This window comes from Asterias amurensis, chromosome 7 (genome assembly GCF_032118995.1).
Source record: "Asterias amurensis chromosome 7, ASM3211899v1".
NCBI classification, from domain to species: Eukaryota; Metazoa; Echinodermata; class Asteroidea; order Forcipulatida; family Asteriidae; genus Asterias; species Asterias amurensis.
This window is the reverse complement of record NC_092654.1, coordinates 3,798,649-4,030,934: the sequence shown is the minus strand read 5'-3', so window position 1 is coordinate 4,030,934 and position 232,286 is coordinate 3,798,649. Positions and strand designations below refer to the sequence as shown.

At 38.6% G+C, this 232,286-nt stretch overlaps 10 protein-coding genes across 13 annotated transcripts; 7 read left to right on the top strand and 3 right to left on the bottom strand.

Moving 5' to 3' along the window:
• Positions 1 to 276: 276 nt before the first annotated feature.
• On the bottom strand, positions 277 to 45,642 carry LOC139939385 (TGF-beta receptor type-1-like). Its single transcript, XM_071935212.1, has 10 exons — positions 45,442 to 45,642; positions 31,977 to 32,095; positions 23,916 to 24,102; positions 23,627 to 23,788; positions 22,327 to 22,578; positions 19,556 to 19,786; positions 13,174 to 13,341; positions 11,669 to 11,950; positions 10,016 to 10,146; positions 277 to 6,463 (listed from the first exon to the last, which is right to left on the bottom strand). Exons 1-10 carry the CDS (start codon positions 45,503 to 45,505, stop codon positions 6,338 to 6,340), a joined length of 1,722 nt encoding a protein of 573 aa, XP_071791313.1. The 5' UTR covers positions 45,506 to 45,642; the 3' UTR covers positions 277 to 6,337.
• Positions 45,643 to 47,071: 1,429 nt separating this feature from the next.
• Positions 47,072 to 55,328, top strand: LOC139939899 (ankyrin repeat and SOCS box protein 8-like). Of its 2 annotated transcripts, XM_071936061.1 has the most exons (5): positions 47,072 to 47,152; positions 48,506 to 48,651; positions 49,736 to 49,867; positions 51,158 to 51,811; positions 52,725 to 55,328. In XM_071936061.1, the coding sequence occupies exons 2-4, from the start codon at positions 48,553 to 48,555 to the stop codon at positions 51,791 to 51,793; spliced, it is 867 nt and encodes a 288-aa protein (XP_071792162.1). In that variant the 5' UTR covers positions 47,072 to 47,152; positions 48,506 to 48,552; the 3' UTR covers positions 51,794 to 51,811; positions 52,725 to 55,328. The 2 variants fall into 2 exon arrangements, with proteins under 2 accessions (XP_071792162.1, XP_071792161.1); XM_071936060.1 differs by having other exon boundaries at positions 51,158 to 55,328.
• A 1,961-nt stretch (positions 55,329 to 57,289) lies between these two features.
• Positions 57,290 to 61,561, top strand: LOC139940100 (C-type mannose receptor 2-like). The gene is made up of 5 exons (XM_071936341.1): positions 57,290 to 57,480; positions 57,783 to 58,083; positions 59,122 to 59,341; positions 60,012 to 60,120; positions 60,628 to 61,561. Exons 1-5 carry the CDS (start codon positions 57,328 to 57,330, stop codon positions 60,811 to 60,813), a joined length of 969 nt encoding a protein of 322 aa, XP_071792442.1. The 5' UTR covers positions 57,290 to 57,327; the 3' UTR covers positions 60,814 to 61,561.
• A 101-nt stretch (positions 61,562 to 61,662) lies between these two features.
• Positions 61,663 to 78,024, bottom strand: LOC139940016 (uncharacterized). Its single transcript, XM_071936208.1, has 16 exons — positions 77,882 to 78,024; positions 76,633 to 76,855; positions 75,676 to 75,884; positions 74,272 to 74,361; positions 73,914 to 74,048; positions 73,099 to 73,267; positions 72,191 to 72,281; positions 71,514 to 71,596; positions 70,842 to 71,013; positions 69,982 to 70,102; positions 69,634 to 69,751; positions 69,253 to 69,438; positions 67,677 to 67,799; positions 66,798 to 66,982; positions 64,631 to 64,741; positions 61,663 to 63,782 (listed from the first exon to the last, which is right to left on the bottom strand). The coding sequence occupies exons 2-16, from the start codon at positions 76,834 to 76,836 to the stop codon at positions 63,656 to 63,658; spliced, it is 2,124 nt and encodes a 707-aa protein (XP_071792309.1). The 5' UTR covers positions 76,837 to 76,855; positions 77,882 to 78,024; the 3' UTR covers positions 61,663 to 63,655.
• Positions 78,025 to 79,593: 1,569 nt separating this feature from the next.
• LOC139940077 (alpha-N-acetyl-neuraminyl-2,3-beta-galactosyl-1,3-N-acetyl-galactosaminide alpha-2,6-sialyltransferase-like) lies at positions 79,594 to 88,623 on the top strand. The gene is made up of 7 exons (XM_071936313.1): positions 79,594 to 79,770; positions 80,949 to 81,044; positions 81,455 to 81,727; positions 82,325 to 82,535; positions 84,237 to 84,453; positions 85,725 to 85,841; positions 86,963 to 88,623. Exons 2-7 carry the CDS (start codon positions 81,018 to 81,020, stop codon positions 87,420 to 87,422), a joined length of 1,305 nt encoding a protein of 434 aa, XP_071792414.1. The 5' UTR covers positions 79,594 to 79,770; positions 80,949 to 81,017; the 3' UTR covers positions 87,423 to 88,623.
• Positions 88,624 to 90,146: 1,523 nt separating this feature from the next.
• On the top strand, positions 90,147 to 95,994 carry LOC139940015 (alpha-N-acetyl-neuraminyl-2,3-beta-galactosyl-1,3-N-acetyl-galactosaminide alpha-2,6-sialyltransferase-like). Its single transcript, XM_071936207.1, has 6 exons — positions 90,147 to 90,186; positions 91,156 to 91,404; positions 92,016 to 92,207; positions 94,083 to 94,312; positions 95,141 to 95,266; positions 95,790 to 95,994. Exons 1-6 carry the CDS (start codon positions 90,160 to 90,162, stop codon positions 95,992 to 95,994), a joined length of 1,029 nt encoding a protein of 342 aa, XP_071792308.1. The 5' UTR covers positions 90,147 to 90,159.
• Positions 95,995 to 98,289: 2,295 nt separating this feature from the next.
• On the bottom strand, positions 98,290 to 136,501 carry LOC139939422 (DNA topoisomerase 2-alpha-like). Of its 2 annotated transcripts, none has more exons than XM_071935298.1 (33): positions 136,082 to 136,501; positions 133,626 to 133,859; positions 132,331 to 132,418; positions 131,819 to 131,882; positions 130,708 to 130,853; positions 129,728 to 129,825; positions 128,857 to 129,069; positions 128,160 to 128,333; positions 127,011 to 127,112; positions 125,999 to 126,136; positions 125,566 to 125,622; positions 124,511 to 124,750; positions 123,929 to 124,165; positions 122,573 to 122,678; positions 121,139 to 121,248; positions 119,844 to 119,936; positions 118,857 to 118,971; positions 118,080 to 118,201; positions 117,291 to 117,439; positions 116,253 to 116,484; positions 114,816 to 115,015; positions 113,034 to 113,172; positions 111,825 to 112,020; positions 109,640 to 109,896; positions 109,018 to 109,101; positions 108,013 to 108,222; positions 107,234 to 107,372; positions 105,443 to 105,634; positions 104,092 to 104,331; positions 103,309 to 103,410; positions 102,976 to 103,074; positions 102,113 to 102,234; positions 98,290 to 101,855 (listed from the first exon to the last, which is right to left on the bottom strand). In XM_071935298.1, exons 1-33 carry the CDS (start codon positions 136,133 to 136,135, stop codon positions 101,694 to 101,696), a joined length of 4,914 nt encoding a protein of 1,637 aa, XP_071791399.1. In that variant the 5' UTR covers positions 136,136 to 136,501; the 3' UTR covers positions 98,290 to 101,693. The 2 variants fall into 2 exon arrangements, with proteins under 2 accessions (XP_071791399.1, XP_071791400.1); XM_071935299.1 differs by lacking the exon at positions 136,082 to 136,501 and adding an exon at positions 135,801 to 135,946.
• A 463-nt stretch (positions 136,502 to 136,964) lies between these two features.
• On the top strand, positions 136,965 to 143,845 carry LOC139940052 (ubiquitin-conjugating enzyme E2 G2-like). Its single transcript, XM_071936265.1, has 5 exons — positions 136,965 to 137,109; positions 138,677 to 138,758; positions 140,204 to 140,322; positions 141,763 to 141,903; positions 143,394 to 143,845. Exons 1-5 carry the CDS (start codon positions 137,067 to 137,069, stop codon positions 143,519 to 143,521), a joined length of 513 nt encoding a protein of 170 aa, XP_071792366.1. The 5' UTR covers positions 136,965 to 137,066; the 3' UTR covers positions 143,522 to 143,845.
• A 4,456-nt stretch (positions 143,846 to 148,301) lies between these two features.
• LOC139939714 (IgGFc-binding protein-like) lies at positions 148,302 to 161,797 on the top strand. The gene is made up of 5 exons (XM_071935801.1): positions 148,302 to 148,820; positions 152,404 to 153,693; positions 158,334 to 158,588; positions 159,218 to 159,314; positions 160,042 to 161,797. The coding sequence occupies exons 1-5, from the start codon at positions 148,703 to 148,705 to the stop codon at positions 160,058 to 160,060; spliced, it is 1,779 nt and encodes a 592-aa protein (XP_071791902.1). The 5' UTR covers positions 148,302 to 148,702; the 3' UTR covers positions 160,061 to 161,797.
• An 870-nt stretch (positions 161,798 to 162,667) lies between these two features.
• On the top strand, positions 162,668 to 228,104 carry LOC139939478 (low-density lipoprotein receptor-related protein 2-like). Of its 2 annotated transcripts, none has more exons than XM_071935433.1 (40): positions 162,668 to 162,787; positions 178,734 to 178,862; positions 180,465 to 180,605; positions 182,566 to 182,688; positions 183,600 to 183,737; positions 185,001 to 185,138; positions 186,059 to 186,181; positions 187,138 to 187,257; positions 187,890 to 188,000; positions 189,777 to 189,902; positions 191,494 to 191,619; positions 192,560 to 192,824; positions 193,302 to 193,430; positions 193,971 to 194,141; positions 195,348 to 195,580; positions 196,084 to 196,247; positions 196,988 to 197,057; positions 197,702 to 197,830; positions 198,985 to 199,104; positions 199,523 to 199,648; positions 200,879 to 200,998; positions 201,576 to 201,698; positions 202,877 to 202,993; positions 203,852 to 203,971; positions 204,896 to 205,015; positions 207,448 to 207,570; positions 208,295 to 208,411; positions 209,169 to 209,288; positions 210,185 to 210,313; positions 210,695 to 210,823; positions 212,502 to 212,643; positions 213,425 to 213,601; positions 215,125 to 215,360; positions 216,231 to 216,416; positions 218,156 to 218,290; positions 219,096 to 219,177; positions 220,491 to 220,558; positions 221,332 to 221,422; positions 222,191 to 222,278; positions 223,291 to 228,104. In XM_071935433.1, exons 1-40 carry the CDS (start codon positions 162,766 to 162,768, stop codon positions 223,567 to 223,569), a joined length of 5,406 nt encoding a protein of 1,801 aa, XP_071791534.1. In that variant the 5' UTR covers positions 162,668 to 162,765; the 3' UTR covers positions 223,570 to 228,104. The 2 variants fall into 2 exon arrangements, with proteins under 2 accessions (XP_071791534.1, XP_071791533.1); XM_071935432.1 differs by lacking the exon at positions 162,668 to 162,787 and adding an exon at positions 167,793 to 168,096.
• Positions 228,105 to 232,286: the final 4,182 nt, after the last annotated feature.

Here is a 232,286-nt window from a genome sequence, read left to right as displayed (position 1 = left end):
GATCAGTCGAGTTGGTCTTTGAAAAGCATTTGTAACAGTTATAAAATGCATATGGGTAGAAAGATGTTGTAAAAGTAGAATACAATGATCCACACAATTATGCCTCAAAATGCACGGTTTTCCTTTTTACCTCGTCGACTAACACGGTCGGCCATTTATGGGAGTCAAATTTTTGACTCAAATAAATGGCCGACCGTGTTAGTTTGCAGAGTAAAAGGAAAACCTTGCAATTTCTAGGCAAATTTGTGTGGATCATTGTATTCTACTTTTAAAACATCTTTCTACCCATATGCATTTCATAACGAACGGTTACAAGAGCTTTTTATAGACCAACTCAACCGATCCAAGGCAACATGTTCCTTTAACAAAACGGGCATCACCCAATCAAAACTAGGCGCTGCCTCGATTAGAAACCAAGTAAACCTTAAGCAGGTTCCAATCTGGGTGAGAAATGTCACCCATTTGGAAAACTTTGAGTGTAAATAAGAATAAAATAGCACTACCCTGTTGTAGTTTAACAGAGTTCATGCAGGGTCAAGTTCGATCAAACAAGGTATAAAAGTTGACCATTTGGGCGATTTTTGGGCTTAGTACCCAGGATGTATTGCATGCGTAGGTAACCATAGAGTATTGACTAGTGGTTGACAGTTCGCTACTCGATCTTGCCCTCGGCGCTGTAGTTTAAAATAGTCTGGTGCTTTTCTGCGTAAGATTAGTAGAACACCAAACTCAGTCAATACATCCGCTAATTAATTAATATACAACTAGGTAAAATATTGATTACATGTGATGGTACATGTATGAACAGTGGCAAATTTCCTAATGCTGCAGAATACATGTACAAAAAGTTTGCTTAACAATTCTGAACAGGCAACCCCCCCCCCCCCCCATTTTTATAAAACTTGAACATTTAGGTCCACTAATCAGGTGAATTTCTAAGCTGGTCGTAGTAATTTGTTTCGTCCCTGTGATGCTTTTGAAATACAAAAATAAATTGTAGAACCACACAATCGAGGTAAATATATCACACAAATTGAGGTACTTGAATTTATAGTTAATCTAAATTTAAAATGAATTGATTACTTTTGGCCATTTACAGCCGCTCCAGACTTCCCATTAAGCGCAGGATGAACAGTCGAGTCCAAACAGGGCACGATTTCATTGCTTAAGCAGAAAATAAAGCTGAAAAATTTGCTGCTAAGCCAAAGTAAGCAGGATACCAGACACAATGTGACATAATATTGTGGCTGGTAACCTTAGCCTAGTAAGCATAGTTGTGCTAGTTACTTCTGTCTTGTGCTTAACCAGCTCTATGAATATGGAACCAGGAGATCCGTGTAGACGTTTTACACAAATGTAGCAACTGGCTGGTAACCATAGCCTAGTAAGCATAGTTGTGCTTAGCTACTTCCGTCTTGTGCTTAACCAGCTCTATGAATATCATGAATATGGAACCAGGAGATCTGTGTAGATGTTTTACACAAATGTAGCAAATTTCAGCTTTGGTAAAATTTGTCACATATAGTGTTTGCTTTGAGTTTGAGTCGGTTACAGAAGCCAACAGTTTGAAGGCTGAATATGCTTACAAGATAGCTTTGTGTGGTGATTTTTTAGGTAGAACTGTACTCGTGGGGTGTTTTGACATTGCAGGGTGCACTCGGCAATGTTTTTAACAGTAAAGATTACTGAACACTGATCATAGACAACACCGGGGGGGACAGCTCACAATGTCATACACTCAACATGTCTGCTCCTATGTAAACTGGCCTAAAACGAGGTTGATAAAACATTCTGAAAAATGAAATGAACGCAAAATGAGAAAGAAGCTTAAAACCTAACTACCATAGTCAGAAGTTTCTTGAACAGATTTAGGCTTCAAGTAATTTAACTTTTCTTTCATCTTTAGAATCAATTGTTAAAGTTAAGTTCTACTTATCAAAGCCGTAATGCAAACTATGGATATTACACAACTATGGATATAACATACTGTCACATACATGGTAAACTGCATGAACATACACAGTGAACATTGCTAATTAAGGAGGCAGTTACTTTGAGGTCAAAAGGTCAAACACAAACGAGTTTGTGAAATCCTAAAACTTTTTTTAAAAGTGTGCTTGTCTGGTTGACTTATACCTCTCTCAAGGTCTTGTGATTGTCACACCAGACAGAAAACGGCCAAACTTGTCTTGTCGATGTAACCACACTAAGTTTAACTTTTAAAAATAGCGCCATGGATGCGTAACTAAAACAACGCCAACAAATAAAACAACGTTTTTTACTGGGAAAGTGTATCAAATTTTCTCAAACAATTTTTTCTTTGTACGTACATGAATTTAAACTAACACAGGATCACCAGATCAACATTGCAGCAGTGACATAAAAACACAACTAAAATGAAAAAACGACACAAAATTACTCCAAAAATACTTACAAAAATAATTAAGAATTAACCTGTATCATCAAATTAAAAAAAATATTAAAACTACCCCCCTCCCTATATCTTCCCCAGTAATGTACACCACCCCTAACCCTGAACATAAATTAACCAAATTCATTCATGTACAACTATTTTTCAGACTTGTTTTGGAAACTGCATGTCTTTAGATAAATCTGGGCAGCCTAGGTTTGACACGCAGCTCCCCCAAAATGATATTCTATGTTAAAGGAAGATTACAGAATTGTTTTTTGCTAACTAAACAATGGCTGGCAGTGTAAGCGCTTTATGTAATCCATCATAAACATAAACTGACAAACCTGTAGAAGTTTGAGATCGATCGGCCATCTGGGTCTCAAGAGAATAATGAAAAACCGATTGCAAATTGCATCGATGCCAAAACAAAAATGAATATTAGATTATTTATTTCTCATCAAATATGACATTTCAGACAGAAATATTTCAGAAGATGTTTTCTCTTATCATCATCATTAGACCGTGTAAATTTTACGTAAATTTGTCATCTTCACGATTTTTGTTTCTTACCGATTCTGTAACGTTCCTTTAAAGGGTTTTGATACCTTTTTTAGATCAAGTTTCTGGCCATGACACAAATCCCTACGAACTAGGAGTGAAGATGAACCTAGTTTTATATGATTTACATGTAAAAGCTTCAGCTTCATTGGTCTTCAGGTCTTGGGGGAAAAGTAAAAAAATTACAGAGAAATGTTTTCAGGAACGCGCGTAAATCTGTTGAAAAATAATTTTCCATTTGAGACGAAAAATATTTTGAAAAATTGTTTTACTTATTTCTCAAAAACTTCAGCACACTAGCAAGTAGTATTTCAAGGGAAGCTTTCTACCATCATTATCATTAAATTGTGTAAGTTTATTGTAAATCTGTGGAGGTTTGTGTTTTGTGTTTTGTGTTATACAAAAAGTACCCGAACCCTGTAACCCCCGACAAAGGTTAGGGAGTGATTTGGGGTGGATCACGTCCAATGTGTTTCCAATTTGGGCGTGAAGGCCTAATACCACAATTGGGCGTAGTGATACCCCAATTGGGTGTAATGATACCCAATTGGGCATAATGATACCCAAACTGGGTAGAGAACCTTCAAATCAGAATAACAAAAATAAGCTTTCATTTGGGATCGTTTTAGGACAAATCTTTTTGGAACGACGCTGTGAAGTGCCAACAATTATCAATATTTGACTCTGATGTTTCCTTTTTGGGGGACTTTTGGGACGCTACGTATGTACATGTAGCTGGCAGCAGACTGACCAGATAAATCCATTGTTATTGGTTATGTGCAGATGATCAGAAAAGAAACAATGACAATTTACATGGTAAGTCTGCTGCCACCTAGCGTTCCAAAGTCTCCCATGAGTATCCTGGCAGTGCATGACAAAATAATGGACGACACATGATACGTGCTATTAAAAGAACCTGTGTGTGTGGTGTATGAAATAAATTATTGGCAAACTGCCTAGAGTATGCACCCTTTTAGAAATAATGTTAACTTATCTACAATTTACTCATTAACATGATTAACACATAACAATCATACAGTGATTCATTCACTATGTCAACAGAGTTATCAACAATTTATCAAGAAATAATCTCGGTTGTGGGTAGACAAGGTTGGACTTTTCACCTTTGTGTACTAAGGTGACATCCTGGATGTACGAGTAACCCCCCAAAATCCTATTGCAGAGCCAAAAACGAACATTGGTTTTCAATATTTGTTTTGGCGACGCTTTTTTTTGGTGTATTTTCTTTGTATTAGCAGGCCTGATATTTCACAGAGGCAACAAAGGCAATTGCCTTGGTGCCCTTAAAATGCTCCAGTATAAATTTACAACTTCCTCATAGGGTGGCCTTTGACAAGGGAACAAACTCCTTGGTGCACTTGCCCTTTCAAAAATGAAGCTTACTTGCCTGTGGTGGTATTAGTCACCAGTAAGAGCGCAGTATCGACTGGCTCTGAGGCAGGCTCAGAGACTGTCACTGGGCAATCTGGATCAAGACAGTTTATTTTGAGCCAGATGTTTGTGTGATACAGATATCTCTTGCTATTCCCCAGTAACTAGTGTTGCGACTACTTTAACAAAATGAACGTTGCCAATCATGACTATGTACCTTCTGTGCAGCAACCGACACCCTCAACAATAGAACTTGGTGTACCCTGAATTAAAGTTCTTATAAGGACCAACTTGGGGAACCCTTAAAGACACTGGACACTATTGGTAATTGTCAAGACCAGTTTTCTCACTTGGTGTATCTCAACATATGCTCAAAATAACAAACCTGTGAAAATTTGAGCTCGATTGGCCGTTTGAGTTGTGAGTTAACTATGAAAGATAAAAACACCCTTGACGCACAAAGTTGTGTGCTTTCAGATGCTTGATTTCGAGACCTCAAAATTCTAAACTTGAAGTCTCGAAATCAAATTCGTGGAAAATACTTCTTTCTCGAAAACTACGTCACTTCAGAGAGAGCCGTTTCTCACAATGTTGTATGCTATCAACAGCTCCCCATTACTCGTAACCAAGTGAGGTTTCATGCAGATAAATATTTTGAGCAATTACCAATAGTGTCCACTGCCTTTAACTGGCCTCCAAACCTTCATGCCACTACACGTTTTGTAGGATTTCAAACTTAGCATGGTGAGAGCTGGTGAGGTTTGCTGTAGCACCTTGTTTTGAGTAGTTTTTTGACCGGTAATTTCCAGAACCAACACTACGGATAAGAGATTTACACATGGTATTTTTGGCTAGATTTTCAAAAAAGAACAAATTTTGAGTCGTTTGTAAAATGTAGTCCCTTGTCTTACTTACTACAAGCATTGAATTAATGTAAGTAACAAAGATACGAGGCAGTAAGATGGCATTTCATGACACACTGTCAAAATGCTCCTACTTTCTAGTATGACAAACCTCATTAAGGTAACTAAAAAAAACGTGCATACCATTCTTCCTCCACTTATTAGTTAAGGCCTAACAAAAGTACATATTTGTTTCCTGTAATATGACTGAGTAATCAGCCTGCTGACCATAAAAAATGTTATGAACGATACTTTTATTGTGTGATCATAAAAAAAAAATGTAAGAATTCATTTTGATATCCCATCCCATAAGTTAAGTAAAATGACCACACAACAGCAGATAGGTGAATTTCTTTATGCGTGGTTAATCAATTTTACTTTTAGCACATGTAAACGTTTTCCCTAAAAGATCTGTGTTCCCTACCTACCAACTCTCTTTCTTTCCAGCATGTTTACAGAATTGTTAATTTTTTTTAATTTTTTTTTAGGCCTGAATAATCTATTTGAACAAGACTGAAAAAGAAGATCAAAATGTTACAGTTCACTCTGTTAAAAAAAAACACCTCTGCTCAAGCTTCTTCTTTTTTTTAAGTCGAGGGGGGGGGGGAAAAAAATTAAAAAATAAAAAAGAAGAAAAAATCTGACAATATCAAACCGAGCATTCCCAAAGAAGCCAACTTCAAATGCACAAATCCTCTCAAACAGCAAGCGCTTCCGACAAGTGCTGTGTTCACATCATTTATGAACGGGGGTAGGGGAGTATTTACAGGAAACACAGCCAACTATATAATACACTCCAATAGCACAAGCTATAAAATAAAGCTCCTTGAGTTAGGTTGGTTTTGTCTAGGTCCATTTTCCTTGGAAGTTGAGCCTCTGTTTTTGTTTGGTTTACATTTTCAAACAGACACTCTCCATCATTAATTACATCCAGCCAAAGTCACGGGCAACGAGAAACAGATCAGTGATTTTCTTGACGCGAGTGACCTTTTGACCGTTGTCTCCGACTTGCGTCACATCTCAACACTCCATGAGGATGACGTTCATGGCTTTGATCTCCTTGGTAGGGTCTTTAGAGTTTAACGTCTTCAGCTACTCGTAGGTTGTCCAGGGTCTTCTTGATGCGGAGTGCTGTCAGACGGGCTGCAGCGCTGTGATACCAGCACTCCTTCATCACCTTAGCCAAGACACGCAGGGGCTGTAAGAATCAGGGAGTGAAGAGAAAAGGAGTCAATCGTCACTGCTTTCAATTATGGATTTATACACAATTTGCAAATCTGCCTTAATTTATAAAATATTCATTATTAGGCCTATGGTCTTAAATACAAATAACAAAACTTGCAAACTGCTTATTTTACAAATTATTGAAATGTTCATTATTAGGCCTATGGGTTAAAATACAAATCATAAAACAAAATCACAAATTATTGATATATTCATAAATGTTAACATTTTCAGCAAGTTTCAGGACCTAACATATTTCCTATTTACATGGATAAATATTGCAGCAGTGCTATAAAAACACAACTAAAATGAACAAACTATTAATTTTTGAAGAAATTGTCAGCAAGTTTCACGACCTAACATTTAATTATTTCTTATTTAGGCCGTCTCAGATAAACATTGCAGCACTGCCATAAAAACACATCTAAAATGATCAAAATATTCATTATTGTTCAATATGTCAGCATGTTTCAGGACCTAACACATAATAATTTCTTATAGCTACTCGGATAAACACTGCAGCAGTGCCAGAAAAACACAACAATAACGAACAAAAGAAACTACTCAAAACCACTTTAGTATAAAGAATAATTCAAGCTTATACAATCAAATAAAAAAGGGATGACAAACTCCAGGCTACCCTGACACATGAATAGAGAATATTATAATCATAAATGACGTACTAAGGCAGGAGAAACTGAACTGAATCACATAACTTGTCTAGACAGCAGTAAGCCGTCTTGAATTCAAGATAATATGTAACATGCTCAAACATGAATAGGATTTGAAACTTTGCATGGTGGAAAATCAATGTGGAAAGGTTTGCGGTAACACCATGTAATCTCTAAATGAGTTGGGGTGGTTCTGAAAAGAACCGTTGGTTCAACTTTACTTTTCGATCAGTATACTCTGATCGTCTTCTGGAGAAACAAACATAACCTATATATAAATTTCACTGAAAAGGACATGTTGTGTACTGTGAAGTATGATTTGATTTTGATCTGATTTGAATTTGTTAGGATAAAAACATAGTCAAAAATACATACACAACAACGGGAGAAAACACAATGAAACAAGACAATCCAAAATAGTACACAAGAGAAGAAGAAAAACAGCACAAAATTATTTAAAGGAACACGTTGCCTTGGATCGGTCGAGTTGGTCTTTGAAAAGCGTTTTGTGACCGTTTGTTATAGAATGCATATGGTTAGAAAGATGATGTAAAAGTAGAATACAATGATCTACACAAATATGCCTCGAAATTGCGTGGTTTTCTTTTTACCTCGTCCAATAACACGGTCGGCCATTTATGGGGGTCAAAATTTTGACTCCCATAAATGGCCGACGGTGATATTCGCGACGTAAAAAAGAAAACCGTGCAATTTTGAGTGATACTTGTGTGGATCATTATATTCTACTTTTAAAACATCTTTCTAACCATATACATTTCATAACAAATGGTTTCAAACGCTTTTTATAGACCAACTCGTCCGATCCAAGGCAACGTGTTCCTTTAAGGATAATCAAATAAAGCCAATATCTTAGGCTTATTTCCATTGGGGTCCTTACAAAAAAAAACGTCAGAAACAGAATTACACATTCTCTCTAAAAAATCACAGATGATAATATAGTTACTCAACAATTTGGGAATCTGGAGTATTCCAGAAATTCCAAATTCCAGAAAATAATGCAAATGGAGTAATAAAGGTGTAGGAACACGTATGTTAAACACACAGGGAAATTACAGGGGATGTAATTGTGCATAAAACTAAAATCCCAAGAATAGGCGTTGATATCCTGCCTTGGAAGCACAAACAGTTTTGGCTCAGCAAAAATAAGTTACCGGCCAGAACACCGTACAGTTGCCATTGCTGCGACTGGTACCCTTGTCATTTCTAGCTTAGCCAAGAAATTTGCTGAGCAGAATTTTCTGTTATAAACAGCTTCATGAAATTGGGTCCAGATATATACACCCAGCTAGCTAACAAAACTCCCACACCGAGAGTCAAATATCAATAGAGCTCCGGAACAAAACAAAACAAGATAATGTTACAGGAAAAGCACGAAAGCCCTTCCTGCATGCACAACATGGCATCCCAGCTTTTCATTATTTAGTTGTAGATCCCACATAGGTGTGGGATCTGCACGTACAACTAATAAACAACACAGTTCACACAGCACCTTTTGCGCAATCCCATCTTGTTATAGATCCCACACCCTCGGAAATAACACAGTTCACACGGCCCCTTTTACACAATCCCATTGCATGGTTCTGGCAACATGCCAAAAATGATAACTTATTTAGATTCGTTAGTATCAATAACAATGAAATCACAACATTGTCAATAGAAGGTGTGAGAAGACAAATAGCAAACCATGAAAAAACGAGGTCGAACCCTTGAACATGAAATATTTCCTAATCTTTGTTCACCGGCCTTTGAATTCTGATCTCTCTGACCCTCATTAACGAGCTCTTTTAAAGGTAGGCTCATAGATTGGCGTTTGTCAACGAAATGCGGATTTATAGGCAATTTTATCAAGAAAGATACAATAAAAGCAACATGTGAAAGTTTCAGCCGAATACAGTGTCATCTTGCAGAGGAAACAAAAAAAGAAAAATCTGTCATAGGAATTATCACCAGGGGGTTACTTCTGTTGAGGAAAAAGATAGAGTTAAAGTCCAACATATTTAGGGGGGACACCAAGTGCTAAATATCGGGCATGGTATATAACACTGAATGGAAGTAGACCTACGCTTCCGGCCATATCTCAAAGGGACCACACCTCCCCCCCCCCCCCCCAAATTCAATGTTGATTCATAATTCCCTTTTGCGCTCCAGCTAGCTGGGGTTAACAACATTGAGCGGGGGGTTGGGTATGTTTATTATACGGTTAACAGATACGGTGAGTGCGACGGATACGGCGTCATTATGGCGTCATACGTGACTCGCTATCCGTTATACGTGCAGACACTGATGTCCTGCTTGCTACACAAAAGTAGGTTACGAATAGTATACAAATATTGACTGCTTCGAGTGCTTTGAGTGGTTAAAACTACCGACTCCTGAGGTGATCCCGGGAGTGTTCTTTATGGAACAGTCTGGGTATCACCGAGGGAGTCCGAGTTTTAACCATAGCACGAGTTAAACCAGTCAATATTTGTTTTATAACACCCCGACAGAATATTTATCATCCTCGTACACATAACCTTCGTACGCGCGTTTCAGATACACAGATGCACAAATGATTGGGTTCGAGGTGGGTAAAAAGACGTCTGGGCACTACACGCCGTGTGATAGTCGTCGAACTATCACACAGCAAACGATGCACTATCACACGGCCGTCGTTTCTAGTAAAAACCAGACATATCATGTGACGCGCTCTACACCAATAAAAAGGCAGAATAATTGTAAGGGGTGTTATAACATAACATATGCATATCAATTTGCGTGCGAGACTTCCCTATTGTCATGTGGCCCACGCATTTTGACAGGGATTGTAGATGCATGGTTAAATGAAAGCATACCTCGACATTGTTCCATCTGTTTGGTATGGTGGGTCTCTGCCGGTCACCAACGACCACCTTCCTCATGTCCTCAATGGACGGGTCCGATGGAACCATATCATAGTATGGTAACCTGTATTCTTCATAGATTCCTGCAGTGAGAATCAATCAATAGTCAGATGAATATTCTGATAAAAGTGAAGAGTTTATTAATGTACTATTTGCAACTCCCTTTGCGCTCATGGAGACCTGTAAAACACATAATTGAATGGGCTAATATGATGGTAAACAGTGTCATGAAATTGGGCACCGGTCGGCTCAAACAATACTCAGAAAAAAGAGGGCTGGCATCAATGATCCCAATAGACATGAAATAGGTAAATTGCACCTCAAGCATGCGCACTACTAATAATTTGGTTGGCAAAATAAAGGAACATTATGCCTTTTAGTATGGGGATAATGGTGGCGTGACACAGACACATTTTTGTGTCTGCTTAGTGCACATCTCTAATGGCTTTTGCCAATCAATAGTGTCTGTATGCATGCGTGAATGTAATAAGCATATTTCATGGGAAGGGTCTATTACCTTACTCTGATTCTCAATTGGAAATTGGAATTGTAAGAAATGATTACATGGAAACCACTAGTTCTGTTTAACAATTAAGGAAAATAAGCGTAGACACACAACCGTACTACAGACACATAGCAATTTAAGTTTGCTAACATAACGCAGGTCTCCCTTTTAGCTTCCAATGGTAGAGATAGCTTTGTTATGTTGAAAGATAAAACAAGGAAGATAGTGGAAGAACTTAACGATTTTCTAATTATGATGATGTAGCCAGTGCAGGGGGAGAAAAAAAACGACAACATTCCGACATTACGATAACCCCATGGATTCATTTCAAGGAGCTTTCACGAACAGTGTCCTCAATGCTAGAGAAGTAGATCAAAGCGCAAAGGTTCCTTATATCTGGAGAAAATAACAACTGATTTTCTTTTTAAAAAAAATCTGAATTCAGATAATAGTCAGATTCAAGCCCGAGCGGTTAAGAGCACCGGATTCAAGCTCTGGTGTTTGATCAGCAGAGTGTGGGTTCGAGTCCCGGTCGTGACACTTGCTACGTAAAATTGGGGAGGTAGTGATTTCTGCTCTACCGGCCAGGCTTCGGACTGATGATACCCAGGCCTACATCCGTATGGACTGTAAAAGGGGTAACCCGTTTCAGCTCTAGGAGTAGGTGGCAATGGCCCCTGGAATGAAAATAATGTAGCCCACACCTTGAAGTGGCCTTCAGGCCTTGTGTGTCTGGCGACTTGCATAAAAAAAATTTGTTTAAACTGCTCTCAGCTCCCTTGGGAGTATGCAGCCTGTGCTGCTAAATACATAGCGCACTTAGCTACATGTAAATTAATCACAAGAGCCAGATCCCTCACAGGTAACCATTTAAACCGCTGAGTAAAGACAAGCAATAATATAGTAAAGCATCTTGCTCAAGGACACAAGTGTCATGACCGGGATTCGGACCCACACTCCGATGACTTAAACCTCCAGAACTTGAATTTGATGCTCTAAACCACTCGACCATGACACCCTGTCCAACTTTGGAGTTAAAAAATTTGTGTGATATAAATATAACATTTTTAAAAAGACGAGGAGTCAGTGAACACCCATACCTCCGATTGAACACCTCCTGGCGATTTCCCAAAATACTAATCCCAGAGAATACACATCAGCTCGCTTGAACGCTTCGAAATGATTGACGTTGATGGTGTCGTCCAGGACCTCTGGAGGTAGGTATCGTTTAGTACCGATGCGGTTATTGGGCGCTATGTCCACAGTGTCTTTCTCAGAGTCGTGGCGCACGGCGAGGCCGAGGTCGGCGATGGCGCACTGGCCGTTTCGCTTGACCAAGATGTTCTTGGTCTTAAGATCTCGGTGGGCAATGGCAGGCTTTCCTGATGTTAAAACAATTAAAAATCATGGTTAATTAATTTTAAAATGTCATCGCAGCATGCCGCTGAATTGCGGCATATTTCACAATTGTTACAAATATTACAATCATTATTAAAATCTTTACAATAGAAAATACATAATAAAAATATGATATACACCCAATAACAAAAGCCTGGCAGAAATGTACAGACAGTTTGATTTATACACAATTAAAAACAAGAAAATGTGAGAAATACAAATTAAGGAGAAATGATGGAATTGATGAGTTTAGACGCAAGAAATATGCAAATTGGGGCATGAGAAAGAAGACAGTGTTCAAATATTACTTGAAACAAAATTTGAATGAAACAGAGGACCAATGAATTCAAACAACCACATGAATTTGTAACTTTGGACTCACAGCATTACGACAATAGAATAGTTATCTTAACATTCAAAACAATCAAAACAATATTAAGCCACAACAATACAATACAAAATATACCTGAAAATTACACATAATCCCAAATTTCAAAATTCACATTGTTAAATAGTAACAGTAATAATAGTGTCAACTAATAAAGTTCAAAAGATTTCTGTAGTGTGCTCCTTAAAACCTAGAGCATGTGTGGGCAATGTTGTCTTTAATCGTGATTATATTTATGAGATGTTAAATTTGCATCAGGGATACAGAATATTAACTATGGTTTTGTTGTAAAAACTCTTGAAGTCTTGCATTTATTCACAAAAGATTTGGGACCGCTCATCCCACATTCATTGCTTTTAATACGTTGCCTTCATCGTTTGAAACCGTTTGTTTCAAAAAGTCCACAGATTTACATTAAACTCACAGGGTTTGAAGATAATGATAGTGGAAAGCTTCCCCTCAAATATTACTAACTAAGGTTCTGTAGTTTTTGAGAAATGGGTAAAACTTGTCACAAAATGAAAATTAATTAGCATGTAAAATCCCACTAACCAGTTATGATATTATACCAATACCATAAATAACTGGTTAATACGACTGTACATGCTAAAACTGAGACGAAAATCATTTGTTCTACTTATTTCTCAAAAACTACAGCACCTCAGTAAGGAAATTTGCAAGGGAAGCTTTCTACTATCATAATCTTCAACCTGTGTGAGTTTAATGTAAATCTGTGGACATTGTGTTTTGTGTTAGGGAAAGTACATAGACCCTTTAATAGGGTCCAAATGCGCACAAGAATGACTTTAGTACACGAACCTTGCATTCCAACAATCTCTACATGTAGGTGTGCCAATCCATTGGCTGTGGAGTATGCAAGTCGGATCATGCCAGCCGTATCCACTGTGGTCATGTTCAGGTAGTCAAACAGGGAGCCATTCTCCATGTGGTCCGTCACCAACAGAAGCTGGGTTACCATACCACTATCTGCAAACACACAAACAAAAAAAGCCATTAGTCAGTTGGGAAGTCAGATTGGCATAGTGGTGTCTTGGCTTGCCTTCCACCTCTTGGGACCCCAGTTCGAATCCTATCGGGGGCACTATGTGGATTGGGTTTTTCAGTCCCTACTTGACTTTGTGGGTTTTCCCTAGAACAATTCTCTGGGGTTTTCCTCCTAATTCTAAAACGGAAACTTATTCATTGTCTTCTCACCTTGTCTAGATGATGAAAAGGCTTTGACAAGTTTTATTACAGATGTACATGTATGTAGATGTACCACAAAATTCAAATCTCTTCTCAAAACTTATCTTATGTCACAGATTTTCAAGGACTAAATTTTTTTTTTTTTTTTAATGCGCCTTGAACACCCAGCAGGGTGGATATGTGCGCATTATAAGTCTTATTATAATTATTTATTAGAGGTAGAACGGAACCTAAATTTTTGGAAGTTACACATCCCGACTTGAATACATGCCATGTTTCAGCTTGATCAAGCATTTTTAAATGTAAATATTATACATATATAACATGGTTTGAGGGTGCTTTGTCGATATTAGCTCCCCGAGGTATTGAAAGTTGACAAACTAGTTCCTGAGGTGAAGCCCAGGGAACTAGTTCGTCAACTTCCAATACCGAGGGGAGCTCATCAAAAAGTCACCCAAAATAAACCATGTTATATTTGTTTTACTATACTTCATACTGGAACATGAGTTTTGAGCAAGAGAAAATGATGACTGTGAAACAAAATACACATGAAGTTTGTTCATGTGTTGGATGTCGCTAAGAGAGCGCTGTTTGTGCGTGTATACAAAACAGTGCCACGATCAATAGCGCCCGGGGATGACGTCGCGCAATGGTAGTGCGCATGACAAGTAGAATAGCTCCCGGGGAACTATTACTTGTCATAAGCATTTACCACTTGCGTGAATACTCCTGTGCGCGCTTGGTAGTTAACACCTGGTACGTGGTGATGAATTGACCGATGAGAACTCGACTCTTGGTCATGAATATGTATGAGGTATAGTAAAAATCTTTAAAAACTGCAACAATAATGAACACTTAGAAAAGCGTGGATATCCACAACAGTGCTCAGAGCGCTAATACAAACAATAACATACGTGTACAATAATCAAAATGCAAATGTAAGCCTAAGCTAAGAAGAAATCCAGAATACAATAAATAAAAATAATTAAAATACAAATTAAAATATAAATACACAGGTAAAACAAAATTCAGTTACTCAGACACTTGATTAAAAAGATGATCAAGATATTTTTTTAAATTGGGTTAAAGAAACCGATGATTATACTTGTGCTGGCAATTTGTTCCTTAGGCGTGGCGCAGCATGTGAGAAAGACCGGTCTCCCCAGGAATAATTGGAAGGATTGTAGATTGGGTTTTTTTGTCAACGAAATGCTGATCTATTGCAGCCTTTTTTTTAAAAGAAAGACACAGTACAAAGCACATGTGCATGTTGCAGCTCAATACAGAGTCAAATCCATCCATGATTGGCATGGTGACATTGAGAATCAACCGAGTGGTACCGTGTAAGACCACTTTCGCAAGGAACGCCGGACAATTAAAGGAACACGTTGCCTTGGATCGGTCGAGTTGGTCTTTGAAAAGCGTTTGGAACTGTTTGTTGTAAAATGCATACGGTTAGAAAGATATTTTAAAAGTGGAATACAATGATCCACACAAACATGCCTCGAAATTGCACGGTTTTTCTTTTACTGTGCAAACTAACACGGTCGGCCATTTATGGGAGTCAAAAAATTGACTCCCATAAATGGCCGACCGTGTTAGTCGACAAGGTAAAAGGAAAACCGTGCAATTTTGAGGCATGTTTGTGTGGATCATTGTATTCTACTTTTAAAACATCTTTCCAACCATCTGCATTTTATAACAAACGGTTACAAACGCTTTTTGTAGACCAACTCGTCCGATCCAAGGCAACGTGTTCCTTTAATAACGGATCATTTAACACGAGGGAGTGCACATGGATTGTTATGAACAAAATTGGTACCTACTACAAAAATTTCACAATGTTTGTGTTAAGCGTGTACAAAACTGATGCCTTTCACACAAAGCACATTTTGTAATATTTCACACACGTTTAGAAAATATTTCGCCAGGAATGTTATTTTGTTGTTTTTGTGTGAAAAAGGGCTTTCTACTTAAGCCATACAAGCATTTTACACCGTTTCAATAAAATAGTTGTTCATAGTGGAACTCCCACATCAGTTATTATCTTCAAGAGGGGGTGGGGGGTAGGAGTGGGGATTGTATAAACAACGATTGTGGGACTAAGTGTATCAAAGTGCCACAACAACATTTGCCCATCTGTTGTGAACATTAGACCCAGTTTCATAATGCAGGAAAAACAAAATTAAATTCCTTATCGCGATAAGTAGCCATACAAGTCCCCATCTGACATTCATTGTTGATGAGTGGTTTGCTGTTAAATATTATGACCTTTGTGGCTCTTCACATACAGCGACAATGAACAAATAATATTTATGATAATATCTAATAATAACTGTGAGAGTAAATCTGCTACAGAAGGCAGCATTTTTGAGAAAAAGCAAGGATCCTAGGAAAAGGTTGAGATCTAAGGCTACGTGAGGTTAGCCCGACTCGAAGAGTTACATGTACCAGCGCAAAGGAAATTTTAGTCTTTCTTTTGCATACTGTGATTAAATAATAGATATTGAAGACTTATAAAGCGCATAATGTCTATCAAAGGAGCTCAAGGCACAGTAATAATATAATAGAAAGAAGAAGAAAAATGAGAACCAAAAAAAAAAAGGATACAAATGAAAAGTATAGATATTGGCTCGGTGAGAAGGCCTTTTTAGCGGATATCATATTCTGAGAAACCGAAAGGCTTTCTTTTTCAGCTTTCCCAGGGTTGGTTAAAGGCAGTGGAAACTATTGGTAATTGTCAAAGACCAGTCGTCTCACTTGGTGTATCTCAACATATGCATAAAATAACGAACCTGTGAAAATTTGAGCTCAATTGGTCGTCGAAGCTGCGAGATATGAATGAAATAAAAAACACCCTTGTCTCACGAAGTTGTGTGCTTTCAGATGCTTAATTTCGAGACCACAAATTCTAAATCTGAGGTCTCAAAATCAAATTTGTGGAAAATTACTTCTTTCTCGAAAACTACGTTACTTCAGAGGGAGCCGTTTCTCACAATATTTTATACTATCAACAGCTCCCTATTACTGGTCACCAAGTATCGTTTTATGCGAATAATTATTTTGAGTAATTACCAATAGTGTCCACTGCCTTTAACATGAAATAAATCTACCTGCAAGCCAGCAGATAAACTACACCCACACACACACTGACTGCAGTAGTATTATTGACTATTCAACGGTATGAACAAGTCACTTACAATGCCTTGACACACACAGGGGGGTTAGAGTCAGTACTGACAACAAAAGTCTGAAACTGGGAATCAACAACTTAAAGGCACTGGACACCATTGGTAAATGTCAAAGACTTGTCTTCTCATTTGGTGTATCTCAACATATGCACAAAATACCAAACCTGTGAAAATTTGAACTCAATTGGTCGTCGGAGTTGAGAGATTTTACTGGAAGAAAAAACACCCTTGTCACACAAAGTTGTGTGCTTTAAGATGCGTGAGGTATCAAAATCAATCAAATATTTTAGGGAGAAATAACTTCTTTCTACAAAAAAACATTCCCTAAGAGGGAGCCGTTTCTCACAATGCTTTATACTATCAGCATCTCTCCATTGATCGCTAACAAGTAAGTTTTTATTACTTTTTGAGTAATTACCAATAGTGTCCAGTGCCTTTAAGAGGCAAGTTGAAATCATCTCATTTCTACATTTTTTTCAATAACCCCTGGGGATTGTATTTTACAAAGCTTTTAGAACAGTGTCCTCGGCAACCGAGGAGATCAGAGAGCAGGATTTCTTCAGCAACGGCTGATTTATTTTGCCAGACGGACATAAAATGTCTGATTTCAAACAAGAGTGATATTTCACTTCTATATGTAAAAGATGCAAACGTACGAAAATGTTGTAGGCAAGTTTCAATGCGGAAATGAAATTGAAATGTGAAGAGATTTTTTCAAAAGTATACCTTTGGTTTTTGGAACCGTTCGATTGTTTTAATCCTATAATGGAGACATATTCTTGTACAATAAAATTAATCTGTGACAAATTTATTTCAAAAGCTGTTAGTAATCTTGAGATATTGTCAAAAGTCTCAAGTGGTAATGTCCAAAAAAATAATCTGAAAATGGAAAAGGTAAAAATCTTGAAACCCAGAAAAAAAATTGAAATGTTTTTCTTTGAAACAGAACATTCCTTTGAAGAGAACTGGGCCCAATTTCATAGAGCTGCTCAGCACAAAAATTTGCTAAGCATGAAATTTCTTCCCAGTTAAAAACAGGATTACCAGCCAAATTTCCATTTGTTGCATAGTGCTTGTTACTGGTATTGAGCTTTTGTTTGCTTATCCTGAAAATCACATGGAAATTTGGTTGGTAAACCTGTTTTTATCAAGGAAGAAATTTCATGCTAAGCAAATTTTTGTGCTTAGCAGCTCTATGAAATTGGGCTCTGCTTCTCAAAATGTTATGCATCTACAGCTGCAGTACTTCTTACCAAGTAAGTTTTCACAGTCAATAATTTTTTGAGTAATTGCCAGAGGCACTGTGCAATATTGGTAATTACTCAAAATAATTGTTTGCATAAAAACCGACTTGGTAACAAGCAATGGAGAGTTGTAAACAGTATAAAACATTGTGGGAAACGGCTCCCTCTGAAGTAACATAATTTCTGAGAAAGAAGTAATTTTCCATTAAAATATCTGAATTGATTTGAGACCTCAGCATCTGAAAGCCAACAACTTGTGAGACAAGGGTGTATTCTCTCACAACTTCAACGACCAATTCAGTCAAATTCTTCACAGGTTTGTTATTTTATGCATAATGTTGAGATACAGGAAGTGAGAGGACTGGTCTTTGACAATTACAAAAGGTGTCCATGGCCTTTAAAGGCAGTGGACACTATTGGTAATTACTCAAAATAATTATTATCATAAAACCTTTCTTGGTGACGGGTAATGGGGAGAGGTTGATGGTATAAAACATTGTGAGAAACAGCTCCCTCTGAAGTGCCATAGTTTTCGAGAAAGAAGTAATTGTCTACGAATTTGATTTCGAGACCTCAGATTTAGAACTTGAGGTCTCGAAATCAACCATCTAAACGCACACAACTTCGTGTGACAATTGTGTTTTTTCTTTCATTACTATCTCACAAGTTCGATGACTGATTGAGCTCAAATTTTCACAGGTTTGTTATTTTATGCATATGTTGGAGATACACCAACTGTGAAGGCTAGTCTTTGACAATTACCAATAGTGTCCACTGCCTTTAAATAAATTACATGTAAATTAAATTCTCAGAATAAGATCCTTAAAAAGCTTGGCCAGACGCATTAAGTGTGGAGGAGGAAATCTCTGAATTCCCCTGGCTCTTACAAACATTTACATCACTATAAATAAAACAAACTGCTAGGGAAGGACACAAAATGGAATACTTAATTCCCCATCTTTTTCCATAATTCATTAGCATTTGAAATCAAAAAGCCATTTATGTAACAATAAAGCATATTGTGCCCTTGAGCAAGGCACTTAACAATAAGAGTTTCATAAAAAATGGGAAGGTAGTGCATTCTATTCTACAAGCCAGGCTCCTAGTGAATGAGCCCATGTCTACATCTACTGTGAAGGGGGTTACCCTATTTCAGCCCCAGGAGTACATGTAGGTGGCAACAGGCCCCTGGCGACAGTTGATTTGGCCAACAGCCCAAATCAGTTAGGTAGCCCTCACCCTAAAATGGCCGCCTGTTGTGATGTTAGGCGATATCTCATTAGAAAACAAATTTACAATAAAAAAAAAGGCGCACGCACCATCACATCAAACATTCAAAGGTGCCATTTTTTAAAGAAATTAAGTTAAAGTGTTATCAATCTGTTTGGAAAGCAAGCATGAACTAGTGCGTTTCTAGTTTCTGTTGGAAGAGAGTAATGTTTTGCACTTGTCTCAGCTCTTCAGGAAGTGAGCTCCTAAGCTGGAAAATTCGGTAGGACAAAAGCAAACAGAAATCTGGTAAAAAGCAGGCCTGACACCGATCCTTTTTTTTGTCCCTACCTTTGTTGTCAGCAGCAATGAAGCCTAGAATGTTCTCATGGCGCAGCATAACCGTTTGATAAATCTCCGCCTCCCGGAACCAAGATCGTTCCTCCCTGGAGGAAAAGATTTTGACGGCGACGTATTCTCCTCTCCATCGTCCCTTGTAGACTTCACCGTAGCGGCCTTTACCGATGCACTCAATCAGCGTGATCTGTCTGGCGATGGTGCGCTGCACAAGCAATGGTAAACCTGCAAGGAGAGGGGTAACAATCAAATGTCTGAAAAGTTATAAACTCATTTACAGCTCCACAGACTACACAAGACTATGGAGGCAATGGGCTCTGTTGCCCTGGTCTTTGCCTTGACGACCATTAGAGTTTCCCATAGATAAGAAGATGCTATGTCAGATTTTTGGCCCCATACATTAAAAAAAAAAAATTTTTTGAGTGGATGGTATTTCAAAGAGTATCACCCGCTCTATCGAAAACAAGTTTAACTTTTACTTTTAATGGTCAGGAACCATGAACAAATTTAAAACTTCTTATAAAACACATAAGAATTGGTCACGTTATATTTTGTCGGGATCCTGACAAAAACTAATATTGAGCACTTTATTCCACTGCTATCAATAATTGGCGGACTTTTTCGAGCAATGGCTCAAATGAAAGCTTGTAACTTTCTCGACCCCCATCAAAATACTTATTGAATTTAAATCAAAATTTTGGGGTAAAATCGGCCAAAAATCTGACATAGCATCTTTAAGTTTTTACAATGGAAGTACCCTTAACTACATTCTGAAAAAGTCATACACTCATTTCCAGCTCCACAGACTCAAGGCCTGAAATTACACATAGGCCATGGAAGGCAATGTCTTCTGTTGCCCCTGGTCATGGCCTTGGTGCCCCTTCAAAAGTTTCCCATAGACTTTACAATGGAGTGCCCTTCACAATATGAAAATGGCCTTGCCCTCTGAAAAAAAATATTAAATTCCAGGCCTGAGACTCTACACAGATCAAAATACACATCCCAAACATATCTGTCAATCATTCAAAAATAAAAGAGCCACACACAAGGCAATTTACAGGCAACCAGTTCCAGACGATCACCTAAAAAAAGGCATTTACATTTCAACGTTCACATATTCACCTTTGGGACCATAAAACATTTTTTGAAAAATTCTGGCTTTGCTACCCAAGTTGTCCTGCAGCATGCACTGCAGATGGTTGCCTCCAAGTTGCCTGTAAAAAATTGCCTCATGTGACAAAGATGGATCTAAAAAACTATAATACACGTTTTAATCGTCTAGAAGAGTCGATATATTAATCCTTACTTGAGCCTTATTCATACTGTATTTCAAGACGGCAGTAACAAACCCTAAAGGTGCTCTAAGTAAATTGTATCCAAGTTATTGTCTGGAACATGCTAACATGACAAAGACTCAGGAAACAGAGAATAAAGACTTCCCACATAATTTTTTTTTTCTTTCCAAGGCTTTGTGGCTTATCAGAAATCTCATGAGACGTTCACCAGACGACAGTGTGATGTTATGCAATTAGTGACTTGAACAGAAGTCAGTTTTTTTTTTTACTTTTTATTAAATGCGTCATAACACTACAGTATGGTTCATTCGGGTTATGTCTGTCTTACTGATCTTCCGGTAAAGGGAACTCTGCTAACTCCCACAAGGGGATAAAAACACCAAGCTGGCAACAGCCAATCTCTCTCATACAAATTTCTATGTTAAAGGAACACATTGCCTTGGATCGGTCGAGTTGGTCTTTGAAAAGAGTTTGTAACCATTTGTTATAAAATGCATCTGATTAGAAAGATATTTTAAAAGTAGAATATAATGATCCACACAAGTATCACTCGAAATTTACCTTGTCGACAAACACGGTCAGCCATTTATGGGAGTCAAATTTTTGACTCCCATAAATGGCTGACCGTATAAATTCGCAAAGTAAAAGCAAAACCATGCAATTTCAAATCAAATGTGTGTGGATCATTGTATTCCAAACAATTGGTTACAAACGCTTTTCAAAGACCAACTCGACCGATCCAAGGCAACGCATTCCTTTAAGTTGCACAAATCAAGAAATTGTGATCCACTAGACGACAGTACTTATATCGGTCATTTAGCTTGGTAAGATTCGAAGCCACAACCTCGTAATTGCAAGTCCTGCAGTCTAACTTCAGGACTATGGTTCTCTCTGCTTTAATAGACTTTGTAAAGCCAGCGCAAATATTCAAACCTCCAGGATCGAGTTGACCCAATCATGTCGAGTTGGTCATGTGTGCGATTCTGTTTCTTCTACTTTAGTTCAACATAGTTTATGGCTTTGAAAAAAATCACGTATTGTTGCCAACGCAAGTGATCTACATGTTATTTCTATACGCTTTCATCTTTCATGCGCCGATTGGTCACTAGCAACAGGTTCAAATCTGATACATGGAAAGGTTTGCAGTAACACCATGTAATGACAATCTCTAAATGAGTTGGGGTGGTTCTGAAAAGAACCGTTGGTTTCAACTCAACGTTTCGAATCAGTACACTCTGATCGTCTTCTAAAGAAAGGGTTCAAATCCCATACAAAAATAGTTGTAAAACAAAGGAGATTGCATGACCACCTAGTCTTGAGAATGTGAGAGAAGACACTTGAGAGGCTACACAGTGACCTATTAAGGTTGTTTTGGGTTTTTTTTTAGGGGGGGGGGAAGCTATTGCGAAAAACAAATCAATTTATCACTAAAATAAAACGGTGCATGACAGATTGGGTACAATTTGCTACCTGAACCGGAGCTGGAGGTTGCAGTGTTGTGGATGTCACTCAACGTCCATCCTACAGGAATGCCCGGGCTGTGATGGCCGCAGATGAGCGGCAGGTCGTTATGTGACCGGCCGTGGGTCGTTGACCTCTGCCACAGGTACCAGCGGACGGTCATCAGGAACAACGCCGCCAGGCAGAAGATGGTGATGGGGATGGCAATGGCCAGAGCCAAGTTGACCATTGATATTTTCTCGCTAGGTGGAGAGTTGAAACCTGAGGAGAAAAAAATCATCAGATTAATTCAGTTATGACATGGAAGAATTGTTACATTTACCATTAAAACAAAATAAAAAAAGGAGTTATACACGATTGGTAGAGCTAACAAAATAGTCAAAGTCCTGTGTTTTTGTTTTGTGTGATCAACAGTTACTTCTTTCACAAAAACTACGTTACCTCAGAGGGAGCGTTTTCTCACAATATTTTATACTCTCATCAGCTCTCCATTGCTCGTTATCAAGTAAGGTTTTTATGCTAAACATTATTTTGAGTTATTATCAATAGTGTCCAGTGCCTTTAAACAAATGTGTCACATTAGTAATTTGTAAAAGACCAGTATCCACATGTAACCATAGGTTCGCCTCAAGAAGTAGCGGGAACCGAAAATAATTAAAAACTCATTTTTTTCATTTTTACAGACACACTTGATGTGACTCTTGATAAGAATCTAAATCACAGAAGTTGCAGAAAAGTGTCTCCGAGTTCAACTTCACACACCCAGATTAGCATCAATAGACTTTGCAGGGCAGGATGGGCACAAATTCTGTATTTCTTGCAAACAACTGGAAGCCGATTTTCTTCAATTTATTGTTGAATTGATTTTAGCTTTATATGATGTTTTAATTAGTATTACATTTCCAACAACATGTAATTTTCATGCTCATAAACTATGTTTAACTTAAATAAAGGACGAAAAACAAAACAAAAGGTTGGGACCATAATGGTTCCAGAAGTTCGAAAACGCGCAAGGTTTGCACAGTCTTATAGATAGACGATGTGACCTGTGACAACACATGTTTACAAAAGGGCCACAGATTCTTAGCAACAGATTCTTAGCAACTTTTGATATGATGAAAGGGGGCACATCTCAAAACATGTCCAGCTTTTACTTTCGTAACTCTTTGGAAATTATGACCAAAAATGTCAACTTTCCCATATGACCTGTGCAGTATTGTGCCTGCCAGAATACTTCAAGAATGTACAAGGTCACACTTATTGTAAACAAGGTTCACATGGTCTATACCAATTATTGCATTCAACCTACCCTTGCAGGATCTTGTGCAAAAGTCTTCGTCATAGAATATGTTATCAGTACCACCACATCCGCTGTAGATGTACGGCTGGCATTGATCTACCGTCATGTTATAAAACCAGACGTTCACTTGACTGTTACAATCACCATACAGCGGCTTCATCGTACATCGTTCTGAAATGGAGCAGAGAGGAATGTTATTGTGACAATTATGAGAAGTGGGGACTCCGGATTTATATTTCATACAGAAGCTAAGCAAAGGGAGGGGGGGGGGGGGGGCAAATATGCCAAAGTTGCTTACCAATCTTAGGCTCTTCTGTTGGGAGAGGCAAGAGTTTCATATCTTTAATCAACTCCCTATTACAGTAATCTGTGTCCGAGCAACACATGGACATGTAGTAGGTGTTCGGCTGCGGGTTCAGGCATCCGAAGCGCCGCTCTGGCGGACCCTTGGGGTTGTCTTCACAAAGAAGTAACGTCATCTCTTTCTGTTTGGATTAAAAATACAATCAAGAGCCGCATTAACAATTACAAATGGCCCACAGTCATGACATATTACCGGGGCTCAATTTCATATAGCCTGTAAGCACAAAAACTTACTAAGCACAGAATAGTATTGCTTAGCAGAAACAGGTTACCAGCCAAAATTAAATTAATTTGCATTGTTGTGGCTAAATGGTCCACTCATTTAAATGGGTAATTCTATGGGGAACATGTTTGTACCGCAGCAAAATTGAAGGGCACCACAGCAAAAGCTCAGGGCACCATGACAATTGCTCTGGGTGTGGTGGGTTAATTTGAGGCCTTAACAAGCAATGGCAGCCATAGTAAACATTTTCAAAATTACTTTTTCAAATCTGTGATGGCCTTTGTACATGTACAGCTAAATATCTTTCCGTGTACTCTGACCGTGTGGTAGTGGACCTTTATCATGCTGCCTCCATCTTGGTCATGTTCCTCATATTGAATAACAATAAATGAATGGTAATAATCATTTTGCAGTTAGGAACCGGACTAGTTTGTTTTCCCAGCCTCGGTTTGGTAACATCGATATAAACAGGAGAAATGCAAGATTGCTGCACCGTGATAGAGGGCGCACTGATGATACTGCTTGCACAAACGCGACGGCACCGCAAGGAGACACATGCGCCATTCTGTACACGCGTTTAATATGAAGTACAGGTTGGAGTTTGTGTTTATTGAACGCTAGTACGCTACGCCGCAATGCTGTTTTGTCAACTTAGAAAATGGCCGCACAAACACACGCTGTGCGATGCTGTTTAGTCAACTTAGAAAATGGCTGCATGCGCGCATGCTGGGCCACGTATACGGCCAGTGCGACCTCTAGTCCTTATATATACATGTAACTCTATGAAGAAGGGTCTATTCCCCTTCTTGTATCTTCAAAGGCACAATGCCCCCAAAATATTTCCCTTATCTGCCCCACTATTGACACTGCCTATACACAGGGACAATAAATTGAAGAAACTGGACACTATTGGTCATCGCCAAAGACCAGTCTTCTCACTTCGTGTATCTCAACATGCTTAAAATAACAAACCTGTGAAACTTTAAAGGAACACGTTGCCTTGGATCGGTCGAGTTGGTCTTTGAAAAGCATTTGTAACTGTTTTTTATAGAATGCATATGGGGAGAAAGATGTTGTAAAAGTAGAATACAATGATCCACACAAACATGCCTCGAAATTGCGTGGTTTTCCTTTTACCTCGTCGACTAACACGTCGGCCATTTATGGGGGTCAAATTTTTGACCCCCATAAATGGCCGACCATGTTAGTTCGCACAGTAGAAGGAAAACCACGCAATTTCGAGGCAAACTTGTGTGGATTATTGTATTCTACTTTTAAAACATCTTTCCAACCATGTGCATTTTATAAAAAACGGTTACAAACGCTTTTGTTTTGACCAACTCGTCCGATCCAAGGCAACGTGTTCCTTTAAGCTCCATGAATCTTTGAAGTTGCGAGATATTAATGAAAGAAAAAAAACGCCCTTGTCGCACAAAGTTGTGTGCTTTCAGATGCTTGATTTCGAGACCTCAAAATTCAAAAGCTGAGGTCTCGAAATCAAATTCATGGAAAATTACCTCTTTCTTGAAAACTACATCACTTCAGAGGGAGCTGTTTCTCAAGATGTTTTATACTATCAACCTCTCCCCATTACTCGTAATCAAGAAAGGTTTTGTGATGACAATTATTTTGAATAATTACCAATAATGTCCACTGCCTTTAAGAGAAAACCTAGAACTAAGTAGCAGCCACAGAAAGCACTGATGGTTTGTAGCCTACTTCTTGATCATGCTAATAATATGTCCCTCGAGACTGTCTGGTTCTCAAAGAAAGTGACATTAGAATGAAATTCTAGACATGGCCGATCACATTGTACTCTTACAGGATGTATAAATAATGTGTGAACCCACCAGAAATTCACCCACAAGAAATTCACCCAAAGGGCGGGCACTTAAAAGCTCACTTACAATTTAGTATGCATCAACCATCAAATGAGTGATTAAGATTTCAATAATAGCTATTTCTTATATAGCGCATTTCACAATAACCGTCTCAATGCGCTTTACATTTAGTGCACTGGTCATTTGGCCAACAACATTCCTTTTAATCTTTCTCAGCTCCCTCGGGCCTGGGCAACCAGAACGCTCCAAAGGCTTTTTCATACATACATTAACCTCTACCCACGCAGGTACCCGTTTATACCCCTACTAAAGTAGGACATAAGAATTACGACCAGGACCGGAACACACACTAACACCGTATCATTTAAGTAAGAAATGGCCGATCAAATTACTAAATTGTGTGACTTTGACAGGTTCACACCACTGCGATACAACAATACATTAAAGACGAGTTGGTCTATAAAAAGCGTTTGTAACCGTTTGTTATAAAATGCATATGATTGGAAATATGTTTTAAAAGTAGAATACAATGATCCACACAAATTTGCCTCGAAATTGCGTGGTTTTCTTTTTACTTTGCAAACTAACATGGTCGGCCATTTATGGGAGTAAAAAATGTTGACTCCCATAAATGGCCGACCATACTAGTCGACGAGGTAAAAGGAAAACTGTGCAATTTCAAGGCATGTTTGTGTGGATCATTGTATTCTACTTTTACAACATCTTTCTAACCATATGCATTTTATAACAAATGGTTACAAACCTTTTTTATAGACCAACTCAACCGATCCAAGGCAACGTGTTCCTTTAAGAGTTCACTGCACCTACCCAGGCCTGGAATTTCATTCTTGGGAGAGCAGGTAATTTTCATTTTGCAAAGGGCACCTCAATTAGAAAATATCTAAGGGTATGGAAATGTTTTAGAGGTGCACCAAGGCCAAGACCAGGGCAAGGATGGGCAGCCCCTGTGGCCTCAGTGTAATGCCAGGCCTGCTTCTACTTCTATTCTTGTCTCAACCACACCAAATAGTCACTCAGCTGTAAAGGTCAATCACTTTAGGTCAATCCCGATGTGACCTTTAATCCCTTGATCTTTCCATTCAGGACACACACTAATTAGGATTTAAGACACTCCTTTCCTGTGACCTGGTTATATTTTTGTTTAGTCTCATTTTGTAGTAGAGCGATGCAATTGTCAGCAATTTATTCCAACATCAAAACTAATAATAGACAAACAATGAATGAAAACCTATGAAAGAACTACATTGTAATTGGTTGCAATTAGTTAATTACAAGATATTAACATAAACCTTCATGGCGATTTTTTTCTAACCATTATCCTAATATTCAAAGGATCTTTTCCACATTGTACTCACAGTACATTGTAGCATGCCAAGTAACAAAGACTCACTACCATTCCATTTAATGCGTGCTAAGTTCGCCCAACTGAATAAAATGTAGGACAAATTGCTGTATATAATTTGATTTCAGTATCTGAAAATAAATGAATAAAAAAGAGGACAACAGAAAGAAAAAATCACAGATTTACAAATAACTTACAGGGTTTACAGAAGGTAATGGTGAAAGACTTCTCTTGAAATATTATTCCATGAAATGATTTACTTTTTGAGAAAACATTAAAGGAACACGTTGCCTTGGATCGGTCGAGTTGGTCTTTGAAAAGCGTTGTAACCGTTTTTTATTAAAATGCGTATGGGTAGAAAGATGTTGTAAAAGTAGAATACCATGATCCACATGAACATGCCTCGAAATTGCACAGTTTTCCTTTAACCTCGTCGACTAACACGTTGGCCATTTATGGGGGTCAAAATTTTGACTCCCATAAATGGCCGACCATGTTAGTTCGCACAGTAGAAGAAAAAACCACGCAATTTCGAGGCAAACTTGTGTGGATCATTGTATTCTACTTTTAAAACATCTTTCCAACCATATGCATTATATACAAAACGGTTACAAACGCTTTTGTTTTGACCAACTCGTCCGATCCAAGGCAACGTGTTCCTTTAACACACTTATCAATTCTCGATATCGAGAATTACATGTTTACTTTAAACACATGTCATGACATGGCGAAACGTGCGGAAACAAGGGTGGGTTTTCCCGCTATTTTCTCCTGAGCCTAAATTTTCACAGGTTTGTTATTTTATATATAAGTTGTGATACACGAAGTGTGGGACTTGGACAATACTGTTTACCGTAAGTGTCTAATGGCTTTAAGCAAAAGAGTCATTGAAGGTCTAATAACAGACTGGTACATATTCCATATAATTGTACGTATTTTTACAGGTTTTTTTTCTTCTCTTTTTTCTTTTTAACTTTTGTCCACATTCAATGAAAATGCTGATGTAAAATCCAAATTTCAGGCCCTGAATTTATAACTCGGGATAACTTATAAATAGGCTTGCCCTGACTTCCCACAATCATCAGCAGCGAATCATAAATAAGATGGCAGCCCGCATTCAAAACAAAATTTAATGGTATTTTTGTTTGACTTGGGTTTTTTTCGGCTGGTTTTTGCAATCAAAAATCAAAAGGGGTACGACCTGCTCATACTTTTCAATTCACCTTCAGCATCGACATAATTGAGTGTAACTGTTGTGAAAACGATCAAAAGCTATCTCCATTCTTGATGACCTTTTTGCCAGGGGCCTTTTAAAAATGAATCATCTAGCATGGTAATGTAAACACAATTGGGTCAACATACCATTAACCTGCAAGACCAACATTATCATACGACAGTCATGTAAATAATCTATTCACACATCAAGATGCATTTTAAAGTGTTGTGAGACGTTCTTCTATTTTAAATTGTCTGTGCCAAACTTAAGGGTCTAGGTACTTTTTGTTAGGACACAAAACACAATGTCATTAGATTTACATTAAACTCCACAGTTTGAAGATAATGATGGTAGCAAGCTGAGGTGTTGTAGTTTTTGAGAAATGAGTAAAACAAGTCACGAAACTTATTTCCATCTCATGAGAGGAAAATTAGTTCAGCACGTAAATGTATTTTCATAACATTGTTTTACTCATTTCTCAAAAAACTACCACTACAGCAAGTAATATTTTTAGGTAACAAGCTTTCCACTATCATTATCTTCAATCGGTGTAAAATTAATATAAATCTGTGGACATTGTGTTTTGTGTTATAAAAAGTACCCAAATCCTTTAAAGAATGCAAATTTGCAGGCCTTGTACTTCACTCTTGATGGGGCATGGCAATTTCCCTCCTGTAAAGGGCATACATCTACAAGAGGAAAGTGTACTTTGTATAGGTACTTTGCAAAGGGCACCACAGCAAAAGCACAGTGCACCACGGCAACTTGAGATATGGCGGACAAAATGTTACAACATAAGGTTTGGGTAAATTTGTTCGTATTGACAATAGAAATAGAATATATGTGTTATTCAGTGAAGTGCGCATTTTTTTAGACAACGCGGCGTTTACACAAAAAACCTATTGACCACCAGCGTTCATGGTGAGCGTGGCATCAGTCGCCGCGTGTGTTGCGCGTATCACGTCCACCATACCTCAAAAAAGGCTTATTGCTGTGGGTGTCAACTGCCATAGATTAATTCAAGGCCTGAATACATCGTGTGACTTTTCCCTCTGATAATGAAGTCTAGAATGTTATCAAGAGACTTAATAACATGAATTTTTTTATACAAGGTTTTTCTCTATCGGAAGATTGTCTGCAATTTCCCCGAGATTGTGTGCATGAGGTCATGTTATCATGTTCAATGTTAATGTTCAATGATGATTTTTTTGTCTTTAAAAACGATAATGGGTCAATGCACTGTGGTAGAGCATAGAGAAAGGACCAGGAGTAAAGAAACATATGGCAATGTATTATACATTAATAAATACCTTGGACGGTTTCAAGTCTCTGATTGGTCAAAACCCCGTCACGTGTGGGAGTGTTAACGGTGGTATAAAGACCGGCTTTGGAAAATAGCAAATAAGTGGCCACTAAATCACCTTGGTTGGTGGCTGGCGCTGTTAACGGACCTTGCCTCCGGCTCGGTCCGTTAACAGCGCCAGCCACCAACCCGGTCATTACCACGCAGGGAAGACCGGGTACTCGCACTGTTATTAGTCCCAAAAAAAATCAGTTGGCCAGAAGCCAACATTGATACCGACCACTGTAAATTGCACAACCAATTAATGTGTTTTTCTCAATAAAGCTCTTTTATATTTAAGATACAGCACTATGAACATCCTTGGGGGGGGGGGGGGCTGAACATTATGATTGTCAGTTCTCATTCGGGTCCTGAAGTTGTCAGACCTTTGTCCAAGATCAAACCAGTTGAACCAACATAATATTCTGTCCGTGTTTAATATTTCTTAATAATAAGTTGCGTCTTTTACTACAAAGTGAACTCACAACAGTATAAGTTATCAGGGACGCAGACGCGCTATATTTTTTCGTATTCCACAAGCGCGCGTGTGATAACGAATTTATCTTCCAGTCTCACGTGCAACGCGCAAAGTTTAAAATTTCAGAACGTCATTTCGCGACGCACAGCTTGCACGCAAACAACGTTTAGAATGTAATTTTTTCACTGTCCGTATACGGAGCGTGACGCATTGACACTCACAATACGCACTGTGTAATAAAAACAGAGGAAGTAGTATGTTTTTATCCCCCTAGTAGTTCGGGCATCTGATTGGTGGATTAGCGTGTACTGGAAGATAATACTGTATGTTGGTGTACAATTCATACGTTGCTTGCGTCAGTCATCATCAGAATATTTGTTCACTACATAGAAGCATACATTGATCATTAAATAAAGTAAACCCTATACTCTTCTTTTTGTTTATCAGTTGAACAGAAGTTTAGATTCGTGGCTGGAAACAACATTTTAAAACCCCACCTAATTCCACAGAGTAAACACATCATATTTACTTAAACTTAGGACCAGTACTTTGTAAATAGGGAACAAGGAAATGAAAAATAAATACATGTTCAGATTTACATAAAAACAGCACACTTCAAAGGTAACCAAGTTTACTACGGTAGTTTTTGCTTCTTAACAAAAAAAATGGTTTCACTGCCAAACTCATTTTGAAATGCAGCATTGAATGTGAAAAGCAGGGCTCAAATTTTACACTGGAGCACCGACTCGAGGCCAGTGACTTCAGTATTGGGCCAGTAAACAAAAGAATGATGTTCAAATGTTGAGTTGGGTCTCAACAAATATTTGTTCAGTCGTGCCGAGTATCACCCATAAAACGGGAGATAAATCTTCTCTTACATGTAGTGTTTGTTTAAATGAACCCCCCCCTCCCAATGTTCAAGCCCTGATTAGGGGAAAAGGTTGAAGGCATGCTACATGTATGACACTGCTCTAGAGTTGCAAACGTGGGTTCGAATCCCACCTGAGTAATATGCTTTTTTGTTTCACAGAACTTGCAAAAGTACTGTGTATATGGGTAAAACAAAAATGAATATTCTTTATCATGATGCAAATTTAACATTATTACGAACTTATTTTTACAAGAATGTTTTATAAAAGACACTGAGTTAAAGGTCAGGCCCAGGGAGAACATAGCCTTGCTCAAGGCAGTCGCATTATTCGCTCCGAAAAGACGCCGCTGTAAACCCACCCGTGGTGCGTGCGATCACACCGCATGACCCACCCGTATACACACTGTCACATCGTACGAATACTGTGCACACAAGTCATCCACACTCATACCACTAACCGCATGCGGAGGCCGTCTGACAGCCTCCGCATGCGGATAGTGTACGGGGGCATCGTGTCGTGCGATGTTATGCACAGTGAATACGGGTGGGTTTTTATACAGCGGCGGTCTTTTTTCGGAGTGAATAATTCGACTGCCTTGAGCAAGGCTAGGGAGAACAAGGAAGATTTTTATTTTTCAAGCCAGTTTGAAATAACTTTTTACCTGGTTTTCATCTCGAATCTTCATGGCAATACATATCCCCTCGGGGTTTTCCAACACACACGTGCCGTTCTTCTCGCGATGGCCGTTGTCATTGTATGCACATTTTCTGCCAACATTCCCTGCAAAGAACCAGACAACAATATTCATAATCAACAAACGAGAATTAAAATATCAATTTATGTTAACGCAGCATTCTCCCTAATAAACGTTGGTTCGTTGGCCAAATGCCAGATTACAACAACTGAGGACCAGTCAAAATTCACTTCAAGTGGGGCAGCTCAACATCGCTACCATGGGCAGCGCGCCGTATCACGCCAGCTCTGCGTATGTCTCCAACTCCTGGGAGGGAAACTCCAATCCGTGTCTTTGATTGGCTATCATATACGCACAAAATTTGAAACGCCGTGCGTCTCCAAAAAGCTCTATACGCCGAAACGCGTGCGTATAAAGATGTACGTGTCACTTTGTTTGTCACGCAACACTGAACGCCAAGCCACGTTTTTGACTTTTATTACACACAGTGCACCCAACATAATGGATCAACCAAAGGGCTTATTGTAATATCCCTTATATTTGGATATTTTGGAGTTACACTTCCAGGGGTTATGATCGAGCAAGGCATGCTGGGGAAAAATGACGCGGCGAGATCGATCACCCTTGGGAATGAGGTTGGGGCCAGTATGATCGAGCAAGGCATGCTGGGGAAAAATGGTGCGGCGAGATCGATCACCCTTGGGAATGAGGTTGGGGCCAGCTAGCTAGTTCAGTGTGGAAAAGCATCCTATATTTAATGATCCTATTCCCTCAAAATATGCTTACCAGAATAAGGTTACCAGGCAAATTAGCATGTCACATTTGTTTTTTATTTTTATTTATTGCTTTCCATAGTTTTTTTCGCCTCACATTTCAAAAACTCAGGCTGTAACATTGTAAATAGAAATATCTATATGTTATGACGGTCCTCCTAGACATGGCGACCATCTTGAAAAAAAAAACTAGCAACAAATTTGAAAATAACAAATAACAAAGACCTCCCTCAATAACTTTTTTAAAAGTCCAGACGAGCAACATGTTATTTTTTTACTTGGCCTAATTAAGAAGCAGACATGTATCTTTCATACTCCTTTAATCCAAGCCCTTCTTTCCGGTGTCAGTAAATAATAGGTCTGGGACAACCATAATTCATCATGATCCTGCAGCAAATCCAATCTCATTTAGTCATTATGAACCGTCTAGATTTAGGGGCTGATGATTGTCTGACATCTTTCATCAGACGTTGAAAGTGGAATGGCCTGAATAGGCTATTACACCATGTGAAGTGAAGAAGGGAGGGTGCTTTTCAGTGAAGAAGTAAGCTGCATGTACACAGGGTTTGCCATTAACATAGGCCATGTCCGAATTGGCGGCTATAGCTTTGACTTTCGCGTCATCATGCGTTGAAGTATAGGACGTCCTTAGCAACATAGTTAGCAACAGCCATAGCCGTCAATTCGGATAGGGCTATAGTCAGTGACTAGCCAACAGGACCAGGGGTGGATTTCAAAAAGAGTTAAGACTAGTCTAATCTCGAGTTAGGACGAGTTACTCATCCTAACTTAGGTGCTAAATTGTAGCATGGTTGTAAGATTTTACAAAATGCACCTCGTGTGAAAGGACAATAATTTTTGGAGTGTCCCGAGGGTCCCTTGTCAATGTCAAGTCTTGTCCAACATTGCTACATTTTGTCGGAGGTCCGGACCAACGACAAAATCTTACATTAGCAGAAGTTTTGACCAAGGATGTGGACTACATCATCGTGTGAAAGGAACCCTTGTTTATTGAATGACGTCCTAGGTGAAAATGCCCATACAGCGCATGTTATTCTGGGTGCTATCTTGTCCAACTATGGTGATCAGGATTACCAATTCGTCATATCACTCTCATGTCGCACAAGGGTTGTTAGTTTTTTAACTTTTCAGTGTGAAAGCTCACAAAATCAGTCATGGTGATAACAAATAGACAATCCATGCTCGTAAATTTTGTAGCAAGGGACCCTGGCTACATTTTGGCCCTGTGAATAGGGCTAAAGGGGCCTATATTTGCTTCTTAGGTGTACAAAAAGTAAATGCAACCAATGAGTACAGTACACAGTGTAATTCTCTCATAGGAATTGACATGCTTTCTTTACACGCTACATTGTAAGTAAATATTTCACAAAATGGTTACTGCACTTATGTGCAGAAATGTAGTGTGAAGACCTAGACAATTTAAGTACACTTCTATGCACTCAACGTATTAGTACAACTGTGCACAGTCAAGATGTGTTCATGTTTCCCAGACATTACGGAATCCAAAAGAGTTAAATTTGTACTTTTCAATTTGTTCAGCAGATTATCTGCTAGCTTGTAAAAAGTTGTTTACATGCAGTGTAGAACCCTTGCTTGTCTAGGGGAAAAAACAGATTTGTCTGGGGGGAATCTCTTGAACCATAGGACATTGTTACACCTCGGTAACAAACTGTGAAGTTTGATTGGTCGAGAACCAATCACGTGACGCGCAACAAAAACGCATGTTACATGGCTTGACGGGCCGGGTAACATGAAAAGTGATGTACACCGGTTTACATCACCTTGATCGTTCCCAGTGTTGGTCGATTTCCAGCGCTGTACGAAACAACCGCGGGTTCGAGGGAATTGTTTCTTGTTCGTCTGCTTATTAAACAATGAATAGTCCGTCTTAATAATGTTTGAAGATGACAACAGAACTTCGAGAAGAGGAATAACAATTATACAAAGGTATAACAAAACCATTGTTGAACGCTGTCACAGCGTGCCATTAATTGTATAATGGAACATGTTCCTGGAAATGGTACCTGCGCATTTTGCGCAGGTGCGTTGTGCAAGGCATCAGTACAGCATACAAAAATGTTATCAACCATGTAGGTGAAAGTACATTAGTACTGCATATTAACAGGCCTAGGATTTCATCTATGAGAGGACAATGCAATTTCGTTTCACATACATGTAGCACTTCCATTCCATGGGGAACTTTTTAAAGCCATTGGACCCTTTCGGTAAACAGTATTGTCCAAGGCCCACACTTCGTGTATCACAACTTCTATATCAAATAACAAACCTGTGAAAATTTGGGCTTAATCGGTCATCGGAGTTGGGAGAAAATAACGGGAAAACCCACTCTTGTATCCGCGCGTTTCGCCTTGTCATGACATGTGTTTAAAATAAATCCGTAATTCTCGTTAACGAGAATTGATATTGTTTTACTGTTTTCTCAAAAAGTAAAGCATTTCATGGAATAATATTTCAAGAGAAGTCTTTCACCACTACCTTCTGTAAACCCTGTAAGTTATTTGTAAATCTGTGAACGTTTTTTTTTTTTTTTCTTTACCGAAAGGGTCCAATGGCTTTAAGGGGCACCAAGGCCACCACGGGTTCCGTGGTCTATTGTAATTCCAGGACTGACGCATTGTCTGATATTGCATTTATGTCAGCGGCATAACAGTTTAATGTACAGTGTGAAGAGTCAGCGCAGGGTGTCGATCATTCAAGTCTCATGCATTAAATTATCTGAGAAACCCTTGGTTCCTGCATTGGAGCGAGTTAGAGCGGGGCAGCAATACTCAAGGGGAATTCTGCGAGGCTGATGCAGAGAAATTACCTTAATCTCAGACTTGAAATCAAGTTTACGTGGTATAAGGAGACCGATCAGAGATCGAAAAAGTACCCGGACGCAAATCTGAAACTCAATTTTTTTTCTTCGAACGATCGTGCACAAAGTGGCTTTGTTCGTGAAGGAATGATTTGCACAAAACTGTTTCCACAATGTTCGTGCTGAAATGATTTGGACAAAAATGTTTGCGCAATCCGTCGATCTTGCTCTTATAGTTTGTGCAATTGCCAATCAAGCAATTACGGTTTGCATTTTGTGCAATCGGCTTATCAATTCGGCATGAATAGTTTGCACATTTTGCCCATAGTGCTGGAGTAGTGTGCGCAATATGTCGATAGATATATGGAATAATTTGCGCAATTTCAAGATCGTGCATGAATTAAAGTCACCTGGAAGAGGTATTTTTTCAAAATAAAGCTTTTGTCACTAATATATGTGTTTTGATGAGTGGAGTGTGAATAAACAGTTAACTAAGGTTTTAAACAATCAGTTCTTATGTTATTTACAAATTCAAGAGTAGACCCGACCCGAGAGGGCGCTGTTTGTGACGTCAATCGAGGCAGACTTTGCCTGTAATGCGTAGAGTAAACACAATTTCAAAGTACATGTACACACCAAGTCGTGAGTTTATACGTTTCAAAAAAAAAAATTTTTTGTTTTTTTCCAGCAATGCCGACCAGGTGTATTGCTGCTGAATGCAGAAAAACACTTTTTGTAATGTACCAACTCACGACTTGGACGTACATGTACTTTGCACGTGTGTTTACTATACGCAGTGCAGGCAAAGTCTGCCTCAATTGACGTCACAAAAGGGGTAGGCGGAGTCAGCCCCCCCAAACAACTTTATATATTTTTTTAACATATAAATCGTGACAAACAATTACTAAAAAAATTGTTTTTATTGTTCGTAAGCATATACTCTAATGTTTGAAAGAAAAAAAATTATATTGCCAGGTGACTTTAATGCCCAATTTGACAACAGTGCAGGAATGGTTTGCGCAATTTTATGATAGTGCAGGATTGGTTTAGCGCCCAGACAAAAATTTAACCATGGGTGGAGAACCCTGGGAACATGAGCATGACTTGCACATTCATTTTAAGATCTTGATTGTCAACTCGATTCATACATTTTATGATTTTTTTGGTACAATTAAAGGGTCTATGTAACTTTTGTAGGACAAAAACACAATGTCCACAGATTTACACTAAACTTACACAGTTTGAAGATAATGATAGTAGAAAGCTTCCCTGAAAATATTACGTGCTGAGGTGCTGTAGTTTTTTGGGAAATGAGTAAAACAATGTCATGAAAATAATTTTCGTCTCATGAGACGAAAATTATTCTAATCATTTACAAACGTATTTTCATGACATTGTTTTACTCATTTCTCAAAAACTACAGCACCTCAGTAAGTAAAATTTGAAGGGAAGCTTTCTACTATCATTATCTTCAAACCCTGTCAGTTTAATGTAAATCTATGAACATTTTGAAAAGGTACCCAAATCCTTTAACTCACAGTTATCGGTTATTATACTAGAGAAAATAGAATCAGCTGTTGCAAACAACTTACCAACCAAATGGACCGAGAGTGTAAATGCAAAAAATAGTTAATGGCCTGATGTTTCGACCCTAGCAGAGTCTTTCTCGAATTATACTAATTACAACAATCTAAGATGTCTACATATGTACACATTGAGTACCAAATAGTTACTTTGGGGTTGAACAACGGAAAATTCACTAGAGTGGGATTTGAACCAACGACCATAGGATTAACGCGCAAGTACTCAACCAACAGAGCTATCAAGCCCTATGTTGACGGTCTCCCCATTTTGTCAATGTCTTTGTTTGGGCATGCTAGTAGAAAGCCTCATATTATTACATTACAACCTTGAACATTGATAACAATGGAGAGACCAACAGATTTTATAATCTACATTGTGAGCCTAGACAGTAAATTGCTGACTTTTTAAAGGTAAAATTTGACTTGCATTCGTGAGCAGGCCTGGAATTTCACGGAGGCCACGGAGGCCATGGCCTCCATTGCCCTTGTCTTGGCCTTGGTGCCCTTTCAAAAATTCCCACAGACTTTAAGGTTTTCCAATGGAAGTGCCCTTTTCAAAATGAAAATGGCCTTGCCCTCTCAAAGATGAAATTCCAGGCCTGCGTGAGCATAAGCTGTTAGTACCATCAAAATTAGTTTTCCCTTCATGATCTTTGAGTTTGACACAATGAGCATTTAAAATTTTGAATTGTAAATTTAAAAACAAAATAAAAAAATCTTTTGTAATTGTTAACAGATGGATCAAAAGAAATAACTGAAAATCAAAATTCCTTTTTTTTATTTGAAAAAAAAAAAACCAAAATATCTATAAATAGTATATCAACAAATAATTTGAAGAAAGAAAGAACACCCAGCTGGGTACGATAGTCACTTTCATTCCTGACGAACCTACATGGAAGTAAAACGTTTTTAAAATGTTGGCCATTAGAAAACTGCAATATCTATATATTTGAGATCATCCTTTATTGGCTGTTTAACAAGTTTTAATTTTGTTCTTACCCATCTACCCATCCCAAATTTTTATTTTTGAATATTGAACGTTTTTTTAGTTAATAATCTAGGCTGTACACTGAAGAACAAAGTAGTGTCACTAATGAACTAGGTATTTTAGATCATCTTAATGGAACACGTTGCCTTGGATCGGACGAGTTTGTCTATGAAAAGCGTTTGAAACCATTTGTCATGAAATGCATATGGTTAGAAAGATCTTTTGAATGTAGAATATAATGATCCACACAAGTATCAGTCGAAATTGAACGCTTTTCATCTTACGTCGCGAACTAACACGGTCGGCCATTTATGGGAGTCAAATTTTTGACCCCCATAAATGGCCGACCATGTTTGTCGACGAAGTAAAACGAAAACCACGCAATTTCGAGGCATATCTGTGTAGATCATTGTATTCTATTTTAACATCTTTCTAACCATACCGATTTTATAACAAACGGTTCATAGCGCTTTACAAAGACCAACTCGACCGACCCCAGGCAACGTGTTCCTTTAATGAACTAGGTATTTTAGATTTTCCTGGCGGCCAGGAACAGCCAAGAAAATTACTGATGTTGGAGACCTTTGATCTAAAATACCTAGTTCATTAGTGGCACTCTTTTGTTCTTCAGTGTATAGCCTAGATTATTAACTAAAAAAACGTTCAATATTCAAAAATAAAAATTTGGGATGGGTAGATGGGTAAGAAAAAAAATTAAAATTTTTTAAACAGCCAATAAAGGATGATCTCAAATATATAGATATTACAATTTTCTAATAGCTGGAGTCAATAGGAAACATAAAAAAAATATAACGAGTCTCTTATCCTCACGTTAAAACATGGTTAAAATAATTTTTTCTACTGTACGGCTCTTTGGTGTGGAAAATAGCGCCCTCAGTTTGCCAAAGCTGGAGAACTGTGTTCACACCCAATTAGGGGAATATCGTCTCTGGCGTCAAGAGGTCATTATAATAGATAAGCCGTTTTTAACTCTTGGCTGAAAAAGCCACGTGGCCGGGTACATTTTTTACTCGAGTTATTCGTTACTAAATGTAAATTTTGAGAGTAAAATGGTTATTACTGGTATCTACGATGTCTATTTGGCCATAAAAGGGTACTAGTTGAAATATTGAGATCATCCTTTATTGGCTCTTTAACTATGGACTCTTCTGAACTGCAGCTTAGTTTGTGGCTGGTGAATCTAGTTACATGTCTGTGCATGATGTAAAATAGAGTCTTCAACAGTTCCAGACAAGTATATTTATAAGTAAGTCTAGTCACATGGGAGAGGAACATGTCTAGCCTAGCTTGCTAGTAGTGTTTGCTTTGTGCAGACTATTATGTAGTAAGGTTAAGGAGGTCAACTCATGATCACCTCAGAATGTACGTACAGTGATCTGTGCATCCTAAATGCTGTGTGGCAGGCACATCTCTGCACATGGCGAGCAGGGTGGAATGCGCAATTTTACTGTCAAATAAAATTCCACTGCTAAAGCAGCATACATAATAGCAGTGTCCTGTACATTTGCATGGTACATGTAATAAATGTTCTGAATTTGACAGGTTCGATCAACATTGTACATCAATGAATGCATTTCCCTACAATATGTCAAAGGGATGGCAGTGGCACAATATACAGTACATGTACCCATGTCTATGTCACTAAGCTCACAGCAAGGAAAACTTGATTACACATTTGTTATGCACAGAATTAGACAATACCACACACACATTTTAAAGGTACGTTCATACATTAAAGGCAGTGGACACTATTGGCATTTACTCAAAATAATTATCAGCATAAAACCCCACTTGGTAATGAGTAATGGGGAGAGGTTGATAATATAAAACATTGTGAGAAACGGCTCCCTCTGAAGTGACATAGTTTTCGAGAAAGAAGTAATTTTCCACGAATATGACATTAAGACCTCAAGTTTAGAATTTGAGGTCTCGAAATCAAGCATCTGAAAGCACACAACTTCAAGAGACAAGTGTGTTTTTTCTTTCATAGTTATCTCGCAAGTTCAACGACCAATCGATCTCAAATTTTCACAGGTTTGTTATTTTATGCATGTTGAGATACAGCAAGTGAGAAGACAGGTCTCAATTACCAATAGTGTCCAGAGTCTTTAAATAACTGTAGTAATGACCTTAAAGTCACCTGGGAGTGGTATTTTTTCAAAATAAAGCTTTTGTCACTTAATATATGTGTTTTGATGAGTGGAATGTGAATAAACAGTTAACTAAGGTTTTAAAAAATCAGTTCTTATGTTATTTACAAATTTAAGAGTAGACCCCGACCCGAGAGGGCGCTGTTCGTGACGTCAATCGAGGCAGACTTTGCCCGTAATGCGTAGAGTTAACACAATTGCAAAGTACATGTACGGACCAAGTCGTGAGTTTGTACGTTTCAGAATGAATGCAGAAAAACACTTTTTGAATTGTACCAACTCATGACTTGGACGTACATGTACTTTGCACGTGTGTTTACTATACGCATTGCAGGCAAAGTCTGCCTCGATTGACGTCACAAAAGGGGTAGGCGGAGTCAGCCCCCCAAACAACTTTATATATTTTTTAAACATATAAATCGTGACAAAAAATTACTAAAAAAATTGTTTTATTGTTCGTAAGCATATACTCTTATGTTTGAAAGAAAAAAAAATTCTATTTCCAGGTGACTTTAATAAAATGAACCTCAAAGTCTCCTGGTTGTTATAAAAAAAAAATGGTAATAATAGTAAGCAATACGTTGTCGTTCTCATGATGGATTACACATTGTTGATGAGTTATGACAGTTTTTTGCTTTAACTTTCAGAAGTGACTTTTATTGTACATATATCTCCCTTGCAAATTTTACCAATAAATCAGCATTACGCTGAAGATCTATAACAATTACATTAAAGAAAAGAATGAATGTGTTTATACATGTAAACTCCTCGTCTATATGTTTTTTTTCCCTTCAAGATTCGGTAACACTGCCCTTTTAAAGGTTTTTGATACCTTTTGTACATAAAGTTTTTGAGAAAGAAGTTATTTCTCACTAAAAAAAAATGGAATTGATTTCGAAACCTCAGGTAACTAGAAATCAAGCATCTGAAATCACACAACTTGTGTGACAAGGGTGTTTTTTCTTTGTTTATTATCTCGCAACTTTGACGACCAATAGATTTCAAGAAGACAATTACCAATGGTGTCCAGTACCTTTAAAGCCATTATACACTTTCGGAACAGGAAGAAGAAAAAAAAGTTCACAGATTTACAAATAACTTACAGGGTTTACAGAAGGCCATGGTGAAAGACTTCCCTTGAAATATTAGGCTATTCCATGAAATGCTTTACTTTTTGAGAAAACGCTAAAACAATATCAATTCTCGATATCGAGAATTACGGATTTATTTTAAACACATGTCATCACGGTGAACAAGCAGAAACAAGGGTGGATTTCCTGGGGTTTTTTTCTCTCGACTCCGATGACTGATTGAGCCTAAATTTTCACAGAATTGTTATTTTATATATAAGTTGTGATACACGAAGTGTGGGACTTGGACAATACTGTTTACCGAAAGTGTCCAATGGCTTTAAGTTGAAACTTGTTTTTAACAACCAAAGAGTTCAAGAGGTGCTACAAATATGCACTTTGTTTGTTTACAGACTTCTATAGGGGCCTAATACAACACTTGAGAAGCAATTCCCAACTATAAAGAATGTGTTTTTTAGACAAAGGGGTTCAAACAATGTCAATCTGGGAATTTAAAATTATTTCATGATTGAAACATTTCTCAGATTGTGCGTTCCAATAGTGGATTATTTTCCCGCGCTTTTATAGCTGCTCAAGATTTTTGGCAAGATCTACAAAAATGCTACCACCTTTTGAAATGAAATTTTCACAAGTTTTATTGATAACATTTACACCGCCCCAACAATCAAAGATGACTCCTTAAAGGCAGTGAACACTATTGGTAATTACTCAAAATAATTGTTAGCATAAAACCTTTCTTGGTGATGAGTAATGGAGAGAGGTTGATGGTATAAAACATTGTGAGAAACGGCTCCCTCTGAAGTGCCACAGTTTTCAAGAAAGAAGTAATTTTCCATGAATTTGATTTAGAGACCTCAAATTTAGAACTTGAGGTCTCGAAATCAACCATCTAAACGTGTGACAAGGGTGTCTTTTTTCTTTCATTATCAGTGCTGTTCATTATTATCTCGCAAGTTCAATGATCGATTGAGCTCAAATTTTCACAGGTTTGTTATTTTATGCTTATGTTGAGATACACCTACTGTGGACGCTAGTCTTTGACAATTACCAATAGTGCCCACTGCCTTAATAATTGCAACTAAGAGGACCACCAGCAAAGCCGCGATGACAGATAGTTCATGATTTCCAACAAGATAATAATAGAGATATTATGGAAATTTATTTACTATAATGGATGATGTAATGCTAAACAAACAGGTTGACTTTGAAATGTGTAAATAACACATAAATAGATTCTGTGTAGTGATTGTCTGAACATAAATGTGGCTCAAAAACAAATAACCAAAACAAAAATCTTAGACATTAACTTCCAACTTTAATTGCAAAACAGCTGCAAGACAAAGAGCACACAGCAAATTTCAATGAGCTTTTCATTCAGACACCATGTTAATCACTCAAAGGTGGCCATACATGTAGATTGTTTTTTGTCAACATAATTCCGATGTACAAGCAAAGTTACAATGAAAAATTCACTTGTGAAAGTTTCCGCTGAATACAGTGTTGTGCCTTGGATCTGTCGAGTAGGTCTTTGAAAAGCAATTGTAACCTTTCTATGTTATAAAATGCATATGGTAAGAGAGATATTTTAAAAGAAGAATATAATGATCCACACAAGTATCACTCGACATTGCGTGGTTTTCCTTTTACCTCATCGACTAACACGGTCAGCCATCTATGGGAGTCAAATTTTTTACTATTCTCAAGTGACCCAGATGGCTGATCAATCTCAAACTTCTACAGGTTTGTCAGTTTATGTAATGGTGGATTACACATAAGTGCTTACACTGCCAGCAACTGTTTTGTTAGCAAAAACCAATTCTGTAATGTTCCTTTAAGCAAAATCCTTTAAAAACACCATGGTGAATGTGACTTGTCAGTTTATTACAGCAGTGAGTCTTGATGTCATTGACACCACAAGTGTAATTCTGAGTAAAAAGTGCACATAACCTATGATGTAAAGAATGCATAGAAAGTGAAACGTAATACTTCGGATTATGGATGCATAATTCGATATCAAGTGTTTAATTATCGTACGAGGGCTTGAATTTGGGGTTAGAATCCACAAGACCATAGGACTTGCAGATAAAAATGTTTACTTACATGAAACTTGATTTGTCAAGACATGACAAATCTAATAAAATAGGAATTTTAATAGTTTCATGCTGTAATTTTACAACTGAGCATGATGCAAAAAAAACGAATCCTAGCATCAATGAAGGTCATTCCTTTGGTGAGATAACTACAGATTTCCGAGAAATGTTCAAACAGGAAAGATAAATCTTCATGTATGTATGAGATCAAAAAAAGACTTATTGCACTCTCCCAATGCAACAAAGTGACACAACAGGGTGAAAATATCAAAATGAAAACATATGTTTCTATTCAAAAAATTGTTTCACCTCCCGGAGAGAGATCTAGGCGCAAGGCAAAGCCCCGAAGAAGCAGAGGGAGTCCACCAGCATATTTGACATATTTATGTGGGGCTATTACTTAGTATTATGACTCGGAGTGACCATGCTTTGACTGTGGTGTATTTTTATTTTAAATTTAATAAAATAAAATCAACACTGTTAGTTACCTTGCACTCAAACTCAAAGTATCAAATATGATTTGAATTTAATATTTTTTTTTAATATTTCGCATTTGCTCTGGTGGTGAGCACATTCCTGGGCCCAATTTCATAAAACTGTTTTCCGGTAAGCAAATTTGTGCTCTTACTGTAGCATTTCACTGTGATATTTTTAAGTAAGAAAGCTTTTGCATTGGCCATTGTTGTCACTCATCATGTGCTTACCGCAGGTTAGACAGCATTTACCCTTGCTTATGGTTAACAGTTTTATGAAAAAGAAATTATGCAAAAGGACGCTCGCGCTCCGTAAGCACAAAATGAGCGTTACATTTTCTATGAAATTGGGCTCCCGTGTTCATTCAAAGGTGTTCAGACAACTCGTCTTGTCGTCGGACCACTCATCAATCCAAGCCAAGAGATCCTCCACTGTCTTGGCCTTATAAGTGACCCCATGGAAGACCTAATCAGACATGAGCGTGGCGATGCAGCGGCCAACCTCATTGAGACAGCTCGATCGTTCGAACAACTTGACGGTTGAGACAGCTTGACGGTTCGGACAACTCGACGATGTTTTTTTCAACTGTCAGACAACTCGAGTTAGGACCAAGACAAGTCAACAGATGGACGTGATGGGGGCCTCAGCACTGGGCACGCACAGGGCCGGGAAGGGGGGGGGAGGTTAGGGTTAGGGTTAGGATTTACATGAAATATGTGTAAACATGTCACTGTCACTGTCAGTAATGGAGGTCAGTCACGGGGGTCGATTGTTCAACTGTGACATGTCTTGGTGATGTTGGTCGGAAAAGTTTCTGTATGGCGCCACCACTTTTTCATTCGATATGAAATAATACAGTATCTAATTTACTTCAATGAGATATCCCTTTTTCTAAAAATGAGTGAAAAAGTGGTGGCGCCATACGGAAAGTTATCCTGTTGGTCATCCGTGGAGTTGTCTCAAAGTCAAGTGGTCCGACTCTGAACCGTTGAGTTGTCCGAACAGTTGAGCTGTCTCAACGGTCGAGTTGTCCGTGGACGAGTTGTCTGACATCCCATTCGCAGACACATGTATGCAATGCAATGCCATCCATGACCATGGCATGCATTTGTTGATATGGTTAAAAACAAAAACACTGTTTGTTTTTTTTAGCTAGAAAGGAAATTCATTCATTATCATTATTTTGTATTAATTTAAACACTCATAATCATATAAACATTATTATCAATCATGAAGATTTAGAACAGATACAATAAAGTGTGATCGTAATCATGCATTCTACTACGTTATTCAACCACTCAGTCTCGGTGACCGAGGGTGGGTGTTTTAAAAATAATGCTGTTTCAATTTGTTTTTACAATTTTAATGTTCATGGGTCATTTTCACCCCATTTATTCTGCTCGTAATTTGCGTCGAATCTTACCTAGAACAAGGCACGGGAAAACCAGCAAAACAGCACACTGTCTGAACACGCCGACCCACGACATGGTCAGAGGAAATTGACAACAATTGCTAAGTTTTTAGAGGGCATCTACGTCGTCAGTCTGCAGGAAGCCATCTTTGCGTACATGAAGTTTACACACAAAAACACACGGCCGAATGATGGTCGTCAAAATGCATTGTATGCATTATCATTTATTTACGTACAAGCAATAAGGGGTCCTTGTTTACGCACGGGAAATTACTGCCAATATTTCCTTCCGCCAGTGAGTCGCGCACTGCAATAATATTTTCACCTCAACATTTCCAAGTATTTATTTCTTAACTTGTTTTTGTATAGCTATCTCAAAAGTGTTTTGCACCTTTTACTTTCATTTAGGGGGTAAAACTGAGGAAAGGTTAATATAAAATGAAACATGATTTATGACTGAATATCCATCCGCATGCCCGTGCTGCATTTTTTGTTAATGCGAATTGTAAGAGGGCGCTCTATCATCAAATTATTAAGCAGCTCTTCCATTGATTGAGTTAAGATGGTGATGAGAGCGTGCCTTCTCAAGAGTCACAGATTCATTATGCTTAGTTAGAGGGAGGATGGCTTCTCATTGATGATAATTTTCATTTCTTATACAAAACTTTGGGTAACTAAACCAAGGGGTCAAAATATTCTAGATCGCAAACCCTAATTATGCCTATTATTATTGTTAAAATAATGAGAAGACTACAGATAAGAAGTTGAGTTTTATGTGAGGTCCTTTTTTAGGGAGGGGGGCTAGGGGAGGGAGGATTATTAAAACTCTCAAAAACAAGCAGACCTGGTTTCCAATCGATGCTTCATATGCTCTACCTGTGTGTTGTGTGAGATTCGAACCATGGTCAACCGAGGTAAAAACAAATGCAGGACAAGATAATAATAAGTAAAGAAACGACCCCGACTACTGTCGTCTGTATAGTTCTTTTCCTCTCTAGGTTTTAGTATAGCAGTGTCGAGAGAGGACCAACACACAAAGTTTTACACAGGGCCATGTAGGGGGAGGGAGAAAGATGGGTGCTTCTTCTTTATTTTTCTTTCTTTCTCGCAAGTGCTGCTTCATTAGTAACGCGCCACAGTTAATTTTCAATTGAACATTGAATTAACCCGACTGTTTCCAAGACTTAGGCCTACAGTGTTTGACCGTGTAACCATCCATGGAGTAATAAAATAGTTTATTGCTCCATGGTTTCGCCAAAACAAAAAAGTCTCACGCCATATTGAGGAGCCTTGGGTTATAACCTTTGAAGAATCTGCACACTAAGCTTCAGTCGGGACCAAGTTTCTTTAATAATACACAGGGGCTTTCTTTAAAATAATACACCTATAGGGGCTCATTTTAGACAATTAGTTTCCCCACCACCATACTTTTTTTTATCAGGGAATTTTCCCCTACCGTTATTTACTAGAAGACAAAAGATAAAATTTCATCTTGACTGGTTTTGTGTATGGTATTAATCGCATGCTAGCAGTTTCAGTATTGGCAGTATTATTAAAGAGAAAGGGAGGGGAGGGGACTCCGCCCCTTTTAAAGACCTGGATCGTTGTTTTGATATAGCGCCCTCTGTTGATAAACTCTAAGAAATAAACATTGCAGCCCAGGTGAAATTAATGGCGATTTGTTGACATGAAAATTCGACATTCACGGAAGCATCGAGCAGAGGTAAATATTATGACAAAAATCATTGTACAATTTAAGTTGCCCTGATTACAAACATATTTAATGCAGGATAGTTGCGTGGTCGTAACCCACTGATATTGCCATGATTATGGAGCCGTTATAATGTTATGATGAGAGAAGAAGAAGAGTACACAGACAGGGGAGGGGTTTTCACAGGGCCCAATTCAATTTCATAGAGCTGCTAAGCACAAAAATTTGCTTAGCATGAAATTGCTTCCATGATAAAACAGGATCAGGATGACCAACCAAATTTCCATTTGTTGTATGTTGCTTCTTACTGGTATTCAGCTGGTGTATGGTTGTCCTGAAAATCACGTGGAAATTTGGTTGGCATTCCTGTTTTTATCAAGGGAGAAATTTCATGCTTAGCAAATGTTTGTGCTTAGCAGCGCTATGAAATTGGGCCCAGATCGTCCGAATCCCCACTGACACTGTGTTACTGCGTACTGTTACTGTTGGAGGTAGTGCACATTTCTACCTCCGTGGTAATGCCTTTAAATGGTTAGCTCATAACACTGCTGAGTAACACATCTGATTTCCTGACAATTATGACATGCAGTGACACTCTGTCACTTGACAGTGACAAGTACACAGAATAGTCGTTCCCTTTTGGATTTTGATAGTGACATGACTGGGACAACACTCAACTACCCTTGGCATTTCCATCCTGACTGGAGGACTATGCCAAGCACCGAAGTAGAAGTATTAGTAGTAGTAAAACATGGACAGACTAACTACCTAGCAAAACGCATTCAAATCATGATCAGCAGATCATTGAGGAAAGTAGGCCTAAAAAGCTATTATCTGGCTGGGCAATCCATGCATGTCTTGATATAGTTGCGATAGCGTAACCCTCTTTCGCCGTTAGGAGGAGGGTTACGTTATCGCAACCTAGTCTTGATAATGATAATCATGGGTGGAGATAGAAATACTTGTATGGGTCGATTTCACAAAGAGAGGACAAGTCCTAGCTAGGAGATATTTAGTTGCGATAACGTAACCCTCCTCCCAACGGCGGAGCGTTACGTTATCACAACTAAGAGATATTATACTTCGCGATAAGAATAGTTTGAACTCTTTGTGAAATCCACCCCGTCCGTCGATTTCACTAAACTCTCCCTAACTTAAGGATTAAGTTCCGTATCCGAATATGTAAAGATGCATGAACCTATCCTTAGTTAGAACGAGTTTATACTCGTCCTAACTCGATATAGGATTAATAGGTGAAATCGGCTTCAGGTAAGCACATCGTTTTTGATTTATATTTTTTAAGCTTTCGTTGATGTGATTTAGCTCAATTTGTCATCACTGCTTTTTTTTTTTTTTTTTGCTCAGATTGGCTTGAGTGTGGAGAGATTGGTAGAGTTTGTCACGGTCATGTCATGACGAGCACGTGGTACCTGCTTGAAATGGCTCAGAACAGATACGCTTTGTCTGAACGTCTTATACGGGCCATTAGTGGCTGGACCATACACACCCAGGTAAGTTAGACTCGGTGCTCCAATTTTTGGGGAAAAATGTAAACTTTCTGTATCCTGCTACCACTTTTCCACTCATTTGTACAGAATAGAAACTCCTCAAAAAAGTGGTGGCAGGGATCTAAAGCCTACTGTTTTTGGACCCCCTAAACAAAAGGTGACAGTCATTATGGCAAAAACAAAAGAACTTTTGTCCGATTCATAGCTGGAGAAGGCCTTGCCCTACAACTAAAAATTACAAAAAGTGGTCGTGTTTCTAGATACTGCTGAAAATCTGGAGCATTATGTCCACGCATGAAGAATAATACCCAATAGGAATACACAATCTGAGAAACGTTACTGCAGTAGTGCTTCTCAGATTCCAATTTCATAGAGCTGTTACGAAGAAAATCGTGCTTAGCAAATGTCTGACTTTGCTAAGCAAAAACTGTTTCTGCTCAGCATGATTTTTCTATGCTCAGCAAAGTTTGTGCGTTTTTATATCGAAAGTTGCTGTAGGCTTCTAACCAACATTCATAAATACCTCAGACAGTTTCGCTATTCCTATTGGTTGAGAGCACGTCACGTGGGGGTGTTTAAACCTTTGATAATGACCAGTGTTTATAACCGGTTGTGAGCGGATACTCCTCGCTAGTCTTGGGGCAAGACAATTCTTGTTACGGGCGATGCGGGCGCTGTCTGTAAAAGGAAAATGAGAACGTGTTGGACCAAGACTGTACGCGCATGCGCATGAACGGAGCCGGAAACTGTCGGAAGTAGTCAACACTTGGACAGAGTTTCTTACTTTATTACGCCTTTTCACCCAAAAGGCATTTATGAATGGGAATAAAAGAGTAGTGACTCATTCTTTAACGGCCGTTTAAAACCTTGCAGGGTCGTTGCCGTGTGATAAAGGCCCTCGCCAGTGGCCGGCGTGGCTCGGGCCTTTATCACACGGCAACGACCCTGCCCGTTCTAAACGGCCGTGAACGAACTCGTCGACTACACTTTTATTCCCTTAGTTTTTCTTGCCATTCATTTTAAGAGTGATTACTAAACATATTCCTTCCCTTGATTGTTTCTTTGTTGTTGTTTTTGTTTACAACAGGAAAGCATCGAGGGGTTGATTGCCGAGGGTGTTGACATCAACCAAGCCCACGGAACTCTGCTACCCCTTCACTGTGCCTGCATGGCTGGGGATAGTGAATGCATTAAATTACTCATACAGAATGGTGCCGAGGTGCGTAGACAAGATCATAAAGTCTGAGACCTTGGACAAATCTGTACTTTAAAGGCAAAGTATACTTGGTTTTGGAATCGTTTGTTTTAATCCGATATAAAGATATTCAATAAAACTCATGTCAAAAGGTGGTAGCGTTTTTGAGATATTTAAGAAAATCTGGAGCGGTTTTGTCAATGCAGGAAGAATTATCTGTGACTAGAGTACACAGACTGAGAACATTTTCAAGCAGAAATGTTTCTCAGATGGAAAGTTTTTAAATCCCACTCTCTCCCAGGGTTTTGTGACCAGAGGTATCGATTTGGCAGGCCCCCTATGGGGGAGTGAGGCTGGATACTGGCACACTGTAAATGCTCAGTCCCTGTAAGATTTTTTCCTTAAATAATTCTCAGGGGTTTTCCTCCCACATAATAATAATAATATTGAGTGTTTATATAGTGCTTTTTCACTCCCTACGGGTGTCTCAAAGCGCTTCAAGATATTACCCCTGGTCACTGGGCCTTAATTCACTCCTTAAACCATCTCAGCTCCCTGGGGAGTATACAGCCTCGTGCAACAAATGCGCTACTCGGCTAATTCAACCACAAGAACCATCTCTGCCCTCACAGGTACCCATTTACCCCTGGGTGGAGAGAAGCAATAATAGTTAAGTGTCTTGCTCAGGGACACAAGTGTCACGACCGGGATTCGAACTCACACTCTGCTGAACAGCATCAGCAGAGCTTGAATTCGGAGCTCTTAACCGCTCGGCCACGACATACAGAATTGTCCTTCATGGTCTTCTCTCCATTGGGTTCTTGGCTAGTAAAGGGCAACTCAAGGTGCTTCCAACATTAGTACCTCTGGGCCATAGTCATTCCTTAACATTCTCAGCTCCCTGGGGAGTACATGTATACAGCATGTGCTGCCAAATATGAAGCACACTACATAAATCACAAGAACTAACTCTGCCCTCACAGGTACCCATTTACCCCTGGGTGGAGAGTGTCAAGGACACAAGTGTCACGCCCAGGACTCAACCAACACTCTGCTGATCAGAAACAGCAGAGCTCGAGTTGGGTGCTCTTACCCGCTCAGCCCGGACACGCCACAGTCAATGAAATGAAAAAAAAAAAAAGCAATATTGTTATTAATTTTGGTTTTTACCCATACATCTGTGTGTGTTAGCACTGTATACTCAGTACTTTCCCGAGTCCTGTGAAAAAATATCACAGGCATGTTACTCGGGTGTGATTCGAACCCAGGACCCTTGCAATTCTAGATCTACAATATTGTTATTATTTTTTACAGGTAAATGCGGTGGATGGGTACAGCCGTACAGCATTACACTATGCGGCAGAAAAGGATTCAGAGTGCACGTCTCTTCTACTTGAGTATGGTGCAGATGTAAATGCGCCAGATGGTAATGATGACACCCCGTTGCATTGGGCGAGCTTCCGTAATAACGCCGACTGCGCAAAGGTTCTATTGAAGCATCACGCATCAGTGGACGCGTTAGACTCCAACCACGACACGCCTCTGAGTTGGGCATCGATGAAGGGCAACCTGGAATGCATGATGCTGTTGTTGGAGTACGGCGCGGAGCCCAACACTATAAACTGCAGCGGGGCGTCCCCGCTGCTCCGCGTCAGCAACCTCTTCGCTATGGGTCTGAGCCGTGACCGAGACCTACAATGCCTGAATCTACTCTCCCGCGCCATCGGTCAGTTTGACCTCAGAGATCTCAACGGGGATTTCCCAAGATCTGTCAACGGTGACGCGGAGTTGAAAATGATCATGACTGATCTATGCTGCTCACCGCGTTATCTACGTCAACAGTGCCGTTATAACATCCGTCGATCTTTGATGGATGGGAAGAGGAAACGGTTGGTAGACAGGCTACCCCTTCCTCCTCCACTTCAACGCTACCTTCTTCTCAATGAGTAATCAGGGAGTTTTTATTCAGTGAGTGTCAGAGCCTGAACCCTGGTTTATACTTTACGCGAAAGAGAATACAAAGCAAACTACAGTACGCGAATTCTCATTAGGGCTTGAAATTTAAGGGGAAATTCCACAATACCTTTTACTGGACTAGAATCTTTTTCACAAAAAGACCAGACTAAAAATGAGAATAGTATGAAGAGACCAAAATCAAAATCAAAATGGTGACACAGTTTTGACTCGGGCGTACAAACACTTTTCATTAGAAGAAAAGATTGAGAGTCAACATTTGAAAATCATTTAAACAAAAATACAAATGTCGAGTTGAAAAACACAAGACAGGCGGACCAGTCAGTTTGTAAGTTACTGGCTCGACACTAAAGTCACTGGCCACTGCTCCAGTATAAATTTCAAGCCCTCGGCCCAATTTCATGGCTCTTCTTACTGCCGAATTCTGCGCCTCCGAACACGATTCCCTGCTTACTTGCCGAATTTCTGTGCTAGCCTTGTAAGCGCAGAGTGTCTAGTAGCAGGGAGTACGCACGCACAGAAGCCAAACTTTGCCGCTAAACCATGAAATACGCTTGCTGTAAGCACAGAATTCCCTGCCTCCGCCTGTCCGTAAGCGCTGGTTCTGTGCTAACCCCATAAAATTGGGCCCTGCTCATGTATGGGTTGGTTTCAAATTATGACAATGGGAAATTCGCTTCACTTTCTCAAATAGTTTGAAATAAGAACCAGGCCTAATGACGATATTTCTATCTTTGTATAAAATACACCATGGTATCAATTACCTGCTATACGTTTGGATACATTTGTCTCTCAAAACAGTAGTTTATGAATTTAGAAACCATTGTGGTTTAAATAGTTTTATGGAACAATTTATGCTGAATTTTTTTTTTTTTTTTTATTTCATTTTCTTAATGAATTTTGACAGATGTTGCTGTTTCACAATGAGAAAACAAACCAATACAAAACTTTCACATGCCACATAAATTGCAAGCGACAGCCAAGGAAAAGGGCTGATGGACAAGTGAAAACGTAAGGATCTTTATGATAATTTCTTTTTTAGTTTTTAAATTAACGACTTTCATTGGCGGATTTTTTCGTGCAATAGCTTAAATGAAAGTCATTATAACTTTTTAGAATCTATTTAAGTTTTAATCAAAATCTTACGCGTCAAAACGGACAAATGTCATGTTGTATCGGTAAATTACTTATAGGTGAGTTATTTTTCTGGTTTTTGTTTTGGCCAATGTCGGATATTTGCTTCATCCATGCTGAGCAGCGTTAAGGTGCTGTTTAAACTTTGACACACTTAAACAAATAAAACAGACGCCACCGTGGTCCAGTGGTTAGAGTGTAGGACTTGCAATCACAAGGTTGTGGGTTCGAATCCTACCAAGCTTACTGCTGATTTCACAATCAATAAATAGCAGGCCTTGAAGTTTGCTCTCTTGATAGGGCACAGCAACTTTCCTTTTTTATGGGGCACTCTATGAGAAAAAATGTAAATTTGTACTGGAACTTTGCAAAGGGCACCACAGCAAACAATGGGCAGCACTTATAGAGTTATAAGAACTAGAGGGCGCACGAGTGATGCTTCGTTCACAAACACCACAGGACCGCAGAATGACAAGCGCGTCATTTTGCACACGCGTTGAATATGAAATACACGTTTGAGTTTTTTTTATTGAACGCGCACGCGATGCTGTTTGTTCAACTTACAAAATGGCCGCACAAACACACGCTGTGAGATGCCAGTTTTGTCAACTTAGAAAATGGCCGCCTGCGTATATGCCAGGGTACTATATCGGCCAGTGCACTCTCTAGTTCTTATATATAACTCTATGGCACCACTGCGCTTTCTGTTGGTGCTGTGGGTTAGTTCCATGCCTGAACTAGAATAAGTGTTGTCTTGTTACCAAATCACAATTTGTTGATTTGTGCAATTCATATTCATAGACATTAAACCAATGTTTGTATTCGGAGCTAGATTTGCTGTTGCCCGGCGGTTTGGCGTTAAAGTATTTGAAATCCCTTGACAGGAAGATGATCTAAACAAACAGCAACATGATGAAGGTGTTGTCTACACTTTTGGCCTACTCAAACTAAGGAACAGACATTGCAGAACATGTTCGAATCCTACCAAGCTAACAGCTGATTTCACAGTGTTGTCTAGTGTTGTCTAGTTACGGAATCAAAATTTCTTAATTTTGTGCAATTCGTAGTCGTGAACATTAATGAGAGAGATTGGCTGTTGCCAGCTTCGCGTTTATTTCCCCTATGGGAGCTTTGACAAGTTTCCTTTGATATGAAGATCATCTAAACAAACAAACAAACAAACAAACATTGACCATTCGGTGCCCGATTCATAGAAATACGTGATTTTGTATTCAATATTCAGAGCCTTAGTCAATAGTAAAATATTAATGCATGGAATTATTCATGAAAAATGTGACACGACTTCACATTTTGACTGTCCTGGGATGGATTTCACAAAGAGTTAGGACTAGTCTTATCTCGAGTTAGGACGAGTTACTAGTCCTAACTAAGGACTAGCTGTACAATTTGATATCTCTAAGGACTAGTCCCAACTCTTTGTGAAATCGATCCCTGTAAATAAATGAATATCAGACAACACAAAGGGATGGGTTATGGAAGAATTAATAATAATAACTAGTTTTATAGTTTTAATAAATTAGTTCTTATATGACGCATTGATAGACGCATTGTATCAATGGGCTTGACATTAGTGCCCTGGTCTTTTGGGCCAATAACATTCCTGTAATTTTTCTCAACTCCCTGGGGAAGTATAAAGCCCCGGGCTGCCATATAGCGCCCCAGTGGCTTTTTCGTACACAATATCAATCTTTACACTCGCAGGTATCCATTTATACCCCTGGGTGAAGAGGAAGCACTTTGCTCGAGGGCACAAGTGTCATGACCAGGATTCAAACCCACACTCTGGTAATATAAACCGCCAGCACTTGAATTTGATGCTCTAAATTGCTCGGTCATGACGCCCTAACAATGGAAACCAACAAAGGGATGTTGATATGAGCTAAAGCAAGAGGCATTAAAACTCACCATGCCCCAACTAACTTGGTGTATCTCAACACATGCACAAAATAAAAAAACCTGTGAAAATTTGAGCTCAATATTGGTCGTCGAAGTTGCAAGATAATAATGGAAGAAAAGACACCCATGTCACACGAGGTTGTGTGCTTTCAAAACAAGTATTGACTACATTATGCCTTTCTTTGTCTGTTTTTCTTTAAGTTCTGTATAATACAAACAAAATGTATTTAACTATTTATGGTATATTTACAGGTTACTCTTAGACATGCTAGAAGAATAATAATGGAACAGTGATTGTTAGCTAAGTATTGCCTGTGCAGCGTTTACTATTTCGCTTAAAGTTGGTGTCACAAATTGCCCTTATAAAGCCTGAAGTGGAGACTATGTAGTGCTGCTGTTTTTATTATCAATAGTAAATATTTGAACTACTCTATAAAATATTAATATATGCAGATGTAAACCTGTTTGTATTTTCCATTATTTTGTCAGTCGATTATTTCCTTGGGAAAGGACTGGGCTTGCTTTAATTCGACCTCCATTTTTTTGAGCACGGTTTTATGTTTCAACACTAATAGCTTCCCCAATATTTTCAAGTGAAGTGAAATTAGAAACAAAATCTGTTTCTATACTTTTTCTTTAAAGGAGCACGTTGCCTTGGATTGGACGAGTTGGTCTCTCAAAAGCGTTCGTAACCGTTTGTCATGAAATGCACATGGTTAGAAAGATGTTTTGAAAGTAGAATACAATGATCCACACATATTTGCCTCGAAATTGCGCGGTTTTCCTTTTACGTTGCGAACTAACACGGTCGGCTATTTATGGGAGTCAAAAATTTGACTCCCATAAATGGCCGACCGTGTTTGTCGACGAGGTAAAAGGAAAACCGTACAATTCCGAAGCATGATTGTGTGGATCATTGTATTCTACTTTTACAACATCTTTCTAACCATGTGCATTTCATGAAAAACGGTCAGAAACGCTTTTCAAAGACCAACTCGACCAATCCAAGGCAACGTGTTCCTTTAAGGTGTGCAACTGTCTTTTTCAAATACCAACTAATAAACCACAAGGGAAACTGACCGGGTATTTTGTAATTTGATGTTTGGGTGAACAAATAGTTCTGGGTCTTACTTTGTCTTTAAAATAAATGTTTTTTTCCCCACCAAAGTTCCAAGCTGTAACTAAAGTTGACTATTGTTATAACAATATTGCTGGGACTGGCCAAATTACCAATTTATAACAGGCACACTGTTATAAGAGGACAGTAAAACAAAGAAACACAAAGCAGAAACGAGATTCGGGACTTAAGAATGTACTCTTTATAAGCAGTGTCATGGCCGAGCAGTTAAGAGCACCGGATTCAAGCTCTGGTGTTAGATCAGCAGAGTGTGGGTTCTAATCCCGGTCGTGACACTTGCTACATAAAATTAGGGAGGTAGTGATTTCTGCTCTACCGGCCATGCTTCGGACTGATGATACCCAAGCCTACATCCGTATGGACTGTAAAAGGGTAACCCGTTTCAGCTCTAGGAGTAGGTGGCATTGGCCTCAGGAAAACGATTGTAGCCCACACCTTGAAGTGGCCTACAGGCCTTGTGTGTCTGGCGACTTGCATAAAAAATATAAAAAATAAAAATAAAAAAAGCAAAAAAGGACAGCAAAACAAAGAAACAAAAAGCAAAAATGAGATTCAGGACTTCAGAATGTACTTTATATAAGCAGAACCTATTTATAACAGTGCTCTTCATAACATGGGTTGTTGTACAATGTTTGGTCATCCGATCAATAAACTTTTATGACAATTTATGGCGCTTTGTCAACTGACCGTAATTTTAATTAAACCATGGAGCTAATTTTTCCTCCATGATTAAACTGATTGACACATGAAACAACCAACTCATCGATTGGGATTGATCATTGAACATATTGAAATTGCTAGTTAAACAATGATTGACAGAACAAAACTATCACAAATATTTGGTTACTTGATCGCTCCTATTTGTTTTGAAAGGTCAGTGACGGGACTCAATAGTACCGCAACATGAATAGATGGTACATAAAGGCCCTGGACACTATCGGTAATTACTCAAACTAATGTTCAGCATAGAAACTTATTTGGTAACGAGCAATGGAGAGATGTTGATAGTGTAAAACATTAGAGTTCCATGTTGGGATTCGAACCTTGGTCCAAACATTAAATGGCTGACAATGACACCAAATTGTGTTTCTGACAGCAAATTTAATTAAAATGTAGGCAATCAATGCTGTCAAAATTCAGTGACAAAAAGTCAATAAATATATTGATAATTGTAATCGTTCCATTTCCTGAGATCTTCATGTTGGTTTAAGAGAAGCGTTACACCTGTTTTGGTAACACACATCACTTGCTACTTGCTATAAAAATGGCCTCACTTTATTTCCCAATTCATTCGATTTGTAAAAGTGTACTGAAGGAAAACATGTACCCTGTTACGCTTGGTGTTGTGTTGTTGCTTGTGGCGGGAGCTCATGCTCAGAGTGAATGTCCGAGCGGGTATGAGCTTTTCGATGGAAGATGCTACATGGTGTCTGAGGAGGGTACGTGCTGGGAGGAAGCCAAAGCGCGATGTGAGGTAATGTTCATGATGTTAACAAAGAATTTTTTGTTAATTAAAGCTTAGTAAACTGATGTTAAACCAGCGTCTTTATCACCTTTTGCATGAGGCTCCCATATCAAAGTTATCATTAGGTATAGAATATGCAAACTTTGCAAATGTTTGGTGGGATTCGAATAGGGGTCCGATGAGGTGAAAGGCGAGGAAAGATACCACTAACCCAAACGCGTCCAGTGCCCCTGGTGGGATTCGAACAGGGGGTCATATAGAGGTGGAATGGTTCCAACCCAAATCCAGCCAATTTTTCATTCTTTCTACAGAGCTCTGGCGGCATTCTAGCCATCCCTGGGAGTCAAGAAGAACTGTCAAGCATCTTAGCAGTGGTGTCTCAACATCTCGCTCCTGAAGCGTTCTCCGTCTGGCTTGGTTTCACAGACAAGATCAACGAGGGCGTCTTCTTGGATGTCAATGGCAATGCTATGGTATTTGATTCCTTTTCGCCAGGGGAACCCAACGATAGCAATGGGGAAGATTGTGTCGGGATGTACCCAAGTGGCAACATGAATGATCTCCCCTGCGAGTATATCACTACCGGTTTCATTTGCACTGCTGGTGCACCAGGTAACACAAACCTTACTTAATACGTTCACCAATAAAGTCATATCTTAAAGCCACTGGACAAGTTTGGTATTACTCAAAATATATATTAGCATAACAAAATTACTTAATAAATAATAACAAATAATTAAAAAGACTTGAAATGTGCAAATTTTCACCCTGCTGAGTGTCAAGGTGCAGTAAAACCAAAACAAAAGGAAAGTAAAAAAAACCAGACATAACATAATGAGTTCTTGAAAACCTATGACATAAGAGAAGTTTTGAGAGAGATTTGAACTTTGTGTTGCAAAGACAAGATCTAATATTAGGTGGTAGACAATTCCAGATGCATAGCACTGAAGAAAAAGACCTGTCGCCCCAAGGAGTGTCGAGACTTGGGTTTAAATGGGTGGCACGGTTGGCTTGTGCGTAAAGCGCTCGCCTCTCACCAAGGTGACCCCGGTTTGATTCCCGGTCGGGGCCATATGTGAGTTGAGTTGTGCGTTGGTTCTCTGCTGTGCCACGAGGGTTTTCCAGACTATCCGGTTTTCCTCCCTCAGGAAAAATCAAACACTTTCGATCTTGGCTGTGCTCCGTGGTCATAATGGGTTGATGTGGCTGGCAGCTGAATGCGCCCTTGCATGCCTGCTTCTCGAACACGTTGTAGCCGCGTCCTTCGTAATTCAGCTCTTAGCTGCGAGTAAGGATGATTAGCCCCCCAAATTATTATTATCATTATTAAATGAGGAGAAGCATGGAGAGTAAACTTAAGAGTGTGGTAAAAAACAACAGAGAGCTGTTGACAAAACACATTGTGAGAAACAACTCTCTCTGAAGTAACGTAGTTATTGAGAAAGAGGTACCGGTAATTCCTCACAAAAATATTTGAAGCTGATAAAGACTTCAGGTCTGAAGCCTTTTTCAGGCATCTGAAAAGCTAAAAAATTTGTGCAACAAATGTTTTTTATTCTTTCAAATTTTCTTGCAACCTTCAAAATACTTTTCGAAATAACTTTCAAAATACAATTTCATGAATGTCTAACTGTCTAATCATCTATATAGAGCTTGAAGAAACTCGCTGCCCAGCATCATGGACAGAGTTTGGTGGGGATTGCTACAGATTCTTTGACGCCTCCAAGACCTTTGATGAAAGCGAGGCAAACTGTCAGAGCTACGTCAACAACCATGACCAACCAGCTCATCTCGCCTCGATCGCATGTGATGAGGAAAATGAGTTTGTGACTGAATTGATCGCAAGTTCATCCGGCATAGATGCTCAGAGGTATTTTTAAAACATTTTTGAAAAATTTAAAACCCACACACCTCAACAAGGGCCATTTTAAGAATCAGGTTCATTATTTTATGTAAAGCGCTCTGTTCTCCGTAGAGCGCTATATAAATGTTTCATATTATTATTATTATTATTATTATTCTCTTGACACTTTGATGAACAATCGAGTCTAAATTTTCACAGATTTGTGATTTTATGCATGTGTTGGGATACACCAAGTGAAAATATCTCCAGGGGTCGATTTCACAAAGAGTTAGGACTAGTCGTTTCTTGGGACTAGTCGTTTCTTAGGACTAGTCCTAGGAAATCTTATAAACTTAAGGCTATGGTAGTGCTAAGTTAGGAAGAGTAACTCGTCAAACTCGTGATAAGGCTAGTCTTAACTCTGTGGAAATCCCCTGGTCTTTGACAATTACCATAGGTGTCCAGCCAACGATTTCACCAAACTCTTCATAACTTAGGATTAATCTTAGGACGAGCGACGAGCTAAGTTGTGTATACATAGACGTAAGAACGCATTGAACCCATCCTACATGTCCTAAGTAAGGATGAGTTACACATCCTAACTCGAGATATGATTAATCCTAGCATTTCGTGAAATTGGCTGCAGTGCCCTTAAAAATGAACAGATTATTTTATTAATATTTTGCATTATTTGTAGGACATGGATAGGCGGTTCAGACAGAGACCAAGAGGGTACGTTTGAGTGGACGGATAACAAAGTGCAAGAATACAGCAACTGGAATGTCAACCAACCAGATGATAACAACGTAAGACAAATTAATAGACATAGTGATGTATAACACAAGAATATTCAATCAATTCAATGAGAAACAGTTGGTTCCTCAAGAGCAGTTCTTGAACAGTTTGGGCAAAATTTCATACAGTCTGTAAGCAAACATAAAAGGTTATCATAAAAACAAGCAACACAGTCGAGCTATTGATAGTATAAAACATTGTGAGAAACAACTCCCTCTGAAGTAACTTAGGTTTGATAAAGAGGTAATTTCTCACTAAACTATTTGAGATTAAAAAAGAAAGACTTCTGAAAGCACACAATTTGTACAACCAGGGTATTTCTTCTTTCTTTATTTTCTTGCAACTTCAAAGACTTATGTTGGCCCAAATTTTTATAGATTTGTTATTGTATGCCTATGTTAGGACACACCAAGTGAAAAAACTGGTTTTGGACACTTTACACAACGTGTCTTTCAAAATAATCAGCCGTTGGGATGTGTATACTTTTGCTCTGGTGACATTCGTATCATTTTTAACAGAACGAAGATTGCATTGAAATCAACTTCAAGAACCATGGTGCTTGGAATGACCTTCCGTGCAGCAAGACTTTCCCCTCAATCTGCAAAATGCCAGTCTACGACCCGATGACAGCCTGCCAAGAACTGGCCGAGCAAATCAACAAACTTATTGGAGAGTGCAGCAAAGCAGTTCCCTCTAGAAAATAATAAATACGATTCAATGTCCATAAAACGGTAGCCAACATTAACCGCAAGTTTTCTCAGAAACAGTTTAATGCGAAGGGTTGCATTTTTTCCAGATTATGTTTGCTTTCTAATGAAGTCATATAAATGTAGGCCTATTTTCAATAAATACATTCAAAAGGGTTTCTCAGAAACAATTTACTGAAAATAACGAAGGATTGCATTTTTTCCAGATTCTGTTTGCTTTCTACTGAAGTCATAAATGTAGGCCTATTTTCAATAAATAAATTAAAAGGGGGGTATGATGTTGGGTAGATTTACCTCCGATGGACTCTATTGTTTACAAAATACATGTAGGCAAATTTTCAATAAATAAATTCAAAGGGGGGTATGATGTTTGGTGGATTTACATCCAATGAACCAATTGTTTAAAAAATACATGTACAAACTATTGGATGGAATAACCCATTACTGTGGTAGTAAACACTTGTTTTGATCAAAATAAAAGTATGTTCAGCTACCTATATGACCTATAAAAAGTCTTTTATTGTTTGCATGTTTGGCACATTGTTTGTAATAGTCTCTCCACCAATTTACATTAAGATCTGAAACCAAAATTTATTTGGTTCGACCTGGAGTCACTCCTAATCTATTTGGTTCGGCGCGACTATGGAGCGCCTGTCTGCAAGGCTTGAAATTAATAATAGTTTTATAATTTGGGAGGCTAGTCATTCTTCTTCCCATTAAAGGATTTGAGTACTTATTCAAAATGTCCATAGATTTACATTAAACTTACAGGGTTTGAAGATAATGATAGTGGAAAGCTTCTCTTCAAATATTACTTACTGAGGTGCTGTAGTTTTTGAGAAATGAGTAAAAAAATGTCATGAAAATATGTTTGTAAATGCTTGAAATAATTTTCGTCTCATGAGACGAAATCTATTTTCATGACATTGTTTTACTCATTACCCAAAAACTACAGCACCTCAGCACGTAATATTTTCAGGGAAGCTTTCTACTATCATTATCTTCAAACTGTGTAAGTTTAGTGTAAATCTGTGGACATTGTGTTTTTTGTCCTACAAAAGTTACATAGACCCTTTAAGAGCTGAATTGCAAAGGACGCAGCCACAACCTGTTCGAGAAGCAGGCATGCAAGGGCGCTTTAGCATACACCCCAAGGGCATCTCAAAACGCTTCTAACATTAGTACCCCTGGTCACTGGGCCATTTAACTCATTCCTTAAACCATCTCGGCTCCCTTGGGAGTATACAGCCTGTGCTGCCAAATATGTAGCGCCTGAATCAATCGCAAGAACCATCTCTGCCCTCACAGGTGTTCAATTACGCACAGCGATAAATTTATTTTACAGCTTTACGTTCTATATTACACTGCTATCCACCAATCAGAATTGAGGATTCGCATAAGCTGAATACAAACTAAAATACAAAATACAGATCTATATATTTTAATACAATTTAAAAAACTCAGAATCTTTTTACATTTTTTTTACTCATAAAGAGAACTTTTTCCCTCACGTACTTTTGTCAGTGATTAGTTTTAAAAATATAGCCAAAAGGCACTTATGGTAAACAATTTTTTAATGTGAAAAAAAGTGAACAACTGGACGGATAGAATGGTTACGATAAGTGGGCTGAGACCACATTCCAATGCTGATGGTCTTTATACACTGATTCTACCAAACTCAGTCAGAGTGGAATATTTTGACACATAAAGAGAACTTGCACTTTCAAAGTTGCTTGGACATATTTTCCCTGGAAGAATTTTTGTGGTTTATTTCTACGAAAAAACTGAAAGCATCCATCGAGTAGAGTTTCTGCCGTGCCGTTTCATCGCGATTTTTATTTTGGGCAATTTTTGTGTTAGATTTTTTTTTATAAGTGTTGGACACATTCTACGCCTTTGCAACCTCTAGAAAAGGCGCTCTATAAATGCAAACTTTGTCCAAGGCTCTTTACTCAAGCACCGGCCTGCTCTGTATCGAATAGGTACTGGTAGCGTTGGACACATTCTACGCCTTTGCAACCTCTAGAAAAGGCGCTCTATAAATGCAAACCTTGTCCAAGGCTCTTTACTCAAGCACCGGCCTGCTCTGTATCGAATAGGTACTGGTAGCGTTGGACACATTCTACGCCTTTGCAACCTCTAGAATAGGCGCTCTATAAATGCAAACCTTGTCCAAGGCTCTTTACTCAAACACCGGCCTGCTCTGTATCGAATAGGTACTGGTAGCGTTGAACACATTCTACGCCTTTGCAACCTCTAGAATAGGCGCTCTATAAATGCAAACCTTGTCCAAGGCTCTTTACTCAAGCACCGGCCCGCTCTGTATCGACTAGGTACTGGTAGCGTTGGACGACGAACTGCATATATATACATACACTGGCATGGTACTGGATATTTGATATACGGTACTTGAAACTGTAGGGTCTAAGTATGGCTTTTCAACCCTGACAACGGTCCAATTGGCTCTTAACGCAACAGTGGCCAACTCTTAATTCACAACCTAGCGTTGGACGACGAACAGCAAAGATACATTCTTGCACGGTACTGGGTATTTGATGATGAAACCATGGGGTTCAAGCATGGTTTTTCATGGTATTTCAGCCTCGTACAATGGTCAAAGGCTCTTTATACAAGCAACGGCCTGCTCTGAATTCACCACGTAGCATTGGCAACGAACTGCATACACAAAATAGATACATATACTGGCATGGTACTGGGTATTTGGTATACAGTTCTTGATACTGTGGGTTCGAGGTTTTTAAACCTCGTACAATGAAGCCAAAAACGAAGCCGCCTGGACATGGCTATATATAAATGCCAGCTTACTTATTTACTTTTCTCAACTAGACGTGTTGAAGTTCCAGATCTTGAGTTTATAGTCAGAGCAGGCTCCAATAATCCTGGTCTCATCAAAGTAGATACTGTTGATCTGAGTACCACTTTGCAGAGTATGGTTGCTGCTATCGCTGTAACAAAGAAGAAAATAAGGTCCCAGTTCTAAGGTTCATGTAGAGATTCTTATACTCACCTAGGTTTTATTACTAAGGTTTTATAAAGGTTCTTACCCATCTCAGTTCCAGTGCTAATGTTCTTATAAAGGTTCTTACCCACTGAAGTTCCAGTATAAAGGTTTTAAAGTTTTTACCCACCCCCGTTTCAGTTCTAAGTTTCTAATAAGAGTCTAACTCACCTAAGTTATAGTGTTACGTTATTAAAGTTCCTACCCGTGTGGGTCTTGAAACTGAAGCTTTTATGAAGATTCTAATACTCATATCACCTAGGTTACTGTACTAAAGGTTCTTATAAAGGTTCTTATCCGCCTCAGTTGTAGTACTACAAATTCCAAATAGGTTCTTATACCTAACTAAGTTGCAGTATTAAGGCTCTAAAGGTTCTTACCCACCTAGGTTCCAGTAGTTAGGTTCCAGAATTTAGGTTCTATAAGCGTTCATGCCAATCAAGGTTGCAGTGCCGAGGTTCTTTTTAAGGTTCTTAACCATATGTGATTAGTACTAAGGTGCTTATAAAGGTTCTTACCTATCTAGGTTCCAGTAGTTAGGTTCCAGAATTTAGGTTCTATAAGCGTTCATGCCAATCTAGGTTGCAGTGTCGAGGTTCTTTTTAAGGTTCTTAACCATATGTGATTAGTACTAAGGTGCTTATAAAGGTTCTTACCTATCTAGGTTCCAGTAGTTAGGTTCCAGAATTTAGGTTCTATAAGCGTTCATGCCAATCTAGGTTGCAGTGCCGAGGTTCTTTTTAAGGTTCTTAACCATAATGTGATTAGTACTAAGGTGCTTATAAAGGTTCTTACCTATTTAGGTTCCAGTATTTGACCATTCCATCTTGACCAGCAGTAACCAAAAACCCTTTTGGTACATCAGGGTCACTTGTATCGTCCACACGCAACCCAACACTCTCAACCCTTGTGAAAAAAAAGAAACCCCCAAAATAATTTCACATACATCATCAAACTATTTAGTCTAAACATCTTAGGAAGATAATATTACGACAGGTAATTCACAAAAGGCAGATAATTATACGATATAATTAATAATGAATGATTGATATTGTGCTCATTCCATAATGTGTACACAAGCCCATAACAAAATAATTAGACAATAATTAAAAAGCTAACAGCTTGTAAAAGCAAGGAAATACCACAATCCCCAAAATGTGAAAACACAAGACCCTTACATGACTTCCCAAACAATAGAAATGCATTGATATAAAGACAGTAGATACAACAGTCAAAATGCATTGACATAAAGACAGTAGATACAACAGTCAAAATGCATTGACATAAAGACAGTAGATACAACAGTAAAAATGCATTGATATAAAGACAGTAGATACAACAGTAAAAATGCATTGACATAAAGACAGTAGATACAACAGTAAAAATGCATTGATATAAAGACAGTAGATACAACAGTAAAAATGCATTGATATAAAGACAGTAGAAACAGTAATGCATTGACATAAAGACAGTAGACACAACAGTAAAAATGCATTGACATAAAGACAGTAGATGCAACAGTTAAAATGCATTGATATAAAGACAGTAGATACAACAGTAAAAATGCATTGACATAAAGACAGTAGATACAACAGTAAAAATGCATTGACATAAAGACAGTAGATACAACAGTAAAAATGCATTGACATAAAGACAGTAGATACAACAGTAAAATAGCATTGACATCAAGACAGTAGATACAACAGTCAAAATGCATTGATATAAAGACAGTAGATACAACAGTAAAAATGCATTGACATAAAGACAGTAGATACAACAGTCAAAATGCATTGACATCAAGACAGTAGATACAACAGTAAAAATGCATTGACATAAAGACAGTAGATACAACAGTCAAAATGCATTGACATCAAGACAGTAGATACAACAGTCAAAATGCATTGATATAAAGACAGTAGATACAACAGTCAAAATGCATTGACATAAAGACAGTAGAGACAACAGTAAAAATGCATTGACATAAAGACAGTAGAGACAACAGTAAAAATGCATTGCCATAAAGACAGTAGACACAACAGTAAAAATGCATTGACATCAAGACAGTAGATACAACAGTCAAAATGCATTGATATAAAGACAGTAGATACAACAGTCAAAATGCATTGACATAAAGACAGTAGATACAACAGTCAAAATGCATTGACATCAAGACAGTAGAGACAACAGTAAAAATACATTGACATAAAGACAGTAGAGACAACAGTAAAAATGCATTGACATAAAGACAGTAGATACAACAGTAAAAATGCATTGATATAAAGACAGTAGAAACAGCAGTTAAAATGCATTGACATAAAGACAGTAGATACAACAGTTGAAATGCATTGACATAAAGACAGTAGATACAACAGTCAAAATGCATTGACATAAAGACAGTAGATACAACAGTCAAAATGCATTGACATAAAGACAGTAGAGACAACAGTAAAAGTGCATTGATATAAAGACAGTAGATACAACAGTAAAAATGCATTGATATAAAGACAGTAGATACAACAGTCAAAATGCATTGACATAAAGACAGTATAGACAACAGTAAAAATGCATTGACATAAAGACAGTAGAGACAACAGTAAAAATGCATTGACATAAAGACAGTAGAGACAACAGTAAAAATGCATTGACATAAAGACAGTAGAGACAACAGTCAAAATGCATTGACATAAAGACAGTAGAGACAACAGTAAAAATGCATTGACATAAAGACAGTAGAGACAACAGTCAAAATGCATTGACATAAAGACAGTATAGACAACAGTAAAAATGCATTGATATAAAGACAGTAGAGACAACAGTAAAAATGCATTGACATAAAGACAGTAGAGACAACAGTAAAAATGCATTGACATAAATACAGTAGATACAACAGTAAAAATGCATTGACATAAAGACAGTAGATACAACAGTAAAAATGCATTGATTATAAAGACTATAATCTCACCGTTTATCATGTTCTTCGAACGTCTTGATACAACTGGCCGTTTCTAGCCTCCAGAGGGAGACAACCTCCCCAACAGCGCAGGCGAAGTAACCACGGTGATATCTCAAACCCATGATGGATGTTGACTGACTAGCCCAGATGACTTTGGTGTAGCGACCGGTCTCTACACTCCAAACACGAATTGTCTGAAAGAGAACAAAAATCATTTCAGTAATTTGTCAAACCAATAAAATGATTTATTGAAATGAAGAATGCCCAGGCAGATTGCAGTCAAATCGATCTGCTGTTTCGGTCTACAAAACTCTTAAAAACTAGGCATGAAACCTTCATTGTTTACCGTACAGACTTTTCTGTTTTGCCATATCTTCACAAAATAATGATGTATTTTGTGGCCAAAACATGAATAATTAAGTGTTTGTCTGTCTCTTAGTCTATTCACAACACAAGTTTTCCATTTGTCTGTCTGTCGTTCATACTATTCATTAGTCAAGTTGTCTGTTTGTCTATCTTAAGTTGAGTTGAGTTGTCTTTTCAGTAGAGCAACATTGTGGGCTTTCTCTATTTTTTTTCTGTTATCCCTTTTCTTTAATCTTTTTTTGGTACAAATGTTGTGGGTTTAACCCAGCAATATAAACAAAATTCCACAAGCACAGTTCCTCCCCAGAAATTATCCCACAATGTCGATCTTGTAAGGGCGTCCCTCTGCCCATCTCTTAGTGTTTCCATTCATGTATACAATAATATGACCATTGTTACCAATGATACAACATAATTTTTGTTGCAGAAATGGCCCCCATGAGTATTTAACGTTCCAACAAAAGATAGAGCTCCAGTTCCCCGTTTTGCGACTTTAGTCTGTAATCTTTGGTCTGTACTTACCCTATCAGCTGAGCCTGATAAAATCATTGTGCATTCTTTGTCCATATCGACGCAGAATACTGCTTGAGTGTGTCCCACTAATGTGTGCTCCAATAGACATGTCCGAAGATCCCAAAGCTTCAGCTGATGGTACAGAAATAGTCAACCAAGAAACAAATTAGTCAAAACAAAACAACGTAGCTCAACGCAGAACTCAGTGAATTAGGTACAAATGCTTCATCAGTTTGTTAATTCAAATTAAATTCAGGTTTTAAATTATAGTAAAAACATTAAACATTATCTTTCAGTACGCTCTAACCCACCAATCAGATGCTTGAACTGGAGGTGGTATAAAAACCTATATACTACTTCCTCTTTTTGTATTACACAGTGCGTATTGTGGATGTCAATGCGTCACGCTCCGTATATGGACACGGCAAAAATGACATTCTAAACTTTGTGCGCTTCGTTGCGAAATAGCTTTCTGAAATTTTATCTTTGCGTGTTGACGTGAAACTGGAAGATAAATTTATTATAACACGCGCACTCGTGGTTAGTTTTCCGTATTCCACTCGTGCTTGTGTGATAACTTATAAAAACTAAAAAACAAAATCGCAGATTTAACAAATTTCATTTACAGGTAGAAAACACAGTATTATAATTCAACGAGTAGTCAGACTGCAAAATGGCACAGAAAGAACTACAAGATAGGATGAGAAAAGTAATATATACATAATAGGCCAATAGTTCAAAAAAGTGTATTAAAATTATGATAAGAAATTGGGAGAAAAAAATTCACAAAATAAAATCATACACAATCCAAGGTAAATCAGTATTTAAAAACAAAGAAAGGAAATGGGACCAATAAGGACAACTACAAATTAACAACAAGAGAATTGGCATTATTGAACAAATTCAGCTTCTATTTACGAAATGTGTCCTGAAACCCTCATCCTCCCAAGTCCTTCTATCTATTCTTGCAGATATGAAGGATTCAGGACGTCTCAGGGCTGCAGGCTCAAATAACACACAAATCCTTAATATCAATTCAATATCAATCAATCAATCACCTCAATTCTTTATAGTCCTTTCTTTAGAAATATAAAAATATAAATTCCACATGTCTCAAATTGGTTAAAGCTCCTAAACAGGACACTGAAATGTGTAAACATAAACAAATATAGAAAAAGAAGTTAAGACGACATTAATATTTTAGACAGTGCAGTACAATATATTAAAAGCATTGGCAAGTATAAAACATCAGATCACAGCCTCGCACTCCCTCCCCTTGCAAAAGAAACAACGTGACTGGCAACTCAAAAACCTGTAAAACAACCTTCTTCTTCAGTATAAGTGTCCTTGTCAGGCATTATTATAATGGGTCCTTATTTTTAATGGGTTTTATTTTAGTACAAGGGCTGCCCTACATGTTTACATGGTGTAGGGTCAAGGATACATTACACTTTTAAATCACAACTTTCAGATTTTTCCCGCGGGTAACACAAAAACGGAAATCAGACTGAAGTAGGAAAAATGTCATGCCTTCCTTGTGCAACATGTTCTTGCGAAGCATTCTTGATGGAAACTTTTGTCTTACCGTTCTGTCTTGTGACGCTGTGACCAGCCAGTAATCTTGCCTCGCCATTGCCCAGATTGGTCCATCGTGACCGAACATAGTCCGTGTGCAGACACCACTGCGTAGGTTCCAGACTTTCACTGTCCCATCAAAGGAAGAACTGACTAAGAGGTAGCGTGTGAAGAAGCTAAGGCACCAGACTCCCTTCTATGATACCAAAATAGAATTGAATGAACACACATTTTAAGGTTTGTGGTTGTTATACCGAGTTATCACATGTGCTTGCCAAGGAGTACATAAACATATGGCATGAGTGGCGTAATGCATAAAGCACTTGCCTCTCACAAATCTGACCCTGGTTCGATACCAGGCTATGGTTATAGACTGGTCTCCATCACATACCTTGTGTCCTTTTAACGTCTGTAGCAGGCTACCGGTGTGGATATCCCATATCTTAATGGAAGCATCTTTACTCCCACTGGCAAGTCTTGTACTGCCGTCAAACGTAACACATAGAACCCTGAAATTGCAGAGAGAAATAAAAACAAATTGCTTTAGAACTCTTATATTCGCTTGGAAAAAAACAAACTTTACTCATAAGACCTTCCTATTCCAAGATAAAATTATCAAGAACCAGGCCTCGTTGGGATTAAACCACTAGTTGAAAACCTCTTCACCACACATTGATTCCCTTAGTAATTGTCAATTAATTTACTTTATGTGTTCTTCCTTTCTCACAAGTCAACTTACTTTGCTGTATGACCTCTGACATCAATTTGTTTACAATTACCGGACTCCCAGTTCTGTCTGAGGAAAACGTTATCTCGGTAAACCGTCTTCCACCTAAAGTTACTGGTTGGTAAGGGAATTTCTGCAAAAGAAGAAATGCATTCATGAAGTTTGTTAATAATAAAGGCGGTACGAAAATTATAAAGAATATCAGTTTAGGAAGATACATTCACTCTCTACAGGAAACTCAGTGTTTTATCACAACCATATTTAACCTTATTTAAACACCCCCGTGCCCTTGCAATTTCAAAAACGAAGCATCATTCTTTTTTTTTATCTAAATAAAGACAGGGTACAATTTTGGCAATAGTCAAAAGACCAGTATCCTCACATGGCGTATCTCAACAAATGGATGAAAATAACAAACCTGTGAACATTTGGGCTCATTCAAAGAGTGAAGAAAGTAATTAGAGAAAAAAACATTATTATCGCATAAGATTGAATGCTTTCAGATGAGAAAGGCTTCATTTTCAGATAAAAAATTTGGGGGGTGAAAATTTCCACTTTCTCTAAAAGTTCTTTACTTTCAAGGGGTTATTTTTAATAATGTTTCATAATAGCAACAGCTTTCCAGTGCTTTTTACCAAGTAAGTTTTTATAGTCACAAACGTGTTAAGTAAATACCAAAAGTACACCATGCCTATTAATTGCATTGTTCTTATTCGGGTAATGTGAAGTTTTGTAGGCCTACTTGTAATCTATTTTTGTTCTTTGGCTGTTTTTGTATTTCTTGAGCGAATTTGTAAAAAGTGCTATATAAATAAGGTTATTATTATTATTATTATTTTTAAAATATGAGACTACATCATTTATTGACATACCAATATCGACATGGTCACATTTGACTTTCCATATGTTATCATGACTCGCCAAATAACACCATGTCCGACTGACCAATGCTGCCACCAAGAGGCTCTGAGGGGAGAGGTACTGAAGAATACGAAGTGCGAGCGGTTCGGGAAGGAGGCTAATGAAGTCATGTGACTGCTTCAACTGAAAACAAACATCGGAGTATTTAACAAATTTCTGCAAGAGATTTCTGAAATTAAATTAATAGGTTCTTTGATGGTGGTCATTTGTGGGAGCTTCGTTTTGGATGGCCTCTTTGTTGCAGTTAACAAAGCAATATCCCACAGATTTAACATCAAAGTATTGTCATTTTGACAGACACCGTCATCAACAACAGAAGTGCATCTAGTTTTTTTGAAATCTTGAGGTTTAGGCGTAATTTTTTTATCAAGGTTACATAAAATAGTGTCAAAATATCAAAATTACAATTTATTAAATGATAAATAAACGCGCTATTAACAAGTTTAAATAGCATTCTCGTTCACTCAAGAAGCAGTTTAAAGAAAACTTAAAAGAGCCCAATTTCATGGCTCTGCTGACTGCAGAATTCTGCGCTTACAACTCATAGAAGTGTCCGCATTACAGGGCACCATTAGCGCAGAATTCCCAATAAGCCCAGCAATAACATTGGCCCCGGAACTTACGGCCAGTGAACTGCAGAGAAAATAAAGCTGTCTGGAATCCAACCTCTTCAATAGTTTGTGCAAGAATTCATTCCTTTGGACATCTGAAAATATAACGCACAAACATTTAGCAAAGAGCACCTCGCTAGAGCTCCAAGTACATTTATATTCCGTTGTTACAAAGTAATCCGACTGAGTAATATGATACCATATTGGAGTGAACAAAGAAAAATTGGCAACAGTGTGATTCGAACCTGTGACCTCCGGTTTTACCTGCGAGTGCTCTCCCAACTGAGCAAACTACACAACCTTTATTGACGGTCTAACTTTTTTGTCAATATCTTTGTTCCGATGGTGCCACATAAACCTGGAAGTCCTAGGTTCAAATCCTACTCTAGTCAAATGTTTTCTCTGTTCACCCCAGTATACAACAATGTTGACAAAAATAAACAAGTAATCAAAAATAATGCACCAAACAAAGACGCCTTTCAATCTAATGACATCACTACATTCCATTGCTGTCACATAGAGGTCAAAGAAAGGCTTCATTGGCTACGCGGTTTTCATTGTTTCAGCCTTATTTTACAATTAAGATGGTGGGGGTAGGGGGACCCCATGTCAACGCATACAATCCAGCATGGCACAAATATTTTTCAGAACCTTTCTTTGCGGAGAAAATTAAACAAAAAGAGTCTCACCATTCCAGCACTCTTCATACCAATGGTATAGCTGCCACGCTTCATCTGGTACAACAGGAATGGGTGGAAGATTTCTAGGCGAGGTACCGGACTATAATAAAAAATAATTTAAAAAAACGGTTAAACCCTCAAAAAGATTGCATTGTCAAACAAAGAATTGGATGTTAATAGTGAGAGAGGTCACAACATTTGCCCAAAGTTTTTATTGCAGTAGAATAACTTATAGGGAAACTTGCTCCAAAATTGGCGCAACCAAGATTTTTGACCATTATCTATACCTCGGTCTCCACTAGGCTCCCCACTGTCCTGTTAATGCACTCGTAACAAACTGACCACAGCTCAGAGAGCACTCCTACTAGGTATCAGTTTCAATTCCTGCCACGCCAATCATCACGCTCGGACCAAGCTGATCCCCTTCCAGTTTCTCGCTTTCACAAACTATTGAGCTAAGCCTCTAAGGCCGTGTGCGAATTGGCAGCTACAGCAACGGCTACGACTGTTCCCAAGGGTGTTGCTAAGGATGCCTTACACTTCAACACAAGATGACGCGGAAATCTAGCCATAGCTGTATAGCCAATTCGGACATGGCCTACGTATTAGCTAAATCATCAGCAGTTCTTAAGCAACATTTTAGCTAAATCAGAACAGCCATTCTTAAGATAAGCCTACAAGTTAGCTTAACCTCAGCAGCAGTTCTTAAGCATCATACAGTCTAGCATTGCTCCTGATCTTTTCAGAACCATTATAACTTGTATAGAGTTTTATATACATGGTGTCTCTGCAAACCTTTCTCAAATTGTATTTCCACTATGCACAGCTCCTTAAGATATACGAATCTGGTGATAATAAACCCAATAATGAATCATTATATAGCTTTTTGCAAAGCTGCATTGCAAAATTTGACGTACCATAGTTGGTCTTGATCTGCTGATCTGTACTTGAGTCAATGACTTTGTAAGTTGAGGAAGGTTTTGTAATGTGACTGGACTGTAGTCTTTTGGGACATCACTCGACGCATTGGGTCTTGGTCTGTCCTGCATGTGTCGACGAACTGCTGGAGAATCATCAGTGAACCTCCTGCAAAGAGATGTTTCAATTACATAAAAAGGGTGAGCACAACATCGGTATAAGATTGAAAAAATATGTGTTCAGATTTACATCCAAAAAGAGGATGAAAAATTTCATTTGAAATAATTTTGCCTGAAATGCTTTAGTTTTTCGCGATAAAAACCAACTAGTTATGATCTTGTGAGACCAAAATTCGCAGTTAAAACATTAAAAGGTGGTTTTCACTATTTTCTCCTAACTCCAATAACCGCTTGAGCCAAAATTGTCATCACTTTTTGTTATATCATCTGTCTGTTGGACCACACAAATTGTGGACACTGGTATTTGAAATTTACAAAAAAACATCAAAGTGATTTAACCCTTATTTTGATAAAGCCGCTGTGGTCTCTAAAGACTTTAGAGGCTTGAAACAACTTGTATCAAAATTTCCATAACAGCCGCAAGTCTTGACCAACATCCACTCACCCAAAAGAGGGTCAAAGTAAAGGTCATGTCCTGAATTTACATTTTACGATTTTTTCCATACATTCAGTTTCTATGTTTTTAAAACAAAAACAAATTTTTTTTTTTTGATAGAAAACATTTATTTCGTGGACAACTTATATTTGTCCCCAAACATTTCGACAGATTCAAATAATGAAAACAACAAAATCACCTGATACTTGCAGGGGCAGATTTGCTGAGAGGATTATTTCGATTGCTACGGTGACTCTTTGAATGGATGCTGGGTAGCTTGATGTTGGTGGTACTTCTTGTCATCAAGATACGACGCGGAAGAGAGGTTTTCCCGCTGTAACAGAACAAAACAAACCGAATATTACCAATGAAATAAGATAACTAGGAAACACTGAGATTACCCGACAGCTAGTGGCAGTTAGATACCTTGTTATTATCAGTACCCTCTGCTAAAACAAAAAAATTGAACTGCCTCTAGCTAACAGGCAATCTCAGCAGAAGCGAAATCTTAAACATTATGAAAAATTTTAACAGCACTTAGCCAATTTAAAACTTACCTCTGAATGTCATTTCTAAGTGAAGGTTCCTCGAAGTCTGCAGTTTCTGCATTACACATCGTTACATCCCTTCTCCTCTGCAAATGGGCGCTAAATGATCAGAAACAAAAAGTAGTGTCTGTTAACTTAGTGTCGGTTAAGCTTGGGCGATATCACGATATTATCGAATATCGCAATATTAATTTGGAAACGATTTCGATATCAGATGGATTTGGTTTTAATCGAAATATCGATATATCGCAATATATCGTGATATATCGCGATAATCGCGATATCGATTAAATATCGTGATGTATTTGCTAGCTGAGACATCTTGCACTCCATAGGTTTGGAGTAAAACCAGAAGAATAGGTCATTATTCTACAACTTTCACTTGGAGTTTGAAGACTGATGATGTCAAATTTAATTAATCTCGATTATATCGAATATCGCGATATATTGTCGGCGATATATCGTGAATAAAATAAATCGATATCGCCCAAGCTTAGTGTCGGTCACAAGTCAAGGTTTGAACATCATTTCTTTCTGTTCAAGATATTCGTCGTGAGTCATGGCTGACCCTTTGTGACCCTGATTATGAGTGACTTCCACTTCTGCCTATCCAGTGCAGATCAATATGCAGCGTTTATTGATAAGCCTGTGAGTTCTTTGATTCCGACTGTCCAAGAAGATATTACACAGTGACTATTATTCATAAGTCCAAGACCGCAGACGTCATGTGTTTACTGGCTGAGGCTAAAATCAGGCTCGGGCTGGCAGTCCAGTGTCAAACTCGAGCTAGATTCATAGAGCTGCTTAAAGCCATTGGACCCTTTCGGTTCAGAAAAAAAAATAAAAGTTCACAGATTTACACATAACTTACAGGGCTTACAGAAGGCAATGGTGAAAGACTTCTCTTGAAATATTATTCCATGAAATGCTTTACTTTTTGAGAAAACAGCAAAACAATACAAATTCTCGGTTACGAGAATTACGGATTTTTTTTAAACACATGTCATGACACGGCAAAACGCGCGGAAACAAGGGTGGGTTTTTCCGTTATTTTCTCCCGACTCCGATGACCGATTGAGCCTAAACTTTCACAGGTTTGTTATTTGATGTAGAAGTTGTGGTACACAAAGTGTGGGCCTTGGACAACACTGTTTACCGAAAGGGTCCAATGGCTTTAAGCAGAAAAGGTGGTTAAAGGCAACACAAATTTGCTGATCAGAATAAGGTTACCAGCCAAACTACCATGTCACAAGTATAATTAGTGACTGGTATCCCTCTCATTTCTGCTTAGCAGAAAATTGCATTAAAAGCAATATTGTCTGACTAAGCAGCTATATTAATTTGGACCCAGACACGCTACAGTACTTCAACTATAAATCAGATCAGGGTCAACAAGGATCCTTAGACTCTTACCTTCCGACATGAAAATAATTTCTGACGGCTCTTCTCGCTCTTGTTTCTCTGCTCACATGAGAGCTTATGGGTGTGAACCGATGCTGTGGATACAGCTGTTGTGAAGTGTACATAAAATCCCTATGGAGTGTGGGCTGAAGACTCGTCCACAGAAACCCAAACTGGCTGTAATTACTTCTCGTCAGAATACCCTCCAAAATGGAACATTTCTGGGATCGAAAAACAAATCAATTGTTACTTCTACATGCATGATATTTGGTCCTTGAACATGTACAACAGAGCTGCCAACATTTGCATCTTGCAATCAGGAAGATTTTGTACAACAAACAAAAGATTCCAACATTGAACATAACAGGTAAAATTTCAAAAAGATTCCATAATCAGGGAGACTGTCAAACGTGTTCAACTAATTGAGAGTCTCCTCAAAGCAGGCTTGTTTGGTGGAGGCCACCAATATTTATGTAACTAAAAAGTTCAAAGAAGTACTGACTAAGGAATCCACAAGAATAATGTAACATATGATTACGACTTACGAGGAGGGCCACAGGACAAACACAAACAGTAACAGATAGCTGGAAAGGCACTATCTGTCTGTCTAAATGATCTTCCTGTCAAGGGAACTCGGCAAACTCCCACAAGGGATTATAAACGCCAATCTGGCCAGAGCCGATCTCTCCCATACGAACATTGGTTTAACGTATATGATTTTGAGTTGCACAAATCAAGACATTGTGATTTGGTAACTTGATGGCAATCACTTAAATTCTAGTCACTGTGAAATCAGCGGTTAGCTTAGCAGGATTCTAAACCACTACCTTGTGATTGCAGTTCCTGCAGTCTAACCAATGGGCCGCGGTGACCACCACGCATACCCCCCCCCCCACCACCGATGCTGGCCGTCAGGAGGGTAACGATTATTGCAGCTACATGGCGGCTTTCAAATAAATAAATACACACCTGTTCGTGACTCCACCTATCGATCCACACAGCCACATGGTCCAACTGACGATGATATTCCATGTTTAACTCATCTTTGATTGGTCTCCCTCTGAATGCGTGCCATTGGCCGAGAAGACTGGCCCCGATTGCTGGTCCGTTAGATGAACCCAATTGATCTCCTTCACCGTGATGATGGTGCAGAACCTGGACGGGGTGTTCCATTGTTGCTTTTAGATTTCCTCTGTGCATCAACGAAAAAAAAGGGTTATTTAAGGTGAAGTAAAACAAAATCATAACGTCCTCCCCCATTTCCTTTTAGGAGGCCGCATGAACAAAAACCTTCCCTGTATCTCTCTTATTCTAAACACCAACACTGACTGGACCACGGACCAGAGGCAAGTCTAGCCATTTTTTAGATCAAGGAAAAAGAAACACAGATTAAAGTTGTGTGACCGGTTTACGCTAAAAAAAAAAACATAATTTTTTAGAATTTTTTAGGACTGATTTTTTGACAGATGATTTTTCAAAACAATTTGTCCAACATGCCACAAGCAATAAACAAATTAAGCAACATGCAACAAGCAACATTTTTGGTACATTTCTGTAATAATTTTAGTGTTAAAAAACTACAATATCATCATGATCATTGGCAGATTTTGTTCTGCAATTACCTCTATGGGCCTACTCCAAGAACTACGAGGTTCGTTCCGCTATCGTCTCCACGAGCGAATAGCGGAACGAACCTCATACTATAGTTTTAGGAGTAGGTCCTACCTAGTACCAGTAGTAGTAGTACTAGTAGGCTAGTAGTAGAGCACCACTAGCAAACACCAGTCTCAAGTTGTAACAACAACATGGCTCAAATTTTTATTTAGTAAATAAAATTAAAACTTTAAAACTCAAAAGGCTTACACATTACAATATATATGTTTACTTGGAAAAGTTTCCGTATGGCGCCACCACTTTTTCATTCGAAATAAAATAATATAGTATCTAATTTACCTGATTGGTATATCCCTTTTTGTAAAAATGAGTGAAAAAGTGGTGGCGCCATACGGAAAGTTATCCGAAACCACCAAGTACCAACTAAGCATGCACAGCAGAGTAGAAAAATTTACAAACTTACACAGTCATTATGACATTAATTACACATATCAAACATGTATCAAGTGAGGGCTAGCTTCTAATACTACGCTACGGATCTGTGTTGAAAACAACAAGAAAGTATTCTGATTTACACCAGAAAATATAAACTCAACTGACTAACCTTTATACGTAGTCTGTTTCTATATTTCGGCAAGATTATAAAGTTTTGATTAATTTATATTAGTAGATTCCTAAAGATGTACATTCACGAAACTCGTCCATTTTGTCGATATATTATAATCCACCTGCTCCGCTGTCTGAAATAGCACTCTCAATAACAATGCACACACGGGATGTACATGTACACGAGGCTTCCGAAGAATTTCCAAATTTATCTAGAGGTAAAATCTGATCAATTTCTGTAAAAAATTGTTGTTTCTTACCAGTTGTGGTAAAAATAGCCAAAATATATTTATCAGTATAGTATTTATTTATATAAAATACAATTAAAGTAAATTTTATGTCATTAAAAGGATTAAAAACAACTCAAGTGGTGCAATTTTATAATGACGACCCCTTTTTATAAAAATGGAAAGGTCCAGAGTGTTGACAACGCTTGATAATGGATGGGTGGTTACGGTAAACGATGGTCACAAGTGTACAGTGTACCAGTATCACACACTTTCGTATCGTCTATGTTTCAAGCCGTCTGTCAAGGCCTTCGTGGCCGCTGGACAGCTTCGTAAGCGGAGCGATTCGATGGGACCGCAGCTCGAATATGTCTTAGCCACAAAAGGCCTTGACAAAAGGCTAGCCTCTGATGTGAAGCGCCCCACCCCCGCACCGGGGGGGGGGGGGGGGGGGGGGGGGGGTGGGGGGGGGGCGGTCGATTGCGGAAGCTTAGGGAGCAACAGGCAGCGGCGCAGTGGATGGGGCGCGGCGGGGGTGTGGCACGGGGTTTGCATAGGGCGGGGTCGGGATGGTTCGGATCTTAGACGAACAAGGAAGCGCGTGTGTCATTTTAGCCTGTGAGGTCATGGCTACAAACTTGCACTAAAAATATTAATAATGAAATAAAAATCAATTTTTGTTCAGAGGTATCGTGGCTAAAAACAAAATCGATGGTCAAAATGTAGTTGATCGGGGCGCAGCTGTTTTTACCCGCAGCCGGCACCCTCGCTCAATTTACCCGTTGACTGTGATTCTGAAGTACACAAATTATTAAAAATTTGTTCATTGTTTTTCGTATATAATCGTTTTTGTAGCATGCAGTAATTGAGTGGATTTCGTCAAAAATTAAACCATCTTTTTAGTGCCTCTGAAATAAGTCTCTCAAATTGGGATAATATAGGGGAATAATATCCTCGTCAGCTGTACGTTAATTTGTTTTTTTGTTGTGGTAGTTGATGTTGACATCATGATTCTCCCGAGTTATTCTGTCTATTTGCGGGGTTGCTTTGTTGTTTAGATGGTATTTTTTGCTAATTATTGTTTGCTCACACTGCAAAAATAACCTCTTGATTGTCCTCTTTTGTTTCTCACCCTTGCCTAACTCTGACTAAATGAATTTAAAAACATATTTTTGACAGAATTGTTTACAATGTTGGCTGAATTTTTCCTCCATGGGCTGATCGAAGTTTAACTCTTGTTCTTCAAAGTTTAAACTATCTTAGTGCCGTTGAAAATTGAAATTTTTGTTAATCTTTAGCCTAACTAGTTTTATAATATGACCAAGAAAAACAGTCGTCGTATATTGTGACGTCTGTGGTGGTGTGCGCGCGACGTCGTATGCGCGTTGTTGCCAAGAAAGTGGACAAAGTATGGACCAGACTAGAATTGTTAGACAAGAATATTTGCATGATGGTCTGGCTCCTTGCTCAATGTTATGTATGGAAAGAAACTTAAAACTTTCTCTTTCTTTTTCCCATTGTAAAATGCACGCATATAAAGAGTGGTGGAAAATGTTTACTAAATTAATACTATTCTAAAATTTAAAACAAGTTGCTCGTGATATTTGCATCGGTCTTGGTTGTTACAAGCTGTACACCGTCGGTTCATCGAAGTTTTAGTGTAAGTTTTTTTTGTGTTTTTGTGCAGTGCAGTGATTTACGTTTCAAAGTTATCTTAAAAATAAAATCAGAGGTTGCAAAAAAGGTAAACAAACAAAAGCATTTGATTTGATTGTCAGAATTGACGATAGGCCGATAGTTTGTTGTTCAGTCACGTCAGTTGGCGTTGTATAATTTATTTAAGTCTGTGTTCTTAACCATATTTAAACGCATATCACTGTGACGGTGAGGTCCCCATGTATATGATGTAAAAACGCTGTAAGTGTAACATCAACAAGTTTACAAAGCATGGAGGTAGAAATCAAACAGTAAATAGACGACATGAGATGTTTTTTCTCCTGGGTTTTGATGTTTGAACATCCACAAAACTTCAGGGTTGTCATTCTTTTATCTCTCAATGCTGCTCAAACTTTAATACTATCAAGATGCTTTAATTGTACTCCTAGAACTATTTCGGTTATCAATCATTAGTAACATTCCTCAGTCACTTAATAATGAGCTGTAAAATTTATTCTCACACATGTGTTGAATTAAAGATAAAGAAATGATAAGTCTTCATTTGTCATGTGTGTTGCTCAGTGCCAAACATATTATTTTTTATAGGATTTGGGGCATTGCATGGTGAGGTATCAATGTATATTTGGTTTGCGGTAACACCAAGTGTGTATCTACTTGCCAGGTAGAGTTGTGCTTAGAGAACTGTCTTGCTTTATTCTACTGCCGCGGAGTAGATAAACGGAGGTTTATTATTTTGTATTAGTCTGTTAGTGGGCTTGAAACCTTCTTTATGCAACAAAGTAAGTTTTGCTCAGACAGAGTCAGAGAGAAAGTATACTAACAATAACATTTAATTGAAATGAAAGAACAGGAAAAGTTATCCCCATATTAAAAGTGTAAAAATATGCTGTGCCCCTCTGGCTCTGCTTTTTGAGGTAGTCCAGCATATGGAACTGTTTATAAGGTTTATCGCGAATAGCAAAATAACAAGAGAGGGTGCTGTTGAACCCACACACAGGTATAGACGTTGCGTGCGCGAGTTGTAGAAACTGCATAGAAACTGCCCCATATTCCTTCCCACAATGCATTGCGGTTCTGAATCGCTTATGGGGCTAATGAATACTTTTCCTTGTTTGTTGATTCATAAAATATTATTTATATATCCTGTCTTTTTCCTCATAGTTCTCGACCATGGAGTCAACAAATCAATGTAAACTCAAATGATTGATAGAGAATTAATCAGAGTAGAAGATGCTGGCCTATCTCAGAAGGAGATTTGTAAGTTCGCTTAAAATTCATAATTTTATACCCAATTTCAATCTCGTGCAGGTATGTATTTTTAAACTTATTGATAAATTTTTACTAATGCAAAATATTTTTTCAGTAACAAGTCACAAGTATTTCACATACTATTTTTGTGGTACCTATTTATACCCCTGGGTGAAGAGAAGCGTTAGTGTCAGTATTGTCAGATATAGGGATTATTCTTCCTGCATGGACATTATTCTCGCCAGATTTCCAGCAATATCTCAAAAACACAAAAACCTTTTGAAATAAATTTTTCACATGCTAATTTTTATTGTATTCTACATTTTGATTAAAACATTCAAACGGTTAAAAATTAACAAAGGTATAATTTGCCTTTAATTGTCTTTTTTTCTGACTGCAATCTGTATTTCTTATTGTAGACAATACATGGGTTACTGGTGGTCTCTTTGGTTTACTCACTCCTTCTATCAGCGGCCTACTTGACTTTTGTCTTCAAGCGACAATCCAATCAGCTCGTGGTTCGACGCTCGACAGTTCCGCCACTCGTCAAGTTCAACGGAAACAGAGATATAAAGAAGGCCAAGAAACTCTTTGATGCTGTGAGAAGCCTCGCCAAACGTAGGGAACAAAAAGGCCAACGATACTCCCAGTCAAAGGTTCACTGGGGGTATCAAAGTCTCCTGGAAGGAAAAGTAGGTTTTTTTTGTCGCTCGGTTTCACACCAAAAAGAAGATTTATCTGAAGATTCAGAAGTATTGACATTTAAACTTTTGGTTTTGATGCCAAGGACCCTCAGAAAAGCGAAATTAATCACTAGGTGAGCCAAGAACTTAATGGGGAGAACACAAGAAAGAAAGTTTCAGTTTTAGATGTGGGAGGAAAATGCCAGAGATTTGGTTCAGGGACTGAGATGATGAAGACCCAATCCATGTAGTGCTCCTGCTGGGATTCGAACCAGGGTCCTAGAGGTGGAAGGCAAGGATAGATTCAACTTCGCCAACTTTACCACCCGAATTGAATTTTGTTTATTTCACAGTCGGTTTTTTAGTCAATTGAAAAACATGAGACCACTCTACATTTCTCATCCTGAGATTACTGACCAAAGGCTGGAATCTCGGGCCCAAGGTTAATTTTAAATCCAGTGTGTAATTTGCAATTAAGATAATCGTAGCTTTTTGCGAAGTGAAGCAAATCTTGGCTGATTCTATGATGGGGTTTCTTCCATAGCTCTAAAATATGTTTCTTGACGACTTCAAAAAGTGAAGCCAATATTGATACTGTATTTTCAGCTGCTACAGATGCAATGTTCTAGGTGTGCTGTAGTATCCAGCTCTGGGCATCTGATCGACAGCAATGCCGGACAAGAAATTGACGAGACACCTTGTGTCTTCCGCATGAACAATGCCCCGGTCAAAGGCTACGAGAAAGATGTTGGGTCTCGAACAACAGTGCGATCTCTCGCTCATCTTAATCTGGAGAAATCATTCGGTGATAATGAAGGTGGGTGCCCAAACTGCAAATCTATTTCTGTTCAGGAATGTCTACTTTATATCAAATTGATTTGAGATCAGCCCAGTGCCCAATTTCATAGAGCTGCTTAAAGGCAGTGGACACTATTGGTAATTACTCAAAATAATTATTAGCATAAAACCTTTCTTGGTAACAAGTAATGGGGAGAGGTTGATGGTATAAAACATTGTAAGAAACAGCTCGATCTAAAGTGCCATAGTTTTCGAGAAAGAAGTTATTTTCCACGAATTTGATTTCGAGACCTCAGGTTTAGAACTTGAGGTCTCGAAATCAACCATCTAAACGCACACATTTTCGTGTGACAAGGGTGTTTTCTTATTTCATTATTATCTCACAACTTTGATGACCAATTGAGCTCAAACTTTCACAGGTTAGTTATTTTATGCATGTTGATATACACCAACTGTAATGGCTAGTCTTTGACAATTACCAAATAGTGTCCACTGCCTTTAAGCAGAAAATAGTGCTTAGAAAAACTTTCTGCTCAGCAAAAACAGGCAGGGTACCAGTCATAGATTGTACATATGACACAGTATGTTAGCTGGTAATCATATTCTAGTAAGCAAAATGTTTTTGTTCTGAGCTACTTTCTATTCTTTAAAGCAGCTCTATGAAATTGGGCCCCTGTCTGCTTAAGTGTAGGCGCATTTCACAGGTTGACAAGAAAATGAGGTAGTCAGGTTGTGCATTCACCATGGATTTGCATTGGTATGCTATTCATTTTTATACAGTAAGCATTTGGAGTTTGGCATGCCTTTTGTTGTGCTTGAGGTTATTAGCGCTATGAAATATTACAGTGAGCACAAAATCGACCTTTAAAGCCATTGGACACTTTCGGTAAACAGTGTTGTCCAAAGGCCCACACTTCGTGTACCATAACTTATATATAAAATAACAAACCTGTGAAAATTTAGGCTCAATCGGTCATCGGAATCAGGAGAAAATAACGGAAAAACCCACCCTTGTTTCCGCACGTTTCGCCGTGTCATGACATGTGTTTACAATAAATCCCCAATTCTCGACATCGAGAATTGATAATTGTTTTAATGTTTTCTCAAAAAGTAAAGCATTTCATGGAATAATATTTCAAGAGAAGTCTTTCACCATTGCCTTCTGTAAACCCTGTAACTTATTTGTAAATTTGTGATTTTTTTTTTATTTTTATTTCTGTTCCGAAAGTGTATAATGGCTTTAACCAGATCTATGATCTTAAGCTTCGAGCAATAAAGGCCTTGGCTTCCACAGCTTTCATGTAATGCCAGGTCTGAGTTGGGTTTTTACCGTAGTTTTAAGTTACAAACATCATCATACTTCTGCCTCTGAGAACCATACTTTTTTACAGTCGGAACATCGAGTCTAAGTTTTCATTTCCACTCTTGTTCAAGTTCTGGTGGTTAAGTCACCGGAGTGTGGGTTCGAATCCCTGTCGTGGCACTTGTGTCCTTTTTAGCAAGATGCTTTACTTTAGTTGCTTCTCTTCACCCAGGGGTATAAATAGGTACCTGCAAGGGTAGATGTTGATTGTGTATGAAAAAGCCACTTGAGCGCCACGGCAGCTCAGTGCTGTATACTCCACAGGGAGCTGAGAAAGATGACCAGGGCACTAATGTAAAGTGCATTGATGCGGTTATTGTGAAATGGGCTTTATAAGATTTTGTTATTATTCTACAGTTGCCTGCGACGAGATGCTGACCAACAATGTAACCCGCGCCGATATCGTCCTGATCAACTGGATGTCCGAGAGTAAAATCAAGAAGCTGATCTCCAAAGAGTATCGCTTGGCGCTCCTCCTCACCCACCTCTTTCCTGACGTCCAGTTCTACACCTTCTCGTTTGAAAAGATGAAATCATCCGAGACCTTGTTTAAAAACCAGACCGGGCTATCCAAGTAAGTGATTCTTGACAAATGTTGCTTAGCAGAATAAGGTTACCGGCTGAAACACAATGTCACATGTGCCGTTTGTGACTGGCATCCTTCTAATTTCCGCTAAGCAATTCTACACCTTCTCGTTTGAAAAGATGAAATCATCCGAGACCTTGTTTAAAAACCAGACTGGGCTATCCAAGTAAGTGATTCTAGAAAATATTTGCTACTTGGCAATCTTGGTGGTCCACTTGGTAAGACACTGCTCTAGCATTGCAAAGGTCGTTGGTTCGAATCCCGCCCGAGTAATATGCCTGTGATTTTGTTCACAGAACTCAGGAAAATACAGAGTATACAGCGCTAACGCACATCGGTGTATAAGGGTAAAACCAAAATTAATATAGAATAAGATTACCGGCAGAAACACCATGCTACATGCACTGTTTATGACTGGTTTCTGCTTATATCTGCTAAGCAGAAAAGCGTTTAGCAATATTTTTCCGTTTAAGCGGCCCTTTGAAATTGGGCCCTGATGCAGAAGTTGCCGCTTCAAAAGCTCATACATTTTGTTTTTGCATTATTTAGCTCAAAGTCCTACCACTACCTTCCTTGTCTTACAACAAAAGAAAAAAGCATATGGCCTCACGTTTTGTCCCTAGCAGAATCTCTGGTTTTGTCAGCAGCAGAGTGTGGTTCCAGTCCGGGTCATGACACTTGTGTTCTTAGCAAGGCACTTAACCAAAATTGCTTTGTAAAAAGTTGGGAAGGTAGTGAATTCTGTTCAACCAGCCAGGCTCCTATAGTGGATGATACCCATGCCTACATCCTTACAGACTGTGAAGGGGGTAACCCTGTTTCAGCACCACGAGTAGGTGGCAACGTGCCTCGGATGGCATTTGGTTTGGGTTGATAGCCCACATCAGTTAGCCTTCTTAAAGTGTAGCCTTCTTAAAGTGTAGCATTCTTAAAGTGGCCAACCGGCCTTGTGAGTTGGGCAATAATTATCTCAAAACAAAATTTATAGAAATAACAAAATTTATACCACAGGTCCTTTTCAGGGCTATATGCTTGGTTTTTGAAAGGGCAAGGGCACCAAGGCATTTTCTTCTTGGTAAAGGGCACCCTATGAGGAAATTGCAAATTTGTACTGGAGCATTTCAAGGGCACCAAGGCAATGACCAGGGGAAATGGAGGCAATCGCCTTCGTTGCCTCCCGTTAAGTATCAGCTTTTGGTTAGTGAGCAGCTATCGGAGGATGAATTCTGTTTTCTTGTTTTCCAATTTGTCCTTTCCAGAAAAGAAGCCCAAACCTGGTTATCTACAGGATGGTATACTTTAGTAGCTGCTCTGGATATATGTAAGGAGGTGATTGTTTATGGAATGGCTGATGAGAACTACTGCTCCAGAACCAGGTAGAAAACTAATTACGATCACACCTGGGCCCAATTTCATAGAGCTGCTTAAGCACAACAATTTTGCTTAAGCAAGAAAATCCTTGCTTAGTAAAATCAGATTACCGGCCAAGACTCCACTCAATTGTTATGCTCAGTAAACAAAACCTAAATACCAGTCACAAGCAATATATATGGCATGACATTTTTGCCAGTATAACATGTGTAAAATAAGCGAGCTATTTTCGTGCTTAAGCTTTTTTTTTTTTTGCTTAAGCAGCTCTATAAAATTGGCCCCTGACTCTTGGGCATAAAAAGTAGCTAAGCACAAAGCAGTAACTGCTTACCAGGTTACCAGCAAAAAAACCCTATTATTCCACATGTATTCTCTGTGGCTGGTTTCCTACTATTTTCTTGGTAAGTAACTTTATGAAATAGAGCCCAGGCCTATGGCTTAACATGGAATTCTGATTTCTGCAAAGTTATTGCACAAATACAGGATCACTGTACTAGGCAAGAACCCAAAGGAGAGAAGACAAAGAAGGAAGTTTCATTTAGAAAACCCCAGATAATTATTCCCGGGAGAACCAAAACAATCAGTTAGGGACTGGAAAGAAAATCCACTTATGGGGTGTCGTGGCCGAGCGGATAAGAGCTCTGGTGATTCTGTTCAGCGGAGTGTGGGTTCGAATCCGGGTCGTGACACTTGTGTCCCTGAGAAAGACACTTAACTATAATTGCTTCTCTCCACCCAGGGGTAAATGGGTACCTGTTAGGGCAGAGTTGGTTCTTGTGATGGATTAACAGCCTTGATTGTGCTACATATTTGGCTGCACAGGCTGTATACTCCCCAGGGAGCTGAGATGGTTCAAGGAATGATTTAAGGCCCAGTGACCAGGGGTAATAATGTTGAAGCGCCATGAGCGTCACTGAGTGACCGACCTGAGCGCTATATAAGAAGCCACTATTATTATTAGTATATAGTGCCCCCCCCCCCCCCCCCCCGGCTGGATTTGAACTGGGGTACGTCCTAGCTAGAGGTGGAAGGCGAGGAAACAGCACAAGGCCAACCTGACAGCAAACAAATGTATGATTTCAAACGTTATACACTGTGTAATTATTTTTTGTTGTTTACACTCTAGTGAGGATGTTCAGCGCGTCCCTTATCACTACTACGAGCCAGACAAACTCAAGGAGTGCTCATACTACAACGTCAGCGAGAACCGACTCACCGGAGGTCACCTGTTTATCACAGAGAAAGCCCTCTTTGCTCGCTGGGCCACTAAGCGGGCCCTGAGATTCAAATATCCATCCTGGCCAATCAGGGACATCAGCTCGGGCGTGATCCTAGACACGCCCTTCCTGAAGCATTACAGAGAGAACAAGAGGTACCGGGCAGCGCATCGACACCGACGCCCCGTTCGGAAATCGACGAAGAACGCAGTCAAACTCCGCATGGGAAATGATACTATCATTGTGGAGAAAAAAAATCTGTTGGAGAAGATTGTCGAACTTGTACCGGGAAACAAGATACTTGAAGGACCCGTGGAAACAACTCAAAGCAATAACACTCTCGCTGGAAGCGGGGACGGGAGTCCCTGATCATGCCTTCAAAAAATATCCGCCACAGAAGTGAATTTGAAATTAATATAACTTCCACAAAAGTTTGTTTTCTTGCCATAGAAAGGACCTCCGCCAAATGTGGTGTTGTTTCTTCTTGCCTTTGGTCTATAAAAATGTTGATAGTTAAAATATTGTAATAAAACCTGTTGATACAACTCAAAGCAATAGTACCATCTCTAGAGGTTGGAACGAAAATCCCTTCCAAACTGCTTCTAAAATATCTGCCAAAAACTTTGAAATGATAATGACTTCCACTTAAGTTTATTTTAGTAAGGATTTCTTGCCGCAGAAAGGAACTTCGCCAAATGTGGTCTCGTTTCTTGCCTTCAGTCAATCACAAGTTGACATCTTAAAATATTGTAATAAGGGTTGGCGTGGTTTTTCAAAGAAAAAAACAAGAAACTATGAATGTACTGAATATTCATTTTCAAACAAAACTTAATGAGCCGGGTGTCAAAAATTCGTGAAATCGGCCAGGAAAACCTATAACATATTTGATCTAGCACCAAATCCATTTATTTAAAAGATCACAGACGCTTTACAAATCGTCAAATCCAAATCCAAGTACCTGATGTTCCATCTTGATGTAAATAAAATTTTGTTTACATTTTTCTTTTATCAAGCCAAAGATTCTAAATCCATTCTAAGCATTTAATTTATTGCATGTATTTATTGACTAAAGTTTAAAACAATGATGTCTTTCTATGGAGCAAATTTAGAGTAAAATGTACAAAAAGTTGTTTTATTTCGGTTTTTTTTGCATTTATAAGGTTGTTGGAATAATAATAATAGTAATAATAAAAAATAAAACAGCATTTTATGTAGCGCCTTTCAGCCAGAGGGTATCCCTAGGCGCTTCAAAGAGGTTGAAAATATTAAGCAAGTTAAAAAAAAAAAAAAAAAAAACATCTTAAAAAACTGTTTGCATATTTAAAAGTAAGGTACTTTATGCCTATGAACAAACTTTTTTATCATCTAAAAATTATAGAAATAAATATTTTAACATCTTAATATATTCAATGATACCGTTTAGAGATGTGCATTTGTACCACAGTACTTTCGTTGCCATTGTTTTCCAACCTGAATCTATGCAAACGTTTTCAGTATCATTTATTGTACAAAGGACATTTTTTTTCGTTTTACCGATGTTTGAATAAAATGTTTTCTGACATTTATCTCATAGAAGTTATTTAACCAAATGTTTATGTTTTTTTAGGGCTAATTGTTCAACAGCTGTTGCTGAGATAAATGAAGGCACTGGACACTATTGGTAATTACTCAAACTTGTCAGCATAAAATCTTAGTTGGTAACGAGCAATGGAGAACTGTTGGTAGAATACAACATATATGATAAACGACTCCTTCTGAAGTAACAGTTTTTTAGAAAGAGGTAATTTCACTCTCAATATAATTAAAGACTTCAGGCCTGAAGCCTCTTATTAGGCATCTGAAAGCACACAAGTTTTGTGCAACGAGGGGATTTTTTCTTTCATTATTCTCTTTCAATTTCATGACCAAATGAATTAACAGGTTTGTTATTTTATGCATAGGCACTATGTTAGGATACACCAAGTGCGAATACTGGTCGTTGACAATTACAAAACGGGTTTAGTTCCATGCGTTTAACGATAAAGTCATGACACAAATCAATACATAAACCCAAAACACTAAAATATTTGCGCGCGGTTAAATTACTATTGTTTTAATAAATGTCCACTTCCGTTTGAATGGTTTGTATTATTAATAAAACTTCTTCTTTTGTATGGGATAGTCGATATTAAAGCGCTGGACACTACTAATTATTGTCAAAGACCAGTTTTCTCACTCGGTGTATCTCAACATAAAATAACAATCTTGAGAAAATTTGAGCTAAATCGGTTGTCCAAGTTGCGAGATAATAATGAAAGAAAAAACACCCTTGTCACAAGAAGTTGTGTGCTTTCAGATGCTTGATTTCGAGACCTCAAATTCTAAATCTGAGGTCTCGAAATCAAATTCGTCGAATATTACTTTTTTCTCAAAAACTACTTTACTTCAGAGGGAGCCGTTTCTCACAATGTTTTATATCATCAACCTCTCCCCATTACTCCTTACCAAGTAAGGTTTTATGCTAATAATTATTTTGAGTAATTACCAATAGTGTCCACTGCTTTAAAAAACTATTTCCATGCATTTTTTCAAACAGCTGTATTTATGATTTATTAAAAATCTATTCAATTCGCTGCCAGCAGCAGAGTTATACATGAACAGTTACATAATAAAAACTCTGAACAAAACCTTACAACATTAATTAAAATGGCATAGAAATCTATTATACAAATATGTTTTTCCTATAACCACAATTTTCCAGACAAAACTCACACGACACCTACATCCCGCTGTTTCTCAAAAAATGCAACATTTACAAATCTAAATCTACAGCTGTTACCCCAAGGTCACATATTGTCGAACTTGCACAAAATCGAATAAAAGATAATGTGATCTATTGTATTAAATCCATTGTTATTGAAACCTGTCACACCAAAGCATGGATACAATACTTTTGCCGAGGAAAAATTATTGTGATAGCGCGATAAACCTGCGCCCACCAGCGGTGCAGGCGGCCCCGAAGCGGTGTGAGATCGTCTATAAATGATTATTGTTAAAAATGAACTAGATCGGTTAGATTGTAATGGTCTGCCCCCATATCGAGTTGATATTACGGAATGGCTGAACTATGAAGGTGTATCCACGGCATTTTATGGTAAGTCTAGATGGATTTATACCGAGGGTGTGTTTCAAGGAAAAGTATACATTTATTTTTAACCGTTCGATTGTTTTAGGCACTGTATACGTTTGGTAATTAGGCCTATTAAAAAAATATATTAGCATAAAACCTTACTTGGTAACGAGCAACAGAGAGCTGTTGATAGTATAAATCGATGTGAGAAACGACTGCCTAAGTAACGTAGTTTTTGAGAAAGAGGTAATTTCTCACTAAAACAATGATTTCTGGCCATACAGAAGCCTTTTATTCCTATCTGAAAGCACACTATTTTGTACAACAAGCGTGTTTTTCTCTTTCATCATTTTTTTGCACCTTCAATGACCAGGAGTCGAAATTTTCACAGGCTTGTTATTTTATGCATATGTTGGGATACACCACGTGAGAATACTGGTCTTTGACAATTACCAAACGTGTTCAGTGCCTTCAAAGACGCTAGACACTATTGGTAATTGTCAAAGACCAGTCTTCTCAATCGGTGTATCTCAACATATGCATAAAATAACAAACCTGTGAAAATTTGGATTCAATTGGTCGTCGAAGTTGCGAGATAACAATGGAAGAAACAAACGCCCTTGTCGCACAAGTTGTGTGCTTTTTGATGCTTGATTTCGAGACCTCAGCTGAGGTATCGAATTAAATTCAAATAATATTTCAGTGAGAAATGATTACTTCTTTCTCAACAACTATACGTTACTTCAGAGGGAGCCGTTTCTCACAATGTTTTATACTACCAACAGCTCTCCATTGCTCGTTACCAAGTAATTTTTTATGCTAATTCTTTTGTTGAGTAATTACCAATAGTGTCCAGGAAAAGTATACCATTTTGTTGTTTTAGCCTACTCCTTCAATAGGGGTAGCTCATTCGTTATCAGGAGGTCCCAGGTTCATGTCCAGCTCTCTTTTTGTGTTCAACCCACCACATTTCATTTTTCTTCTGATGGGCAGACTCCTTCGAGTTGGGCCATCTTTTCCTCCCTGATCTTTACGGGGTCTGTATACTACTTCCTCGTGACCAGTCAAATCACCCTACCGTCTACAGAGACGAAACCTCCCGTGGATGAGTGGAGAGACTTGGTGACTACATCACCGGGACCAGGACAATTCGCCATCAATAACAAACCAATCGACTCCTCAAAGAACATCTCTTCGCCAGGAAAATCTTTTCGAAACTACATAAGTTTCTTGAACGAGGAGGTGAGTAGTTTTCTTTTACCTTTCTAACAGAGTAAAATCACTTATTTTCAAAAAGTGACAATTTTTTTATAGATCGCCGAAAATCCGGAGCAGATATATGTCCACTTTCATCAAGACGAATAGTCCGTAATTATTGTAAAACACAATCTGGGAAACGTATCTGACGGTAACGTTTCTCGGATTCAAATTTGGTGGGATACAGAGACTGATATATTTTTTATAACCAAAATACCTGGTTGTAAAATATTTCTCAAAATTGGCACTCATTTTAAGAGTGATTTTTTTTTTTTACCGAACTACACCTTTTACAGTGAAGTTTTGAAAAACACACTAATTATCGTAAGCGGTGTGCCTTCATCCTTTTAGTGGCCGCGTTCACTTGACAAAAATAACTTTGTTTTGTAATACTAAGTTTTCAAAGTTAAGGGTAACTTTGTTGTCGACATTATCATTGAATATTTGGATAATGACTATGTTAAAAGGGATTTTAAAAATGTTTCTCTGTAAGCGCCAGAGCCTTGTTTTGTCTATGGATTGGCGCTATATAAATTGGTACTATTATAATTTATTACTAGGTTAATAAAAAAACTTTTTTATTGGAATCATTTCAGCATTTAACACTCTCTTGCAAAGATTGTGCCTACGTCACGAGCTCAGGACGTCTACTTCACAGCAACGCTGGCCAAGAAATCGACCGGCATGATTGCGTCATAAGAATGAACGATGCCCCAGTTATCGGATTTGAAACAGACGTCGGGTCCCGAACTACAATCAGATCAATGAGCTTCATCAACATTCTTGGGGTATCTTAAAATATCAAATTTTCTTTTCTTTTCAGAACTCCCACTAACAAATTAAAATGGTAAACAACAATAAGAATATAGAGAGACCAATATAAGAACTCACTTCGTGGTAGTGCAGTTTAAAACGATCCAATAAGCTAAAGGCCTATATATATAGTCACAGCCGATTTTCTACCTTCCGCCCAGGTAGTAGGCCTAGTTAAAAGCAAGACAGTTATTTTCGGAACCGAGAAGTCTCCCGAAAAATCTACCCGTAGGCCTATTGTAGAATAAACAATTCTCTAACAGAACAAACTCTACCTGGCAGGTAGATATAGGCCTACACATGATGCTTTCGCAAACCAAATGTATATTATTGACAAACCATGCAATGCCCCAAGTCATATAACAAGAATGACACCATTTCTACACACCCCCAAAAACCAGTTAAATTGCATAAACACGCATTCAAAAAAACTTCTCTTCAAAATACAAAGCTTTTTGTGACGCAATCAAATACGCGGCGGTTTCCACAAGCATCTTTGAAACATTCATATTAATGGTAATCTACTTACAGCTTTTCTCCAAATGGAAGCCCTATCCAGTCTTCATGCCACATTTCACGGTGGTTTAAATATCACCAAAAAGATGGTGTTGCATACAGCAAATAATGTGTTTTGCCACACATGCAAAACACACATCTCGAGCTGTACTGGCCCTTTCTCTATCTGCACACATTGCAATCACAAACTTCAGCAGCCGGCAGCAAAGTGGGAGAAAAACGACATGCCTCAACGCCGTCTCGTGGTGATCTGAGACTACGCCCAAAAACCCAAATACATGTACATCTAATTTGCTATTTGCATAAACCCTGGCCCACTATCAAAACTCAAACCCATCAGAATACACTTGCATAAGCTACAAAGCCTTGTTACTAGAACTCATTAAACTCTGACTGAGCAAAGCTATGCCCTTTGTACTTCACATTCCAAATGTCTATTATGTAATTCAGCTGAAAGAACAAAACTATGTCACAATATTGTTGACCAGTTCCAAAGTACTTCATACTGATGGAATTCGGCACGTTAACCCGGAGGTCATTGGTTCGAATCCCACTAGTCGATTCTTCGTTCAACCCCAAAAATCATTTTAAAATTTACCCAGTCAGTTTCCCTTGTGGAATTCGAACTATTTACAGATATAAGGCATTCATTTCGTTTTTGTTTTTTCCCCGTTAAAAAAAGTCGTTTCAGTCATCCCACTTTATTTATAGGCATTCAAGACAGCCATTCTAAAGTTGAGTTTCGTACTCATATATTTACGCTTGATGAAATTGAATGGTTGGCTATAGCTCTTCCTATTACTGACGCGATTGAATGAGTCTTTGGCCTAATGAAATTGAATTATCTTGTCTGACCATTGAATGCTATTTACTGGTGACATTTGATATTTAGTTTTGGTTTTTTACCCATATACACCGATGTGTGTCAGCACTGTATATAACTTAGTACTTTCCCGAGTCCTGTGAAAAATATCACATGCATATTACTCGGATGGGATTCCAACCCACGACCCTTGCAATTCTAGAGCAGTGTCTTACCAACTAGATCACCGAGGTTGCCCGGTAGCTAGAGGCAGTCCGAATCCTATGTTTTGGCATCGGGTATCGCAGTGATGTTACATTTGCATCGGGATATTAAAGAAATTTGAAATATTCCTTTTGCGTTGAAAACTGATTCAATGGATGGAGCATTAATTTTAAACTAAATTGAATGAGCCCGGTGTCAATGAATGGAATAGGATTGAAACTGCGGCAGGGTAAACGCTTGAAATAGTCATGCCAGGCAAGAGTTTTGTAAACAAAAATCAAACAATTTGTATACCTTTTCCCAACAGTCTTTGGAGCATAACATGGAAAAAAGGAACGAGTTCTTTGAGGACACTCGATCCAAGACGGAGATTTTTTTGATCAATTGGATGACCGAAAGGCAAATAAATATCTTTGAGGATGTTCACTATCGCTATGTGATCTTGCTCGCCCACCTTTATCCTGCCGTCAAATTCTTCCGTTTTACGGCAGGGAAAGTTGGGGAAAGTATACGAATGTTTTTCGAACAGATTGAAAAGTAAGTGATTTTTTCATTAACTTTACAAATGCACTAGACACGTTTGGTAGATTTCAAAGACCAGTATTCTCACTTGATGTACCCCAATGCAAAATGGAAATCTGTGAAAATTTGGACTCAATTGGTCATCGAAGTTGTGAGAGAATAATGAAAGAAAAAACACCTCTGTTGCACAAATTTGTGTGTCGTTCTCAGATTCAAATATTTTAGCGAGAAAATACCTCTTTCTCAAAAACTACGTTACTTCAGAGAGAGTCGTTTCTCACAAAGTGTTATACCACCAACAGCTTGTTACCAAGTAGATTTTTATGCTGAAATAGATTTTAAGTTCTTCCAATCGAGTCCAGTGCCTTTATACATAAAATCAGTGCAGATGAAGGAAAAGTTCGCAAAGATTCAGTTAGGTGTTAATCTGGTGTCATTATTACCACAAAGCCAGAAAGTTTCACTAACAAGTAAAATGAAGAAGAATGTTGTTTTTTTAGAACAGGGTGGAAAGTTAGTGAGTTACCAGTTATCAATGAACATGCACAAATCATATACAGGTGTAGAGCAAATTGTCAACGAATGACTGCTGTGTATGTGCTTATAATATTATTATAGCCGGAAAACTGAATTCAAAAGCAGATAAAGCATGAAACTGAAAATGTTGTGACCAACTTTTTCATTTGTCGATACAAGCAGCAGAGTTTGTGTTGTTTACTGTAATGGGTATGACGAATAATAGTCCTTTAAAATTTGACAATGCCAGCGTACTAAACACATTACAGGTGCGTTTCAGGAAAACAAAGTTCAAATAGTTAACTGTTCTTTTCTCCGCCGTGACAGTAAAACAAAGGAAATGCATCACAAGCCACCGTCCACTGGCTGGCATACCTTAGTAGCTGCATTGGAGCTTTGTGACCAAGTAACTGTGTATGGAATGGTACCACCAACATTCTGCAACTCAAAAAGGTAGGCACTACATCAAATTCCTACGACAGACACAAATTAGTCACTCTCTTGCAAAATCCTTGCTAGTCAAATTCTACCATGAACAACATATGCACGTACTCTGCATGCGGCGCAGACGACCGAAATAATCTATTCATATCTGTGTTTTGATTGGTCCGAGGTGATGTTTTTATAGCTGCACAAACTTCACATTAGACCAATCAAAACACAAATGGAAAGCTTACGTCACTGCACGTTTGTCCAATGAAATCAATGTGGCCAATGAAATCACTGGTTCTTTAAAACCAATACATGTCTTTATCCTTTGTGGGAAAAAAAAGAGGGGACCAGTCAAATGCTCCCTCTGTAGATGGCCGGCTATACTTGACACAAAATGTGACTTGCTAGATCTGTATAGTAGGCTGACTTTTGTTGAAGGCATTATGGCTACAAGCCTTTTCCAATAATTGTTAAAAGTTGTAAGAAGTGCGAGCGATGAGTGAAAACAAAAGCTTATATACCAACTTTTACCATTACTTTGCAGTAACTATGCATCGAAGACGAAAGTTGTTGATGTACCATACCACTACTACCCACCTCACCTACGGAAGAATGAATGCAGGTATTTACTCCGTAGCGAGAAAGCTGACGAAACTGGACACCCATTCCTCACAGAAAAACAGGCAATCAAACGGCTAATGAAAAACTATAATGTTACGTTCAGACATCCGCAATGGAACGAGAGTTAAACAAATTTTAAGTAGTCACTTTATCATTTGGACCATCTCCAACCTTCAAGGTAGAAAAAAGTGATGCAAATTTTGCAGAAAGTGCTGCAAGATTCCATTTTGATCAACTACAGGAGAGACGACAATGGCAAGATAGAAGGCTGATGGCCTTGGCTAAACACAAACATGTAATGAATGATATAAAGAGTGACTCTTTGTGAGTTTTACCCTATACTCCACAAGGGAAACTGACTGGGTAAACTGTTTAAATGATTTGGGGTTCGAACAAAGAAATATTTACTGGGATAGGATGGGACTCAAACCAATGACTTCCGGATTAACGCGCCGGCGCTCAACCAACTGAGCTATCTAACCCTATTTTGCCTGTTTCTCTATTTTGTCAATATCTTTGTTCGGGGGTTGCTGGTCAGAAGCCATGCAACCATTAACTGCCGTCGTGTAGCCAGGGATCACACCGAAGTTACGATACCTGGGAAGGGGCAGCCAGGGGATCGTCAACATAGGGCTAGATAGCTCAGTTGGTAGAGCGCCGGCATGTTAATCCGGAGGTCGTTGGTTCGAGTCCCACTCTAGTACATTTTTATTTGTTCACCCCAAATCATTTACAACATTTACCCAGTCAGTTTCCTTTGTGGTGTATAATGTAAACATCTGAAATAAAAAGTTGAATCTCCTTCAAAGGTGATCCCCTGGCTGCCGCTTCCGAAGTTGTACGGTGTCTTAATTTGGGTGTGATCCCTGGCTGCACTGCAGTAAACGATTGCTGTAAAAGGAATGGCACCAATAGTTTAACGTCAGGGCCCAACTTCATAGCTCTGCTTAGCGGCCGATTTTGTGTTTACTGTGAAATTTCTATTTCATAGCGCTGCTAACCGTAGGTACACGAAAAGGCATGCTAACCTTCCAGTGCTTACCACACAAAAATAAATGACGTCACAATGCAAATCCACGGTAAACACGTAACGTAATATGGCCGCCCAATTTTTCTGTTTACCTGTGAAATACACTAAAGCTTAAGCAAATGTTTCTGCTTCAGTAAGCACGCAAATTTGCTTACCGTTAAGCAGCGCTATGAAATTGGGCCTGTGTCTCAAATGACATCAGTAATTTATTACTTGTTATTTCTTTTACCTGCAATAATTAGTTCATTCCTTGCAAAATGTCATGTAAATGTTTTTATAACCTCTAAAGGAATTTTTTGTACAAATCTAATTTAAAATGGTCAATGCTGGAAAGATTTGTCAATCTTATTCTAAATAAATAAAAAGTTCATTAAGTTAACCTGTTTTCAATGTGTTTTAAAAAATTTTTTTGAAGGAAGTTCATTCTGCTTAAAGATGCTATGTCAGATTTTTGGCCCCAAACATTTTACTTTTAATGGTCAGGAACCATGACAAAAATTTAAAATGTTTCTTATAAAACACATCAGAATTGGTCACGTGATATATTGTCGGGATCCATTGTTCACTGCTACTAATAATTGACAGACTTTTTCGAGCAGTGGCTCAAATGAAAGCTTGTAACTTTCTCGACCCCATCAAAATACCTATTGAATGAGTTTTAAATCAAAATTGTTTGGTCAAATCGGCCAAAAATCTGACATAGCATCTTTAATGCTTTTACTGGGGGGTCCGATATCACATGGATTTAGGACTTTGTTTAAATAAACTTATGCTCTCTTAATTTTAGTACTTGCACTGTTTTTCTCTTTGTTCACGAACATTTAATTCACGGGCACACGCTCGTCTTAAAAGACCAGCCATTGAGGTCTTGGATGTAGGACATCCATGCAATGCACAAGCTATAGTTGGCAGGACGGTTGACTCAGGTATGAGTTGACTCGGGTATGAGTTGACTCGGGTACGAGATGACCCGAATTCGATCAGAGCACCTGATCGAAATGTCGAGTTGAAACCAATGGTTCTTTTCACAACCAGACAACAGGCTGCAACTGCATCTGCATTCATTAAGCCTCCTGCAAACAGAGACTGTTATGAATTCTCCTTCCTACCAAGTTAAATTGTTTGGTATCTGAAATATTAAGGTGATCCCCTGGCTACCGCTTCCCAGGTTGTATGGTAAGCCTGTGATCCCTGGCTACACACACAGCAGTTAACAGTTGTATAGCTTCTGACTGACACCCGGACAAAGTTACTGACAAAATAGGGAGACTGCCAACATAGGGCTATAGCTCAGGTGGTAGAATGCCAACACATAAACACAGAGGTAGTTTGTTCAGATCCCACTAATAAATTTTTCTGTATTCAACCCCAAATCATTTCAATAAAGAGACCATTTAAGAAAAGTGTCAACTCTTTCAGAGATCAGACATTTTTATTCACCGATTTTCAACCCAATATTGTACACAGTTCTCATTTAGACCGTTAACAAGTCGTAAAAACATTCAACATTTCCTGTTTGTTTCCAAGTCTGCATGGACAAAAAACACCCAATGCAGTACATAGAACAGTCGTAGGTCTCTCTAAAACACGCCAGCATTATTTATGAAAAAATATTTGTACATTTGTATGGATTATAAATTTAAATACCAATGTTAATTTGATATAATTATCATTTTGTGCAATGACTTAAAACACTTTAGTGAAAACATTTTGAGTATGCGGAAACTTCACAACCACAAATATTAAACATGAATAAAAAAGTAGCTTTCTTTGGAAAGTGTGCAAGATCTTTGAAAATGATTTTCTACAATCTGTCCGAATGAAGCAACTGGGTAATGAAACAGCTTTGTTTACAACTTTCTCAATAGTTTGATGTGGGCTGTAGTCAGTGCTTAGCACACACCAGCATATCCGATAAGTCGCACTCCGCTACAATAAACCTCTACATTAAACAAAATATCAATCCTAAACTTTCAACCGTTGTTGAGAGCAGTCATATTAAAAAAATGAGTAATTAAGAATTAATAGACAAGGGGTGGATTTCACAAAGAGTTAGGACTATTCCTATCTCGAGTTAGGACCAGTTACTCGTCCGAACATAGGAATATCCATGCAATGTGTATATCATCCGAGGACTAGTCCTAAGTTAGGACTAGTCCTAACTCTTTGTGAAATCAAGCCCTGACAAACTTATTTTATACTAATCATGCAGTTATTGGTCAGGATTCCAGGGATGAAAGTGTGAAAGGGCCGGCCATAAATAAAGTACCTAGTGTGAAAAGGGCTTTAGAAGGTATGTTGAAATGCTGGCATTTCCACCCTTAAACATGTTAAAGGCCCGGTCACACAGGCCCCGATAACGAGAACGAAAACGATACTGATAAAACTATATGCCCTCGATTGGTTGAATGAGCGTGGGCGTAGTCTGTGTGGAGCAATTCAACCAATCGCGAGCGTGCATTTTTAGCGTTCTCGTTATGTTATCGGGGCCTGTGTGACCGCCCCTGGAGTTAAAGATTTTCAAGAAGATATGGGAACAGTATCTTCAGCGCTAGAGATCAGAGAGCAGGATTTCTTCACAACAAAAGAAAATATCTGCTACTTTTTTTTTAAGGCGATATAACCAGTTAGAATTTAGATGCAAGTGTGACATTTCTCATCCCTGGGATTCTTAATAGACATAGAACAGCCGTAGGGTCTCTGTACATTTCAGATTCAACATGTTTAAAGTGACGGCAACAAGTTGATATTGTCATTAAAAAAAGTCAATAAATCCATTTATAACTTAAACCACATCCAAATCTAACATCAGGTGTGGCTCGATTCTCTTGAACAGGAAGACCAAATAATAACTAAGGCAAGTTTGCGAGTGTAAGCTGTCCGTTTGTATGGGGGGGAAAAATATACAAATCAATATTTTGTTTTGAAGGCACTGGACACTATTGGTAATTACTCAAAACAGCAGAACTTTCTTAGTAACGAGCAATGGACAGCGGATGGTAGTATAGAAAATTGTTAGAAACGGCTCCCTCTGAAGAAACATAGTTTTTGAGAAAGAAGTATTTCTTTACTAAAATATTTGAATTGAATTCGGATAAATTCGGAGGTCTCAAAATCAACATCTGAAAGAAGATCACTTGTGCAAGAACGGTATTTTTTTCTTTCATAGTTCTCTCGCAACTTTGACAACCAATTGAGTTCAAATTTTTGCAGGTTTGTTTTTATGTGCATATATGTTGAGCTACACCAAGTAAGAAAACTGATCTTTGACAGTTACCAAAGGTGTCCAGGGGTGGATTTCACAAAGAGTTAAGACTAGTCTTGTCTCGAGTTAGGAAGAGTTACTCGTCCTAACTTAGGACTAGCCATGCGCCTTAAACACCCAGCAGGGTGGATTCGTGCGCATTACAAGTCTTATTATTATTATTATTATTATTATACGTTTCTTTTATCAAACTCTAGTCCTAACTCTTTGTGAATTCGACCCCAGAGCCCTAAAACAAAATAGGGAGACCGCCAACATTTGGGCTAGATAGCTCAGTTGATGGAACACTGGAACATTAATCTGAAGGCTCCAGGTTGACATCCAAATCTAGTCAATTTTAGTCAGTGTCTGTTATGGTGTATTAAATTTGATGTGAAAAAAAAGATGTTTTAAATTTAAGATAATCTGCTCCACAGATTTTTATCATATTTGGCCCATCTTTGCCTGCTGCAACACAATGTTGACAATTAAATCGCGAAAGGCCCAGATATGTAAATTTGAAAGCTCAAAAAAAGAGCTAAATAACAACAGTTTGAAGCGTTTTTAAATATTACGCTGTATTATTCCCACTGGGGGACAACTATGCACTTTGGAAGAAACACAATTCACATTTAAATAGCTTAATGTACAACCGTTGTGTAATGAAATACTTATTGTATATATACAGGAATGGCATTTACTCTGAATTTTCAGTTAACTTTACAAGAGCCAAGATTGGCCTCTACGCACTATATGACAATATCTTTAAAAAAAACTACACTGTATTTGAGGGGGAGGGGGGGGGGCTTGTCCCAGCCTCGCTACCATGTGCAGCGAGGGAGGGATCTTCTAGGAAACAACGCTTATTGGCCTCCCGAGGGAGACTACTTTGCGTGCACGATTGTAAAAAACATACAAGCGCTTGTACGGCGCAGTAATACACGCATGTGAAAATGCAAGTATTTTGATGCGATTCCATTTCAAATGAATCGTGAACTTTGGGTTATCTAAAGTTTAACAATTTTTACTCGAACCCAGGATGGTCGACAATTGGTTGACTACTGTGGTCGACCATTTGGAACCAGCCTCAAGCCCATGGTTTTTACATTGGTCCAAACAGCATGTTCCATTATAACATGTGTAAAGAGCAGAGGGGAACCAGTGACACTACAGCAAAAAAGGTGGGAGGTTGACTTGACTTCCAAATGAGTCGTTCGAGTGAGTGTGTCACTGCGCATGTTTGTTGCTGGTCAGTAGTCAACCACGGGTCAACTAATGTGCCCACTTGAACTAGCTGTAGGCTCAGCTGTTGCCCTAGCTTTGGCCGCCAATAGATCGATCCAGTAGGCTCAGCACTTTTAGCAAGAACACCTGGGCCTCTCCAATGCCATTCTGCACAACTCTGCCACACGCGCCAAGCATATGCGCACACATGTTGGACCTTAATTTGTCGGACTTTTGGTGGCGCAATGGGTTGTGATTGGTCAATACGTAATGGGGTGCGCTTAATGGATCGGTCTATCGGGACACAGCCTTAGAACCACTGTATGAGCCTAATAGTCGCTATCTGAATCATCATCACCAAAGTTGTACTTGACTGATGCCTTGGCACGACCCCCTCCTCTGGCCGATGGGGCTGGATTGCGATCCCTACGAGAGGCGAAATTCTCATCACCCGACTCGGAGTCGGAGAAATTGATCTTCTTAGTCTTGGGCTAATTGGGTAGAGAAAACAAAATAATAGTTTCACTAAATGAAAATAAAATAATCGGAAAGCATCCTCGGACATCATCTCTCAAAAACAAAACTTATTCTTTCATGATTTAATAGTTTTAATAAATGAAAATAAAAAAATCGGCAAGCATCCTTGGAAATCGTCTCTCAAAAACAAAACTTATTCTTTCATGATATCCTGTAGTAAGCGTGTATGCTTTGCATAATTATTAATTTATTCAATCATTTACTCAATCACCTTGGCAGTTTTCCTGGGTGCCGCCTTTTTCTTTGTTTCGAATACATCCGAGTCCCCATCACCGGATCCAGATGTTGTCTTGACAGTTTTCTTAGCGGCTGGCTTCCTGGGTTTAGGTGCAGCTGGAAAAACAATTACTTACTACTTTAAAAGATGTTATAGCGTTATTTTTACCCTAGCAGCAATGTGTGTTAGCACGGTATACTCGGCACCTTCCGCGAGTTCCGTTGAAAACAAAACTGGCATATAACTCTTGTGGGATTCGAACCGCACAACCTTTACCAATCTACAGCAGATGTCTTACCAACTAGACCACCGAGATTGCCCAGTAGTTAGTACCAGGTACTGCAGCACTGGTTGACTAATACACTGAACATTGACATTAATTTTGACAACACGACTAAGCTGTTTGGTGTCCTTAATAGAAAATGGTCTGCTCTCAATTTAATTCTCATTCTTTGCCGTTTTCATATTTATCGGATGAAGATGAACGACAGAAAGCCTTCATTTGTTCTTATCAAAAAGGAAATAAATCACTATTTTGTAATGGAAAAAATGATCTTTGTTAAGAATAACAACTTAGATAAGTTCAATACCAAATGGGAGCCTTTTGTATTGCTATGTACCAACTAAATGCTTTGCATAATCATCAAACCTCCTGTTTTTGCAATTTGCCATTTCTCTCTTAGTATCGTTCTAAAAGTAGTTGGTTTTACCAGTAGTCTGTGTAGCTTTGTACATTGAAGAAACTTGAATAAATTTCCCCCTCCAGGGGGAAAAAAAAAAAAAAAAAAGGTACTGCAGCCATTTAGTAAATGTCAAACTCGTGAAAGTACAGTAGTATACTGTTTCAAGAGTCTTACCTTTGGCCTTAGCTGGTTTCTTGGCTGTTGGTTCACTGCTGTCATCACTGCTCTTCTTCGTCTTACTTATCATGTCAAGAATAGACTTTTGCTTTGTGGCTGCAGTTAAACAAAATTAATAACAATCTTATTTCCAGACATTTATAAAGAACCCTTAAGGGCAAAGGAAACCTTTGATTTTTGGAACTGCTTGATTGGTATAATCCTATACACATGTAGTAATAATTACAATAAAATTAACCATACACCATACCACATATCAAGCATACAAAGAATATGCAACTAGAATTGTAGTTAAGTCTTACATTACATCAATACACTTTAGATAGTTACCCTTTGGTTTTGCAGCCGTCTTCTTTGCCGATTGTGTCAGCTTTAGTTGTTTTGATGGGGGCGCGGAACCATCTGAATCGCTTAAAGAGTTCAAGCCTACATCTGATGAGGAAACCAAACAAAAACACACAATAATAATAACAAATTCTATAGCGCATTTCACAATAACCTTATCAATGCACTACACATTAGAGTACCCTGGTCATAGGGCAAATAACATTCCTGTCATGTTTCTCAACTCTCTAGTTAGGGAGTATACAGCCCTGAGCTGCCTGTAAGGCGCTTGTGGCTTTTAATACACAATATCAACCTCTACCCTTGCAGGTACCCATTTATAAGCCTAGATAACTAGTCAGTAAAGAGTATTTTTAACGTGCATTAGGAATAAAATATTCCTCAATGCGCCTAACAATAAAAACTAAGAGGCAAAAAAAAAACCCAGACCAATTAAAATATAGGCTAAATACTATTAAACCGAAAAAAAAAGAAGAAAAAACTTTTAAAAAGATTCATCAATGTAAACAAGAGCCATGACTATGCCTGAAGCAAAGCTGAGAGCATAGTAATATATTTTGGTTCAACAACATTCAGACCTGTGAGACCCTAAAAAAAAACCTGAAACACTACATGGTGTAAGAATGATCGTGTAACATCAAGTGATTGGCGTCACGCATTTATGCTGGTCATCCCGTTATTCCAGCAATTAGGCTTATCTCACATTATTGTAGTTCTACAAGCAGAGCAGAGACTTTTCAGGCCTGAATGATCCTCAAAATGTCATACCATCTTGCTTCGTCTCTTTGAATCCGCTTTCATCAGCGCTATCACTATCGCTATCAATCTTAGGTGCAGCTCTCTTGACGGGTCTCTTGGTAGGTAGGGAGAAGTCGTCTGCGTCCGAGTCAATGGCGTCGTTATCGATCGCCTCCTCCAAGTTGAAGGAGGGAGAAAGTGCCAACTCAGCAACGAAGTCATCCTCATCATCCTCATCGTCGTCACTAAATGAATACTTTGCCTTCTGAGCTATAGAGTCGGAAAAGCAGGGAAGAGATGTACAAATAACATAATGGTATAAAACAATGGCCTTATAGAGCGTTCAGTTCCGTCAGACATGACGCTTATGACGCTGTACAAGCAAAATATAAATACAAATACAAAAGGAAGTACAACACAATATTGACATTATACACTGACTAACTTAGGCAGGCTTAAAGTTAAAGATACAGGGTAATCAGTTCAATGAGACAGAAATACAAAATGTGCAGCAGCCGATTTCACGAAACCCTTGGATTAATCCTCACTCGAGTTAGGACGAGTAACCCGTCCTAACTTAGGATTGGTTCAATGCGCTAACTCGTAACCCGTCCTAACTTAGGATTGGTTCAATGCGTCCTACGTATTAGGATACGGAACTGAACCCGTTCTAAGTCCTAAGATTAATCCCAAGTTAGGAAGAGTTTGGTGAAATCGACAGCTGATAACTTTGTGATGAGTTAATAATAATAAAAACTAAATTGGCAAATAAAATGTAGTAGAAACATTTTTTAACAACCTACATTAAACAACAGTTAGATGCCAAGCAAAGAATAAGTGTTTTGACACTGATGAAGGCTACCCTGTTAACTTATACTTAAAAGCAATGGACACTATTGGTAATTACTCAAAATAATTATTATTGGAAAAAACTTTAATAGAGTAATAGTATAAGAGGTTGATAGTATAACAAAATGTGAGAAACAGCTCCCTCTGAAGTGACATAGTTTTCGAGAAAGAAGTAATTTTCCACAAATTTGATTTCGAGACCTCGTATTTAAAAATTTGAGGTCTCGAAATCAAGCATCTGAAAGCACACAACTTCGTGTGCCCATGGAGGAAAAATGGTGCAACAAGGGTGTTTTTTCTTTCATTAAAATCTCGCAACTGTAACGACCGATAAAGCTCAACTTTTCACAGGTTTGTTACTTCATGCATATGTTGAGATACACCAACTGTGAAGACTAGTCTTCGACAATTACCAATAGTGTCCAGTGTCTTTAATTAACATTAAAAAAATGATAACCATGCAAATATTCAAATCTTGGTCAGTCCACTTCTGACTATTGAGGCAAATTTCAACAAAGGGATTGATTCTTACCGGCAGCTCTCTTGACAAAAGGCGACTGGGGTACCTGCTTCGTTATCATCAAATCGTCCTCGTCCAGTGGCGCGTCAGAGTCGGACTCCGACCAAGCGTTTCTCTTTTTCTTTTTGGGCGAGGCCTTTGCCCTCTTCTTAGCCGTGGGTTTGAAGGTTAGGGTTTTCTGCTTCATGACCTTCTTAGTGCCACCTGAACGGGGGGTAACAACAGGAGGGCTTGTTTAGGCAAATCAAATCACAGGGACTGATTTTCAACCAGCAATTTTGCGTAGAAAAAACAAATAAAGACTGATTTTGTGCACAGTGAATGCCAATATTGTGTAGTAAATGATGATGTTTGAGTAGCAACTGATACATTTTGTGTAAAATTTTGCTCTCCTATACATGAAAAATTTTGCGTACGAAAACAATAAAGACTGAACTTTGTTCACACACTGAAATGTCAGTATTGAGTAGCAAAAGGTGACTTTTTGAGTAGCAACGGATACATTTTGAGTAGCATTTTGCTCCGCTATGCAAGAGAAATTGCTCGGCTAATCAACTACTCATAAGAAGGGTGTCTCTTGGTCTTGGTCCCTGTATGCTGTAATGATTCAGCTATTGATCATTAACTTGTTACCAGACTTTTTTTGCCTCCAATTTAGTTAAGACTTTGATAAGAAAATATCCAAGAAGTCTTCTGAACTTTGGAAGTGCGTTGAACCATTTCCCCCCTATTACCCAGAACAGGGCCCATTTTCATAGAGCTGCGCAAGCAGAAAATATTGCTTAAACATCTAATAACTTTTGTTCAGGTTGACAGTTGACATTTCTTTTGAAATCTTTGACAGTGAATATGTAAAGGATACTTCTGGAAGTGGGTTCCAGGGAAACAAGCCCTCCTGTAAACCCAGGTGGACTTCTACAAGTCTAGGTGACACCAAAATATGATTTTAAAAACACCATGTTTGTAAAACAAAATTTTATTCAAAAAGTATATCGCTGATCTTTTTGATGTCTCATAAGATTGACAAGGTTAAAGTCATATAAAATTTTGGTTAAATATTCTTAATTTTGTTTTTCAGGGCTTAGATTTCCCTCGATCGGTATACAATTTAACAACAAAATTACAAACTTATATTTGATTAGAACTCTGAATACTGACTGAAATTCTGCATGAAGGATTTCTTTCTTCAACAACAATTGCACATGTTACAAAATATACCCTCTATTTTTATCATCATTCCAATTTAGAACATGGATAATATAAAATCACTGAGTACTTTATCGATATAAAATTACAGAGTACTTTATCGAGCATATCTGACACATCGCACAGCACATCGTAACAGATGATGCGTTGTGCCGTTCAGCGAGACTCTAAGTCGAGTCTGAGTGACTAAGGATCGACTTGTCGTCATGAGTGACGTAAGTTGAGGTCGGTCGAGATGCCTTGCATAGAGAGAACCTACTGCATAGTTAGACTTGTAGACCCAGTCACAATGATAAAACCTTGTCTCGATGGAGCTGTGTAATGATGGTTTGTCGGAGAGTAATTGTGAATTCGTATAAGGGAGCAATGGAACTTGGAAATTAGTTGAGCAGCATAGTCTTTCTTGGAAGGCATCTGTGAGTGTCTTCCAGTTCCCATAATGAGAGTGGCTTAAATATTTGTTTTCAAAAGTTGTATATTTAGAGGTATGGGGCATGGAAGTGGTACAAAAATTCCGGTTGGGATATGAGAAAATGTTTGCATAGGTGCTGTAGGGCCTATGAGTTGATGTCAGGGAGGAAAGGCTTGGTAGCGTACCGTTACTGACGCTAGTTGAGACCGACGTTCCTTTAGCGGCCAGACGCTGTGCCAAAGACATGGGCTCCTTCTCGGTGCTGTCGTCAAGACTGGTTGTGTCATTTGTGTCATCAGTGGCCTCTTTCTTGACGTTTGTTTTCTGTGGGGATGAGGATGATATGAAAAGTTTAAAAATAATAATAACTAGTTTTTGTATGTAGGTAAGGTTTGAGCGTTGGTTTGGAAAAGAACCCAAAGTTGATCAGAGTGTACTGATTGAAACCTTGAGTTGTCAAACCCCACTTCTATTCAAAACCAACACTACACAAAAGAAATTTTAACAACAGATAGTTCTTGTGATTGCTTTAGCTTGGTGCACTACATACTTGGCAGCACAGGCAGCCGAGATAGTTCGAGAAATAAAATAAATCGAGAACTTGTGTGTAAGTCGCATATTGGGCCCTAAACAGTGTCTCGTTCCATCCGCATCCCTTTGTACAAAAAGTAATAAAACCACCGCGGAGCCAGACTGTGCAAAAAATAGTGTAGAAGGTATGCTGTACGAGGAGGACTTGTGTTTTAATGCTTATGTATAAGCATAATTTGCCGCAGACTTTTTTTTTCTTTTTCATGCAGCATGATTTTTTTATTTATTTATGCTGAGTTTTAAAATGACGAATACTTATTCGATTAAAACGTAGAAAACCGCGGATCTGCGTTTTAGTTGCATGGCTAATTATCAGAGCGCCATTAGTGTCACTATATAAGAAGCCACAAATCTTTTTATTATTTCAACTCACTCTTTTTCTTCCCCCTGCCCCTCCTCCTGCCGCTGCAGTCTTCCTTATAGCCTTGGCTGCAGCGTCAATGCGTGGTACGACACGGCGTCCGTACGGTGAGGGCTTGGTTTCCAGTTTAGGCAAGACCTTCTTACGGGGTTGTTTTTTACCACCCTTCGTTGTGGTGGGGGCAGCAGAAGCCTCGTCATCTTTTTCTTGCTGCTCCACAATCTAAAAAAGAAAAGAAAAAAGACAACTAAATTTGTTACTTATGTCTTTTGGGGTGTCGTGGCCGAGTGGATAAGAGCACTGGTGTTTCTATAAAGCGGAGCGTGGCTTCGAGTCCTGCTCGTGAAACTTGTGTCACTATAATTGCTTCTCTCCACCCAGGGGTAAATGGGTACCTGCTTGTCCAGTCAGAAGTTGATTTTACTGCCCCGATGATTAAATCAATAGCCTCGGTCCAGTGTTAATTAAATATAAAAATAATAAATAAATAATAACAAATTCTTATACAGCGCATTTCACAATAACCGTATCATTGCGCTTTACATCAGTGCCCTGGTCATAGGGCCAATAACATTCCTGTCATGTTTCTCAACTCAGGGAGTATACAGCCCTGAGCTGCCTGTAAGGCGCTTGTGGCTTTTCATACACAATATCAACCTCTACCCTCGCAGGTACCCATTTATACCTCTGGGTGAAGAGAAGCAAATATAGTAAAGTATCTTGCTCAAGGACACAAGTGTCACGACCGGGATTTGAACCCACACTTCGGTGAATCAGCACCAGAACTTGAATTCGATGCTCTAAAACCACCCGGCCATGACTCTCTACAATTACAAGCCCTACATCATACAAGCTCAGTAACTCGCAGCACCAGCTGTGTACTCCCCAGGGAGCTGAGCTGGTTTAAGGAATGAAATATATGGCCCAGTGACCGGGGGGGTAATAATGTCAGAAGTGCTTTGGTAGGCCCTTCGGGCTGTGAAAAAGCCCTATATCAAAATTGATAACTATTATTACCTCAAGTTGTGCCTCAAATGCAGCCAAGTCATCTCTCCACAACATAACAGGTGTCTTCCTCCTTAAGTCGCTCAGTTCTTTACACTACACAGAGAAACATTGCAAGACAATTTTAAATATTCATCTTAGGAAACGATTTATCCCATTTTAACTATATTCTGGTTGTGAAGCTGCTGTACGCGCTGTAACACCTTGTAAACCCTTTGAAGGTGCTATTTGATATTATTATTTTAATTATTAATCCACCACCCTGATCAAACCCAAATTGTTCTAAAAAAGGTTAATGATTTTCACACGAACATCAAACCCCCTTTTTAAAATGAAATTTACTCATGTTAGTTTTATTGTATATATCTAGAAGGGGAAGAGAAGAAGAGGTAGCCAGCTACATCATGGATGAACGGCATTAAGAATTGGACAGGGTATGGCAGCTACATTAAGATCAGCAGTAGATCGAGATGGTTGGTGTGAACTTGTAATGACCACCACAGGGCAATTTGCGCCACCGGACTGAAGAGAGATCTACATTCATATAGGTTTAAAATAATTGAACAGTACTTTGCCTTTCAAACTAAGAGACTTAAATATCAAGTAGGTGACATTTTCTTTTTTAAAGGCCAACCTTCTCGTCTCTGTTCTTGAGTAGGTCCTCTTTCTTTTCTCTTGTCAGACTCCAAAGAGCCATTCCGAGGAGGTAGTTGTAGTCTGGGCCGGCCGCTGACGAGGCAGATGAGATCTCGCTCATGGCATCCTCTTCATTGTCCGTACCCTCGGCCTCGGCGGCTAGCTTGTTCTGCGCTTCCTTCCACATCTTGACCGGATCTGAGTCGTAGCCTCGGTGAATCAGCAGCGAGATCATCTCCTTCTTCTTCTTATTCTCTGCAAACGGACAAGTCGGAGATCAACAATAGTCAAATTGAAGGAAGAATTCTGTATAAGTTAGCACAGAACTCTGGCGTACCTAGAGCATTTCTTTAAAGGCACTGGACACCTTCGGTAATTGTCAAAGACCAGTATTCATAATACATGTAGGTGTATTCTTAATACATGCATAAAATAATGTTAAATATTTGGATTCAATTGGTCATCAAAGTGGCAGGAGAATAATGAAGAAAAGAAAAGCAAACCTAGTTACACCAATGTGTGTGCTTTTAGATCCCTATTAAAGCCATTGGACCCTTTCGGTTCAGAAAAAAAAAATAAAAGTTCACAGATTTACAAATAACTTACAGGGTTTACAGAAGGCAATGGTGAAAGACTTCTCTTGAAATATTATTCTATGAAATGCTTTACTTTTTGAGAAAACAGCAAAACAATATAAATTCTCGTTAACGAGAATTACGGATTTATTTTAAACACATGTCATGACACGGCGAAACGCGCGGAAACAAGGGTGGGGTTTCCGTTGTTTTCTCCCAACTCCGATGACCGATTGAGCCTAAATTGTCACAGGTTTGTTATTTGATATAGAAGTTGTGGTACACAAAGTGTGGGCCTTGGACAACACTGTTTACCGAAAGGGTCCAATGGCTTTAAAAGGCTACAGGCCTGAAATATTGTTTTTATTTTAGTGAGAAATTACCTCTTTCTCAAAACGTATGGTACTTGTTCATATTAATAATAAAAGTAACTTGTTCTTATACAGCAAACTTACAGCGCTTTACATTAATGCCCTGGTCATTGGGCCAATACCATTGATTTCTCAATCTTTCTCAACTCCCACATTCTCTTTAAAAGCATCCTTGTGGAACATTCTATAGTTCTTTTCCTTGTCCTGCACTTAACAGATACCCCAGACGCTGTACACAAATTTCCTTCTGAAGCATCCCACTCTTTAGATTTTCCTCTATGAGTCCTTTTTTTCTCTCCCTTTTTTAGTTTTGTGTCTCCATAAAGTACCGACAAAGAGCACCCTGGGAGTATATAGCCCTGAGCAGTCATGGCGCTCCGAAGGCTTTTTAAAACGCAATGTCAACCTTTACCCTTGCAGGTACACATTCATACCCCTTGTTCAAGGACACACGTGTCACGACCCGGGGCGGATTGCACCAAGCGGTCTTAAACCGGTCAATGCGCTATAGCCGGCTAACCTAAGACGTGCTTAGACAGTCTTTAATTATAGACCGATTGCAATAGCACGCCTATAATTATAGCCAGTCTTAAATCTTATACCTGCTCTGAGCTGGCTTTAATTGGTCTTAGTTTTGGTTTTTAAAGATGGCGCTGCATTTGTTAGTTGTAGATGATTTGATACAAAGAGCTCTACGATGAGATTGTATTTTAGAAATAGATTACACCCATTAGAGGCATAATGGTGGTGATACCTTGTATCGTAAATGTATGTTCCCAAGAGTAAAAATGATACAACTCACAGATTGGATATCCGATGATTCAAACCAAAGCAATAAGAACAATGCCATACCGCCAGTGCCTGCAGAAGTGCTAAGTATTATGGGACATTTGCTCGTATTGCATTACTTTTCGCCGACTTATCTAAGACCGGCTTATTGCAACAGGCTTAATGACTGACTAAGCTAAGACCGTCTAAGGCAGATAGCCGGCTATAACTGACTGGTCTCAGACTGCTGACTAAGACCGTTTTATTGCAATCCGCCCCAGGACTCAAACCCACATCCCGATGACTTAAATTAGAAAGAACTAAGAACTTGAATTCGATGCTCTTAACCGCTCTCAGCATTTATTAATAACACTTTTTTATGAATAAAACCCTTTTTTTTTGTAATCAACTTTTTTTTTTTTTTTTCAAAATCCAACAAAACTTTTTGATTTGGATCTTTCAAACTTACCAATGACGATCGTTCCTTCGATCTTCTCCATAATGAATCGAGCCTGGTTGTTGAGTTTGCTGGACTCCGCCTCGAGTATCCCTTCAAGGTAATCTTTACGACGAATGTACATATGCAGGCGGAGCTCATAAAAATCTTTCAGAATATCACAAACGTCAGTGTACTTTTTGATGCAGCCATGTTGGTCAAACATAACCTGATGTTTACAAATAAACATAACAAAATAGGTTGGATCAAAAATGAGCAAGCCTAAAGACAAGGTTACAACTAAATTTGGATGTATTTATTGCTAAAGGGAAACAGAATATAGTTTGGTATTTTTGTGTCATGGTTGTAGTGCTGTGTAACTTACCATACTGTTGGATTGTGTCAGGGTTGCAGTGTTGCGAGGCTTACCATACAGTTGGTTTGTGTCATGTTGTAGTGTTGTGCGAGAAACTATGCTGTTGGATTGTCATGTTGTAGTGTTGTGTGACAAACCATGCTGTTGGATTGTATCAAGGTTGTAGTGTTGTGTGGCATACGATACTGTTGGATTGTGTCATGGTTGTAGTGTTGTGTGGCGTACCATACTGTTGGATTGTGTCATGGTTGTAGTGTTGTGTGGCATACCATACTGTTGGATTGTATCAAGGTTGTAGTGTTGTGTGGCATACCATACTGTTGGATTGTATCAAGGTTGTAGTGTTGTGTGGCATACCATACTGTTGGATTGTATCAAGGTTGTAGTGTTGTGTGGCATACCATACTGTTGGATTGTGTCATGGTTGTAGTGTTGTGTGGCATACCATACTGTTGGATTGTGTCATGGTTGTAGTGTTGTGTGGCATACCATACTGTTGGATTGTATCAAGGTTGTAGTGTTGTGTGGCATACCATACTGTTGGATTGTGTCATGGTTGTAGTGTTGTGTGGCATACCATACTGTTGGATTGTGTCAAGGTTGTAGTGTTGTGTGGCGTACCATACTGTTGGATTGTATCATGGTTGTAGTGTTGTGTGGCGTACCATACATTTGGATTGTGTCATGTTCTAGTTATGTGTGACAAACCATGCTGTTGGAATGTCATGTTGTAGTGTTGTGCAACAAACCATGCTGTTGGACTGTGTCATGGTTATAGTGTTGTGTGGCTTACCATAATGTTGGATTGTGTCATGGTTGTCATGGTTGTGAGGCACTGTTGGATTGTCATGTGTTGTGTGACTTACCATGCTGTTGGCTTGGGTAATGATCGTCTGCAACTTGAACGCCTTATGCAAACCTTCATCATCAAACTTCATCAGCCTATCTTCATTCATCTTCACCAAAAACTTCACCGTCGTGTCGGTGTGGTACTCTTTGTAGTCACTGCAAGGTTCAAATCAAGTCAAATAAATTTACTTTTAACAGAGATGCCAGTGACTCTTTCCTTCAGAGCCTGAAAGAAATCTGCTGCGAAGGAAAGGGGGTCATCGCTCCCCTCCCCCTCCCCCGCTCAGACCAAAAAATCAATTATAAAACATAACAGCAATTTTTTTAAATAAAACATAAAGAAAAAGACAATTCTGCCCCGGCCAGATGAAATACGGAGCGCCAGAAATCTTTAAAAAAATATATAAAAAAATTCCCCGGCCAGATGAAACACCGGCAATAGCTGGAAAACTGCACCTCTGTTTTAAAGGATTTGGTACCTTTTGTATAAACACACAACACAATGTTAACAGATTTACATTAAACTTACACAGTGAAGTTAATGATAGTAGTTAGCTTAAACTATAACTTGCCGATGTGCTATATTTGTTGTGAAATTAGTAAAACAGTGTCACGAAAATACGTTTTACTTGGTAAAATAATGAACAGCTGTCCATTGCTCATTACCAAGTAAGTTTTTAAGCTAACAATTATTTTGAGTAATTACCAATAGTGCCCAGAGCCTTTAAGCCAAGTCTATGATGGGCCTTGAATAAGTTTATTGTAACTAAGCTTGGGCGATATCGATTTATTTTATTCACGATATATCGCCGACAATATATCACGGTATTCAATATAATCGCGATTAATTAAACAGTCTTCAAACTCCAAGTGAAAGTTGTAGAAGAGACAGTCATAGCATAAGAGAGGTGTTCTAGACCTATTCTTCTGGTTTTACTCCAAACCTATGGGGTGCAAGATGTCTCAGCTAGCAAATACATCGGGATATTTAATCGATATTGCAATATATCACGATATATCGCGATATATCGATATTTCGATTAAAACCAAATCCATCCGATATCGAAATCGTTTCCAAATTAATATCAGGATAATTGATAATATCGTGATATCGCCCAAGCTTAATTGTAACAAAACAAAGCATGATATGTGATCCTTGGACAAAAGTAGGAATATTTTATTGAGTATGAAGGCTGAACGTAATAAATATACACAGGCTTTTTGGGGGTATTCCCTGAATAGGACATTGTAAGGGTACTACAATGGGTTATTCACAATTGTTTATGAAAAATTATGTTTAAGTGCCTTGCTCAAAGGGCACAAGAGTAATGACCGGGATTTAAACACACTCTACTGCTGACTAAGCTTGGGCAATATCGATTTATTTTATTCACGATATATCGCCGACAATATATCGCGATATTCGATATAATCGCGATTAATGAAATTTGACATCAGTCTTAAAACTCCAAGTGAAAGTTGTAGAAGAGACAGTCCTAGCATAAGAGAGGTGTTCTAATGACCTATTCTTCTGGTTTTACTCCAAACCTATGGGGTGCAAGATGTCTCAGCTAGCAAATACAACGCGATATTTAATCGATATTTCGATTAAAACCAAATCCATCCGATATCGAAATCGTGTCCAAATTAATATCGCGATATCCGATAACATCGTGATATCGCCCAAGCTTACTGCTGACAACACCAGAGCTTGGGTCCGGTGAACTTTACTGCTCGGCCACAACACGCCACAATAAACCTTTTAAAGAACTGTACGCTTCTATTATATCGTTACTTACTTGATACAGGGAGCAACTTTTTCGCTGCCATGCAAGAAGGGCTCCAGAGTAGACTCTTTGTAGCTCTGTGTCCAGGTTCGGACTGGCAGCTCTGTAATTTCAATGGTGTTATTGTCAATGATGGCAACCTCGCCGTTGACAACATAGCGGTTAGGCTCAACCTCTTCGATTGTTCCCTTGAAGTTCTTGTAGGACGGGATCTGTGTATGACGGGACGAAGTGAATTTCATTTTATTTCTTAATTCTGGTTGTGAAGTTAAAGACTCTCAGAAGAGAAAACCAGGGGGGAGAGTCATTACTATCGAAAAGTATGAATCTTGGATACAAATTCAAAGGTTTGTTGAAATGATGGTATTTCTACCATTTGGTAACCCCTGGGGTTATAGATTCCAAGGAGCTTTTGGAAACAGTATCCAAAGCACTAGAATAGTAGACCAATATGTAGGATTTCTTCTTTTGTGGAAAAAAATGCCGTCTGATTTTCTTGACCAGGGCGACATAAAAAGTCTGAATTCAGCCCAAAGTCTGAACAATCTCATCCCTGGAAAACTTAATCACTCTACTAGCTTGCTTAGGGTGTAGGGGGGTCCTCGAATCACGATGGCTCTCCGTGCCTTTTTTGTTCCCCATTGCCGACTTGAAATCTGCTGATTCCAGACCCGTGTCCATTTTAAGAATGTCAGTGTATGTTAGTTCAGGTCTTCCAGGTTTCCTCCTCCCATGCTTAGGGATCAAGAGACATGAATCCAAAGACAACAAGGAAGGAAGTTTCAGGTTTAGATGTGGGAGGAAAAACCCCAGAGATTTACTTTGGTGAAAACCCTACACAATCAGGTAGGGACTTGAAAACCCAATCCACATTGTACCCCTCAGAGGGATTCGGACCTGGGTCACAGAGGTGGAAGGTGAGGAAAGATGCCACAACATAAAGCTTACAATCGATATATCTGAATAGACCATGAATGGATCTTTGGCAAACAACTACAGCAAAATTCATCTAGAATTTGCACGAGGATTGTTCGCTGCTTAAAGGCAGTGGACACCACTGGTTATTGTCAAATTTGAGCTGAATCGGTCGTCGAAGTTGCGAGATAATAATGAATGAAAAAAATACCCTTGCCCCACAAAGTTGTTTGCTTTCAGATGCTTGATTTCGGGACCTCAAATTCTAAATCTGATGTCTCAAAATCAAATTCTTTGAAAATTACTTCTTTCTGGAAAACTACATCACTTCAGAGGGAGCCGTTTCTCACAATGTTTTATACTATCAACCTCTCCCCATTACTCATTACCAAGTGAGGTTTTATGCTAATTATTATTTTGAGTAGTTACCAATAGTGGCCTTTAATTGCATTATTAGTCCTTCTTTCAGACAGAAACTTAATTTAATGTTTATAATAAACTGAACTGAGTTGAATTGAACTGAATTTAGTTTACCATTGGGAGTGGTTCTTCACCATCCAGCATGCGTTTCACGTTGGCTACAACCTCCCTGATGTCATAGTTGGCCATCTTTGTACTCCATCCCGTTCCGATACCCTCGGTCCCGTTGATTAGCACCATTGGAATGATTGGACAGTACCACTCCGGCTCGATACGTTGGTTGTCATCATACAGGGTGTTGAGGAGAGGGTCATCAGTGGCTGGGAAAATCAACCGAGCTAAGGAGCTGAGGGAAAAATTGTTACACAGAGTTGTTATTATTACAGGCCTGCAACTACAATTCTTACGAACAAGGCCACTTTGGCCTTGGAGCAGGCCAAATTTTGGAGGGCACCAAGGCCAGTAGAAAGGGCCCAAAATAGATAAGGCGGGAAGGCACTTAGGTTAACCTTACTAAACAAGTCAATTAACATCTTTAAATTGGCCAGAGATTTCCCTATGGGTGGTAAATCCAATGAACAAAATTGTTGACTAAGGTATTGATAAATCTCTTTGTTCTAAACAATTTTGTAACATAAAAAGACAAGTAAAAAATGAACATTCAATTTAATTTTAATCATCCCCCAAAAGTTTAGTTTCTTGCATTCGGGGGCAAAGTTCTCAAATTAATCTTAAACATCTTGCTCCAAGTGCTCTTTTTTGCGTCTTTAGTTTGGCAAGTTCCTTCATAAATGTTTTCAAAGAGTCTTTTCATTTACCATTTTTTTCATCCGTTCACTAAACAGGTGACACCCTATACCATTGGCATCACTGACAACAGCGTGGGGTTCCCTTTTACCAAGTAAAACATGCAGGCCTGATACTTAACGGAGGCAACAGAGGCGATTGCCTCCGTGTCCCCTGGTCATTGCCTAGGTGCCCTTGAAATGCTCCAGTACAAATTTGCAATTTCATCATAGGGTGCCCTTTACCAAGAGGAAAATGCCTTGGTGCCCCTGCCCTTTTCTAATTGAAGCATACAGCCCTGAAGATGCCTTGGTGCCCTTGCCCTCACAAAAACGAAGCATACAGGCCCGAGAAGCAATGACTAACCTGAGTTGGGTGAAGATGTAACGGGGGCTGGCAGCGTCTTTGCCACCATACAACCTGGTACCAAACTGACCAATGGGCTGCAAGAGATTCAGATTGTTGCTACCGATGTAGTTCTGGGCCAAATTGATGATCGTGTTCATGAGTGACACCTAAAGTATTACCAGACAAAAGAAATATGATAATAGTTTTAAAAATTTGTTTTATTTCATTGCTAGGGATGTGATAGGCTGTTGAGAAAAAAAAAACCAAACTCTGAGTGCAAAGCATGCGAGCTTGAAAACTTACGAGCATGAAGCCCAATATTATCTTTTATCTTGGGTTTTTAAAGCCCTTCTCTGCAATCTGGGGCGTTATTATTTGCTTTTATCTTCCAGTACGCACTAATCCACCAATCAGATGCTCAAACTGGAGGGTGGTATAAAAACCTATAACCTACTCTCAGTTTTTATATTGCACACTGCGCATCGTGAGTATCAATGCGTCACGCTCTGCATCTGAACAGTGCAAAAATAACATTCTAAACTCTGTGCTCATGCATGCTGTTCGTCGCGAAATAACATTCTGAAATTTGCTCGCGAGACTGAAAGAAAAAATTTGTTTTAACATGCGTGCTCGTGGAATACGGAAAAGTATAGCGCGTCTATGTCCCATATCCAACTCCACCCTTTACAGTCCATAAGGATGTAGGGCTGTGTATCATCCACTAGGAGCCTGGCTAGTAGAGTAAAATGCACTACCAAGCCAACTGTAATGAGTTGATAAAAAGAGATAGACGACTTTAGGTCTCACCTCTCCATGGTGGTAGGCAGAGATCTCAGACACAGCACCGGCCATCTGGGCAACTTTCACTTCCTTCTTCTCATAACGCTTGAAAGCGGTAAATATGACCTTACGCTGTCCTGGCTTAAGACCTAGTGCAAAAACAAGCAAGGGTAAAAACAGATAACAATTAACTTTTTCATGCACCACCTATGTTAGTGATAAATTGATCTGATGGACACATTAATTGTTTACCGCTTAATTGTTTTTTAAATACAAATGACGACCCTTCACAAAACAGGTCACAATGGAACCATCAAGAGTACTCTTTCCTATTATGAAAACTGTGTGGCTGTGAGATCTTAATTTTTTCGTCTTACAACTATTTTAAAAAAGGGGCGCATGAAAGAGTTTTATAAAGCACACTTCCAAAGAAATGTTCATCGGCTTCAAACAGTAAAACAACGGCCATTTGTTCCATTCCTTAAAAAAAAAATCTCAGCTCCCTGGGGAGTATATAATGCGTGCCGCCCTGCAAGTATGTAGCCCAAAGTCAATCACATGAACCATCTCTGCCCTTACAGGTATTCCTTGGTGAAGAGAAGCAACTATTATAAGGTGTCTCAGCAACCAAGGACACAAGTGTCATGACCAGCACTCAAACCCACACTCTGTCGGCTCAGCCACCAGAACTTGAGCCCAAAGAACTAAACCACAACACGCTATTAGTTGACAAAAAAAGGCAATTCTTATAAATCCAAGTTGAGACAGACAAAAAAATACTCAGAATAGTGAAAGTGACTTTACCGTCGACCATGGATGGGATAGACCTTTCGTTGTCGGCGTTTGAGAACAGGACAAGCTCCTTATTGATAAAGTCATTGTAGGTGATGCTTTTGGTCTGCTTGCCATACAGATAAATCTACAGATAAAGAAATACAAGATTACACTCAAGAGTTCATCCTGGTAAATAACAACTTGGGAGGAAACTATCAAATCAAATAAAACTTAGTCCTGTTCACAGCAGTCGGAAACTAAATATATAACACTTATTTTGTGTTCAAACTGGACCCCACAAGAGAAATATTCAGAAAAAGGAACAATAAAGCAACAGCAAGACCTGACAAAACCTTATCTGTAAGGTTGTGTGCATGAACATGTAATACAAAACGAAACGCTGGAAAGCACTACAGATTCCTACACTGTATAATATTAATAATAATTGCGGCATCTTACAAAGCGCGCATATCCATCACTCAGTGACGCTCAAGGCGCTGTAATAATCAGTATTTCCCAAAGTATGTGGGACTAAATTGAATTATGAGACCTACTCCTTTTACATAGCAGACCATGTAATGGTTTACAAGGTACTGTGGCACAATATGCTGCCAATCAAACCAGGAACACCGGGGCGAGCCCGTTCTCTTTTTCGATAAGTGCCCTGGGTTCTTTTACATGCATTACAGAACATGGGACCAAAGGCTTTACCTCACATCCGAAGGAAGTATGTGCACAGAACTCCAGCATGGCAAACCTCCCAACCTAGACTCAATTTTATAAAGCCTGTAAGCTTGAAAACCTGCTAAGCACAAACAAATCTCGCTTTGCAAAAATAGGTTACCAGACAAAAAACTATACAGTTATCATTGCTACGACTGGTACCCAACGCGCTTCTTGCTTTATAGCAGGTATAGAAATGTGACACCAGCCTCAAGAGAAGACCTGGCGACTTTTGAACTTTAACACTTCGTGTACAATGTCCATAGCTGTACAGGGTACAAGATTTGAACTAACATCATGAAGTCCAGCCTCTCGTCTGCTTTTCCGTTCTCTCAGCCAATCCGTTAACCACTCCTTTCGCTCTTCACACTTCTTCTTGCTGAATGCCTGTCAATTCAAATCATAAACTGAGTTTAAAGGGAAGATAAACGTTTGGTAACCAAAATAAATGGAAATAAAAACCTTTGGTTAGAAGCCTACAGCACCGTTTGATAGGTTAAAGCATCTTGAGAAGTTAAAGGCAGTGGACACTATTGGTAATTACTCAAAATAATTATTGGCATAAAACCTCACTTGGTAACGAGTAATGGGGCGCTGTTGATAGTATAAAACATTGTGTGAAACGTCTCCCTCTGAAGTAATGTAGTTTTCGATAAAGGAGTAATTTTCCAGGAATTTGATTTCAAGACCTCAGAATTAGATTTTGAGGTCTCAAAATCAAGCATCTGAAAGCAAAAAACTTTGTGTGACAAGGGTGATTTTTCTTTCATTATTATTTTGCAACTTCGACGACCAATTGAGCTCAAATTATCACAGGTTTGTTATTTAATGCATATGTTGAGATACCCCAAGTGAGAAGACTGGTTTTTGACAATTACCAATAGTGTCCAGTGTCTTTAAAGGGAATGTATACGTATGGTAACCACTCTTAGAATTAATGGAAACAAAAACCCTTGGTTAGAAACAGTCTTTGATAGCATAACGCATATTGAGAATGTTATCTGGCTATGTATAAAAATAACAGTTTGCATGGCCCACAAATTTGAATCTGAGAAGTATGACCGCGTAATGATTCTCAGATTGTGTATTCCTGTTTTGGGATTATTCCTCCTTTTTACACTTTCTTCGCAATTAAATAATTTTTGTGTGTGGCAAAACAGCTTATCTTTGTACTTGCTTTTCTGAAAATGCAGGCCTTGAATTGCAAGCAGGCCACGAAGGCCATCGCCTCCGTTGCCCTTGGCCTTGGTCCACTTCAAAACCTTTTCATTGACTTTGAGATTTTCCAAAGGAAGCGCTCTTTGCCAAATCAAAATGGACTTGCTCTTTCAAAAAATGAAATTCCAGGCTTTAAATGGTTTTTTTTTTAGTGAGGCTGTTTTGCTATAGACCTTTTCGCAAATATCCACTGTGCAAGCGCAAATTGTTGAGTGAGGTGCATGCTGGTCTAGCTAGGGATCAAACTTGAGCGCTAACTATACCAGCATGCATCTCATTCAACACCTACAGCGGGCGTATCGAGTATTTGCGATAAGGTCTATGGAAGGGTCACGGGTTTGAAAATGGAAAGAAGATTCAGCAAAGCTCACCAGAATAATAGCACTGTCGTCTTCAGGTCCAGCGTACTTAAAGGGGATACGATGCCGAATCATGTCGCTAAAGTACTCCTTAGCTTCTTTCATGGTGCTCGTACCCAAACCTGGAGGTGCGGAGGGGCGAGTTATCAAAAGACAAAAACCATTAGAGGAAAATGATGGTACAGCACTGGAAGGAACTGAGATTTTAGCCCAGATTTGGTAAATGGGTGACAAAATTTGCTGGAAAACTTAAAAACTTGGGTGTCCAAATTGTTCACTTACAACGCGTTTACATGTAAATAACAGATAACTCAGGGTGTCCAAATTTTAAAAAGGGTGTCCTTTGGCTAACACTATGGACTGACCCCCAAGGAGATGGTCCAGGCAATAAGTATGGAATAAAGTAAAGCGATATTACTGGCTAGTCTCGAGAAAAACAGTGTGTATAATTCAATGTATTATAGCAATGTAAACAGGGACCACAACTCTCTTCATCTGGCTCAACGTTGAACCTATACTGCTTAGATATTTACAAACTTTCCATGTCAAATACTTCCCTCTTCTTTGGCTGGTTTTACTCTACCACCCAATTCTAACAATTTACCATGATTCTTAAAGAATAAAGAAGATTTTATCCTTAAACAGGGATGAGACAAAAGTGGAAATTCCTTTAAAATGGCTTGCAGGTCTGGGTTCCCCCTTATTGGGTGCGTTCAATTAGCTTTCTCGGGTCGACCCCACGGTGCTCACTCGGGTGAGCCCCCTGACAAAAGGTAGACGAACGATCACACTCGCCCTCTCGTGGTGAAGTCATGCACCTCGGGTCACCCCCAAGTGACCCACTCCACATACAGGGCACTGGGGGCTGACCCAGGTGAGCTTCAGGAATGATGTCAAAGCTATTCCAACGTATCGGGCAGACCAGGGTCGACCAAGGGAAGCTAATCGAACGCACCCACAATAGATGTGAAAGCTCCAAGTTGTTACAATTCCAAGGGTACAGGCTCATCACCAGAGAGACAAAACAACAGTGTGGACTATTTCTCTCTCCCTTTTGTGATTGATTCACTTCTGTTAAGAAAGTTTGAATGCTCAAGAAGACTCAATTGAGAAAATCCTGAAATAGACCGTATCGAATAACCCCTTTGTTGCTACAAAAGTGGCCATCTTGTAAGGCCGCCCATATTGTGTGTCTAAACGTGTACATTAAGCACGTAGTGTTCCCGGTTTGATTTCTATGGCACACGCACACACGTTCCCGCACACACTTACAGACGCCATGATGTAGGGCAGGTATTTGAATGGTGTCGAAAATTTCTTGAGAAATCACAAAGCTGATTCAACAGACTTTAATAGTGCGAAATAGTTTATGATGGTCAACACTCTTTGATTTTTCCTTTTGCAGGAACGACACAAAGAAAAATACAGGGTCATTTGAAAACAAACCTTTGTAGTACTTGATCTTCCATGTTTTTGGGTGTTCTTCTTCATTCTTCCACTGCTCAAACTCGGGTATTGAGTAGAACGATTGTGAATCCTTAGCCTTGGTTACCTGTTAACAGCAAAAAACAGCAACCACAATAAACATTGAGGGCAAGAGAACGTCTTGGAGGGTCAGATCAACACATCAGAGTTTCTTTTGGCTACTTTGGCATGATCGCTTCACACTTCAAATCAATTCAAATACACAATTATTTCTATACTTTCATGAAAAATATTGACAATTACATGTCTCGATCTTGATAATTATTGAACAGATCCTTACTAGGAACAAATGTGTATTACGGAGTAAAGCAAAACCTCATTAGTAACAGTAAAAATAATGAAGCTTGTAACAAGGATTAAAATCATATGTAAAACAATATCTTCCCGGTGAAGTGAACAATACCAGAGCTGCAAACATTTGCATCTTGCACGACTTTGTACAAAGAATAATGCTGAGAGCTCTGATACCTTAACAACCAAGGTATTTGAAAGAGGTCATTTCGCACTCAAATATTAAAAGACTTCAGGCCTTTTATTGTTCATCTGAAAGCATACAAATTTGTGCAACAACAGTGTTTTTTCACTTCTCATTCCCTTGCAACTTCAATGACCAATTGCTCACAGATTTGTTTTTGTATGCATGCTGGGATACACCAAGTAAGAATACTGGTCTTTGACAATTACCAAAGGTGTCCAGCCGTCGATTTCACCAAACTCTTCATTACTTAGGATTAATCTTAGGACTTAAGACGAGTTAAAGGAACACGTTGCCTTGGATCGGACGACTTGGTCTATAAAAAGCGTTTGAAACTGTTTGTTATCGAATGTATATGGTTAGAAAGATGTTTTAAAAGTAGAATATAATGATCCACACAAGTATCACTCAAAATTATGGGTTTTCTTTTTACGTCGCGAACTATCACGGTCGGCCATTTATGATCAAAATTTTGACTCCCATAAATGGCCGACCGTGTTATTGGACGAGGTAAAAAGAAAACCACGCAATTTCGAGGCATATTTGTGTAGATCATTTTATTCTACTTTTACATCATCTTTCTAACCATATGCATTTTATAACAAACGGTCACAAAAAGCTTTTCAAAGACCAACTCGACCAATCCAAGGCAACGTGTTCCTTTAAGTTTGGTATCCATAGAACCCATTGAACCCATCCTAAGTTTAGACGAGTTACTCGTCCTAACTCGATATAGGATTAATCCTAGCGTTTCGTGAAATCGGCTGCTGTGCCTTTAAGTACTGTATAAGTGTTGACACATGGTACAAGGCAGAAGAAAGAAACCATTCCAGTGGGCCTACCTTGACAATAGGAGTGATGAATTCCTCCAGGAAGTTATGTTTGAGGAGGTTGGGCCAATTGTTATGGATGAAGTTGACCAGCAAGCCCTTGATATGAGATCCGTCTTGATCCTGATCAGTCATTATCATCAGCTTGCCGTAACGTAACGACCGCAGCGACTCCGGAGTCTCGTACTTATTCTTGTACTGCAACCCCATGATTTTGATGATGTTGTTTATTTCAGCGTTTTCCATGATCTGTGAGTTAAATGAAGAACGTTAAGAGAAGGTCTGATGCTTCGTTGTTGAAAAGGGCAAGGGGCATCAAGGTGATTCCTCCTTTGTAAAGAGCACCTCTATTGCAGAAACTACTATTGGAATGTGTTAAGGGTCACCAATGACCAGGGGCATGGTGGAGGCAATTCTTTGTTGAAAAGGGCAAGGATTGCAAGAGTTCGAATCCCACCTGAGTAATATGCCTGTGATATTTGTTTACAGGACTCGGGAAAGTACCGAGTATACAGCGCTAACACACATCAGTAATAAATATGGGGCAAGTGTTTGACCTTTGAAGTCCAGAAAAAACAAAACCTCAAACCCTACCTGATGATGGGTAGCCTCCCTGACGTTGAGAAGTTTACCCTTGAGTGGGAAGACACCGTAGCGGTCACGCCCCACCACTCCAAGTCCACTGACAGCCAGAGCCTTGGCCGAGTCTCCCTCCGTCAAGATGAGGGTGCAGGACTGCGAGTGCTTTCCACCGGCGTCGTTGGCGTCATCCAGCTTGGGGATGCCCTTGATCTTAGAGTGCTTGCTGGCGTGACATTTCTTATCCAATTGACTCTGAAAGACAGAAAAGAGGTGGAGGGATAAACTAGTGATTGAAGTACAGGGCTTGAAACTAACACTGGACCACAGGAATTACAATCCTGGCCAAAATGCTCGGACAACCCATTCCCAACGTTACGACAAACATTCCCTGTCCACTTCCCATTGACAATAAGCATTCTCTCCATCGTCCCACCACGCAATGTTGACTGGAATGCAGAAGACCGCGCAATGAGAGCCAACATTGGAAGGAAGAATGGCGGCCCAACGAGAAATGGCCGGGGTTGTAGGCCAGTGATTTGAGCATTAGGCCAGTAAACATTCAACCGTTGAAGTTTTACCGTCTTGCGTTTCGGAATAACCACACCTCACTGCATCTTTAATTCAAACTGCTAAATACAAACATTTTACATTCTGTTTGTAGAATTGAAGTATTAACTGTAAGAAAAATTATATAAATCTTCTCTGAGTGCTAGTTCCGAAAACAGCTCAAATGTGAAACTGTGGGATAGCGTTCTCCTCATTTTGGTTCCGGTTTTGTAACAAATTCTCTGTCTCTGGCCCAGTAAAAGTTTTGAATAACAAGCCCTACAGTATTGTGGATTGTTTACCCCAAAAATTGAGTTCGGTTGTATAGGTTGCCGCGTCAATTTCAAGAAAAACCCACTGAGAAGCCTGCCCTCCCAAAATATGGGTAAACCTATATTATTAGGCCAGTTATTGCAGCACCCGCAAAACCATCTGAGATTTAAACGAAGACATTGACCTCTTTGGAGCAGGATTTTAGTCTCTTTGTTTGAATGGTCAATGTTATGGATGTCAATCTTTACCTGTTGTTTGAACTTCATCCACGACATGATGTTTTCAACTACTCCACTGGTGAGTGCCTACAAAGGAAATCAATCACAAAGTTTTGCTGTTTAACTCAAGTGACATAACTTGTACCATGTGGATAAAGCACAGCAACAACATGGCGAAAAAAAACCCACACACAATCCGAAGGATCACAATGGAAATATCGAAATAAGGTAAGTAGGAAAACAAGAAAGAAAAACTTCACGAACATTGTACTTTTAAATCAGTTTAAAGAATCAAATAACAGGCATGCAGTTGCAGTTTCTAAAAACAAAAGAGAGATTGTGCAATGCACGACAAGAACTTGGTTTGTGTTTACAATGCCTGAAATATATTACAATCAATACACAAGACCAGTTTTCTGGCGTCTTTGGAGACAAAGTTTGAAGTTTAAAAACAAAGTCTTACCGCTTTGAAGAACTTATCGCTCATCTTACACTCTGAGCCAAACTTCTTGGCCACGAGAGTCATGTTCTCTTTGGTCTGTGAGTCAAAGGCTGGATTCTCGATAAGACAGTTGACAAATACCCAAATGTGGTTCTTGATCTGCAAGATGGGAAAAGACAAAACAGGGATGAGATTTTTTTTAGACCAGGGCGTGAAATTAACACTGGACCGCAGGCCCCAGGCTAGTGCTTTTTAGCATCGGGCCAGTAAACTCACGACTGGACAAGTCTGGTGGTCTTGTGTGAAGAATCAAACCAGGGGTGAGAGCCATTGCTGTCCACATTTACAGAGGCAGGTTGAAATGATGGCATTCCGACCTTTTGGTAACACTTCAGCAATACACTGATCCATTAGGCTCCGCTCATGACGCACGTGTGAGCAAGACCATGGAGTCTCTCCAATGCCATATGCACAACTCAGCCTCGTGTGCTAAGCATACGCGCATGCATGTCAGACTTTTATAGTGTCAGACTTTTGGTTGTGCAATGGGTTGTGATTGGTCAATATGCAATGGGGCGGAGCTTAATAGATTGGTCTATTGTAAACAGTAGCGTTCCCACAAGAGAAGTAGAAAGCACGATTTCTTTATATTTGAAGAAAATTACAGCAACTTTTTTTTCACCAGGCTTATCAACAAGTCTGAATTCAATTCAATTAAATTCAGTTTATTATAAACATCACATTTAAAGAAAAGTACAAATGAGGCCTACAAAAATTGACAGTGATGACAGCAAACACGGAAAACAGCAAAGCAACAATAAGCAGGGTATTATCTTTGGTTTTAGAGTTGAATAGGTGGCAAGCATTAGGCAGGAATGACATTCTGAAACGCTTAGTGCGGGTTCGGGGAGGACAAATTCTTCCTGATTTGTTGACAACCACTGAAGAATGAAGTGGATAGGTAGGATCTTGAATTCAGATGAAAGTCTTCAAATTGTCATCCGTGAAAAACACCTTTCTTTAGCAATCTTACCTGAAAAGGCTTAATGTTGATCCCTCCTCTATTTTTCTTCTTGATTGTTTCAATAAGCTTTGTGATGACTTGCTCTGCAACGTAGTCTATATGACGACCACCCTGTAGACATAAACAATCAACACAGCTGCTTTACAAGCATGTAATGGGGCCATTGGCTTTAGATATTTTACATCCCTGCGGAAATCTGTTTACAAACCACTGTTTCTTTTCCGAACCCTCAAAGTTTACACTATTTTAGTGCCTGCTGTAAGTACTTCTTTTAAACAAAGTAAAATTATTAACTTCAATTGAAAGTTTTTGTTTGTTAATCCTGACACAACTTGAGTAGTTAGACACTCTTCCAGTCGTGTCATCAGTCATATCTATTCCTTTTGGTTTTACCCATACACCGATGTGTGTAAGCGCTGTATACTCAGTACTTTCCCAGAGTTCTGTGAAAAAAATCACAGGCATATTACACGGGTGGGATTCAAACCCACGACCTATAGAGCAGTGTCATACCAACTAGACCACCGAGATTGCCCGGTAGCTAGAGGCAGTCTTTATGATCAACTAATTATCTAATTCATCTGACGCTATCATTTAAATAATCTTGGTTGCGCTATTTCGGACGTCAACGACCCTGCATGAAGGAAGGAAAATTCCTGAGTAAGTGCCTGTGTGTAGCAGAGTGTCGCGTGCATTTTAAGCCTAGTGTGGCAGACAACATACCAGAAAGGCCTTTTACACTACCTCAATTTCGAACCACGTTTAAACCTACCCAGGTCCTCGCCGGTTCAGCCTCGCTTCTTTTTCGACACGGATCAGAGATAAGCAACATTCACACAGGTCTTTACATGAACCGGTTAATGCGTGAACCGTATAACGTTCAAACCGTATAAATGTCATTTCGATCCGGATTGAGATTTCCAACCCTGGTGCATGCCAGGATTGATTTCAATTCGATAGAGCATGCTACCCGAATCGGAGGCGGATTGAAATCTTTACAGTGTGAAACGGGTTGAAACAAATCGCCGGTTCAGAACCGGTTTCGACCCTGAGATTTGGGACAGTGTGAAAAGGCCTATAGTGACCATGGTCCAAGGGGCCAATGAGTGTCTCAAAAAAAATTAATAAATCATTAAATGGAGGCCAATGATTGCTTACCTTCGTCGTCGCAATGCCGTTGACAAAGCTGACTTGTTGGAAACCCTTCTCACTCGTCGTTAGACAAACCTCCCATCTAGGATTGACGACCTCATAAGCTACCTTTAAGGGACTGCCACTGTCGTCTACTTTGTCTTTAAGATACATGTCCACATAGGTTTTGAAATCGGTGACCTGTACACAAGATAAATCTGCTTTAGTCTTTGAATGCGAGTTCGGATATGACAGCTGTTTTACTATAGACTTTTGTTTACAAAAGGAATGTGATTAGACAGATTCGAAAATTCCTGATAAATGGCTTGCAGGTCTGAGGTCAAAACTCTAGCAATTAACATGACTTCAGCACAACACTTAAATCGGATAATGAGAGGTTCAAGTTTAGGAATGAGCCATAATTTTGCAACACTTTTAAGAGAAAAGAAAGAAACATGTCTTTGTTTTGAGCACAGGCGTTGATGAACATCCACATTTCTTTAGTTTGGCTCCTTAGCACGCATATCTGTGAGTACAATTTCATTATATCTGAAAAAATTACAGCTACTGTTTCGCACCACGCAAATAAAAAGTCTACATTCAGATGAAAGTCTCAAGATTTTCATCCCTGTAAAAAGTGTCACGTCACAAGTCTCAAGACCAGGACTTGAACCCGCATTTTTATCCACTCAGCCCTGACACACCATTGCCCACGCCTACTTACCGGCAATCTGTTGCCGTTCAAGCTAACCCTGACCCCCTTGGTAGACCCTGCAATATCGTAGGCTCTCCTGGTCAGCAGGGCCACTGTGTCTTTGTCTAAACACTCCATCTTAAACTTGGCCAAGTCTGGCTGGAAAGTAATCTCGGTGTAGTCACTCGAATCGTAATCTACGATCTTGGATTCTGTCGTCTTGGTCATGTTCTTTGTCCACGTCTACAAGTAGAAAAGTAATATATCAATCGTATTAAGAAGACAGATTCTAAATGAATGTTACTCATATTGTAGTAATACGTTGCATTATTTGGGATTTCTTTGCATTCTTCCCAAATGATGGCAACTGAGCTGCCAACATTTGCATCTTACAATCAGGGATTTTTTTTTTACAGCAATCAAGAAGCTATAATAGAACTACATTCGACACAATATGGAATTTTGTTCCCGTAATCAGGGAGATTTGAAAATAAGTTTATCAGAACATGGACTGGCTTATTTTCAAGGAACTTTCAGTAGAATCAGGAAGAGTTCTGCATCATATCTTTATTTGTTCACAGTAATCTTCTTACAATATTGAAAACCCATAATTTCATCTTTGGGAGCACAAGGCCATTTTCATTTTACAAAATGCACTTCCATTGGGAAATCTTAAAGTCTATAGGAAATTTTTGTAGAGGCTAAGACAAGGGGCATCTTGGCTAAGACAAGGGGCATCAAATAATGACTAAAATCCTCCAAATACAAACAAATTAATTAGATGTGCCCAAACTAGGCAAGTGAAGTCATATTTGAAGTCATATTATAGCAAATGCTTGTAAAATAATGCTAGTAAATAATAAATAATAAATTTAAATTGTTCCAAACGTAAAATTAGTACCTGCTTGAATTTCTTATGGTACTGCTTACACGCCGTGACGACAGTGAACTTGGTGCTGAAGATATTACACAACTTAGCTCCATAACCGTTGCGACCACCTGTAAATTGGACAAACTTATTTTAAAACACATGTGTGGTATGGTGCAGAAGAAAATGGAAAAGAAGAAAAACAATCATTGTGGATTTTCCCTCCAAATTTGAGCCTTAATAACAGTCCCAGGCAAGTAAAAACGACATCACCCAAAATATAGAGCGATCCGGTAAAAAAAAAATAGGCATATTTTAGACTTCTCTCCAGCCCCAGTCGTAGATTTCACCAGCATCTTCTTCACTTAGGATTAAAGACACTGGACACTATTGGTACTTCAAAGACCAGTCTTCCCACTTGGTGTATCTCAACATTAGATGCATAAAATAACAAACCTGTGAACATTTGAGCTCAATCGGTCATTGAAGTTGCAAGATAATAATGAAAGAAAAAACACCCTTGTCACACTAAGTTGTGCGCTTTCAGATGCTTGATTTCGAGACCTCAAAATCTAAATCTGAGGTCTCGACATCAAATTCGTGGAAAATTACTTCTTTCTCGAAAACTATGTACTTCAGAGGGAGCCTTTTCTCACAATGTTTTATATTATCAACCTCTCCCCATTACTCGTTACCAAGTAAGTTTTTATGCTAATACTTGTACTGTAACATGTAAACCTTAAGATTAATCTTAAGTTAGGACTGGTTACTCGTTTTAACTCAAAATAGGGTATATCTTAGCGTTTTGTCAAATCAGCTGCAGGAGTGCAATTCTATAATAATAATAATACCAAAACTTATATAGGGCCCAAATCATGCTCTAGGGAGCTGAACATGGTATTATGGACAAATTAAAAAACAAGAAACAGAATCAAACATCACCAAAAACATTCCATGTCTTTTATACAAAATAACCTAATTAATTAGCATGACCAGAAATTGTATTCACCAACCTGTGACCTTCTTTTGCGAATCGTCATAGTTACTGGATGTCAACAAGTGTCCAAAGATCATGGAAGGTACGTATAGTTTCTCAGTCTTGTGCTCCACTATGGGAATTCCTTTTCCATTGTTCCAAATACTGATGAGGTTGTTCTCGCTGGAAAATGGTTCATCAAGAATCAGAATAGTTAGTTGGGAGGAATTCATCTGGGTTTTACTGAAAATGTACGATTGTTTCGATAAAATCCTTCATTGTTATGGTAAGAAGTTAACCTTTGAAAAAGAGAACAACTGCATTTAAGTTTTGCCAGTCAATTTGAAAACAGTAAAATGTTTGCAGTTTGCGGTAACACCTAGTGTATATATCTTCTTTACTATGTAATAAGATTCTTTCTTGATAGCTTTTCTTGCAATTATATGCTACTGCTGTGGAGTACATTTCGGAATGAGTTCTCAATTGGTCTTAATGTTATGACTACCCTGCTCTAGTCATCATCAGGAGACTGAAGAGTATTTGTGATGCTGGTCTCTTTATAATAGGTATTCAGAGGTTTTAAAGGCAGTTGACACTATTGGTAACTGTCAAAGACTAGCCTTCACAGTTAGTGTATCTCAACATATGCATAAAATAACAAACCTGTGAAAATTTGAGCTCAATTGGTCGTTGAACTTGCGAGATAATAATGAAAGAAAAAACACCCTTGTCACACGAAGTTGTGTGCGTTTAGATGGTTGATTTTGAGACCTCAAGTTCTAAACTTGAGGTCTTGAAATCAAATTAGTGGAAAATAACTTCTTTCTCGAAAACTATGGCACTTCAGAGGGAGCCGTTTCTCACAATGTTTTATACCATCAACCTCTCCCCATTACTCGTTACCAAGGAAGGTTTTGTGCTAATAATTATTTTGAGTTATTACCAACAGTGTCCACTGCTTTAAGGCAAAACCTCCCCTTGATAGGAGTGCCTAATTTTGGAGTATGGCGTCACTTTTTTCTTACACAATCATGTTCATACTAATTGTTGTTTCGTCCTCGGTAAAATTATCAAGAACCAAGCCTCGGCAGGTTTAAACCACTAGTTGAAAATAATCTGTCAAATAAAAATAAATGCTTGAAACTTACGGGTCGATCGTGATCTTTATCAGATTCATAGATGGATCCCTTTGTTTGTTATCAGCAGCGTTCACTGTAAACAAAGATCAGAAAATGATATTAAAAACTTGTTCGCTGTTTAGATAATCAAACCAAACCAACACCCAGCCCCTCAGAATCCAACTGAATGATTTGTTAAATTTTGTTGGATTGAGGGTTGCGCTAATAAACTAATTTCGATATCGTGGGATCAGGGGCCAATCTCACAAAGAGCTGAGATTGATCTCAACTCCAAATCAATCGTAGTGGCTGTGCAACAATACAAATCACTATGGTAATAATACTGACAAATCATCTTAAATGAATCTCCATGCTTTGTGCAATCGAGCCCAGGCATACCACCATAAAGCAGAGCCCAACAGTTTTGGTGTTGAGAAACGGAATGGTGCAGGACTGAGGAAGGCACTTGTAAACTGATTAATTCCATACATGGGTTCAGGCATACCACCATAATCAGAGTCTGTACAATTATATTTACTCACCGAGGATTTCATCAAAGATTTTGTACAGTCCGGGGACAAAAGTGACCTCTCTGTTTACAAGATTTCCATCATCTATGACCCACATTGTCTGAATATATTAAAAACACAAAACAACTTTGTTAACTCTCCTGTAATCGGGTACAGATTCATGCCTGGAGTTTCATCTTGCAAGTGGCAAAAGGCATTTTCATTTTGCAAAGAGCACTTACACTAAAAAATCTTACAAAGCTATGGGGAACTTTTGAAGGGGCACCAAGGCAAAAGCAAGGGCACCAGAGGCGATGGCATCCGTGTAATTCCAGGCCTGCATTTTGCCACACGCTACCATATCTTTAAAGCTGGCATTGGGAGCACATATTTATTCTGTTAGTAGGGCTGGTGTTTTTTGGAAACCTCATGGCTTATGTGCTGTGGATTTAGTCTCCACCGTCTCCTATGTAATTTTGTGGCTTCGCCCATTTCATATTTGAGAGGGCAAGGCCATTTTCATACTGCATAGGGCATTTTTCATTGTAAAATTTTAGAGTTTATGGGAAAGTGTTGAAGGGACAACATGGCCTCTGTGGCCTACATGTAATTCCAGTCCTGGGCCAAATATCATAGAGCTGCTAAGCACAAAAATTTGCTTAGCATGAAATTTCTTCCGTGATAAAAACAGAATTAGGCCTACCATTTCCTATAGTTACTGGTATTCAGCTGTTGTATGCTTATCTTAAAAATCACGTAGAAATTTGGTTGGGAAATCCTGTTTTTATCAAGACAAACATTTCATGCTAAGCAAATTCTTTTGCTTAGCAGCTCTATGAAATTGGACCCAGATGGCCCAGTTGAGCAAGAGAAAATGTATCCATAGATGGGTACTTCAGCTAATACACACATAGGTTTGGGGACAAAACAAAATAAAAGGGCAACCAGCGAAACAACAAATAAACATACATCTCTTAAATTCAAAATCAAATCATCATCAATCACACCGTTTAAACCTGACCTCCCGGATGACTTGACCTTCAGGACCCCAATTTCATAGAGCTGCTTAAGCAGAAATATTGCTCAACAATTTTCTGCTTAGCAGAAATAAGCCAGATACCAGAGGCAAATTTAACACATGACTTTGTAGTTTGGCTGGTAACCTTATTCTGGTAAGCATAATTTTGTTGTACTAAGCTAGTTTTTGTGCTTAAGCAGCTCTATGAAACTAGACCCATGACTGATCTTAAGGAGTCAGTCAGACCTAATACATTTTGGCGGATACAGACTACATCTCTGAATCTTCAAATCTTATCTAAAACCCTTACCTGTGAAACTGGCTCGACTGATCCAATGTATGTGTCGGGCCTGAGCAGAATATGCTCCAGCTGAGTCTTCTTCTGATAGATGCGCTCGACGGAGAGACGCTGATCAGACTTCGGGGGTTTCCTGTCCGGAGTGCCCTCATCTGGTGGGAGGGCATTGCTGCTTGCTTTCTTGGTCCCAGTAGGCTTCTTCTTCTTTTTGGCATCCTCCTTCGAATTCATATTCTCAAAAAGGTTCTGCAAAAAAAAAAAAAATCATAATAAATAAATTCATGTACAGATTCAAGATGATGCCTGTTCAGCAATTAAATAAGCATTAATGCAAGGGATTCAGGAAACAGTCCGGAAACCTGGCCACACTTCAGCAATAATGACCCATAATTAAACAAATTTAATAATTTTGTTGATCCCCTTACCCTCAGTAGACTTCCAAAAATTTAGATTTAATGCCAACCACTAAAATTGGTCTAGCTACAACCCTGGTTGTTACTAACTTTTATTACAACACACATGACCCTCAGCTTTACTACTGCTAGAACTGTGAGGTTTGTTACACCTTCGTCTTCATGAACCTCATACATAAGTTATCATGTACAAAGTCCTATTAGAAAGTTTTGCAGTCCAATTTTTTTGTAGTCTTCATTTTGCAGAGAGAATTTTCTGTGCTTACGGTAAGCAGAGCCATGAATTGGGCCCTGATCTTAAATCCAGTTTTCTACTTCTACATGTACTTCATGACTCAGCAGGATCAATAAGGCAGGAAATAAATGCCAATTATGGTTATTGTCAGTGACTTGCTCAAGGACACAAGTGCAGGGCCGAGATTCAAACACCACATTGTGATGACTCACTTGAATTCAGTGCAAGTCCTGGGTATAAAGCAAAATTTGAACTTTTCGCAAATACCATTGCGCAAGCGCAGACTGTTGAGTGAGGTGCATTGTGGGATAGATATGGATAAAATTTGATCACCAGCTACACCACAGTGCACCCAATTCCGAGCTTTACGCGTGCCCAGTATTTGCGAAAGGTCTATGGATTTAGCTATATTCCAAAAATAAATTGCAGGATCATGCTTCTGTTTTAAACATCATACTGATTGACATGTCAGCATGTGTGCGCATACGGAATGCATAGCAACTTTTGGGTAATTTCTTGAAGTGTGTGCGCAAATTGAGTGAGGTCTCTTTGCGTGACTTTAGTTCTTGGTTTGATTTATCACAACTTTTCCCCTGAGGGGGGGGGGGGGGGGTATTATCCAAGTAGTTCAATAGATGACAGCGCCCTCTAGCGATAAAAATTATGATGACACAAAGCGAAAAAGCCTTTCACCATGACTAGATAATACGTAGAACTGGCCTGAACATCTGATGTGACACTTCGATTCCCGTGAATAATGCCAGAGACCTGCCTCGAGACCAGCGTGTATTCACCTTTGACCTACCCTCATTATTTGATAGGCAGTCAAATTCTATTACGGACGTGACAGCAGTGACTGTTTGGGTATCTATATGCCATGGCATGTTTATCAAATGATATAATCATTGTATCCAATGGAATAAGTGGATCTAGTGGCAGGGGCCCAGTCTAATGTAATGTAGAACAAGTGTGATCAACTTCTTGCCGAGATTGACAATTAATTGTGGGTGCAACTTTGCTAGGGGGGCGACTTCATAGTTGCTTTGGATGGACTGATGCCGAGTTGACTAGCATTCACCTGCAACTGCATCATCATCGTCATACAGCATCAATATTTCGTGACAAGTAGCAAGAATATGGTTGCAAAAACCAAAAATTACATACTACCTAACCTACCCCCTGCCATTGCACAAAAAGTTACAATTTTCAAAACATATAAATAAATCTGAATTTTCTTGTTTTTTTCACGATATGATCAGGCACCATTGACTGAACTCTATTCATTGTAAACAGCGGAAGGGACTGGCCAATGTCTATGTCATTTAACGTTTGTTCAAAGGTATTTAAAACTCAAAAAGGTTATTTCATTTTTGACATGTGTCTGACTCTGATTTGTAATTTAACTATTAAATTAAATAATTAAATGTTTGGAAAATTGAATTAATAATAACAGTAACACTCAACAAGTAAAATGTAGCAGGTTATCTAAATCATAATTATAGTAAATAATAGTATACTAATAGCATTAGCACAACGTACCTTCAATGGTTGACTGGTCGTCATTTTTGAACCAGAATACGAAATATCACATAGAAAACCCTCTAAAAAATACAGACGTTTTGTTCAAATCCAGTCGCCAGTACGAAATCTCCCGGCGGGAACTCAAATCTCCCGTTCCGCCAAAACAATCCAATCGCATTCTCACATCGAGGTCACGTGAACGTCAACCCTACGAAATCTCGTTTTTTCTCGCAAAAGTGCAAGACAAATTAATAAAATATTCAAAAAATAAATTAAAAATATACCGATTTTCAACTTACCACCCACTTCAAACCAGCTTGATCGGAGTCTCCAGCGCCAGTCTCAGATGACATGTTTTGAGTAGTGGAAATGCGGAATGTTTCTTGCTGTTGAGTTCACTGATTAAATAAACCAGTAGACAAATAAAACCGAACTCAAAATGTTGTCATTGTTCTCAACACGTACATTCACATAGGCAAAACTGTGTTCCGAAAGCGTGACTTTTTCGCCCGACAAAATTCACAAAACAACCCTTGCTAAATTCATCAAGATTGCGAGATTCAATACGACATAAAATGGTTACCACAGATATTGATTTTACACTAAAGTTTGACAAATACTCATTATTTAGACAACTAAATTGGAGAAAAGATCAGAATAATTTTCTTCCGAATTTCGCGAGACTTCTGCCTTTGCCCCCAGTTCACACGTAGATTTTAATTGGACAGTCCACAAATTGAAAGTAAGTGTGTTGTTTTACAATAAAGTGATTTTGTTTTCAAGAATACGCATGAAATGGATTTTTGTATCAAAAATTTTATGCTACGTATATTTTTTTAATCTAAAATAATACAAACATATATTTTGATACAACTTTTAAGGCCAAACCTCTAGATTCTAACAGCCAATTAAAAAGTGTCTCTTAAAAGCTACCTCAGCTTATTAAGTGTTGTCTTGTACCTTTTACATGATACGCTATTAGGCGAAATTTTTGAGCTCAGTCTAATAACCAGACTAAATTAAATGCATTTGCGTAAACTAGATAGGGCGTAGGGTGAGGGGGCGGAGTTAAATATCATTCATCTCAAAACAGATTACCGCTCTTATTTTTGGTGTCCCTCTTTTCTACTTGTAACCTATGTGTCAAAGAAAAGTTATTTGTTGTGTGTTATAATTCATGTTTTTTTTCTTGACACTTCGGTTCATGCAAAGGCAGCGTTATAATGTGAGATCACAGTGGCTGCACAAGTTAGGTTTTCTCACAATATTTGTTGAACTTACATCATGGCTGGGGCAGCATTGAAACGCCTTATGGCTGAGTATAAACGTGGGTTGTTCTTATTAAAATAAATAGAATTATTGAATTAACTTTTTTTTAAATTTACATAGAAAATAGATAGGCCTATTTTTTATTAAATTGTTAAATTGTATTGTACAAATTAAATTTATAATGAGGGTAAGTCATTGATTGTCAACTCATAAATACCTCAGACAGTTTCGCTATTCCTATTGGTGGCGAGCGCATTACATGGGTGTGTATAAACCTTTGTTTATGACCAGTAAAAAGTTTTGAAACATGGGCGTGACACGCGAGCTTGCACCTGTTCTTAAGACAGCTTCTTCATTCCTAATCCTATTGTTGGTCGAGAGCAACGGCTGAAACAGTTGTGCCACATCACGCGATACGCACGACGCGCACTTCATTCCCTTAAAAGGTGTTGTTTACCGGAGGGCGGCGGAGGGCTTTACCATTTCATAGCTGGAGGGGTGTTGTGTTGAAAGAAATCATTGAACAATTATAATTTTTGCATTTAAGTTTACTTTTTGACAAAAAAGTATTGATGTTTTTGACCGAAAAGGTATTTATGAATGGGAATCAAAGTGTGTTGAATCGATTTTCAACTAGTGGTTTAAACCCACTGAGGCCTGGTTCTTGATAATTTACCTCGACTTCGTCTCGGTAAAATTATCAAGAACCAGGCCTCATTGGGATTAAACCACTAGTTGAAAACCTCTTCACCACACATTGATTCCCCTATTTATTAGGCCTAAATTAAGATTGTTTTTTCATGAAAATTATTTTTTTTAGTACAATTTTATCATAAAAATATATTGTAGTTTAAATAATTAACTTGTCTTAAATAAACAATAAGTTAACTAGTGTCATTACTCATGACTGCCATGCAGGCCTGATACTTCACGGAGGCAACGAAGGCGATTGCCTTCGTTGCCCCTTGCTATTGCCTTGGTGCCCTTGAAGTGCTCAAGTAGAAATTTACAATTTCCTCATAGGGTGCCCTCTGCCAAAGAGAAAATGCCTTGGTGCCCTTGCCCTTTCAAAAAAGAAGCATACAGCCCTGGCCATGTAATGTATGACACGGAAATGTTAATGATGATTGAGCAGTACTGGCATGGCCTGATGGCTGGTAAATCTGAAATGCAGTGAAGCATTATTTAATTTAAATAGGGGAATCAAGCCCAGGTCCAGGTTTATTAAAATGCGGAGTGGTCAACTTGACCGTCAAGTGGCTGGAGAGAAAGCATGACTTGCAATCAGTAATCACAAGGTTGTGGGTTGGAATCCCCCGGCTAACCGCTGATTTCACAATCAGAATAAGCATTGTCGTCTAGTTACTGAATCACAATTTCTATTTGATATATGCAATTCATAATCATACTCATAGACGTTAATCCTTGCTCTATGTTTAAACCTATACTATTTTGGAGTTGGACAAATAAATCTGTTGTAGTTTGTGAAAGATAATACTTTTCATCAATAAGTAGTCTCTTTGAAAACAACTTTGGTTAGTAGGTCTACAGATCCTCATGGAACTGCTGAAGGAGTACTACAAGTTATTGTTTTACAATTTGTGGTTATTTTCATTTTCTTGCAGAACTAACAATAAATCCTCCAGAGGGAATTATTGCAGGACCTTTAAATGAAGATAACTTTTTTGAATGGGAAGCCATGATCACGTAAGTAAATATAAGAGGTTTGTCAAAAAAAACAAGTTGTTTCCCTTCCTTCCCTGTTTATTTCTACAGGCCGGGATTTGTTTATTTATTTATTTATTTATTTATTTAAGTCATCCTTAATTGAGGGTAATCTCCAATCAGTGCCCAGCACTACTTTTCATGGATGCCCTCGAGACAAAAATTGTATTAAAAAAATTTTATTTATTTAGTTTTATTCCTTCTTCTATCAGTCATTACGATACATCATCAATTGTATTGCCTGCACTCACATCATTACATACTACCCATAAAAACAAGCTGGAGCCCAGAATACCACAACAGAAAGAAATCGGTGGTTGATTGCAGACCAACTGACTTTCCGTGAAACAGAGCAGGCCTATTATTATTATTATTATTTATTCGGCCAAGATTTCAACAAACAGTACAAGATACAATATTACCGTACTAAAGAAATATGACAGTATGAGAAACGACGAATGTAAACTTATGACACCTACATGTAGAACAATTGTAAACCAAAGATTGAATGAGACAGAGCACTGGCAATCAAGCAAGACAATTATAAAAACAGACAGGACAAGCCCATTCTAAGATGGCCAGGATTAATAAAAGTGAGCCTAACTACTGTGACTCGAAAGCCTATCAATCCAATCTTAAAATAGCAATAGAATCTTTAACAAACATGTAAAAACAGAAAAGATGAACTTTGGAAAATATAATAAATATTAAGAACAAAATAAATATGTATATGTTAAGAAAAACCTATTTATATGTAGCAAGATTATTTGGAAGTGCACATTTGAATGTAAAAAAGCTCACCTAAAAACAATGAACAAATGAGGAAATAAAGAGTTACAATACAAGGAAACCAAGAGCTAGGCGGTCTTGGGCTCTTGGCCTTGGTGCCCCTGCAAAAGTCTTTAAGATTGTCAAATGGAAGTTTGTTTGTTTGTTTGTTTGTTTGTTTGTTTGTTTGTTTAGATGATCTTCCCGTCAAGGGATTTGGGCAAACTGACTCCCACAAAGAGATCAACTGCAAAACTGGCAATCTCTCTCTCATTCGTTTAACTTCTATGATTATGAATTGCACAAATCAATACATTTTTATTCAGTTGCTAGAGCTAGGTTAGCTTGGTAGGATTCAAACCCACAACTTTGTGACACTAAGTCCTGCAGTCTAACTACTGGCCCACACAGTGACCTTTGCAAAATGTCAAAAGACCTTGACCTCTCAATGATGAGATTCAAGGCCTATCAGCGATGGGAGCCAGTCTAGAACACCAAAGCTGCACATCGCCTTAAAACAAATCATAATAATAATTAAAAATAATGAAGCACATTATAGCACCAAATCAATTGCAAAAGTCTTTCCAGGTGCTTTACATTTTAAAATGTATATTTGCTCTTTTTGTAATATTGACCAATGTACTTCCACTCTTGTACAGTGGCCCGGAAGGAACATGTTTTGAAGGCGGTGTTTTCGAGGCACAGCTTGTCTTCCCTCCTGACTATCCGCTCAATCCACCGAAGATGAAGTTTAAGAGTGAGATGTTTCACCCAAATAGTGAGTATATTCTTACATTTGTGGTAGGGATGGGTGCGTTTGATTAGCTTCCCCGGGTCGACCCTGGTCTGGCCCCCGGTACATTGGAATAGCTTTGAAGTCATTCCAGGGGCTCACCCGGGTCAGCCCCAAGTGCCCTGCTTGTTGATAAGTCACTTGGGGCTGGCCTTAGGTGCATGACGTCACCATGAGAGGGTGAGTGATCGTTCTGTTAGCTCTTTTTAGGGGCTCACCCAAATGAGAACCGAGGGGTCGACACAGGGAAGCTAATCGAACGCACCGAAAGTGTAAATAACTCCAATATTCTGTTATTTGGGTATGGTAGGACCCAACACAATATGTCAATAACTCATTTATTCTATTACTTTGGTGTGGTAGGGCCTTACACAATGTGCCAATAACTCCGATACTCTGTTACTTGGGTTTGGTAGGGCCTTACACGACAGTCAATAACTCCCGTCTATTATTTGGGTGTGGTTGGACCTTACACGATGTGTCAATAACACCCATATTCTGTTATTTGGGTGTGGTAGGGCCTTAACACAATGTGTCAATAACACCCCTATTCTGTTATTTGGGTGTGGTAAGGTCTTTACACGATGTGTCAATAACACCCATATTCTGTTATTTGGGTGTGGTAGGGTCTTCACAATATGTGTCAATAACACCCATATTCTGTTATTTGGGTGTGGTAGGGTCTTTACACGATGTGTCAATAACACCCATATTCTGTTATTTGGGTGTGGTAGGGTCTTCACAATATGTGTCAATAACACCCCTATTCTGTTATTTGGGTGTGGTAGGGTCTTCACAATATGTGTCAATAACACCCATATTCTGTTATTTGGGTGTGGTAGGGCCTTACACAATGTGTCAATAACACCCATATTCTGTTATTTGGGTGTGGTAGGGTCTTTACACGATGTGTCAATAACACCCATATTCTGTTATTTGGGTGTGGTAGGGTCTTCACAATATGTGTCAATAACACCCCTATTCTGTTATTTGGGTGTGGTAGGGTCTTCACAATATGTGTCAATAACACCCATATTCTGTTATTTGGGTGTGGTAGGGCCTTACACAATGTGTCAATAACACCCATATTCTGTTATTTGGGTGTGGTAGGGTCTTTACACAATGTGTGAATAACTCCACCAATCTTTTACCCATATGCTACGGCATTCCTAGTGATTTGTCTTTTCCTAACCGTAACCCTGGGTTAGCTGATGACAGTTGTTATAACCAAAATTAAGGACAATGTGTTTACTCGGGAAAGTACTGAGTATACAATGCTTAATACAAATTGGTGCAAGGTTAACCACAAGTTATATTCTTTATCCCCGATGCAAAACCAATACCTTTAAGACTGTTAGTGAAGCCGGCCCCTGGTGGGTGACTCACTCGACCCTGGATTAATGCATGTAATTTTTATCTTGATAGTCTATGCCGATGGTAGAGTGTGTATATCCATTCTACACGCACCAGGGGATGATCCTATGGGATATGAGAGCAGTGCTGAGAGATGGAGTCCGGTGCAGAGTGTAGAGAAGATTCTACTCTCAGTTGTCAGTATGCTAGCAGGTAAGTACCGCTCAAGCTTTCTCAAGTCTGCATCAAGTCGCACCTTTTCTTATTTTGCACCTCATACCTGGGGCTGATTTCACAAAGATCTAAGATTGATCATGACTGCAAATCAATCGTAGTTGCTAAGAAAAGTGTGATGTCACAATACAAATCACTGTGGTGATACTGAAAATTTATCTTGTGATGAATTATATTGCTTTGTGAAATCGGCCCCTGGAATGCACTCACCGTATAGTTTGGGAGGCTAATCATCCTGACGAATCATCGCAGCTAACGTACGACTCACTCCCCATATGGCCCTGGCTAGGTATAGATCCAGGGTAACCTTGGTGAGAGGCGAGATTTACACACAAGCCAACCATGCCCCCCTTATCAATCAGAGAATCAGATTTGTTGAATGCAAATTCGAGAAGTGTATCAAAAAGTTATACCCTATCTAACGCGCTGCGTTCTTGATGTAGTGGCACTCTATAAATGCCTTTATAAGTATTTGTATGTATGTATTCAAGGATGCTTTTGGTGGTAGTTCTTCAAGAGGGACTTCAAGGTCAAATTTGATTTTGTGATGCACCCATTTTCCAAAAGCCCTTATGAAAAAGGAAAAGAAATTACAAGGCTCTAATAATAATAATAATAATAGTCAATATTTAGATAGCGCTTTATACACCGGATGGGCGTCTCAAAGCGCTGAAACATACAGTATTTTATGCAAAGTATGGGACTAAGTTTGAATTGTGAGACCCACTCCTATTACATAGCACCATGTTATGATTTACAAGGTGCTGTGGCGCATTATGCCGCCAATCCAGCCAGGAACACCGGGGTGAACACCTTCTCTTTTCGATAAGTACACTGGGTTCTTTTCGTGCGTTACACAACACATGGGACAAATGGCTTAGCGTCCCATCCGAAGGCAAAGCAATGGTTAAGTGTCTTGCTTAAGGACACAAGTGTCGCGGCTGGGGATTCAAACCCACACTCTGCTGATCAGCAACACCAGAGTTTGAATTCGGTGCTCTTAACCCCTCGGCCACGACACTTCTAATGTTAAGGTTAGAGACCTGTAATGTATTCTCCACTTTTAAAAGTCCCCATTGTTAAAGCACTGGACACTATTGGTTTACTCAAAATAATTATCATCATAAAACCTTACTTGATTACGAGTAATGGGGAGAGGTTGATGGTATAAAACATTGTGAGAAACAGCTCCCTCTGAAGTGTCGTAGTTTTCGAGAAAGAAGTAATTAAAGTTTAGAATTTGAGGTCTCAAAATCAAGCATCAGAAAGCACACAACTTCGTGTGACAAGGGTGTTTTTTCTTTCATAATTATCTCGCAAATTCACAACCGATTGAGCTCAAATTTTCACAGGTTTTTTTTTTTATTTGCATATGTTGAGATACACCAACTGTGAAGACTAGTCTTTGACAATTACCAATAGTGTCCACTGTCTTTAACATAATTTGTTTTGTTTTTGGTTTTTTTCAGAACCAAATGATGAAAGTGGGGCAAATGTAGACGCCTCGAAGATGTGGCGAGACGAACGTGACAAATTTGATAAAATAGCAAAAGGGATCGTTCGTAAGTCCCTTGGAATCTCTGCATCAGCCACTTGAAAATTTAAATTGTAGGTAGGCATTGAAAACAAATTTATTATGTACATAGATTTAAAACAAAATAATAATATACTATATATTTACTCACTTGCCCTATTGGAGCCAATGTCTTTTTAGAAGTGATACATACACTTCTATACTTGAATACTTGAGTACAATTATAGACAGGCATGATATTCTTCCCAGGTTTGATTCCGATTTTTTTGGACCTAAAAAAAATCAGCAAAATTACAGAGGGACAGTAGAACCACAGTAATAATAATAATAATAACAATAATAATAATAATAAGATTTGTAATGCGCACATATCCACCCTGCTGGGTGTTCAAGGCGCAGTAAAACCAAAAACAAAACGAAAACAAAACACAACACAAAGAAAAACAGACACAACAAAATTAGTCATTGAAAACCTGTGACATAAGATAAGTTTTGAGAAGAGACTTTAATTTTGCGGTACAGAGACAAGATCAAAGATTAAGTGGTAGAGGCACAGGGCACTTCAGCAAATTTTTAGGAGCTGGAGGCTAGTGCTATATCGAGGCCTGAATTTCTTTCCTTCAATGACCTTTCAATCTTGTCGAATAGATGGAAATAAGTCTTTTATAATATTCCATGTAAACTTTTCATTGTGTTTATATAATTATTTTAAAGAATTCCTGTTAAACAGGACGCTGTTTTTGAAATTAACAATGAAAATGACTGAACGTTAGCGGACAATGATGTCATTCAAATTAAAAATATTTTTGGTTAAAGGCAGTGGACACTTGGTAATTACTCAAAATAAGTACTAGCATAAAACCTTTCTTGGTAATGAGTAATGTGGAGCTGTTGATTGTATAAAACATTGTGAGAAACAACTCCCTGTGAAGTAGAAGTTTTTGAGATAGAGGTACTTTTTCCACGAATTTGATTTCAAGACCTCAGAATTAGATTTTGAGGTCTCAAAAACAAGCATCTGAAAGCACATAACTTTGTGTGACAAGGTTGTTTTTTCTTTCAATATTGTATCGCAACTTCCACTATCGATTGAGCTCAAATATTCACAGGTTTCTTTTGTGTATATGTTGAGAAACACCAAGTGAGAAGACTGGTCTTTGACAATTATCAAAGGTGTCCAGTGCCTTTAATTGTATAGTAAGGTGGTACAGTAGGCCTTATCAAGTGTTTCTTGGGGTCAAAGATTACTAAAACAGGAATAAATCATCAATATATCTGTACATTATCTTGACTCAAAGAGGTACATTATTTTGATTGATTCAAAGAGGGTAGGTGATAGTAGTATACAAAAATGTACTAGCAAAACTGGGTTATACTTTTTCATTGTGGATTACAAACCAATCTCCCAAAAAATTGGTTTACATATATTGCAAAGATGGTGTTTAGGAATTTTATTATTATTTTCAACCCATTTTATTGTCAAAAATTGGTTGAGGTAACCATTCTGATATTAAACATTTTTGTTTTTTTATAATAATTGATATGTTTGTTTAGGTTTGATTCATTTCAAAGAACCGTCTTCGGGGTATAAGCCAGTTTACTTATAATTGTTTACTGGTCGGCAGTAACTCATGGTACATAACGTGGAAGTAGCTTCACAATGAAAAGGAACGTGTCTCGTATGATGGAAGTTTTGAATGAAGTTTATGGAGCACCAAAGAAACAAAAATGAGCTGAAATATGAAATGTGCACTGGACACCATTTTAGCAAGCAACTCTTTTGATGGAACAAAATCAGACAATTACCATTGCTTTCAATAATGAAATTTGCTTGCTGAAATGGCGCCCATGCATATACCACATTCCGACATGACTCAAGTTTTCCATATTACACCTTCAGGGTTCTGTTATAGTTTGGTGTTGAACCTCTCCAAAGCACTTTTCACTAAAAAGGTCAATTGGATTGAGAAATTTAGGGTGGCTAAAAAAAATCAAACATTCTCCTGGAGACGAGCAGAGTATACTGTTCGAAACGTCGAGACAATACAGGCTCCTTTTCAGAACCAATACTCCTCTATGGGTGTACAGCTCTAGAATTGCAAAGGTCATGGGTTCGAATCCCACCCGAGTAATATGCCTGTGATTTTTTTCACAGAACTCGGGTAAGTACTGAGTATACAGTGCTAACACACATCGGTGTATATGGGTAAAAACCAAAACGAATAGCTTGTACAGCAAGTTTACATTTTATAGTCGATTATTATCTTTAAAAAATGTTTTGTGATGTTCGAAAGGAAAAAATAAAAACCCATAACCTTATCCGTTCACATGAGTCTTTTTAGATCAGACAAAAGAAACAAAGAATTGTAGGCAAGTTCTAATTGGCGCAATTTACAATTGCCTCTGGATATCTTTTGATTGATTTGGTATCAAAAAGCATTTCTCAAAAACAATAGTTTTAGCAAGGTTGTAAAATTTAGCAATCGATGACAAGATTTTGCAAGAGAACTTGAACAGTAGAACAAATTGTTGTCCTTTCACATGATGTACATTTTGTAAAGTTTTACAACCATGCTACAATTTAGCAAGGGACCCTTGCTAAATTACTCTCGTGTGAAATGGACTTTGTACGATCGAGTGAAACGTCTTCCAACCTTTGAACAGGTCATGTTTACAACATAATAACTAGAGATTCTGGCCTGAGAATTACGCGCTTCCTGATTCAACCTACTTCGAACAAGTCAACATGGATGCGGTCGATCATATGACATCCCATATTAATTACAAAGCACCTGCTTTGTAATTTGTGCGATAGTTCGTCATCAACTTTATGTATGGACTTTTCTAATACATGTAAATGTATATGCAGTAGGACAGTGATAGGGGAATTGACACAAGCATTGGAACACAGAGTACAGAATGTCATGTCAAAATGGTTTTGCTATAGGGCTGGCACAGATTTGTCATTTAAAGGGAAACAACAATCTGCGTTCAAGATTTTCAAAATGGCCGTCTTTGTTTGTTATTCTACCTATGTTGTTTTCAAAGGGCAAATCTGCGATGGATCTAGAGCAAAATATATTTCTCAAATCTGACCATTCCATGCTTGTCCCATTCACATACTTATCATAATTGGTGCCGAAAGACAAATATGAACCATAAAATGCAAATTTTTGTCGGTATTTTTAGAAAACCGAAATTTTTCCCGAGTATTTGTTGAACGAGCAACAGCAGATTCACCATATCGCAATTGCTTATTATTATGTCGATACATGTTTCCTTTAAGATAAATTACAGTTCTCAATATTCAAATTTGAACTATTCTTAATTTTTCAACTAGATAGAGATTTCTTATTCCTTGTGAATTTGTTTGTTGACGGTTGTGTTGCGAGTGATATTGCGGACGCATTCAAATCAATGATAACTCACTGAAGTCGAAGACAATGAAGCAAGGGTGTGGCTACTATACATCAAAGCTTTGCATGTCATGAATATTCAGTACAGGTAAATGAATGTTTCCTTGAGATCACATTACCAACGACGTTACTTAATTGACATTCACCGTTTAGCACCGACAAATGTGATGACGTCAAACGTTCCACGTGTTGCCAGCCAGCTGATTCCATGTCGTGGGGGGGGGGGGGGTGGGGGGCAGGTAAACATGATTTTGCCCGCAAAAGAATAAGATATTCTGACCTGGACAAACTTTCTGTATCAAACTGGGCGGGAAAACTTGACTGTCTTAGAACAGAAAGTCTGGGTGTTTAATTTGATGTAATGGGGGAAAACAATACAAAGGAAAAGGCTATTAACTTACAGATCATGATCTTCGAGGACTAATTGATTGTCAATAATTTGAACTACTCGTTTGTATTGTTCTCGTCCTTAGGAGTAAATTAAGGCCGTGTCCGAAACGACGACTTCGGCTACAGCTACGTCTAGATCAGCGCGTCTACCAGTGTTGAAGAATAGGCAGACGCGCGCGATCTAGCCGTAGCTGTAGCCGAAGTTGCCGTTTCGGACACGGCCTTATTCAGGAAATGACATTAATTATGGCGGTCTTGCCGTGCATCTTATATGGAAACGTGTTGCCACCTTGATGTGAGAAATGTCAAACTACCGATATATGAAACAATGCGGCATTATTGGTTTAGATCTGATGGTATCTTACCATTCTCAACATTATGCATACAAATACAAATCTGTGAATTTGGATTCATGGGTCATCGAAGTTGCAAAAGAAAAACACATCTTTGCTGCACAAATTTGTGTGCCCTCAACTGATGATAAAAGGCTTCATGCCTGAAGTCTTTTAATATTGAGTCTCAGCTGAAGCCTTTTATTATGCATCTGAACAAAGTTGTGCAACAATAAGGGTATCTTTTTGTATTACAATTCTCTTACAACTTCGATGACCAATAAAATTACTTGTTATTTTATGCGTGGGATACACCAAGTGCGAATACTGGTCTTTGAAAATTACCAATGGTGTCCAGTACCTTTAAAGAATCGCCACTTGCGCCAGATATTTGGAAGTGGCGAGACAAAATAACTACACACAATAAACCGCATTGCCCATAACTTTGTTGAAGAAGCCTTGCCAACTATCATAGGGCTACCCATTATAGGCGTGTATGATTATGTTCCACAGCACGAACATCCGAAACAATATCAAAGCAAGGGAAACAAGTCTGGGTAGTGACTGTTGAGGAGGGGGGACTATGATTGGCTGGCCATAAATTCGTGAGCCAAAGAAGAGGAAATGAAGTGTGGGGGATTACACGTCACGTCGGTCTGAGTCAACCTTAACACTGCCAGACGATGAAAACTCTGATGAATTTGTCCTGCCCATACCTTACCACACTCAGTAAGTAAAGCGATCGAACCAATACTGATTATCAACGCCCGTTGTGTAGTAAACTTTTTGTCGACATTTTCTGAGTTTCTCGACTGTGGGCGCGGATCGACACACAGCTGTGACTTCAGATCAACTCAGTTTTTCCCTAGCTAGAATGAACCTGCTGACTCCAACAGGACATTATGTGTAAAGTATAAAAACACTCCCTATTTGGGTAGGACGCCATTTTTCATCTGGTTACTTGTATTTTTGCGTCACATGCCAACAATCTGCAATAATGTGACAAGGGAGAACATTTTGTAAGTAAATTAAAGTTACACGACCTGCGTGTGGTTCTTCTTTGATATTTTTGTCTCGCGCCATTTGTGTTGAATTTTCGGTCCAAGATGAAGATCAGCACGGTATTGTTGTTCTTGGCTGTCGTAGCCTCTGCTGCATTCGTTACTGTGAATGCTCAACGAAGGAGACTGCCGCCTAATCAACTTCCCGGTATCCTGAGACCAAGTAAGTTTCATATTGTGCTATTAAATACTTTATTATCATTGTCACCGAAAATACAGTAATTTGCTTGTAAACTTTGGCTTAAGTGTTTCAAGATGTAGAATACAACATCATATAGGTGTAAACAGTTATAAAGGATAGGGTTATGACCCCGAAAACAACTTTAGACAAAATAACTTCAAGAAATATTTTCTACTATCATCATCAGACCGTGTAAGTTTTATGTAAATCTGAGATCTTAGATGAATTTTTTTCCTTACCCGTTATGTTCCTTTGAGAGTTTACCATTGAGATTGGCTATAGGACATTGATTTCTTCCATGAATTTTTACAAGAACAATCAACCAAAACCAAAGTTAAACAGTTTTAATATGTGGGTTGTTGACAATATCAAACTCAAACTTTGATACGTTTTATGTATTAATTTAGGATTTTTTAAACCCTTACAACGATGTGTGTTAGCATTGCATACTCGGTACTTCCCCCCCATGTCATGTGAAATAAAGTCACAGGCATCTTACTCGAGTGGGATTCGAACGCACGGCCCTTGCATTTCTAGAGCAGTGTCTTACAGATTGTCCGGTAAGACTAAGAGGCAGTTCAAATCCTATGTTTTGTTTGTAGTGCTTTGATTGAAAAAGTTCAAAGGCAACATACGTATTCATATCCAAAATGATTTTTGGTAATGGCAAAAAAGCAGCCGCGCTAAAAGCGTTTCCCACTTGGGATCAAGTCGGAAAGCGTGTGACTATGATCCATCGATTCATGAGAACCACGTGTGTTTTTAAAGGCACTGGACACTTTAAGTAATAATTGTCAGAGACCAGTATTTTCTCACTTGGTATATCTCAACATAATATGCATTAAATTCAAAGATAACAAGCCTGCAAAAATTTAGGCTCAAGTGGTCACCGAATTTGCAAGGGAATAATGAAATAAGAAAAAACACTTGTTGTATCAGGCCTTCAGCTGAAGTCTTTTACTATTTTAGTAACAAATTGCCTCTTTATCAGGTAAGGTCCCACACAGTGTTTTATACTATCAACAGCTCTTCATTACTCGTTTTCAAGTTAATTTGTATGCTAACCATTATTTTGAGTAATTACCAGTGTCCAGTGCCTTTAAGTGGCGCGACTGTCTGGGAACCCAACCCAACCCCCGCAATAAATTATTGGAGAAAAATGCTTATAATATGCTATTGATACACCTAAAAGCCACACCCCAATTGCGTCTCTGCCGTTTCCTGTCCCCTTCCCAAATAAAAAATATAAACACCCTGGGATGGTACTGTTGAAATCTCTTTACGATTCTCATGGCCCTTTACGAATCCACGGCTTCGGCTTTGGGTTCTGCTTCAGAGTCCGCTATATCGTCTGAAGCCCTGAGTACGTTACGCAAAGCACGCACAATTGTCAAAACAACCACGGGGCCAACCTATAGCCTGAGACGAATATCTAGAGCCGAAGCCGTATAGTTTCGAAAAGGACTTATGTCTGAAATAAGGCAATGTTGCACTGCACCTTTAAGGTTTATGAATATTTATAGCTCAAAAGGGGTGTTCATTTTCTGAGACTTCCTGACTAAGACGTGAACGATAGATATTTCGTCTTAAATTGACCTATTTTGTCCCTTGCCTAGGCACGAAGGCAATGAGTCACAACAACCCCTATGTGAACACGCATCGGACTTGCATGGCATTTTAAACCCTCTGTGTTTTCAAATTTTAGTCATAGAGTGTTCAGGTCAAGTAATATCCGTCGTGGTTTTGTAAACACTTCTAAGACCCTGGCGATGACTAGAGCAAGCTAGTTGAAACGTCGAGACCAATGAGAAGTCCACACGATCCACCTGTCGATTTTCTTCCTTCCGCCCAGGTGTTTAAAAGCAGGACAGTTCTTTTCAGAACTTGAAGTCTCCCCGAAAAATCCGGGGTTTTAGTAGAATATTATTATGCAAGCAAGTTCTCAAAAGAAGTAGGTACACACATGATGTTAACGCCTCCAAATCAAATGTGATTTTTAAGACTATTTACAAAATCGTTCAAGAATACTCTTTAAAATTTAGTTTTGTGTAGAAACAAAAATGGCTTTACCATAAATAAATAAAAAAGTCTTAAAATCTAAAGCAACAGTGTATGGTCGTACCACCCGGTGGCCGCCAATTGGAAACTTCGGAACGCTATGTGGCAGCAGACTTTTAAGTTATAACAGTTTTAGCTGTTAGAAAAAAGTAAACATTTCCATTGTTTACATTGCTCTGATAATGCGCACATGACAGAGAGCAACGGATAGAAACAAAATGGCTGTAACATAATGCAAACAGTTAAAGTGCCGTGTCCGAATTGGCGGCAGCAGCTTTGCAGCTTGGGGCTGGGTTGGCACTGCGTCATCATGCGTAGACTTGACTCAAGTCCCGTTCTCGTGTGAAAGGTCCCTAAAGATATCGCGCCAACTAGCAAACAAGCCGTTTATTTTATCAGTGCGCCCTCACTGTCAAAATGTGTTCCCGAGACTTGCTAAACAGGTTGGGGGAATGCAGAACATCACAAAACAATCGTTTTCTGGCGATGGCGCGGGATTTGGGACTTGGGACTACATTGTGAGATGAGGTATGAGTAGTCCATCGTAGCCTGGCTACCAAACGGATACCGCCAAACTTATCTTTCATATTGTTGGATGTCTGTTTTCCCAGGGGCGGATATTATAGGGGCATGAATAAGCCATTTGCGGGTGAGATTTGAACCTTGTCTGGTTTAATGACATGCTAGATCACAAGTTACCAATTGAAGTTTGAATTCCTCAGACCACCGAGACAGCTTCTATGTCACATGATCAGGGGAAATTGCCTTTGCGTAGTTACGGCAGAGACGGTGAACACCCATCCATAAACAATTTGGAGTATTGATGTGTGTGGCACAATGGTAGGTTTGCTCATCTGGAGGTTGCTATGGAAAGGCTTGCCCGAACCGTTTGACATAGCAACTGTCTCCATAGTCTGGGGAATTCAAATTTAAGCAGTACATTGTGACTAAGCTAGTTCCTTTATACCGGACATTATTCAACTCGCAAATGGCTTATTAGTAAACGATTGCATCAAGTGAGATAATATTGAGGCAAACTAGACAGGAAATCTCTTTCAGGAACAGCAATCTGTCAATCAATCAATTTCACTTTTGTCACAAGCAATGAAATCAATCTTATTTGATTTGAATAAAGGGGCTACTGATACCCCGAAAGTTGTTTGGTTGGAGTAATGTTTGAAATATCTCACTTTTGTTGCAGAAGAAAACTTTCAGGCGTTGTCTTGTAAAGTATACGTTTTTTAAACAAAAATTAATTTCTGGTCCAACTTCATTGAGCTGCTTAAGCAGAAAATATTGGTTAACAACTGTATGCTAAGCAGAAATGAGCAGAATACCAGTCGCAAAATAAACACGTGACTTGGCAGTCTGGCTGGTAGATTCTGGTAAGCATCATGATTTTGTTGTGCTTAGCTACTTCTATTGCTTAAGCAGCTCTGTGGAATTGGTCCCTGTTACTTTTTGGTTAAAAATTAATTCATCAAAATGTTCCTTTTCTCCCTTGCAGTCCCCGACACCAGAGGCGTGGATTTCATCTTTTGCTTCATGAGTAACTTTCTAATTCCGGAGCGTCTAATCATCATCATCGGCGGTAACTCACCGGGTCTCACAAGAGTGCGAATCACCGTACCCGCCCTCAACATCCTGAGGTACGTCGAGGTGTACGAGAGGCAGACTCGCTTCGTAGATATCCCTCCGACCGCTGCGGCAGTCGGTACCGGGTTCCAGAACGGCACCGTATACATCCTTTCCGAACAGGTGATCACCGTTCACGGTATCAACTCCATAACCAACACAAATGATGGGTTCCTGGCAATTCCCACGGATGGTCTGGGACTCGAGTACATCGTGGCTTCGTACGATCCGGTCCCGATTGAGTCGTCGCAGTTCCTCGTGTCCGCAACACAGGATTTTACACGGCTTTGGATATCGCCTGTAACGCAGATCAGATGGGGCTCTCGACTCTACCAGCAGGGAGAAAGCATCATTGTAGACCTCCAGAGGTTCCAGTCCATTCAGTTCCAGAGTGCGGCTGACCTTACGGGCACACACATTCGAGCAAACAGACCAGTATCAGTGTCTTCAGGTGCTTCTTGTACCTTAGTCCCAATGAATGTCTATCGATGTGACCATCTAGTAGAGATGTTACCCCCAGTGCACACCTGGGGTAAACGCTTCACTCTCCTCCCCTTCGTCAACCGAACATCTGGGTTCATCTTCCGCGTTATCGCAGCTCGCCAGCAAACAGAAGTCCACGTAGCCGGTACCAATTCTTGGCTGATGCAGATGGGCGAGTTCAGAGAGTACGACCAGATATCCCCTTTCCCGGTGGCAGTGACGGCAAGCAGGCCCGTGATGGTAGTCCAGTATGCCAAAGGGTTCGAGAGTGACTTCATGGGAGATCCGGCCATGGTTCTCATCCCACCTGTGGAACAATACATCATGGGGACTGTGACATTTGGGACGTTTAACGAGACATCTCTCATTTTGCGTAGAGAGCCTCTTCGGAGCTTCGTTGCCGTGTCGGTCTCCTCGGAGGCTCTCTTTGCAGTCAGCCTCAACAATGTCCCCGTTCTTGACAACCGGAGGAACAGTATACCATCCTACGGTAGGTTAGCCTCCTATGGTGCAGATCGCTCATTTGAGATCAACCTTGGAGCCAACACGATTGCGAACCCGTCATTGTTCACCAGATTCGGGGCGATTGTGTACGGCTTTGGATTCGGGACGTCGTACGCAATGCCGGTGGGATATCGGTTGATCCGACAGCTTTGCACTAGCGTGAACCGGGGAACAGGTATGTATCTTCTTTAAATGCACTGAACACTATTGGTGTTCACACAAAGTAATTGTTAGCATAAAATCTGACTTGGTTCGAGCAATGGAAAGCCGTTGATGGTCACCCCCACATTGTGAGAAACGGCTCCCTCTAAAGTAACATAGTTTTTTAGAGAGAGGTAATTTCCCACTCAAAATACTTCATGCCTGAAGCCTTTTATTATTCATCTTAAAACACTTAAGTTAATTTGTGTCACAACAGTGTTTTTCTTTCTTTTATCATTCCCTTTATATACTTGCAACTTTGATGACGAAATGAGTAAAACAAATCATATAGATTTGTTATTTTGTGATACACCAAGTTATAATACAGGTCTTTGAAAATTACCGAAGATGCCCAGTGCCTGTAACGATCAATGAAGTTATTTACTTAAGTTATACACCCTTTTATATTTTGTGTTTTTACAATCTATAGACCATCAGGATGTCTTTAACAAAAACTTACCAAACCCATACACAGAGTGTGACCTTATTTGACATTGACTTCCAGTTCAAACCGGAAGTTGCCTGGAACTGACGAAGTCCATGACTTTTTGCTATTAAAGGCAGTGGACACTATTGGTAATTACTCAAAAAAATAATCGGCATAAAACCTCACTTGGTAAAGAGTAATGGGGAGAGGTTGATAGTATAAAACATTTGGAGAAACGGCTCCCTCTGAAGTGACGTAGTTTTCGAGAAAGAAGTAATTTTCCACGAATTTAATTTCGAGACCTCGAGTTTAGAATTTGAGGTCTCGAAATCAAGCATCTGAAAGCACACAACTTCGTGTGACAAGGGTGTTTTTTCTTTCATAGTTATCTCGCAACTCCGATCACCAATCGAGCTCAAATTTTCACAGGTTTGTTATTTAATGCATATGTTGAGATACACCAAGTGAGAAGACTGGTCTTTGACAATTACCAATAGTGTCCAGTGTCTTTAAGTTTTGTTTATACGATCCTCGCAACCACACGTACGATGACTTTCCACCAAACCGGATATTGTAGTCATCGTTGACCCATTGACCAGTCCACTGTTATTGTGGCCTTCGTAAGAAACTGTGATTATGCTAATTGACAAGTTCCATAAACCAAAATGCAGATATAACACTGTTAGTATGAGTCAGGTCAAGATGACAAGATGAACTCAACACTGGATAGATCTCACACAACACTGGATAGATTTCACAATAAGTTAAGACTGTATCTTATCTCGATTTAGGACGAGTTACCCGTCCTAACTTAGGACTAGCCTTAGTTTTGTAATACCTCCTATAAGACTAGTCCTAACTTAGGACTAGCCTTAGTTTTGTAATACCTCCTATAAGACTAGTCCTAACTTAGGACTAGTCCTAACTTAGGACTGGCTTAGTTGTGTAATACCTCCTATAAGACTAGTCCTAAGTTAGGACTAGTCCTAACTCTTTGTGAAAACGACCAGACGAAGACGCCCACCCAATATATTATTATTTTTTTTTTAGACAGCTAAAGAAACTTCAAATAAACCCTGCCAAGATCGGGCCCTTTTAAGAAAAGAAAAAAAACTCTCAACAAATCTGGACCTTCCGGTTGTTCCGACTGAAAGCTTATTGTAAGGAGTAGCCAAAAGCCGGTATTCTGTATAATATCTATGGCTCGAAAAGACAGCGAACATAGATGTTGACGTCAATATTTTTCACGACTTGTGCCAAAATGCGTTAATATAGCCCCATTTTCTTCAAAAACGTCACGATTTATGCATCAATTATTATAGTGAAAATTTACAGAAATGTTTTCGGCTATGTTCACGAAGACCCCAAATTGTTTTACCCTTTTCATTAACCTCTATACTCGCAGACGCTAACGCACGCATACACAGTCTATAAATAGTTTGATATTGAACTAAAGATTGGTTGGTTGTCAGTGATTGATATAAGAATATACATGCACTTATTTGTTTATTTGCCAGCTCATAGGAAGCGCCTAATACCAAAAAGACCCTTGGAAATAATTCAATTAATTAGATTATGACGTATCGTTCGTTGCCACGTGGATGCAGGGTTAAGGGATCAAAATGCAAGTTGGTTATATCTTTCCAAGTTGAACCGCTATAATATGCTATTTATACTCTATATCTCGGTTATATTATTATTTGCGTATAACTAAATTATACCTATAGTCAGTTTCCCTTGTGGTTTATTTATAACTATATTAGTGATTGCACCACAGTAATGGCCGCTCTACCTGGAATGGTTTGGCGGTTGACTCTGTCATGAATCTTAATCTGAATTGTATAGCCTTCAAAGCATCCCAATGGAAACATCAAACAAATATTTTGTAGGAAGACGTGGCTCTTTTCGAAACCACGGCTTCGGCTTTGTATCGGCTTCAGGCTCTGACCTCTCGTCTGAAGCCCTGAGCGCGTACGCAAAACAGGCACATTGTCAAAGCAAACCGCGGGGCCAAGCTAGCCTGAGCCGAATCCAAAGCCGAAGCCGTCATAAGGGTCTATGGAGATATTTCAGTTTATGACGTGGGAGGAAAACCCGTAGAGAATACCCACGCAGTCGCTAGGGATTAAAACCCCAAATCCACAAAGGTTCCGGTCTGGGTGTCGAACCAGGGTCCACAGAGCTAGAGGTAAAATGTGGGGACCGAAACCGCTGAGCCAACCTGACTGCCGTTGATAAAACTTGGGGCATTTCCTGAGTGAGATAGTGTGGCTATATATAATATACGAAAATGAAAAGGTTAAGCGTGTTGAGAACTAAAAATAGTTTCTTAGGACAGTTTCATGGATACTTAAGAAATTAAGAAAAAGGAAAAACTTCTCGACAAATCTGACTGCCATCTAATTTCGGACATTTCCCCGAGTGAAGTAGTGTAACTAAGGAAATGAAACAGCTAGCTTGTTCAGAGATAAAGAAAGTTTCTTAAGACAACTTCATGGATACTTAAGAAATTAAGAAAGGGAAAAACTTCTCGACAAATCTGACTGCCATCTCATTTCGGACATTTCCCTGAGTGAAGTAGTGTAACTAAGGAAATGAAACAAAAGCTTGTTTTGTCAGATAAAACAGTTTTTTGGGACAGCTTCGTTAGATACTTTTAAAAGACATATAGAAACAACATCATGTTTTACTCCAAGGGCATAGTTTTGATACACAAGTTTGAAATAACCACTCCTGAATTTCGGCGGTCTCTAAAAAACGCATCTCCGTTTGAAATGAAAACTTTGTGGTGAATTTTTTTGCTAAAAAGTAAGACAACAAAGTTTCAAGTCGACAACATACAAACTTGTGGACATGTCATTATTAGGCTCTGGACACCATTGATAATTACTCAAAATAATTGTTGCCATTACTTGGCAACGAGCAATGGAGAGCTGTTGATAGTATAAAACATTTTGAGAAACGGTTCCCTCTGAAGTGACGTAGTTTTCGAGAAAGAGGTAATGTCTCACTCAATAATAAAATACTTCATACAAGACTGAAGGTTTTTTTTATCTCTATTTTAAATGAAAACCTTGTGGTGCAGTTTTTGCTCATAATTGCTTTTTGATATATTGAATTTGAAAACATTTAACAATACTTTTGTAGGACTTGATGACGGTTATGTGAGTAAAAAATTAACTTACAAAACATAATTTTCATTGCTGATTTTTTTTTTATTTAAGTGAGTCACCATTTCCAAACCACAGATAATTAGGAGCTGTCGGTTGAAGGAGTTATGGACATTGGAAGATCAATGGAAATAGGCTGACTCGTTGTCTCATAATTATCTTCGTCTCAAAGTCACTTTTTGGCCATCATGCAGGGATACATCATAATTTCGGTCCTGGAATACTTGTTTGTTTAAATTGGGACTTAAAGGTACATACACCCCTTGGTAATTGACAAATACCAGGGGTGGATTTCACAAAGAGTTAGGACTAGTCTTATCTCGAGTTAAGACCAGTTACTCGACCTAACTTAGGACTATCCATGCAATTTGTGTATCTCCTAGGACTAGTCCTAAGTTTGTCACTTGCTGTATCCCAACATATGCATACAATAACATCTGGACTCAAGAACTTGGACTCAATTGTTCAGAAGTTGCATGAAAGAAATAACACACTTTGTGCACAAACATTCAGATGCTTTCAGATGTCTAATGAAAGGCTTCAGGCCTGAAGTATTTTAATATAATTGAGTGAGAAATTACCTCTTTCTAAAAAAACTAAATTTGGACTATTTCAGGGGAGCCGTTTCTCACAATGTTTTATACTATGAGAGCCGTTTCTCACAATGTTTTATACTATCAACAGCTCTCTATTGCTCTTTGTCAAGTAAGTTTTTAATAATATAATAGCATAATTATTATACGAGCAATTTTTGCACGGTGAAGCGCTGTTTTTCTTTATGACCGAAATAGCATAGAGGCTGGAAGGGGGGGGGGGGGGGGTCGGGTCTCTGTTTGATAAGATGGGGACCAATATTCATTACTGCTTGTTTCATTCAGGAAACCAGACAAGTCCTGTGGCAGCATGTTACAGTTCAATTAAGGAACCTTCTAAAGGGGCAATGTGAGGGGAATGTGGCTTAAAAATTGAAGCATTTTTTGTATTAACTTCGGTTTTGTTTGCTCTTACCCTAATTAGAACAGGTGATTGAATACGACTGTTTCGACACCAACGCTGGAAATACTCCTAACCGCATACCGGGCAAGGGTGAGCCTCCGATACCTGGTGCCGACGGCAACACGGGCTATGGCCAAACAACACCTGACCCTAACAGGGGACCGGGGGGTAAAATCCCGGCCGGAAATCCAGCTTTTCCGTTTATCCCGAATCCCAACTGGCCCGAAGCTCAGATACCTCTCGATCCGATACCTCCACCACAGGAACCCGATGATGGTAAACTACTATTTTAACCTATACTAATCCCCTTTCAAAGTAGCTTTAAAAAGACCTTATCCCAATTAATGGTTCTTAAAGAATTGAACTATACGCGACAATGATGACGGCGGTGACAACGACGACAGCATGCATGCAGCAGCAACAACAGCAGCAGCAACAACAACGACAACGACAAAGACAACGACAATGCCAACGACAATGCCAACGGCAATGCCAACGACAACAACAACATAAATAACAACAACAACAACGGCAGCAGCAGTGCAGATGCAGCAGCAACAACAACGACAACGACAATGGCAACAACAACGACAACAACAACAACTACAACAACGATAACGACAATGACATCAATATTGACATCGACATTGACATCGACAATGACAACAACAACAACTACAACAACGATAACGACAACGACATCAATATTGACATCGACATTGACATCGACAACGACAACAACAACAACAACAACTACAACAACGATAACGACAACGACATCAATATTGACATCGACATTGACAGCGACAACGACAACCACAACAATAACAACAGCAACATCAGCAACAACAAAAGCATTAAAAAATAAACCATTTGTGTTCCTTTGTACTGTTGTTTTTTTGTAGGATGTTTCTCTACTGGACTGTTGATCTTAGGAGCTGTTGCACCAGCAACCGTTGTCTTCCTTATCATGCTCATCATCATGTTAACAGTTCAATACTCGTAAGTTACTCCTTTGTTTTTGTTTCAATTAAAAAAAGATAACTCCTCTTTAATGCAGGTGTTGTGGCCGAGCGGTTAAAGAGCACCGCCACCGAGCTCTCAACCTCTGACCGTGTGACACGTGTCCTCAAGCAATACACTTAACCACTGCTTCGTCCTTCGGATGGGACGTAAAGCTATTGGTCCCGTGTGTTGATATGACAAGTTATCAACGCACGTAAAAGACCCCAGGACACACTTATCGCAAAAAGAAGGGGTCAGCCCCTGTGTGTCTGGCAGTGTGACTTTCTTCAATTTGAAGGCTGCACTATAGAGAGGAAGAATAATTTAAAAATTTAAGAGTTTAAATTTTAATCTATTTTTTCGGGTCAAATCTGAAAAATTCAGACAAAGAATCTGTAATGAACATCCGCTTGTAACGCTTCCGCATATCTTTTATTTGGGTCCCATTTTCGTTTTAAAGTTGTGTCTCTGTGCCACAATGACGGGTGATTGCAGTTAACAAGGGAGGGAGTTTAAGTATCATGAAAAGTTGGTGTACACAAAATAAAGAAGACACAGACCGACACAGGAAAATATCTTTCAAATAACTTGTTACCAAGACAAGTGAAAAGTTAGTCAGAAAGACTATGACTATTGAATCGGTGTAAATGTTGAAGATAACTTAAACGTGAAGAGGGACAAATTTTTTCATTGACATTTCTGTTGTGTTTCATTTGTTTTGCAGTAAAAAAGAGAAGTACTGAAATTTGACGACCTCACCGCACTTCAAACGAACCCCACCCCACCCCCTCATCCGATGGCAATTTTGTTTCTGTTCATCAAAATTGACACTTTCATATGTGCTTCTCATCCCAATGGGTGGGAGGGAATCCTTAGAAAAGAATCAGGAAATTATTTGAGGATGGCAATTCCATCGTACAGAAAAACGAACTGGCACGCAACGTGCTCTTGGTGTGGATATAACAGGATGAGAACTCACGACTAAAATGGATGTGTGCCGTAAAGGCAGTGGACACTATTGGTAATTACTCAAAATAATTATTATCATAAAACTGTACTTGGTGACGAGTAATGGGGAGAGGTTGAAAATATAAAACGTTGCGAGAAACGGCTCCCCTTGAAGTGGAGTAGTTTTTGCGAAAGAAGTAATTCTCCACAAATTTGAGGTCTCGAAGTCAACCATCTAAAAGCACACAATTTTATGTGACAAGTGTGTTTTTCTTTCATTATTATCTCGCAACTTCGACGACCAATTGAGCTCAAATTTTCACATGTTAGTTATTTTTATGTACATGTTGAGATATACGCCAAGTGAGAATACTGGTCTTTGACAATTACCAACAGTGTCCAGTGTCTTTAAAAAGTTTAATCGAGTAATTTTTTTAAATGTTTACCATTCCTGAAAAAGGGTAATTTTTAGTAAGAAAATAAAATTTCAAGTCGGCAACATACAGACTTGTTGCACAGAGAGCTGTTGATAGTATAACACATTTTGAGAAACGGCTCCCTCTAAAGTAACGTAGTTTTTGAGAAAGAGGTGATAATAATCTCACTCACTAATAAAAGACAACATAGCAGACATGAAGTCTTTTTCAGGCATCTGAAACACACACACACACGTTTGTTTTGAGCAACGATTTTTTTGTGTGCATTACTTTCTTGCATCTTTGATCGTTTATTGAGTCCAAATTGGCACAGGTTCTTAATGCATAATACCAAGTGAGAACTTCTGAGTCTTGGACATTTTTACCAAGGTGTTGTGATAGCGAAACGGCTCTCTCCCATCTATCGCGCCACACGCGCGAGACTTCCCTATGTTAGTGATGCAGGGCAGCACTCTCGTAGCAGTCTCACAAAGAAAGTTGCAAAAGAGCCGTTTCTATCACTGCTAAAGAAATTTAACGACTAGTCCACAAGTCTACCACATTGGCGCTAATAATGATAAATTTTGTATTATATATTATTTTACCAATAATTTTACTAAGCGTCTAATAAGTTAGTAGAAAATAAATGACTGTAATAAATTACTTGTTTAACTAAAACAGTATATAGAATTAATCAGCATGGTGAGATCTATCAAACTAAAATATTAATGTATAATAATCTGTGTGAATGAATTAAAAAAGAATGAAAACTTTGATTTTCAAAGAAAAATGTATTTCAATTTTTGAGCAAATATAACTAACTTGCAGCATGGAAAGTAGGCCTAGAGTGTGGAAAATCATGGACGGGATAATCTCGAGAATATTCACTGAAGAACGGACACCATCATTTTCCGGTGCCCCAGTGTGAATTTGTCCGCCGGATATTCGGCCCTCCATGGAAAACTGACATGAGCTGGGGAGGAAGGGTGATTCAAAAGATGCTATCAGAAGAAGTTTGTACACAGTTCGCTGGGGGACCGAATGTCCAGGGTTTGGGTTAATAAGAACAGTGAACACCAATCTTGCACTCAAGGCCAATTTTTAGCGCCATTCTGCTTCAATCGTGTAAATAAAGTTTTGCACTGTTATTGAACTAATCATGTTTCTATGTGCAGTTTATTATTCTTCTTCTGGCGATATTATATTGAGATTACAAATTGTATAATATTGTAGAGCTCATACATCCTGAGCAGAATGTCACACTTCGAGGCTCGTGAATAACGCCAGAGACTGGCATCCAGCCGCCGTGTATCTCCACCCTTCACCTACATTAATTTCACCTAGAAAAAACTGTCAAATTCGACCTAACAATGTTAGTAACATTACACGCAAGTAGCCTATGCATAAATATTATACACACACGTGGTGGACGTACATGCAGCACGACCAAAAGTAAGCTTTCCATATCTGTATTTTGATTGGTCCAAGGTGATGTTGATGGTCAGCGGCTCCAAATCACCCGACCAATCAACGCTCATTATGGAAAGCTCATGGCACGTCACTGCACGTTTATCCAATGATCATTGCCAGAAACTAGAAGGGCCCAGTCTCATAATACACACCATGGATGTTTGTACTTCCATGTCAGCCATGTACAACACCCACTAAAAAGATCCCCCTGCTTTTGCAGTAAACTCTTGGAATAATTATATTCTTCTATGTTCAACTTTCCACGGGGAGTCACGGGGAGTCTGGGGAGTTATTCTCCCCCCAATAAATTTGCTTGTTTTTCCAACCAAGCATCAATCTTGAAAAATGTCCTTATCCGCAACTCTCGGCAAAATATCCACATTATGTCTATGATAAAATAATAATATTTTGGACCAACAAAATGAGCCGACGGTTCTGTGATCCCTATTTGTGTCTGCCGCGCGCGGTTGCACAGAGCAGCGCCCCCATTTGTTGAGGTTTAGTTAGTAGGATAGGGGGGAAGGTCTGTCAAACAAAAGCAAGGTCGTCCGTGAAAATCAGCGGCAAGTTTGATACGATGGTCTCTACTCAAAGGTTCGTGAAGAACTGGATTTATGGATTTCATTTTGAAAAACGGTAAGCTAATTCATATAATTTCAAATGCACATTTGCTAATCCTTTATTTAACCCCAACCCCAACTCGGCCATGTCAGCAGAGCCCAGCCTGCCAGCATGCCTACTAATGCCAAACTGCAGCAATGCTAGCCAGTTGTGGTGTTCCGCCCCAGTTAGTTGCGAAAGTAACCCCCTCCCGACGGCTCCCGACACCGTCGGGAGGAGGATGGTTACGTTATCGCAACTAGCTAGCAAGAGCATGGAGGGCAAGAGAAAAGCAGGAGGTGGCATAATTTAAAAAAACCCAAATTAAACTACAGTTACCAGGTTCAGGTTACAGTAACAGTATAGTCACAGGTAGTCTAACTCTAGACAGAGTAACTTCAGTAAGATCATAGAGTAAGGACTCTTGGACCATAAAGCAAATTGGACCCAGAGGATTCTGGCAGAATCAGAGGCAGTTCAACATTTTTAGTGTGGCCAACTCTGAAACAAAAGTGGGGAGCATTTCAGAGTCAGAGGCATTTCCCCAGTTGAACTCATCCATGGCATAAGTCATACATTAGGTTGTTGACCCTTCAATGGGACTCGACTAGAGTCTGTCGAGTCGACAGACTCCCACAAGGGAACGTAAATCCAATTTGTTGTTTTAAATACCAAACAGGCAAGCCTAACTAGAACTACGAGGTTCATTACGCTATCGTCTCCACCTTTGAACCTTATAGTACAAGGAGTATGGTAATTCAATCATACGAACATGATGTCTACGATTATGAGTTGCACAAATTAAATCAGCTTCAGCAAGGAAGAGTGGATAATTATTTTATGCATTGTGCAGTTGACTAATTAAAAGTCACCTATGTATCATGATGCTATAAGGAAGAGGGGGTTGTGAGTGCAGTAGCCTTGGTAAAGTAGACTTGATTTCAAGTCTGAGTTCGCAGTTATTCCTGCATCAGCCTCGAAAAACGCCCCCACATTATTAGCTATTAATAATGTGCCCTAACACTATGCCAGCCCCGCTAAAATGCAATCTATATTATGACTTAATTTCAAATTTAAGATCGCGGTTATTCCTCTGCAAGGGTTCAATAGGCCTAATAAGTTTAGGTTTGAGTGCATTTGTCTGAAGTCACCTACAGTAGGCCTACAAGGTAAGAAGTGGTGAGTGCAGTCATCTGATCATTGATGTCTCCTCTGGTAAAGAAGAGAGTGGCATGAGTGCAGTAGTCGGCCGGAGTTCCTTTGGCGAGGAAAGGGTTAAAAGGTTGAGTTGTTGTAACAGTGTTTGCCTGCTATACCTAAATTAAATAGCTGTAGAATCTCCATCCCACATGATGCACATTTTATGTACACAGAGTTACCATCATCTAGAGATGCCCTGCTGTAACCTCCTACATCTGAATGTAGAAAGTTCTGTCACTCATAATGAATGGCGCCCTCTTGTGGTTGCTAAAAAACTTTATTTTTTAGTGGAAATCATAAATCTATTTATATTTTGAGTTGGAAAACCTCAGTAACGTTATAAATATTTTCATTTGCAATTTATGCTGTAACTATCAGTGACACAAGCCTACAAAAGGCAAAGTGCACTTTTAATGTTGGGGTAAGTCGTTAGATCTTGCAATGGAAGCATTTTCAACATCACAGGGAATGGGTATTTTTCAAGATGTCTGGTAGTAAATCACCTGCATTTCAATTGCCTGCTTGTCTCTGTCAAACAAATAAGATGAAATTGGCCTCTTGCCATGCTCGCCATTTTGGGGTCAAATTGCTTGTAAAAATTAAGCTAGAGTGTGTAAAACGGCTAAATGCAGCATTGCATAGAGTATGCACTATTTATAAGCCTTCAAATAATAAAATGTTTTTGGTTGTCAATGATGTGGCTAGCCAGTTCTGCTGTGGTTGTCTGGCTGTGGTTCTAAGCCGCTTGCTTGAGTGACAGTGATGAAGTGCTATTAAGCAACAAACTAGTCATTAGCAACATCTAAAGCCATAACACATAGCTTTGGTTGTCTTTGGCTGTGGCTACCGGCAACTGGCTTATATAGCAGTGATGAAGTACAAAAATATGTGCAGTGGCCATCTTGCCATTAGCAACAGCCATAGCCATTGCACATGATTTAGCCAGGGTTCTTTGGTTATGGCTATTGGCTACTGGATTTAGTTGTAATGATAAAGTACACATGGGCAGGAGCAACAATCAAGCTATAGCCATATACCTCCATTTATAATTTCTGTAATGGTTTTATTATTTTTTTTGCAGTTAAAGGAACACGTTGCCTTGGATCGGTCGAGTTGGTCTTTGAAAAGCGTTTTGTGACCGTTTGTCATAGAATGCATATGGTTAGAAAGATGATGTAAAAGTAGAATACAATGATCTACACAAGTATGCCTCGAAATTGCGTGGTTTTCTTTTTACCTCGTCCAATAACACGGTCGGCCATTTATGGGAGTCAAAATTTTGACTCCCATAAATGGCCACGGTGAGTTCGCGACGTAAAAAGAAAACCGTGCAATTTTGAGTGATACTTGTGTGGATCATTATATTCTACTTTTAAAACATCTTTCTAACCATATACATTTCATAACAAACGGTTTCAAATGCTTTTTATAGACCAACTCGTCCGATCCAAGGCAACGTGTTCCTTTAATCAAAGCAATTCACTAAAAAACAAGTATCAATATGATCCCACTCTTGTCAATTCTTTGTTCAACCCCAAAAATAAAGAACAAGTAGTTCTTGCTTGCTTTCCAACATCTTGACAAATTTTGACCGGCGCCTTTGAAGGTTTATCTTTTTCAGTAAAGTGCGCCTTATAAATGCTGTAGTTTATTATTATTTACTTGATCATTCCCTTCAAAATTCACACTCTTTATAAGGAACAAAATGCCTTGGTGATTTTTCCTCTTATATACTTTTCAACAGAATTCAAGGCCAGAAAACCACTACCATGATTACAGCATAATGCATGAGAAATCGTAACCATGGTAGCCATACCCCAACAATTATTTCATCGATTTTCGCTCCTTGGGGTCATTGGGAGACTTGTCATCACACTGTCTTCTAAAGCGCACAAATCCACCAAAGGTGCTCAAGGCTCTGTAACAAAGGAAGAGAACAACAAAAGGAGAAGGGAAGAACAAATAATTGTTAGTAAAAGAGGAACTAATATACTTTTGATTTTGACATAAGGTGTGTTTTGAGAGACTTTTTGAGTGAGTGAATATTATTTGAGGTTTTAATATGAAGGGGTAGTTGATTCCATAGATGTGGTGCTGCAATGGAAAACGCATCTGGTTAGTACACAGCGCTCTGCGGAAAATACTTCTTTGTTTCCTTTTACAAATTGACCTATGCTGCTTAGGAATTAATTAGGCCTATTAGTTGCGAGACAGTTTTGTATGGATGAAGTAGTCAGCTTTATTAGTGTCATAAAGTAAGTAATAAAATAAAAAGTAGTCAGCAAACCCCGAAACAGCAGCTAGAAAAACAATGCATCTCATCAATTGTGATTTTTTTCCAAACACCAAACACCATTTTTTTTATTTTACTGTGTATGAGTTAAATGTAGTTCAGTTCATACAAGTGACAATGTCTACTATTTGTATGGTAATGTTATCGTTTCTCATTTGCCTTGAATGGGTGAGTTTTTACTTGTACTCACTGCAACTTTCTGCATACAATGAAATCTTTTGAAAGACTTATTTTAGTCAGGGTGGCCAGGCCAGATTCACAGAAATCATTGTTTGTTATTTAAAAGAAACTGCAAAGCTATTGAGGTTTTTTATTTTAATCACAGAATATTTGTTTTATTTTGGTCAGTGGTGTCCTTTAATGCACATATGATATTTAAGGCATCACTCAAATAAGAGAAGTTGGAAGTGAGAAAAAAGTAGAGTAACATGTTTCTTGATGAAAAGAGTAGACTTTAGTTGAAGTAAACCTAATTTTCTCTTAAAATGGCCCTATAGTCAAGGTGAAATGTGAATATTTGTCTGATTTTTCCCTAATATAGACATTGGGGAATGAATAACTGCTTCGTCATGGATAAGTTATGTTTGTCGCGACTAAATAGACTATAATATAATCGTAGACAAATAATTGCTTTAGGCTGAAAATGTCTCTGGGAAAATTAACCGTTTAAGTTTGTTTAAAGATTGTTTGTTTAAAGATTTAAAGGAGACCTAGTCTATTAGCTGAACACAGTAGTGTCCCTATCTTTAAACTGTAGTACCAAACTTCTCTATCAATTGATATCATAAGATCACTTTCCAGGCTTGTATACTTCGTTTTTGAAAGGGCAAGGGTACCAAGTCTGTTTTTTCCTTGATCAGGGGCACCTTATGAGAAAATTGTCTCTATGTATGGTATGAGTATTATAAGGGCACCAAGGCAATAACCAGGGGGCAAGGAGCGATCGCCTTCATGAAGTATCAGGCCTGACTTTCTTTTAATACCCTCATCTTGCAATGCCTTAATAGTGCATAGAAGGAAATAGTAAATCTCTACAACAGAGAGAATTATTAGGGCACCAAGGCAATAACCAGGGGGCATGTAGGCAATCGCCTTTGTTGCCTTCTTGAAGTATCAGGCCTGACTTTCTTTATACCTTCATCTTGCAAAGCCTTAGGAGGGCACACAAGGAAATTGTACATCTCTTCAACAGGGAGCATTATAAGGGCACCAAGGCAATGACCAGGGGGCAAGGAGGCAATTGCCTTCGTTGCCTCCTTGAAGCATAGAGCAAGGCTTGAAGTATCAGGCCTGACTTTCTTTTAATACCCTCCTCTTTTGAAGTCCTAACATACATGTAGTTCATCAAACAATGTATATCGATAAATATGCCTGGTATAATTGATAGTTGTGTAGATCACTCCCGTCCAACCCTGCCTATTGTCCTCACTGTGTACCTGATTATTGGGGACCTCTCCATGCAGTGTTTAAGCAACCAGTGGTTTTTGTGATGCAGCCGCTATTGTTACGCTCTTGGCCTGCGTAATAGTAGTTCCCAACAATAGCATTGCACAGACACACATCGTGACTGTGATGAGTAGACCAGCGACTGTCAACGCATTCACCTGTTTGCTTGCCTGAAGAGAACTACTATCAGATAGTCAGTGCTACATCTCTTAGTCTTATCATCAAAGGAATATTACAAGATACAATCTTCACTGAACATTGTCCCATCTTGTGGGCATCTCCCAATGCCTTGCTGGCTTCAGAGTTGAAGATACAAAAACAATGGCTGGACCAGTGTTTATATGGAGCGGGCCTCCACTCTCACTTGTGTTATTTATAGTGTTTACAGCTTATCTGCATTGTACAGGTGAGTTGAAACTGATGAAAATGAAAGTAATATTTTGGTAAACAACTTTTGTTGCTTATAAGCAAATCTTTTTTTAATTTATTAATAAAGCCATACTTTGCTAAGGCTAAGCGCAGGTGGAGCTAAAATGATACGACATTTTTTAGGAAGGTGGTGGAATCATCGATGTGTTTTCATCTCCAATATTACAATATTTATGCATTGCTAATGTTACCATGTTGTAACGTTGGTATTTTGTGGTCCGTTCCCTATGGTATAGGACTCAAATTTTACACTAGACCATCTTTCAGCATAGTGGTGTTAGCTTTGGGTCTGTTAACTCAGGATTGGAAAAGTCTGGGTGTCTTGTATTTTTTCAGTTGAATAATTGAACAATATTGTGTAAGTATATATAAGATATATCTAACAAAGGCAATTGTTGAAATGTTGACTTTGATTCTGTCAAATTATTCTTTCTGGAAGACTAAAATGAATTTTTCCCCCTGCTGTTTGTTTGAGTTTAACATGTGTATTGAGTCTTTTTTGCAATGTGTGTTTTTATGAGGAACTTCCCGAATAATAACAGCGATTGAAGAATAAAACCTGTTGAGAATGTTAAAGTTTATCTATTTACAGACTCAAACATGGGCTTTCAAATACATTTGTTTCCATACTTCCATGAAAAATATCACTGATTACATGTACGGACAATGTATTCCTTTTTGTGTGGGTGCTAGTTTCGAGAAGGGAGACCAGTTTTCTGTTATGTCACTTTGTATATTGACTGCAATGAGGTCACCGTCTTTAAGAAGGGGATAAGATTAACAAAGGCTGACCTCTGAGGAAAGCAAACAATGGGAAGATTAGTGTATGTAGTTCACTTTCTTTTTATCATGGAGGCTGTTTTTTGTGGAACAGGAACTTTTCACCTTGCTCTCTCTCTCTGTTCTCTTTAAAGATCAAACTTACCAAGAAGGTTAGGTCATTGTTTGAACATTTCTCAGAGTTCCTTGGAAGTTAATCGTTTGTCTGAGTTGTTTATGGCTTCACCTTCGTACTTTGACCAGAAAATTATTGTTTCGTTTCAAAATGACAACAACCTAGTCTACATGTATACAGGTGTCAATTTGAGAAGAAATTACACAACAAACATTGCATGGTTTGTTGCTCAACATTTTTACTGGATCAGCAAGACCAGGGAAAAATGATCTCCCTTTCACAATTATGGGATTACATAACAGGTACGGACAGGTACGAACACGAACGAGAGAAGAAAAACCCAACACAAAGCAACAATATAGGCCCTACCACAACAAGTTTAATTTCTAAGTACACAAAGAAAAATGGAGCAACTATACTTGTTTTTTTGCTTATGATTGATGGAAATTATTTTGAATGAAGATATTTTGTTTGAAGGGAAGGTACACGTTTGGTAGTTACCCAAAACAACTGTTAACTTAAAAACTGACTTGGTAACAAGCATTGGAGAGCTGTTGATAGTATAAAACATTGTGGGAAATGACTCCCTCTGAAGTAACTTAGTTTTTGAGAAAGAGGTAATTTCTCACTAAAATAATGAAAGATCTGAAAACACAAAAATTTGTCCAACAAGGGTGTTTTTCTTTCATCATTTCCTCGCAACTTCGATGACCAATTGAGACCAAATTTTCACAGGCTTGTTATTTTATGGTTATTATCCGATACACCAAGTGAGAAGACTGGTCTTTGACAATTACCAAACGTGTACCTTCCCTTTAATTATACATCATGTTATTAATAAGGGAAACTGGCTTGGTAAATTTTGAATGATTTGAAAAAATTGACTGGAGCAAGATTTGAACCAATAAACTCTGGTTCATTGTTTATTTTTATCTCTCAAGTAAATTTATACCTCATTATTGATTACCCAATTATAGATAATTGATCATATTGTAATCGTGATGGAAGAATAACCTTCAGCTTAATTGAGGGCAATGTTTTTCAGGGCTGGGTGAAAACAGTGAACTCAATTTAAATTTAAAAATTGCAAAGTAAAGAATAAAGATTTATTTAAAACCAGGGCATGATTTTTACACTGAATCGCAGACAAGAGGCCAGTCAATGCTCGGATTTAACACTGGACATACTGGACCGAGTGTTTTTAGCATTTGGCCAGTAAACTTATGACATGGACAAGTCCGGTGGTCTGGTCACCTCATTTTATTTAAAAATGTTATATTCAAATGTTGACTTCGAGTCGGATAACATAAATCTTTCAATTCTGTACATATAAAAATAGTTGTGTCTGTAAAGATGTTTTTTTTTCAAAATTTGATTTTGGTCTTGTGAAAATTGCGCTAGTCCAGCAAAAGTTATGATATAACAAGCCCTACAGTCTTGTGATTTTTTCCCCATTATTTGAGGCCTGCCAATAAATTGACTGTTGGGCCAATAAACTCCTGACCGGACATGTCCGGCAGGCTTGTTCTTCAATGGAGTTGAAGAACTTCTTAGTCCTCAAACTGTGTTATATCTTGAACAAAACACCTTGTGTTCTGTCTTTTTTGGTAGCTACATGGTGCGAGTGTTGACTGTGAGTCATTTCTATTGAGTATGAAATATGTAGGCCCCATAAACCATGGAGGTAAACATTTAAACTGTGTTAGGAAACAGTAATTGTTTTCTTCTCATTTTGGTTCTAGTCAAGATATTGTAAAAACAATTCTGGTCTAGTGATAACTAAAGCTAAAGGCCAAAATTCAGAAAACTCAACCTCTGGGATCGGTGTTGGGGGTAGGGATAGGGCTTGTTTGCAATGCTTTTGACAAATGAAGAAATTGTGAACGGAATGTACAAAAAAAATAGGTTTGATGGTAGATTAGGGCCTGCATTTATTCCAAAGTGGTAATTTAAAATCTATCACCCAAATGTTTTTCTTTATTGTAAGAATTGGCTCTTCCAACAAAGGTATATCTTTTTCTACACAAAGAAATTTGCTGTAGATGTCATTTTATCAAAGACAAGCATATAACTCAAAACCATTAAAATTAATCAAATGTTATTAATCATCAGTTGTTACATGCACTCTACATGTACGTCTAAAAAAAAAAAAGGTTTACAACTCAACTAGCATGTTGGAGCATGGATGACTCTATGGTTGGAGGATGTGTTCTTTTACCAACCAAGGTTTGCAAAATGTATCATGCAGTTTTAGACTTAAATACCCCTTTTAACATCACATCAAACATGTAGTTTTAGGACAATAATTAATGTAATGTTGCCACATTTGCATTTTTTATAAGTGACCCCCCCCCCCTGGACAAAAAGGAGATAATATTTGTCATACAAATATGTAGTGATAAATCGTTCATCACAAGCACTGTAGTACCCGCAAAATTATGAAGTCACATTGTTGAGGTAGTGTAACCATGGCAACCTTTCCTTTGAGAGTGCAATATTTTATGTCTAATCAGTTATGATTGATTAGAGTGTGAGTTAGCTGGTGTCAAATGGTGGCAATGTATACCTGTCAAAATGGTTCCAAAATTTATAATATTCTTTAAGGGGAGGGTATCCCTTTTGTAGTTACTCCCAAAAATATTGCTATACAAGTTTGCTGGGTAAGCAGCTGTAGCTGTTGATAATGTATAAAGCCCGGCTCCTACTTCCTGTAAATGCGATTCAAATTTTGACGTCAAAAAATTATATCAGTTGACTTGTTCTCAACTCCTGCGAAACATTCGCTGCGAAACATTCGCTCCGAAACAGCCATGTCAAAATTTGCTTCGCATTCACAGGAAGTATGAACCGGGCTCGACATTTTGAAAAACAATTCTCTTATACATGTAGGGAATTTGGTTTTAGAGAGAGGGATTCAAACACTTTTCAATTTGAGAAACGTTTCTGCATGAACATTTCTCAGATTGTGTATTCCAATGCGAATTATTCTTTCTGCTCGGGCATACCGCGCTAAGGTTTCTTGCGATATCTAAAAAATTCTACCACATTTTTTTAAATGAATTTTTCATCGATTAGAAATAAGGAACATCTCATTAATTCTGTTGTTTGTTCTCCACTGACTTTGTACAAGTCATTTGGGATTCCATGTGTCATTCACTTTATAAGAATGGTTTCTTAATATTAATATGGTTAGTTTAGTTTTAATATTTCATCTTTCTGTTCTGAATACAGGGTTGGAAATAATTAACATGAGCCTTTAGACAGGGCAAAATATTTAAAACCTTGCAGCACACAAACACAACAAGATGTCTCAGATTCTTACATAAGTTTTTTTTTTATATAAAGAATAATGATTGCTGGTTTGTTATTAGTACTAGATGATAGGCCTCACTAGTATGCAACACACTGTAGCGACTTCGGTAGACCATACAACAAAAACAAGTACCTTAGTGACATTGATACACACACACCTTGTGTACACGTACCGTGGTGTACCAGGCATTTGACGATCAATGAAGCGTATCGGTATGGTATTGAAGGTTGCGCTTGAGAAATGGGAGTGCATAAAGAGTAAAGGACTAATTTATTTTAAGGTTAGAGTCAAAATTATTCTATAGCACGGGTCTAATCATAACAAAGATGTTTTTGCTGGCAACCTTTGTTCACTATGCAGAATTTTTCATTGCTTAGCAGATTTGATTATTTCGTGGCACTTGTATTTGAAGGACATTTATACAGGATTGGTCATTGAAATAAAAAGTGATGTCATTGCTCAGGTTTTTTTTTTCTTTCATGATTTTCTCAGAATCTTCTTGATCCGGCCAATTTTTCTTGAGCAGTAAAGCAGTCACTAATGACAGAAAGAACTTGTGTTTCTGGTGATGCACACAGAGTCCGTAAACCAGCTGAATTGTAACATCTGAGAGGTCTTGTGACTAGAAAAAAGACTAAGACCTTAGTGCAGTTTTTTAGGAATGTTCTAATTTGCTCATCCCTGAAATGCTGATTAGCTTTAATCTTTAAGCTGATGAGTTTGAAATTATGTTGGCATTGCGTCAAGAATTCATTTTTAGTTTTAACTACGTGTACTGCTTAAATATGAAATGCTTATCAAAGGCAGATACTTTTCCGGTCACAGTACCTTAAATATCTTCTTGAATATATAACAAATAGCAATTACAAGACTTGGACAGGGTCGAAACATCAGGATACTTACTATTTTTTGCATTTATACAAAAGGTCCTTTTGGTTGGTAAGCAGTTTTGATCTACCAAATTATATTTTCTCATAATTTGTTTAATCAATACAAGCTTTGCCATCAATCAGCCAAATCTTGGTTCCAGCATCGTTCAGGCGATATTTTCTACTCGGTATCGATTCATTGAAATTGCATCCTGATTGATGGTAATGTCATAATCGTTCTGTCCCTTAACTGTTAATATGATCATGGTTATATTAAGTCAACATATGTACCTGTTTTGAGTGTTTTTTACGTGGGTGGAGTACATGTGTATGTTTACCTCTAGCGCTACCTTTTGTTGAAGATTTTGTTTGAAGTATAAAAGTAGGTCAATAATTGAAAACCTACGTGGGTGTAACCCGGACATTGGAATTTCCCTGTCCAAATCCCCTTGCATTAAAGGGTCTGGGTTCTGGTAAGTAAACTTACTTAGTTTGAAGATAATGATAGTAGAAAGCTTCCCTTAAAGCCATTGGACACTTTCGTTAAATAGTATATATTGTCCAAGGCCCACACTTTGTGTATCACAACTTCTATATAAAATAACAAACCTGTGAAAATTTAGGCTCAATCGGTCCTCGGAGTCGGGAGAAAACAACGGGAAAACCCACCCTTGTTTCTGCAAGTTTCGCCTTGTCATGACATGTGTTTAACATAAATCCGTAATTCTCGTTAACGAGAATTGATATTGTTGAATGTTTTCTCAAAAAGTAAAGCATTTCATGGATTAATATTTCAAGAGAAGTCTTTCACCATTACCTTCTGTAAACCCTGTAAGTTATTTGTAAATCTGTGAACTTTTAATTTTGTTTCTGTACCGAAAGTGTCCAATGGCATCTGTGGACATTGTTGTGTTTTGTGTTTCATAAAGTACCCCAATCCTTAAGGTCTGATTTTGGATTTTTGTCACAAAGAAAAATCAGCAAACCTGTCAGCCCTGACTTGTACTCATTACTATTTTCATACTTTTTTTCCCACGACCAAATGTCGTTCCGGAATTAACAAATGAATTGCACAACCCACTGCTAAATACAGGAGTCATGATGAAGTTCATAGACTGTGCAACTTGTGTGTGTGTTCAAACATTGGGACCTGTTAAAGTGCACTAGTTTGTTAACCAAAGTGGTCCCAAAATTTTTTTGAGCACATGCTCTTTTTGAAATGCAAAAGGTTGTGGGTGTTTGTGGTTTCGTAGCAGGTGCCTAACATAAGTGGGTGTATTTCTTTTCAAAGTGGTACTTAAAATGTGATCATAACAATGTTATAGGTTTCTGTGGTCATTTTTGGCAAATAAATGGCCAATTTAGAGGCGCTGGACACCTTTAGTAATTGTCAAAAGGCCAGTCTTCTCACTTGTGTATCTCAACATGCTTAAAATGACAAACAGGCTGTACAAATTTGAACCCAATTTGTTGTTGAAGTTGCAAGAGAATATAAATAGAATAAAAAATACCCTTGTCGCACAAGTTGTTTGCTTTCAGATGCTTTAATTCGAGACCTGGTCTCAAACTAAATTCAAATATTTTAGTGAGAAATTACTTCTTTCTAAAAATTGCGTTACTTCAAAGGGAGCTGTTTTTTCACAATGTATTATACTACCAACAGCTCTCCATTGCTTGTTACCAAGTAAGTTTTTAGGCTAACAATTGTTTTGAGTAAATTACTAAGCGTCTAGTGCCTTTGAAGTGTTTTTTTCTAGATTTGTGCAGAATTGAAAGCTTCTCGAAACAGTCATCTAGTTTCACTCAATGTCTTTTAAAGGCAGTGGACACTAATGGTAATTGTCAAAGACTAGCCTTCACAGTTGGTGTATCTCAACATATGCATAAAATAACAAACCTGTGAAAATTTGAGCTCAATCGGTCATCGAAGTTGCAAGATAATAATGAAAGAAAAAACACCCTTGTCACACGAAGTTGTGTGCAGTTAGATGGTTGATTTCGAGACCTCAAGTTCTAAATCTGAGGTCTCGAAATCAAATCCGTGGAAAATTACTTCTTTCTCGAAAAATGATGGCACTTCAGAGGGAGCCGTTTCTCACAATGTTTTATACCATCAACCTCTCCCTATTACTTGTCACCAAGAAAGGTTTTATGCCAATAATTATTTTGAGTAATTACCAATAGTGTCCACTGCCTTTAAGCAAATGTTCTGTTGCTTCATGCGATTGAAAAAGATAACCATTCAATTCAATAGCTCACAATGTTCTTCAGAGAGCTTTTTCGAAGATATGTCTTGTGCCTATACAGCTAAATTCAATGCAGATTTTGAATGGCTTTAAACAACGCCCTATATAATTTTATTGGACAAAGTGCTTTGAATATTTGCACGGCTCAACTGTTTAAACTCTGAATGCTTAATTTCCCCATCAGGTTTGTTTAGTCGTGATGATGACTAGAGCAAGCTAGTCAAAACATTGAGACCAATGTAAGAACTCGCTCCGCGGCAGTGCAGTTAATAAGGATCCTATAAGCTTAAAGTAGTAGTCCCAACAAGTTTTCTATACCATCCACCCAGGTAGTAGTTTGAAAAAAAACAGCAGGACCGTTGTTTTCAGAAGTCTGCCAAACAATCCAATAAATCTACTTCGCGGTAGTAGAATGTAGAAAGCCAGCTCTCTGAAGAACAAACTCTACCTGAAAAGCAAACTGTAAACTACTGTAAATATGTATTGATACCTAACCAACCCAATGCCTCAAATCCTGTATCGTGGGGTAGAATTACACAAACAATTCTTTCTTACATTTCAGGGACTTTTGTGGAAAAACAATCTGTATTTGGAAAGGCATGAATTACTGTTGTAGTGCTTGAGATAGAAACTCCATTAAAACATACTCGCTAGTTTAGAGTATACAAATATTTGTAAAGGTATCTGATAGGGAAGAAAATGCAAATTACCGAGAAGAAATAGGTTTTAAAGGCAGTGGACACTATTGGTAATTACTTAAAATAATTATTAGCATAAAACCTTTCTTGGTGACGAGTAATGGGGAGAGGTTGATGGTATAAAACATTGTGAGAAACGGCTCCCTCTGAAGTGCCATATAGTCAGACAGGGATGCGAAACAACCCTTTCTTTCCACAGCCGATTAAATCATCTTAGTACATCCTTCATCTCTTACACAAATGTACTGTGGCCACGTTTAGTTGTAGATTTATAGATAACTTCTTCCTCTTTCTGTTCTTTTTTGTAATCAACTTTAAAGGGAGTGGACACTTTTGGTCATTACTCAAAATAATTATCATCATAAAACCTTTCTTGATTCAAGTAATGGGGAGAGGTTGATAGTATAAAACATTGTGAGAAGCAGCTCCCTCTGAAGTGACAAAGAACACAAAGAGGAAGAAGGTTATCTATAAATCTACAACTAAACATGGCCACAATACATTTGTGTTAGAGATGCAGGATGTCAAAAGATGATTTTAAATTGGCTGTGGAAAGAAAGGGTTGTTTCGCATCCCTGTCCGACTGTCCAAAAAGACACCTCGCTGACTCTGAGGGGAAAAAGTCTAAAAACAACAACTTCAAACAGTAAAAAAAAAAAATAATAATAAACCAATTCCCCAAGTTCGTACAAAGCTAGTTTTAAATTGCCAGAGCTACTTTTGTGCTTTCATTCATGACTTGGCATTACATCTCCACTACACATGAAAGGGCAATTTCACAATTTTATTGGATGTTTCAAAATAGCCCAAAGGGGGTATCAAGAAATTCTTACAATGAACAAATATCATTTCTACTTTTTGAATAAAATTTCCCTTTGTTGTAAACAAAGAAAAAAGTGGTAGAGATCTTCATGGTTGGTTGATTTCATGACTAAAGTTTTGCTTTTTAAAACTTGTTGTTGTAGTTTTTTGTGGGCGTTTATGACGACACAGAAACACTGCGTCTGCTTTCGCGTGTGTTTGTTTCACTTCCGAGCAACCTAACAAGGGGTAGGTTAGAGTTGCGCAACATAAACCAGTCAGAGGGTACGATGACTAGTGTTTTCACAAAGTGGGATATTTCAGCTGGGGGTTAAGGCTGTGGCTGAGTGCAGTTTTCTTTGTTAAAATCAACAATGTCTCCTGGTTCTTTGAAAACAATTTTTTTTGGTGTGATTCACTTTTGTTCCATTTAATAGAAATAGTTCTTTTTACAGCATGTGTGACAACATTTTATGAGTCAGGTCTGGCCAATGTACTTTCTGATCTATTTAAGACCAGAAAGGAATTTTTTAGTGTATGTTCATTTACATATATGTTAAAATGTACGTGACTTCATTTTGGTGGAAGAAAGAGAAGACATTGTGAACATTTGACATTTAACTCTTAAAGAGTCTGGGTATATTTTGTAGGACACAAACATCATGTCCACAGATTTACATTAAACTTACACAGTTTGAAGATAATTATGATAGAAAGCTTACAATGTACCTTTTTCAAATGTTACTTGCTGATGTGCAGCAGTTTTCAGAAATGAGTAAAACGAAAATTATTTGCAAGTATTATTTTAAGAGAAGCCTCTGTGGAAGTTTAATGCAAATCTGTGGTCATTGTGTTTTGTGTTACAAAAAGGACTCAGGTCAAATCCTTTAAAGCCATTGGACCCTTTCGGTAAACAGTATTGTCCAAGGCCCACACTTCGTGTATCACAACTTCTATATCAAATAACAAACCTGTGGAAATTTGGGCTTAATCGGTCATCGGAGTCGGGAGAAAATAACGGGAAAACCCACCCGTGTATCCGCGCGTTCCGCCGTGTCATGACATGGGTTTAAAATAAATCTCGACAACGAGAATTGATAATTGTTTTAATGTTTTCTCAAAAAGTAAAGCATTTCATGGAATAATATTTCAAGAGAAGTCTTTCACCATTACCTTCTGTAAACCCTGTAAGTTATTTGTAAATCTGTGAACCTTTTGTTTTTTCTGTGCCGAAAGTGTCCAATGGCTTTAATGCAAATCTGTGGACATTGTGTTTTGTGTTACAAAAAGGACTCAAGTCAAATCCTTTAATAAAGTGATTATATTACATTGTACTGTTGTTGTACACTTGATTCCAAAACATGAACTTTTGGAAGGAAAAGTTTTAGATGCCTGTGCTACCTTTGATGCCAAGAGTATAAAATAACATTTCGAGAGATTTTGAGAGATTAAAATGACAGGATGGAATTCAAAAGAAAGTATGTTTTCATGTACATGGATCATAGTCTTTGTTCATTCAAAGGCACATGGAAATTGTGGGGTTAAAAAAAAGAGAGCAAAATCCTTGAGAATTTAAGAAGATGAGGGTTCATGAGGGGGGGGGGGCAAGGGGAGAGTTTTTGGCCGTTGCCCCTCTGGTTGTGACACTGTTATCAGGGCTTGAAAACACAAATAAAAAACTGTTGCTTCCACATGTAATACACTTGATTTGTTGAGGTCCAGGCTTTCAAGCATCATACAGAACTGGAAATAATGAGTATATCCTCCCTTCTTATATTTTTCACCCTGACAGTGTCCCAAACTACGATGCCCTGTGACGGAGTTAGGTGCACGGATTTTTCTTGCATAAGCTTGGTTGATGTTTGCGATGGTTACTCGGATTGCGTTGATGGTTCCGCCACTGACGAACTAGACTGTCCAGGTAAGAAAAACAAAGTTATATCCAAGCTCTTTTTACAGGGGGGAAGGGGGGGGGGGGTTGATTAGCTTCCCTGTATCAACAAGTGCAAGAGCTGAGCGAACAATCACTCACCCTCTTGTTGTGGCGTCATGCACCTGGGGCCAGCCCCAAAGTGACCTACTCCACAAGCAGGGCACTTGAGGCTGACCTGGGTGAGCCCCGTCAAAGCTATTTAAATGTACCGGGGGCAGACCGGGGTCGACCCAGGGAAGCTTATAATGGACCGCAACCATAGATGGAGAGTTGTGGCTGAGCAGATAAGCAGAACACAGAACCCCAAGCTTTGGTGTTTCTGATCAGTGGAGTGTTTGGTCGTCACACTTGTGTCCTCAATGGCACTGGACATTATTGGTAATAAATAAAAATAACTCTTTGATAAAAATTTACTTGGTAGCGATCAATGGAGAGCTGTTGATAGTATACAACTTTGTGAGAAACGGCTCCCTCTGAAGTAAAATAGTTTTTGAGAAAGAGGTAATTTTTCACTCAAATAATAAAAGACTTCATGCCTAAAGCCTTTAATTATAATGCATCTGAAAGCAAACAAAGTTGTGCAACAGAGTGTTTTTCTTTCATTATTCTCTTGCAAGTTTGATGACCAATTCAGCCCAGATTTTATGCATCTTGTTGTGATACATCAAGTGAGAATACTGGTCTTTGACACTTACCAAACGTGTCTAGTGCCCTTAAGCACTAGCCAAGCCATTGGTCACATGTCCTGGGCCCAATTTCATAGAGCTGCTTAAGCACAAAATTTTGCTTAAGCAAAAAAGACCTTGCTTAGTAAAATCAGATGACCGTCCAAAACTCCACTCAATTGTTATGCTAAGTAAACAACAGCTAAATACCAGTCACAAGCAATGTATATTGCATGAAATTTTGGCCAGTAACATGTGTAAAACAAGCGAGCTATTTTCGTGCTTAAGCAAATTTTTTGCTTAAGCAGCTCTATGAAATTGGCCCCTGGTGATGGTGTTATGCACGTACATGTAAAAGAACCCAGTGCATTTATCGAAAAGAGAAGGGGTCAGCTTTAGGTTTCTCGGTCTGATCAGCAGTACATCGTAGACCATTATATAGTGCTACCAAAGGAATACTAGGTCTCATACTTTAAAACAAAGCTCCACATACCTTGCAAAAAATACTGAGCACTCTATTGCGCTCCTACTCCCTATAGGGTGTGGTAAAGCACTCATGGGAACCAAATATTATTATTATTACGATGTAGATGATCTTTTGCAATCAATGGGTGCGTTCGTTTAGCTTCCCTGGGTCACCCCGGTCTGCCCCGGTATGTTCGAATAGCTTTGACGGGGCTCACCCGGGTGAACCCCCAGTGCCCTGTTTGTGGAGTGGGTCACTTGTGGGTGACTTGAGTTGCATGCCGTCACCACGAGAGGGCGAGTGTGATCGTTCGTTTAGCTCTTGTCAGGGTCTCACCCGTGTGAGCACTGCGGGGTAAACCCAGGGAAGCTAAACGAATGCACCCAAAATGGCATTGCCCTTTCAGAGCAGAAATTCCACCCCTGGTTTACAATCAATTCTCAATTTCTTTACCCACAGTGTTAATGCCTTGTCGTGTTGGATATGAGAGATGTCCAGGGACTGCAGGTCACACCATTAATGTCTGCATTCCTCCTGAATGGCGATGTGACGGAGACAACGACTGTGGAGATCACTCCGATGAAAATGTTGACTACTGCCGTGAGTAGCCGTCTTATTTTACCATGTTTTCTCTCTCTCTTAAAAGAACATGTTGCATTGGATCGGGCTAGTTGGTCTTTGAAAAGTGTTTGGAACCGTTCGTTATGAAATGCAGATGATAATAATAATGCTTAATAGTAACAATTGTGGCTTCTTACCATGTATATAGCGCACATGTCCGTCACCCAGTAACGCTCCTGGCGCTGTAACATACAGTTTGTCCTGCAAGATGTGGGACTACGTTTGAATTATGAGACCTAATTCTGATAGCACCATGTAATGCTTTACAAGGTGCTGTGGCGCAATTTGCTGCTGATCGGACCAGGGACACTGAGCGAACCCCTTCTCTTTTCGATAAGTGCTCTGGGTTGTTTTACATGCGTTACATAACACATGGGACCAACGGCTTAATGTCCCATCCGAAGGACGGAGCAATGGTTAAGTGTCTTGCTTAAGGACACAGTGCCACGGCTGGGGATTCAAACCCACACTCTGCTGATCAGAAACACCAGAGTTTGAATTCAGTGCTCTTAACCGCTTGGCCACACACTTCCACAAAATGGTTAGATTATAGACAATTTAAAGTAGATTAAAATCATACACACAAACATGCCTCGAAATTGCACCGTTCTCACTTTTTTGTGGAGTCAAAATTTTGACTCCATAAAATGGCAGACTGTGTTAGTTTGCGATGTAAAAGAAAACCGTGCAATTTTGAATATTACTTGTGTGGATCATTATATTCTACTTTTAAAACATCTTTCTAACAATATGCATTTCATAGCAAATGATTTCAAATGCTTTTCAAAGAGTAAAACCAACTCGTCCGATCCAAGGCATCGTGTTCCTTTAAAGGTTTTTACTTTTTGTAAAACAAAGCACAATGTCCAGTGATTCACATTAAACTTACTAAAAATATTACGTTTTTGAGAAACAAGTAAAACTATGTCAAGTCGGTCCAAGTTTAACATATTTACATGGTAAAATAATAATCCAATGGGAAACTTTAGACTATCTGTCAATCACCAAGAGAGGGCGCTCTTCACCAGGTAATGTCAACAACTTAGGAATAAGAGAAGCATGAGTGACGGTCACTGACAGCAAATACCTTGTGTTTTCCGTGTTTTTGATTTTGTATTTTAGATTTAGCCAAACTGTATTTTGTTTTACATTTCACATTGCCAGCATAAACCAAACTGTTCTGGAACAGGACGTACTGGACACGAGTTCCCCAAGGATAACAAGCGGAGTGCATGAGTTTTTGGGAGTGTTTCTTTTAGGGTGTTTAGCAAAAATTTCAAAATACTCTGACCTACCAAAAATTGAGAAGAAATCTGAAGTTTAGTTGTATGACAATGTATCTGATTTAATTTTCAAGAGGCTGAGAGACTTCTAAATATTTGTTGAGTATTTTTGAATGTTTAGCATTTACCATTGTTTGCTATAGGAGTTGTGCACCCTTACCTGGTAGGTCTGCTGCCCTCTAGTGGCAGAGCTTTCAAAAAGTCTCCCATTAGCCAAACTCCGCCTGCAATCGTCCTGCTTATTACTCAGACAGCATACGGCCCGCAAATGCCCTCAAATGCCCTAAAAATGCGACTAAAACACAGCAAACAGCTGTAGACAGCCTTTATCTTTTCCTTTGGTTTACAATGTTACAGACGAATGATGATGTGACCTATGTTTACATTCAAACCGCCCTCTGTTGACAAAACACTCTATACGTTATGTTTCGCCGGGTTGCGCAGTCATAGGAAGATTGCGTACAATTTATAGCTGGCTGCCAAAGCACAAAGGTTTTGCCCGGCGGTATGCGCGTGAATCATGTTATGGTTTTCATGTGATGTGAGAGGTCACATCGTCTATTGTAGCCCCCTTTATGTTTCCTCATTATTTAATGCTGCATTTTCTTCTCTATGTCGTTTCAAAATGGCCTCTTTTTACCCCTTTAACCCCACAGGTGAAACCCCTTGCCCGTCAACTATGATAAAATGCGCCGACAGTTTCCGATGTCTTTCAGGCACGTCATACTGTAATGGAGTACGGAACTGTGTGGATGGGTCAGACGAACCCCCAGAATGCCGTAAGTTACATTTTTATATTCCTCGATAACAAATTGTAAATTTTTTTCCTTGAGAACCAATCAAGTGATGTGATACATTATCGCATGTACCATGGCTTAGGATGTGCGCTACGCATAACACACAGCGCAGAGGGTAACTTTAGTTTTGTTTACCGGCTACCTTGGTTGTTCCCACCGTTGGTTGATTTCCAGCACTTAGTACGAAACAGCCACAGGTTCAAGGAAACTTTGAAGAAGAACTGTTTTTAATTTGAACAACTGTTCATCTGCTTTTTAAACTATGAATACTCCGTTGTTATAATGTTTGAAGATGACAACAGAACTTACCGATATGCAGGGAAAATTTGAAGCATAGTGCTTTTTTTTTAAATTTACCCTGGGACAGACAAGACGTTGACGAGAGGACAGACAGATGGACGAGACCAGCCAGATAATTAAATAGGTACATTTTTCCCCTCGGATGTACAAAGTACCACGGGCCCTGTCACATCGTGCAACAATTGTACAATGTACTTGATGAAAGGAAAAGAGAATGATTTGAAAAAGAGATTGATTGGCTAACTAGTAAGCTCCATTAAAGAAAGAGGCTAGAATAAAAACATCATTTTCATTTGTCAATTAACACCTGTTATCTCCATGGAATTCCTTTCCAAACAGTCACCTGAATAATAGTAGTCGACTGGCTACAAGGCCTGATTCTTCACAGAGGCAACAAAGGTGATTGCCTCCATGCCCGGTCATAGCCTTGATGCCCTTGAAATGCGGTAGTAGAAATTTACAATTTCCTCTTGCCCTTTACCAAGGAGAAATGACTTGGTGCCCTTGCCCTTTCAAAAACGGAGCACACATGCGTTAAGTGCCAAACATCAATGATGAATAATGGCTTATTTTTATGTTTTTTTTTTATGCAGTGACGGAAAGCTTTACTTGCCCGACGGATCATTTTAAGTGTGCCAATGGTCGGCGATGTATTCCCAATCAATGGCTGTGTGACAGAGATGATGATTGCGGGGATAATTCTGATGAAGATGATGCAGTACACAGCTGCAGTGAGTATCTTAATAATAATAATCATGATAATCAGATAATAATAATAACTATAGCTTTGATAAAGCATATTCACAATGATCATATCTGTGCACTTTATGTGGTGTCGTAGCCAAGCGGTTAAGAGCACCAACTTCAAACTCTGGTGTTTTTCTTATCAGCAGAGTGTGGATTCGAGTCCCAGTCGGGACACTTGTGTCCTTAGGCAAGAAACTTTACCATTGTTTTTTTCCTTTGGAAGGGTCGTGAAACCACTGGTCTGGTGTGTTGTATAATGCACATAAAAAAACACAGTGCATTTATCGAAAAGTGAAGGCGCAGTGTTCCTGGCTGGATTGGCAGTATTAATTTCAAAGTCTTATATAGCGCACGTATCTACCAAACAAGGTACTCAAGGCGCTGAGTATATACAAACTTTCAGAAAGATAGGTTATTGCAGTGATGAATTCTGAGACCCAATTATTTAGCACATTATAAGGGTTTACAAGGTGCTACGGCGCATGAAGCAGCCACAACCAGGAACACCGGGGCGAACCCCTTCTCTTTTCGATAAGTGCACTGGGTTCTTTTACATGCGTTACACAACACGTGGGACCAAGCAATGGTTAAGTGTCTTGCTCAAGGACACAGTGTCACGGCTGGGGATTCGAACCCACACTCTGCTGATCAGAAACACCAGAGTTTGAATTCGGTGCTCTTAACCGCTCGGCCACGACACTTCCAGTATTGCGCCACAGCACCTTGTGAACCATTACTTGGTGCTTAGGATTAGGGGTCGATTTCACAAAGAGTTAGGACTAGTCCTGACTTGCTTGGATAGTCCTAAGTTAGGACGAGTAAGTCGTCCTAACTCGAGATAAGACTAGTCCTAACTCTTTGTGAAATCCACTCTAGGTCTCATAATTCAAAATTAGGCCATAGATTGTATTGTAATTGTCACTTTCCGATTTTACTCAAAACATACCGTTTCCATACTTATTTCGCTTCGTAGGCTGTTATTTCTCATTGCTCTGTATTGTTAATTTTTGATTGCTTGTAATTGTTGTTGTAAAGCGCTGCGGTACCTTTTACGTGTAAGAACGCTATATAAATGCCAAGCATTGCTTAGATTATTAGGTGTTCGGGCAATAGCCCGAACAACTCTTTGTTATTATTATTATTATTATTATTATTAAGTAGTAAGTATAGTTTAGCAGTAAGTATAGTTTACATGACCACATTTGTGGAATTAAGTGTTTTATTATTATTTCTATTATTATTAACAGGTACCCATGTGTGTAGTGACGAGTACTTTACATGTCGTCAGAACCGCCCTGGCTTCAGTAAATGTGTCAGTTTGGATCTTGTATGTGATGGAACGAGCCACTGTGAATTCGCCGAGGACGAAGACCCTGCATTATGTGGTAAGTTTTGGCTCGTTTAATATTCTATATCTTCTTTAAAGCCATTGGACCCTTTCGGTAAACAGTATTGTCCAATGCCCACACTTCGTGTATCACAACTTATATATCAAATCACAAACCTGTGAAAATTTAGGCTCAATCGGACATCGGAGTCGGGAGAAAATAACGGGAAAACCCACTCCTGTTTTCGCGCGTTTCGACGTGTCATGACATGTGTTTATAACAAATCCGTAATTCTCGCTTACGAAAATTTATATTGTTTAACCGTTTTCTCAAAAAGTAAAGCATTTCATGGACTAATATTTCAAGAGAAGTCCTTCACCATTACCTTCTGTAAACCCTGTAAATAATTTGTAAATCTGTGAACTTTTTTTTTTTTTCTGAACCGAAAGGGTCCAATGGCTTTAATGCAACACTTTTGTTTAAAGGATTGGCATACCGTTTACAATGTCCACAGATTAATGATATTTGTCCAACTAATGATATTTTGCTTAAGTATATTGTAATACTTTTCATAAATGTTTATATTATATATTCATTGTGTTTTTGTTTAAATGGTAAAATTTAAGTGTCGATTTTTATAAAACATATTATTAGACATGCAAAACCAAAGCTCATTTCACTGAATTGACAAAATATTTTTATTTTATTTTTTAAACATTATTCATATTCATATATTAGAAAGTTTCACTTAAGTATTACTTGCTGAGGTGCTGTAGTTTTTGAGAAATGAGTAAAACAGTTTCACGAAAATACATTTTACTGGCTAAAATAATTTTTTCCTCACTGACTGAACATGCTTTGTGTATGTGCTTGGGGCTTCAGACGAGAGAACAGAGTCTGAAGCTAAATCCAAAGCCATAGAAATGTTTTTTTTTTTTTTTTTAGCAAAATCATTTTTGTTGTTTAATATCCAACAGGTACCCGTCACCCATGCCAGCCTAATGAATGGCAGTGTATGAATTATCTGTGTATACCTTACTGGTACCAGTGTGATCATGACAACGATTGCGGAGACGGAAGTGACGAAGGATCCCATTGTGGTAATAAGATTAATTTGTTATTATTACAATTATTCCTCAAGAAATCCTTGATCAAGTTCCTCGCTTCTCCTCATTGAACCCAAGTCTCAAGACTCGTGGGGTGACAGGTCTTTTTCTTCAGCTGCGCCACGCATCTGGAACTCTTTACCACTTAATATTAGATCATGCTTTGTACCACAAAATTCAAAACTCTTCTAAAAACTTATCTTATTGTCTTGTTTTTAGCTTTTACTGCGCCTTGAACACCCAGCACGGTGGATATGCTCGCTTTATATTAGATTTATTTTTTTGTTTTGACAGTCTCCTGACAAAACGTTGAGACCAATATCCCTTTAATCTTTCTCAGCTCCCTGGGGAGTACACAGCCCTGAGCTGCCGTGGTGCTCCGAAGACTTTTTAACTTACAAAATCAACCTCTACCCTCGCAAGAAACCATTTATACCCCTTGGTGATGAGAAGCAACTGTTGTAAAGTATCTTGCTCAAGGACACAAGTGTCACAACCGGGATTCTAACCCAAACTCCAGTCACTTAACCACCAAAACTTGAAGTCGATGCTCTTAACCACTCGGCCATGACGACACTCTACAGTTTTTGCAATTACTTCAATGATTTGCTTTTTTGATCTTTTGATATAATGTTTTAGTGTGTGACCGGTATCGCTCGGCTTGGCCTGCACGTTCTTGTCATAGAGAGACTGGCTTTGGCGGGACATTCTTTGGCTCAATGCTGCAGGTCTGGTCGTGGTTTCCCCTCCTGGTTCTGATTTCTTCCCATTGTTGTTGTTTTAAAATGGTGTTATTATGTTTGTTTGTTTAGCATTCACTGGATATGTACATGTATTGTTGTGTTTACATTGTCTCTGTTGTGCCTTGAACATCTGTGAAGATTGATTTGGCGCATTACAAATACCTACTATTATTATTATTAATGATAGTATTTTGTTTTATTATTCAGATTACCCGACCTGTCGAGATGAAATCGAGTTCACATGTAACAACGGTCGTTGTATTCCACTGAACCAACGTTGTGATGGATATGATAACTGCAGGGACAGCTCAGATGAACAAGACTGCAGTAAGTTTCACCAAAAATTTAATTTGTTTCCCTTTTCAAAATCTTCCAATGCATTGATTGAAAATCTGGGCTTAATCAGTCATCGAAGTTGTGAGAAAAAGATGAAAGAAAAAACACCCTTGTCACACAAAGTTGTGTGCTTTCAGATAGGAACAAAAAAGTTTCTAGCTAGAAGTCTTTTATTATTTTAGTGAGGAGTTACCTCTCTCTCAAAAACTACGTTTCTTCAGAGGGAGTCGTTTCCCCCAATGTTTTAAACTATCATAAGCTCTCCAATGCTTGTTACCAAGTCAGTTTTTAAGCTAATATTTGTTTTGAGTAAGTACCAAATGTGTACCTTCCCTTTAAGAGAATGCTATTCTAACTTGGTTATTATATGTTTGTTTATAATTTACGTGTAATTTTCATAGTTTTTACACCTCAACATTTTGGGTGGCTAATTATGCCCCAACTTCAAGGTTTTGAAATCTAACTACACTTCTGTCCTTGGCAGCGTGCGACAAATACCAATACCTTATTGTCATTTTTGGGATGTTGTTTCACTCAGGTGTTTTTATTTCAGTTTGAAGTTTTTTATTTAAAACAAAAAATCTTAAGAATTTTCTCTGACTATTTTTTTTTTTTTGACGCAGCGTGTCCGGAAGGTTTCTTCCAATGTCTGAACAAACAATGCATTCCAGAGGATCTAGTGTGTAATGGCTCCCCTGACTGCACGGATAGCTCGGACATTGGACCCTCTTGCAGTAAGTATCACACCAAGTTTGTCAGTCAATCCTCCGTTCATTTGACCGTGTGAGGGCGCTGTACAAATTATTTGTATCACTTCCGGAGGTCGAGTAAAGTGTAGGGATATTAAGAGAAATAACAAATTACCTGATTAAATATAAAATGAAATTTAACAGATTTTATTCACCAGAATTCCTGTCATGGTCGCTAACTGTTTATTTACTTTCTTATGGTCCAAGCAGCAAAGAGACAGATCCACTAAGCTCCGCCACATTGCGTATTGACCAATCACAACATAACGAAGGTCCGACAAATAAGGTCTGACATGCGTGCGCGTATCTTGACGCGAGCGGCAGAGTTGTGCAGAAAGGCATTGGAGAGCCCCACGTGTTCTTGCTCACACCTGCGTTGTGGGCGGAGCCTACTGGATAGGTTTAGTGCAGCCAAGCAGCCAAGTTTAAAGTGTTCTTTCAGGGTTTCGACCAAAGTTTACATTTCGGATTAGACATGTTTATCTTTTTGTTTCATGGATCGAAACCCCCAAATGTTTGTATACTCTCCAGGAAGCTGAGATGTTGTAGGAAATGAAGCAAATGGCCCAGTGACCAGGGGTAGTAATGTTGGAAGCGCTTTTAGACGCCCTATGGGTGTGTAAAGCGCTTTATAAAAACCAATTATTATTATTGTTATTATTAATCAGTGCATGTTTAGTTATGATTATGATTATGATTATGATTATGATTATGATTATGATTATGATTATGATTATTGTTCTTGTTCTTGTTCTTGTTCTTGTTCTTGTTCTTGTTCTTGTTCGTGTTCGTGTTCGTGTTCGTGTTCGTGTTCGTGTTCGTGTTCGTGTTCGTGTTCGTGTTCGTGTTCGTGTTCGTGTTCGTGTTCGTGTTCGTGTTCGTGTTCGTGTTCGTGTTCGTGTTCGTGTTCGTGTTCGTGTTCGTGTTCGTGTTCGTGTTCGTGTTCGTGTTCGTGTTCGTGTTCGTGTTCGTGTTCGTGTTCGTGTTCGTGTTCGTGTTCGTGTTCGTGTTCGTGTTCGTGTTCGTGTTCGTGTTCGTGTTCGTGTTCGTGTTCGTGTTCGTGTTCGTGTTCGTGTTCGTGTTCGTGTTCGTGTTCGTGTTCGTGTTCGTGTTCTTGTTCTTGTTCTTGTTCTTGTTCTTGTTCTTGTTCTTGTTCTTGTTCTTGTTCTTGTTCTTGTTCTTGTTTTGTTATTATTATTATTATTATTATTATTATTATTATTATTATTATTGTTATTGTTATTGTTATTATTATTATTATTATTATTATTATTATTATTATTATTATTATTATTATTATTATTATTATTATTATTATTATTATTATTATTATTATTATTATTATTATTATTATTATTATTATTATTATTATTATTATTATTATTATTATTATTATTATTATTATTATTATTATTATTATTATTATTATTATTATTATTATTATTATTATTATTATTATTATTATTATTATTATTATTATTATTATTATTATTATTATTATTATTATTATTATTATTATTATTATTATTATTATTATTATTATTATTATTATTATTATTATTATTATTATTATTATTATTATTATTATTATTATTATTATTATTATTATTATTATTATTATTATTATTATTATTATTATTATTATTATTATTATTATTGTTATTGTTATTGTTATTGTTATTGTTATTATTATTATTATTATTATTATTATTATTATTATTATTATTATTATTATTATTATTATTATTATTATTTGTGTAGATGTGAACGAGTGCAGGAGTCCAGACTATCCAACCTGTAGCTATGGGTGTGTAGATGAACCGCTTACGTATCATTGTACTTGTGAAGATGGATATACCTTAGGAGAAGATCAACACACTTGTGTCGGTAAGACAAGTTTTAATATCTGTTTTACTTTAAAGGCACTGGGGTGGATTTCACAAAGGTAGTCCTAACTTAGGACTAGTCCTAGGCAATGCTAAGAGATAGGACCAGTCTTAAGTTAGGACCAGTAACTTAGGAGTAGTTCTAGCCAATGCTAAGAGATAGGACCAGTCCTAAGTTAGGACCAGTAACTCATCCTAACTTAGGACTGGTCCTATCTCTTAGCATTGCCTAGGACTAGTCCTAAGTTAGGACTACCTTGGTGAAATCCACCCCTGGACACCTTGTCAAAGACCAGTCTTCTCACATGCTGTATCTCAACATATGCATAAAACAGCAAGTCTGTGAAAATTTGAACTCAATTGGTCATGGAAGTTGCGAGAGTGTAATGGAAGAAAAAAAAACCTTGACGCATAAGTTGTGTGCTTTCAGATGCTCGAATTCAATTCAAATATTTCAGTGAGAAATCACTTCTTTCTCAAAAACTCTGTTACTTCAGAGGGAGCCGTTTAGTTCATTGCTCGTTATCAAGTAAGTTGTTATGCTTAAAGGCAGTGGAAACTATTGGTAATTGTCAAAGACTAGCCTTCACAGTTGGTGTATCTCAACATATGCATAAAATAACAAACCTGTGAAAATTTGAGCTCAATCGGTCATCAAAGTTGCGAGATAATAATGAAAGAAGAATCACCCTTGTCACACGAAGTTGTGTGCGTTTAGATGGTTGATTTTCGAGACCTCAAGTTCTAAATCTGAGGTCTTGAAATCAAGTTCTAGGAAAATTACGTCTTTCTCTAAAACTATGTCACTTCAGAGGGAGCCGTTTCCCACCGAAAGACATCGTATCACAAAAAGACGGCGGACAGAGTATTATAATGGCTGAAACATTGAGTCCTTCGGTTCTTTTTAGAACCACCAATCACTCCTCAAAGACCTAATTACATGGTTTCACTTATGTTGTTGTTCTTTCTTCCCTCCAAAACGTGAAATGAAATTCAATAGACCCCTTCATGGCCGCCATCTTTTATATAAAACTTGCACGTGTGAAAAGCTATCATTGGATGAGAGACGCACGCAGTGCGTACACGCGTGCACTGTTCCATTGTTTAAAGACAGTGGACACTATTGGTAATTGTCAAAGACTGGTCTTCACAGTTGGTGTATCTGAACTTATGCATAAAATAACAAACATTTGAAGTTTTGAGCTCAGTCGGTCGTCGTAGTTGCGAGATAATAATGAAAGATAAAACACCATTGTCACACAAAGTTGTGTGCTTTCTGATGCTTGATTTCGAGACCTAAAATTCTAAACTTGAGGTCTCGAAATCAAATTCGTGGAAAATTGCTTCTTTCTCGAAATCTGCGTCACTTTAGAGGGAGCTGTTTCTCACAATGTTTTATACTATCAACCTCTCCCCATTACTCGTTACCAAATGAGGTTTTATGCTGATAATTATTTTGAGTAATTACCAATAGTGTCCACTGCCTGAAACATCAAAGAGCATGGTCAAAGACGTCATGTGCAGTCAATGTTTTAAACTGCTTGTAACTGTTTTTCTAGAAAGTGTCTTTTTTTTTCTTTCAACATCTGCAGATTTCGATGAGTGTGCTGAAACACCTAGTGTCTGCTCACAGGTTTGCATTAACTTACCAGGAAGTTACCTTTGCACTTGTGCATGGGGCTATACACATGGTCCCGAAGGCTGCGTAGTTAACTACGGTAAGTTTAACTCCAGTTTCACCCTTATAGAAAGGAACCTTAAAGGAACACGCTGCCTTGGATCGGACTGGTTGGTCTATAACTGAGCGTTTGTAACCGTTTTTAATAAAATGCATATGGTTGGAAAGATGTTTTAAAAGTAGAATACAATTATCCACACAAGTTTGCCTCGAAATTTGTGGTTTTCCTTTTACTGCGCGAACTAACACTTGGCCATTTTGACTCCCATAAATGGCCGACCATGTTAGTCGACGAGGTAAAAAGAAAACCGTGCAGTTTCTGCCAGGTATCACAAATACTTCCTATATGGTTCTCGCTCCTTCTAGAACGCTGCTGTGCATCTTTGGAACAGTTTACCTCAAAATGTCGCACATAGACTGATCAATTTAAAACCTGGGTTAAAACACATTTGTTTATTTAATGTTATCCCAGTTCTTTCTTTCTGCCTTTTTCAACATAAATTTCTTTCTCTCTTTTAGAGCGCATAGGGACCTTACAGTGATATGCGCTATGTATTAAAGACAGTGGACACTATTGGTAATTGTCAAAGACTAGCCTTCACAGTTTGTGTATCTCAACATACGCGTAAAATAACAAACCTGTGAAAACTTGAGCTCAATCGGTCATCGAATTTGTGAGATAATAATGAAAGATAAAAACACCCTTGTCACACGAAGGTGTGTGCTTTCTGATGCTTGATTTCGAGACCTCAAATTCTAAACTTGAGGTCTCGAAATCAAATTCGTGGAAAATCACTTCTTTCTCGAAAACTACTCCACTTCAGAGGGAGCTGTTTCTCACAATGGTTTATACTATCAACCTCTCCATATTACTCGTAATCAAGAAAGGTTTTATGATGATATTTTTTTTTAGTAATTACCAATAGTGTCCACTGCCTTTGCGTACTGTCTGTTATTATTGATTTGTTTCTTAACTCCAGGGGGTGATCCATTTATAGTATTTGGAAATCGCTACTACATACGCCGTCTTGGAATTGAGGAAAACTCGGTCGACTATGACCGCATCGCTGACGACTTTGACCTCATCGTTGCCGTGGACTTTGATTATGTGGACCAGAAGATCTACTTCTCGGACATTGGGAATCATTCTATAAACCGCATGAATATGGATGGAACCAACATAGAACAGGTTCACACAAACGGCGTCATAAACACTGAGGGTCTGGCTGTGGACTGGGTTACAAAGTACGTCAGAAATTTGTGATAATTATACATGTTAAATTTGCATTGGGGACGATGAATATTCATTTTGGTTTGAGCCATAAACACTGATGTGCTTTTTAGACTACATGTATCTTTCCTGAGTTCTGTGAAAAAAAATCACAGGCATATTACTTGGGTGCAATTTGAGTAAGGGATTCGAGTATGTAAGAAATGTATAAGATAATAATAGAGTATTCTAAATTTGCGTCGGGACAACGAATATTCTTTTTGGTTTTACCCATAAACACCGATATATTACCAAGTAAGCAGGGAATTATGGCTTGTGTGTGTGCGTACACCGCAAAGTAGACATTCTTTGCTTACACAGCTAGCGCAGAAATTCAGTGCTTGCTGCAAGCATAGAATGGTGATCGTAAGCGCAGACTTCAGCACTGCGATGGGCAGAGCCATGGCAATACTATGATAAAGGTCTTTTACTTTTCACCCCATTCTCTTTAGGAAGTTGTATTGGATTGATCGTACCCGTGACGTCATGGAAGTTTCTGATCTAGATGGAAAGAATCGTTTGGTTTTGATAAATTCCGGTCTCTTTGAACCTCGAGCAATTGCTCTGGATCCTGAACATGGGTAAGAGAAATTAGGTGTTAAACAAAATAGTACTTTCTAACTTATACTTTTGCTAATACGGAAGTCTTATATAACCCACGTATCTACCATCAAGGTACTCAAGGCGCTTGGTATATTTTTCAGAAAGATAGGTTATTGAAGTTATGAAAAAGGGTTTACAAGCTGCTACGGTGCATTAAGCAGCAACCCCTTCTCTAGCGATATGTGTTTCTGGGATCTTTTGTGTGCATTACACAACGCACGGACCAACGGCTTTACATGTACGTCCCATCCGAAAGGATAAAGCAATATCAATTTTTGGTTTTTACCCATATAATAAAGCAACAATAATTGTTAAGTGTCTTGCTTAGTACACAAGAACCTTCAAGCATGTCAAGTGGCAGTTCACATTTTTTTAACAAATTATTTGTTCATCTGGTTGTGAAGCCAAGGGTTCTCGTCTTAGTATTCAATTTTTGTTTAATCTATGTCAAGTAAAATGTCTTCTGTAACGTTCCTTTAACAAAAGAATTTAAAAAATCTGATTGATTATCTCGTCAGGTATGCTTACTGGACTGACTGGGGACTGAGGCCTTACATCGGTCGTATTGGTATGGATGGAACTGACAAGATGGAATTACATGACGAGAAAGTGGGCTGGCCCAATGGATTGACCATTGACTACGCAGCACAGCATGTGTACTGGGTCGATGCGCACTTGGATTATATCTCGTAAGTATGTCACATGAAACTTCCATGACGTCACGGGTACGATCAATCCAATACAACTTCCTAAATGTGAACCCACGGCGAGAAATCCTCCCTTCTGAATAGTCAATTACTTGTGAATGTTTTTGCTACTATTTTGAATAGTACATATGAAGGCATGGACACCTTATGGTAATTGTCAAAGAACAGTTTCCTCGCACGGTGTATCCCAACATATGTATAAAATTACGAATCTGTAAAAATGTTGACTCAGTTATTCATCAAACTTCCAAGAGAACAATGAAAATAAAAAGACCCTTGTTGCACAGATTTGTGTGCTTTCAGATGCATAATAAAAGACTTCAGGCCTAAAGTCTTTCATTATCTGAGGTAGACATGACCACTTTCTAAAAAACTTTGTTACTGAACTGAGCGGTTTCTCAAATGTTTTATATCATCAACAGCTCTGCATTGCTCTTTGCCAAATAAGTTTTTATGCTAACAACTAGGGATTCGTAACCACGACATTTGCATTGCTGGAGCAGGTGGCTTTTAAAAAAAATAAAAAAAATTGTTTTATGCAAGTCGCCAGACATACAAGGCCTGAAGGCTAAATTCATTTTTGACCAGAGGCCGTTGCCACTTACTCCTAGGTCTGAAACAGGCTTGGGTATCATCAGTCTGAAGTCTGGCTGGTAGAGCAGAAAGCAATACCTCCCCAATTTTATGTAGCAAGTGTCACGACCGGGATTCCAACCCACACTCTGCTGATTAAACACCAGAGCTTGAATCCGGTGCTCTTAACCACTCGACCATGACACGCCACAAAAACGCCACTAAATGAGTTTTCATGTCTCACTCACTCACTCATTCACTCACTCTACTGCATAGACAGTCTAGACTAGTTGGTAGCTAGGTTCCGGAGTCTGTTAACCTTGCTTAGTGATGGACCCAGTTGTTCGATCCAAGATGTCTTCGGGCAGCCTCTAGATCTCAACTAACCGGGTGCCGCGTTGATTCTACCTCTGAAGTTTGTGGCCATGTTTAGTGCCTTCTTTGTGGGGGGGTTGCCATCTAAGGCTGGCCATGAAGCCGAAAGGAGCCTCTCTTTAGTGATGAACTAGATGGATGGTGGCAAGCTTGGTTCTTTGGCCGTCCTCTGCATTTTTAATGTGCTTGCACCAATGACAACACCTCATCTTCATTTGGTTTCTCTCCGTTCTCCTTTAGCTACTCCGATATGGACTTTAATCATATACACCGTCTCCTTCATGATGATGATCAGCACACCATCGCTCACCCCTTTGCCATCACAGTCTTTGGAGACTACATCTACTTCACTGATTGGAATCTTAAAGGAGTCTACAAGGCTCATAAGTACAGCGGCCAAGAAGTCGAGATTCGTGCGACGGTTCATCGACCCTTTGGTATTCAGGTTGTGCATCCACTTCGACAAGATCCAAGTAAGTGGTCTCATTTAGTCTATTTAGTCTGTGGAATTCTCTGCCCTTGACGATCAGGAAAACATCTTCCCTTGATGATTTCAAGAGTGCCTTAAAGACACACCTTTTCTTACAATAGTTTACGTTCTTGTATTGTTGTGTCGTTAGGCTGTAGTGGTGTTATTTGTCCCCTTATATTTATGTTGTTGTAGATTTATAGTGTACTTCTTTGTAAAGCGCTTAGAGAATTAAGTGTTAATTATTAGGCGCTATATAAATCGAAAGTTATTATTATTATTATTATTATTTGTTTAGTAAGGTTTGCGGTAATAGACCATATTGAATATTACGTCACTGTTAAAATACCTGCCCTACTGTTTACGGTACAACTGATGAGTAAAAGATGAGAATGATGAGTTGAGCTTGAAGTTACAGCTGTCCTGCTAAATGGCTCTTGATTTCAATTTGCCTATGCCTCTAATTTCATCCCATTACAGTAACTTGATATTTGATTGTCTCTACAGCTTTAGGAAACATCTGCAGTAATGCTCCATGTGAAGGACTGTGTCTCATTGCTCCGGGAGGGACTGAGTTTACATGTGCTTGCGCTGAGAATCATGTGGTGAATGGACATAGGTGCATTCCAGCTTGCACGCCGGCTCAGTTTGCATGTATTGCTGAACAAAAGGTGAAATATTTACAAACCTGTACCTTAATTTTTATAGAAGATTTAATAGATGTTAAAAATGCATCACGGATATTAAAGAATATTCATTTTTGTTTTACCCATATACACTGATGTGGGTAAAACCAAATAGAATGTAATTTCTTAGAACTTTTCGTGCCCATAGAATCATTTTGTTTGTAAGCAAAACAAAATGCTATCGCATGTACCCTGTTTAATACTAACTGGTTCTGTGCTCCTTCTCCATTTGCAAAACATTCAGATTTCAAGTTAAACAATTGTTTTTTGCCAGTCCTCGAAATAATCCTTTGCACCCATAGCGATTGCCCTAGTGCCCTGTGCTTTGGCTATGGTGCCCTTTGCATCGTTAAAATACAATTTAACATTTTCCTCATAGAAGTGGCCCTTATCACCAGAGGGAAATTGATGTGCCCCTTCATCAAGAGCGAAGTTCAAGTCCTGATAAGATATGCCCCTTTTGCTTTTGAGATCTCCAAAAGTGGAAAGTATAGAGTCCATCAGAAGTTGTATGATATGGAAAGGAGTGTGTTCTGAACGTTTTACACCAGATTTTTAATTATGTAAATGTTCATGTAATTTTTGCTGCTGGCAACAAATTGAATAGATTTTTAATAAACCATTTAATTATAATGATAATAATAATAATAATATTAATAATATTAATACTGAAACAGTTTTTGGTGTCCCACATTTGTAACAAGATGATATTTGTATGTCCACAGTGCATTTCTTGGTATCGGCAGTGTAATGGTATCAATGACTGTTCCGATAACTCTGATGAGCAGAATTGCCGTGAGTAATATTATTATTTTACATGCATTATACCCTGTGCTAGTGTTAATGGAATGCCTAGGCCAAGTCCTATGTACCGTTTAAAGTTGCATCCGTCTGAAGTCACTTAAAGGGACTGGGTATTTTTTGCAGGACACAAAACACAATGTTTGAAGATAATGATGGTACCATGGTCACACGAAGTTGTGTGCTTTTTAGATGGTTGATTTCGAGACCCCAAATTCTAAATCTGAGGTCTCGAAATGAACTTCTTTCTCGAAAACTACGTCACTTCAGAGGGGGGGGGGGGGTATCTTTAGACTGCTTCGCTTTTAATTTTTAACAGTGTGTGTTGACAGAACAAAAAACAACAACATCCAGTTTAACTCACAGCAGATGACCCATTGACCCCCGCAATCCTTACGTAAACACATGGTGACCAATGAACACGCCAATAAACTGGATGTTAGAGTAATGGGGTCGCGTCTGCTTTTGACCTCTTCAAACCAAGGATAAACCATATCGGGTTTAATTCAGTGCTGTCTGAACGCAAGGGGAACAACTTTTTATGAACACCTCTTAAAGTTAAACCGGTTTGGGTCTAACTTAGTACGCTGTTTGAACATACCCACTGTTTACTCTATTAACGATGTGTTGACTTTCAGCTGTGAGGAACTGCCAGCCTGGAGAGTATCAATGTAACGATGGGAGCTGTTTGCAATCGATATTGTGGCTGTGTGATGGTGACAGAGATTGCTCGGACGGTAGCGATGAGGGATATGTTGCTAAATGCTGTAAGTTTAAACAAACACACTTACCATTAGGGAGCTGCACGTTACACCAGCAAAAACGTGAACGTGAACGTCGAAAATTGGGTCATTTCTAGGTGTGGTCACCACTTGGGGTTTATTTCATGCTCAAGTATGACGTCTGCACGTACATGTATGTACCTGACGTGAGAAATGGTAACTTTACGAATGCTTATAGCGTGAGATTTTTCTAACAAAATAATCTACTGTGCATGTTCACATTTTTGCTCGCGTAGCGTGCAGCTAAGCCTCCCGAGTACGATTTATTCAAGATTCAAGATTCATATCTTTACTGTCCACTCTTTAAAGCCATTGGACCCTTTCGGTACAGAAAAAAAAAAAAAGTTCACAGATTTACAAATAATTTACAGGGTTTACAGAAGGTAATGGTGAAAGACTTCTCTTGAAATATTAGTCCATGAAATGCTTTACTTTTTGAGAAAACGGTACAACAATATAAATTCTCGTTAACGAGAATTACGGATTTGTTATAAACACATGTCATGACACGGCGAAATGCGCGAAAACAGGAGTGGGTTTTCCCGTTATTTTCTCCCGACTCCGATGTCCGATTGAGCCTAAATTTCCACAGGATTGTTATTTTATATATAAGTTGTGATACACGAAGTGTGGGACTTGGACAATACTGTTTACCGAAAGTGTATAATGGCTTTAAAGGAACAATACAGAATGGCAAGAAAAAAATCTTCTCTAAGATTACAGATTTGCATAAACTTACACAGTTTAATGATGATGATAGTTGAAAACATCCCTTGAAATATTTCTGTCTGAAATGTCATATTTGATTGGAATTAAACAAAACTGTTTTCCCGCTAGGAGTTTATCGCTCAATGAGCGTTTTATTCTTTTTTTTGTTTTGAATCGATGTCATACAAAATGTGTAATCGTTTTTTGCACTATTTTCTCGTGACCAAGATGGCCGGTCGATCTCAAACTTCTACATTTTAGTCAGGTTGTATTTTTCGCTGTTTTTCACTGGTCTATCATTGGTCATTCTGCGGATGTGTCCATTCCATCGAAGCTAGCACCGCATTCAAACTATCTCAATGCGCTGATAGGTCTTACCTTTTATTATAAAGGCCCTTTGTGACAACTTCTTTTGTCTTCTTATTTTGCAGCTGTAAATCAGTGTGATACTTGGCAGTTTAGTTGTCTTGATCGTTCTCGATGTATCAGCGAACGCAGAGTCTGTAACCAAATAAGTGACTGCAATGATGGGTCTGATGAGTTAAATTGCGGTGAGTTTAACTTCAAACAGTTTATAGGGTTTGGGTACTTTTTGTAAAACAAAACATTATGTGCACAGACTTATATTAAACTTACACAGTTTGAAGATAATGATGGTTGAAAACGTACCTTATACCTTAAAATTAAAGACGCACTTATTTAACATTTAATTCATCCATTTAAATTGTTACCCAGTACATCTGCTGTTTGTATTCTGTTGTGTTTTTCTAAAGAGCGCTTAGGGACATGTTTTTTAACTATGTGTTATGCGCTGTTTAAGAATGGATTGTATATCTTGCTGAGGGGGTGAGTTTTTGAGAAATTAGTAAAACAATGTCAATGCTCTTATTTGCTCGGCTTGACACCCCCTTCCCTTTAAACTGAAAATTATGGGGAAAAACTGACAGTGATTTTGTCTCTTGTATGCAGATACTCACGTGTGTGCCGAGGGGTACTTTAAGTGTACGACAAGTGGGTTTTGCATCCCTGAAGAATGGAAGTGTGATCTGGACAACGACTGCGGCGATAACAGTGACGAACCTCACCGGGAATGTCGTAAGTTATTCCCTCCAACTATGGATTGATTGCATTAAGCCTGGTTCTTACTTCCCGCGAATGCAAATGCGAAGCGGATGTTGATGTCACACATTTGCAAGGAATAATTCGCGGCAGTTCAACCCTGCCCAAGTTGTGACGTCAAATTCGCTTCGATTTGCATGAAGTATGAACTATGGGCTTAAGATGTCATCAGCCGCAATATTTGATGGATTGTGCAGGCTTGAGGAGCTACCATTTGCTGAGAGTCACTTGCAGCGCGTACACTTTTCCATTGTTTTACATCAAAGCTGGCGGATCGATGTGGCGTTTTGCAACCTACAGACCAATTCGCAAAGCTCAGCGTGTGCACTTACGCAGAAAATATTGCTTAACAATCTTTTGCTACGCTGGAGTCAACGAGCAGGATACCAGGAGTCACAAAATGTACTTCTGACATGGTAGTTTTGCTGCATGGTAACTTTATTCTGGTCAGCTACTTTTTGTGCTTAACAGCTCTATGACATTGGGCCCATAGCTTATCCGCTCAGCCACGACACATGTTAACTGTTAACCCACTTGATTCAGTGCCCAATTTCATAGTGCTGCTTAAGCACAAAATTTGCTTAAGCTAAAAAGATCCTTGCTGAGTCCAATTAGATTACGAGCGAGGACTGCATGCAATTCTTGTGCTAAGTAAACAGCTGCTAATACTAGTCACAAGTAATGGTTGTGGCATGTGACTTTGGCCAGTAACATGTGTAAAATAAGCAAGCCATTTTTGGGCTTCAAGGAACACATTGCCTTGGATCGGACGAGTTGGTTGTTGAAAAGCCTTTGAAACCGTTTTTTATGAAATGCATATTGGTTAGATAGATAATTCAAAAGTAGAATATAATGATCCACACAAATTTGCCTCGAAATTGCATGGTTTTCCTTCTACCTTGCGAACTAACACGGTTGGCCGTTTATAGGAGTCAAAATTTGACTCCCATTAATGGCCGGCCGTGTTAGTTGATGAGGTAAAAGGAAAACCACGCAATTTTGAGGCATATTTGTGTAGATTATTGTATTCTACTTTTACAACATCTTTCAAACCATATACATTTTAAATCAAACAGTTACAAGCGCTTTATAGACCAACTCGTCCGATTCAAGGCAACGTGTTCCTTTAAGCAAATTTTGTGTTTCAACCAGCTCTATGAAATTGCCCCCTAGTGTCAATTCTTATTTTCAATTCTTATTTTTCAGAGAATGTGCAATGTCCAGATGGTTGGATAAGCTGCTTAAACAGCTTCCGGTGTATTCCTGAGTACGCTCGATGTAATGGTTATGATGAATGTCGGGATAACTCCGATGAAATTGGTTGTGGTAAGTTTAAGATAACAAGACTCGTCTCCTGACGATGACTAGAGCAAGCGAGTCGAAACAATGAGACCAATTCAGAACTGACTCCGCGGCAGTACAGTTTATTACGATCCTATAAGCTAAAGTAGTAGTCCAGTCTATTTTCTGTACCATCCGCCCTGGTAATAGTTAAAGGCAGGACAGTTCTTTTCAGAACTGAGAAGTCTCCCGAATCTCCGATTATCTACTCCACTGCAGTAGAATAAAAGCAAGACAGTTCCCTAAGAACAACTCTACCTGGCAAGTAGATACACTCATGGTGTTACCACAAACCAAATATACATTGATATCTCACCATGCAATGCCTCAAATCCTTTATTATTATTATTGTAATTATTTAATAGATGTCAAATTGCACTGGATAGAATGTGCTTTTTGTTTTTCACATATACACAGATGTGTGTTAGCACTGTATACTCCCCGACTTTCCCTGAGTTCTGTGAAAAAAAATTCACAGGCATATAATTATAATAAAGTGTTTTCAAGAGTAAGTAAAGATATTTTAACAATTTTGTGAACTTTGATTATTTGACCTTTACAGAGGAAGTGACCTGCGACCCACTTGGGGAGTTCCGTTGTGACAATCACCGTTGTATCCCGCAGAGATGGTTCTGTGATTTTGATAATGATTGTGGTGACTCCTCAGACGAGCCTCGGGGTTGTGGTAAGTTCGGTTATACTTTGCTGCTTAAAGCCATTGGACACGTTCAGTACAGAAAAAATATTAAAAGTTCACAGATTTACAAATAACTTACAGGGTTTACAGAAGGTAATGGTGAAAGACTTCTCTTGAAATATTATTCCATGAAATGCTTTACTTTTTGAGAAAACATTCAAACAATATAAATTCTCAGTATTGAGAATTACGTATTTATTTTAAACACATGTCATGACACGGCGAAACGTGAAGAAACTAGGGTGGGTTTTCCCGTTATTTTCTCCCGACTCCGATGACCGATTGAGCCTAAATTTTCACAGGTTTGTTATTATAGAAGTTGTGATACACAAAGTGTGGGCCTTGGACATTACTGTTTACCGAAAGTGTCCAATGGCTTTAAAAAAGATACTTTAAAGACACTGCACACCTTTGGTGTACATGTATCTCAACATATGCAAACAACAAACCTGTAAAATTTTGAACTCAATTGGTCTTGATAATAATGGACAAAAAACACCCTTGTCAAAGTCATTTTCCAATAACATACCTAAATTTTATTTTGAGACCTCAAAATCTAATTCTGAGGTCTCAAAATTAAATTTAGGTATGTTATTGGAAAATGACTTTTTGCTTGAACACTACGTTACTTCAGAGGGAGCCGTTTCTCACAATGTTTTATACTATCAACAGCTCTCCATTGATCGTTAACACATGTTTATGTTAACAATTATTTTGAGTAATTACCAATAGTGTTCAGTGGCTTTAAAGCCGTTTTTAAAAGATGCTTTAAAAGCACAGTGGCTGATTTCGAGAAATGCTAGGATGCTGAGACAAGACGAGTAAGCCGGTCAAAGTAAAGGTTATTTCCGGATATGATGTCCGGATATGAAAGTTTCCAATGTAGTATGTTAACAAAGTATTTCCATTACTAAACACAAACTAAATTTTCTGTATCATGTTATTTCTTTATACATTTTTACTTGAAACATTTGATTAAAGAAATGAACTACGTTAGTAATGTCTGTTTTTTTGGGGGGACTCTAAAGGGTTAACAGTGATGATTGTTTATCCTGAAATTGATAAAAAACTTTAAACCCCCCCCCCCAAAAAAAAAACCAAAACATTAAAATGTAAATTGCCAGTTGTCTAATACTGCGTTTGATACTGATGGGTTATTTCAACAGAGCCACGTCCCTGTAGTGAGAGTGAATTCAGATGTGTCAGTAGAGGGCGCTGTATAAGGGATCGTTGGCGTTGTGATGGATCTCCGGATTGCAGCGATGGATCAGACGAAGAAGGATGTAAGATTGATTTTATGATTTTAACCATGCAGTTCAATTTCAATTCAAATTTCTTTCCACACAAAATTTCCATAAAATTATAGAACTACATTGTACATTGTAATGCATACATGTATATACAAAAGACAGAAAAAGAATAAACTAGCGAGAAGCGTGTGGAGGCAAGGCCCAAAATAAGCCAGGTAGCTTGTAGCAGCTTGTCTTTACATAGCAAAAGACATAAATTATAGGTACATGCTTAGGACAAAACACAGACGAAACAGACAGACAGACAGATGGACAGACAAACAGGCAGACATACATACCAACAAACTACTTGAGGAAATGACAATGACAAGGATAAAGCAAAAACTTAAACGAGAATATTGGTATAGAAACTATGATAATACTGGGAAATTAAGGAACTTTTTTTGTAAGATATTTTGAACCTAGCCATGATGAGGCTTTGATTGTCTGGTCAACCGAATTCCAATGACCATTTACTTTTGATATTGCTCTTCTAAAACTCAAAATGCTGTCAATCTTGAACCGTCTCCAATCAGGGCTTAGTTTCATTTGAGCTGCTTCACGGCAGAAAATATTGCGTACAAATTTTATGCTCAGCAAAAGTGAGCAGGATACCAGTCATAAATTCTAAATGTGACATGCTGTTTTGGCTGGTAACCTCAATCTGGTAAGTATTATTTTGTTGTGCTACGTTACAGGCTATTTCGTTTACTTTTTTTTTCCGATACACCTTCTTAATTATAATAATAACTTGTAAACATATAATTTTTTTATTATGGAATAGATGTCTCTTTGAATTTGAATTTAGTTGAACCTTTTTAAATGAGACAACTACTTGTGTGTTATTCTAAGGTGGCGTTGTGTGTCGCCCGGACCAATTTGCGTGTGCCATCGGTGGTTGCATCCCGGCCAACTTGACCTGTAACGGGTTTGACAACTGTTTCGATCGTTCTGATGAGATGAACTGCACTAGTAAGTTATTGTGTTGATTTTACTCAAGGGTTTATATAAGAAGAAAACCTCTGACATTGCTGTAGAATGATCACATAATACACTTCTTTGTTATTCCCATACCGCCCTCTTGTGACTAGTGTTGGTTAGTTCTCACATGTGTAAGCTTGGTGTCTGTCTTTGTAGTCATATCTTGGTTTTAGTCAGGATACAATAAACATCTTACTCCTATAGACCGTATGCACATGACGTCATTTTCACCTAGAGGTCAAAAGGAGGTTGTTTATTGGCCAATCCTGTGCGCCGGGCGTACAAATCTGTGCGATTCAATTGTTTCGTCACCGTTTTTCCACTAAGATGGCCGCTGGATGACGTCAATGCATAAGGTCTATTACACTTGCCTTGGTGGCAAAAACAGGGCGGAATATTGTTTTGGAAACGTCCTATAATTATCCATATAGGACAGTTTCCATTTCAAAACCACCAATCAAGTTGCAAGGAACTGTGTGTGTGATATATTATACTTTTTTTGTTCTTTCCCAGCTAGAAGAGTATTTCCCTTGTCCAATAACTATCTTCATAGGACTCCTATATTGAATTTGGAAGCCCTTTTGTCTTATAAATTGAAGAGTATTTTCCGATGTCCCAAAGTTTGAAGAGTATTTCCCATTGTCCTTTAATTTGAAAAGTATTTTCCATTGTCCTATATTTTGAAGAGTATTTCCTATTGTCCTATAATTTGAAGAGTAGGCCTATTTCCCACTGCTCTATAATTTGAAGAGTATTTCCTATTGTCCTATAATTTGAAGAGTAGGCCTATTTCCCACTGTCCTATAATTTGAAGAGTATTTCCTATTGTCCTATAATTTGAAGAGTAGGCCTATTTCCCACTGTCCTACAATTTGAAGAGTATTTCCTACAGTCCTTATCTTATTTCGACTTTAGATCGTGTTTGCACAGCAGATGAGTTTCGATGCAGTAATACGTTATGTGTTCCTCAGTCATCTGTATGTAATACCTACGATGACTGTGGTGATGATAGTGACGAAAGTCCAGCGGCTTGCAGTAAGTTGACTGACATTCTTTCTTCTTCCTTTAAAGGGTCTGCCGTCGATTTCACAAAACTCTTCCTAACTTGAGACTAATCTTAGGTCTTGGTACGAGTCCCAACCCTGCACTGTAGCATGCAGACCTTAAGATTAAGACGAGTTACTCGTCCTAACTCGAGATAAGACGAGTCCTAACTCTTTGTGATATCGACGGCTGGGTACTTTTTGTAGGACACAAAACACAATGCCTATGGACCATTTGACCTTTGTTAACAATAATTGTGGCCTTGCACATTATTTGGATTTTCTGGCAGGCAAGATACTGCACTGATCATAATGGGAAAATTGACAATTTGTTTCATAATTTCCACATAAATCCAAGAGTTATGAAAGTAAAAGCTGGAAAAGTTTTTAGATGTGCCCCCTTTTATCATATCAAAAGTTGATAAGAAGTAGACAGTGCAATCTCCATAAAATATAAGATATTATGTTTTCTTCCATTGAGCTGTATGTTTTCTTCCATTGAGCTGTGTACAAATTGCGCCTGCAGGAAGTCCAGGCAAAGTTACAAGTCCTGACTTTTAACAAATGTCCAGTGGACATTTGTCGAAAGTCAGAAGGACTTGTAACCTTTTATCATGACTTGCTTAACGTTGGGATTTAAAAACTAAATAAAAAAAATTCTCTTACTTTTGTTGTTTCTTTTTGTAATATTGCAATCACTATTTCCAGGAAATGCAGGTAAGTGACTGCATGGTTAAAGGTCTCTGCATGTTTTAAATTAGGGGGGGGGGGGTGAGGGAGGGATTGCTGGAATAATACATCCTTTTCATCTCTACCAACTTACACCTGTTATCTCCATGTATTTCCTTATCAAAAGAATGGAATCTAATCTTGGGAGTGTGGGTTCAAATCCCGATCGTGACATTTATGCCCTTGAGCAAGATACTTTACTATAATTGCTTCTCTTCACCCAGGAGTATAAATGGGTACCTGCGAGGGTAGAGGTTGACATTGTGTATGAAAATCCAACAGCGCCTTACTGGCAGCTCAGGGTTGTATACTCCCAAGGGTGCTGAGAAACATTACAGTTATTGGCCCTATGACCAGGGCACTAATGTAAAGAGCACTGATAAGGTTATTGTGAAATGCGCTATATAAGTATTTGTTATTATTATTATTATCATTATCATTGTCATTGTCATTGTCATTGTCATTGTCATTGTCATTGTCATTGTCATTGTCATTGTCATTATTATGTACAAGCTAGTGCTGCTGACTGCAGATTACTGCTGAACCATGCATTGAGTCAGTAATAATAATAAAATATAATATCGCAGTCTTGTATAGCACACGTATGTATGTACCAACAAGGTATGTATACTTCTGTATGTATACTTCTGTATGTATACTTCTGTATGTATACAGAAAGATAGGTTACTGAAGTGATGAATCTTAGACCAAATTATGTAGAACCTTATACAAGTTTTACAAGGTGCTACGGCACATTCAGCAGCCACAGCCAGGAACACCAAGGCGAACCCCCTTCTCTTTTCGATAAGTTTATGACGTCAGTGAAGATAATGTAAACACACTCACTCATTCAAAACGATTAGTTTCACAGTTTTTGGTGGCAAACTCAGAATTTCTATAATGGTGCTTTCCCTTAATGTTCTTTTTCAGAACTTCAATCTTCCTTTTCATGAAATCACATCCTTGTACCGTTTTCTGTATGTGTTATCCATGTTAAGTTGTAGTCACTTCGCTTTGTCAGCAGTTTACTGCTTCCGTTGTTGGTTTGGATAACTTGTTGTTTAATATTGCTCTGCTGATATGTTCTCTAGTAAAATAAAAACTTTATGTAAATGATGTCAATTGTTATAAATGGCACTGCCAACTCGTGCTTAGCTTATTCAACTTAAGTACCGTTTTTTTTTGTAACATAAATTAGGACCAGGGCCAAATTCCATGAAGCTTTCATTGTTGCGACGGTCAGGTGACCCACTCATTTTTCGCTTAGCGAAGAAATTTCCTTGGCAGTATTTTCTGCTTGAAATTTTGCTGCGGCAGATTGTTGTCATTTTACGCTACTGACTGTGCCAAATTCCTTGTGTAACTGATGCACAACTTACGCGATATAGGTTGTACAAGTGGAGCACAGTTGACGTTTTACACAGTTGTGATATTTCTTTTCCTGAATTCGTCGGCTGGACACAAAACAGTTAATTTGTATTTTTTGTTTTTGTTTGCAAGTCACCAGATACACAAGGCCTGAAGGGCGGTTGCCACCTACTCCAAGGGCTGAAACAGGGTTACCCCCCTTTACAGTCCATACTGATGTAGGCTTGGGTATCATCCATCAGAAGCCTGGCTTGTAAAGTAGAAAGCACTACCTCCCTGTATCTAAAATAATCTCCATTCCTTTTTTACATTTTCCCCCAATTGCAGTGATGATTACTTGTGACCTGACTACTTCATTCCAGTGTGCGGGTAATGGTTATTGCTTACCTCCACACAAGCTCTGTGACGGAAACAACGACTGTGGTGACAATAGCGACGAGCATTCTCGATGTAAGTTTCGACATTTTTTCCCCCACATAGTTAGCCTTTGCGTAAAGCGCTCGCCTCTCACCAAGGTGACCCGGGTTTGATACCCGGCCATGGCCATTATGTGAGTTGAGTTTTGTGCGTTGGTTCTCTGCTGCGCCACAAGGGTTTTCAAGACCATCCCATTTTCCTCCCTCGGGGAAAAATCAAACACTTTCAATCTCTGGCTGTGCTCCTAGACAAAATGGGTTGATGTGGCTGGCTGCCAAAGGCACCCTTGCAAGCCTGCTTCTCGAACACGTTGTAGCCGCATCCTTTGCAATTGAGCTCTTACCTGCGTGTGAGGATGATTAGCCTCCCAAGTTATTATTGTTATTACACATGTGATGCAATTAAGTAAAATCAGTAGTTTGTTTACCCAGGCAATTTTTCATTTTCCTATACATTTGAAAAGAGCATAACCTATGGTTTACATGTAATACTGAAAAACCCCAAATTGAAACCACCTTCGGTTCAAAAGTTTTGAAAGTAGAAACATCAAGAAATGTAAGAAAAAAAAAACCTAGGAGTTACCGGCACAAATGAAAATGTAATCTTTCTTTTGTATGATGTGATAAAATTGAGACAATAAAAACTTACTGTTTTTATATAATTCTTTTAAATTCAGAAGACTTCAAAGGACTTCTGAACTGAGTATCGAGAAGTTTTTAATTTTGTTTTATACTTTTTTGTTGATGTGGTATTTCAGGTGAGGTACAGTGTACGCCATCAACATACCACTGTCAGAATGAGCAGTGCATCTCATGGGACAAAGTCTGCGATTCGTTTCAAGATTGTAGGGATGGCTCCGACGAAACGTCCTGCTGTGAGTATTTTCTAGGGTCTTGGATAAACCCCAGAATCACATAACCATTGGATGGGTTCCTCCTAACCCTGGTCTGACACTTGTCTAACCCAGATCTGAATCAGGTCTTACCCAGGTCTAACCCAGAGCTGAACCAGGTCTGAGCCAGTCCTTGCCAAGACCTTACCCAGGTCTGACCAAGGTCTTGCCCAGGTCAGAGTCAGGTTTTACCCAGGTCACAGTCAGATCTTACCCAGGTCTGCGCCATATAATACTTTCTGACCCAGTTCTGACCCAGGTCTTACCAAGGTCTTACCCAGGTCAGAGCCAGGTCAGAGCCAGGTCAGAGCCAGGTCAGAGCCAGGTCAGAGTCAGGTCTGACCCAGGTCTGACCAAGGTTTTACCCAAGACTGAGCCATGTCTGACCCGGATCTGGAAACCAACAACACTGATAATCATCGCAAGTAAACTCTCTTTGTCATACTAGAAACCTCTGTTCTGCTAACAAAGACACCCTTGTTATCCCTATTGTTGCCACCAAAGTAAATGGTCAACGTAGTTTTCAGTTTGCTGCTCCTCATTTATGGAACAATCTTCCTCTGCACCACAAACAAGCCACCACTATCTCAAGTTTCAAAACTCTTGTCAAACATTTCTGTTCCTTAGCACTTTCTTTCTTTTGGTGGTGTTAAGCACTATAGAAATGCAGTTGTTTATTGTTCTATTCTGGTCAATAGGCTTCACATCTTTCTTAAATTTCTTTGTTTCTTTCCACTAGTCAAAAATCCAACAGAATGTAATATGATGAGCTGTCAAAAGCAATGCATCGCTCTTGGATCAAGTTTCATCTGTAGCTGTGGGGAAGGATTTGCTGCGTCATCAGATGGAATCTGTGAAGGTTAGCTTTTTGTTTCTCAGTCTTGAATCCCCTCGTCCACTCAAGAAAAGGGGGAGGGTGGTTTTGGGAGGTAAAAGGGGTGTGGTTAGGGTTGGAAGGGGAGTGGTTAGGGGTTATAAGGAAAAGTGGTTAGGGATGGGGAAAGGGGAGTGGTTAGGTGTTGTAGGGAAGCGGTTCGAGAAAAGGAGTGGGTTGAGGTCAAAAGGGAAGTTGTAAGATGAGGAAAGGGGAGGGGCTAGGGGAGGAAAAGGGGAGTGGGTTGTGGATGAAATTAGGATTGGTTTTTGGGAGTTGGGTAGGAAGGGGATAATGTTAGGGGTGGACAGAGGAGGGTTGGTAAGGGGGGGGGAATGGGAGAAATAATAGTAACCAGTTTTTATATAGCGCTTTTCACACTCGGAGGGCATCTCAAAGAACACTTCCAACATTATTACCCCTGGTCACTGGGCCTCAATTCATTCCTTAAACAATCTCAGCTCCCTGAGGAGTATACAGGAACGAAGAGGTGGTTGGGAGTGGTTCGGGGATCTATGAAAGGGGAGGGGTGGATGATGGGAAGAGTAATTGGGTTGGAAAGAGGGAGTGTTTAAGGTGGAAGGGGGAGTTGTTGGGTGGAGGGGAGTGGTTAGGGGTGGAAGAGGAGTGATTAAGGGGGTAGAAGGGGAGTGGTTATTGGGGTGGAGGGAAGCTGTTCGGGAGGAAAAGGGATATGTTAAGTATGTCCCTTGTCTATGCATCATCCTTTAAAGATCTTTGTGAATGAAGAAAATATTGTATACATGTAATAACATTTTATGCATTTATACTCTCGGTCCATTTGGTTGGTAAGTTGTTTGCAACAGCTAATTCTATTTTCTCAAAATAAAATTAAAGTCAACACAATTTTTTTTCTTCAGACATCGATGAATGCTATTTGTCCAGGCCATGTGATCAAGTTTGTTTCAACCTCAAAGGAAGCTATGATTGTAGATGTGCCAATGGATTTGTGGATCGTGGTATCGATGGACAAGACTGCAAGCCTATTGGTGAGTTTCTCACATTTCAACCTCGTTTTAAGACAAATGCCAAGGCTTCATATAAACTGCAAACATTTTCAAGAATTTGGGCCAACCATATTTGTGACCCGACTCGATCGTAATGAGGAATGTCTAGGAGAATCTTATTATATGTAATTTGACACCGAACATGAATCTTAAAAAAAAAAAAAACTATTGAAAACTCTGTTTTTGTTATTTATGTACCCTTAGATTGCCTAAATCTTGATTATATTTGCTATAGTCTTACCTTTTTGTCAAAGATGAATACAGATGAAAAAACAGATGATTTCTGAGCCAGGTTCTTGTCCTAATTATCACAAAATGTGAATGATTAATTCTTTAATTTTTATTGTTTTTTGTATCTTGTAGGAGCCCAGGAAGTTATCGTCTTTGGAGATGGGACTGAAGTCCGCAAATATCTTCCATTTGTAGATCAGTATCAAAATCTGGTCATAAATGAAGAGCGCATTGAATCATTAGACTTTGATTACAAATCAGGTTTGTCAATCAAGTTTGTTCATTTCTGTGTTTATTTTACCCCGTGATCTTAAAGACACTGGACACTATTGGTAATTGTCAAAGACCAGTCTTCTCACTTAGTGTATCTCAAAACATGCATGAAATAACAAACCTGTGAAAATTTGAGCTCAATTGGTCGTCGAAGTTGCAAGATAATAATGACAGAAAAAACACCCTTGTCACACAGAATTGTGTGCGTTTAGATGGTTGATTTCGAGACCTCAAGTTCTAAATCTGAGGTCTCGAAATCAAATCCGTGGAAAATTACTTCTTTCTCGAAAAATGATGGCACTTCAGAGGGAGCCGTTTCTCACAATGTTTTATACCATCAACCTCTCCCCATTACACGTTACCAAGTGAGGTTTTATGCTGATAATTATTTTGAGTAATTACCAATAGTGTCCACTGCCTTTAAGTCGACGTTGTTGAGAACTAAGCTTGTGTGATAGCTAAGTTTTTTTGATTTGCTGAAGTAGTTCTTTGGAGGACCAGTTTCTACCTCCATCCATGTTGACTTTGGATGGATAAGTAGCTTTAGCTGTTGCTAGGGGCATACTTTGTTTGAATGCGTGTTCGGGTGGTGTTCAAAATGCAGCCGCAGCTACTAGTCGTTAGCCGCTAGGTCAGACATCAATTTAGTGTTGCAGTACATACTTGTAGCCTTAATTCAATTAAACTAAAAGGCAGTGGACACTATTGGTAATTACTCAAAATAATTATCAGCATAAAACCTCACTTGGTAATGAGTAATGGGGAGAGGTTGATAGTATAAAACTTTGTGAGAAACAGCTCCCTCTGAAGTGACGTAGTTTTTGAGAAAGAAGTTATTTTCCAAGAATTTGATTTCGAGACCTCAAGTTTAGAATTTGAGGTCTCGAAATCAAGCATCTGAACGCACACAACTTTGTGTGATAAGGGTGTTTTTTTCTTTCATAGTTATCTCGCAACTCCGACGACCAATCAAGCTCAAATTTTCACAGGTTTGTTATTTTATGCATATGTTGAGATACACCAAGTGAGAAGACTGGTCTTTGACAATTACCAATAGTGTCCATTGTCTTTAAAAAGGTTTTCTTTAAAACGCCACAAAAATTACACGACAGAAGTCAAAAGAATTTAATTGACATGTTTACATTGTTAAGAAACACAAAGTAAAAAAATTCAAACAATTTAAACCTGAAATGCAATATAACCAAAAATACAAGATAATAGATAATTAAGCTATTTTGGTGTGGAGACTGCTATATGAAGTCCAAAATTATCAATTCCCCTTGTTTGAGACAGTGATGTGATCTAGTAATGCAAGACATTTTCACAAGTTTAATAATAACCAGATTTGTATAGCGCCATCTCATCTAGATCACGGCGCTCAGCAACAACAGGCAATGAATAACAAATACAATTAAAGAGTAACTGGGAACAGGTGGGATTTTAATTTGTTTTTGAATGACAAAACAGTGTCCAGTGTTCTGATGCGAGATGGTATTCTGTTCCAAAGTTTCGTGCCGGCAGTTGTGAAGGCTTGTGGTTTGCCCTAAAAGTATTTCTTGGGCTTTGTCCATTGAACTAAAGAGGGACCCCATCCAGCCTGTATTATTATCGGGTCTGTTGCGGAGTCAACACATGACTTATTTGACTCTTGTTTTTGCCCCATCAGGTCATCTGTACTTCACTGATTCTGAGCTTCGTGCCATCAAGAGAGTGAAATTCTCGAATGAAAACGCCTCCCAAGCACCGGACAACCTTGGTCTGGACAATGTGTATAGACCAATGGGAATCGCAGTGGACTGGTTGGGAAAGTAAGTCAAAAAAGAAATCAGAATTTTCAAGTGGAAGATTTTTTTGTTAAACCCTGTGGAAACCTTATCGGCCACAACAAGCGGCTTGTACCAAAATGCCCAGCGGCCGATTTCACGAAACGCTAGGATTAATCCTATCTGGAGGTAGGACGAGTAACCCGTCCTAACTTAGGATGGGTTCAATGTGTCCTGCTTCTTCAGATAGGGAACTTAACTCGACCTAAGTCCTAAAATTAATCTTAAGTTAGGATGAGTTTGGTGAAATCAAAGGCAGGGCAGCCGCAAACGGTCGCAATATTTAACCAACTTTTGCTTAAACAAGATTGTCAAAGATATTGACAAACCTATGCATTTTCATTTCTTATAATAATTTTTCGGGCATTTTTCATGAAATAATGGTGCAAAAAATCAACAAGAGAAGCATTGTCTGGGTGTATGGTGGTGATTATATAGAAATATTTGATCTCTTTAAGATTTAAAGGGAAAGTCATTCACTTTGGTAGTCACTGTTAGAATTAATGGCAAAAACAATTTACTTGGTAAGACGTTCAGCTGCTATCGATTGTAAAAAGCATTTTGAGAAACATTTCACTTAGAAGCAATTTGGTTATGGTTTTTATGCCCCCTCATTGGGGTTAAAGGAGGAAAGCTGTTTTTTGTGTGTAAAAACGTATGTGAGACCTCAGCGTCCCTTTGGTGTTTCGCGTTATACAAGGGGTCGATTGGCTGTACTTTCTCGTTTACAAGGCATCTAACAGTTGTTTCTCTTTTCTTCCCAAAGCAATATTTACTTTGCAGATCAGGGTCTTGAGACTATCGATGGATCGAGAGGCAAACGGGCTGCAGCAGATAGAGGGCCCAAGATTGTAGTTGCATCGGCCAGGGAATATCCTTTTCATGAGAAGACGTTGCATACTGCTACACAACCTTACGCTATCGCTGTCAACCCAAGAAAGGGGTAAGGAGTCTTTTAAGCCTGCCCTCTTCTTCTCATAATTCCTTCACTTTCTTCAGATGATACCCTCAGGAGAATATCTCACACAGCTACTTAGGGACTAAATCTAGCTAGGCACAACCTTAAAGGCCTGGTCACACAGGCCTCGAAAATGTGAATGAAAACAAGAACATTAAAAGTGCACATTTGATTGGTTGATTAGTGGGCGTATTCTGAGTGGAGCAATTCCATCGATAGATTGCGTTCTCTTTGCGTCGTTATCGTCTTCGTTATCGCTGCAGTGTGACTCGGCCTTTAGTCTCGCTGTTGTAAAAAATTTCTTTGTAGATTTAGTGGCCATGTGGTCTAGTTTATCAAACCCAAGCTCTGGTGTTGTCAGTTGCAGAGTGTGAGTTAAAGTCATGGTCATGACACTTGTGTCCTTGAGCAAGACACTTATCCATAATTGCTTTGTTTAAAAAGGTTTGTAAGGTAGTGCATTCTGCTCTATCAGCCAGGCTCCTAGTGGATGATACCCAAGCCTACATCCATATGGACTATGAGGGGAGGATAACCCTGTTTCAGCCCCAGTAGTAGTAGGTGGCAACGTCAATCTGGACCCAATTTCATAGAGCTGCTAGGCACAAAAATTTGCTTAGCATGAAATTTCTTCCTTGATAAAAACAGGATTACCACCAAATTTCCACATGATTTTCAGGATAAGCAAACAACAGCTGAATACCTGTAACAAGCAATATGCAACAAATGGAAATTTGGTTGGTAACCTGGTTTTTATCAAGAAAGAAATTTCATGCTAAACAAAATTTTGTGCTTAGCAGCTTCATGAAATTGGGCCTTGGTGGCACCTGATTTGTGTTGAAGCCCTAATCAGTTTTAATAAGGCTTCCCCTTGAAGTGACCCTCTGTTGGCTTGTGATGGTAGCCGAATCCTGGTCATGACACTTGTGCCCTTGAGCAAGGCACTTAAACATAATTGCTTCGTAGAAAGTTGGGGGAGGGGTAGTGGCCCCAGGCAGCCACTGCTCTACCAGCCATGCTCCTGGGGCCTTTCTCAAACCACGGCTTGGGCTCCCGCTCAGGCTTAGGCTCCGTGCGCCGTGTACGCAGCTCGGCCTTTAACCTGCATTTTCAGCGCAAATTGCTGCCTTTACCAGTGGAGCCGGAGCCTAAGCCGAGGTTTGAGAAAGGCCCCTAGTGTGATGCTCATGCTTACTTAAAACAACATTCTCATAGTTAAAAAAATTATAAAAACAAGTTATCCCTTTGTCCAAGTCATTGTTCCAATTTAACCCTTTGTTGCACAAGGCGGTTACTAGCGACCACCAAAACCACGTAAAATAGGACCGTTATAAACAGTCATAACTTAAAAACTACAACACCCATATATTATGCCCTTTTTCGATTGTTTAGAGCAATTGTTGAGAGTGATAGTAAAGAGGGGGGTGTTATTGGGAAAAATGTGAGAAAACCACGGTTAAAAATGTTAAAGGCGATTTATTTTCTTACCGTGTCTTACACTTTGACAGTCTGATGTACTGGACAGACCTAGGTGTTTCCCCCTACGGATCTCTTCTCTTCATGTCGTGGATGAATGGAGAATACATGACACCCATCAGCGTGGCAGCAGCAAAACTCTACCAGCCGACGGGCCTCGCTGTTGATTACACTGGGAACGATACCGTGTACTGGTGTGACTCTGGAGCTGATATGATTGGCTACATCACGTATGATGGTAGTCTCTTCCGGGTTATTGCTAAAGAAGGTTAGTCATCTTATTATTATCAGGGCCCAATTTCATAGAGCTGCTAAGCACAAAAATTTGCTTAGCATGAAATGTTTGCCTTCATAAAAACAGGATTTCCAACCAAATTTCCATGTGGTTTTCAGGATAAGCAAACAACAGCTGAGGCAATATGCATCAAATAGAAATTTTGTCGGTAATCCTGTGTTTACCAAGGAAGAAATTTCATGCTGAGCAAATTTTAGTGCTCAGCAGCTCTATGAAATTGGGCCCTGGAGAACCAATCAGAGCGGTGATTGCCTCTATGCTGAAACCTCTGGATGGATTTTACAGAGAGTTAAGACTAGTCTAATCTTGAGAAGACGAGTTACTCATCCTAACTAAGGACTAGCCATACGTTTTTTTTAAAAAGGAGTAGTCCTAACTCTTTGTGAAATCGACCCCAGAACCCCGATATAATATCTCTTCAGTCTACTGACGATGACTAGAGAAAGCTAGAGACCAATTTAAGAACTCACTCCACGCTAGTGCAGTTAAGAACGATCCTATAAGCTAAAGTAGTAGTCTCAGCCAATTTTCTATACCTTTCCCCCAGGTAGTAGTAAAAAAGCAGGACAGTTCTTTTCAGAACTGAGAAGTCTCCCGAACAATTTGATCGTCTTCTGGAGAAAGCAGAGAAAGAGAATTCTCCAGAAGACGATTAAATATCAGAGCAGAATGATCGAAATGTCGAGTTGAAACCAACGGTTCTTTTCAGAACCCTCCCAACTCAATCAGAGTTTATCATTACACGGTGTTACCTCAAACATTACTGTATCGTATAACTTCCACCATGCAAAGTTTCAAGTCATACTGACAATGACTCTCTTATCTTGTAACCTTTAACCTCAGGGCTTTCGAATCCTTTCCAACTTGACGTCTTCGGAAATGACATCTACTGGACGACGCGCTCCACTGATAACAGAGGTCAGGTTCGGAGCATGAACAAGATGGGTCAAGACCACAAGCTGATCCTGAACGGAGTGAACCTTCCTACTGGTATCAAGATATGGCAGGAACAGAGATATCCTCTGAATGGTGAGTCCAACGGTCCATTTTACTGAACTGCTTTAAAGACACTGGACACTATTGGTAATTGTCAAAGACCAGTCTTCTCACTTGGTGTATCTCAACATATGCATTAAATAACAAACCTGTAAAAATTTGAGCTCAATTGGTTGTCAAAGTTGCGAGATAAATATGAAAGAAAAAACACCTTTGTCACACGAAGTTGTTTGCTTTCAGATGCTTGATTTTGAGACCTCAAAATCAAATTCTGAGATCTCAAAATCAATTTTGTGGAAAGTTGCTTCTTTCTCAAAAAGTAAGTCACTACAGAGGGAGCCGTATCTCACAATGTTTTATACTATCAACATCTCCCCATAACTCGTTACCAAGTAAGGTTTTATGCTAAGAACTATTATGAGTAATAGTGTCCACTGCCTTTAACAAAATAAATATTGGTTTTGGGTTGGACGCTTTGGGGCCAAAACAGCCCACTCCCAAGATGTTGTGGTAATTTTAAATACAACAAAAAAGACCAGGGCCCAATTTCATAGAGCTACTTACCACTCGATGCTGTGCTTACGTACGAGTTTCTATTTCATAGCTCTGCTAACCGTATAAGCACATCCCAGGTCAAAATTCCAGTTGAACCTAGTTAACTGGGGTCAACTGGTTCAACTGGATAGTGACCAAACTCGTCCATTTTCCATATTAACCAACTGGTTTGGACTAGGTTTAACTGTGTTCAACTAGGTTGAAATTATAAACCAGTTGGTTTCTGTCCATTTTCCATATTAAACCAACTGGTTTTAACTGTGTTTAACTAGTTTATCAACTGGTTTCAACAAGTTCCAGTTAAACCCAGTTTAACTAGGTTCAACTGGAATTTTGACCTGGGATGAAAAGGCATGCTAACCTTCCAGCGATTACTGTACAAAAATGAATGTAGTGCATTGTGAACGCGCAAGATGGCTGCCATATTTTCTTGCTAACCCGTGAAATAATATGCTAAGCCTTAATCAAATTTATCTGCTGCAGTTAGCTCGAAAATTTGCTTACCGTTCAGCAGCGCTATGAAATTGGGCCCAGGTAAGAGTTATAAAAACTACCGATGAGTCATGCACCCATGTGTCTGCATATGCTTGCGGATTTAATGTTCGGCCTCAAGACAAAAGCATTGAAAAACAGCGCGGCAGCATTGTCATTTTGACATGTTTGTTGAAGTCAATTCTGAACTCTCAAGCCATTTTTGCACACAAGTCAATTCAAGTTTTTTCCCCTCAACTCAAGTCAAGTCGCAAATCAGTGAAAATGGTGACTCAAGTCCAAGGCAGCAAATTGAGTCAACAACACTGAAGACCAGCTTTGTTGCAATGCTTAGATATTTGGTTGCCAGGTAAAAAATATTTGGTTGCCGGGTGTTGTGAAGCTTTTAACACTGAACTACCCAGGTTCGTAATTTTGTGGAATTAAAGATGTTGCCCTGCAAAATGGCAAAATAAAAACTTTCCGCCTGCATATAGCCCCCAAATGAAAATTTCTGGTTTTCACTATTAAAACAGATGAATATTCTTTAATAATTTTTCTATGAAGAAACTGTCTTGTAAGCTTAGGTGCAAGCTCGCATGTCAGGCCCATGCTTCAACACTTTTCATTGGTGTTATATCATCCCTTCAAACACCCCCACGTGATGCCCTCTTGACCAATCAGAATGGATAAACTGTCTTAAGCATTTATGAATAAAAAAAATTCTATGACCATATTCCTTTCAGAGCCAAATCCATGTGAGCGAAACCCTTGCCTGTACTTGTGCTTGATAGTTCCACCACAGAAAAATAGTGCCGTCAGTAAAGGATTCGAGTGTGCCTGTCCGAGCGGTGTGGAGGTGGATCCGTCGCACTGCAAAGGTAAGTTAGTTACTGATGTTTAGTAAATGAGCAGACAATAGTTTGGAATTGAACACTGACAAATTTGCTGGAGCGGGACTTGAACCACTGACCTCCGGACCAACATACTGATGCTCTACCAACTGAGCTATCCAGCCCTATGTTGGTGGTCTCCTCATTAGTCAATTTCTTTAGTTTCTGGCTGGCAACCCCAAACTAAAACATTGACTAATGAAATTAAGCCCAGGGCCCAATTTCATAGCGCTGCTTAACGGTAAGCAAATTTGCGTGCTTACTGTAGCAGAAAAATTTGCTTAAGCCTTAGCGTATTTCACAGGTTAGCAGACAAATTGGGCGGTCATATTGCGTATTTATTGTGGATTTGCATTGTGACGTCATTTATTTTCGTGCGGTAAGCACCGGAAGGTTAGCATGCCTTTTCGTGTGCTTACGGTTAGCAGCGCTATGAAATAGAAATCGCACAGTAAGCTAAAAAACAGCCGCTAAGCAGCGCTATGAAATTGGGCCCTGGTCTACTTCATAGTATATGATATCCATAACAACACTCTTAGCAACAGCCATAGCTGTAGCCATAGGCCCTTTTCGAAACGACGGCTCCGGCTTTGGATTTGGCTCAGGCTAGCTAGGCCCCACTGGTTGTTTTGACAATTTGCACGTGCTTTGTGTATACTCGCTCGGGGCTTCAGACAAGAGAACGAAGACTCAAGCCGAATCCAAAGCCAAAGCCGTGGTTTCGAAAAGGGCCACAGTCATCAGTTTGCAAACGGATTTACCAATGTTTGATGTTTCTTAAAACTCTCTATAGGGTCACCAGTACCGACGACCACCACTACTTTACCTTGTAAATGTGACAACGGAGGTATGTGTAGGGCAGACGGAACCTGCGAGTAAGTATCTACAACTCTTCATTCATATTTTTGAAACAAGGAAGGTTGTAGTAGCACTAAAAAATGTACTACCTAAGAACTACAAAAGCTTTCGGAGTAACAACCAAGTATTGGTTGCTATGAAAGCTTAATTAGTTAGTCTTTAAGTGCTTGTACAACCTTCCTTGTTTTATCTATCAGACTAAAGGTCGAGTCACACTGCAGCGATAACAAAAATGATAACGATCATGACGCAAAGAGAATGCATTCTACTGGTTGAATCGCTCCACGCAGAATACGCACACGCTCATTCAACCAATAGAATGCGTTCTCTTTGCATTATCGTTATCGTTGTTGTGTGATCGTTATCGTGTTCGTTATCGCTGCAGTGTGATTCAGCCTTAACACGGATATCTTTTAATGTTGTCTTCATATTTTCGGTCATGTTCTATTCTATAAAAGGATAAAAGGATTAGAGTTTAAAGTTAAACTTTGCCAAATCAAGTGTTAAGGAAAGTAGACACTAGTGATAGAGATCATATAAGTGCCACGCCCAAGTCTCAACCAATGATAGGTTTTCACTGACCTTAGTGAGGGCGCTGTTTGTCAAGTCAAACACAAGGGGTCTTTTCAGTTTTAGGCATAACAAATGCTGAATCGTCACTGTTCCCGTTCAACGCAAAGGATACCTTTAATTTTTGGAACCATTTGAGATATTTTTGAAAATCCGACACGAACATGACCTCACAGTTTGAATGAAACTGACAGTAGTGCTTCTCAGATTCAAATATTGGGGCATAAAAACTTACATCTTTTTACTTGACCACATGACTTCAAAGTAAATAATTCTCAATATACAATATATTCAATATATTCTCAATAAGGCAGTGGACACTATTGATAATTGCTCAAAATAATTATTAGCATGAAACCTTTCTTGGGAACGAGTAATGGGGAGAGGTTGGTGGTATAAAACATTATGAGAAACAGCTCCCTCTGAAGTGCCGTAGTTTTTGAGAAAAAAGTAGTTTTCCACGAATTTGATTTCGAGACCTCAAGTTTAGAATTTTAGGTCTCGAAATCAACCATCTAAACGCACACAACTTCGTGTGACAAGGGTGTTTTTTCTTTCATTATTATCTCACATCGATCGAGCTCAAATTTTCACAGGTTTGTTAATTTATGCATATGTTGCGATACATTAACTGTGAAGGCTAGTCTTTGAAAACTACCAATAGTGTCCACTGCCTTTAAGAGTGCTTAACAAATGCATACCTGCCCTTTAATGTATTGTTTCCAATTAATTTTGTTTGTTTGTTTGTTTGCTTCCCTAGCTGTTTACCGGGTTATATAGGAGCAAATTGTGCAACTCCAGATACAATTGAAGGGGACGGACCCTCAAGTAAGAGCAGATTTTAGTCTCTTTTATACTATACAATAACCAAAGTGTTAAGACTAAAGGGACACAGTGCCTTTATGAAAAGCATTTCAAATTGTTTGGTATGAAATGCATATGATAGAAAGATGTTTTAAAAGTGGAATATTACGATCCACACAATTATGCCTCAAAATTGCAGGGTCGGCCATTTTGTTTGACTTCACAAGTTGGTGAGCTGTGTTAGTTCACAACGTTTAAGGAAAACCACGCAATTTTGGGGCATATTTGTGTGGATCGTTATATTCTACTTTTAAAATATCTTTCCAACCATATGCATTTCATAATATTACAAACAGTTTCAAACCCTCATCATTTACAAAAATTGCCCGATCCAAGGCAACGTGTCCCTTTAAAAATCATCTTTACATTTTTATGAAATAACTGCTAATCGTACTCATGATAGCTTTCTACTCTTCCATGCTAACCATTGGAATATTTTGAAGATGAGAAACGAGAGCGTGATGATGAAAAAGAGCCGGGTAAATGTCATCTATTTTATTGTCAATGTTTGGTGTTGTGGAACTTGTGGATTTAAAATGTACTTTTTGCATGATTTGATTGTTTGTAGTGTAAAACAGTACCACATGGAACAAACCCGAGAAAAATGTGTTTACAGAAATTCTGCCATTTTTGGGATGTCAACTTGCCCCTGTTTTATTGTTATGGTTGGGAAACACGTTTCTAGTTGCTTACCTTAATTACATTGTGGTTTTTGTTTGTTTTCCGATCTCTTGCAGGTGTCTTGATCATTGGGCCTCTTGTTGGCTTCATCATCCTTGCCATAATCGTTATCGTGATTCTCCTTTTCATCTTCTACCGCAAACGAAAGTAAGTTCTCATTGATGTTCATCATTGATTTCAGCAAATCTGTGCCCAGTTAAAAAAAATGCAAGACTTACTATCAAATTTTGACCTTTTTTTCGACAAAATCCGGCTTACCCCCCCAGTGATATTAGTGATATTTTTGACAAAAATGCAAGGGTTACCCCTTGTGAACTTTATCAAATTTTTGCCAATTAAAAAAAAAAAGGCAAGGCTTACACAGTTTGATTTTATCAAATTTTTGCCTATTTAAAAAAAATGCAAGGTTCTACACCTTGTAATTAAAAAAATGTTGTCCTGTTTTTGACAAAAATGAAACTTCTCAGACACACCTTACCATTTTATTAATTTAGAAATTATTGAGATGCCAATCAGTGCATGATTGGTTGAGGCCTCCCATGAACTTTGACATATGCAAATAAGTTGATGAATATACAATTAACAAATAGGTAAAACAAATATGCACACCAGTAATGGAGATAATCTTCATGAAAATAATAATAATTATAATTGTCAAATAATTCTAACTGTACCATACCCTTCATGTTTCAGGAGTAAGTTTTCTGGCCCCGTTGCCTACCGAGATGGACAGAACGTTGACATCGCACCTTCACCGTCTAACTGTAAAATAATTCTAATTGTACTATATCCGTCATGTTTCAGGAGTAAGTTTGCTGGCCCCGTTGCCTACCGAGATGGACAGAACGTTGACATCGCACCTTCACCGTCTAACTGTAAAATAATTCTAACTGTACCATACCCTTCATGTTTCAGGAGTAAGTTTGCTGGCCCCGTTGCCTACCGAGATGGACAGAACGTTGACATCGCACCTCCACCGGTAGCTGTTGAAAGCCACTATGAGGTAAGGAAACAGTGGTCCGCTATAATACCAAAGGACCAGTCAAAATTCTCTCAGGGTGGTCTGGCTGGCTAGTTCAGGGTTGGATAAGCATTCTCTTTTAAAGGCAGTGGACACTATTGGTAATTACTCAAAACAATTATTAGCATAAAACTTTACTTGGTAGAGAGTAATGGGGAGAGGTTGATGGTATAAAACTTTGTGAGAAACGGCTCCCTCTGAAGTGGGCGTAGTTTTTGAGAAAGAAGTGATTTTCCACGAATTTGATTTTGAGACCTCAGATTTAGAATTTGAGGTCTCAAAATCAAGCATCTGAAACCACACAGCTTCGTATGACAAGGGTGTTTTTTCTTTCATAGTTATTTCGCAACCTCGACGACCAATCAAGCTCAAATTTTCACAGGTTTGTTATGTTGAGATACACCAAGTGAGGAGACTGGTCTTTGACAATTACTAATAGTGGCCAGTGTCTTTAATATGAAATATGGACTAGGTGGAAAAGCTGGTGCACTAATGAAAGTGAAAGCTTATTGGTCCTGCTGGGTAGAAGTCTTGGTTGAAGATGCTCCTGTTGTTTTTTTAACAAAAAAGATGTACACCTGCTTTTAATTTCCTTTGTCAATGGAGTGGCAAATTTGAGTTTCTAGAAGACACCTTGTTTATGACATCACAAGCAAAAACAGCGCCCTCGCTGAGTCCAAAATAAGACCTCTAATAAGGTTTATTACGAATAGCAAAATATCAAGAGAGGGCGCTAGTGAACACATACGACCCACACAAAGATAAAGACGATGCGTGCGCTAGTCGTACATGGCAACATACACCGCATAGCAAACTGCCCCATAAGCCTACCCACAACCCATTGCGGTTCTGAATTGCGATAAACCTTATTGGCTGATAGTCTTGCGTTGTGTGTAAACACATGCGTATTTCCATGGTTTGATGAAGATGCAAGGTTTTGTTTTAGTCAAGCTCGATTAATAAACTAAAGTTGATTTTGTTTTCTCCACCACAGACGACGCTGGACCCAGCTGCTCCTGTCACAATTGAGAATCCCTCCTATGCAACTCTCGGCGCCGCTGGTGGAGGCGTCCCAAATCTGCCAGAGAAGACCGGTCTGCCGTACGACGTATCTCAGTACCAACCCGGATTCCAGGCAGGTCCATTGCCGCCTAAGGATTACATGCAGGACGGTATGCTAACGGCAGGCGGGTACCCCGACGCACCGCCTGCTTACACGGCTAACGACCCCCCATCCCCAGAGATTAAAGATCCTAATAATGGGCCAGAGTAATACGTTAGGTCAAAGACTGCCACTCTCACAGGCCAAATTTATCTTCTAAAGACCATTTTGTATATTCAGCACCATAAAACCCACACATGGTTTTGTTGTTGATTGTTTTGAAAAAATTTGTCTGCAAAATGTCTAGTCAAAGATCGTCACTTGCACAGGCCAAGTTTAACCCTTAGGAGATCTTCTCTATATAATCATCAACGTACACCCAGACTTGCTTTTGTTGATAATAGGAGACTTTTGGGACGCTTGGTGGCAGCAGACTTACCAGGTAAAATCCATTGTTCTTGGTTATGTGCGCATGCTCAGCACTACGTCAACAATGGACATTTACCCGGTATATGTTTGCTGCCACCTAGTGTTTCAAAGTCTCCCATTGTTTTGAAACAACTTGTCTGAAAAATTGTAACAAAGAACAACGAGAATTTTTTTGTTTTGTTTTGGAAACATGGATACTTTGTTAAGATTGGAAACAATGGAAAAGCAAATTATTGTCGTCGCCTTAACTTTGACCTTTTTGTTTGAGTGGTAATAGGTAAGATTTTTCAACCCTCTTAGGCAGTAATCTATGTGTGTTTTTGTACAAGCCGTTGGGGGCCGCTATGGTCTCTTAAAAAGGATAAAAGAATTCTGCACTAAGCTTGGGCGATATCGACTTATTTTATTCACGATATATCGCCGACAATATATCGCGATATTCGATATAATCGCCATTAATAATACTTGACATCATCAGTCTTCAAACTCCCAGTGTAAGTTGTAGAAGAGACAGTCATAGCATAAGAGAGGTGTTCTAATGACACATTCTTCTGGTTTTACTCTAAACCTATGGGGTGCAAGATGTCTCAGCTAGGAAATACATCGCGATATTGCGATACTTAATCGATATCACGATACATCGCGATATATCAATATTTTTATTAAAACCAAATCGATCCTATATCAAAATTGTTTCCAAATTAGTATCGCGATATTTGATAATATCGTGGTATCGCCCAACTTAATCTGCTCTTACTAAAAAGTGCGTCGCTTATGAGGTGGAGACAGTCAAAAGTACTACTACACATGTATATGAATACATATTGCATCATACTTATTCGCAAATTCACTGGGAGATGCATGCCACAAACCTTGAGCTCTACGGTGGGCTTCCGAGAGTTAGCACCAAGATTAGGGCAAGAAGGCTGTGACTAGCAGGTCACTGTCTCAGACATGATGAGCTGGCAGTGAGCAAGCTTGTGCTTTGGGCCCCTACTCAAGGTCACTGTTCCCGAGGTAGACCACAAACCACCTAATGTGGACACCTTGTGCCGGGACTCTTGACTGCGTCGGGAAGAGCTACGTACAGCAATGGAGGACCAACGTGTTTGGAGGGCCATCATCCGATGCTCCGCATCGACTGAATGAATGAATATTTGCAAATAGTTTTCAATACGCCAAGATTGACTTTCGTTAATAAAACAGCAGCCAAAATTAGGTTCTAAGGCTGTTTTTTTTTTAAAAACATCTTTGGAATCATTTAATTTTAGTAACTCATTTTAAGGGTCTATGTAACTTTTGTAGGACATAAAACACAATGTCCTTACATTTACACTAAACTTACACAGCTTGAAGATAATGATAGTAGAAAGATTCCCTGAAAATATTACGTGCTAAGGTGCTGTAGTTTTGGGGTAATGAGTAAAACAATGTCATAAAAGTAGTTTTCGTCTCATGAGACGAAAATTATTTCAAGCATTTACAAACATATTTTCATGACATTGTTTTACTCGTTTCTCACAAACTACAGCACCTCAGTAAGTAATATTTGAAGAGAGGCTTTCCACTAATATTATCTTCAAATCCTGTAAGGTTAATGTCAATCTATGGACATTTTGAAAAGGTACCCAAATCCTTTAATTGATCAATATGTTTTAGAGTGTTTTTATGCAACTAATCAGATACATGTATTAAACGTGAAGTGTGTGCACATGTAGAATGATAATTTAACGAGTAATTTTTTTCAAAGCTTTATTTTAATTATTAGTTTTTAAATGAGTTATTTTCAGATTGTTAATTGAGTCAAATATGTATTTTTTAACAATAGATTGCTGTAGTGTATTTTTCTTTTACCAATATTTTGCCAGAGTTATGGTATTTACAGCATGTTTTGAGCTGACAAAAAAGTCAAATACAGTGTTCAAGTCTTGTGTGATCAACTATTACATGAAATAACAAACCTGTGAACATTTTGGCTAAATCCATCAAACTTCACAGAATCTTTTTCTTCTAATGTGAACTTCATATTCATATTCACAGCACGCTCCGAATTGCAGAAAAACCCTATCTTCAATACTGTAAGTAACACTTTGTGGACGTGTGTACGTCCACAAAGTGTTTTTACATTATGTGGACCCCTTTTGTTCTCGGGTCCACTTTGAATCTAGCGTAAAAACAAATATCAGCCGAGTGCATACAATAATGCTTAGTGGAAACAAAGACATTCTATTTATACTAAGGATGGTCATCACTTGGCGCCCACTCCTGTTCTTTAAATTATTTGTATGTGCTTAAAAGTCTAGATGTATTTTTATATAATTGCTTAAAATATTGACTTTATAGGAAGCTCATTATGTAGTATATACATTCTCACGTTATGTGCCTTAAAAGTACTTTGAACTTTTACAATTATGACAAACAGAACGTGTTTTGCAATATGGGTGCTCATTTGATATGGAAGCAGCATAACATTTAAAATTGAAGGGAAATATATATTTATATTAAATGTTTTTCTGCGATTAATATGACAAAGTTTACATTTGCTTATTGAGACATAAACAACTTAACCGTTATCTGATTTGTGACCGGCATGATATTTGGTCCAAGTGCAAACGGAGATCTAAATGTGTCATGTACACATGGTGTAGGTTCTATTAGGCTTACTAATACAACAATATTAGAAAACAGACAAAAGTAGGTAAAATATCAAACTTGTTTTTACAACATGCATTTTTTGTTGCAGCTTTCTTAGGTAACGGGTTAACTGTTATGTTCATTTACTGATGTCAAGTTTTTTTATAGATGTTTTGCTGCTGAGGACAGCTATAAGATACATGTACATACATATAATAGGAGGCCATACACAGACTACAAAAAAACCTTTACTGTTTTACCACAATTGGTGGTTTGTGATCATGTAAAAGAAGTCTTGTGTATTTATGTGCTATTTTATCACATCTTCGATACTTAATAATGAGATTAGAATTATTGGATGGTTTATGACATTTTTAGGATGCTTAAAGGCAGTGGACACTATTGGTAATTGTCAAAGAATAGCCTTCACTGTTGGTGAACTTATGCATAAAATAATAAACCTGTGAAAATTTGAGCTCAATCGGTCATCGAACTTGGAAAATAATAATGGAAGAAAAAACACCCTTCCACACGAAGTTGTGTGCGTTTAGATGGTTGATTTCAAGAACTCAAGTTCTAAATCTGAGGTCTCGAAATAAAATTTGTGGAAAATTACTTCTTTCTCGAAAACTACTTCACTTCAGAGGGAGCCGTTTCTCACGAAGTTTTGTACCATCAACCTCTCCCCATTACTTGCACAAAGAAAGGTTTTATGCAAACAATTATTTTGAGTAATTACCATTAGTGTCCACTGCCTTTAATACGTGCCTGTCAAAATACAAGTATTTTGAGGGATAAGGTAGTATGCAGTATGGATACGTTGTAATATGTGCCTTGCTTGACGTATGTTTATACGCATTTCGCATTTCGCACTTTTCGCAAAGCATGACGGACTCATGGATATCCAGCCTTAGCCTAAGATAACTCTTTTTAACAATCAGAAACAACAATTATGTTAAGGCTTTGTCCACATTCTTAGCAACACCCTTAGCAACAATGTAGCCGTAGCCGTAGCCGCCAATTAGAATACGATGTGGCTGTGGCCACTAATAGACCCTTCCCATGAAATATGTAAATTGCACATAGCGCTTGCGCACTAACGTTTTGGTTGGCAAAATGAGGGAACATCGCGCTGTTTTGTACACGGCTAATGGGTGTGTGACGCAGACGCGATTGCGCGTCTGCTTAGTGCACAACTCTATGGTGTTTGCCAACCAACAGGGTCGGTACGCATGCGTGAATGTAATTAGCATATTTAATGGGAAGGGTCCATTCAGATAGGGCTTTAGCTTAATGGAACTGGTTACACCTTTTACGTCATGGAACTTGAAATGAAGTTTGAATGCACTCTATGCAGATTGGGTATTTTTGAGGAAAAAAAATGATGTACATTTTTAGAGAGACTATATTTTTTATGAAAAGAATCTAAGAGGTCAGTACTTACAAGAGATTTGTTATGGAAGATATAATTTTCATTTCTACAAATGTTTGATTTATACTTATATAACATTTCAAAAGAAAATACTATGTGTATATCTGTGAAGAGCGTTGTAAATTTCTTGTATTTTTGTTAGTGGTGTACTAAGTAATAACCAAATAAATGCAAACCAAGAATCAATTGTGCAAAAAAACTGTGTTAGGGTTATTTTTTCCCCTTTTTGAAATGGAAAGTGGTAAAGGTTTGAATTGGTGGTGTAATTTTTTCATTTTTGGGCGTTTCAAATAGCGATATTTCCCTAAATAAAACTTTTTTATTTGGTAAAGTTATATAAAAACTAAAGGCATTAGGAGAGCCTACTACATTATTTTATATCATAAAATTGCAACTCAATAATGGACGTCTTCATTTATTTTAGACTGCTACCTCCATACTTTCACACCTTCACCTTTCACACACATGCATTGCATCATCGCGGGCGGCCAACTCGCAATAATATATGGCGCCCGCTACGACCGCCCGTACACTCCCCAGACTTTAGATTGCCCGCCCCCGCGACAAATTCGCTTTATCGCCTGGAATACAGCTACATGTAGGTATACATTAGCTCTAAATTAATCCACTATGATCAATATCAATAGCTATAGTATTGATTTTCACCACCAAGGAACAGCATGATGCTGTCACTATACAAGCTTTACATCGAATGATTTTTTAATCTCAAAAGGAATGAAGGAAAAACAAACCCTTTTATTAACCCTTTACCGTTTTTTAATCTTCAAAAGAAAAAACGAAAAACAAACCCATTACCCATTACCCATTTTTAATCGTCAAAAAGAAATAAAGGAAAAACAAACCCTTAACCCATTATCTTTTTTTAATCTTCAAAAGAAAAAACGAAAAACAAACCCTTTACCCTTTACCGTTTGTTGAATCTTCAAAAGAAAAAAGGAAAAACAAACCCTTTACCCTTTACCGTTTGTTGAATCTTCAAAAGAAAAAAGGAAAAACAAACCCTTTACCCTTTACCGTTTGTTGAATCTTCTGAAGAAAAAAGGAAAAACAACCCTTTACCCTTTACCGTTTGTTGAATCTTCAAAGGAAAAAAACGAAAAACAAACCCTTTACCCTTTACCGTTTGTTGAATCTTCAAAACAAAAAAGGAAATACAAACCCTTTACCCTTTACCGTTTGTTGAATCTTCAAAGGAAAAAACGAAAAACAAACCCTTTACCCTTTACCGTTTGTTGAATCTTCAAAAGAAAAAAGGAAAAACAAACCCTTAAACCCTTTACCGTTTGTTGAATCTTCAAAAGAAAAAACGGAAAACAAACCCTTTACCCTTTACCGTTTGTTGAATCTTCAAAAGAAAAAACGAAAAACAAACCTTTTACCCTTTACCGTTTGTTGAATCTTCAAAAGAAAAAACGGAAAACAAACCCTTTACCCTTTACTGTTTGTTGAATCTTCAAAAGAAAAAACGAAAAAACAAACCCTTTACCCTTTACCGTTTGTTGAATCTTCAAAAGAAAAAAGGAAAAACAAACCCTTAAACCCTTTACCGTTTGTTGAATCTTCAAAAGAAAAAACGGAAAACAAACCCTTTACCCTTTACCGTTTGTTGAATCTTCAAAAGAAAAAACGAAAAACAAACCCTTTACCCTTTACCGTTTGTTGAATCTTCAAAAGAAAAAACGGAAAACAAACCCTTTACCCTTTACCGTTTGTTGAATCTTCAAAAGAAAAAACGAAAAACAAACCCTTTACCCTTTACCGTTTGTTGAATCTTCAAAAGAAAAAACGGAAAACAAACCCTTTACCCTTTACTGTTTGTTGAATCTTCAAAAGAAAAAACGAAAAACAAACCCATTACCCTTTACCGTTTGTTGAATCTTCAAAAGAAAAAAGGAAAAACAAACCCTTAAACCCTTTACCGTTTGTTGAATCTTCAAAAGAAAAAACGGAAAACAAACCCTTTACCCTTTACCGTTTGTTGAATCTTCAAAAGAAAAAACGAAAAACAAACCCTTTACCCTTTACCGTTTGTTGAATCTTCAAAAGAAAAAACGGAAAACAAACCCTTTACCCTTTACCGTTTGTTGAATCTTCAAAAGAAAAAAGGAAAAACAAACCCTTTACCCTTTACCGTTTGTTGAATCTTCAAAAGAAAAAAGGAAAAACAAACGCCGTAACCCTTTACCTATTGCCTCTTTCGCGTTCCATAACACGATCGCCGGTAAAGGGTTTCGTCGTTTGTTTTTCCTTTGCGTGGATTCCAAAACGGTAAAAGGAAAAAGGTTTGCTTTTTCCTTTTTCCTTTTCAAAAATTTGAAAACTGAGATAGGAACGGGAATTGGTTCATTTTGGTTTCCTTATAAAGGTTTGGGAACGGGCTAAGGGAACAAAGTTCGTTTTCCTTGTTCTTTTTACATTTTAAAAAGGGAAATGGGGCACCCCCTCGCTCCGCCCTCTGAGAGGCAACGACAGTTGTGAGTAGTAAAAAAAGTACACCGCGCGACATTATTACACGTCTTTTGCTGGATGTGAAGTAGTATTTGTTACGTTTGTTGGGTTTCAGAATGAAAAGGGTAACGTGAATTGGTTTCTTGTGGTTTTCTTATAAAGATTTCGGAGAGGGTTAAGGGAACAAGGTTCTCGTTTCCAAGTTATTTACATTTTAAGAGGGTTTTCTTGAAGGGGGTTCACATCCCAGGCTCCGCCCTCCTGAGAGACAACCTCGATTGGCATCCCGACGTCGTGCTGAAAGGGAGAGTGCAGCCTGAATCACTGAAAGACATGTGGGCCGTCAGGCACCAGTTATAAGATTCGCCATTTTATTTCAAGAAACGTGGTTTTGAGTCGAGGGAAGACCTCCCGTTCAAATCGACATCTGTTCGGACGTTTTTGTACTTTTTGGCGGACAATTTCCGTGGCTATTATTATGCAAAACTATCACAGGTGAGTTGGCAGGTGTCTTTGTGAACAATTGAATTGTTAGACCTATTGAATGTAGGTCTATTTTGTTTGTGCATTTTATTTTATTTTTCAAGGGGCGCAACATTTGAAAAGCACGCATAGGATATCCGATAGTACTGTACATTTTACGTTTACGTTTACGTTGATACTCGGCAGAATCCTTAAAGGCAGTGGACACTATTGGTAATTACTCAAAATAATTATCATCACAAAACCTTTCTTTATAACCAGTAATGGGGAGAGGTTGATAGTATAAAACGTTGTGAGAAACAGCTCCCTCTGAAGTGCCATAGTTTTAAAGAAATTTGGTTTCGAGACCTCAAGTTTAGCACACAACTTCGTGTGACAAGGGTTTTTCTTTCTTTCATTATTATCTCGCAACTTCTACAACCGATTGAGCTCAAATTTTCACAGGTTTGTTATTTTATGCATATTTTTTTATGTTGAGATACACCAAGTGAGAACAGGGGGTGGGGGGGGGGGAGTTATATATCTAGCATTTTTATCAAAATGGGGTACAACTTTGACAAATCCCAAAAGAGCGGTAGGCCTATTCTGGCTCAGCATTTTTATCGAAATTTGAAAACATTTCTTATCAAATTTGGGTGCAACATTGAAAAATCAATCCATAAGCCTGGAATTTCATTTTCGGACATGTTGAAAGGAAGGCCATTCTGTTTTTGCAAAAGGCACTTTAGGTCTCACAGGATTCCAATGCACAATCCATCATGTAATGAAATGCACACGCACACTTTTGCACAAAAGTGAAGGGGCCCTCCTTTCAACGTCATGTGAGCACACGCATTATTGGCATAACTGAAAAAGGACCGCCCAAAAGTCTGTCATTTATTCAATTATGGAGAGTTGCAGCTAGTGATTATTTGATGCTCTGCACAATTTTAAAATGGTACCGGTATTTCATTTGATGTATTGTAGGGTTGAGCTGGCACACAGAATATCACCACGTCATGAACAAGGAATTGCTGACTATGACCATGGACCAAGGGTAAGTGTAAACACAAACAAATGCTCTCATGTTGCTTCAAAGGCACTGGACACTATTGGTAATTACTTAAAATGATTATTAGCATAAAACCTTACTTGGTAACGAGTAATGGGGAGAGGTTGATAGTATACAAGGGTAAGTGTTTTCACTTGGTGTATCTCAACAACTGCATAAAAACCTGTGAAAATTTGAGCTCAACTGGTTGTCGAAGTTGCGAGATAATAATGAAAGAAAAAACAACCTTGTAGTAACACGGAACTATGAGTGCTTAAAGATTCTTAATTTCGAGACCTCAAAATCTAATTCTGAGGGTTTGAAATCAAATTCATGGAAAATTACTTCTTTCTCAAAAACTACAAATGTCTGTTACTTCGGAGGGAGCCGTTTCTCACAATGTTTTTTTTA

What these genes read in the sequence shown, in the direction of transcription:
- LOC139939385 (XM_071935212.1), bottom strand. Translation starts at nt 45,505, where the DNA reads ATGTCGTGGGTCGGCGTGTTCAGACAGTGTGCTGTTTTGCTGGTTTTC. An exon ending in AACCTCCAGCTCCGGTTCAG is followed by an intron (nt 19,787 to 22,326) that starts GTAGCAAATTGT and finishes CTCTCCTTGCAG; the next exon opens with GTTTACCATTGCTTGTGCAG. An exon ending in AGAGATTGTTGGAATGCAAG is followed by an intron (nt 11,951 to 13,173) that starts GTTCGTGTACTA and finishes TTTTAACATCAG; the next exon opens with GAAAGCCTGCCATTGCCCAC.
- LOC139939899 (XM_071936061.1), top strand. Translation starts at nt 48,553, where the DNA reads ATGACGAGCACGTGGTACCTGCTTGAAATGGCTCAGAACAGATACGCT. An exon ending in GCTGGACCATACACACCCAG is followed by an intron (nt 48,652 to 49,735) that starts GTAAGTTAGACT and finishes TGTTTACAACAG; the next exon opens with GAAAGCATCGAGGGGTTGAT. An exon ending in TCATACAGAATGGTGCCGAG is followed by an intron (nt 49,868 to 51,157) that starts GTGCGTAGACAA and finishes TATTTTTTACAG; the next exon opens with GTAAATGCGGTGGATGGGTA.
- LOC139940100 (XM_071936341.1), top strand. Translation starts at nt 57,328, where the DNA reads ATGTACCCTGTTACGCTTGGTGTTGTGTTGTTGCTTGTGGCGGGAGCT. An exon ending in AAGCCAAAGCGCGATGTGAG is followed by an intron (nt 57,481 to 57,782) that starts GTAATGTTCATG and finishes TTCTTTCTACAG; the next exon opens with AGCTCTGGCGGCATTCTAGC. An exon ending in TTGCACTGCTGGTGCACCAG is followed by an intron (nt 58,084 to 59,121) that starts GTAACACAAACC and finishes TCATCTATATAG; the next exon opens with AGCTTGAAGAAACTCGCTGC.
- LOC139940016 (XM_071936208.1), bottom strand. Translation starts at nt 76,836, where the DNA reads ATGGAACACCCCGTCCAGGTTCTGCACCATCATCACGGTGAAGGAGAT. An exon ending in CAGCGTCACAAGACAGAACG is followed by an intron (nt 67,800 to 69,252) that starts GTAAGACAAAAG and finishes CTGTACCATCAG; the next exon opens with CTGAAGCTTTGGGATCTTCG. An exon ending in AAATACTGGAACCTAAATAG is followed by an intron (nt 63,783 to 64,630) that starts GTAAGAACCTTT and finishes TCTTTGTTACAG; the next exon opens with CGATAGCAGCAACCATACTC.
- LOC139940077 (XM_071936313.1), top strand. Translation starts at nt 81,018, where the DNA reads ATGCTGGCCTATCTCAGAAGGAGATTT. An exon ending in AAAGTCTCCTGGAAGGAAAA is followed by an intron (nt 81,728 to 82,324) that starts GTAGGTTTTTTT and finishes CTGTATTTTCAG; the next exon opens with CTGCTACAGATGCAATGTTC. An exon ending in ATCATTCGGTGATAATGAAG is followed by an intron (nt 82,536 to 84,236) that starts GTGGGTGCCCAA and finishes ATTATTCTACAG; the next exon opens with TTGCCTGCGACGAGATGCTG.
- LOC139940015 (XM_071936207.1), top strand. Translation starts at nt 90,160, where the DNA reads ATGAAGGTGTATCCACGGCATTTTATG. An exon ending in GCTTCATCAACATTCTTGGG is followed by an intron (nt 92,208 to 94,082) that starts GTATCTTAAAAT and finishes TTTTCCCAACAG; the next exon opens with TCTTTGGAGCATAACATGGA. An exon ending in TTTTTCGAACAGATTGAAAA is followed by an intron (nt 94,313 to 95,140) that starts GTAAGTGATTTT and finishes CCGCCGTGACAG; the next exon opens with TAAAACAAAGGAAATGCATC.
- LOC139939422 (XM_071935298.1), bottom strand. Translation starts at nt 136,135, where the DNA reads ATGTCATCTGAGACTGGCGCTGGAGACTCCGATCAAGCTGGTTTGAAG. An exon ending in AAGCTGGTTTGAAGTGGGTG is followed by an intron (nt 133,860 to 136,081) that starts GTAAGTTGAAAA and finishes TTTTTTTTGCAG; the next exon opens with AACCTTTTTGAGAATATGAA. An exon ending in AAAGTTGCTCCCTGTATCAA is followed by an intron (nt 113,173 to 114,815) that starts GTAAGTAACGAT and finishes TGAACCTTGCAG; the next exon opens with TGACTACAAAGAGTACCACA.
- LOC139940052 (XM_071936265.1), top strand. Translation starts at nt 137,067, where the DNA reads ATGGCTGGGGCAGCATTGAAACGCCTTATGGCTGAGTATAAAC. An exon ending in GAATGGGAAGCCATGATCAC is followed by an intron (nt 138,759 to 140,203) that starts GTAAGTAAATAT and finishes ACTCTTGTACAG; the next exon opens with TGGCCCGGAAGGAACATGTT. An exon ending in TGAGATGTTTCACCCAAATA is followed by an intron (nt 140,323 to 141,762) that starts GTGAGTATATTC and finishes TTATCTTGATAG; the next exon opens with TCTATGCCGATGGTAGAGTG.
- LOC139939714 (XM_071935801.1), top strand. Translation starts at nt 148,703, where the DNA reads ATGAAGATCAGCACGGTATTGTTGTTCTTGGCTGTCGTAGCCTCTGCT. An exon ending in TCCCGGTATCCTGAGACCAA is followed by an intron (nt 148,821 to 152,403) that starts GTAAGTTTCATA and finishes TCTCCCTTGCAG; the next exon opens with TCCCCGACACCAGAGGCGTG. An exon ending in TAGCGTGAACCGGGGAACAG is followed by an intron (nt 153,694 to 158,333) that starts GTATGTATCTTC and finishes TACCCTAATTAG; the next exon opens with AACAGGTGATTGAATACGAC.
- LOC139939478 (XM_071935432.1), top strand. Translation starts at nt 168,012, where the DNA reads ATGGCTGGACCAGTGTTTATATGGAGCGGGCCTCCACTCTCACTTGTG. An exon ending in TGAAAATGTTGACTACTGCC is followed by an intron (nt 180,606 to 182,565) that starts GTGAGTAGCCGT and finishes TTAACCCCACAG; the next exon opens with GTGAAACCCCTTGCCCGTCA. An exon ending in GGGATATGTTGCTAAATGCT is followed by an intron (nt 197,831 to 198,984) that starts GTAAGTTTAAAC and finishes CTTATTTTGCAG; the next exon opens with CTGTAAATCAGTGTGATACT.